This window comes from Macaca fascicularis, chromosome 1, assembly GCF_037993035.2.
Source record: "Macaca fascicularis isolate 582-1 chromosome 1, T2T-MFA8v1.1".
Taxonomy (NCBI): domain Eukaryota; kingdom Metazoa; phylum Chordata; class Mammalia; order Primates; family Cercopithecidae; genus Macaca; species Macaca fascicularis.
In genome coordinates, this window is record NC_088375.1 from 122,612,969 (window position 1) to 122,843,751 (window position 230,783).

At 40.8% G+C, this 230,783-nt stretch overlaps 2 protein-coding genes, 1 long non-coding RNA gene, 1 other non-coding gene and 1 pseudogene across 34 annotated transcripts; 4 read left to right on the forward strand and 1 right to left on the reverse strand.

The window, feature by feature from the left end:
• The first annotated feature begins 12,730 nt into the window (after nt 1–12,730).
• Nucleotides 12,731–29,241, forward strand: INKA2 (inka box actin regulator 2). 3 transcript variants are annotated; one of them, XM_015431202.4, is made up of 3 exons: nt 12,731–12,940; nt 21,597–21,797; nt 24,320–29,241. In XM_015431202.4, exon 3 carries the CDS (start codon nt 24,320–24,322, stop codon nt 25,154–25,156), a length of 837 nt encoding a protein of 278 aa, XP_015286688.2. In that variant the 5' UTR covers nt 12,731–12,940; nt 21,597–21,797; the 3' UTR covers nt 25,157–29,241. The 3 variants fall into 3 exon arrangements, with proteins under 3 accessions (XP_015286688.2, XP_005542406.2, XP_045241186.1); XM_005542349.5 differs by lacking the exon at nt 21,597–21,797; XM_045385251.3 differs by lacking the exons at nt 12,731–12,940; nt 21,597–21,797 and adding an exon at nt 13,221–13,307.
• Nucleotides 29,242–34,970: 5,729 nt separating this feature from the next.
• RAP1A (RAP1A, member of RAS oncogene family) lies at nt 34,971–132,831 on the reverse strand. Of its 29 annotated transcripts, none has more exons than XM_065547872.2 (13): nt 132,683–132,831; nt 126,707–126,785; nt 124,577–124,670; nt 87,842–87,921; nt 80,760–80,881; nt 80,552–80,657; nt 60,142–60,225; nt 55,612–55,680; nt 53,522–53,578; nt 48,418–48,558; nt 47,399–47,542; nt 42,334–42,449; nt 34,971–39,199 (listed from the first exon to the last, which is right to left on the reverse strand). In XM_065547872.2, the coding sequence occupies exons 7-12, from the start codon at nt 60,196–60,198 to the stop codon at nt 42,363–42,365; spliced, it is 555 nt and encodes a 184-aa protein (XP_065403944.1). In that variant the 5' UTR covers nt 60,199–60,225; nt 80,552–80,657; nt 80,760–80,881; nt 87,842–87,921; nt 124,577–124,670; nt 126,707–126,785; nt 132,683–132,831; the 3' UTR covers nt 34,971–39,199; nt 42,334–42,362. The 29 variants fall into 29 exon arrangements, with proteins under 29 accessions (XP_065403944.1, XP_065403919.1, XP_065403947.1 ...); XM_065547847.2 differs by having other exon boundaries at nt 80,760–80,952; XM_065547875.2 differs by lacking the exon at nt 124,577–124,670.
• Nucleotides 101,494–101,601, forward strand: LOC123570839 (U6 spliceosomal RNA). Its single transcript, XR_006695055.2, has one exon. It is a non-coding gene; the product is annotated as a U6 spliceosomal RNA (small nuclear RNA).
• LOC141407420 (keratin, type I cytoskeletal 18 pseudogene) lies at nt 103,052–104,521 on the forward strand (annotated as a pseudogene).
• A 13,319-nt stretch (nt 132,832–146,150) lies between the features above and the next one.
• On the forward strand, nt 146,151–151,815 carry LOC102145209 (uncharacterized). Its single transcript, XR_273525.4, has 4 exons — nt 146,151–146,226; nt 146,355–146,488; nt 148,601–148,663; nt 150,740–151,815. It is a non-coding gene; the product is annotated as an uncharacterized lncRNA (long non-coding RNA).
• The last annotated feature ends 78,968 nt before the right edge of the window (nt 151,816–230,783 follow it).

The window sequence follows — 230,783 nt, forward strand, 5'->3', positions numbered from 1 at the left end:
CTAGTGTCTGGACTTTATCCTAAAAGCCTTCTATGTGTCAGATGCCGAAGAAGATGCTGCCCTCAAGTAACTCCTCAGAAGATTACTAATCTGCTCAAAGTCACAGAGCTCATAATTGGGATTGGAACTCAGATCTATTTGACGGCAAAGTCTAGGCCCTTTTTACCCTCTGTCCTAAAAGAGTTGACAGCCCAGCTAGGGAAATGACCAAGCATGAAATATGCAAGTAACACAAGCTGGTGTAAAATCATATGCAGTACTGACATTTTTTCAGGGCCTTAGTTGTTCAAAGTGTGGCTGTCATGTGGGAGAGAGTGAGAACTTCTGAGAAATTGAGGAAAACAGCTTTTGGTATTCAAAGAGCAATAGCTTTCTTCTCTATGTCCTTCTCCTCCACACCCCAAATCAAAGTTGCTTAAAGTATATATGGAAGTATGAGAGAACAACTGCACATACAAGATCATTGTTTACCTAATTCCTGGAGTCTAGCACTTCTGCCAAGGCAGCAGCACCAGGAGACAAAGCTCAAGTCCTGTGAGGCAGTGGGGGCTGATACCCTGAGTTTATCCTGAAGGATGAATAAGGCGTTCTTCAGGCAGTGGGAGTGGAAAGAGAGCTCACCAGGCAGACAAGTCTCAGAAAGATATTCTAGGCACAGAGAACAGTTTGTGTAGAGGCGTGGAAGCATGAAAGCCATAGTCATTTAGGGAAGTTAAGTCTTTTACTGTGAGTGGAGGCAGGTATGGCAGAAATGACCTGGACATAAGGATGCAGAGATATACTGGCCCTATATTAAGGAGCACCTCATTTGCTACCATAAGGAATATAAAATGAGTGTGTTATGCTCTTCCAAAGGTGGGTAGTGTTATTTAGCAGTAAAGAGAAATGCAATTGTAAATGTAACTTGGGGCTTGGATAATGGCAAAGCCGAGCAGTTTGGATCCCAACTTGCAGACCTTGGAGCATCACCTAGGTTTGGGATCTAATATGAGACAAGTAATGGAAAGGCCCACAACACACACTGTTTCTTAGACCTAGCAGTTCCTAGGACTTTAGGTGTTGGTACACTGCTTTCCAAGTGCCAGTGCCATCCCTATGTACATGCTGCTTACCCAGCAAAGCACAACTGAGATTTTGCTTCCTAGTTACTTTGCCTGGCCACGGATACTTTCATTGTTATATTCTTGAGCCATCTGTGTAGTGAACTGGCACCATCTATAAACTTATGTTGTATCAAGTTTATCAAGAAACAACTTCTGCCCTTCTGGATAGAATGTATTATTTCATGACCCTGCCCAATCCTAGCTGGCTACCTCCCAACATGGAAAATATCCGTTTTTTACATGTGTCCCATGGCTTATGGGGTGACTAGCCTCAGAAATTAGGAAAGAGGGAGAAGTAGCAAAAGCCTGAGCCCATGCCCACTGCACAGCCACCCCCAGCCATCGGGATTTGCCTGACTGGCTTTTGGAAGAGAACCTCAGGTGATCCTCCCTCAGGCTTCTGACCAGATTCCTCTCCGCGCAAGGCCCACGTTGATTAATTGTCCCATTTAACACCACTGCCTCGGTCTTTAGGGAGGAAGGTGGCATGTTTGCTCTTCTCCTTTTGAGAAAGGGGCCCAATTTATTCTTGTCCAGGCAGCATAATAAATAACCTGCCCCTTTTGGCAGGGAGTTTATTAGAGACTGATGGGACATTTAACAATAACTAGGGGCCTATGATTTATTAGGTAGGGAGGTTCATGGCATCTCTGAAGACTGGGAATGTGGAATTTAATTGATAAAGCAGCTGTCAGCAGCAATGAGATGCACTCAATAGAATATGCATTTGAGGGATCCTCTTTGGAGCTGTCAGGAAGGGTTTCTGCTAATCATATTCAGCTCCTGTGGATAGTAGTGTCTGCTGGATATCTGGGTGAGAGACAAATGGCAGGGAGGGGGACTCTGAAAGGGGCCCAGGGAGGGGTACACCTGTCAGTTGCCTGCCGACCAATGGAAGAATGTGGCACAAAGGAGCAAAAAGAAAAAGAATTTCTATCACCCTAAGTAAGGGCTCCCCTTGGAGAGGCCTTTGTCTCTCCTCTGAGCTGCTTAGGAGAACAAGAGGTGCTGAGCACCCACTTCCTGAAAAGAGAGGGAAATGAAAGGGTTAAATGACAACAAAAGAGATTTGTTCTGGAATTCTGAACTCTCTGCACCAGAAACTCCCCTGCCTTGGCTGACACACACACACACACACACACACACACACACACACGCCAACACCCACAGCATAGTTACCTCACACCCACGCAGCCGCCCCTGAGCCCCTGGCTCAGGTGGCATCTCCTCTTGTCACTGCAGCTTCCACACCAAGAACAGAGCCACAGAAGCTCAGATGGACGGGGCCTCGCCTTCCTGTTGTTGTGGTTGTCTCCCAGCTCCGGAGACCCCAGAATCCAGGCTGAGAACCTGGAAATAAATGCTCATGGTCTGGAGTACATAGAGCATGCAGCTATCTTACTTCTCTACCCATCCTCCACCCCACTTTCCTGACAATAAGGGAGACTGGTTTTATCTCTGTGGGGCCATCAGTAACGGCACAGCTCTGTCCTCAGGCAGCCTTGAGCCTTTGCAAGGCAGCTTTGCTCACATTTTCTATTCCCCCCACCCTTTGGGCTGTTGCTCAGCCTTAAACAAGGCCATGTAAGGCATGGAGAGGGGCTTTCTCAGGCCAGAGCCTGTTTCCCTCCTTTGATCCTCCCGCATCTATTCTTAGGTCCCAGGAGATTGGTCTGCCTCCTTGTTCCCTCCAGGGAGTAAAAGGGAGGGGGGAGGCTATAGCTAGGAAAGAAGAAGTAATTGTCACTGTCTAATCTGAATCTCAGTGGTGACACTGAGGGACCTCTGAGCAGGATGGATACAGCAACTGGTTTGATTAAATCAAACCTCTCCCACAACCTTGTTAAATTAAACTGACAGGCCCAGAGCAGATGAGGGAGAGCAGCAAGATGATCGCATCAGGTCAGGGGGAGGGGAGGCGAGGGTAGGATTGGTAAGAAGATCAGACAGAAGCAGAGCATCAGCCTGCCCTTTTTCTTATTTGCTGACTATAGATAGGAGCTAAGATTCATGGATGTGAGATGCTTAAGTACCTGTCTGAGCACAGACCGTGGAAACTGACACAGAAGCAAACTGCTGCCTCCCAGTAGGCTTGGCAAATTCCTTTGGCAGGCAAACCTCACATTTAGAACTGTGCTCTCGACATTTCAAAGGGCCTTTGCATACTTTACCTTCACAAGAAGGTAGCAGTGGGACTATCTGTCCCACTTTACAATTAGAGAAACTGAGGCATTAGAGATTATAGGGCCAATCTAGAGTCAGCCCAAGAACCCAGATTTCCTGCCTCCTGGTCCTGGCACACACTGCCTCCAACATTATGCCAGATGGCAGCATTTCCTAGGACTTAGTCCCTGGAGTGCCATCTTTTCTTCCACCCACTAGAAATGTAAACCACACAGCTTGTTTCATGGGCTAATTCCCAACTGGCCTAGCGCAGCCCACCTGCAAGCACATGGCTCGCTTACAAGGTCACAAGGCCGTTGTAACATCTTCATATCACTTTCCCACATGCCCAAGCCCTTCCAAGTCATTTCTACTCTACCTAATTACATTTCATGGAACAGGGAGAGGTGGGAGAGATGTTGTTAGCAACACAGAAACAGCAATAGGAGAAGGATAACACTGATACCCTGCTGGCTTCCTCACCTGTCACCCAGTTCTTCACTTGCCAAAGCTAATTTTCCACTCACCAGTGGGTGAGAGCTCATTTCAGACTGTCTGAAATACACACACACACACACACACTCTCACACACACTCACACATATATGGATACACATTGTGAATAATGCCTCACCCAGGATTTCCTTGTTCTATTTCAGATACCTTCAATGGTGTGTTTATTGACACATCCACCCCTTTCCCATCTCTTTTTCAATAGGGAGGAGACTGGGATGGGGATGCTTGGAATGTGGTGTGCACTGAGAGCACAGCTGAGATCCTGTTGGGCCCTGTCTCCTCCCAAGGCACACATCACATCCCAGGTGCACACCAGTAAATGATCAGATTCTGGACGTAGGGAGCCAAGGACAGGGGAAGGAGGAGAGAGGAGCAGAATTGCAACCACTGTCGTCATGAAGGAAGCTGGGTGAGAGAGCTGGCACAAGGTGGCAACATTTGCATGAAGAGGACAAACAACTGGAGATACCACTGGGGGCATGCATAGATGTAACACACCAGTCATGCTCTTTCCCTACGGTTACCAGGCGGGGTTTGATCACTATGCATGACCTGAGAAAGACAGACAAACAGCAGACAGACAGACAGGTTGGAGGTACTTAGATAGACAAATATAACCAGCCTCCTAAGCTCATCCTGGTGTTATGATTGGCCACACCAAAATGTAACATCTCCAGTCTATCTGATATCATCGAACAGGTTTCCTCTAAGGCAAGGAGTTGGATTCCCCTAGAACACCTGCCAAAGTGGAGTGGAAGGGAAGGACGTCTTGCCTGGGGGCAGTGGTCACTGGGCCTGGGTTTCTGTGCTGATTCTGCCCTTAGCAACCTGAGTGACCTAGGGCAAGTCACTTAACATTTCTGTGCTACACTTTTCTGACTTGTAAAAACACATGCTTGGGTGGCAGATGCAGACTGTTAGCAATTTTAAAACTTTAGAGATCACAGAGGAGAAAACTGAGACCCAAAGAAGTTAAATTACTTGTCCAAAGCCACTTGATGAGGGAGTAGAATGACCGAGAGGATGTGGATTCTGGAACCAGGGCCAGTTCCACATGATGGTTCCAGCACACCCCTCATGGTGCCCTCTGGTGATCTACTGTCTCCTCATCTCCCTTCCTCCTCTGCAGAATGGAGGAATAGCAGCACCTGCCTCCCAAGGTTTGGGAAGAATAAATGAGTAGCTGACACAAGGAAAGCCTCCAATATATGTTAGGCTATGCCCATTTTTAGTGATGAACCAGAGGCTCATACCCACAAATCTTTTCTTCCAGTCTTTCTATGAGGCCACACGTCCTAATGAAGGTCCTTTTCAGCTCCCAAGTTCTATGATTCTAAGTCAAAAAGATTAAGATGCAAGTTATTTCCAAAACCCTCCAGGCAGAAACACAAAAGCCTATTTGAGGGATTCATTATTCACTTTCTATTGCCTCAGTCACTTTCTATGGATGATGATTCATGGAGAATAATCACAGCAGAGAAGATCTGTCCAATGCTAGGAGAGAAGGCAGTAAAGCCCAAACTCCTTCGCGTGTTCAGCTCCTATTCTCCACTATGAGTCTTCACTTGTTAAGCGGCGGCAATGTTTCTTGGCCTCGCTGCCTTTCTTCTCTGGGAATTTGAGGCCTTCTCTTGGTATAGACTGTTGCTAGTGCAGTCACTGCCCACCCAGCACCGCTCCTCAAAATGCCAAGGAGAGGGTCCTGCCTCTCTGGCCAAGCAAAAACCCTCACAGAAGCAGCTGTCGCCAATGGCACTGGCTCCTCTCAGGGTGTCCAGGCTGAAATGTTTAGCATGCCCCAAGTTGATGTCTAATCAGAGCTATGCGAATTATCTGGTTCCTGAAAAACAGCAGAAGAGACTTAAGAGCCAGCCTGGTAGAAGCCAATATGCAGACAGCCAAACTTGAGATGTGACCTCTTTTTCCCCTCACCCCATGGTCTCAGGAGGAGAAGCAGGTGGCTTTTCTTTCCCTCTTGCTAACATGTCTCTCCCTGGCAAGCTGCCAACCACTGGTCCTTGCTTACAGCTAGCTAGTGGAGATGGCCAAGTGGTATGTGATAAAATGAGCCTTTGCTCTGAGTTCCAGGCCACGGTAAGGTTACAGAGCAGCCAGCACTGGGCCTCTGGAGTGTCAGATGTTGCAGAATGTCCCAGGAGAGTCCTGGGAATGAGCCATTTTCCTTCCTGCTACAGTTTGCATCCACCGGTATTAGTTTGCACAAATACCATATTTCCCTTAGCTGTGCCCTGGCATTCTTCACGTGCTCTTCGTAGTTCAAAAATAGTTGCTTTTCCTGGCCCAGTATGGTGACTCACGCCTGTAATCCCAACACTTCGGGAGGCTGAGGTGAGCAGATTGCTTGAGCTCAGGAGTTCAAGACCAACCTGGGCAACATAGCAAAACCTTGTCTCTACAAAAAAGAAAGAAAGAAAGAAAGAAAGAAAGAGAGAGAGAGAGAGAGAGAGAGAGAAAGAGAGAAAGAGAGAAAGAGAGAAAGAGAGAGAGAGAAAGAAAGAAAGAAAGAAAGAAAGAAAGAAAGAGAGAGAAAGAAAGAAAGAAAAAAAATTGCTGGCATGGTGGCATGTGCCTGTAGTCCCAGCTACTTTGGCGGCTTAGGTGGGAGGATCACCTAAGCCAGGGGAGGTCAAGTGTGCAGTGAGCCGTGATCACACCACTGCACTCCACCTGTTCGACAGAGTGAGACCGTTTCAAAAAATATATATATATATATTTTATATGTATTATATATATTTTTTATATATATAATATATATATTTTATATATATATATAATATATATTTTATATATATATAATATATATAATATATATATATTATATATATATATATTTGCTTGCCTTTCCAGTGAATATTTGCAAAATGGAAATACTTGCTTCCCAAGTAGCAATGAGATCTTTGCTTAGGCATCATAAGCACCAAGCCCATAGCTCCAAATTATTCCATATAGAAGTGAGTATCAGCCCACAGACTACTTGTTCATTATTTGGATAAATCTAATTTTGCACTTGAAAACTGTTCAGATGAGATAGCCTGGGAGCTATTCATACATGAATTTTACTCAAAATACCATACTGCTATTTCTTCTTCCATCACCTTCCTTCAGTCGCTCTCTAAGAAGTTTCAGCAACTCTATAATTGATAGCCTGATCTTGAAGCCCAGTGACTTTATAAGGAAGTAAAGGTTGTGAGAGTGGTGGTCTGAGTTAGCACTATGGGCAAAAGTACGTGGTGGGCGGATCACGAGGTCAAGAGTTTGAGACCAGCCTGGCCAATATGGTAAAACCCTGTCTCTACTAAAAATACAAAAATTAGCCGGGCGTGGTGGCACACACCTGTAGTCCACACACCTGTAGTCCCAGTTACTCAGGAGGCTGAGGCAGGAGAATTGCTTGAACCCAGGAGGCGGAGGTTGCAGTGAGCCGAGATTGCGCTACTTACTCCAGCCTGGGCGACAGAGCGGGACTCTGTCTCAAAAAAAAAAAAAAAAAAAGAAAGAAAGAAAGAAAGAAAGAAAAGAAAAAGAAAAAAATGATGGCAATTCCGTGGATGTGGAACATCAGAACTCACTTCCTCAGTGGCTTTCATCATTTCAATAATCCACTTTAGGGCACCTCCCTCCTGCTTTCTGAAGAGTAGAATAGCTGAATTAGTGCTATGCTGAAAACTGGGAGACCACATTCCATCACCATACAGACGAACCTTTTTGGGTTGAGTCGCTCCATCTGTAAGAGAATGACAACCTTTGTTTGAAGACACCCAAAGTTCATGGAGCTTTTTATGACTACAGTCTTTGATTCCTCAGCTCACTGCAAGCTCCACCTCCCGGGTTTACGCCATTCTCCTGCCTCAGCCTCCCAAGTAGCTGGGACTACAGGCGCCCGTCACCTCGCCCGGCTAGTTTTTTGTATTTTTTTAGTAGAGACGGGGTTTCACCGTGTTAGCCAGGATGGTCTCGATCTCCTGACCTCGTGATCCGCCCGTCTCGGCCTCCCAAAGTGCTGGGATTACAGGCTTGAGCCACCGCGCCCGGCCGGTTTTTGTTTTTTTAAATTAAAACCCAAAGTGATTATTTCCTTTGGAACTGAGAGGGTTCCCCAACACACAGGCCACTTCATCCTCTCAGCTGTCCCTCCTGGTATTGGACTTATAAGGGTCAGAGGAGCCCAGTCCTCTGTCTAAGGTAGACAAGGGAAGATGTCATGAAAGCTGGGAGTTGGATTCTTTCAAGAATAGCTGGGCCTCAGTCCAGTTCCTCCCCTACCATCCCAATGTGTTCCCACTCAGACATGTACACAGTCTCTGCTCAGCACCTCTGGGCCAGCCAGTCAGGCAGGGTCCTCTCCCTAGAGAGAAACAGTTCCGCAGTGATATCTGAACACATTCCAACAGCATGTATTTATCTCTAGGGTCAGCCTTTCCTGTTGATGATCAGGCAGCATGTGGTGGGCGATGGGATTGGGATAATAGTTGTTGGCAGCCACAGTCAGGGGCAAGGAATGAGGGCACTGGCGATAGGGCCCCTGCCCTTGGGAGGGTGATGTTATGATGAGGTTTCCAGACTGCTATGTGACCAGGTATCTCTCTCCTTGCACCAGGATGTGCTCTCCAGCTCTCCTGTTGCCAGTAGAGATGAGAAGCTGGACACTGCCTCACTCGGGTATGTCTTCCAGAGCTGGCTAGGACCTGGTGGATAGGGACCTCCAGGTGGGGGCCATAGATCCTATAGATCTGGAGCCAGGAGAATGGCGGTGTTTCCATTATTTAATGTAGGATCTGAGCTCCCTTGGGACACAACTGGTTCTGCCTCTTCATTTGAGCTCATTGATAGGTGTCAGGAGCTTCAGGCTCTGGCAGTGGGACAAAGGGGGCCACCCTCCCTGGCTAGGTTAGGCAAAGTCCCAAGAGTTGACAGCACTGGACACAGTTTCCAGGAGCTGCACCCTCTCTGTCAGGTAAAGTGCCGACCAGTGGAGGGCAAATGGCTACGTACCTTCTGAGGGTTCCACCCCAGCTCTGAACAGCTTTAAGAAAGTATGTTCACAACCAGTCTAAAGAGCTTTGATTTCTTTATTATTTATTTCGAATGAGATAACCTCATCCTTCCTCCAGGCTGAGTTTCAGAGGCGGGTGGGTGGGTGGAAGGGAGGAGGCTGAGCCATCTGATTCCTCTTCAGCAAAAATGAATCATGTCCCCCAGCCCCCATCCTCAGCCCAGAAATATTTATCCATGTTTATATAACCATGGCAACAGGCTTTATTCTCTATCACTTAAATCCTTTTTTAAAAATAAAAAGCAGAAGGCAGCTATTTTTCCTACTTTTTCCACCTGCCTGCTCTGCCCAGATGAGAGTTACCTCTTCAGGAACAAGGCGAGAGAGAGACCCCCCCCACACACACACACTCCTGGGGTAACATTGGCCTTCTCAGAAGCAAGGGAATAGGTAAGTTGCAATGGCCCAGCACCACGAAAGGACTTCAGAGTTAGACAGTAATTGTCCTCCAAAGTCTTGTGGGAACCACACAGTGATACCACCTCAGACTTGTCTAAAACTTCTCTTTTGAGTTCTGCACTGGTATTATGACTATCAATTTGTTTTCTTGCTATCTCTCTCTACCTGAAAATGGATGGAATGTGAGCTGGCTTTGCTAACAATACATTCTTCATCTGCAAGATGGGGTAAATATTCCCCCGCTCCTGACTACTTCACAGTTAGTTTTCAGAAGAGAGTTGCTTTTTTGAGATGGAGTCTCGCTTTGTCACCCAGGCTGGAGTGCAGTGGCGTGATCTTGGCTCACTGAAACCTCTGCCTTAGCCAGGTTCAGGCGATTCTCCTGCCTCAGCCTCCTGAGTAGCTGGGATTACAGGCGCCCGCCACCACGCCAGGCTAATTTCTGTATTTTTAGTAAGAGATGGGGTTTCATCGTATTAGCCAGGCTGGTCTCAAACTCCTGACCTCGTGATCCACCCACCTCAGCCTCCCAAAGTCCTGGGATTACAGGCATGAGTCACTGTGTCCAACCCAGAAGAGAGTTTTGTAAGGAGTATAAAGTGTTACAGACTCACAAAGGTTTAAACCCATAAGCAGGGGAAATTGAGGCCCAGTAAAAGGAAAGCATTTGTGCAAGGTCATACTCTGTTGTCAGCAGCACAGAAGACCTAACCACCCAATCTTAGGTTCTTGCCAAGAGATCAGCCCCCTTCTTTTGGATTTTCAACCCTAGTCAGCCTCCCAACTTCCAAGTGGATTCCAGCCCATGAAGCCTCAGAGATGGAGAAAACTGGGGCTTACACTGGACCCTAAAGACTATTTCACCAGGCCAGGCATGGTGGCTCATGCCTGTAATCCCAGCACTTTGGGAGGCCGAGGCGGGTGTATCACGTGAGGTCAGGAGTTTGAGACCAGCCTGGCCAACATGGTGAAACCCTGTCTCTACTAAAAATACGAAAATTAGCCAGGCGTGGTGGCACCCGCCTGTAATCCCAGCTACTCAGGAGGCTGAGGCATGAAAGTTGCTTGAACCTGGGAGGCGGAGGTTGCCCTGAGCCAAGATCACACCACTGCACTCCAGCCTGGCAGTGAGACTGTCTCAAAAAACAAAAACGAAAACAAAAACAAAACAAAACAAAAACACTATTTCAGCCACAGATCCACAAACGTTTACTTAGAGTTTCTTACATCTGACTACCGTGCTGGAGACTGGAGATGGAGCAAAGCAAGGCCCTTCAACTTGGGGAACCATTTTGTGGTGTTTCTCCGCATTAAAGGCCCCCTCTGTGGACTATATGTCAACGCTGGGTCCTTTCTATCCCAGTCCCATAGTATTCAACTACAGAACTTCTTCACCTGGACTGGAAACCACAACTCTGTCCTTGGGGGCGGCTCTCACTCTGAACATCTGATGGGTCCCATAGAAAGGGATCTCTTGGAGGATTTCTGCCCACAGCTGCAGAAAAGGCAGGAGGGGCAATGCTGCTCAGACTGGTAGGGCCAGAGTTGCCTGGGCTCGGCCAGCGGTCACTGACCAAATTCAGCCCATACTGTGCCTCTTTTTTCTTTTCTGTATGCATTGGCTACAGCTGCCCCAGCTTCACCCAAAAGGACTCTTGGGGCTAGGCTGAAAGCTGTGGGCAAGAGCTACTGTATAACAGAGGACATGGGGTTGTTAAGTGGAGGCCATTCAACTGGACTCTGCAAACTCTTCTAAAGATTTAATTCTCTCTCTCGCTCTCACCCTCCCTCTCTTCAGACCCTCCATTTCTGTCCCTCCTCCCTCCCTGCGCCACGTGTCTATGTCTCTCTGTATCTCTCTCTCCTCCTTCTCTCCCCCGTCTTTTTTTTTTTTTAGACGGAGTTTTGCTCTTGTTGCCCATGCTGGAGTGTAATAGCGCGATCTCAGCTCACTGCAACCTCCGCCTTCCGCTTTCAAGCGATTCTCCTGCCTCAGCCTCCGGAGTAGCTGGGATTACAGGCATAGGCCATCACGCCCAGCTAACTTTGTATTTTTAGTGGAGATGGGGTTTTACCATGTTGGTAAGGCTGGTCTCGAACTCCTGACCTCAAGTGATCCACCCGCTTCCGCCTCCCAAAGTGCTGGGATTACAGGCGTGAGCCACCCGCGCATCTATCAATAGTTAGCGTATCTGGCACTCTTGGCTGCCACCGACGGACCGATCGCGGCACCGGCACCGTTCGTGCCTTCTCTGGTGTTCTTACAGTTGTCCCACTCAGAGACCTCAAATCCTGCCTGGGGCAAACTTTTCCCCGTTAATTACCTTGAAACAACACGTCGCTAATTGCCTAATTGCTCTCTGTGCTCTGCGCCACCGTCCCCGGCTGGCCCGGCCGGGCGCGGCGTCTCCGCGCTGGGAGGGAGCAGCGCTGGCGCACGCGGAGCCGGGCGTCCAGGGCTGGGGCTGGGAAGAGCAACCCCGCCGGTGTGCCGAGCCCATCGGCCTATGGAGCCCATCGGCTGCAACTTCATCCTCCAGGGCCTGGCTGGCGCTCGAACGGTTCCTGTTCGGCTCGAATAACATCGGAGCATCCCAGCCTTTGAGCGCTTCGCCAAAGGCCAGAGCGTCAGCTAGGTTGACTGACGCCGAGCCCTGGGGAGAGAAAGGCTTGCTCCCTGCCCACCCCGGTGAAGGCCCCAGGGAAAACAGGCACACCCCCTACCCCGTTTCATGTTCTCATAAAAATCATCGTCTGAAATTACCGTGCTTACCGTGTGTGTGTGTTTACCTGTTTATCTCGCCTCCCCTTCTTCCCCATGTAAGTTCTTGAGAGCAGGGACCTCGCCTATCATACTCAGTATCCCCAGCCCTACAGCCTTGCCAGGGGCGCAGCCGACCCTCGGCGGCTTTGTGTGATAGGCGTGAACCGGCCAAGCGGCGGCGTCTCTGCTCCGCCTGAGAGGGCAGGGCTTCGAGGACCTCACTCTAGGAGTGAGGCGGGATCCACATTCCCAGGGTCCTCTTCGGGGAGAAAAGAGCTTCTGAGGGACTTCTGGGGATGGCAGCGGAGGGGGTGGGGGTGTTCCCTTCCTGATCGGAGTTTGGGGAAAGGGACTGACACTATGGCACTCTGCCTCTTACTGACATGACACCGCTACCCAGTCCCTCCCAGTAAAAATGTGCTCTCCCTTTATGACCACACGAGGGTCATGTGCTTCGTTGGGGGCCGCCGTACGGCCTGGAATCACGATGTCCGCCGCCGCGCTGGCCGGGACCAGGTGTGTCCCCGCCAGCCCCAGTAGCTGCGCCCGGGTCCTGTGCAAACACCGTGGTAGGGCCGGCCTCGACCGCCCAGCCCGGCCCCCCGGCCGCCCTGCCCATTGGCTGAAGACAGCCCCCCTGAATTCTCATTGGCTGTCCCACTTTTCCCTCCGCCCTCAGCACCGACCGCACGCTGCCAGCCGCGGGGGAAGCGGCTCTAAGTCCCGGGCTCGCAGCGCAGGCTCAGCTTCGCGCGGCTAGCGCTACGGGCGCAGGGGCGGGGAGGCTGCCCGGCGCGCAGTTTCCAGTGGGGCCGGGGTCCCACCCGGGCACTCTCTGTTTGAACCGAACCCGACAAATGGGCGCATGACGATGGAGAGCAGGGAAATGGACTGCTATCTGCGTCGCCTCAAACAGGAGCTGGTAAGAGCGAAGCTGGCTCCCGGGCAGGGAGGACTGCTCCGCCCCGACGGGCACCTGGTCCCCGCCCGGGCACCCGGGGGGCCGGTGCGTAAGCAGGGCGGAGGAGGGCCAGGGAAGAGAGGGGAGGACGCGGGCCGGCAGGCAGAGAGCCGGGCTTGTCCTCAGGAAAGGGGGCCACGAAGAAACTTTGAGCAAAGATTTGTGATGAGACAAGAACAAGTGACAGAGAGACAGAGGGAGCAAGCCAACCAGGCTGAAATGTGACACAGAGAACCCCAGGGAGAAAACAGTGCACGCCCAGAGATGGCCAGGCACTCGGACGCAGTGGGGCCCCCGCACCGCCGACGCGGAAAGCGCGGGAGCCAAGGTCTGGGGAGCGAGACGCGGGCGCCCGGGTGCTGGGCTGCGCAGGCCGGCCTGGAGCGCGCCGGCGGGCGGGGCGCGGGGAGGAGGAGGGTGCTGGGGCCTGATCCCTGCCCGGGCACGAGGTCAGCGGGACTGCTAGCTCGAGGGGAGCCGGTACCACCCTGGGCCCCTAGCTCTGCTGGGCTTGGCAGAGCTGGCGCGGCTGCGGGGGCAGGCTTGGCCGGCTGTCTGCCTGGGCTTGTCTGCCAGCAGGGAGGGGGCTGGCAGCTGGAAAGGCGGGGGAGGGCCCTGCGCTGGAGGAGGGGCTCTGCCTGGCAGATCGCGAGCGGGAGCTGCGGAGGCCCAGCCAGATGTCAGGTCTGGGCTTGGGGAGTGCACAGGGAGCGTTCGGAGGCCCTGGAGTGCAGGGAGGGGGAGAAGTAACTCAGTCTGGGGAGGGGGAAATATCACCGAAGTCGGGGGAGTGGTGTCCGCTAAAGCTATGTTAGGGAGAGCCAGGTTGATTCTCACTGGCTTCATATACCACTACCCCCGCCCCCACGCCACCTGCCATCTTTCTTATTCCTTCACCCACCGGAATTCAGGCAAATGTTATGCACATACAGCCCCATCTCTGCTTTGCCCATCTCTCCTTCCACGAGGCTCTGTTGTGTCTTTGCCTTTCGTCTCTTTTTATCTCTTTTAGTTTGTCTCTCTTGGAGTCGACTCTTCTCAGTCTCACTTTTCTGCTCTCCTCTTTCTTCTTACTTTCCAGAGCCAGGGGCACCCAGGCCACACAACAGCAGACCTGCATCTAGAAAGGGCCAGCTTATGGCTCTCCGGATTCTGTGACAGCCTTTCCCACTCCTGCCTGCAAAGGCTACACTCTTCCTGCTTGGGAAGGAAATTGGCAGTGTGTTAGGGGCCAGCTCTGGGGGTGGGGGCAGAGTTTGAAACTGCAGGTGTTCTCACTGATGCTTCCTGACCAAGTCACCCTGCCACTCTTCCTGTCAGTCCTACTCCAGGGTCTGCCTGCTCACATCAACCATCATTTCTCTCTCTAGCCCTTCCTCCTGGAGCCCTTTCTGTGGTGACACTCAGATGCAAAAGTTACTGACTCAGAGAGATACTTCTTGAGAGACAGGAATATTCATTGCTGTTCTTCTGAACTTACACCATGCTCCTTCCCATAGTCGTTTGCACATGCTTCTCATGCCAGATTGGGATGGCTGGCCCCAGCCCACACGTACACATACACAATTCTCATTTTTTCCCATTTATGTGTGCAGTACCAGAAAGCAAGCTCAAGGTCATCACAGATAATGTCTGAGGTCCAAGACCCATGCTGAGAAAAGAATCTAATAGAATCCTCCTTTTTGTGCTTCGAGTTGGGGACTACACCACCCACCTCAGGATCTGCCTTAATGGAGGGTTTGTGGGTGTTCCTGGCATGGGCTCGAATTTTTAAATCCTGCTGATTTGCATTTTTTACAGCACTCTAGGTGGGAGGTGGTGAGGGGAGGAAGACAGAGACTACGGATGCCAGGAGAATAAAAAAGGCAACTAGAAATCTGCACTGAGCTGAGCTTCACATCTTGATTTGCACCCCCTCCTGCCAAGGACTTGAGCCCCCAATGCCTGGGAGGAGGAAAGGGAGAGGCTGAAGTCACTGAGCGCCCCATTAGCTTTCATTTGGCCCTTTGTCTGAGCAGCTTCAGCCTTTGACTCTCTTGGAGAGGAAGCCAAATGCCTGGCCTGGATCCCAGAATGACACTCAGATGGGAGAGCTCTGCACTACCCCCCATGGTGCTCCACCCCCTCCTCAATGCCAGCCTGCTCAGAGATGAGACAGAGCAGAAGGACAGACAGAGCTAGTAGAGTGTCACTTGCTCCCTGACACCTCAGTTCAGTGCTTAGGTAGCTGAGCCAAATCTCAGTGCCTTAGTATCCCCAACAGTAGCAAAAGGGAAACTAGAGCTGAATTAGCCCAGGGTCAGCCCTTTGGCTGCCTTGCCCAGGGACAGTAGGGATTGAATTCAATGCAGCTTGCTTGTGACTGGTGTTGACTTAATACCCTAGGTCACAATGGGGTGGGAAAGGAATACAGTTGGTTTCTGTCATGAGCTAGGGAGCTTTTGGACTGCAAATGGCCCATCCCAGGCAGGATCTCCCTTGCCACCCGGAAGACATTGTGTGCCTGGCTCTGCCCTTAGTTCATGTTTACACAGGCATGGCCTCCTGTAATACTGGTCAAGTTCTATGTTCATTTCTTTCAGTAAATTTCTCTCAAGAATCACACACTCTGCAGACACTGTGGGATAAACCTGCTGGAAAACAAAACATTAACAGGTTGTGAAATTATCTTTGTCAAGGGTGTTTTATGCTCCCCTTCTGCATCCTATCCCTGTCCTTGGCCCAGAAAATCTAGACAAGAAGAGTGTGTTTCTGAAAACCAAAGTAGTGGAACTTCCCAATTCCCTGAAGCAGAAAATGTCATTGTAACAGGTGAGCGCTGGGAGAAGGCTGAGGGTTTGGGGATCCTGGCTCAATTAGTTGATAAGTAGAGAGCTGGCCCTTTCCTTCTGCCTGGAAAGGGAAGGGGATCGGGTTTCAGGGATGAAATGTGGCAGGAGAAGTAGCAGCAGCTGACACACTTCTTCATTAGAATGAGGGCTTGGGGCTGCAACAGCTCAGCAGGGAACACATCTCTTTTCTCCCTCCAGCCGCCAAAGAGGGGCCCTGCCTGAACACAGGCCTTGGGACCAGCTGTTCCATACACACAGCTCCCTTGTGGGCTGCCAATAAGTGGGGTAGACACAGGCACACAGACGAGGCAGATGTATGATGCTCACAGGGCATCCCTCGTGAGTTCAGATCTGTGTAGAACAAATAGAGTGCGTAAAGGCTGAGTGATCAGAGCTCATGAAGTACAGCCAGGCTGGGAAGGCTTCCTGGAGGAGGGAGAGGTTGCAGGAGGCCATCTCTGAGAATGTCTGTCATAGCTGAGGCATGGGGAAGCAGTTCTCTAGCTTTTAGTGGCCACAAGTTCAGGGGTTTCTGGCAAATGGGTAAGGACTGGGGCCTAAAGGCAAAATAAGGAGAAGAAAAGTAGGAAATGGAGAAGATACAGTAGGAACAGCCTTCAGATCTTGGGGCAAAAAGGCAAATTTCCCGAGGCAGAAAAAAGCTTTTGCAAAGGATCTCATAATGCATCTTCTTTGATGTTTAATGTTGGGGAAAGATGACTATGTGACTAGTTAGGCAGTGTGGTCATCGGGAAGAATGCAGAGTATAAGATTTGGGGTCAGACCAACTTCAACTTAAATCATGGCCCTGTGTGACCTTAATATATTACTTAACCTCTCTGTGCCTTGGTTTTCTCATCTCTAAAATGGGGGTTTAAAATACCTACTTTATATGGCTACTGTGAAGATCAAATGACAATTTAAGTGCCTCACCAACTGTATGTCCTTCACATGTAGCACAGTGTCTGATGTGTCGTAGGCACTTGGTAAACTGTTGATGATGGGTTGATCAGACTGTTTTGCGTAAGAGTCATTCATAGATAGAACATGTTATTGAGTTCATACTGTGTTTAGGGCATTTACTGGGCACTGGCACTATCATTACAAACAAACAGACACAGATCCTGTCTTCAGGGAACACACAGTTTAATAGAAGATATAATAATAACATTACTTGATGTTAACATCGATATGCCAGACATATAATTTATGATGTCATTTAATTGCCAAAACAACACTAAGAAGTTGTACTTTCATTATTCTCACTTTATGAATGAGTCAATAAAGACAGTTAAGTGACTTGGTTAAAGTCATAGAGCTGGTAAGCGGAGGAGCCAGGATTCAGACCCCACCAGTCTGATTGCAGAGCTTATGTTCTCAACCGGTACATGTATGCAGACCTCTGGGGCAGAAATAGAGGAATTGTGTTATGTAACAAGCACAGGTTCAGTGCTCTGAGAGAGGGAAGTAAACTCCAAATGGGAGATTAGAGAAAGCTTCATGTCTTGGAAGAGGTAGCATTGGAACTAGACTTTGAGGGATACATAGGGACACGCACAGGAGAAGAACAGCAATCCAGGCAGATAATGAAACAACATGAACAAAAGGTACAGAAGCTGAAGTGGTGGGGATGTCTGAAGAGCAGCTGGAGTTTGCCTAGAGCACAGGGTAAAATGCAGAGAAAGAGTGGGCAACAGTGCTGAAAGAGCTGTCGTGGACACACTCTGGATGTCATGCTAAAGAGTCTGGCCTTTTCTGTATGCATTGGAGAGCAGCCCTGGGATCCAGAAGGTGATATGGGGTAGAGGTGGAGGTGGAGGGAGGGAGGAAATTGAGGCAGGAGGATGAGTTAGAAGGTTATTACAAGAGTCAGCCAAGAGATACTGAAGGCCTGAACCAGAAAGGAAAAAAAGAAGGTAACTTCTTCTTGAGGTCCCTTGGATGTTCGAGGAAGTTGATTGACTGCAATGGAGAGGAGCTAAAGCTGGTCAGAGGGAAGAGGGCTTGCGGAGACTAAGAGGCAAGCTCCAGGAAGAGGCAGCATTGGAATCCCCTCTCCATCTGTCTGCCCCTTGCCTGAGCGTGTGACCCCCATAGATGGTTCTGTTGGGAAAGTGGGTCCATCCATTTCACAGCCCTCACTTTCTCCTTTCTTTACCCTCCTCTCTCCTACAGCTCTTGGCACAGTTTCCACTTTACCTTCCTGTTGAGAGTTCCAGCCAAGTGTGAGGGGCTGTGAAGGTCCCTATTCACTGAGCTGGAGAATGGGCCACTTGGCACAGTGGGGCTTTTCCCATTTCCGGCCCTCAGCCTCCTCCTAGCTTCCCCAGGGGCTGAAAGGAACTTTGTGGGGATCTTGTGAGTAATGGGGTGGGGGAAGTGAGGCAGGGCACACAGCCAGGCTCATGGGCAAAGCTGGAGCCTGTGTCAAAGGATTCTGGCTGAGCTGGGAGAGGGCGTGAGATGGATGGAAGGACGGCACAGCTGCGGGATCAGTCGGGGCCCAGGGGAGGGATTGGGAAGGGAGCCGAGGATGCCGGCGTCACATTTTCCCATCCCTGCTCCTCCCTCACCACAAAGGGCCCCAACAGGGCCCAGGGGGAGGGTGCTATCCATGGCCAGCTGACCCCACACAACCTCTGTGGGGCTCAGGGCTGGAAGTCCAGGACGGTGGGATCTGGTTCTGAACCGCATCTTCCCCTCCAACCCCAGGCAGGCAGTTCCTCTTCCCTCTTCAGATGACTTAGTGAAAGGGAGGCCTCGGAGCCCCTCAGAAGGATGACTTCACGTTCTTCCTCCCCATCTGGTGGTAACTGCCCTTTGCACTTCCTGCTGGCTGCCCTGGTTTCTTCTCACAACAATCCCAGGAGACTAAGAGGTCAGAGGTTACGATGACATGGAAAGCTCGTTGGCCTGGAGTGCGAAAGCCAGCCTTGGGGTCCCAGGTCTCTCACTAATAAGCCTCAAGACCCCAGGAACCACTGGTGGTGCTCAGGATGATGGAGGCGATACTCCAGGAAAGCTTTCAGTTTAAGATGTGTGTTGATAGGTGCCATCTGTCTACGGCAAGTGTAAACACTTCACACAAGTTCCTTCATAAGTACACTATTTACATAAACAGATAAGAGATGTGTTCATGGAGACGAGGTCCTGTATAGATAGGGTGAAAATCATGAAGGAGGTCTGGGGAGGAATGCTGGGAAACACTGAGGGAGAAGATGGACCTCCCAGCCCCCTGGTTCCCTAATCCATTACGTGGGGATAACTCCACCTGCCTGGCCTCAGAGTTTAGCTGTGGGGATCAGGGAGTGCAGAGAAAAGGGCTAGTGCTGACACCAGGAGATGTCATCTGAGGTTCAGAACCCCAGGCCCAAAAGGTGGGCGATTTTGCCCAAATGTCATGTGGCCGAGTAAGTCAGGTCTCCAGATGAGTGTGGGGCCCTTCACAAACACCAGGCGGGTGCCTGTCGTGCTACAGCTCTCATACAGCGAGGAACCCAGGGGCTGGTTTCAACTGCAGCCGTGGAGACTGAAGTTTGACATGCAGACTTCCGGAGACGCTGAGGGTGGGGGAGGGACTGTGGGGTGGTGTGGAGGCAAGGAGCTGGTGAGAAGACCTTTCCTGGCTTTTCACAGAAGGGATTCCCACAATCTTCATTGGAATATGGTTATTAAGGGTTTTACCTTTGATGGTGGAGCAGGTTGGTTCCCTCTCTCTCTCTCTCTCTCTCTCTGTGTGAGAGAGAGAGAGAGAGAAAGAGAGAAAGGAGAGACTAGGGGTGGGTTAAAAGGAGGTGGCTGTTGGATCCATTCCCCCTCAAACTAATCAGGACCAGGTCGACCTTCTTGTGAATTCTCCCAGCTGACACCTGAGAGCAAGTTAGGTATGATTTGGTGCCTGTTCTGAGGAAGAACCTGAGGCTCCAAGACATTAAGAGGCTCCGGAGGAACTCTGCACCCTGCAGCCTGGAGATGGATTTAGAGCTACTCATGTTTGCTCGGGATTTTGTCTATCTGAGCTGGCCCCTCTCCTTTCCTCTACCCGCCTCACTATCCCCTTTCTTCCTCCTTTTGGTCCCAAGGCAAGGGAAGCCCGGGGACCTGAGAGGGTCCCAAGCTCTGGAAGAAGAAGGCAGATCCCAAGCTTGGCCTCCGACTCTTCCTCCTTGGGTGACGGCATCCCCTGGGGTCAGCCAGGAAAGGCTGTTCTGCTGGCTCCTCTCTTAGTCAAGACCCAGCTGACACTCCTGCCCCACCACTGCCGTGGTCCTCCCAGGTTCCCCCAACTCCTCCTTCCCTTCTCATCCCTCTCCCAGATGCCTTCTTGCCCTTCAGCGTCGGCACCCTGGATGTGGCTGGGCTGAGCGTGGCTGGGAGTGGGCAGGAGGGTGCCAAGACTTCCCTTCCTTCTCTCCCAGCCCCTGCATGGGGCAGAGGTGGGGAGGGAAAAACAGGACCTTCTCCTTGTGCTTCTCCTTGATTAGACCAGATATAAGGAACGGAATCCTGTCATGACTATGTGCTAAGTTTCACCAAGGAAGAAATGTTGTGGAAGTACATGGGAAGTCTTAAATTAACAGCCAGAATTCACCTAATGCTTTCTTGGTTTCATGCAGATACACATTACCTCACTTAATCTGCACAATAGCTTATGAGGCAGAAACTGTTATTCCCATTTTAAAGAATGGAGAAATTTGGCTGGGTGCGGTAACTTACGCCTGTTAGCCGAGCACTTTGAGAGGCTGACGTGGGAGGATGGCTTGAGTCCAGAAGATCGAGACCAGCCTAAGCAACATGGTGAAACCCTGTCTCTACAAAAAATACAGAACAGTTAGCTGGGCATGCTGGCCTGTGCCTGTAGTCCCAGCTACTTGGGAGGCTGAGGTGGGAGAATTGCTTGAACCCAGGAGGCGGAAGTTGTGGTGAGCCGAGATTGTGCCACTGCACTCCAGCCTGGGCAACAGGGCAAGACTCCCTCTCAAAAAAAAAAAAAAAAAAAAAAAGAATGGAGAAATTGAAAAACAGAATGTAAATAACTTGCCCAGGTCACACAGCTACTACATGGCAGAGCTGAGATTTGAACTTTGTTCCATTGTCTCCAGAACCCAAGTTCTTAACCAATACAGAATATTATTTTGCAGATGGGTGCAGTTTCAGCACTTGCTTACTTACATAGGGCCTCTGTTTTATGGGCAGCTTGAATTCATGCATACCCACACATTCATTCTCACTGGAAAACTGTGCAAAATGTCAGCATTATTTACTCTGGATTTTTCCACACTGGAAGAGATTGAATGGGGTCATTTCATTCCTCCCTCTACCTCCGACCTGGGCTGGGTTTAGCCTTCTGGAAGGAAGCCTGCCAGTTCGGGACTCCTTGCCTCTGGATGAAACGAAACCTTGGGAAGCAGCCCTGGCTCTTTCTCCCTGTGTAGTGAGTTACTATCTGAGGGTAGCAAGCAGCCTGGAGGGTGATCTGGGGTGGTCAGTGGTATTCAATATATGTTTTATGCGTATGTAGCAAGTGCCAGGTGCTAGCGAGGTTCTGGGCTGACATGCTGATGTATAGATCTCAGCCCCTGTCCTCAAGGAGTAGATACTCAATACATATTTCACAAGGGACTGAGCATTTAAACGCATAGAGGACATGGGGTGAGTACATAAATGGCAGGACTACAGAGAAGAGCATATTAAATATCACAGAAGATTTCTAACAGGAGCATGGGGGGTATGTCTCAGGGAGTAGGGATATGCGTGGAACTGAAAGTTGAAATTCTGTCCTGGAGGATCTTGACTGCAGGACCAAATAGTTTGGATTTGAGTCTGGGCATTGGAGAGCCATGAAGATGACAGAAGATGTGTGCTGGGAAGACTGATCAGGTCCCCATGTGTCTGGCGGTTCGGAAGCCGTCTAGGAGGCTTCTGCAGCATTCCTGAGGATGGAAGGAAAGATATGTGACATTTGCGGGAGGAAAAATCCAACATGAGTAAGTTGGACAGGAGCAGGGGTAGTTGAATGGAGAGGCCAAAAATGACTGAGGCTCTAGGTAGGGAAGACAAGGAAAGTGGTATTGGAGGAAGGGAGAGAATAGGGAAGTCAGAGGGAGAAGCAGCTTGCAAGGGAGGAGCTGAGTTTGGTTTGGGGCTTAGAGTCTCCTCTGACTCTGCTCTAGGTCTTAGTAGCTGTAGCTGAGTGCTTCCAAAAGGAAGGGGTCAGGAGAGTAGAAGCAAAGAGGCCAGAGAGAGGGGCTGTCAACAGGTGCATCTGTCCCACAGGCTCCGTGTCCCTTGCTGCTGCCGCCACCACCGCCACTCAAATGGTGTAAACTCTGGCAAATCCCAGGGCTGTCAGGGCCTGGAACTGCCATTTCTTCTTGCCTGTCTTGGGGAAAGTGCATAAAGCATGGGCAATCTCCACGCCCCAGCAAAGGCCTCCTTGCCCTCAAGGGCAGTCGGCCCTCCACTGTTCTTTAGTGTTGCTTCTGCTGGCTTATCGAGAGCCTGGCTGGAATCTCCCATCCCCAGCAGGGCCAGGGTTGGCAGGGGAGGATTTGACCCAGAAGCCTGAGAGGGTCAGCTGTAGCCCAGCCCGGCAGAGCCTCTGTGCCTGCCCTTCCGATCCCTCCATCTTCTGCGTTTAGCTCTATGCATTAAGACAAGCTTGGGAGGTAAGATGATCCCGTGGGTCTCTGGGGGGCTTAAGAAACAGATGGTCCCCGCACAGGAGGTTTGCTTTTGGTAACTTGATCAGGAGCTGGGGAGGGAGCTGGCAGGACCAAGGCAGCTTGGGCCCAGGAACTGGGAACCTTGTGAATGTTATCAGACACAGTCCCCCCGCCCCCATGCAGCCTCCAAATTCGGCCCTCACCCAAGTCAATCTCTCAGCCCCTTCCAGCTGGCAGCCGGGACTCAGGCCTTAGACACCCACAAAGGGGCTGGGAGAATTGGCCCCCAGCATCCCACTCTGGCTTGGCCAGGGCAGCAGAGCCAACTGGGCTGAGAAGGCAGGAAGAGTGTTGAAGCCAAGTCTGAGAACAGCTGAGAGAGGACAGGTGTTTGGCAGGGAGAGGCAGGCTGAGCAGCACTGGGTTTTCAGCAAACAGGAGTTTCCTGGCCTCCTTGTCTCCCTTCTGACGAGTCAGATGTGAACAGCAATTGCAGGAAACCCCAGGCCTACCCTTTCTCTTGGGGAATCGGAGCTCTTCCTTGTCTCCTAATGCCCTTTTCAGCCCTTCTTCACTGTCCTATAGAGGACAGAGTAGCCTTAAAGTCCAGCTCTGGGTGCAGGTAGCACACACCTGTGGTCCCGGTTACTCAGGAGGCTGAGGCCAGAGGACTACTTGAGGCCAGGAGTTAGAGGCTGCTGTCTACTATGATTGTGTCTGAGAGTAGCCACCACTGTGCTGCAGCCCAGCAAACATAGCAAGACACTGTCTCCAAAAAAAAAAAAAAAAAAAAAAAAGCCTAGCTCCACTGCCCAGCCATCTCGAGTCTCGAGGTAGTATAGGTTTGGGTATTCCTTATCTGAAATGATTAGGGCCAGAAGTGTTTTGGATTTTGGAATATTTGCATATATATAATATCTTAGGGATGTATAAGAAGATACCTTAGGGATGGGACCCAAGTCTAAATATGAAATTTATGTTTCATATACATCTTATACACATAATCCAAAGGTAGTTTTATACAATATTTTAAATAATTTTGTGCATGAAAGAATTTTGACTGTGTTTTGGCTACCACTTACCACGTGACATCAGGGTAGAATTTGTCACTTTCGGTCATATTGTGTCTCAAAGTTTTGGATTTTGGAGCATTTTGGCTTTCAGATTCTTGGAGTAGGGATGTTCAACCTCTATTTGGTAGTTAGGACTACAGCATCTGGAGTGGGACAGTACCGTGTTTGAGTCCCAGCTCTATGAGCTGTGTGACGTTACGTAAGTTACTTCACCCCCTCCAGCTTACTCATTTGTTAAGAAGAGAAAATAGCAACCTCATAGGATCTATATAAAGATGAAATGAGATGAAGCACATAGAGTCCTTAGCACAATTCTTGTTACAAAGCAGAGGAAGAGAGCTCAGACTCAAAAAAGGATGAGGATGGCCACTACAACTCTGTGCACTTCAGGCTGATCTCAGTCCCACCTCTTACTACCTTATCTTGGGCAAATTACCTGTGAAATGGGAACAGTACTAGTCACTACCTCATAGGGTAGTTGGGGAGATGAAATATGTGTGTGGGGGGTGTGTGTGTGTGTGTGTGTGTGTGTGTGTATGGGGTGGGGGGAGCCTTCTCAGGACAGTGCCTGCCTTAGCTAGTTAGCTACCATTATTATTTCCTTTACCCAGCACTGATCTGCACTGCACTAGGCTATAGAGAGATGGGGCTGGTGGCAGGCTGGATGACCCTGGAAGTGCATGTTTCAGTGGGGGACCCAGGTTCAGGGCTGGGAGAGGCACTGCTGCCCGCTGTGGCTCATAGGCCCCATGCTTTCTCTCTCCCTCGCAGATGTCCATGAAGGAGGTGGGTGATGGCTTACAGGATCAGATGAACTGCATGATGGGTGCACTGCAAGAACTGAAGCTTCTCCAGGTGCAGACAGCACTGGAACAGCTGGAGATCTCTGGAGGGGGTCCTGCACCAGGCAGCCCTGAAGGTCCCAGGACCCAGCGCGAGCATCCTTGTTGGGAGGGTGGCAGGGGTCCTGCCAGGCCCACAGTCTGTTCCCCCTCTGGTCAACCTTCTCTTGGCAGCAGCACCAAATTTCCATCCCATAGGAGTGTCTGTGGAAGGGATTTAGCTCCCCTGCCCAGGACACAGCCACATCAAAGCTGTGCTCAGCAGGGGCCAGAGCGAGTGGAACCGGATGACTGGACCTCCACGTTGATGTCCCGGGGCCGGAATCGACAGCCTCTGGTGTTAGGGGACAACGTTTTTGCTGACCTGGTGGGCAATTGGCTAGACTTGCCAGAACTGGAGAAGGGTGGGGAGAAGGGTGAGACTGGGGGGGCACGTGAACCCAAAGGAGAGAAAGGCCAGCCCCAGGAGCTGGGCCGCAGGTTTGCCCTGACAGCAAACATCTTTAAGAAGTTCTTGCGTAGTGTGCGGCCTGACCGTGACCGGCTGCTGAAGGAGAAACCAGGCTGGGTGACACCCATGGTCCCTGAGCCCCGAACCGGCCGCTTACAGAAAGTCAAGAAGCGGAGCCTTTCCAAGGGCTCTGGACATTTCCCCTTCCCAGGCACCGGGGAGCACAGGCGAGGGGAGAATCCCCCGACAAGCTGCCCCAAGGCCCTGGAGCCCTCACCCTCAGGCTTTGATATTAACACAGCTGTTTGGGTCTGAATCCTAGAGACAGAAAGTTGACTGAACCTGAAAGGGCCAGGTCCCAGTGCTGGGCCCCTGGGGAGGAGGGAGGGTGGGCGGTATGGCTCCCAAAAGCCCAACTCCAAGTTCCTTTCCCCCAGAAAGCAGGGAGAAGCCAGAGCTCTTGGCTCTGGGCTGAAGGGAATGTGGTTGGGAGAGGCTGTCTTGGGGGCTGGCTGGTGGAGCAGGTAAAAGTAGCTGGAGAGCGAGCTGTGTGTGTGTGTGTGTGTGTGTGTGTGTCTGTCTGGCATGCACACACTCACTTTGGGGCTGGAGGTGACAGTAGGTGAGGGCAGGGGAGGAGATCAGAAAATCCCTCTGACATCTCCACTGCCCCCGAAGACCTCCGTTGAACATTCTGTATGGAAAAGAGCCCTGAAGCATCAGGTTTCCCAGATAGGCCCCCGAATAAAGACCTGTCTATGGCTCTCCCAACCTTCTGTCGGCTTCTTTGGCAAGACATTGCTCTAGGCACAGGGACTGAACCCCGGGCCTCCTGGGACTGGAGCAGCAGTGAGGCAAAACCCGACCGGTCATCCCTTCCTGCCTTGGAGGTTTCAGTCCATACCTGGACCCTGAGAAAATGAGCTAAATGAGTACAGTGTGTAAGGAACAGCCGGGGAAGCCCTAGACACTCCCCCATGCACATGGGAGGAAGGATGTAGACATAGCATTGGACCGTTTGAATGCCTTTTCATCTCCATGGTCCCATTTGAAAGTGAGTGAGGCAGGCAGACATGATCCCATTTTCCAGATAAGGAAACAAGCCTAGATACGCTACCTGTCCAGGAACAACTGCAGCCAGGAGACAGAAGAGCCTAGGCCTGACTGCAGAGTAGAAGCTGGACCCTGGAGTTACACACTCCTCCCCAACTGTTCGTAGCGCCCTGCAGGCCAGGCGCAGTGGCTCACGCCTGTAATCCCAGCACTTTGGAAGGATGAGGCAGGCGGATTACCTGAGGTCAGGAGTTCAAGATCAGCCTGGCCAACATGGTGAAACCCCATCTTTACTTTAAAAAATATAAAAATTAGCCAGGCGTGGTGGCACACGCCTGTAAACCCAGCTGCTCGGGAGGCTGAGGCAGGAGAATTGCTTGAGCCCGGGAGAGGGAGGTTGCAATGAGCCAAGATCGTGCCACTGCACTCCAGCCTGGCTAACAGAGCAAAACTGTCTAAACAACAACAACAACAAAAACAGTTCTTAGCACCCCGCACCCCATAGCCCCTGTCTCCTGCACTTAACTCCCACCTGGGTCAAAGAACAGTCAATTCACCAGTGAGGTAAAGGTGAACCCAGAAGAAATAGCCACTTGGTTATAAAATTCCTAGCTCCATTCCGTGGCCGCCGCCTCACTAGACGCAGCAGCCCCAGGCCTCCTGTTCCCTCCTCACCCAGAGGCGGCCGGACGGAGGGGGGAAGGGCAAGGTGGCAGCTCAGCTCCGGTTTTTCTAAAGCCGCTCTGGGCACGTGGCCCAGGAGGGCCGCCTAGGACCACCCTGGGAAGCCACTGTCCCTCCCACTCCAGCAGGGAACACTCACTGGCTGGGAAAAGACAATGTGGATCTTCTCTTGGGCTGAGCAAGCCGGGAGGGCATACCCTCCCACTGCCCCCTCTGCCTCCCGCCAATTGTCCCACAGCCTGATGGGGTGTGACAGCTGCAATTAGGGGCAGGATGCCTTCCCACCCTCAAAGCATTAATAGCCAGTTGGAGAGGCAAAATAGTAAGAAAAGCCTCTTCTGCTTGCTTCCTGGATCCCTGGGGAGAGTGGAGAGAGGGGCAGAGCTCAAGATGGGGTTATGGGGGCGCAGCCGCGGTGGTTAGGGTCACCCTCAAATCCTACGCAAATGGTAAAATGTTTCATTTTTGGTGGGGGAGCTACAGGAGGGGGAAGGCGCTCATGCTTTTTGGGTTTTGTTGAGCACTTACTATCTATCTGTCAGGTAGTGTGCACATCTCTCAAACTTAGAATGACCCTAGAAGGCACTCTTCTCCAGACACATCTATGGAGGTTATTAGGGGTCATGTAAACTGCCCAGATTAGGCTGCTAGCAAAGGAAAGGACAGAGATTTAAACAGAGGGTTGGGTTATCTGGCTCCAAAACCCCTGTCCTTTTCTTGCTAATTCTCTACCTGGAGTTTGCCAACTGAGCAAGCCCATTCTGGTGGAGCCAGCCCTTACAAATCCTTTGTGTCTTCCCAGAGAATACTAACATTTCAGTTTTGAGTGAGGGAACGTTTGCTGTGGCTGCCTTTGGAGGTGGAGATGGTGGAGGTGGTGGTGGTAGTGTGTGTGTGTGTGTGTGTGTGTGCACACACACAAAGTGCATGTGAAGATTCCACCTACTGAATCATGAGAGGAGGAGGTCATGGGCTGCTGGCTGGTGGAGAAGCCAACTAGCATATTATTCAAGATGCCACCAGCTCCAAGTCTGGAATGAGTCTATGGGAAACCAAGGTACTTCTTGGACATTCGTCTACAATTCACCTGTTTTGTGGACTGGTCACAGTGGTTTGGATAAATTGAACAAAACTTTATGAACACCTCCCAACACCAGGTGTTGTTATAGAAAGCTAAGAACAGAGCAATGAAAAGGACCCAACTCCTGCTCTCAAACGGATGCAGTGGAAAATAAGCAGACTTTGAACCATTGGTTAGTCAGAAGAGACTCGGGGGACTGAAAACTTATTTCAACTTGGGCCAGAACAAAAAATTCGGAAGCAACACTTGCTGTCAACTTGATTTACAGGTGCCAGCACCTTCCCCTCTGTTATTTCCTTCTCACTACACACTGAAAGCTGTTGCTCTTGTTTTACATGGACACGCTCAGAGAAGTTAAGCAGCTTGTCCAGGGTCACATAGTGGTAGAACTGGGATTGAATCCGTTCCAACTGACTTGCAATCTTGTACTTTTTAGACGATCCCACTAATTGTCCATATCTGTTCCAAAGCCAAATCAAGAGGAACAAGAGCAAAATCTGTCCTCCCATATTATCCATGGTCCTGCGTGGATCATAAATGGCATGCTGACTGTCCAATGGAGGAGACTTACTTTTCCCTTCCCCCTGGACACCTGCCACGGCAATGACAGAGGCTATATTTTACTGTAGTGGAGGGAAGAGATGAATGTGAATGCCTAGGGCCTAAGTATACAGGAAGGTGTAGGGAGAGGGAAGCAGTGTGTATGTGGAGGAGATAGTGGAAGTAAGCAGAGAGAAATCAGACAGCTTAATTCTTCCTTTGGGGGGGCACTTTGTGGTTAATTAGGACATGCAAATGAGCTAGAAGCTCATTTAATACCCTCCCTGACATGTAGCCCCACCCCGCACCTGGCCCACTTCCCCGGCAGGTACAAGGGCCACCTGATTGGCCCAGGTATCTGTGGAGGGTTCCACCTGCTTCTTTGTGGCCCAGGGAACAGAAAAGAGTCCCTGCTGGGCATGGCTAGTGGGGCCTGCCTGGTCTCCCTCCTCCCTTTCTCTTCCCAACCTTTCAGACCTGGGACCTCTCTTTTCCGTCCCCCTCAGACACTTCCCCTGTGCCCCACCCCTTAGGGTGATCTCTGAACCCAAACTTGTCCCAAGGAAGGTTGCTGTGTCCTCTCCACATCCCCACCTCCTCCCCGGGGCCTTGGGACTTTCCCAAGTCACACCATCATTTCCTTTGTGCCCTGGACAAGAGCAAGACACAGCCTGTCCCCACCTTCTCCAGAGCAGCCAGAACCCACCTCAGGTGCCTTCCCCATGCAGTGCAGTTAAGGCACTTCTGCCAGCACCATGGTATGAGCACTAGACTTGGAGTTAAGATTGGAGAGCCCTCTCTGTCACTGCGGAAGCTTGAGCATGTTGCTTGACCTCTCTGAACCTCATGTTTCTCATCTGTGAAAGGTGATAATGTGGGGCTGCTGTGAGATTTAAAGGACATAATGCACCTAGGGTCCAAGCACTGCATGGACCAAAGTGGAAGCTCAGCAGATACTGGACTACCCATCCCCTTAGTAGAGGCACTAACCATGTCACCCAAGGCAAAAGTGCTTTAAAAAAAAAAAAAATGCTTTCTCTGAGCGTTGGTCTCTTCTGTCAAAATATTTATATTGATTTAATATCCCACAGGATTGTAGCAAGGATCGGAGAAGACAATAGGTGACATGTTTCTGTACACTGTAAAAATACTACCCACCCAGATGGGCTATTTGCTAAATGGCAAATTTACAGTGTTCCCCAAACGATGACATGTACTGGGGAGGCGGGGGGTGTGGAGGTGGGGAAGGGCTGAGCTGGAGAAAAGGTGCTTGAGGACCCGACGGCCTAAGGACCTGCTCTAGGAAACATTCCCACCCACTACACCCTAGCTGCCCCTCACAGTCAACCCTTAAGGACCTCAAATTCTTGGCAAGGGGTAAAGAGTTGAAGGTGCCAAGTCCTAGTGGTTTTGAGAAGCCTCTGGTCTGCTCTTTCTGCTCTCTAAAGCCCTAGTTGCCAGAGTCCCCTACAGCCCCCACATCGCTCCCTTCCTCCTGCCCTCCAGTCACCCTGGAAACTAATGGCCTAAAGGTGCTGTGGCTGTCCTCCTAAAATCCATTCCCTCCTGATGAGATGGAGGAATCTGTGAAGCCCGCCTTCATGAGAGGTCTCAGGGCTCAGGCTGGTGCTGCCAGAGAAAGGGTGACTGAGCCAGAAAGGCCTAGGGGTAAGAAGCTCAAACTGCAGTCATCCCCTTAGCACGATTATTAGGATGTCCCTTGCTTTCCTTCTGCCTCCTCCACCCAACCCCTAAAATAAACAGTATGATGAAGCCTCTCTTCCAGATTCCCTCTGGATTTGACAGAGGACTTACTTCCTGGCTCTCTACCCTTCAGTGAGTCCTGACATATCACTCTGTCCACCCCCTCTAAGCCCCAGATCTACATACCACAGCTCTGGAGCACACATGTACATGCACGGGCACCACAATGAAGTCGGCCTTGCCAATGTCCCCGAAACAAAGTCCCTGCCTTCTTACACTCTTCTCTCCCACTGGAGTCCTCCTCGTCCCCGCCACCAAACACACACACTGTCCCCTGAAAGTGCCTCTGTGTTCCTGGTCGGAGAGGACACTGAAGAGCAGTGTGTCCCTGAACACAGTTTGGGGCAATACTCATTTGACAAGGGAACCATAACAATCATCGCATGCTTTCCCTTTTCCTTGCATCTTTGTCTGAGGAGAAAGAGCAGAATTCTATGCCTGGCTTCAGGCCACAGCTGCGCACAGTTCCTGGCTTCTACTCACAGAACCTATTCACCTATATGCCCCTCTGGGCCTGTGCCTCAAGATACTGGCCCTTTACAGGGACATACCAGAAACACTGCCAAAAACCAGCTCCTGTGAACTCTACACCCCCACTCTCTCTGGTTCTACCCACCACGACCTGGCTCTGGGCTGTCTGCCTTGCCCCTTTTTGAGTCTTCTCCACTCTGAATGTGATAACCCCAGCTTCCTTCAACTGGCCAGGGAAGGGCGGCTCAGGAGCCCATCTGAGGCTGCCTGGGGGCTGCTAGTTTGCAGGAGAAGCTGTCCTCATCCAAAGGAAGAATCAAGTTTTGTTTTCCTGTGGTTCCCTTGCTTTCCCCCTGCCTCGCCTTGAGCTTTCACTTGGGCCCCTTCCCATGCTTCTACTTAAGCCCCACCTGCCCCACCGCCGCCTCCTGCTCAGGGTCTGAAGGACAGACGATTGAATGCGGGATCTGTCTGCGAGCTCCTGTCACTTCATCCTATTTCCTGTCTTCCCTGGTGTCTAGCCCAGTCCTGCCCAATTAGATCCCACCCACTTTACCCTCCAAGGTGATGGGCTGAGTGTGCCAAGCTTGGGTTCTTTTCATGCCACTAGGTCTTTGCATATGCTGTTTCCTGAGGAATCCAGTTCCCCCACTGCCAGTACTTATTTTGTAAGTTACTTCTGTGCATGTTTGTCTTCCCCTCTACGTTGCTGTACCTCCTGGGTGGCAAATACTCATTATTCATTTCTGTACCTCTAGTACTGAGCACAGGGTTCCCATGTGACCTCCACTTCTCAAACTGAGCCCTGGGCTGAGCCCATCCCCTGCTTCAGGGAAGACCAGCAGTCAAGGCCTCCTTAGCTGCCTCCTAAAGCCTGTTTTTCACTCTTGTCCTCAGCCCATTCTCCAGAAGAGGGGGAGCTGTGGTCAGTCGCTTTCAAGAGAGCAGGAGAACTCTCTGTCCCCAGCACCCTCTCCAAGCTGTTGGGCAGTCCCCTTTGTCCCTGGCCTGGTGCTCTGTCTTCTCCACCCTAGCTTCCCAGGCCAATTCTATTTTAATGTAGGCCGTCTGGTGAGCCTTCATCCTCACCCCTCCCACTCAGCTCTCTGTCCCCATTGTCATGCTATTATTGGCTATCCAGAACTCAGGCCCTTCAGATGATCACAGCCACTTCCCACATCAACTCAATCCCAAGTGGGTCCCAATTTCCATTCCAGAGGAAGTCACCTTTACCCTATCCTCCATGTTTTTTCCCTTTCTTCCTCGATCCCTTGCCACTCGTCTTCCTGGCTGGGTTCATCTCCTTGTCCTTTTAGCAATATCATCTGGTCCCAGATTTACCCTACCCAAAGATTTTTTCTAACTTGCTATGCTGGTGGCCCCACTGGGGACACTGAGTCTGCTACATTCTCCTCCCATCATTGTGATTATGGAGGGAGGGTCAGGGCAGGGCAATGGGGAAGGAAGTTGAGAGCTGGGTGTTCAGCGCCTTCCATGCCTCCGGCTCCACTACTGGCCACACTCCAGGCATTGTCTCCCTACCAGGGATTGAGCTGCCAGTAAGGCAGCAGGAGTATGGTCATTTGTGTAGAAGAGGTAGGAAAGTGGGGGGTGGGGGATGGGCAGATAGGCATTAAAAAAGCAGCAACAGAAGTTCTTCCAAATGGAGTAACGGCAACTGAAATCCTTGCATAGCCTCAGCTCCCTGAGCAGAGGTGCCAAAGCTAGTATCATCCCCCAGATCACCTCCCTGTCCTGGCCCAGGGCCTCCACTTGCACTCCCACACCATACAACTGGCCTAGGGAGCTGAGTTATCATAGTAAGCAATGGGCCAGATTGACTTAAGCAGGTGTTAGAATTCTTGCTCTGAAGTTCCAAGCATCTGTTAAGTCAATTCATATTCCAGAAAATAAAATTCGTATCCCAGTTAGGCTTTATGTCAGTGATTTCAAGGGCCCAAATAATTCCAAAGCTTCTGACCTAGGCTTCAGGACCCTGCTGGGAGTATAAGGATCAAGTATCTTCTGTAAATTTCTCCATGTACATGTATCCCCTCTCCAAGGAAGACAGGTAGGTCCCAGTGCCTAGTACACTATTGCAAGTCCTACTTTCCATTGAGAAGGCTGCATGCTTAGAGTTCCCTTGATCCTGGTGGCTGCATCAAACTCCCCAACCTGTGCAACTGGAGACATTAGTGATGCTAAGGGTTACAGAAGTGTGGCCTGTGCCCTTCCTCTCACCCACAAGAGGTCTGATGATGGGATCCTGGTGGGAACATTGGCAACTAACAGATGGGGGTGGATTAAGGAAGAGTCCCCACTAAGCCTTCTCAATACGATATGGTAGATCACTAGGATGGGATAGAGGGGCTGCTGTTTCATGCTGTTCCTGAAGAGTAGAGAGGAAAACAGGGAGGATACCAACAGTCTGCCTGCCCAGTAGGAGCCAGGTCCTCTGCTAAAGAGTCTGAGAAGAGCAGAATCATGTCAGGTGAAGCAGACGAATACAGGGGCAAGAAAAAGAGATTTTTCTCTTCAATTTTCTTTAACATCTTTGAGGGCCAAACAATTAATGCTGGTTCCCTTCTAAGTGGAACATTTGTCTGAGAGTCATGGCCTTAGAGGTCATCTTCATTAGAGAAAGGGGGGAAATGAAGTGAGAAATGAAGAGAGAACCATCGGAATTCATACACAGTAACCCTTACAACTGTGATTTTCATCCTACTCAGGTCTGAAATTTCTCCATCCCTGCCCTCACCAAGCCTCACTGAGGTGGTTCCTACGCCCTAGATATTTAATTCAACCTACTAGTTAACTTCTTGTTTCAAGGCCAGCCATGACATGGCCCCAATGTATTCTTCCAGCCTAATTCCTTCCACATTTCCCAACACCAGATGGAACTAGATAACTTCTTGTTCATTTCTGTTTTCTGCACTTGCTTTTTCCCTGAAATCTGCCTGTAATATTCTTCCTTACTCTCACCTGTTGAAAATTCCACCCTTTCTTAAAGGCCTACTTCAAACGCCCTCTGAGGAATTTCTCCCAGAACAGAAAACATCTGTCCCATCTCATACTACTTTCCTTGAGACCTTCTCTATACCTACATACCATTTTCCCTCCTGCAACTATGCCCACCTACACTCCTGAGTCAGCGTCTTTACTTTGATACTAGACTCCACCCATTTAGCTTACTGTTTTCCTTCTCAATAGGTCATCCCCCTTAGCACAGAAATAAGCACTGTTTCACCCATCTTAATAGGGCAATCCATGGTTGATGTCTCCAATGTTTTTCTTCCCCTTTTTTCCTGTGTCTACTCCAGACACTGTCCCCAACCATTCCACTGACAGTCCATCAAAGTCACCAGTGCCCTCCATGTCTTTCTCTGCTAATTCCTCTCCATCTCTCAACTTCTTGATAGAATTCCTCAGGGACCTCTTTTCTATCCACACTCAACCCTAGTGATCCTATATAGCTTCATGTTTTAAAATATTGAATGTTCTCTCCAGACTGCTTCTGCTGAATTCGACTCGTATCCAACTGCCTATTATAAATCTCTGGAACATGACACACTTCTTACACATAGTAGGTTCAAATGGAACTCCTGCCCATTCGTCATTCTCCTTCCAATCTGCTCCTGTCATAATCTTCACTTGATTATTGGCCCAAATCTTAAGATTCTTCCTTGACTCCTATTATACTCTTATGTGTCAGTAAATCCTGTTGGCTCCACTTGCAAAATACACCTAGAATATAGCCACTCCACTGCTACCCCTATGGTCCAAATCACCGTTCCTCACATGATTCCGTCTTCTAAGTGGTATCAGGCTTCATGTTTGTCCTCATACAGGCTATTCTCAGCTCAACAGAGCACTCCTGATGGCATATTATAGTTGATCACATTATACCCTTTGCTGAAATCCTTTCCATGGACTCAACACAGAGTAAATGCTGTGGGAAATTTCCCTCTACTCAATCCCATTACCTCTCTTTTACTACTCTTCTCCCACTTGCTCACTCTGCTCCATCCATACTGACCTCCGTGCTAGTCTTCAACACATCAGGCACATGTTCACCTCATGGCATTGGCACAGATCCTTTCCCCAAGGAATGGAAAATCCTTCTTTCCCGCAGGCAGTTGCATGGGCTGCTCACTTTGAACACTTAAATATCAACTTCAATGAGCTATTAAACTACTACCACCACATTCCCTCTGCCTAGTACTCTTGCCCCTTTACACCACTTAATTCTTCAAAGCACTTATCATTACACAACAGTTGTCTTTGACCCTTTTCTAAAGATAAAAACTCCATGAGGAAAGGGATCCGAGTCTGTACTGTTCACTGTTGTTTCCCCAGCATGCAGATCAGCACTTGCCATACAGCAGAAGTGCAATGAATATTTGTTGGTAGGGCCCATAAGATCATGTCCTGTTCTGATTTGCATGTCCTACAACATTTAGCACAAAAATCTGAACATGGTTAAGCTTTAAAAAAATTCATTGAAAACAACAGCTCAAAATAAGAGTCACACCACTGTTTAAAATGGGAAGGTTTATTAAGGTTTTTCCTCAAGAGGAACAGCCAATCTCTTGCTTCTTGAGAGAAGCAATTAGTGGGAAATGTATGTCACACCTTGGGCCCAGAACCACAGGAGGCTGCTTCTCAGCATGCCCAAAGAACATACATCCCCCAATTCCCGTTTAAAGCTCATTAATGTCTACAAAACAGAACCCATGTTGCCTTCCCAGAAAACAGAACTAGGAACCCAGTCAAAGCCTCCAGCTGTTCTCAACAAGAATATTTAAGCAAGACAGGGCAATAAATGGACTGCACATTCAACAAACCCAAGATGAAATTGCAGTAAAATCCATGATCGAAGTAATGTCTGGACTACATTTTCAAGAATAACTTACAGTTTTTACATTTTGGGGAACATAAATACTAAAAGCTGGGTGGTTAGACTGCCTCAAAGCTCACATTCATTTCCCTCTCGGCAAGATGAGCTCTTTCCAGACCCTGGACAAGAATCCAAACCACTCTGCCCTTTTAAGCCTGGAGCTGATTCAAGAGGGGATATTTTAACACATATTTAGCACCTTAAATAAGTACAAAATCCAAATTCTTAAAAAGCTTATTTTACAAATTATTTTCTTCCTCCAAATACCTGACAATTTCTTTACACTTTGGTTTCAACACATATACAATTTATAAGAGTATATTTTATGTTTTCTAGCATTCTGCTGTGATTGCTTACAAAGGAAAACACCAAGGTATTCCTTATTTCTCTTTCTGTCCCTCAGTCCCTAAGACAAAACTGAGGCACATAAACTGACAAATACATGTGTATCTACGAGGGTAAGGGGGCAAAATATTTTAAACTGGCCATGTCCAGGAAATGTAGAATGTCTTATTACTATTCTTCTATGGAGAAAAATGTTCCAAGCCTGTTTTAATAAAGTTGGTAATAAAGATCAGTATTTTCTCTAAGTATTAACTTTCCAAGTATATTATAACCTCAAAGAAGAGGATTACTTCAGTGAGGAGTAAATGGTGGCCATTTATGATGGCAAATCAAGGTGCCAAACACAGATTAGTTCATAATTGTAGGGAGAAGAGAGTAACACACACATCCATATTTCACCAAAAGTTCTTAATTACCCATGTAGCCACAGTTCGGAAAACTATGGTGTTATTCATATCTTTGATGAACTGTAGTATGTTCCCTGCCCAATTAGATTGTAAACTCTTGAGAGAGTGTCTCTATGCCTCTTTGTGAACCACGCAGTGTTTATGTACTAGGACTTAGTTACTTCAATGCTTATGAAAGTATTAACTGGGCCAGGCGCGGTGGCTCACGCCTGTCATCCCAACACTTTGGGAGGCTGAGGGGGGGGCGTGGATCACGAAGTCAGGAGTTCAAGACCAGGCTGGCCAATATGATGAAACCCTGTCTCTACCAAAAATACAAAAATTAGCTGGGCGTGGTGGCGGGCGCCTGTAATCCCAGCTACTTGGAAGACTGAGGCTGGAGAATAGTTTGAACCCAGGAGGCAGAGGTTGCAGTGAACCGAGACTGAGCCATTGCACTCTAGCCTGGGCAACAAGGCAAGACTCTGTCTCAAAAAAAAAAAAAAAAAAAAAAAAGTATTAACCAATATTGATGCTCCCCCTGGTGGAGGGTAAGATTACAGCTGGATTGTGTATTTACTGTTAATTTCTAAAAGTAGACAGTTCAGGGATACCAAGCAAACTATGAACTATGGCATCAAGCCTCCTTAATTCTGTGTCACTCATATAACCAAAGTCATTATACTTTAAATAGTCACACATACTAATATGAAATCAGTTTCTAGATATTTATCATTTGACATTCATACAATATCCTAGAAACTCTTTTTTCAGCTATAAAAATACATTTATTTTCAGATACCCTTCCCTTTGGAACCAAGACTAAGGAGTTCACATTAGGACAATAAAAAAAACACACCTATTTCACTTTCTAACAGGATACCTTTTCATCTTGCTCAGCAACCACAGACTTCCTTGCATATCTGACTTCAGCTGGTTCTGCTCTGAATACCACTGTGTGCTAGAAAGGCATTTTTCTTGAAAGTTCCACCTTTAACCCAAGTAGATTGTATAAGATGTGACAAAGGAATCTAATTATCATCTTTCTCCACCACATTCTAAAATAGAAGATACTGAGTTTATGCTACTAGTCAAGCAGACTGAGACTTGGAGTCTTATCAAATGACTTCTATTTAATCTGTTAAATACACAATAGATGTGACAAGGTAGTATTTAGAAAGTTTTACTGGCTGATGAGATGTCTGTCTATGATCTTAAGTTTAAAGAAATGTTTGAGGGGTGTTTTAAAGCAGAATGACTTTAGAGGACCTTAAAATAAAAGATGCCACCCTGACCTGACAACTGGCCCTCATGCTTCATTAAAGTTCACTCTAGTTTTGGCCCCTCAATCCCAGACATATGCATAATTGGATGAGTAGAAGGGAAATGTTAAGTAACTAAGTGTATTCAAAACTAAAAACAAAAACAAAAACAAGTTTTCAGTTTTTTAAAAACAAAACATTTTCTCAGGTTGGTCAGAGCTTAACATTTGAAACCTGATTTTAAAATTTCAATTTAGGAAGTGACAGGCTGACCACATGCCTGGAAAATCTCAGCAAGACATGAACACTTCTTCATACCTAGTTGCAAAGAGACAGTATCTAGAGATCCCTGAGCAATTACTTAGACTTTCTAGGACTGGTCTCCTCCTTAATATTTGAGGACAAGGCACAGGGTTTCCTAAGCTTGTTTCTTTCCTTTTCCAGAACTTAATAGGCTAACAAGCTTTTTGTTCTACGTCTCTTTATAGAGATTACATAAGCAGTATCACCCTGGGTCCATGTCTTACTTAAGCCCTGTCTTTTGTAAAGACAAAAATAACTGGGAAGGAAAAGAAAAAGCACCACTATACACGAAGCTAAAATTTTAACTTAGCAATTTCTTCCATATTACTACTACCATACTATTTCATAAGTAGTTTAAGCAAAAGTAACACATTCCTTTTATGTGTTTTAACTTTCCCTCATTTTTCTCAAATTATTCAATCTATTATAAAGCAAGTTTGAAATTTTTCACATAACACTTCATTGGTGGACTCACACCCAACAAATTAACAATGCAAAAGGATTCCCTTGATGAAATTACAAGCTGTGGAAGATCTGAAATAGTAAAAGTTAAACCCTGATACAGTATTAAACTTATCTTTTTATATATAAAAATAATATACAGTGGGATTTTTATTCAATAAGATACAATCTTTAAGATCAAGAGAGAATATACAAAACTATTCTATGTTATCTGATGTATTTTACTGTATAGTAGGAATAAATATATTTAGAACAGAAAGTGCGACGTCTGTTCCTAGAGAAATCACCAGTTACTTAGTATAGTTTAAAGCCAGTGTTCTGCAGATACTAGGCAGAAAGGAGCTACTGTCGCATTTAAAACAATGTGGTCATTATAAAATAAAGGCCTTAAATCTATAAACAATAACAAAAACACACAAACCAAATGAAAATGTACTAAAATTTAATCATCCATAAAAGCTGTAATTTAATCTGACAGTAAAACACAAGAAGCAATATTAGAGTTGGTTTAGTATATTATATATTTTAGCTTTGAAAGCCATAGAAATCAGTTATCCCAGTTTTTTTTCCTATAAAAGACCCATTTTTTCCAAAGCATTATGCACAATTTTAATTAGAATATAATGACAGATGATATTCCATAATTTTTTAAATATAAAATGAAGTCAATGACTCAAAAAAGTTATCTGCTGCAATGAGTTTGAGGGGACATTTCATAATCAATATCATTACAGATATAAAGTATAATGGTTCAACTTTTTAGTGCTTGATAGGGAGGAATCATGATAAAAAGGTCAATATGAAATCATTTGATTATAGTAGCAATATCTAACATTTGAAATGCATCCATGCTCTTTTGTATAATCATATTAGAGTCAAGTATATTTTCACATCTGTTATAACTGCTATTGCAAAGGAGAAATACTATTGTCTTATTTTCCAAGAGATATACACAGAGCAATTTTTTTCTCCAGGGAACTTGTGCAAACCAATATAAGATCTAAATTCTTCACATAATATATAAAACAGGAGAAGCCTCTTCAGATTTTTTTTTTGAAGTCTGGAATGCTGGCACTTTCCAATTAGGCAACAGTTCTTCATTCCTGTAATCTAAGACATGGGATATACAGATATACATATATGTATGGTTAATCTCTTGATGTCAGAAAATGGTACTAAACAAGCAGGTATCCAATAAAATAAAGCGATTTCAGCTGATTTTACCTGGAGAACTAAATTATGCTAAACAGCTACAGTAACAGTGCTATTGTAAATTCCCTTTAAAAATGTTTTAAAAAATCAAAAATAGAAGTTCACAAGAGAGGAGTCCATAACTGATCAACTTGAATTATCCTCAGTTATACTTAGTTATACTCAATTATATTTAGTGCTTCCCATTACATCTGACACTCCTGTCTGTACAGAGGAAAACTGATATTTTTTCTATCTCATTACCGTCTTATTTTTAGTTTCCTTTTTTACTAAAGGACACCTGCCTCCATAAACTTTCCATAAGACATTCTTTATTCAAGCATTTTATGATTAAATATTAGAATTACCATTTTTAATACAGGTTAAGGCAAGGGATGATACAGAAAGAGCTAATCCCCATAGTTTAAATCAAAGTTAAACTATGGGCAGAAGGGCACAAGAATCAAAGTTAGTCTTATTGTCAACAGACAAGAATTAGGTAAAAGGAAGAATCCGGATGATGAATATCTCTCAGATGTCTTTAAAACTGGGACATATAAAAAAGAGATTAACATGATTCAATACAATTTTGCCTAAAGGCTATGGACTAGATAAGCTGCCCTCAGGGTTCATGTACTCTTACTAAAAACGTTTATAATTTCTATTTAAATCTATCCTGTATCTCAGTACTTTTAAAAGTACAGGAACAACATGGCACTTCAAGTCTATAATCACAGTAAAATGGATGTAAAGTAGTCTGATTGCTAAGTCACGTATTATTTGGTATTATCGAACATCCACAGAGATCTTGGATGACTTATTAAGTCAACTTTATCACACATCACAGTCTAAGAATTTATGCAAGCAGGACTAAAGTCTTATTCTAGATCTAGGTCAAGATTTATCTTCTCTAAGGTAAAACTCACAAGGGACTGTCACATTGTTGGGTGTGTATAAATGAATTTTAAAAATCATAATAGGCCAGGAGATGGCACCTTTTCCTTTAACAAAAGCTAAAAGGATATTTTGTGAGAACTGAAAATTAAACTAGGACCAGCCATATTGAGCTGTCAATGAGTCAGTCAACTATAAGAGAGTTAAGTAACATAGTATTTAAGAACTGGAACTGGAATCTTCATTTTCTCTATCTTTGTACCCTTACCTAAACAAACACATACACCAGTAATCTTAATAATCACTTTCAGAGAACTGATAATTTAAAGTTACTGAATCAAGGCCAGGCACTGTGGATCGGATCACCTGAGGTCAGGAGTTTGAGACCAGCCTGGCCAATGTGGTAAAACCCCGTCTCTACTAAAACTATAAAAATTAGCTGGGCATGGTGAAGTCCCAGCTACTCAGGAGGTTGAGGCAGGAGAATCGCTTGAACCCAGGAGGCGGAGGTTGCAGTGAGCAGAGATTGCGCCGCTGCACTCCAGCCTGGGTGACAGGGCGAGACTCTGTCTCAAAAAAAGAAAAAAAGTTATTGAATTAAGATTTCACTAAAAGCCTAAAGCAAACATTAGCCAGATGCTGTCTTTCCTAAATCTGACTACTGGAGATAATCCCCAGGTCCTTTTCTCCTTTCTGCCCATTTTTCCTGTGTACCTTCATTTAAAAAGGGAGCTATAATTACTCAGGTGTTTTTCCCTTAAGAGAGAGATTCATATCTCTAAGGAAGCACATATTAGTTAATAGGGAGCTCTTAACGGATAATCTACTAAATGGACCCAAGAGACTTACAAGAGTTACTGTAACCAACTCTCCAGTGGGACCAGTTTACTCCGACTGGAGACCAAGTTTAGTAATAATCATGTAATAAGCATCAAATTACGTAATACATCCATTCCATGAAAATAATCTTTTATGGTATTATTTATAGAACTGATGAAGTAGAAACGTTCAGGGGATTTAAATACAAATACAAATTAAAGAAAACAGTCCCCACAGATCCTGGTCTCTCACTTGATAGTCAGCTTAAATGCTGTCATAAATTTCTTTCCAATGGGGTCATTTAGTGGAAACTAAAATGGTAAAGTCAACTAATACTTAGAAGCCTAAATAGAAAACCTTTATTTGAAAGAAGCTGACGCATACCAGAGAGGGAAATGGCTACCAAAATTACACTGATATACCCCCACATATCCCCTGGAATGGGTCAAGTTTAAAAGACTGACAATATCAATTTTGGGGATGATGTAGAACTCAAAAACCGTTGGAGTGTGTGTAAACTGGTACAACCACTTTGAAAACCTTTTTAGCAGTATCTACTATAGCCGTCCATATGTATAGCATATGATCTGGCCATTCCATTCCTAGATATATACCCAACAGAAATGCATGTACATGTGCACAAAGACATATAGGAATGTGCACAGAATTATTCATACTAATTCCCTCAAGGAAAGAAGTTAAATGAACACCAACAGCAGAATACAGAAACACACTTCCAGTACTGTCATGCAATAAAAATAAACTACTGCTACACTTAACATAAATAATTCTCAAAAACATATTAAGAAGCCAGACATAGAAAAATACACTATGTTTTTGTTTATGTAAAGTTCAAAAAGAGGCAAAACTAATCCATGGAGTTAGAAATCAGGGCAGAGTTTTAATTTAATTTGGAGGAGGGAGACTCCTGTTGTTATATATGGGTGTGTTCACTTTGGGATAATTCACCAAATGTGCACTTACATCTTTTTATTTCAGAGCAACTACTGTTTCACTTCAATTCAGAATGAATTTGGGAGTCATCTAGGAAGGCGTTGTATTCATTCAACCACTATTTTTTAATACCCAACTCTGTATCAGGCACTGGGGACATAGTGGCAAGGAAAAACAGACATGGTCCTTGCTGTCAGAGAGCTTAGAATCTCAAAGGGACAGGGCAAGTTATCCAAAAGATGACTGTACCTACAAGTTATATATCACATTTACAAGTTACAGACACTTAGGAATACCATAACAGATGAAATGGAAAGTAGCTAAAGTCTGGAAAACACCAAAATAAGAAGACGAGAAAGGCACTTCTTCTGCTTTTAGCATCTTACCTGGCTCAGAGCTGCTGCTGACTATGGGCCTAGAGCAGCAGACATGATTTCTTTTTAGGCTTCTTCTTTTCCACTGGTGTTTTCCTATTTATCTGTCTGACCAGGTCATAAAATATCTAAGTAAAAACAAGAAAAAAAGTACTTACTCGACCAACTTTTGAGACTTTGTTCCACAAAACAACTCTGGTAGGTACTATTCTGGTCTTAGATATGTATTCTGCTTCTTTCTTTGGAAGTCAGATTTGTTAGAAGGCTCTGACTTTCAATCAGGGTAAAAAGCAGGACTTACCTATTTATAATGAAGGAAAGGCCCTTGCTCCTAGATATTCGACATCAAATCAAGAAAAAACTGGTAGTAAAAAATAGTGAAAACTCCAAACCTACAGAAAAGTTGCAAAAATAGTACCAACAACTTCGTATATTCTTCCCAGATTCACCAATTCGTAACATTTTGCCACTTTTACTTCACACACACACACACACTCTTTCTGAATCATCTGAGAGTAGACCTTAACTATTAAGTCCTTGATAGTTAAATTGTTCCTAAGAACAAGGATATTCTCTTACATAAACACATTATAGTTATTACACTTAAGACATTTAAGGATTGACATATTATTTTGTATAACTACACAGCAAATTCCAATTTTGTGTCAATTGCCCCAATAATGTACTTTATAGTGACTTTCCCCTCCAAGGACAAGATCTATTCAGGATCACACACTGCATTTTATTTCCTCTCACTTTAGTTTTTAAAAATCTGGAACAGTTCCTTGGCCTTTGCCTTTCAGGACATTGTCATTTCTGAAAAATAAAGGCTAGTAACTTCCCTCAATTTGGGCTTATCTGAGATTTTCTCGTGATTAGATTCAGGTTATACATTTTTGTCTAAAATAGGACAGAAGAGATACTGTCCCCCTTTCAAGATATCACATGCAGAGGCACATGATTTTTGTCTTTTTTTATGTTAATTTTGGTTAAAGCAAAAAATATTCAGAAAAAGTCTGCTAATCCTTGATTTGAAGTAACAAATATTTGTGGGTTTTAGTTTGTTTGTTTTGTTTTGAGACAGAGTCTCACTCTGTCACCCAGGCTGGAGTGCTGTGGCACAATCTCGGCTCACTGCTACCTCCACTTCCCAGGCTCAAGCGATCCTTCCATCTCAGCCTCCTGAACAGCTGGGAACTACAGGCGTGCGCCACCACACCCAGCTAATTTTTCTATTTTTCGTAGAGACAAGGGTTTTGCAATGTTGCCCAGACTGGTCTCAAACATCTGAGGTCAAATGATCTGGCTGTCTCGGCCTCCCAAAGTGCCAGGATTTTAGATGTGAGCCACTGTGCCCAGCCCAAATAATATTTGTTAATAAATCCTGTGGATTCATTTTTGGATGAAAAGTGCAGTGTCAAAGACAAAAATACAATGCTACTTATCTCATAAAAGCAGATTATTTTAATTCTGATGCCAAAGTATTAAAACATGAAATAGATAAGCTTTGCTATGAAATACAACACTTACTAATGATTTGGAATAAAAACAAATATCATATAAGTCCCTTATTGATACTAACCTGGAATAAATAGTTCTTTGCAGAAATATATTAAAAAATGGACTGGCTTTAAGGAGCATCTCAGGGACAACTGGTAAAATCTGAATATATACCAAACACAGACTGTGTCATCAATTTTTAGGATTCTAATCATTGTGCTGTGGTTGTGTAAGACAATGTCTTTGATCTGAGGATACATACACTAAAATATTTAGGGGTAAAGAAGTGTAATTTCTGTAAACAAGTGGCAAAATTTTAATAATGGGTGAATCTGATGAAGGGTGAACAAATTCTTTTTTATTGTTCTTATATCTTTTGAGTACATTTTAAGAGTAAAATATTTTTAAATTATCAATCTACATGTATTTTAAGATAGATGGTAAATAATTGTATTTCTTTAAAATGATAATTGCCTATTTACTTTTTTAAATGGTCCAGACTACAAGACTAAATTAACTGTTAAAAAGAAAAAAAACCTGAATGATTTATCCAAAAGCTATAAAAGTGACTCATGCCTGTAATCCCAGCACTTTGGGAGGCTGAGACGGGCGGATCACAAGGTCAGGAGATCGAGACCATCCTGGCTAACACGGTGAAACCCCGTCTCTACTAAAAAATACAAAAGCTAGCCGGGCGAAGTGGCGGGCGCCTGTAGTCCCAGCTACTCGGGAGGCTGAGGCAGGAGAATGGCGTGAACCCGGGAGGCAGAGCTTGCAGTGAGCTGAGATCCGGCCACTGCACTCCAGCCCGGGTGACAGAGCGAGACTCCGTCTCAAAAAAAAAAAAAAAAAAAAAAAAAAAGTGACTCATTTAAATTCTTTTCTTTCTGCTCCATTCTTCCCACTCCCATCCTCTTCAAATCATTTAACTGTTATCTTATTTCTAAAAGAAGTCTGAAAACAGAATTTATAAACAAAATTGTAGTTTCTGTTTTACAACTCCAAAGTCCAAGTTGTTTCAAAACTCTGAAAACTTCAAGAACTCAATGTGCTTAAGCCACAAATGAGCTTTTATTAGTTCCCTACACTCAATGCATAAGCTATAAGATAAAAAATTAATAAAAGTAAACTAAAACAGTAAGTTAATAAAAATTACAAGTAGTTTCTATTTCAGTTTCTTCATACTAGCCAGTTTCTGGTTTCTGGTACTATACAGAAAGGTAACTAATGTTTGTAGTATTATTCTAAATTATTTCTTTGGAAAACATTGCCTACCTCACAGCAGCAGATGGTTCAGTGATGAGGGCAAGTTCGAACTATAATATTTGGTTAGAAATGCTGAAAGGCCCCAGCCTAGGTTCTTCCTCATCTCTCTGAACTATAGAAAAATCTAAAGGGAACACAGAATAGAGTTTCTCAATCCCTCTCCCATTCCTAAATTGGGATGTCTTGATTCCAATTACTATTCCAGCCTCAGCAAAGAACAATTAATTCTTGATTAAGACTACTGTGATTCTGGTATAGCCATATACTACTTTAAAACATTGCAAAGTGGTGTGAATAAGAGTTTTATATATATATATATATATGAATGAATTAGGGGGCTCTTCAGCCAAGTAGTATGTCCTTGTGTCTGTTTTCAAATTTAAGGCCAAGAGGTGAATTTTTGAAAGTATCTCTCTATAATTCAGGCATTCAAAAATCACAAAAAAATTTACAAGGCAAAAGTTGTGTGAGGAACTATTAACTATCAAAGAAATCCTGTAGCTGGATTATCAGGTTATAAAGAGAAAAATATTAAAAGAAACTAAAATTATCTGCTCCATTCTCCCCACTCAAGAATTGAACATAAAGTTTGTATGTTTTCCAAAAAGTAAAGATTCTTGAGATGGCTAATGCATTTCATTTTATGGTTTTTCTGTTTGTTTTTATAAACCCTCGTTTATAAACTCTCTGCTTTAACAAGACTGCTATGAAAAAGTATCTCTGCTGCATTGGAAACTAATCCAGAGGAAGTTTAATAGCGTGCAGGAAGGTTTAACAGCATGTAGGTTCTCACAAACATGTAGTGCACTGTCCTCTGGCTCCCAAAGGGAGAAGTCCTATGCACTGGACCCAGGCCCAACCCAGCCCCACCGGAGCCTGGAGCCTGACGAACTTGGTTGGTGGGTCCCACGGAGGTAAGGACAAGGACAGCAAGGAACCACATCACTTAAGGCCAATTATCTTGTAGATAGTGACCTCACATCACTGTTCTGCTAGCCAAACACATTCACCACTTCTAACACATTCTTTATCAAAATCACTTTTTTTCTTTAATTATTGCTGAAAGACTTGTTTCCCCAGTAGGATGCAAACTTCTTCAGGGCAGGAATAGTGTCTGTCTGACTATTACCTGGGGGCCTGACACAGGGCCAGACACATAATAGTCAATAAATATTTGCTGAGTAAATACAATTTATAAATTTCCTGTTTCTATGTACTTGTTAAAAATTGTTTCACATAAAAAAGCAAGCTTGGGCACTCTTGATTATCTGTAAAATACAGAAGCCGACGCAAGCTTAATTTTTTTTTTACCTGCCAGGTGTTTAAAGTAACCTGGTCATTTTTAAAAGTCAGATAATAGTCTCTAAGCATAATATTAGTCAAGAAAAAGTGGCCAGCAGAACCACAGGTCAGAGAGAACAGCAAGCAAAAACAGAGGATTCATAACTTAACCCACTCTCACTCTCACTCTCACCTATGTAGTTAAGTGATCTGAATTCTGACTGATTACCTGTAATGCTACAAATGGCAAATGCAAGGGCAGGAAAGACACCCACTCTGTTTTGTTTTTATTTTTTTTTAAAGGCTTATGGTAAAGTTAACAAAAGCAAGGGAACTTTTTAAGGTTGATTGGTGGGGACAGTTGGAAATTGCACTAAATTTTTAGGGGCCCAGTAAACTAGCATACTGTTGGCCCTTTACACCCAGGCATGCAGCTTATTTGCTAAGTATTCTTGTCCACAGCTATGTTTTCAAGATAGTGGAGTGCTTAACTCAGTGACCCCACCCCCATGCCCCGCACAAAAGCCTTGTGCATCAGCTGTATCAGGCCTAAAGGACTGAGTGAATTCCAGGTACATGTCCATACTCACACAGATTACCCACTTATGAGTCATGCACCAAAGGTGAAGTAAGACTCAGAACATTATTCTGTGATATCCATGAAAACATATTATTTTCCAACTGACTTTACAACCTATTTTATGCATTTGGATAAATAATTATTACAATATAAGGGTGATGTAATAATTTTTACACACCACTTTATCGCATATCACTTAGAGGCTTAGCAGGATTTTATACACATTCTTTCATTTTAGCTTCAAAATAAGGTAAATTTAAGTATCCTCATACAGCCATCAAAGTGACCTTATGTAAGCTAAAAAATATAGTTTCTAGGAATTAGTGTTTCCTATAAAATGACAGAATCAAGATTGCTTAAAAGATAAAAAATGCTTCTTAAAAGTTTGGCTGTTAACTTAAAGCAAACTAAAAAGGCACTTGTTTGTGCTGCCCAGCAATTGTAGGTTACCTCATTAACATTGATCTTTGACTTTGCAGAAGATTCTAAAAAGGCACAGTTACACCACTGTCTTGCTAAATTCTGGCCCTGTTCTTTGCCAACTACTCGCTCATCTTCCAGGTCACATTTATTGCCAACCAAAATCATTGGAACCTGTGGGAAGAAAAAAACATAAAATGAACAATAACATACTTATTACTTAGCCTTTTAAAAAAATAAATAAGCAATTATCTGCCACCAACTAAAATGCATTAGTTGGGACTGCAAGCTTCATCAAGTACTAACAAAAAGTGTATGTTGAGGGGAAGAGGTGAAGGAAGAAGGAAGAGACCAAAAAAAAAAAAAATAAAATAAAATAAAAGAGATCCCACTACATAGATACACTAAATTATTTTAAGACTATAATGCTGTCCAGGTGCAATGGTTCATGCCTGTAATCCCAGGGAGGCTGAGGCAGGAGAATTTCTTAAGCTCAGGAGCCTGAGACAAGCCTGGGTAACATAGTGAGACCTGGTCTCTACTAAAAAATTCAAAAACCATCAGCCAGGCAGGATGGCACACACCTGTAGTCCCAACTACTCAGGGGGTTGAGGTGGGAAGATCACTTGAGCCCGGGAGGTAGACTGTAATGTGTGAATTATGCCAAAGAAATTTTAGAAATAAAAACATACCACTATGGATCTTAATAATGTTCTTTGAACACTGTTTCTGACACAACTACCATCTTTCAAAGCTCAACTTAGTTCCCACTTCTATGAAGTATTCTTTGGCTCCTCTTTTTCCCCTACTGCACTTTTTAACCTGTAGCACAATGAGTACTTTATTATACATGTTCTCATTTTCTAAACATCTCACCACATAATTTCGAGGTTAATTTTGAAAGTTAAATTTTTTTTTTTTGGTCACAGGGGCTCTTTCAGGCATGTGGCAGGTAGCTTCCAAATCCTCTAATGATAGAGAAAACAGGCACTTTTTTATTTGGCCACAGCGAGATGGCATAACACCTAACAGAGAAAAAAAATACTTACATCTTCCGTGTCCTTAACCCGTAAAATCTGTTCCCTCAGGTCCTGTAAGTCATTAAACGTGGACTGAGCTGTAATAGAATATACTAGTGCAAAACCTTGGCCATTCTTCATATACAAATCCCTCATCGCTGTAAATTGCTCCTATGATTAAAAAATATGCAATTATAAATATATGAATTTTTTGAATGTATACTGGAACAATTCAAAACAGCATACGTACAAGTGAGCAACTACATTTTTTATTACTTGCTATCCTAACAGAAAACAAGACTTAACACAGTTTCCAGCAACTCTGAGGTGACTAGAAACAATGACAGTAAACTGTAGAATTAAAAAGGAATTCTTAACCACTTTAATTTGCTTTTGTGTGATTTAGAACTGTATATAATTTTTTAGAAACGGATCTTAATTTTGATCCTAAATAATTTTATTTGCAAATTTATGACACAACTACTGCCCAGGTGCTAACAATCTGAGGTATAAGCCCAATACTGAACTATGACTTAATCATCCAGCATCAATATCTCTACTGGCAGATTTTATCATCTTTCTTTTACTATTCCCATGGCATAGCAAGATTTTTATCATCTTGACAGTCAATAAACTCTTTTTATAAGCACTTGTTAATGGTCAGGGGCAATGACTCACATCTGTAATCCCAACACTCTGGAAGGCCAAGGCAGGCGGATCAATCACCCCAGGTCAGGAGTTGGAGACTAGCCTGGCCAACATGGTGAAACCCTGCCTCTACTAAAAATACAAAATTAGCTGGGCGTAGTGGTGCACGCCTATAGTCCCAGCTACTCAGTAGGCTGAGGCAGGAGAATCACTTGAACCCAGGAGGCAGAGGTTGCAGTGAGCCAAGATCATAACACTGCACTCAAGCCTGGGCAACAAGAGTGAAACTCTGTCTTGGGGAAAAAAAAAAAAAAAAAAAAAGAGCTTGTTCATGTATTTTCATTTCCCACTTTGTGAGAATAGTGCAATGACATATACCTTTCAGTTAAATTTACTAATTGTTAACATTTAGTCACTGAGCTTTAGTCATGCCAAATTAAAATTATTTAATTTTAAACTTCCTTTTATCTGGTGACAATCATTACTGCATTTGTAACTACAGAGGTTAATACAAGACAAAATCTTATTTTAGAAAAGTTTTAGTGTTTTATATATATTATTTTAAAAGCACATATGGTAGAATATTAAAAATGTATACATCTTGGGTCTTTATATTAAGTAACTACACATTTTGGATCTTTTTACCTTTGGATGCATTAAACAGAAAAGACAAATCCACAAGGTTTCTTAAGCTTGTTGCTGCCTTGGCTTCCTTGCTCCCCATGACCATTACACCTCTATTTTGTCTACTACATCTAAAATAGTTCTGGTTGTTCTACCCTGGCTGACGTACTCTTTCTTGTATTCCAGGGAGTTAGCTATGCTACCACTCAACCATTTCTTCAGCTTCAAATTCGTCTATGGTCTGCCACAGGAATATGGCTGAGCTTCCTATACTGCTGCCAGTGTATTTTCTGGGAAAGATGTAAAAACTGGGAGTTTCCTGGATTTTTCACTGATAAGGTTTGCAACAGGCAACCTGAGTTCTGAAAATCCAATTTAAGAAAAGTCCTTACAGAACTGCTGTGGTTGGTGTCCCCTCCTATTGAGAATGCCAACCTCCTTCTTAAGGACAGTCTACAAGTTTCATCCATTCACAACAAATATCTACTAACAATGTTGTAGCCCTACCTTTTAAGGTAAAGCCAATAGGGTTCTCCGAGAGTTTGGATGTACACAGAATATAACAAAAAATACAGTCAAAGATGACTCCATGGTTTCAGGCATAACCAACTAAAAGGGTACTATTTACTGAGATGGGAAAGAATGGAAAGACCCAGGTCAGGGAAAGGCTATCAGGAGTTCAGTTTGGACATGTTATGTTTGAGATGCTTATTAGACATACAAAAAGAGATACCAAGAGGCAGTTAGATATAAGAGCTTGAAATTCAGAAAAGAAATGAGAGATAGGGATATTGTTTGGATGTTTGTCACCTCCAAACCTTATGCTGAAATGTAATCTGCAATGTTGGAGGTGAGGCCTGTGGGAGGTGTTTGGGTCATGGAGGCAAATCCCTCATGAATGGCTTAGTGCTATCCTCACGATTGTGAGTTCCCACGAGATCTGGTTGTTTGAAAGTGTGTGGCATCTCCCGCTCTCTCTTTGCTCTTGCCACGTAAAACACCTACTCCCCTTTGCCTTTCACTATGATTGTAAGATTCCTGAGGTGTTTACCAGAAGCAGATGCTGAAGCTATGCTTGTATAGCCTGCAGAACCATGAGCCAATTAAACCTCTTTTCTTCATAAATTATCCAGCCTCAGGTATTTCTTTACAACAATGCAAACGGCCTAATACAGACAGAGTTATAAAGTTAGTATTTATTAGGATACAGATTGTATTTAAAACCAAGCAACTAAAGATCTCCAAAGCAGTGTTGTTAGAAAAGAGAAGTGCAAGTATTGAACCCTGAGGTCCTCCAACATTAAGAGGTGGGGAAGATAAAGAGGAATTAGGAAAGGAGACGTAGGAGTAACCAATGAGACGGAGAAAATCCGAAAAGTATTGTTTCTTGGAAGCCAAATGAATAAAGGTTTTACATTAGAAAGCAGTGATAAACTGAGTCAAAGGCTGCTGAAAAGTCAAGGGAGTTGAGGATATATTCAAGAGAATTATAAATGATGGACGGACCGTGGACCTGAAGCTATATGCAGAGGGGGCTGAAGATATAAGGGATAATAAAAAGATGTTAGGATAAATGGATTATAGGTTGTAATGAAGTTGAAGGGCACTAAAGGAAATGAGATGTCTTGGGTGCAGTGGCTCACACCTGTTATCCCAGCACTTTGGGAGGCCAAAGACAGGAGGATCCCTTGAGTCCAGGAGTTCAAGACCAGCTTGGACAACATAGTGAGACCCTGTCTCTACAAAAAACAAACAAACAAACAAACAAACAAAAACACCTAGGTGTGGTGGTGTGCGCCTGCAGTAGCACCAGCTCCTCAGGAGGTGATGGTGGGAAGATTTCTTGACCCTGGGAGATTGAAGCAGAAGTGATCTGTGTTCAGACCACTGCACTCCAGCCTGGGTGACACAGAGAGACCCTGTTTCAAAACAAAAAACAAAACAAAACAAAACAAAAAGAGGAAGTGAGATGGATAAAGAAAAAAGTAGTGAGTAGTGGAGGATAAGAAGCTTGGAAATTAGATTAGGGAGGTATTATATATTGGTAATCACACAGTCTAGGGTAAAACCATGGTATGAATGCCTTAAAGGTAGGATGGGCATTAAGGAACTGATAGGCCAAGCCAGGGTAGTAAATTATCTATGTGTGAGAGAGCAAAAATCTTCAAAGGGTAAGGAGTGATTCTGAGACAAGATTAAGCAGCTGTTTGCAAAGTTTTATGCAAGGCACCAGGGACACAAACAAGCAAATAGGCCTTATAACACAGCATGTTGAGTGCTATGATGGGAGACAGACACGATATTGGATAGCACAAAGTAAAGATCTCTGTGATAGAGAACTTCCGTCTTACAATTTGGACAGAGAAAAAAGAAAGAATGCCCATACACTGTGGATGTGATTTAAAAAAAAAAAAAAAGTAGAAAGTATTCTTTTTAGCTATTGGGGTTTCTGGAAACAAAGGGGAATTTTGCTGATTCAGAAGCTAAAAACATTAGGGAGGAGGAGGGTGGGAGAGGAGAGACAGCTTGATTCAGCTGATACAAGATGTAGTTTCAGAAGGTCTTTACCAGAAGCTTGCTGTGAGGGCAAAGGTCCCTGTTAAAAGTTAAGATCAATTTTAAGCATGGAAAAATATAGTATAATTAGTACTATATTGTTGTATAATATCACTCCAATTGCTTACATGCTTTTTTGGACTATCTGAAATGTTTCCATCATTTATAAAAATTACGGTAGAAAATTTTGTGCTGAATTTTAAACAACTTATCACATTTAAGAATGCCAGTCAGGTGCCATGGCTCACACCTATAATCCCAGCACTTTCAGAAAGAGAGCCAGGAAGAACACTTGAGGCCAGGAGTTTGAGATTAGCCTGGGCAACACAGAGAGACTACTTCTAAAAAAAAAATTTTTTTTTAATTAGCCGGGGGTGGTGGTACGTGCCTGTAGTTCTAGCTACCCAGGAGGCTGCGGCAGGAAGATTGCTTGAACCCAGGAGACTGCAGTGAGCTATGATTGCACCACTACACCCTCGCCTAGGCGATAGAGCAAGACCCTGTCTCTTAAGAAAAACAAAAGACGAACCCATCCATTTTAAAGCTAGGAATTGCCTAATGTGTCAAGTCTATGTGTATGGAGAAAAATAAACAAATAAAAGCAAAGATTGCTTCATGTATGTATTTTGTGTGGCAGTATAACTGGAAACCATCAGTTATTAATAAAAAATTATAAAGGTGATGGTATTACTGAAGATAAGAAGAATAAAAGCAAATACACAATTCCATACTGTGTAACAGACATTATGCCGAATGATTTATAATTATTATCTCATTTGCTTATCACAAACACCTTATGATATACTAATACCATTATACTCATTTAAAGATTAGAAAAAGGAGGCTCAAAGTAATCCTAAATCTTCTGAGGAAGATTTTTGCCTTCCTCAGAAAACATGTATCTGTCACCAACCCCTAGAGATGTCAAAATGCTAGTGAAAAGAAAAAATTATAAAAATTAATGACTATGGTGCCAAAAGACAAGGTCTTATTTAAACCCACAGAAATACAAATATTAGCTAAAACTCTAAATTTAAAATACATTTTAAAAAATCATTGATAGCATAATCCTTACCTCAATGTAGGAAGAAACCCAACACACAGATTATTACAGCTGAACTTTGTGATACGTAAGCATTAACTACATTACAGTTGATTTCATATTACTTAAGAATCCCTATGTTCAGAGAATTTCTTCTTAATCAGAATTACTTTTACTCAGAATTATTTGGATGACAAAACCTACTCAGATGACAAAACCTGCTCACAAATTAAAATCTATCAAAAAAAGAGAAAACATCCTTACTGTCCCTGCAGTATCCAGGATTTCGAGCATACACTGTTGGCAATCGACTTCAACTTGCTGTGGGGGCAAAAAAAGAAAAAGTTAAAAAGTAACATCAAAATCTCATTCTGTTTTCTTCTCCTGTCTTCCATCAAAGTTATCTATTAACAAATACAAAGCCTTTCTCCAGCAGTATGCTGTATGGCTGGGGGTAAACTTGGTACCACAATAAAGAACAGCGGTCTCAAGTACAGGCTATTCATATTACAGAAGCCAAGATGGTTAATGCTGAGTTTAGGTATTTTCTGACCTCTGTAATGATTCTTATTTGTTCTTAATAAAGGCAAAAGTCGTATTTTGGAATTTAAGGAAAACTTCAACAAATAAGTATAGTTCTAACAGAAAAAAAGTATATATGCCTATTTATATTATCTCCAAAGAAAACAAAGTACAAAAATATTAAATGGCTCAAAATGCACACAAGATTTTGGGGTAAAAAAAAATCTTGCCAACTTACCATGTTCAAGTTGTTAAAATTTTACTAAAACATGCAGAAAATTAATACATAGTAAAATTTGAGTTTAAGACATAAAAGAAACACAGGAGTACTCAAATAAACAGCAATGAGCTAAAACAGTCCTCAAGACTAAGGCACTTTTCTAGAAAAGCTCTATGTGAAAGGTGAAATTTTATACACTGAGTTCTATTTACCCACTGATCTTATAAAAGAAGAGAAGGTTGGTCTAAAGAAAGTATCAACTATCAACTGTGTGGAAAACTATTTTAATAAAGAAGGGATTAAGAAAAGTTAGTAATTTAGAATTTTAGGTACAGATCTTGCTTTGCAGTTAAAGCTTTAACTAGCAACTTACTTTGGGGAAATTTCAGTAGAGCAATACTGTCTTCTAAAAATAAATGTGCTAACCTAAAGACTATTTTAAACTCTGCTTCTGTGTCAGATCAGACATTGATGAGGGGCACCACTGGTCAGACCACAAACTCATCCCCCCCACCACTTATGGGACAAGTGTGATAATCTGCAAAATGTGTAACTGGGAACGCTCAATGAATAATCAATTAGGACTACAGTTTCTCAATGTATCTAGAGCATAATTTTGTTTCCAATTTGAAGACAATGAAACTGCTCTGCTAGTAGTGCTTCATGAACTAACATATTAATTCAACAGAAGTTACAGCACTCTTAAAGGTAAATTCTAAAAACATCTTCAAAAGCAATCCTTTCCTATTAAAGTTCAATCTTTTAAAAAAAAATCCTTGGCTACTAGCCTTTTATAACCCCCATCCCACCCAATATATTTGACAAGTAAAATACTGAAAATTTTCCACAACTCTAGCTGGTCTTCTACAGAATTATTTTTTGTCAAGACCAAGTATCTAATTTTTTTTCCCTTTTAAATAGTCTTTATTTATTATAGCAGTTTTAGGTTCACAGCAAAACTGAGAGGAAGGTGCAGAGATTTCCCACATATTCCCTGCCACCACAAATGCATAGCCTCACCCCACTATCAACATCCTGCACCAGAGTGGTACATCTGTTACAACTGATAAACCCACATGAACACATCATTATCACCAAGAGTCCACAGTTTACATTAGGATTTTCTTTTGGCATTGTACATTCTGTGGGTTTGACAAATGTATGGCATGTAACCCAATTATAGTATTACACAGACTCTAATTTGTTTGTAGTCTAAAGATGAAATACCTTTAAACTTATAAAACTAAACAAAAATAAAAATGTTTAGTCACTGGATAACTTCAAGCATAAAGGTGGTCTTAACTTTTGGTAACAAAAGAGTAAGTTGAAAACACACCTACTATTTATATGTAATTTTTTCATATGTGGCAATATTCCCCACCTGGAAAATGTCCACATTAAGGAACAAGTCACTAATTAGTAACAGAACATAGAGCTCTGAATATCGAAGTAGTATTCTGTAATAAATATTCTGTCTTGATGAAACTTTTAAAAACATATGCACAACATTTGCATCATTTCTCAAAACTATTTTCAAAAAGCAAATGTACAGATCAAATTTTAACATCATAAGGAACTACTTGTAAACGTGTGTACAAGTTTCACATTTTACCTTTCTGTAGGAATCTTCTATCGTTGGGTCATATTTTTCAACAAAAATTCCCTGAACAAACTGAACTGTCTGGGGAAAAAAAATAAGAGAAATATTTAAAAATTAAAGAAAAAACTCCTTTGAATGTTACTTAACCTCACAAGTTATGATGATTAATTGAAATTATGTGAAAATTCTGGGTAAACACATAAATGTAAAGTATATCATTATCTTTCAATATAAGGATATAACCATAATTAAGAGTACATTTATTATGAAAGGAGGTAGTCATGTTAAAAGCTGTCATCAATACTGACGATAATACTGTTAATTACATTAAGTTTTAAAATACAAGGATACAAATAACATATCTGAACTAATTAAAAGATGAAAAATTATCAGTATTTAACTCCTACTGCCCCTTTGTATATCTATAGTAACTTTTATCCCATGCCCTCTGCCCTTAATGAAGTGACAAAGATTCTAATTTTTTTTTAAAACACAGGGTCTTTGCTATGTTGCCTGGGCTGGCCTTGAACTCCTGAACTCAAGAGATCCTCCCGCCTCAGTCTCCTAGGTAGCTGGGACCTCAAGCAGCATCTGGCTTAAATTTTTTAAAGCCTTTCTAAATTGTGGTGGAAAAGAGAAAGGGAAATTTAAACTTACTGAATGTTTATTATGTTCCAGACATTAAGCTAGCCACTTTTAATTTATAACCACATTCAAATTTCACTTTCATCCCAGAAATAGTTATTCTTCCTATTTGCCAGCTGAGATTCAAACATACATCTTCCTGATTCTAAAGCCTTACTTTTTCCATTGGAAAATACTGCCCATTCGTCTTTTTCAGATATTACCTACTTTTATCTTAAAGGCATCTAAAAACACATACTAGAAAATACGTATTTATCATTCAGTAAGTGAAAAAAGTACAGAAGATGGTTTTAAGATATTGCCTAGATAACTTTAAAACAGGGTCTGGTACATTGTTGCCTAAAAAGCAAGGGTAAGAATGTGGACTAAGGTCATCTACACTTAAATTACTCAGAGGAGTATTTGATATACTATTTTAGCTTGAGCTAAAGAGATTAACTCAAATATAGTAAACAAACTTCTTTCTCCTACTAAGCTTCTATTATTCAAAGGCAACTCAAGATAAAATCACAACAAAAACTTTAATAATCACTTTTATCAAGGATTTAATCACCTCATCTTCTAAGTATGACACATAATTTAAACATAAAAAACAGTCTACGCTGGATGCAGTGGCTCATGCTGTACTCCTAGCACTTTAGGAGGCCAAGGCAGGAGGATTGCTTGAGCTCAGGAACTTGAGACCAACCTGGGCAACGTAGTGAGACTTTGTCTCTACAAAAAAAATTTAAAAATTAGCCAGGGGTGGTGGCATGCACCTGTAGTCCCAGCTACTTGGGTGGCTAAGGTGGGAGGATTCCTTGAGCCTAGGAGGTTGAAGTTGTAGTGAGCCATGATCATGCCACGGCACTCCAGGGAAAGATGCTGATTCAAAAACAAAACAAAACAAAAAATACTTTGGGAGGCCGAGGTAGGCAGATCACGAGGTCAGGAGATTAAGACCATGCTGAAACCCCATCTCTACTAAAAAATACAAAAGGCCGGGCGCGGTGGCTCAAGCCTGTAATCCCAGCACTTTGGGAGGCAGAGACGGGCGGATCACGAGGTCAGGAGATCGAGACCACCTGGCTAACACGGTGAAACCGTCTCTACTAAAAAATACAAAAAAAACTAGCCGGGCGAGGTGGCGGGCGCCTGTAGTCCCAGCTAGTCCAGAGGCTGAGGCAGGAGAATGGCGTAAATTCAGGAGGCGGAGCTTGCAGTGAGCTGAGATCCGGCCACTGCACTCCAGCCTGGGCGACAGAGCGAGACTCTGTCTCAAAAAAAAAAAAAAAAAAAAATTAGCTGGGCGCAGTGTGAGAGCCTGTAGTCCCTGCTACTCGGGAGGCTGAGGCAGGAGAATGGCGTCAACCCGGGAGGCGGAGCCTGCAGTGAGCCGCGATCTCGCCACTGCACTCCCGCCTGGGCGGAAAAAAGAAAAAAAGGCAGTCTAATATGGCTTCCTAATATGCTTTAGGCTAGAACAGAGGTTCTCAAAATACGGTCCAAGACAGAGGCTCCCTAAGGCCAAACTATCTTCCTAACAATACTAAGATGTACTCTTCTTCTTCTCCTCTCATAAGTTTACAGTGGAATCTTCCAAAGTAGAACATTTGCTATTCCAAGAGACTGGATACAGAAGCAGGCATAAGAGCCCATGTGCCTTCTATAAACCAGACATTAATAAGACTTGCACAAATGCAAAACAATCCAACACTTCTCATTTCTTTCTTACTAAAAGTAATGTTTTACTACTCCTCTGAATCTTATCCTCTGTCTTAATTTTCAGGGACATCTCATTCATTGATTCACATAGATTATAATTTTATTCCTCAGGTTTTTGTACTGGATCATCTCCTCTTTTCCTCTCTTGTATCCTCATTTTCCTCTCCAGTGGAGAGGAATTGCCCCAGCATACAAATATGCTTTACTATCTCCAATTCTAAAACAAAAACAAAAACCTCCCTTAACCCCAATATCTCTCCAGCTTCTGCCCCCATTCTCTGTCTCCTCTTATAATCAAGCTTCTTCAAATGTCTATATTCCATTTCCTCAGCTCTCATTTGCTCTTCAACCCACCCCACTATGCTTACGGCAACATGACCTGACTAAAGCTGCTTTCTTTACCATGTCCCACTACCTCTATGCTCTCTGATCATCTCTTTCCTCTTTTTTACTTGACTTTTGAGCAATCAAGTAAAGACACCTTCTATGCTAGATCCTCCAATCCTACCCACTTCCTAAAGGTTGAGAGGTACTCAGAGCTCAGTACTGGGCTCTGCTCTTCTCTCTCTAGTATCTCCCTAGACCTCTTTCACTCCTGTGGATTTTTTTCCAAAATTATTTCTGAAAAGGTGATTCATGGACATAGCACTAAATTCAAAAGGCATAAAAGGCTATGCAGTGAACTAAGCTTATCTACCACCCTTGTTCCCAGCTATCCAGTCCCACTCCCAAGAAAGTAACTGATATTACCCATAGCTTATTTAACCTTGCAGAGATACTCTATGATTTTACAGCTATCTGCCCTCAGCCTACACTTTTTTTAATATAAAACACAAATTATAGTCTACACTGTTTAGTACCTTTTTTCTCTGTAATACATCTTGGATATCATTACATATTGGTATATATAGAGCTATTGCATTCTTTCTAATGGCTGTATTCTACTCTGAAAATGTATTAAAATTTACTTAACTAGCCCCTTAATGGAACACATTTAGGTTGTTTCCAGACTCTGGTCACTTGGTCACTGTAAAGAATGTTGCAATGTTCCCTGACCACGCCATTTTGCACATGTGAACTTATATGTGGGCTACATTTTTAGAAAAGGAATCTTTGAATTGAAAGTTATATGCCATTAAAAATGACAGATATTCTCAAACATTCTCGACAAAGGCACTAATTTACACACCTAACAGTAATGTAACTCTCATGAAATTAAATATCATCACCATATTGATGGCACCCAAAGTCATATCACCGGTCTCTCTCTTTTATTACTTCAACATGTCACAAACATAAAATCTGGCTTGACTCTTTGATTTGGACTCTCACTGCTCATTCTCCACTGTTTCCCTTCTTTTTTTAATCCATCCATAATAGTAGCTCAAACTAGAAACCTGGGAGCCATCCTTGACAGCTCCTTCTCTCCTAGTCCCCGTATCAATCTAGCACCAACTTACGTCAGTTCTACCACTTACTCAATCCTCAAACATCTACTTCTCTCTTCTTCACTGCCATGGTTTTAATCCAAGGTTCCATAAACAATGATCTGGTATACTGTATTAACTCCCAATTTGTCTCCCACATCCACTCTGCCTTTCTTCTAAATTAATCCGTATTTTTTTTTCAGAGTATCTCTCTCACAAGTATAACCAAGGAGTTCTTTGTTTAATTGTGTATTTATCACATCTCCTCCACTACAATGCAAGCTCCATGAGAAACTATGACTGTTTTTGTTCACTCCTGTGACCCTAGAATCTGACATTGTAGAAGCTCAGTAACTATTTACTAAATAAAAACAGCATGAACACAAAAAATGACCTTCATTCCATGTAAGTCTAGAGTGGAAGCAGGTGAGGAATTATCCCAATAGAATCTGTAATAATCAGTTTCCCCCACTACAATGTAAATTCCTTAAAAATGAGAACAATCTTACTCCTCTCTGAATCATAAACACTGGTGCTTGCCATGTAAGACAGTCAATAAATAATTGATAAATGTAAGAATAAATGAGCCAACGTTATAAAAGTGTATATCTGTGGTTATTAAATGATTTCCCGTCCTTTGTGGGGCAGATACCAGATATATAATAATGCCACCTTTTCTCTTTGGTGTCTAGAAGTCTGAAAGCAAGGAAATATCAAAATTCTTCTTGTATTATACTAATCAGTTACAGTTAGGTGGCTAACTTACCAGAGCAGACTTCCCAACGCCTCCTGAACCAAGGACCACTAGCTTGTACTCACGCATGATGTGATCTGTTTAAATACTGACGATCTGAAAAACAAACAAACAAACAAAAAAATCAAAGATTAAGAAACATACTAACAGCCTAATAATGTACAACTGCTACATCAAATATAGGAGTTTGTTTTGTTTTTTCCTTGTAAGACTATCAAATGGACAACAGAAGCTACATGGCAAAAATCCATACAGATTTTAACATAAGTTTATAGGATTACTTTCAGACATTTTAATTCACTGAAGATCATCTTTGACTAGGCATCAATTATGTTCATATTACTTCTAAGAATCTTTGATTAAAAACAAGATGATTAAATCTAACAGTTGATAATCTTATGACTACAATGATAAACCTAATTCTTTGCAAAGCTATCATTTAAACAACTTATGTACTTTTAAAAAATATTCACTCATGAGCTTTAATATAATGTACAGGCTATTTTACTTGCTTAAAATATTCTACAGTAATTCTACACTATTTTGTTCATTATTGTATTATAGCTGAACCATTTAAAGTGTCATCTTGAAAATAATTAAAGATGTGAACAGGAGATCAGATGAAATTGCTAAACACTATAGGCAGTTATTAGCAATACACGACATAAGGCCCAAATGGCCAGAGAAAATAAAAGGAACATAAACTTTATTTTTTATCTCCATGGTTATCTTAAAAGGTATAAAGACAGGAAATAATTTTCAATTGCCATGGTGGAATAACTAGAAACAGACTTTTCAACTCACAATAACAGCCAGAACAGTGAACAAAAAAATATAAAACTCTTTTTAGATATTGGATAACAAGCAGTGTAGGACTGTGATTTCTGAGATGCAAAAGAAATGAAGTGAGACCTAACCTGCCCTGGCTTTCTGCCTAGAGGCACTTTTCAGACTATGGTGAAGGGAGAAAGAACTCAAGCAGAGCTTAGAAGTGTGCCAGAGAAGTGGAAGCTAAGCATATAAAATTCCAGAAATCGGCATAAGGATTCACTTGAGTCTGGCTAAGCACTAAGCCCAGCACACAGACTAACTTCAAAAAGTAAGGCAAAGAATAAATAGAGATTTACAGGTGGAACAATTCCCAGAGTCATATGGTTCTGACTAGAAGTCTTCCTTGTTGAAAAACTAAGAATTCACTAGAAACCTCAAAAGACTCTTATCTTAGTAGCAGAGCTAAATAAGCTCTAGAGTAAATGATATTCTAGATGCTTCCTAACAAAGCTTAAAACAAGGCTCAAAAGGATGGAGTTGGTCCATGTGTAACTCAACCACTTGTCTAAACAAAGTCCAAGATTCTTTAAAAGAAGCAGAAAAAAAAATTCCACCACTCAATCATATAAAATTAACAATGTCCAGTATCCAATAAAAAATTAATAGAAACGTGAAGAAAGAAAATGTGACCTGAAACCAGAGTGAAATAAATCAGCTGAAACCATCCCAGAAACAAGATGACGAAATTAGCCAATGAGGACTCTAAAACAATTATAAATATGCTCAAAAATTTAAAGAAAAAAAAATGAGGAAGAAAATGGTACACATAATTAGAACCAAAAAGAACTTAGAGTATTCAGGCTGGGCGCAGTGGCTCATGCCTGTAATCCCAGCACTTTGGGAGGCCGAGGCGGGTGGATCACGACGTCAGGAGATCAAGACCATCCCGGCTAACACAGTGAAACCCCGTCTCTACTAAAAATACAAAATATTAGCCAGGCGTGGTGGCAGGCATCTGCAGTCCCAGCTACTCAGGAGGCTGAGGCAGGAGAATGGCATGAACCCGGGAGGTGGAGCTTGCAGTGAGCCAAGATCGTGCCACTGCACTCCAGCCTGGGCGACAGAGCGAGACTCCGTCTCAAAAAAAAAGAACTTACAGTATTCAAAAACAGTATGTGAAACAGGAATATCACTGGAGGGTATTAACAATATATTAAATACCACAGAAGGAAAGTACAGGGGATCTGAAGACACAGTAATAGAAAATACCCAAATTTAAACGCAGCTAAAATGTGATGAGAATAAGGGGAAAGAAGAGAAGGGGAAAGGGAGACAGGAGAGAGGGAACAAAGAAGCAAGGGTAGAAGGACTAGGGGTGTAATAAGAAAGAAAAGAAAAAGACAAGAACTACAGGGCAATATCAAGCCATCAAGCAGTATAATATATATGTAACTGGAATGGCGAGCAGGGGTAGCATTTGAAGAAATAATGACATTTTCAAAATTTGATAAAACTGATATATCTGGCCAGGTGCAGTGGCTTATGCCTGTAATCCCAGCACTTTCGTAGGCCAAGATAGGCAGATCACTTGAGGCCAGGAGTTAGAGACCAGCCTGGATAATATGGTGAAACTTCATCTCTACCAAAAATACAAAAAATTAGCTGAGTGTGGTAGCATGTGCCTGTGGTCCCAGCTACTTGGGAGGTTGAGGTAGGAGGACCCCTTGAACTCAGAAGGCAGAGGTTGCAGTGAGCTGCGATTGTCCCACTGCACTCCAGCCTGAGTGACAGAGACCCTGTCTCAAAAAAAAAAAAAAAAGACACATCTACACATCCAAGTAACTCAATGAGCCCGCCTCCTGAAGGAGTATAAACACAAAGAAAACCAAAATGAGGCAGAATAATCAAATTCCCGAAAAGCTGTCAAAAACAGAAAATCTTACAAGAAGCCAGAAGAAAAAAATTTACATAGAAACAAAGTTAAAATATACAGACTTCAGCCAGGCACGATGGCTCACGCCTGTAATCCCAGCACTTTGGGAGCCGAGGTGGGCGGATAGTCTGAGCTCAGGAGTTTGCGACCAGCCTGGGCAACACGGTGAAACCCCGTCTCTACTAAAATACAAAAAATTAGCTGGGCGTGGTGGCATGAGCCTGTAGTCCCAGCTACTCGGGAGGCGGAGGCAGGAGAATCGCTTGAACCCAGGAGGCAGTGGTTACAGTGAGCCGAGAGATTGAGCCACAGCACTGCAGCCTGGGCAACAGAGTGAGACTCCATCTCAAAAAAAAAAAAAAAAAAACAAAAAAACACACACACACACAGACTTCTTGTGAAGCTATGCAAGACAAGAAAATGGAACTATAAAACAAAGAAAAATCCGGTCAACCTAGAAAAATAAATACAATGAATATATGTTGAAGAAATGGAAGTAAAAGATTTTTCCCAGACTTCATCCTCCTGGTGGGGGCGGGAAAAAAAAAAGCTGGAGGCAAAAAGTTCACCAGCATACATTTAAATCATGAAGAATTTTTTTTTTTTTTTTTTTCCGGGGGACAGGGTCTCACTCTGTTGCCCAGGCTGGAGTACAAGGAGTACAGTGGTACGACTGTAGCTCACTGCAGCCTCAAATTCCTAGGCTCAGGCAATCTTCCCACCTCAGCCTCCTGAGCAGCTGGCACTACAGGAGTGCACCACCACACCTGGCTAACGTTTCTAACTTTTTTTGTAGACAAAGGGTCTCACTATGTTACCTAGGCTGGTCTCAAACTCCTGGGCTCAAAGGCTCCTCCCACCTTGGCCTCCCAAAGTGCTGGGATTACAGGTATGAGCCAGCACACCCAGCCACAAGAGTAATTTCACCACTTAGAGCAAAAATGATAATAATCACTGGGTTTACATGTAGAAGTAAAATATATTACAATAGTAGAAGAGAGAGAAAGAGAATACTGAAGGTCCTTAGATTATATCTGAAGTAATACAGCACATTTTGAAGTAAATTGTCATATGTTAAAGAAGTATATTGTAAGTCCCTGAGCAACCACTAAAAACAAACAAACAAAATTCAACTCAGGCCGGGCGTGGTGGCTCACGCCTATAATCCCAGCACTTTGGGAGGCTGAGGTGGATGGATCACCTGAGGTCAGGAGTCCCAGACAAGCCTGGCCAACATGGCAAAACCCCATCTCTACTAAAAATATAAAAAGTAGCCGGGCATGGTGGCAGGCGCCTGTAATCCCAGCTATGTGGGAGGCTGAGGCAGGAGAACTGCTTGAACCCGGGAGACGGAGGTTGCAGTGAGCTGAGATTATGCCACTGCACTCCAGTCTGGACAACAGAGCGAGATCCCATGTAAAAAAAAAAATTCAACTCAATCAAAAAGAATGTATGAAAAATGCAAACAAATAAGCAAAAAATAGCGAAGAAAAAATTGGGATCAATACAAAAGGCAAGATGGCAGAATTGAAAGGAAATCACATCATTACATTAAATGCAAATTGTCTAAACATTCCAATTCAAAGGCAATATAAAAAAGTAAGACCTAACTATATGTTGCTTCAAGAAACAATCTTTAAATATGGATACAGGAAAAAACATCTATTGGTAACAAAGTCACAATTACTGCTAATATTACTGCTGTGTTTTGTTGCCTGCATTCAAAATAGAAAGAAATACTAAATTTCATTCAGAGATTAGTGGAAAAAAAAAAAGATACAAATATTTTTTCTTTCTATGAGAGTATTGGGAACCCTGGATTAAGAATCCCTACCTACTCTAAACAGTTACCATTTTAGGTTACTTTAGTTCAGTTCTCAAACTTTTTGGTTTCAAGTCTTCTTTATAAACTCTAACTTTTATTTTTTTCTTGAGACAGGGTCTCACTCTTTGCTCAGGCTGGAATGCAGCGGCACAATCACAACTCACTGCAGTCTCCACCTCCCTTGCTCAAGTAAGTGATCCTTCTGCCTCAGCCTCCTGAGTAGCTGGGACTACAGACATGCACCACCACAACTGGGTAATTTTCTTTTTTCTTTTTCTCTCTTTTGCAGGGACGGGATCTCACTATGTTGCGCAGGCTAGTCTCAAACGATTCAGATTCCCAAAAGTGAGAATCACTTGTGCCCAGGAGTTTGAGACTAGCCTGGGCAACATAATCGAAGAGGCCATCAAGTAAGGCTCAAGACGCTTCGGCCTCCCAAAGTGCTGAAATTATAGGTGTGAACCACCATGCCCAGCCAACACTTTTACCTTTTTTTTTTTTTTCCCAACAATATCAATAATCACTTTATTTTGTTATACTTTAAATTCTGGAATACATGTGCAGAAAGTGCAGGTTTGTTACATAGGTATACGTGTGCCATGGTGGTTTGCTGCACTTATCAACCCATCATCTACATTAGGTATTTCTCCTAAAGCCATGCCTCCCCTTACCCCCACCCCCCGATAGGTCCTGGCATGTGACCTTCCCATCCCTGTGTCCATGTGTTCTCACTGTTCAACTCCCACTTATGAGTGAGAACATGCAGTGTTTGGTTTTCTGTTCCTGTGTTAGTTTTCTGAGAATGATGGTTTCCAGCTTCATCCATTGCCCTGCAAAGGACATGAACTCATTCTTTTTCATGGCTGCATAGTATTCCATGGTGTATATATGCCACATTTTCTTTATCCAGTCTATCACTGATGGGCATTTGGGGTTGGTTCCAAGTCTTTTCTATTGTGAATAGTGCTGCAATAAACATACAGGTGCATGTGTCCTAATAGTAGAATGATTTATAATCCTTTGGGCATATACCCGGTAATGGGATTGCTGGGTTAAATGGTATTTCTGGTTCTAGATCCTTGAGGAATCACCACACTGTCTTCCACAATGGTTGAACTAATTTACACTCCTACCAAAAATGTAAAAGTGTTCCTATTTCTCCACATCCTCTCCAACATCTGTTGTTTCCTGACTTTTTAATGATCACTATTCTAACTGGCATGAGATGGTATTTCATTGTGGTTTTGATTTGCATTTCTCTAACGACCAGTGATGATGAGCTTTTTTTCATATGTTTGCTGGCTGCATAAATATCTTCTTTTGAGAAGTGTCTGTTCATATCATTTGCCCACTTTTTGATGAGGTTGGTTTTTTTCTTGTAAATTTGTTTAAGTTCCTTGTAGATTCTGGATATTAGCCCTTTGTCGGATGGGTTGCAAAAATTTTCTCCCATTCTGTAGGTTACCTGTTCACTCTGCTGATAGTTTCTTTTGCTGTGCAGAAGCTCTTTGGTTTCATTAGATCCCATTTATGGGATTTTGGCTTTCGTTGCCATAGATTTTGGTGTTTTAGTCATGAAGACTGCCCATGCCTATGTCCTGAATAGTATTGCCTAGGTTTTCTTCTCGGGTTTTTAATGGTTGTAGGTCTCACGTTTAAGTCTTTAATCCATCTTAAATTTTGTATAAGGTGTAATAAAGGAGTCCAGTTTCAGTTTTCTGCATATGACTAGCCAGTTTTCCCAACATCATTTATTAAATAAGGAATCCTTTCTCCATTGTTTGTTTTTGTCAGGTTTGTCAAAGATCAGATGGTTGTAGATGTGTGGTGTTATTTCTGAGGCCTCTGTTCTGTTCCATTGCTCTACATATCTGTTTTGGTACCAGTACCATGCTGGTTTGGTTGCTGTAGCCCCATAGTATAGTTTGAAGTCAGTGTGATACCTCCAGCTTTGTTCTTTTTGCTTAGCACTGTCTTGGCTATATGGGCTGTTTTTTGGTTCCATATGAAATTTGAAGCAGTTTTTTTCTAATTCTGTGAAGAAACTCAATGGTAGCTTGATGGGGATAGCGTTGAATCTATAAATTACTTTGGGATACTGATTCTTCCTATCCATGAGCATGGAATGTCTTTCCATTTGTTTGTGTCCTCTCTTATTTCCTTGTGCAGTGGTTTGTAGTTCTCCATGAAAAGGTCCTTCACATGCCTTCTAAGTTGTATTCCTAGGTATTTTATTCTCTTGGTAGCAACTGTGAATGGGAGTTCACTCATGATATTGCTGTTTGTCTATTACTGGTGTATAGGAATGCTTGTGATTTTTGCACATTGATTTTGTATCCTGAGACTTTGCTGAAGTTGCTTATCAGCTTAAGGAGTTTTTGGGCTGAGACAACGGAGTTTTCTAAATATACAATCATCTCATCTGCAGAGACAATTTGACTTCCTCTCTTCCTATCTGAATACCCTTTATTTCTTTGTCTTGCCTGATTGCCCTGGCCAGAACTTCCAATACTATGTTGAATAGGAGTGGTGAGAGGGCATCCTTGTTTTGTGCCAGTTTTCAAAGGGAATGCTTCCAGTTTTTGCCCATTCAGTATGATATTGGCTGTGGGTGTGTCATAAATAGCTCTTATTATTTTGGGATATGTTCCATCAACACTTAGTTTATTGAGTGTTTTTAGCATGAAGGGGTGGATTTTATCAAAGGCCTTTTCTGCATCTATTGAGATAATAATGTGTTTTTTGTCATTGGTTCTGTTTATGGATTACATTTACTGATTTGCATATGTTGAACCAGCCTTGCATCCCAGGGATAAAGCCGACTTGATTGTGGTGAATAAGGTTTTTGATATGCTGCTGGATTTGGTTTGCCAATATTTTACTGAGGATTTTCGCATCAATGTTCATCAGGGATATTGGCCTGAAATTTTCTTTTTTTGTTGTGTCTCTGCCAGGCTTTGGTATCAGGATGATGCTGGCCTCATAAAATGAGTTAGGGAGGAGCTGCTCTTTTTCTGTTGTTTGGAATAGTTTCAGAAGGAATGGTACCAGCTCCTCTTTGTACCTCTGGTAGAATTCGGCTGTGAATCCACCTGGTCCTGGACTTCTTTTGGCTGGTAAGCTATTAATTACTGCCTCAATTTCAGAACTTGTTATTGGTCTATTCAGGGATTTGACTTCTTCCTGGTTTAGTCTTGGGAGGGTGTATGTGTCCAGGAATTTATCCATTTCTTCTAGATTTTCTAGTTTATTTGCACAGAGGTGTTTATATTCTCTGGTGGTAGTTTGTACTATTGTGGGATCAGTGGTGATATCCCCTTTATCACTTTCTATTGTGTCTATTTGATTCTTCTCTTTTTCCTTCTTTATTAGTCTGGCTAGCAATGTATTTTGTTAATCTTCAAAAAACCAGCTCCTGGATTCACTGATTTTTTGAAGGGTTTTTTGTGTCTCTATCTCCTTCAGTTCTGCTCTGATCTTAGTTATTTCTTGTCTTCTGCTAGCTTTTGAATTTGTTTGCTCTTGCTTCTCTAGTTCTTTTAATTGTGATGTTAGGGTGTTGATATTAGACCTTTCCTGCTTTCTCCTGTGGGCATGTAGTGCTATAAATTTCCCTCTAAACACTGCTTTAGCTGTGTCTCTGTCCCAGAGATTCTGGTACATTGTGTCTTTGTTCTCATTGATTTTAAAGAACTTATTTATTTCTGCCTTAATTTTGTGATTTACCCAGTAGTCATTCAGGAGTAGGTTGTTCAGCCGGGCGCGGTGGCTCAAGCCTGTAATCCCAGCACTTTGGGAGGCCGAGACGGGCGGATCACGAGTTCAGGAGATCGAGACCATCCTGGCTAACACGTGAAACCCCGTCTCTACTAAAAAAATACAAAAATTAGCCGGGAGCGGTGGCGGGCGCCTGTAGTCCCAGCTACTCGGGAGGCTGAGGCAGGAGAATGGCGTGAACCCGGGAGGTGGAAATTGCAGTGAGCTGAGATCCGGCCACTGCACTCCAGCCTGGGGGACAGAGCGAGACTCCGTCTCAAAAAAAAAAAAAAAAAAAAAGGAGTAGGTTGTTCAGTTTCCATGTAGTTGTGCCGTTTTGAGTGAGTTTCTTAATCCTGAGTTCTAATTTGATTGCACTGTGGTCTGAGACTGTTATGATTTCTACTCCTTTACATTTGCTGAGGAGTGTTTTGCTTCCAAGTATGTGGTCAATTTTAGAATAAGTGCTATGTGGTGCTGAGAAGAACATATATTCTGTTGATTTAGGGTGGAGGGTTCTGTAGATGTCTATTAGGTCTGCTTGGTCCAGAGCTGGGTTCAAGTTCAGAATACCCTTGTTAATTTTCTGTCTCATTGATCTAATATTGACAGTGAGGTGGTTAAAGTCTCCCACTATTATTGTGTGGGAGTCTAAGTCTCTTTGTAGGTCTCTAAGAACTTGCTTTATGAATCTGGGTGCTCCTGTATTGGGTCCATATATATATTTAGGATAGTTAGCTCTTCTTGTTGCATAGATCCCTTTACCACTATGTAATGCCATTGTCTTTTTTTTTTTTTTTTTTTTTTTTTTTATCTTTGTTGGTTTAAAGTATGTTTTATCAGAGACTAGGATTGCAACGCCTGGTTTTTTTTTTTTTCTTGCTTTCCATTTGCTTGGTAAATATTCCTCCATCCCTTTATCTTGGGCCTATGTGTGTCTCTGCACATGAGATGGGTCTCCTTAATACAGCACACTGATGGGTCTTGACTCTTTCTCCAATTTGCCAGTCTGTGGTTTTTTAACTGGGGCATTTAGCCCATTCATATTTAAGGTTAATATTGTTATGTGTGAATTTGATCTGGTTATTTTGCACATTAGTTGATGCAGTTTCTTCATGGTGTCATTATTGGTCTTTATATTTTGGTATGGTTTTTGCAGTGGCTGGTACCAGTTTTTGCTTTCCATATTTAGTGCTTCCTTCAGGGCCTCTTGTAAGGCAGGCCTGGTGGTGACAAAATCCCTCACCCTTTGCTTGTCTGTAAAGGATTTTACTTCTCCTTCACTTATGAAGCTTAGTTTGGCTGGATATGAAATTCTGGGTTGAAAATTCTTTTTTAAGAATGCTGAATATAGGCCCCCACTCTCTTCCGGCTTGTAGGGTTTCTGCTGAGAGATCTGCTGTTATTCTGATGGGCTTCCCTTTGTGGGTAACCTGATCTTTCTCTCTGGCTGCCCTTAATGTTTTTTCCTTGGTTTCAACCTTGTTGAATCTGACGATTATGTGTCTTAGGGTTGCTCTTCTCAAGGAGTATCTTTTCGCATTCTCTGTATTTCCTGAATTTGAATATTGGCCTGCCTTGCTAGGTTGGGGAAGTTCTCCTGGATAATATCCTGAAGAGCATTTTCCAACTTGGTTCCATTCTTCCCGTCACTTTCAGGTACACCAATCAATTGTTGGTTTGGCCTTTTCACATAGTCTCATATTTCTTGGAGGCTTTGTACGTTCCTTTTCATTCTGTCTTCTCTAATCTTGTCTTCATGCTTTATTTCATTAAGTTAATCTTCAATCTCTGATATCCTTTCTTCCACTTGATCGATTCAGCTATTGATATTTGTGTATGCTATATGAAGTTCTTGTGCTGTGTTTTTCAACTCCATCAGGTCATTTATGTTCTTCTCTAAACTGATTATTCTGTAAACTTTTATCAAGGTTCTTAGCTTCCCTGCATTGGGTTAGAATATGCACTTTAGCTCAGAAGAGTTTGTTATTACCCACCTTCTGAGGCCTACTTCCATGAATTCATCAAACTAATTCTCCATCCAATTTTGTTCCCTTGCTGGGGAGCAGTTGTGATCCTTTGGAGGAGAAGAGGCATGCTGGTTTTTGGAATTTTCAGCATTTTTTCCCCCTTGAGACAGAGTTTCACTCTGTCACCCAGGCTGGAGTGCAATGGTACAATCTCGGCTCACTGCAACCTCCACCTCCCCAGATTTCACCAATCAGCGCTCTGTGTCTAGCTAAAGGATTATAAATGCACCAATCAGCACTCTAGTAATAACGCACCAACCAGCGCTCTGTGTCTAAAGGATTGTAAATGCACCAATCAGCATTTGGACCAATCAGATGTAAAATGGACCAATCAGAAGGACATGAGTGGGGACAAATAAAGGAATAAAAGCTGGCCATCCCAGCCAGCAGTCGCAACCTGCTTGGGTCCCCTTCCACGCTGTGGAAGCTTTGTTCTTTTGCTCTTCACAATAAATCTTGCTGCTGCTCACTCTTTGGGTCCATGTCACCTTTAAGAGCTGTTAACACTCGCTGCAAAGGTCCGTGGCTTCATTCTTAAAGTCAGCGAGACCAAGAACACACCAGAAGGAACCAACCCTGGACACACTGGGAGGTTTCTCTGGGCAGGAGGCACAGTTATCAGGGATCCACTTAAGGAGGCAGTCTGTCCCTCAGCAGAGCTTGAGTGCTGTGCTGGGAGATCTGCTGCTCTCTTCAGAGCTGGCAGGCAGGAACGTTTAAGTCTGCTGAAGCTGCGCCGTTTAAGTCTGCTAAAGCTGTGCCCACAGCTGCCAATTCCCCCAGGTGCTCTGTACTAGGGAGATAGGAGTTTTATCTATAAAGCCACTGACTGGGGCTGCTACCTTTCTTTCAGACGCCCTGCCCAGACAGGAATAATCTAGAGAGGCAGTCTGGCTACAGTGGCTTTGTCATGCTGCAGTCTGACCTTCTGGGAGGCTTTGTTTACACCGTGAGGGGAAAACTGCTTATTGAAGCCTCAGTAATGGCAGACGCCCCACCTCCCACCAAGCTGGAGTGTCCCAGGTCAACTTCAGACTGCTGTGCAGAGAATTTCCAGCCAGTGGATCTTAGCTTGTTGGACTCCATGGGGTTGGGACCTGCTAAACAAAACCACTTGGCTCCCTGGCTTCAAGTCCCTTTCCAGGGGAGTGAACAGTTCTGTCTTGCTGGGGTTCCAGGTGCCACTGGGGTACCAAAAAAAAAAAAGAAAGAAAAAGAAAAACCTCCTACAGCTAGCTGTGTCTGCTCAAATGGCCGCCCAGTTTTGTGCTTGAAACCCAGGACGCTGGTGGTGTAGGGACCCAAGGGAATCTCCCGGTCTGCGGGTCATAAAAACTGTGGGAAAAGCATAGTATCTGCACTGAACAGCACCATCCCTCACAGCACAGTCGCTCACGGCTTCCCGTGGCTAGGGGAGGGAGTTCGCTGACCCCTTGCACTTCCCGGGTAAGGTAACACCCCACCCTGCTTCTGCTTGCCCCATGGGCTGCACCCCCTGTCTAACCAGTCCCAATGAGATGAACTGGTACCTCAGTTGGAAATGCAGAAATCACCTGCCTTCTGCATTGGTCTCACTGGGAGCTGCAGACAGGAGCTGTTCCTATTTGGCCATCTTGCCCGGAACCCCCAACTTCTACATTCTTAAGAGCTTTCATTTATATGGGTTCTCAGGAAAAGATGTTGGATTTTTTTTTCCCAAAATATTCTTACTGCATCTACCGATGCTATACGGTTTTTTCTTTTTATTGTATCAATATGTCTACTCTTACCACTTCTGTTGACATTGTACTAAGCTAGGTATAGTAACTATGCAAAAGGAAGAAGTAAAATTGTTTTTATGCACAGTTGACAATCCTGTATGTAGGAAATCTTAAGGAATATACAAAAATGCTATCAGACTAACAAGTGAATTTAGCGAAGCTGCAGGATAAAATGTTGATACAAACAAAACAAAACGTGAACAGTCATGTGCTGCATAATGACATTTCAGTCAACAGACTCTATTACATACAGGTGGTGGTCTTATAGATTATAACAACATATTTTTACTGTACCTTTTCTATGTTTAGACACACAAATACTTATCATTGTGTTATAACTGCCTACAGTATTCTGTACAGTAATATGATGTACAGGTTTGTAGCCTACGAGCAGTAGGCTATACAACACAGCCTAGGTGTGTGGTATGCTATATTATACATCCAGATTTGTGTAAGTACACTCTACGGTGTTCACACAATTATTAAATTGACTAACAAGGCATTTCTCCCCATTATGAAGCAACATGTGACTATATTTCTACACACTGGCAAAGAACTGAAAATTGAAATTTAAAAAAAAAAAAATGCCATTTACAAAAACATCCAGTAAGAAACTACTTAGAGATACATTTAGCAAAATATCTGCAAGACTTATATACCAAAACTACAAAACATGGCTGAAATTAAAGACTTAATAGAGAACTATGCCATATACTAAGATTTGCCCATATTATTATTAAGATGTCATTCTCTTCATGTTGATCTGCAGATTCAATGCAAACTCAATCAGCAGTTTTTGTAGAAACTGACAAGATAACTTTAAAACTTATATGAAAATGCAAATAATTCAGAAAAGCTAACATGGTTTTAAAAAAGGACAAAGTCTTATATTATCTGATTTCTAGACTTACTATGTAACTGTAGTAATACATATTGTGTGATATCAGCGTAACGACAAACATACCAATCAGTGAAACCAAATTAAGTCCAGAAGTAGAAACACACCTACATGTTAATTCATTTTTAATAAAGGTATACTGTGACACCCCATCCTGCAAGACGGCTCTCAATCAATGATTCTGGCCTCCTGGTACTCATACCTTGTATCGCTCCCTCTCACTATACATACCCTTGAATAAGTTCCCTCCCATGATGAATCAAGATTGGCCATGTGACCAATACAATACGGCAGAAGTGAAAATATGTGACTTCCAAGTCTAGATCCTAAAAGGCACTGCAGGTTGTGATGTGGTCTCTTGGATCACTTGCTCTGAGAGAAGCCAGTCACCATGTCGGGTGAACACCAGTCCTTCAGAAAGGCACACCCGAAGAGGAGCTGAGGACTCCTACCAAGAGTCAGCACCAACTTGCCAATTACGTTAGTGAGCCACCTTTGAAGCTTATCTTGATTTTAGTCAGTCTTAATACAAATAATTGCAGCCTTGTGAAATATGAGCTAGAACCCTCCAACCAAACCACTCTCAAATCCCTGATCCACAGAAACTGTGACAGAAAAAAAAAAAATGATTATTGTTGTTTTAAGCCAATAAAATTTGGGTCAACTGGCTATAGAAAAATAGATCATTAATACAGGGGCAAAAGTAATTCAATGCGTAAAAGATAGTATTATCAACAAGCCAAGCTGAGAAACAATGTTAACTTCAACTTTTGTCTTTGTAATAGCCAAAAATCTAGAGACAGCCCAAGTATCCATCAAGCGGTGAATAAATTGTGATATATCCAACTGCCGGAATACTTCTCAGTAATTAATGTAAGGAATGAACTACTTGCAACATGGATGAATCTCAAAAACATGTTCAGCAAAATAAGACAGACACAAAGAATAACATTCTGTAATTCTACTTATATAAAAATCTAGAAAAGGCTGGGCACGGTGGCTCACGTCTGTAATCCCAGCACTTTGGGAGGCCACGGTGGGCAGATCACCTGAGGTCAGGAGTTCGAGACCAGTCTGGCCAATATGGTGAAACTTCGTCTCTACTAAAAATACAAAAATTAGCTGGGCGTGGTGGCATGCGCCTGTAATCCCAGCTACTCAGGAGGCTGAGGCAGGAGAATTGTTTGAACCTGGGAGGCAGAGGGTACAGTGAGTTGAGATCGTACCACCGTACTCCAGTCTGCGCAGCAGAGACTCAGTCTCTTCAAAAAAAAAAAATCTAGAAAAGATAAAGTTATAGTGACAGAAAGCTGTTTGGGGCCAGTGGTGTGGCACAGGGGCAATAGCTACAAAGGAGCATGAGGATACTTTTTGGGGTGATGAGAGTGATCTGTATCTTTATTGTGGTAAAAGTTGCATAGGCATATTTATTTACCAAAACTCACTGAATATCTAAAATAGATACATTTTATTACATGTAAATCACAGCTTAAAAAGTTAATTTATTTCAATGGCAGAAAGAGAGAAATTTCTCAGAATACCAGTTACATACTGATATGGTTTGGCTCTGTGTCCCCACCCAAATCTCACCTTGAATTATTTATTTAGGAAATTTCTCAGAATATCAGTTACATACCAATATGCTTGGGCTCTGTGTCCCCATCCAAATCTCACCCTGAATTATTTATGTATTTATTTTTTATTTTTGAGACAGAGTCTCTCTCTGTCACCCAGGCTGGAGTACAGTGGTGCAATCTCGGCTCACTGCAACCTCCGCCTCCCAGGTTCAAGTGATTCTCCTACCTGTCTCCTGAGTAGCTGGGAATACAGGCGCCCACTACCATGCCTGGCTAATTTCTGTATTTTTAGTAGAGATGGGGTTTCACCATGTTGGCCAGGCTGGTCTCGATCTCCTGACCTCATGATCCACCCATCCTCGGCCTCCCAGAGTGCTGAGACCACAGGCATGAGTCACCGCACCCAGCCTCACCTTAAATTTAATAATCCCCACGTGCCAAGGGCAGGGCTAGGTGGGGATAACTGAATCATGGGGGCAGTTTCTCCTATACTGTTCTCATGGTAGTGAATAAGTCTCACCAGATCTGATGGTTTGATAAGGGAAAACCTGTTTACTTGATTCTCATTCTCTCTTTGCCTACTGCCATCCATGTAAGATGGGACTTGCTCTTCTTCGTCTTCTGCCATGATTGTGAGGCTTCCGCAGCCACATGGAACTCAAAGTCCAATTAAATCTCTTTCTTTGTATATTGCCCAGTCTCAGGTATGTCTTTATCAGCAGCGTGAAAATGAACTAATACACACACATAGTGAGGACATTATAAAGGAGACATAATGGCAAATATTGTTATTCTGAATCAAGCATTTGCAAAGTATTTTCTAGGTAGCAGTTCTGTACTAGGTGTCAAGGAAATAAAAATGAAAAGTATGTGTTTTCCATCCTCAAGGAACTTATAAAGGAGAAAGAAACAAATAACTACAAAACAATGGGAATAAAGCTGGTGCAAGACAAAATTAATGGGCTGGGGAAGGATGGACGAACACAGGAGACTCCAGGACAGTTGTTTTAATTTTGACTAGCTCATTTGAAGAGCTCAGTAAAAAACTGAATAGGAATATTCCAGCTATAATGCCTAGAAGGACATTCCAAGCAAAGGAAACAGCTTAAGCAAATACACTAAAGAATTAAATACACATCCTCTCCAGCACCTGTTGTTTCCTGACTTTTTAATGACTGCCATTCTAACTGGTGTGAGATGGTATTTCATTGTGGTTTTGATTTGCATTTCTCTGATGGCCAGTGATGACGAGCATTTTTTCATGTGTCTGTTGGCTGTATGCATGTCTTCTTTTGAGAAATGTCTGTTCATATCCTTTGCCCACTTTGTGATGGGGTTGTTTTTCTCTTGTAAATTTGTTTGAGTTCTTTGAACACTTTTACACTGTTGGTGGGATTGTAAACTAGTTCAACCATTATGGAAAACAGTATGGCGATTCCTCAAGGATCTAGAACTAGAAGTACCATATGACCCAGCCATCCCACTACTGGGTATATACCCAAAGGATTATAAATCATGCTGCTATAAAGACACATGCACACGTACGTTCACTGCGGCACTATTCACAATAGCAAAGACTTGGAATCAACCCAAATGTCCATCAGTGACAGACTGGATTAAGAAAATGTGGCACATATACACCATGGAATACTATGTAGCCATAAAAAGGATGAGTTTGTGTCCTTTGTAGGGACATGGATGCAGCTGGAAACCATCATTCTCAGTAAACTGTCGCAAGAACAGAAAACCAAACACCGCATGTTCTCACTCATAGGTGGGAACTGAACAATGAGATCACTTGGACTCGGGAAGGGGAACATCACACACCGGGGCCTATTATGGGGAGGGGGGAAGGGGGAGGGATTGCATTGTGAGTTATACCTGATGTAAATGACGAGTTGATGGGTGCTGACGAGTTGATGGGTACAGCACATCAACATGGCACAAGTATACATATGTAACAAACCTGCACGTTATACACATGTACCCTAGAACTTAAATTAAAAAAAAAAAATTAAATACAAAAGATCTAGGGATACTACATAGCTCGGCATTTGTCATGTTAAAGAGCTTATATTTTATCTAGTAAGTAATGGGGAGAAGACAAAGTGATTTTAAAAAAATTAATATGATGAGATTTGTATTCTGGAAAAACAACTGGCAGTATGCAAAATGGACTGAAGAAAGGAGACTAGAGGCAGGAAGAATAGCTAGGAAGCTACTGCAATAGCTCCAGTGCGAGATGACACGGGCCTGTACAGGAGCACTAGGGCTGAAGAGGGGCAATACTTTTCTGAGGATAAAACTGACAGGACTCCATAACTGATAAGAAGCTACTAAGAGGAATGAAGAAGACTCAGTGATAACTCCTAGGTATCTAGCTTGAGCAAGTAAGTGGTTGATAGCCTACCTCCAATTAAGACAGGAAACACAAAAGGTTTAAAAAGAAAGATATTACTTTCTTCCAAAAATTAACTGTGAGATTCCTATGGGAAGAACAGGTAAGGATATCTGATAGATATTTTAAAAGCCAACTCTGGAGGTTCTGTAGAAACCAATGGACTAGAAGTACAGATTTGGGAGTCAATGCTGGTCAAGATGGTAGCATTGAAGCCATAGCAGTGGATGAGGTCAATCAATGAGAAAGAGAAGCAAGAACTGGGTGAGCCTTTAAAAATAACCACATTTTTGAAAATATAGAGTAAGGTGGGAGAGGTTTGTGTTGGGCACTAGGCATCTTATACCTCTATCTGGATTAGGTGATTCCACTCCATGGGGAAAAAAAAATGGTTTCATTTCCATGAAAAGAAAAATACTGACAGCTAAACACAAGAGCATATATTTCACATAAAAGGATGCCCACATCCCTAGCCCCTTTCCAGTCCTCTTAAGTCTGGGGATCGCTGTCATTGTAACAAGATGTGAATTCACCGTCTCTCTAATCCAAAAATGCATCTTTCAAGACAGAATCCTAATATAGCAAGGATCATTTATATTCCCCAAATGCCTCCAGCTTTTCTAGGGCAACAGAAACTGGGGAAAGAACTCAGTGATGGTCATATTATTTTGGGTATTCTGCAACAACAAAATATTTGGCCCCTGTTCCTCAACTAAAATGGCAAGACATTCAAGTTCCAAAGCCATTTTTCACAGAGTATGTATAGAAAATTTTATCTACACCTAACAAATGCCATGGGTCATGAATGTATACACATAGGCACACTCACAAATATAATAATCAAATAGCTCACACAAGAAAGCATACACACAAATGAATTCCCAATAAGAATGTAAGTTAATTTTTCTTTCTAAGGGGAATTAGTTCTAACTCATTACTGCCAAGTTAGAAAACCTCTATGTTCTTCCAAGCAAATCCCATGCCTTTTTATGGAAATCTCTTGTGCCCTGCACTCCCAACACAGCACCAGAAAATTTCTTACTCTGGTTAAGATTCCCTGACAAATATGGAAGATAGGAATAAACATTACACTATGTTTAAATTTTAAGTCAATTTTGAGTCCCTAACATTATGGTCCAAGTTATAACCTAACTCTTCATTTTTCCTTCAGGAAGCCTACTTCTAATATTTACAAAAATAAAATGACTTGATTGTCTTTGTGAAGCAAACTGATCCCAACTTTGTTGTTTCTGCAATTTTTAACATAAATGAATGCATTATAGACAAAAGTTTCTCCTGTAGAAATGAACTTATGAAACAAAATTCATTAAAGGAAATTTAGTGATTAGAAATTTTGGAGAAAAATTTTTTACATTAAGGAACAGTGAAGATAGATTCTTAAGCAGTATATTGTTGTTTATCTTTAAATATTTACAGGGATCACAAATATTTAAAACTGACAACTCACCACAACATGCTGGTGGGGAGGGGAGTGAATATGGAAATCATGGTAAGATTTAACTTTCCAAAACAAAGGACAATGCTCTTCAGAGTACATCATAATAAAAACTGAACTTTTTGGTAATAGGAAATCACATAAATATACCAATACACAAACCAGAGAGAACTGAACAAAAGAACAGAGAGATGGAATGTACGAAAGAAAGAGGTAAAGAGGACAGACCCAGAGGTTTCACCAGCTATCTGATGCAAGTGTAGAAAGAACGCCAGACCCAAAGTAACAGTAGAATAACATTTCCAGAGATAAACTTAGAAAAGTTAGGAATCATCAGATTCAAATACCCAATGAATGCCAAACACTGTGGGAAGAGGAAAGAAAAAAGATTCTTGTACCTGAACATATTTTAGTTAAAATTCCAAACTACTAAACATGAAGACAAAATCCTAAAAAGCTTGTAGAAAGAAAAAACATATTCCCCTCCTCTTGAATATAGGCAGGGTTAGCAACGAACAAAATCCAGCCAACATGGTGCTATCTGAATTCTTAAGCTAGGTTAGAAAAGGTATCAGAGCTTCCTCCTGAATTTTTTCTCTTTGGGGATACGTATCTATGGAGTCCTAAGTGTTAGGCTGCCGTGCAGTCACCACTTTGGAGAGACCACAGAGAAAGACATGGTTGCCGGAGTCCCAGCTGTTTCTGTCTTCCTACATCTGTGACTAATAAAGGCTTCAAGATGATCCCAGACAGCAACCATCTTACTGCAACATTATGAGAGACTTAGATTCACCCAGCTGAGCTACTCCCCAATTTCATACCCAAGACATTTTGAATTTCTTGCAGTGTACTAAAAAACAATCTCAAAGAAACAAAGAACAGATCAACAAACTGAAAACAAATGGAAAGATGTCAGACAATCCATGTATATAAATACGTTAATATTAATTTACATTAACAGCACTCAATAGAAAAATAAAATTTAAATATAAATCAAAGCACACAAACAAAACTTGACAGAATGGGAATCGTGAATAGAATTTAACAGAGCTTACTCAGTAAATGATAGAAAGGAAAGACAAAACCAGGAAGGAGATATAGAAGATTTGAGCAGATAAAGAATCAACTTAACCTAACAGACATATAGAACACCACACCCAACAACTGCAAGCTATACATCCTTTTCCAGTGTACATGGATAATTTACTAGAATAGACCATGCTGAGCCATAAATCAAGTCTCAAGAAATTTCAATGGACTGAAATCATACAGAGTGTAATTTCTAACCAACATGAAATTAAACTAGAAATCAGCATAAAAATACAACACATTATCCCCAAATGTTTGTAAATTAAACAGAATTCTAAATAACCCATGGGGGAAGAAAGAAATCAAGATGGAAATTAAACAATTTCAATTAAATAATAATTAAAATGTAATATATCAAAAATTACTGGAGCTGGCAGGGCATGGTGGCTCACTCCTGTAATCCCAGCACTTTTGGAGGCCAAGACAGGTGGATCACTTCAGGTCAGGAGTTCAAGACTAGCCTGGCCAACATGGTGAACCCTGTCTCCACTGAAAATACAGAAATTAGCCAGGTGTGGTAGCATGCGCCTGTAATCCCAGCCATCTGGGAGGATGAGACACAAGACTCACTTGAACCAGGGAGGCGGAGGTTGCAGTGAGCCAAGCCGAGATCGCGCCACTGCACTACAACCTAGGTAACAGAGCAAGAGCGTCTCAAAAAAAAAAAAAAAAAAAAGAAAAAAAAAAGAAAGAAAGAAAAGAAAATAGTATACTTGACTTATATGAGGCAAATTTTTTATGAATAGCTGATTTTGTGTTTTCTTGTTTTAAATGCTGAAGTCAGTATTTAAAAACAACAGAATTCCTGAAATACAGTAACTTTCATTTGTGGAAATCTACTCTAAAAACATATCTAGATATGGACATCTAGCCCTTTGAATTCTATCCTCACACAACAGTATGTTTCAGCTGGGCGTGGTGGCTCTCACCTTTGAGGCTAAAGGGTCGCTTGAGTCCAGGAGTTCTATGGTGCAGGGAACTGTGACTGCACCACTGTACTCCAGCCAGCCTGGGTGACAGAGTAAGACCCTGACTCTTAAAAAGAAAAAAAAAAAAAAAACAGACAAATTCATTTCTGGGTAATCTAATTGTTCAGAAACTTCTTTACACGACTGTTTCTTGGTATTGGCTACTTACTGGGTGGTTTCAGCTCTGCTCGCCCATGTAAACAAAAGAAAGAGAATTCCTCTTCTATTATACACTCCTTTAAGTATCTGAAGACAGTTATTTTCCTCACTTCTTTTTCCATAAACAGTCTCCTTTCTCAAATAATAAAGTTTCAAACTCTATTATCATTCTAGTCTCCTCTGCAAAAGCTTCAGTTCTCTCTCTTAAAAGCAATGCATACTTGATTAGCACAATTAGAAGATATTACTAAAAGGCTTATAAGAAAAAAAGAGCAGTCACAATCTCAATCTACAAGAGCTACTTTAAACTTCTACCTGCCTGTTTCTTTGGGTGTTTCCCTTAATATTTCCAAATAAAATTCATACTGGAATCTCTTCATTTTTGCATTTGGATATTGCTATCATATAGATGAGAATTTTAGCTCTCTTAACACACAGCAAAGCAGTATATTAAGATTACATTTCTTTTATCATATAATTTGTGTTTATTCTGGAATTATCAACATAATTTCCCACTCTGTCAAATCGGCCAGATAATCTATCAATTTCATTCCCTTCTCTCCCCACCCTCCAAAAAATTCTTTTTGGATCTTCTATAATCTGTATCAGTTGCTCCCTAGGTCTGTAAATATTTGTCAACCTAGGACTTTCTTATGTACTAGTTTAGAACTGTATTTACAAAAGTGCTACCACTATTTGCTACCAGTCCTCCAGAAAACAAGGGGCTTGCCCTGGTACATCCATGTCTTGCCTCAGTACACTATTTAGTTCACTGAACAGTATGAATATATAATATAAAGCTCATGAGAATTTTAAGAGAAAGAAACACTAAATTATGGATCATTCTCAGTACTGTGCCATCACTTTTTGGTACAAGCACCAAAAACTTACTAGTAATACTTTTTTAAAAAACACTTTTAAAAATACAAGGTTTCCACAATTTCTCAGGTTTATGCATTTCCCCTCTTCTTCCTTAGGCATTAAAAGGGAACACATATTCTACTGTTTTAAAGAAATGTATCCATATCTACACATCCCCAAATAAATCTTTACCACAATCTTTAGTAAAGTATGACTGATTCATTGCACCTTTGTAATTCTCCAAATATTCAAGTAAAGGATTAAAATATTTAATCCAAGCATCTCACATATTCAAGAGTAAAATTTTTGGCAAGTTTGACAAGTGGTCTTGATAGGCTTGATATACTATTATGACAACAGATACAATAATCTACCATTTGAAATTATTCCCTGAACAAAAATGTGTTAGTGTATGCACTTTTCTCTCTTTGTAAAAATCTGCCACATTTTTAGTTATATCTCCTTTTTCATTCGTATTGTTTATCTCTGCCCTTCCTCTTTTACTTTTGGTCAATTTTACCAGGTTTATTACTTTTACTAGTCTTTTTCCAAAAAAACCAACTTTGGCTGTGTTGATGTTTCATTGTAGACCTCTTTTCTATTTCTTTAATTTCTGCTTTTATGTTTATTATTTATTTCCTTTCTTTAGTTTATTCTAATGCTTTTCCAACTTAAGTTGGATACCTGCCTCAATAATTGCAGCCATTTTTGTTTTTGTTTTTGTTTTTTTTTTTTGAAACAGAGTCTCAACTCTGTCACCTAGGCTGGAGTGCAGTGGCATGATCTTGGCTCACTGTAAACTCTGCCTCCTGAGCTCAAGCAATCCTCCCACTTCAGCCTCTAGAGTAGCTGGGACTACAGGTGCATGCCACCACGTCCGGCTACATTTTTTGTATTTTTGATAGAGACAGGGTTTTTGCCATCTTGCCCAGGTGGGTCTCGAACTCCTGGTCTCAAGCTATCCACCCACCTGGGCCTCCCAAGGTGCTGGGATTACTGGAATGCTTAAATGAGCCTGGGCCCATTTTTCTTTCCTAATTAATATCTCAGATCCTCCATTAGGGGTCACTTTCCTTCTACCTAAAGTATATCTTTTGGAATGTTTCTTACTGCTGTACAAGTGGTGAGAACAAAAAAAAAACTCCCAGTTTTATTTATCTGAAAACTTTGCTTCACTCTTCAAAGATATTTTAGCTTTAATAGTTATTTACTCTGAGTACACTGTAGTTACTATTCTACTGTCTTCTGATTTCTACTTTCCTTTCAATAAGTCAGCTGCTAGCCTAATTGCAGAGCTTTTGAAAGTGATCTGTCTTGTCCTTCTGGTTATTTTTGAGATCTCTGATCATCTGCAAATTTAACTATGAAGACTTTAGGTTTAGATTTCTATTTACTCTGCTTAGGATTTATTTGACTTCTTGAATTTGTATCTTTTTGCAGTTTTGAAAATTCTAATTGAAATCTCCTTAAATACTGTATCTACTTGGCTTTTCCTCATATCTGAAATTCTAGTTATTAGACCTTTTCATGCTCTTCTTGAAATAGTTAAGACGTAGACAAGGCTGCTGTTAATAAGAGACTCAAAAGTGGCTTAACCAAATTCAGGGTTATTTTCCTTTCACAGGACAGTCTTGTTTGGCAGCTAGGCAGTCTGAGACAGCCAAGCTCTTATGTCTTATTGTTCTATCATCCTTAAGAGTATTGCCGTCTTCTACAGAGGGAAAAATATCTCATCGCCATGTTTACATTCCAGTTCACAGAAAGGAAGAAAGAGAAAGAAAATGGCATATCCCCTTTCCTCTTACAGGCATGACCTAGAAGTTACACATATTTCAATTTGCATCCCAAATTACCAAAGCCTTGTCACATAGTCAAACCTTACTATCAGGAAGGCAATGAAATGGAAGTTTTAGCTAGGCAACAGAGCATCCAACTAATATATCCACTACTTATTAGACACAGAATGGTATCAGAGAAAACTCGCAATTTAGGCTATGGTTGTCCAATTTTCTTTTCTTTTTACAAATTTTCCATTTCTGTCTCTTTTATTTGGTTAACTTTGGTCTCATTCTGTTGCCCAGGCTGGAGTGCAGTGGCACAGTTCACTGCAGCCTTGACCTCCTAGACTCAAGGGATCCTCATACCTCAACCTCCCAAGTAGCTGGGACTACAGGCACAAACCACCATGCCCAGCTAATTTTTGTATTTTTTTGTAGAGATGGGATTTCACCATGTTGCCCAGGCTGGTCTCGAATTCCTTGGGCTTAAGTGATCCACCTGCCTTGGCCTCCCAAAGTGCTGGGATTACAGATGTGCGTCACTGTGCCTAGTCTACATATTTCATTTCTGAAAGTTCTCCCCCCACCCACAAAAAAGCTATTTGTAACTTCTCGTAATCTCATTATCTTTCTCAGTATAGTAAAATGGTTAAAAGCCTGACTTTAGGACCCATACTGCCTGGCTAGAATCCTGGTTCTACCACTTTACTAACCTTGGTCAAGTTATATCCCCATTCTGTGCTTCATTCCTTCACCTGTAAAATGGGGATGATAATAATCCCTACTTTAGAGTTTTGTGAGGATTAATTAACACGTAAAGTACTGGAACAGTTCAAGGTTCCAACTGATAGCTACAAAATGTTAGCTATCATAATCCCACCATTCTTATATTTTTAATCTTTACCTTGCTAAACACACTGATTTTAAATTCCTGTCTAGTAATTCCAAAATATGAAGTCAATGGGAGTCCAATTCAGTTGTCTGTTATCTTGGCTAGTCCATATTTTCAGTGTCTTTTTCTTTTAGAGTTCTGTGATATTTTACTGTGATGTGCATTTGCTTCTGCCAAGTGCCTGGGGTTACTAGCAACCAGAATTACTTTGAATCATAGTCAAATTTTAAGATATTTTTGGGCTAACCCAAAAACTGCGATTTAGATATGGAAACATAAAGGCTAGGGTGCAAGTATAAAATGTCAAAGAATAACAACCCCCAAACTTGCACCACCACTTCAACTTAGTGCCAACATTTGCGACAGTCTAGTTTCCTTGGAGTTGGCAGGAAGAGGCGTGGGGAGGGGTGCACAGACACTCGGTGGGATGCCTCCTCATAGACTGAGCTTAGTCTCCTATCCTCTTATGTCTGCGAAGGCAATGAAACCATAAGCCCAGGTTTGCTAGTTCAGTAGGTGCCATCAAGCCAAAAATAGGCTCTGAGTGCTGGTTCTAGCTTTCACTTACTTTTTAGCCTTTGAGCATGTCTCATAAATGTCAGTTCCTTGATATTGTTCCTTTAGGTTTACAGTTGTAAAAGGGACCTTCATTTAAAAAATCTTACATGGCCAATATGCACATCTTCACAAGTGAGAAGTCATAAACCTACATTTTTTTTTTTTTTTTTTGAGATGGAGTCTTGCTGTTTTTGCCCAGGCTGGAGTGCGATGGTGCGATCTTGGCTCACTGCAACCTCCGCCTCCCAGGTTCAAGAAATTCTCCCGCCTCAGCCTCCCAAGAACTGGAATTATAGGTGCAGGCCACCATGCCCAGCTAATTTGTATTTTTAGTAGAGACAGAGTTTCGCCATGTTAGCCAGGCTGGTCTCGAACTCCTGACGTCAAGTGATCCGGCCGCCTCGGCCTCCCAAAGTGCTAGTATTACAGGAGTGAGCCACTGCGCCCAGCCATGACCCTATACGTGATGAAAACATTTCTTTATAATATTCTCAACATAAAATTATGAATATTAGTTTGTTATCAAGAATATAATCTATAATACTGTGATAATTTAATCACAGAATACTACTTTGTATTTTCTATCACCATTTTTTTTAAAGAATAGAGAAACAGGAGAGGAGGGTAGGAGTGTCAGAAACACCTGGGCAAAGAAACACTACCCTCCAGGCAAAGAATCTGTCAGTTCCTTTTCTTTTCCACTACATGACTCTAGTCTAAGCAACCTCCTGGGACTATTGAAATAGCCTCTTAACTGGTCCATTGTTGCTCACTTGGGTTCCTCTACATTGCAGCCAGAATGGTCTTTCCAAAACAGAAAATTGAATGATTTCATTTTGCTCACAGGGTAAAGATTAAACTCCAAGTCCTCAGAGCTCCTAATGATTTGGCCTGTATCCACTTCGTCTTGCTCCATATCCCTATTTACTCTCTATGACAGTCACACTGGCCATCTTTCAGTTTCTTAAACCTGATATGCTCCCTTCTGCCACAGGGCTTTTGCAGAAGCTATTCCCTTTGCCTGCAATGACTTCTTCCTTCTCCACTTAGTTAATAATGCCTGCTCTTTTCCTTGGACCTGAGCACAAGTATTAATTCCGTAAGATATCCTTCCCTGACCCCTTTGAGTCAAAACTTTATATACTCTTACGGTATTGGACATTTTTCCTAAGCAATACTGATCACAGATGCAAATCAATGCTTTCTGTAAATCTCTGTGATTTACCTAAATTAGACTGTTGAATATCATACAAATTATTTGCCACATGTAATAATCTCAGAATTACTGTTAAAACCTAATTCACATTCTATTTTTAGAATATCTGCAATGTGATCTGAGTTCTTACATTCAATGACTACCATATTATTATACATAAGGAGTTTTTAATCTAATTCTTTATTAAAAAAACAGTCTAAGACAGATTGTTTCAATGATTCCAGATTTTACGTATGAAAACTAATAAATACATGCACATATGGAAACTAATAAACACATGCACATGTTGCATGGCTGAGTGTTGCCACATAGAACTGTACAAATAATCCCTAAATGACAGTTTTTGCAGTATTAGTATAAATACTTAATTTGAGAAGAGAGTCATAATTCTGAATTTTTTTCTGAAAGATAACTAAGTAAACATTTTTGTGAAATTCAAATATAATAGCTTTGTTTACCCTACTGTGAATTTTCATGTCATGAGGCAAACAACACTTGTACTGTTTTGAAGACTTCAACAAAAGATTATACAAAATTACATCTTTCCTGTATGCTTTGTCTCAATGCATTAAAAAAAAATTCTCCCTTTGTTGATTCAGTTTAAACTGTCAGTCATCAAGGTTACATAGGTCATTAGATCGAGCCATCTTCTCTCTTCAGAGAAACAAGTATTTTAGAAACAAATGAAAATACTTTCAAGACAAACCCAAAGGTTACTAAAATTGTTACTTTAAACCATTTTAAATCTCCAAAGTAAAATATATTCTTCATATTAAAATGATTTAAAAGAAAGAGATGGTCTCTTTTGGCTATAACTTTTCCTCCTAAATGTTTAATACTGGGAATGCTTCTAATTACCAGAATAAGGGGGGAATATCATGGTATCCAAAAATATCCTATACTCTGTGCCTTTAGAAACTACATGTGCTCTTGGATCCATGAGCTGTCAAAAAAACAGTGACTGCGTATCCTGTTTTAGCAACATAGCAAATGATCAAAAGCACATCACCAGTAAATGTTTGACTAAGGGAAATGAAAATGAAAGACTGCTTTTTACATGTATTACCATCTACTTAAATGAATATTCTTCAGTAACTATTAATCATCGCAGACAAAACATTTGTAAACCATGCAGAAAAATTTTAAGGCCATGACTAATACTTTCTAGGTTGACCAAAATACATTATTTTCCTTAAAAGATACATTTGGCCAGGTGTACTAAATTATGCCAAGTATAGTTAAGTATACCAATTCTGGAATCTTGATAGATACATTTCCATAAATAGAGGTATTCACTCTAACTTTATTCCCTTAACAGCACTGCCACATAAACTACATGTGACCAAAACTAAAGCATGCCAAAGCTAATGAAAAAGTATGAATTTGGAGTAATTGTAAGCAAAAATGCATAATTATAACTAAAGTTTCTGGTATCTTTGTTTTTTAGACTATTATCCAGCTAAAATGTTATAACCTTTTCTTGAAGGGAAAGTAAAAACATGTAACCAAGCGCAACTAAATTTTATATATCATTCTGTCACTTACAAAGCTCTTTCGAAACTTTTTATATTTTAGGTAATCAAAACCAAAACTATATGTCATTACCCCCACTATAAAGAAACATACAAGGCTTAACTTGGATTCAATGACTTAAGCATAAAGTAATTAGGAAGCTGTATTCAAACCTATGTCTCTAGATTTTAAATGTTGCTCTCTTTTGAATATATTATGCTGTTATATAACAACAACACAACAACAATAATGACAAACATTTACTGAGTGCTTACCATGTGCCAGGAAGTGCTGTAAGAAATCCTCACAATAAGCTTACGAGGCAGATACTAGTAATATCCCCAAAGTCACATATCTAGGAAGAAAAGCCATGATTTAAACTCAGGCAACCTGCTTTCAGGGTTCACAATCTAACATGCTAAATTGCCTGTATTCATTCATGTACATAAACTTGTATATGCATAGAATACCTTTGGGAAGGAAGCTGAGGAATGATGGGACATGGAAAGAAAAGACATTTTTCTCTGTGTACTTTGTATGTATTTCTCGAAACCCAGGGAGAGGAAGGGGGTGTAGGTAGACAGAATGTTATAGACATGGAATTCCAGAAAAAAGGCAGAGATTCAAGAAACTCTGTGATCTGTGATGATCTAATGGAAAAACTATATTTTTAAAAAAGTCTAGGTGGCCTGAGCATTTACTGTGAAAGGCTGAGACAGGAAAGGACTTAGTACGTGTGTGTGTGTGTGTAGTGTGTGTGTGTGTGTGTTTGGAGACGGAGTCTCACTTTGTCGCCCAGGCTGGAGTGCAGTAGCGCAATCTCAGCTTACAGCAACCTCCGCCTCCTTGGTTCAAGCGATTCTTCGGCATTAGCCTCCCAAGTAGCTGGGACTACAGGTATGTGCCACCACGCCCAGCTAATTTTTTTGTATTTGTAGTAGACAGAGTTTTACCATGCTGGTCAGGCTGGTATTGAACTCCTGACCTCAGGTGATCCGCCCTCCCTGGCCTCCCAAAGTGCTGGGATTACAGGCGTGAGCCACTGTGCCTGGCCCATATATGGTTTTAAATAGCAGGCTATAAAAGTTCCTCTATGACATCCCATGAACTTGAAACTTTCCTATCAGATGAGAAAAGCCACCTAAGGCTTTTGAACAAGAGTTTGAAGAGAAAAATGAAAGCTCTATGAGTACTCTGTAGATTGCAACAGAGGAATGAAAAACTAGAGAAGGAAGATCAGTTAGGAGGGCAAGGAAGCAAACTTTTTTTTAAAGTGCCTTTTTCTTAGCCTTTAGCAATCTTCAAGGCAGACATTTTCTTCCCTTCAAAATGCAGATAAATTACAGATGCCATTCCTACTGCCCAGAACAATAGTTGGGAAACAGCAGATGCTCAATAAACATTTATTGAATGAAAGAAAAAAAGGGCTGAGCCTGGATTCAAAGCTAGGTTTTATCTAACACTAATGCCTAAGACTTTTTCCACTATATTCGGTAATTCAATTAATCCAAGCAATCTTTAAAATCTGGTGAGACCCTTTAGGTAGGGAGCTAATCTTAAAGTAAGGGACATAGTTCTGCAATGTTGCTGTGAACACCAAATTAGATAATGCATATGTAGCACTTAGGAGAGTGCCTGGCAACTGTCCACTTAAAAAAGATACTACTATCACTACTTTATTAATGTAACTAGAGTGTTATTGGTATTCTGAGAAGAATTTTGGAAAGGTAATGTAAGACAAGAATGGAAAGCGCTGTCAGATTAGGAACCCCAAATCAGGAGGCAGTATAATCAAATTTATTGATTCTTAACTTTATTGGATTCCTTAATCTAGTAAGTCCAGTTCTTTGAAAAGAATATATACACTGGGGGAAGTGAGGGATGTTGGAGACCAGGGAACCCAAACAAACAACCTCTGATCAAAAACAAAGAGCCTTGGCCAGGCACAGAGGCTCACGCCTGTAATCCCAGCACTTTGGGAGGCCAAGGAGAGTGAATCATGAGGTCAGGAGATCGCGACCATCCTGGCTGACATGGTGAAACTCCGTCTCTACTAAAAATACAAAAATTAGCTGGACGTGGTGGCTCTTGCCTGTAATCCCAGCTACTCAGGAGGCTGAGGCAGAAGAATCGCTAGAACCAGGGAGTCAGAGGTTGCAGTGAGCCGAGATCATGCCATTGGGTCCAGCCTGGCAACAGAACGAGATTCCGTCTCAAAACAACAACAACAACCAAAACCAAAGAGCCTTTTGAAGGAATATCTGGGTCCAAAATCAGGATCTATAAGTTATGTTAGCCTGGACAAGTCATTTATCCTCATTAATATTCAACTTCTTTATTTACACAACAAAGCTGGACTAAGATACCTCACTGGTTTCTGATAAGTAAACAATATATTTAATAATATATTTTAGGTACAGAAGCTTAATGCTTTTTTCCTTCCCAAACTAAAGTGAAAAGAGAGAATCAATGTTTTAGTTTATTATAAACACTGCCACATTAGAAAACTACTATTAGAATCCCTGTTTATTAAATCTGTTTGCTCATACAAGAGCTTCAAATCTCTTTAAGGATGGCCAGAGTGTTAATGAGTTTCCTATTCCTGTAAGTGCTATAGTTCTACACAAATTTTTGTTCCCAGAGCTATTAGTTTTGTGAGGAGAAATAACACTTATATTTGTCTTGAAAACAGCCAACTGAGGAACAATCTTAGTCCTGATCAAGTTAATTTTTTCAGATGAGAGAAGGTTGGGAAAAACAAGGAAATCAGTTAAAGTCTTGCCTTCATGAGAGATGAATTAATTTGAACAGGATCTAGAAATGATCATTAAATAATAATTAGCTTAATTAGGAACCTTTGATTTCATGCCAAATGCTAAGACATACACAAAAAGAGATACATAACTATTTGACTAACAGAATTTCTAGGATTTATTCTGAAGAATTACGTTGGGAAAGCCATTCTACTTTCTTACCATGGAACCAAAAAGAGATCCTCTAAATTGGAAATTGTTCTTCTTTTTCCCCTGAGACGGAGTCTCATTCTGTTGCCCAGGCTGGAGTGTAGTAGTGCAATCTCGGCTCACTGAAAGCTCCGCCTTCCGGGTTCAAGTGATTCTCCTGTCTCAGCCTCCTGAGTAGCTGGGATTACAGGCATGTGCCAACACGCCCGGCTAATTTTTTGTATTTTTAGTAGAGACAAGGTTTCACCATGTTGGTCAGGCTGGTCTCAAACTCCTGACCTTGCGATCCCCCCGCCTTGGCCTCCCAAAGTGCTGGGATTATAGGCGTCAGCCACTGTGCCCAGCCCCTAAATTGGAAATCTTAACCTGGCAATCAGGAGTTATGAATCGCTGACCACAGATGTATATAAATAGATTTCTTCAGATAATCAGGGAGTTTCAAACATTCTTTTTGTATGTCCATCAACCATAACAGACTAAATAAGCTACCATCAGCTTACACCTGGATCACTACAATAGCCTCTCATCTGATCTCCCTACATCCAATATTCTCCCCCTCCAATATATTCAAAAGGAAGTTAAAACGAACTTTGTAAAATGACAAATTTAATCACTCAGTGACCTCCTCCAAATCCCTTCAGTTCAGATACTTCAGTGATTTCCCATTTCCCTTAAAGACTAAAGATGTTAACATGGCTTAGAAGGGTCTGCACAGTTGGGTCCCTAACTGTTATTTCACAACAGTGCTCCCTCTCATTCTCAACACTCCAGCCAACTGGCTCTCTTACATCTTCTCCAATGCGCCATGCACTCTCCTGCCAGAAACAAGTCAGCTGGTAAAGTGTTCCAGAAAACGTAAAGCAATGGGGAGATTGTAGTCCATATGGCATGTAGGTTTATAATCTAGAAAAGAATGATCTTTGAGCAAACAACTAAAGATGATGGGCAGTTAGAGAACACAGTTGGGCAGACATCTGAGGGAAGCAGAAAAGCCTTGAGATGCCAGGTGACTTCAATTTGAAGGAACAAGAAGGGCACTATAATTGGAGGACAATGAGGAAGTCATCAGGAGAAGAGAAGGTAAGAGATTAAATAGAGAGCTAAATACAGGCTTTTAGGCCATGGTAAGGACTTTAGCTTTTACTTGGTATGCATGGGAAGCCACTGGACAGTTTTGAGCAGAGGATGTCAACTTTCCACTGAAATTTTTAAAAGATCTCTCTGGTTATAAAAGAGAAGGTCAAGGGCAGAATCAGTAAGAACTAGAAGGCAACTGAAATAACACAAGAGATAGGAATGCTGACCAAAGGAGTAGCAGTGGAGGTAGTAAGAATTGGTTAACTTCCACATACGTTTTGAAGACAGGGCCAAACAGAGACAAGTTGGGAGAAAAAAAAAAGACTGCTAAAAAATAAACAGAGGATAGACACCAAACCACAGACCCAGGAAGTTCAGAGAACACTAACCAAGATAAATGCCAAAACATCTACACTTAGGTATTATTTCAGACTGCATAAAATCAAGGCAAAGAGAAAATGCTGAAAGCCAGAGGGGGGAAAAACATCTTAACTATAGCAGAACAGAGAAGTATTGCATCAGACTTTTCAGAAACCAGGAAAGCAAGAGAGTGAAGTAAAATATTTAAAGTGTTCCCAGAAAAAACCACCAAGTTACAACTCTGTATCAAGTGACACTACCCTCCAAATGAAGGAGAAATGCAGACATTCTCAAAACAAAAATTAAGAGAATTTGTCACCAGCAGACATGACTTGCAAGAAATGTGAAAATTTCTTCAAAAAGAAGGAAAACTACTTAGATGGGAAACTTTACTTCCACTTTTCTTATCCTTTATCAATCTAAACAGATGCAGTTTGTTCAAAATAACTGCAACAAGGTATTAGGTGACCATAGCTTGGTATTATGCAGGTATCAAAATAACTGCAACAAGGTATTAGGTGACCATTCAAGTAAAATGAATGACAGCAATGTTATAAGGGACCAGTGTAAGTAACTGAGAATACTCTGTTTCAAGGTACTTGCACTACACATGAAGTGCTATGTTATATGAAAGTGAGCTTGGATTAGTTGTGAATGTATACTGCAAATTCAAGGGCAACTAGTAAAAAAAAAGTAAAACCAAGTGTAATCAATACAGTATGCGAGGAGAAAAAATGAAGTAACATAAAATGTTCAATTGAAACCAGAAAGCAAAAAAAGAAAGAACAAGGGAGGGCAATGAATAGAAAAGAGTAACAAATATGGTAGATACATACTAATCCAACAACAATTAAGGGACTGTCAGGATGGACTAAAAAAACAAGACCCAACTATATGTTGTCTATAAGAAACTCACTTTAAATATAAATACAGTAGACCCCCATTCATAGTTTTGCTTTTTGCAATTTCAGTGACCCACAGTCAACAGGTATCTGAAAAATATTACAGTATTGAGAGAGACTACATTCACTTAACTTTTAATAAAGTATACTGTTAGAATTGTTCTATTATTAGGTATTACTGTCAGTCTCTTACTCTAATTTATAAATTAAACTTTATTATAGGTATGTACAGGAAAAAACATAGTACACATAAGGTTTGGTACTATATCTGCAGTTTCAGGCATCCACAGAGGATACTGAAATGTATCCTCCATGGGTAAGTGGGGACTACTGTACACAGATTAAAAGTAAAGAGATGAAGAAAAATATATCATACTAACACTAATAAAAAGAAAGTTAAGAGTAGCTATATTATTCTGAGACAAAGCAGGCTTAAGAGTAAGAGAAGTTATCAGGTATGAAGAAGAGTATTACATAACGATAAAGGCATCGATTCTCTAAGACGACATAACAATTCTTAATGTGCATGCAACAACAGTGTCGAAATGCATGAGGCAAAAACGGATACCACAAGGAGAAACAGATGAATCCATTATTATGCCTGGAACCCTCAACACCCCTGTGAGTAACTGACAGATCCAGCAGGCAGAAAATCAGTAAGGTTGTAGGTGAACTAAACAACACCATCAATCAATTGGATCTAATCGACATTTACAGAATACAGCCAGGTACTGCATGACATTGTTTTAGTCCGCATTGTTTAGACCGCATATGTGATGGTGGTCCTGTAGGATTATAAAGGAGTTGAAAAATTCCTATTGCCTAGTGACATCTTAATGATCCTGAACCAGTGTAGGCCTAGGTGAATATGTGTGTTTGTGTCTTAGTTTTTAACAAAAACGTTTTAAAAGTTAAAAAAAGTAAAACATTTTAAAAATAGAAAAAAAATAAGGATATAAAGGAAATATTTTTGAACACATGGACAATGTGTCTGTGTTTTAAGCTAAGTGTTATTACAGGAGTCAAAAAGTTTATAAAGTAAAAAAGTTACAGTAAGCTAAGGTTGAATTGAATGATTTACTTTATTTATTTACTTACTTACTTTAGAGACAGGGTCTCGCTCTGTTGCCCAGGCTGGACTGCAGTGGTATGATCATAGCTAGGAGATATGTTGTTAAATGATGTGTGACTGTATTTCTATATATTGGCAAACAAGTGGAAAATAAAAAAAAATCACTTGCAAAAGTATCTAAAAAGAAATAAGCTACTTAGAGATTAATTTAACAAATTGCCTAATGATATATTTCTCTGAACATATCCCTGTTAAGTGATGTATGACTGTACTTTATCCAACAATGAAAGAATATACACTATTTTCAAGTGCACACAAAACATTTACCAAGACAGACCATATTCTAAATTATAAAGTAAGTCTCAATAAATTTGAAGAAATTTAAATCACACAAAGTATGTTTTCTGACTACTACGGCATTAAATTAGAAACCAGTAACGGAAAGATCAAGAAAATCCCCAAATATTTAGAAACTAAACAACATGTTTCTAAATAATCCATAGTTCAAAGAAGAAATCAAAAGGGAAATTGGTATTTTGAACAGGATGAAAAAGAAAACATATTAAAATTTATAAAATAACCCAGAAATAAATCCCTCACATGTATGGTCAAATTATTTTGAAAATGAGGCCAAGACTATTCAATTGGGAAAGGATGGTCTTTTCAATAAATAGTGCTAGAAAAACTGGATACCCACATGTAAAAGAATGAAGAGTTGGGCCCTCTTCATTGGGCCCACCATAAACAAAAATTGACTCAAAATGGATCAAAGACTAAATGTGAGAGAGCAAAACCATAATATTCTTGGAAGAAAACACAGGAGGAAAGATACATGACAATGGATTTGGCAATGATTGCTTGGATAAATACCAAAAGCACAGGCAACTACAGAAAAAAACAGATAAATTGGACTACAGGTTGAGTATCCCCCTGGGAACAGAAGGGCTTTAGATTTCAAATATTTTCAGATTTTGGAATATCTGTATATACACAATGAGCACCATTGGGAATGGGACCCAAGTCTAGACACAAAATTCTTCTATGTTTCATAAACACTTCATACACATAGCCTGAAAGTAATTTAATACAGTATGTTTAACAATTTTGTGCATGAAACAAAGTTTTGACTACTATTTTGACTACAACACACATGGGGAAAGATATCGAATGTTCCACTTCTGGTGTCATGTTAGCATTCAAAAGTTATGGATTTTGCATTTTGGGATTAGGGATGCTCAACCTTGGTGTGTTCTTTGATGCACAGAAGTTTGCAATTTTGACATATAGGTATCCCTAATCTATATGAAGTACCTATTGTAGTAAAAAATTCAGAGGCAGAAAGTAGAATGGTGGTTGTTGGGGGCTGAGAAGGGGGATGGGGAATTACTGTTTAATGGAATCAAGTTTCAGTTACATAAAATGAAGAGTTCTGGAAACGGATGTTGGTGAAGTCTGCACAACAATGTGAATGTACTTAATTTTACTGAATTGTATACTTAAAAATAATTACGATGGTATAAGTTATGTGTATTTTACTACAATATAAAAAAATACAACACAATTCTCCATATTGACTTAAAAAAAAAAAAATCAGGGCAGAGAAGCCATCAAAGCAGGTCAAGAAAGAGCAACTAGTGAGGTGGTTGGGGCGGGGGGGAACCATGTATATAGTTTATTGGGATAAAGAGAAGAAAATATTTCAAAGAGGAGGAAGCGATCAACTGTCAAATGCTGACATGTAAAGGAAGATGAGAGTGAGAACCTGACCACTGGAGGTCACTGGAGACTTGATAAACCAATTTCAGTGTAATAACCCAGGACAAAAGCACGATTAGGTTCAGGAAAGACTGGGAGGTAAGAAATTGGGAGATGGCATTATAGACAATTTTTTTGAGGAGTTTGCTTGAAGGAGGAATAGAAAACTTGGGAGGTCACTACTACAAGGGGAAGGAGAATGTGGTTTCAACAGGGGTTTTGCCGTATTTATTTTTATAGTAGGTACTCAGTTAATCAAACATTTAAGAGCAACTCAGTAAGTATTTGTCCAGAATGAACTGTTCTCAAGACTAGGTTTACAACTTGACATTAGAGGTTAAAGTGTTGCAATTTTGAATCTTGTTTTTTATTACCCCCCTACCACTACCCCCGCCAATATTACTGATATTACTTCATCTCTCTCCAAGGTCACTCAAGTTTTTCAAAACCATTTTAACAGATATTGCAATAAGTGTACAGTCATTTAACTATCCTTCTTGCTGGGCATGTCCAAGTATTTTCTATTATTATAGATAATGCTGTAATGAATCTTTATATAATACACTTTTATCCAGTTGTCATTTTTTTCTTTGGTTTATATTCTCACATGAACATTAATCAAAGACTAGGAACATTTTTAAGGTTCTTCATGGAGATTAGTAGTTTTATCAACTGGCATTCCAATCAGGAATGTGTGGGTCCCATTTCCCCATATCCCTAACAGCACAGTTTCAACATAAATGTTCTTATTTTATAAATTGTATTATCAAAATTTTATTACTCTAAGCTTCTCTGATTAGTGAGGCTAATGTTTTCAAATATTTATCAGTCATGAGCCTCTTCTGTGAATGCCTATTCTTTTTCATTTATCTTTAAAAAAGTTTTAAAACAAGTTTTTAAAAAGTTCCTATCAAGCAGTCTGTTCTATAAGAATAGTCACTTTTTTGATTATCTTTTCCCTCAGATGTTGTTTGCTTTTAGCTGTTTATTGTATCACACTCAAGTTAATTTCTGTTAATTTTTTTATTATTTTGTTTTTTGCATTGTTTTTTCTTTTTTCCAGTTATTTTGCATTAAATCTATGTTTTCAATTGTCATTTTCCCCTCATAGCTCATAAGTCTGGTGTACAACTGCTAAGGATTGGGCACCAGTGGATTAAAGCAAAAAACTGAGTTTAAGAATGGAAGTTCTGTTGCATGGAATTTAGAAACTCTCTTTTGCTATAACTACTTGGTCTATGGTCTGGCCCACATTTATTTTTTCAGACAGGGTCTCACTCTGTCACCACTGGAGTGCAGTGGCACGATCACAGCTTAGTGCAGCCTCGAACTCTTGACCTCAAGCAATTCCCTCCCACCTCAGCCTCCAAAGTCCTGGGATTATAGGTGTGAGTCACCACATTCAGCTGATCCATATTTAAATGAAAATTTAGAAGGCTAATAATTTTACGTCCAATAAGTAAATAAACATATAACAAAATATGGTAAAGGCAACTAGATAAATTAGCAAGTAGGACTTAGATTCAGATCACTTATATTTAATCATTGGCTCTAACACTTATAAGCTGGAAGGCTCTGGACTTCTTAACCTTACTCAAGTCTCATGATCTATAAACAACAGTAACAGTTTAACACTTACTGAGGACTCACTATGTGCAAGCATGTTTCTAAGAATTTTACTTTTAGTCAACTTATTTAAAACAACTCTATAATATTATTACAATCACCACTTTGGACAAGAAAAACATATGACCTACAGAAGTTCAAAAACTCACAAAAAATTGTTTTGTGAGCAAAACTAACAAAACAATTAGTAAATGGCAGAACGAGGATTTGAATCTAGGCATTCTGCCTCCAGTGCTCCCATCCTGGCTCCTAAGCACTCTATTATATGGCCTCTTTCATCTTTAAAATGGGAATGATACCACCTACCTCAGGTGTGACGGAAGGATTAAATGAAACAGTATACATGAAAGAACAAGAAAGTGTGAAGTGGCAAGAATAAGGGACAGTATTAAGAGGGTGGTTTGTTTTAAGTAACAACAAAACCTGACAGATACTTTGTATGACTTAAAATAGGTTAACAAAAAAAAAAAAAAAAAAGATGGCAGCAAATTCCACAAAGCATATGCAATGAACTAAAATCCTTACAGTAACCTGCTAAGAATACTATGGCGGAGAGTACTTAGGCTCTTGCTCTCTGGCTGGAATAAAAACATCTTGCCTGAGACTAGAAGGATATGCAATTTATCCCATGAAAACAATTGTGCAAAGCATTATCCTTAGCAGGCCTGATCAGTTAATATGCCAGTTAAGAAGCCCCACGAAAACAAGAGACTCGCTTTGTCTTTTCTTCCACTTATATCTTGCCACTTCTCTTACGCCAAAATAACATCTTGGTTTATACCCCTTCCTAAGTAATGCCTTAACCACTCCTTTATCTATCCAAATCCTCTATGCCTTTTGAGGTGCATTTCAAGCCCCAACCTCAGAGTTGTATCCATTTTTTCATGCCCCCAGTCTTCTTTTCTCTCTCTGACCTCTCATTACCTTTTTTATACTACTTAATCTCTGGTTACATTTTCTTTTGTTGAGATATAATTCACATACTGTAAAATCCACCTTTTTTTTTTTTTTTTTTTTTTTTTTGAGACAGAGTTTTGCTCTTGTAGCCCAGGCTGGAGTGCAATGGCACGATCTCAGCTCACTGCAACCTCCGCCTTCCAGGTTCAATCGATTCTCCTGCCTCAGCCTCCTGAGTAGCTGGGATTACAGGCATGCGCCACCACGCTCAGCTAATTTTTTGTATTTTTAGTAGAGCTGGGGTTTCTCCATGTTGGTCAGGCTGATCGCAAACTCCTGACCTCAAGTGATCCGCCTGACTCAGCCTCCCAAAGTGCTGGGATTACAGGCGTGAGCCACCACACCCGACCCACCATTTTAAAGTACACAATTCAGTGGTTTTAAAAATTATATTCACAAGGCTGTTATAACCACCATCACTATCTAATTCCCATCACCCCCCAACCCAAGAAAAAAACATATCCATGAACAGTTATTCCCCATTTGCCCTCCCTACAGCCTCTGGCAACCACTAATCTACCTACTATCTCTAAAGATTGGCTTTTTCTATACATTTCACACAGATGGAATCATACAACATGTGGCCTTTTGTGTCTGGCTTTTGTGCTTAGCATGTTTCCAAGGTTCATTCATGTTGAAGCGTGTGTCAGTATTTCATTCCTTTTTATAGCTGAATGATATTCTATTGTATGACTATATGATATTTTGTTTATCAGTTGATGGACATTTGGGTTCTTTCCACTTTTTGTTTATTGTAATGAACAGTCTTGTACGAATTTTAGTGTACACATACGTTTCCAATTCTCTTGGGTATATATCTAGCAGCAAAACTGCTGAGTCGTAAGATAACTCTCTGTTTTTCTTTTATTTATATTTATTTATTTTTTTATTTTTCATTGCATCTCTTTAGCATATGTTTAACTTTCTCAGGAACTGCCAAACTGTTTTCCACAGTGGCTGTACCATTTTACATTCTCATCAGCAATGTATGAAAGTTCCAATCTCTCTACATCCTGGCCAACACTTGTTATTGTCCTTTTTTTCCCTAAATTACAGCCATCCTAGTGTGTATGAAATAATATCTCATTATGGTTTTGATTTGCATTTTCCTAAGGTCTCTGTTTACATTTTATTTTATATGATATATAGTCTTCTAATTCAAAGTCAGCAAACTTTATCTATGAAGAGCTAGACAGTAAATGTTTTATGCTTTGTGAGCCACATATGGCCTATGTCACATATTATTCTTTGTTATTTAAAAAAAAAAAAACTCTTTAAAAAGTAAAAGCCATTCTTAGCTTGAGGGCCATACAAAACAGGTCTTGGACCAAAGTTTGGTGACCTCTCCTCTAACTGTTTCATAATTAGCCTTGCCTTTGCTATCACCGTCAACTTTGCTAAAAGCAAGGTAAGGATTATTTTGTATTTCCAGATAGAGATTTGCACAGGGTCTACGAATACAAGAACAGAGGTTCTAAAACTACTTGAACTAGGTCATGCCTGTAATCCCAGCACTTTGGGAGGCTGAGGCGGGTGGATCACCCAAGATCAGGAGTTCGAGACCAGGCTGGCCAATATGGCGAAACCTGGTCTCTACTAAAAATACAAATATAAGCCGGGCATGGTGGCACACACCTGTAGTTCCAGCTACTCGGGAGGCTGAGGCAGGAGAATCATTTGAACCTGGAAGGCAGAGGTTGCAGTGAGCCAAGATCACGGCACTATACTTCAGCCTGGGTGACAGAGCGAGACTCCATCTCAAAAAATAAAAATAAAAATACTTGAACTAAACTTTTTGCACACAAAAAAAGTCAATTAAAAAATACATATACTTGAGGCCAGGCATGGTTGCTCACGCCTATAATCCCAGCACTTTGGGAGGCCAAGGTAGGTGGATCACAATGTCAAGAGATTGAGACCATCCTGGCCAACATGGCGAAACTCTGTCTCTACTAAAAATACAAAAACATTAGCTGGGCCTGGTGGTGCATGCCTGTAATCCCAGCACTTTGGGAGGCTGAGGCAGGCAGATCACTTGAGGTCAGGAGTTCAAGACCAGCCTGGCCAACATGGCAAGAAAAAATCAGCTGGGCATGGTGGCACATGCCTGTAAACCCAGCTACTCAGGAGGCTAAGGTACAAAATTGCTTGAACCTGGGAGGCAGAGGTGGCAGCGAGCCAAGATCACGCCACTGAACTACTGTCTGGGCAACAGAGCAAGACTCTGTCTTTAAAAAAAAAAAAAAAATATATATATATATATATATATAAAAATATATATGTATCTCCCCACAGGCATTATGCAATATAAAGGGTACTAGTTTTTAAGTGATTATTAAAACTACAAAGTCATTTTTCTTTTTTGAAACTGGGCAACTTGAAAGAATTTTGTTAAGAACCAGAGAAAAGGCTGGGCGCGGTGGCTCACGCCTGTAATCCCAGCACTTTGGGAGGCCAAGGCGGGCAGATCACCTAAGGTCAGAGTTCAAGACCAGCCTGGCCAACATGGTGCAACCCTGTCTCTACTAAAAATACAAAATTAGCCGGGCATGGTGGTGCATGGCCTGTAATCCCAGCTACTCGGGAGGCTGAGGCAGGAAAATCGCTTGAACCCGGGAGGCAGAGGTTGCAGTGAGCCGAGATCATGCCATTGCATTCCAACCTTGGCAATAAGAGCAAAAACTCTGTCTCAAGCAAACAAACAAACAAACAAAAAGAACCAGAGAAAGACTCTTTCATAATGCTCTTAGAGTCAAAATTATAATCTATTAACTTACACATACTTCTGAATCAAGTATTTCTAAATCCCACAACTAAAAATAAGATTAAAATTACAGTAATACAATGTGGAAGAACTTGCTATCTGTTCTTCTTTATATATAGCCAAAACAAGCAAACAAAAAAGACAGGAACACAGAAGACTTTTAGGGCAGCAAAACTTTTATCTGTATGAAACTATAAGGTGGACACACATCATTTTACATTTGTCTAAACCCAGAGAATATACAACACCAAAAGTGAACTCTAAGGTAAACTATGGACTCTGCATGATTAAGTACGTGTCAATGCACATTCATCAGCTGTAACATATGTACCGATTTGGTAGGGGATTTGTTGATAACGAAGGAAACTGTGCATGTGTGCGGGCAGAAGATAGATGAGAAATCTGCTCAATTTTATTGTAAACCTAAAACTGCTCTAAAAAAAATTAAGTCGTGCTTGCTTTGGCAGCACATATACTGAAATTGGAACGATACAGGGAAGACTAACACGGCCCCTGCATAAGAATGACACACAAAATTCACGAAGCATTCCATATTTTTTAAATTGTCTATTTTTTAAAATGGTATACTTTTCTGGTAAATGTAGAAAAGTCAGAAATTTCAACAATTTGAATTTTATATTTTAGAAATTATAAGTAAATCATATAGAAGTCTTTGCATACAAACTCTTTGATACAGGAGAATGAAAACTAATGTAAAAGATAGCAGATGTAACTAGCTATTTATCTCAGGGCAAGTCACTGAATTCTTTGAAGCCCAAACTTCTTATCTTTAAAAGTAGGAGTGACACTATCTGTCCTACCTTTTTCACAGAATTGTGAAGATCAAATGAGACAAAGTTGGTAAAAGTATATTTTAAAAAAAAGCACTCTACCACTCTACAAATATTATTCATATATATTGTTAGAAGAACTCTAAACCAAAATCAAATTTTCACTATTAAAATAAGTATAAACAAGAGTTCTCTCACTCTTCACAGTTATAACAAACATTTTTCCTAATAGTCGTAATGACATCAATGAACAGTGTGGTGATTCTTTTTTAAGCCTAACAGAGGAATGAAAATCAGCCCAAACTGGTCTCACATTCTGAATGGCATAAAGGTTAACCTAGTGCATAAAAGCATTCAGACCGGTTTTCCAGGTCTTAGAAACCTAAGACAACATTCATTCTTTTGCACCTTTAGCTTATTCTAGCTAAAAGAAATAATGTATTAAATATTCCTTTAAATACTAATCTGTCTGCAAAAAATTCTATGGGAAACAAACCTCAAAAATCAAGTCGGAATCAGTAATAAAGTTTTGATTATCAACAGCAAAAGAAGACAGGGATATTAAGCAATGATAACTAATATTCTGGTCATCAGCAAAGCCTGAGTCCTATCCTCTCACTCTCCTCCCCAGACAGCATGAGCTTCACCACTCGCTTCACCTTATCCACCAACTACTGGTCCCTGAGCACTGTCAAGGCACCCAGCCATGGCGCCCAGGCAGCGTCTATCCAGGCACTGGGGGCTCTGGTTCCCAGATCTCCATGTCCTGCTCCACCAGCTTCTGGGGCAGCTTGGGGCCTGGCTGCGGGGATGGCCAGGGGTCTGGTAGGAATGGGAGGCATCCAGAATGATGAGAAAATGAAATGCCTGAATGATCGCCTGGCCTCCTACCTGGACAGAATGAGGAGCCTGGAAACCGAGAACTGGAAGCTGGAGAGCAAAATCCAGGAGCACCTGGAGAAGAAGGGACCCCAGCTCAGACACTGGGGCCATTACTTCAAGACCATCAAGGACCTGAGGGCTCAGATCTTCTTAAATACTCTGAGAGGCCGAGGCAGGTGGATTACGAGGTCAGGAGATCGAGACCATCCTGGCTAACACGGTGAAACCCCATCTCTACTGAAAATAGAAAAAATTAGCCAAGTGTGGTGGCGGGCACCTGTAGTCCCAGCTACTCGGGAGGCTGAGGCAGGAGAATGGCATGAACCCAGGAGGCAGAGTCTGCAGTGAGCCGAGATCGCGCCACTGCAGACCAGCCTGGGGACAGCAAGACTCCATCTCAAAAAAAAAAAAAAAGAAAAAACAAAAATACTGTGGACAATGCCCGCATCGTTCTGCAGACTGACAATACCCGTCTTGCTACTGATGACTTCAGAGTCAAGTATGAGACAGAGCTGGCCATGTGCCAGTCTGTGAAGAGTGACATCCATGGACTCCACAAGGTCACTGATGACACCAATGTCACTTGGCTGCAGCTGGAGCCAGAGATCGAGGCTCTCAACGAGGAACTGTTCTTCATGAAGAAGAACCACAAAGGGGAAGTAAAAGGCCTACAAGCCCAAATTGCCAGCTCTGGGTTGACCATGGAGGCAGATGCCCCCAAATCTCAGGACATCCAGATCACAGCAGACATCTGGGCCCAATATGATAAGCTGGCTCGGAAGAACTGACAGGAGCTAGACAAGTACTGGTCTCAGCAGACTGAGGAGGGCGCCACAGTGGTCACCACGCAGTCTGCTGAGGTTGGAGTTGCTAAGATGGCATTCACAGAGCTGAGACATACAGCCCAGTCCTTAATCAATCTGGACTCAATGAGAAATCTGAAGGCCAGCTTGTAGAACAGCCTGAGGGAGGTGGAGGCCCTCTATTCCCTGCAGATGGAGCAGCTCAACGAGATCCTGCTGCAACTAGAGTCAGAGCTGGCAAAGACCCGGGCAGAGGGGCAACGCTAGGCCCAGGAGTACAAGGCCCTGCTGAAATATCAAGGTCAAACCAGAGGCTGAGACCGCCACCTACCAGAAGATGGCAAGGACTTCAATCTTGGTGATGCCCTGGACAGCAGCAACTCCATGCAAACCATCCAAAAGACTACCACCCACCGGATAGTAGATGGCAAAGTGGTATCTGAGACCAATGACACCAAAGTTCTGAGACATTAAGCCAGCAGAAGCAGGGTAACCCTTTGGGGAGCAGGAGGCCAATAAAAAGTTCAAAGGTCACTGGATGTCAAAAAATATACACACGCACGCGCGCGCACACACACACGCATTGTTTGAACTTGGGAGACAGAGGATCCAGTGAACCAAGATTGTGCCACTGCACTCCAGCCTGGGTGACAGAACAAGACTCTGTCTGAAAAATAAATAAATAAAATTTAAAAAATAAAATTCTCTACAAGAGTACAGACAGGTTGTGACCTAGATTTGAACTAAAAAATGTTAAACAGGAAAAGGTATTTACAGTCAAACCAAAACCACCTGAACACAGACCTTAAAAGTATTACTAAACGCCTTGAAGTTCGGGGTTCAAAGGAAGAAACTACAATTAAATACCTATGACTAAACGTTCTAAAAGCTATGATCTTAACATGTATTAGATCTAGATCCCTGGCCAGGCACATTGGCTCATGTCAGTACTCCTAGCACTCTGAGAGGCTAAGGTGGGAAGGGGTTAGGAGTTTGAGATCAGTCTGGGCAACAGAGCGAGACCTCATCTCTTAATTTAAAAGAAGGAAAAAAAAAAGATCTAGAGCCCTAATTCTAACAAACTTTACAGCAGCAAGAAGCAAATAATTGAAACATTAGCCATATCAATCTATAAGGCATGTTGAGCTTCATCAAAATATCTAGATTAATACAGAAAAAATGTTATAATAGTCCCTGATATAACCACAAATATCTATTATGTTTATCTACATAATTTAAGGAAGCGATCCCCAACCTTTTTGGCACCAGGAACCAGTTTCATGGAAGACAATTTTTCCACAGACTGGACCAGGCGTGGGAGATGGAGTCACGATGATCCAAACGCATATTTATTGTGCACTTTATTTCTATTACTATTACATTGTAACACAAAATGAAATAATTATACAGCTCACCATAATGCAGAATCAGTGGGAACCCTGAGCTTGTTTTCCTGTAACTAGACAGTCCCATCTGGGGGTGATGGGAGACAGCAACAGATCATCAGGTATTAGATTCTCATAAGAAGCATGCAACCTAGATTATGTGCATGTGCAATTCACAATAGGGTTCGCACTCCCACGAGAATCTAATGCCACTAGTGATCTGACAAGAGGCGGGGCTCAGGCAGCAATACTCAATGCTGCTTACCTCCTGCTGTGCAGCCTGGTTCCTAACAGGCCACAGACCATTACTCACTAGTCTGTGGCCCAGGGGTTGGAGACCCCTGATCTAAGGGTATGAGACAGTGAGAGACAAAGGAAAATATGACCAGTTACCCAAATTTAACAAGAAAAAAATTTTTAACTCCTTTCCTCAAAGTGCTAGTTCGACTAATGTTATCTTGGGTAACAAAATATTGGAAAAAGCCAAGCATCAGGAAAAAATAAATCAACCAGTTCTATGTTGAGAAGGTGTTCCACTCGGTCGTGCGCGGTGGCTCACGCCTGTAATCCCAACACTTCGGGAGGCCAAGGCGGGTGGATCACAAGGTCAGGAGATGGAGACCATCCTGGCTAACACGGTAAAATCCCACCTCTACTAAAAATACAAAAATTAGCCAGGTGTGGTGGCGGGCGTCTGTAGTCCCAGCTACTCAGGAGGCTAAGGCAGGAGAAATGCGTGAACCCAGGAGGTGCAGCTTACAGTGTATGGAAGCTTGCAGGGTACCAGAGCTTGCAGTGAGCCGAGATCGCGTCACTGCACTCCAGTCTGGGGGACAGAGCGAGACTCCGTCTAAAAAAAAAAAAAAAAAGAAAAAGAAAAAGAGAAGGTGTTCTACTCCAATGGATGCATTGATTTTTTATTCCCTTAGTCTGCATTTGCTCAAATTTATTTATAATTTGGGCAACAAGTTTTTTTTACAAAAAGGAAAACTGACAGAGAATTTAAAGACAGACACACGTTATCTCTCCAAATTAGAACAAAACATCACTAGCTCTAACTGGCAGGGATATCCTATTAAATGGGCAGAGGTATACTAGTGGATACAAACACACTAATATATTTTAAAGCTTGCCAAACCCATGTTATGTTGTGGGAGAGAAAAAAACGTGTAGAACACAACCTGGTCATTTACTAAGGGTTCTATCAAATTCGCAGTGGTGAGGGGTACAAAAGGAAAAGATGTTTACTTGTACAAGAATTCCTTACTGCCTTCTACTACATAAAAATGAAGCAAAAAGAATTGTGCGGTGCAAATATGACTCATGAAAAATGCTCCTGAAAGAATTCCTGGTAAATATCTAAATTAATTACCTTTTTTTTCCAGCACCTAACCTGATATAAACAAGTGTGCATGTGTGTATAATCTGAGGAAAACCCCACAGCACAGGTTTTCCACCTCACTGAAGCATCAACTTTGAGTCCTGAGCCCTTCATCTTCTCCCAGCTTATTGTTTCCCTTCCTTTTCTCCTAACCCATGACTCCAAGAGTGATCAACAGTGTAGCTTAGTAGTTAAGAACACAGACTTTGGGACCTAGCTTCCTGGGTTTAAAGCCCAGTTCTGCCACTTACTAGCTCTATAATCCTAGGCAAGTGTCTTAACCTCTCTGTGCCTCAGTTTCATCATGGGAATACCAGTGCCTGGCTCGTAGGATTATTTGAGTAAATGAAATGGTATCTACAAAGCTTATTTATGTGCCCAACACAGAATAGGAGCTCTGTAAGTTATACACCACCATCTTTGAGTTAGTCTTTGCTCAGATTCCTCTATTCCACGTATTCCTGTTGTTTCACCCCCAAATCAACCAGTACACATCAACTGTTAGTGAATCTTAAACTTTCTCTTCATTGCTGGAGAAAATATTATTATATAACTGATGTCACTACTTCAAATTCCTGGTGTGAAATCTCACCTGGACCCTCAGTACTGCACATCAATCCTTTTACCATCTCTACTCCACTTCCTCTCTCATTCCCTTCCTTCTTGATAAACTTAAGTCCAGTTACTATCATCTTTTTTCCTAAAGTCCCAAAGGATGAGGCTGTCCCTTCTCACAATTAAGGTCAACCTTTCTACCTACCCTATATATTTCCCCTGTAATTCCTACAAGCTAAAACCCTATAAGCCATACTTGACTCTACTCCCCATATATAATCAACAGTCAAGCTAGTTCTGCATATTTTGTTTCCTAAATAATTTTTTCAATTGTAAATTCTTTTTATCCCTATTTCCACACTGTGTTAATAAGACCCTCATCATCTCTTAACCAAATTCCTCCAAGAGAAATCAAAGAGATTACGGAGAATTAGCAGTGCAAATATCAGAAGCTGAGAGAGATATAATATTTTTATTGTTTTTCAGATTAAGATACTAGCTCCTCTTTTCACCAACTATGGATGTACTTCAAGAGGTAAAATAAACTCTTGAAATGTTATACAAAACAAAAACAAATATTTTTTAAAGCATAGGTATAATCTTCTAGGAGAGAAGAGGGCACAATATGTGGCCCCAAAATTTCAAAATTTCAAAGAGATCTATGACCCCCCTCTCAAAAAAAAAAAAGTTCCATTATTCTAGAGGATAAGGCCCAAGCTCATTATCAGGCCTTGTAATGCTCTACATAATCTGGCTCTGATCCATGTTAGTTTTATCAGCTGACCATCTACGTGAGATATCAAGAGTTGGTGAAGTGGACATCTGCTATTTGTGTATGTCTAGTATTCCTCCTTCTTTTGCTAATAGCATTGTGATACTTTATTGGGAAACAATCCTTATCTTCCTGAATGCAGTTGTGGTGAGAATGTCAATCAAGGTGTCCCCACTTTTCACTGGGCAAGGGAGACATGTGACCTAAACTCAGTCTACACTAATCAGGCTGAGTTTCCCAGGAAGCTGAATCTTAGAGTGATGTGAGGAAGGAAAATGGCTAGAGCTGATTCTTTATGACTGTGGCACACTGAAGACATTGTTCCTTACTACTACCTAGGTCCCTACCCCTGCAAACTGCTCTGGTTCTTTTCAGGACTTCTTGAGGCCTAAGTGCTCACTTTTTACTTAAATTCTGTTATTCAACATCCTCCAAATAAACATTTTTCTGTTTAACCATTTTAGCCATTTGTTCATCCTTTTATTGGACAAATATATATTGAACTGTGTAACGGCTAGTTGGACATGTCAACTTGGCTAGACTCTAGTACCCAGTTATTCAAATGGATGGAAGTGTTGCCATGAAGGTATTATCTAAATGTGGTTAACATTCACCATCAGCTGACTTTAAGGAGATTATCCTCAATAATGTGAGTAGGCCTCATCCAATCGGTTGAAAAGCCTTACTTTGCAAAACTCAGGTTTCACTGAAGAAGAAATTCTACTGCTAGACTGCATTATCAGCTTCACCTACAGAACCTGCAATGTGTTGGTCTGCCGTACAGATTTTGGACTTTCTAGTCTCCACAATCACATAAGCCAACTCCTTGAAATAAATCTCTTGATTTACATAATGTATGCGTGTGTGTGTGTGTATGGTGTGTAAATGGGTGCATCGTCTTACAGGTTCTGTAGGTATCTGCCCAGTTCTCTGAGAGAACACCTACTACATACTAGTGCTGACGATAAGCACAGGTTGTCATTTGCTTGCTGCTGTGACTCTGAAATAAAGGACTCAGTTTCATGTACACCCACAAGGCATTTAAGTTAAATTCTGCACCAAAGAATAAAATCTCCAGTGAACCATGATGGTTCTTTTGCTTACAACCAAAGAACCCTAAATATAGTTATATATGTCATTGTTTGAGGAGGAGAGAGTTCACAAAGTTTCACAGTTTCAAATAGTGCTAATAAACAGCTTAAGCTCAAAGCTGTGAGTAGAATTTTAAAGTTTTAAACTTGATGCCAAAAAATTACCTTCTAGATTCTCCCAAAGTACAGAGAAATTAAAAAATGAAGGCATGTCCAAGAAACAGCAGATGCCTAAAATAGTTATCAGAATGTGCAGGTTCATTTACCCTACTTCAGGGACCAGCACACTATGAGCCACAGGCCAAATCTGGGCCACTGTCTTTTTTTGTGTGGCTTGTGAATCAAGGACTGTTTTTATATTCTTGAATGTTGTTATACAAAAAAATCAGAAGAAAAATATTTTATAACGTGAAAATTACATGAAATTCACTTTTAGTGTCCATAAATAAAGGAGACACAATCACTCTCATTTGCTTATATAAATGGCTGCTTTTACCCTATAACAGCAGAGTTGAATATGTGCAACAGGGACCATATGGCCCCAAAATCCTGAAGTACTTACTATCTGGCCCCTTACAAAAAAAGTTAGCTGGCCAAGCACAGTGGCTCACGCCTATAATCCCAGCACTTTGGGAGGCTGAGGAGGGTGGATCACAAGGCCAGGAGTTTGAGACCAGCCTGACCAACGTGGTGAAACCCCGTCTCTACTAATAATAACAAAAATTAGCCAGGTGTGGTGGTGCACGCCTGCAGTCTCAGCTACTTGGGAGGCTGAGGCAGGAGAATCGCTTGAACCCGGGAGTGAGACAAGATCACACCACCACACTCCAGCCTGGGTGACAGAGTGAGACTTTGTCTCAAAAAAAAAAAAAACACCTACTCTAGTTTATCAGAGGAAGCATTAACTTCAGGAGGAATAAGCAAGAAAAGGGTAAGAAATGTTAGAAAATAGAATACATGAAAAGGAATAAATGAATTAACTGTTATTTATTGTACATTTACCATGCATAAAATACTGCTTTGAGCACTTTACATCTAGTATTTTTAATCCTCACATTTCCATGGGGTGGGGATTATTGTCCCTTTTTGTTTTGTTTGTTTGTTTGAGACAGAGTTTCGCTCTTACTGCCCAGGCTGGAGTGCAATGGCTTAATCTCGGCTCACCACAACCTCCACCTCCCAGGTTAAAGTGATTCTCCTGCCTCAACCTCCCAAGTAGCTGGAATTACAGGCATGTGCCACCACACCCGGCTAATTTTTGTATTTTTAGTAGAGACGGGGTTTCTTCATGTTCGTTAGGCTGGTCTCGAACTCCTAACCTCAGGTGATCTGCCCGCCTTGGCCTCCCAAAGTGCTGGGATTACAGGCATGAGCCACCACTCCCAGTCTACTGTCCCCATCTTATAGATGAGGCAAAAAGGCTAAAACTAACTTGTCCAAGCTCAACATACATAAATTATGGAGCCAGGATTATAACTCAGGCACTGTGGCTCTAGCATCAGTGTGGTTAACTACAATACTATATTGCCTTACCAGTCTTCTTCTTGTCTATCTAACCTGTACTGTGCAAATATTGTTTTTCTTTAGAATTAAAGTATACAAACACTATGGATAAACCAATACTAGAATAAATTAGAAAACTGTGGTGGTACATTTCTTAGAGAATTTAAAGGATTACAAAGACCTATGTGCATGCACGCATGCGCGTGCGTGCACACACACACACACACACACACACACACCCCTTCCTTCTAGAAGGCAGAGAAACTGGGCCCCTTGGATTCAATCATTGCTTTCCCGCAGACCATATTTGAACTCCGAAGCTGAGGCAAGCTTCTATACGCAGGCTAAGAATGTTCTCCTCCCACATCCCCTGCATCATTATGACCAATTAATTAAGAATCAGGAAGGTGGATCCAGAATGTGGATATTTCTCAAAGCTCCCAGTTAAATCTAATGTACAGCCAAGCCAGCATTGCAACCCACCACACTATACACTTCTCTCCTCTCAAGGAGAGGAGTGGTAAGAATAGAATAAGAGTGAAGGGAGGGAGGAAGCAGGAAGATGAGAGAAACTTGACAAAACTTAACCTCTGAAGAGTGGAATTTTTATTTACTAGCAGGCTAATATAGAACTAGTCTTCATGTCTCATTGCTACACCTGAAGACTTAAAAACAAAATGAATTATAAAAAGAAAACTAATTATTTCTATATATGCGTATATGTACATATGCATGTTTTTACAGGAAACTTCTGTAAGGATACACAGCGAACCGAAAACCATTATTTTTGTCTCATTTGCCTTCTTGATCTGTACTTTTCAGGGCATTACCTGTATTCTTTTTAAAATACATTACTTAACAAAAATAGTGGCTTTTTTGTTTTTTCTGAGACAGGGTCTCACTGTCACCGAGGTTGGAGTGTAGTGGCGCAATCATGGCTCACTGCGGCCTCAACCTCCCATGCTCAAGCAATCCTCCCAACTCAGCCTTCTGAGAATCTGGGATTACAGGTATGTGCCACCACACCCTGCTAATTTTTTGTTTTAATTTTTGTAGAGACAGGGTCTCACTATGCTGCTTAGGGTGGTCTCAAACTCATGGGCTCAACCTGTCCTCCCACTTTGGCCTCCCAAAGTGCTGGGATTACAGGCGTGAGCCACCATGCCTGGTCAAAAATAGTGAACTATTAAAAAACCATGTGACTAAAAGGATGCTCAAGGATTACTTTATTATTACTTTGAATAGGAAAATAATTACAAAAAAGGGCTAGTAAAAATTACTTGATACTTTCCTGAAAAACAGCTTGCTTTTAGTCACTACACGAAACATAAAAATCTCTCAACTTCTATGTACTGTGAAGATGTATATTCTAACAAATCTATTAAAGAATCCTTGCTATCAGATGGCTATTATTAAAGTCTTACTGATACTAATTCATCACAATATTGAGGAAAAAATGTTTTAAATAATGAGAAATAATAAAAACATTTTAAGTTTTATAAAACACAAAATATCACACATTCTAGTTTTTGTAATTGCTTATAATAATCTCACATAATATTTAGTTAAAATCAAATATCGTCCTAAAAATAAATTAAACATCACTTACATGGACTATTCAGTTAAATGAATTTGAAGTTTTTCTATGGTTTCAGTCTTCAAAAAACAAAGAAGTAGGCAATGGTGGTAGGTAAGGCTTTATCTAAGCAATCAGGCTTGGCCAAAGGTCTAAGTGATAATGAGTTAATGCTCAAGCATGGGTTGTCATTTGTTTGCAGCTGTGATTCTGAGATAAAGGATTCAGTTTTATGTACATACACAAAGCATTTAGGTTAAATTTTGCACCAAAGAATACAATCTCTAACCTAAATGGTAAACCTCGACACACAAAATCACTGTTGTGATTTAATTTTCATAAACACACCATGCAAAAAGCATACCACTACCATGAAGGGAAGAAGTTGGCTTTTCACTTTGACAGATGCAGACCCACAATTCAAAGCAAGGTAAACCTCTGCAATAAGCTTAACCTAGCTGTGGTGACAACTCAACTCCAAGGGAGGCTAGTGTCAGAAAACAGTGCTGTCTGAAATGCCTGGGTACTGACTACCATTTATTATATTTATTTGATTAGTTTTCATCCTAGTGGTGAGTGTAGTACTCTCAGGAGAGATTTTTCATTACAAAGGTAAACTAACTCTTCCAGAACACTAAAACCATTTGAGAATCTCACCTGACAGTATGTCCTAACGAAAAAAAAAAAAAAGCTCATATTAGTTACTAATAGTATCAGAATCAACATTTAAAAATTTTAACAATACTGTGAGTGGCTACATTTAAAGAAAAAATAGTCTCAGAAAAAAATTAGTTTTAGAAAGGAAACATATTTCTACTTTAAAAAGCAAAGTGTAATTCATATGCAATGTTTACTGTTTTCTCATAAAGAAACCTACATAAATCCAGCAAAAACACTAGATTTTTAAAAATTCAGATTCTAATTCATAAGTGTTACCTACTATAACATCTATTCTGATATTTTGAGCTATATTAGACTAAACCTCAGGAAAATGTATGTATAACTCTGAAGGTAACACATAAGTAGAGAACTACAGAAATAAGCAGAAACAACACAGTATGATGTACGTAAATACATTACCAGAAATGTAAAAAAGATAGAGAGTATATCTCCTTTAAAAAGAATAAAAGCTTGACAGCAGAAAGAGTGTAAGTCCAAAATACTTCAATCAATAAACCAAAGATTAAAAGGCATATTTGACAGAAATGTTATGGTTCCAAGTATTCCCAGAAAGCTCACAGTTCAATAGGTTGTTTGTTCACTATGCAACTTTGATGTGCTTTTAGAGTTCTGAATTACTGCCAGGCCCTAAAAGTCCTCAAAAATCTGTATTATTCTAGACTATTTAAAATACAAATACTTGTCTTAAAAAAAAAAAAAAAAAAGATAAAAACCAAACACTTAGCCAAAATTCAACTGTGACTTATCTGCCTACTTATTAGAACATGTTATATTTCCTGATATAAAAGTAATTAAAATCTGGTCCAATACCAGAGTAGGCAAATAAAGGAATGAAAAAAATAGAAAACACAGGGTACGGTGGCTCATGCCTATAATCCCAGAACTTTGTGGGGCAAAGATGGGTGAATGGCTTGAGCCCAAGAGTTCAAGACCATTCTGGGCAACGTAGCAAAACACTGTTTCTACAAAAAATACAAAAAGTTAGCCAGGCATATTGGCATGCGTCTGTAGTCCCAGCTACTCAGGAGGCTGAGGTGGGGGAATCACCTGAGTACAATGAGCCACAATCCTGCCACAGCATCATAGCCTAGGGGTAGGAGTAAGATCATGTCTCAAAAACAAAAACAGAAAAAAAAAAAAGAAAGAAAAGAAAGAAAGAAAGACAAATAAACACACAAAAAAAGATCTGCACATATACTTTCAATTCTTAAATGACCCAGAATTCCATTACAAATAGGAATTTATGCTAAAAACAAAGACATACACAAAAACAAAACAAAATGGGAAAGAAAAGATCCTTCCATAGAAGAATGGACAAATTACTATGTATCATACAGCTTTCAAGAATGAGGTAGAATTATACATAGTGATATGAGATGACCAAAATCTTTCAGGCAAAATGCATTAGGCAAAAAAGCAACTTGCTGTAGTTAAGGAACAATCTATTTTTCTTTTTTAAAAGACAGATACAGCTATATAAATTATTTATATGTAGTTTTTATATAAATAATATATATAGCTATTTATGTTAGGATATATACAGGAAAAGGCTAGACAAAGATTCATTTTAATGGTGGCTGCCCTTGGGGAAAGGGACTTTCACTTTCTAAGTCACACACACCAAAAAATATTAAAATGTACAGAATGAAGTAATTCTACTTTTTGGAATTTATCCTGCAGAAATAATTAAGGATGCATGGAAAAATTCAACTATAATGATATTCATAGAAGAACTTTTATAATAAAAACTTGAAAACTATAGAAAAATCATTTTAAAAAATGATGGCAAATTCACATACTACTATACATCTATAGTATTTATCCATTAGAGATGATACTGTTAAAAGATATTCATTTATCATGAAAATTCACAAAATATTAAGAAAAAAGGGTGCATGAAATATTATGTATCTGATTTCACTTTCATCAAAGGCATATATACATTGAACATCACTGAGAAAGATGCATGCCAAAATATTAACAAGTTGTAAGGTAAAATTAAATGTGATTTTTGTTTTGGCTTATTGCATGCATTCTCAACAGGGGCAGTATCACCACCAATGGGGTAAAAATTGGCTCTTGAGGGGCAAAAAAAAAAAAAAGAATTCTTATTCTTTTAGTGCATAAAACACAGATACACATACAATACATAAATATACAGTTATATCTGTGGCATTAAAATTTCATGAGGGGGACAATTAGAAAAATATCTAAAAAGGCTGAGAAATAATCTCTAATTGGTACTTTATTTTTTTTCTACAATGAACTTGGTATTACTTGAGTTTGACTTAAGTAATCTACGCACATTTAACTAATTGAAAAGGTAAAACAAAACATAACCATGGAAAGCTAAGACATATCATTAATTTTCATTATTAAATATAAAATGTGCTTCTTTACTCCTATGGCTTTAAAAATACAACACAAAGCATTTTTTAAAAATAATAGTAAAATGAAAATATAGAGATAAATAAACCGAAAAAGTATCTCATCAGAATCATCTGGGGATCACCCACAGGAGTAAAACACAGCACCCTAGGCCTATCCCAGACCCATAAAATCAGTATTTCTGCAAGCGGGGTTACGAGGTATACCAGAGTAGCTTTTATTAAATGAAGCACACTTACATCATCACACCACTCCATGGAAATATGAAATCTAGACAGGAAATATATTTTAATTTGGCCTGAGAGATTTAAAAAATTATGTACTGAAGTAATAGAAATAATATAAGAGGCTGGAAATCTAGAAATTCCCAGTAAACTCACTCCTTCCCTTTAATGTATTCAAAGATTTACATTTTATCGGGCTTTCTCTGGGCACTATGTTCACAAAGAAACAGTTTTTAATTCTATGATGAAAATTAAGTAGAGAACAAAAGTCATGTCACTGTTGGGTAATAAAAACTGGGATACTGTCAGCTATACTCAATTCTCTAGTTAACAGACTTGTTCAGCACATCAGCCTTGAATTCAAAATTCTGCCTATACCAGATTATAAAGTTTTCATGCTAAATATTTTAGGTCTAAACTATTAAGTCATGAATGCCAAAGATTCATTGTATACATAAACAATGAAACTACCTAAGTGAGGGGTTAATGGTCCCACTTAATTAATGGGGAATACACAGGGTTGACCAAAACAGGGGATACACGGCATAATATATTGTTCCAGTCCCTAGGGATCTTTTAGCTCAGTTTCACAGAAACATCAATGCCAGCCTGGCACAGTGGCTCACACCTGTAATTCCAACACTTCGGGAGGCTGAGGTAGGGGGATCACCTGAGGTCAGAGGTCAGGAGTTCAAGACCAGCCTGGTCAACATAGTGAAACTCCATCTCTGCTAAAAATAAAAAGATTAGCTGGGTGTGGTGGCACACACCTATAATCCCAGGTACTTGGGAGGCTGAGGCACGAGAATTGCTTGAACCCTGCAGGCAGAGGTTGCAGTGAGCAGAGATTGCAGCCACTGAACTCCACCCTAAGTGACAGAGTGACACACTGTTTCAGAAACAAAACAAAATACAAAGGAAACAAAGAAACATCAATCCCAACTTTGGGATAATAACAGCAGCAATAATTTTAAGTGCTTCTTGTACCTCAGGCATGCTTATTTAATCCTCAAACAAGTCTAAGACATAGATACTGTTCTTTTTCCACTGATAGATGAGAAAACTGAGAAAAACTGGTAGGCACTATATGCAAACTTTTGCCAAGTGTTTTGCCTGCTGACCACAAATACAAATGACCAAATATTAAAAGCAAGATTTTGCATACCATTTATATAAATAAGTTTAAATCCTATAATTAAACACTTATCCATAAAACAGCATGTGATGTAACTGAAGCAAATCTGAGTCAGAAGAATCAAAAGGTTTCCAAGGCAAGGTACAACAGTACAAAACCTTTCCTATTTCTCTCATCCCCATGCCCAGAAAATGGCAACTTAATTGTGTGTTTGTTTTAGTTTTAAAGGAAAAATGTTTACCATAACATAAAATTCCACTTCAGAAATCCTATTTATTTGTAAAACCTTTAACTCATTTTATCACCTAAGAATCTTTATCTTTAAAAGCTTTATTAAATTTAATTTCATACTCTATAATGAATTCATTTTAGAACTCTTAGTTTGATTATAAAATATATGAACAGGCCAGGCGTGGTGGCTCACGCCTGTAATCACAGCACTTTTGGGAGGCGGGTGGATCACAAAGTCAGCAAATCGAGACCATCCTGACCAACATGGTGAAACCCCATCTCTACTAAAAATACAAAAATTAGCTGGATGTGGTGGTGTGTGCCTGTAATCCCAGCTACTCAGGAGGCTGAAGCAGGAGAATCGCTTGAACCCAGGAGGTGGGGGTTGCAGTGAGCCGAGATCGCACCATTGTACTCCAGCCTGGAGACAGAGGGAGACTCCATCTCGAAAAAATAAAATAAATAAATAAAAAGAAGGTAGAGTTCATAAAAGGCTTAACAAGGGAAATAAAATATAATATAACCTATAATAATATATATTATATAATATATAACATATAAAGTATCTATAACCCACACATCAGAGATAACAATCTAGGTCTTTTGGTGTTTCCTTTTAGCCTATGTTCTACACATGAATAGATACATGTTTTAAAAATAAGTACAAAACTCATACTATGTAAACACTGGTATTCTGCATTTACCAACGTAACAATAGAGAACTTTTTAAAAATAGCACAGACAAATGCAATTTTATGACTGATTTTCTATAAAACATTTTGGCCTATATAACTAAAAAATAGTTTATTATATTGTGAAAATTAACCAGGGTGGGAAGAGATAGTTGGTCCTTCATATAAAGGGCACTCTCTCAAATATTTGAATGTTTTTAAAAATCATCTTTAAATTTTACTGATTAAATAGCCATTTTCTTTGCACTATTAAAAACTTCACATGTCCATCTTTGGTATGCCAACACACAGAGGACACTGAATGCGTGGTTATGGGAGTGTTGTTATAAATGCAAAAGATCAAAATTGACCACAGGCTCAGCCCAGAACACTAGAACTTAAGCAGAGTCAGTTAAGAAAACCATAAAACAATGATTCTTTATATCCAGTATCTAAGGCCTACTATAGCTTATGTACACATGTAGGCAGATGGCACTGAGTGGTGACACAATCTCAAGCATGTTCTGTTGTGACAGCAGTCCAAGTCTGAAGCATAATGGGAATAACAGGATGAGTATATCAACTAAAACCCTCCAACCCATGGTTTCTACGGCAGATTTTGGTTGGTTCTTGAATTATAATGCTATTCCAATATAAAAGTTGTAACACTTAGTGAAATACTAGTCAGAAGTTATTAAACAGTAATTTAAAATTCAAAGGGATGTTTTACAACTGAGGTTTGTCCTAGGTGTGAAACTAAGTATTCAAAAAGACACAGAAACTTTTTTTTTTTTTTTTTTTTTTTTTTGAGATGGAGTCTTGCTCTGTCGCCCAGGCTGGAGTGCAGTGGTCAGATCTCAGCTCACTGCAAGCTCCGCCTCCCGGGTTTATGCCTTTCTCCTGCCTCAGCCTCCCAAGTAGCTAGGACTACAGGCGCCCGCCACCTTGCCTGGCTAGTTTTTTGTATTTTTTAGTAGAGACAGGGTTTCACCGTGTTAGCCAGGATGGTCTTGATCTCCTGACCTTGTGATCCGCCCACCTCGGCCTCCCAAAGTGCTGAGATTACAGGCTTGAGCCACCGCGTCCGGCCGACACAGGAACTTTTTTAAAAGATTATATACTATTAGACCAATTTCGAGATACTAAACTCCCAGGCTTCTTACCATTTGAATGTAAAAGAAACACTACCAAAATAACCTAATATATGAAAATCTAAACATGCAAATAAAGGTGTGCCTGATTATAATATTCTCCCTCCCAAATCACTTGCCTATGGTTTTTCTTAAGTTAATCTGATATCCTTAAATAATCACACCAGTTTTTACAGATACACATTTACAGAGCAAATTGATACTTGCCCTTTGTATGCCAAACAATTTTCTGAAGCATAAAAACTTCATGCTGGGGGTGATGTATGTCATTACTAAATCAATTGTATGATTAGAATGGAGAACAGCAAGATGCAATAGTAGGGCAGTCTAAAATCTGTCATACAGAAATCCACCAGGGAAAATTAAAAACCAACACTTTGCGGATACCAAGAACCAAAATATCATATAAAGTTATCTTTCATAGACCTGTCATAACAAGTGTCAGACAACTAGAAACAAATTTTAAAATACGTTCCTTCTTCACAACAACCCTCTTCATTTGATCTAGGTTTATTGTCCTTCCAACTCAAACCAACAAGACACCATACCTCATGTAGTAGTAATTATACTGCCACAAATGGTGACAGAGTAATCATATACTCTCTGAAGGTCTATGTAGGCTGCAGTATCTTTTTTTTTTGAGATGAAGTTTCACTCTTGTTGCCCAGGCTGGAGTGCAATGGTGCCATCTTGGCTCACCACAACCTCTGCCTCCCAGGTTCAAGGGATTATCCTGCCTCACCCTCCCGAGTAGCTGGGATTATAGGCATGCATCACCACGCCCAGCTAGTTTTTTTGTGTGTTTTTTTTTTTTTTGAGTGGAGACGGGGTTTCTCCATGTTGGTCAGGGTGATCTCAAACTCCCAACCTCAGGTGATCCACCCGCCTCGGCCTCCCAAAGTGCTGGGATTACAGGCATAAGCCACCGCGCCCGACCGTGGGCTCCAATATCTAATCCAAAGTATTCTATTCCTTCAACCATAATTTACCTCCTCCCAGCCCTCATTCCATCAATTTCATTTCTCTTCTTTGAGAAAATAAATTCCTTTTCCACAGTCTAGCACGTCAACTTCTGTGTGTCATTCCCCTATGGTAAATTCTGTATCATAATTATGTTCCTTTCTCAAACTTACTTGGATTTCTTTCAATTTCTCAATTAACTGTATTTACTTTCATCCTTTAGGTATCCATTCCTAATTTTAAATATTCATTTAAAAGAATACTAAACTTAAAACTTATTAAGATATTAATTAATCTGAAGGATTAGAAACTTGATAAACACAGGGTTGAGAGATTTCATACTCCTATTCTGCCTGGGTAGAGATGTTAAAAAAAAAAAAAAAAAAAAAAAAAGCCCTCATTTATCCTACTAACCATTAAATTAAATAACCAAGAATTGGCCGGGCGCGGTGGCTCAAGCCTGTAATCCCAGCACTTTGGGAGGCCGAGACGGGCGGATCACGAGGTCAGGAGATCGAGACCATCCTGGCTAATATGGTGAAACCCCGTCTCTACTAAAAATACAAAAAACTAGCCGGGCGAGGTGGTGGGCGCCTGTAGTCCCAGCTACTCGGGAGGCTGAGGCAGGAGAATGGTGTAAACCCGGGAGGCGGAGCTTGCAGTGAGCTGAGATCCGGCCACTGCACTCCAGCCTGGGCGACAAAGCGAGACTCCGTCTCAAAAAAAAAAAAAAAAAAACCAAGAATTATCAGTTCGTATTTCTAAGCAACAAATCACACACTTTGATATTCTAATAGAAGACAGAAAGAAACATATGCCAGCAACCCTGCCCCACTCCCCACAGACTGATAGATATTAGGTAGACAACTAACGCTGGCTACACAAACATCTGGACTACTGTAATTCCATCACTTCATTTCAGAATACTAAATTCTTAAATGGTTACCAAAAAAAAAAATTAAGACACAAACAGAACCAAAAGAGGTTACTGATAATGAATACTATGGTGCAAACCAGACTTTTTTTTAAAGCTGAAAATTCTACAAATTACTCAGTTAACAAAGCCTAAGAGAAAATTATACTTTGTAAGTGTTTGGTCTTTATTTCTCTCCTCAGGATTTTTACCATATGATTTATGAAAAAAAAGACAGGTGAAGTCACTTTACTTCTGAAGAAATTTTCTAGACTCATTTAAGAGAAAAATGGTGTGACTCACTGAAAACAGTATAGGGATAGAGGCAGTCTCCTGTCATTTACTCATTCATTCATGTTTACATTTAAGCAAGATACAAATATGTATTGATCACCTATTTTCTGCTTTGTATTGCAGAAGTTCCTTCTTCTGGAAGTTTACCATCCACATGATCCTCTATTATTGGAGCTGTGTAAATTTTCACAAATTATATAATTACTTTGAGTTTCATCGGCTGTAAAAAACTGAACAATATCTACTTTATAGATTGACTGTGCAAATTAAATAGGATATAAGGGGTCTACACTCAAAAACATGATTCCCTTCTCCCTGTAGGTTCATTACAGATAGGACATTAATCAATGGCTCCCAACCTTTCTACAAAAAAACTCTATTCCCTTCCATGGGTTTCGCGTCTTTAAAGATTTTTGTCTACCAACTGCATTGACATCTTATTAATCACGTAAGTAAAAGTTAATCAAAATCACACAAGTAAAAATTCTCAAATTGCCAAAGACTTAAAAACTAACAAAACCCAATGCTAGGATCTTGAAGGGATAAGAACAATATTTTATTTCCTTAACAATCTGGAAATCGCTACAATGCATGATAATGATTTGAGTCAATATAATCATTGGTCAAAGAAAAGATACATAATATTTTACCTGTATAAATCTGTTTAGAGTAAATGCACAATTTTCATTTGGCCTTTTATAATACTAATCATAATTCTTTCCTATCTCTGCAGATCCCTGGGAAAAAACACAATTTATGGACCATAAATCAGTGATTCTGTATGTCTAGAAAAACTACTGGTTATCCTACAGATTTAAATGAGTATTATTAGTAACACCATCTTCAAATTCATAAGTTGCATATATTTACCCATAAAGAGAAATAATATCCGGTGAGTTGTTCCCTATAAACCTCATCTACCAGGCTTTTCCTAGTCTTGTGATGACAAGGATCTTCTTGTTCTTCCTCAAACATGATGACCTGCTTCCCACTTTAAGGCCTTTGCACCAACTGGGCCCTCTGCCTGGTTCATTCTTCTTATATACCGCTATGTGTCTGGCATTTTGTAATTCGGGTGCCACATTAAATTTCACCATCTCAGTGAGCTTTTCCACAACACTCAATTTAAAACCCTTTCATCATTCTCTATCATTTCATCTTGCTACAGTTTCTTCATGGCATTTGGGACCTCTGAAATGATCTTATTTACTTGTTTTTCTACTGTGTTTCTCTACGATCATCAACCCTTCAGTGGTATAAAAATTGCCATGAAAGCACACCTTATTCACTGCTAAATCTCTGGTTCCTAGAATAGTATCAAGCACTCAATAATCACTCAATAAATACATGTTGGACGAGTAACCAAACTGTTTATTATTACAGTAGGGAATAACTGATTTCTTAGTCAAGAATTTATAGTTAGCATTCAAAATTGCTGATTCAAAAGGAGTATGAAAAAAATCTTCTGATAAAGAAAAATATACATAATATTTTATTCAACCAGTAGGCTTCATTGTCTTTTATTTTAATCCTCTGGGATAGGCTATAATACTCTATTCACATTTCAGACACTTCGTATGTCACCTTATATAAAAATTAAATGAACTATCTTATAACAGTATACCATAAACTGCTAGCTACTTAATTTAATAATTTTTCTGTCAAGATGCAAGCACATTTCTAAAAATGTAAGACAACAGTCCATCATAGTGACAATACCAGAATGGCCCAAACTAAGGACTACGCTCTTCTCTCAGCTACAGTTTAAGGAGTAGGAGTGATGGGGAGAGAATGACTATAGCTCAGATTTCTGCTGGACAAACAGGCAGAAGTATCCTCAAACCTATTCAAGAGAGACTCATAGTCTGTAGACATTAAATCATCGTTTTGAATATCTGAAGCCCCTTTAGTAAATGAAATTTCATTCAGTTGACCAGACCTGGGCTTTTGCAGATTCGCATAGCAAAAAAAAAAAAAAAAGTCACACGCACACAATCCCCAACACTACAATGAGCACTATGAGTTACATTTGCTTATTCATTTAAAAATATTTTCAAGGATACTTTTAAAGGGAAGAGATTTGAGTAAAAATAATAAGAACTTTATTTTTGAATTTAGGCAATATTTGGAAACTAAAAGAAACATTAAGAAAGGTATGACAACTCACTGTTTTAAAAAATGCAAACACCTTAGAAGTATCACAAGCCTGTATTTTTTTAAATTGGTGGTTGCTTCTTTTCTCCATTGGAAGATAGCGAGCAAACAATTCACAGTTCATGTGAGTTTACTTATTAGTCAAAAAGAAATACTATTAATATCAATCTCCGGCTAACTTGCTTTATATTATTCAGTCAAGTGGAAAATATGAGTAGAGCTCTAGTCAGGTACTAGAATGACTAAAAATGGCATCTACAAACTCTCTTTTTTTAATTAGGAAAATTCAGGGGTGAGGGAGAAAACAGGAATACTAAAAGTAATGTTTTTCTAAAGATCATACACCCAATTTCCCATTTTTTTGCTTCTATATTTTACTTAGAAGCTGCTTAACAAACAAGAACTCTATATTTCACTTCTCATCACCTCTGCTCACACGACTGGGGTTTTTAAAGTCCTGCAGCAATCACAAATGCTACAAAAACCACATGCAGAAGAACTTCACCTTACAGTGAAGAGTTTTAAGGTAATACCTCCAGAAATACAAAGTCTAAAAGCGAGGATATCCTGTTAATCAGGAACTCAAAATGCTATCTAAATACAATTACTGCAGGAGATTGTGCATATATATTTTTAAAAGCATAAATATATGCTTTTTACTGATGAAATGATAGGAATCTCAGAATGTTTTATCCTTCAATTTTTTCAAAACCAATAGTAACAAGCAAAGTATACTGAGTCCCATCTTCTCTCAAAGGCTGCCTAAATGCATATAAGCCTAGACTGTTTCTTTTGAATTTAATCTCCAAATTGGTTGCACAGATCTTCACAACCATGAAGCCTAAGCACTTGCCCCCAAATCCTCCCTGTTTTCATTTAAACCCTCAGATCTTACCTTACCTGTGTTTATATTAATCCAGATTCCCTGTCTTCAACCTCTTCCTTCCTCAATTCATTCTGTACTCTACAAGCAAATTCATCTGCTTTTTGATGAATGCTTTTATCAAGTCATTTTCCGCATACCAAAGCTTGCACTCCTGAAAAAGTCTACTTACCAACCTAGCATTCAATGGCTTAAAAGTCTAACTCCAATCTCCATATTTCTCCCTTATCTCCATATTTTCTAACTATACAAAAGTCTAGGCTTCTGTCAAATTAATCACCTGTCCTCCAACTTCTCCTGAACTTTCCTTCTATCTTGGCACATGCCATTCCTACCACAAAGAATGTCCACCACTCCCCTCCTGCTGCCACTGCTCACCACAGCCCATTTGCATTTCTGTATTTATTCATGTAAACAAGAACACAAAAATGAGATATTTCTTGCCCTTGAGGAGACTGTCAGAAAAAACAAATTTAATGAAAATAGCTAGTTTTTATTAAATACCTATGTGCCAAGTGGTCTTACGCATTATTTCTAATCCTCTCAACAATCCTACGGGGTAGATATTATTATTCTCCTTTTATAAAAATAAGGAAGCCAAGGTTTAGAAAAATAAAATCATACACATATTTAGCAGGTTGCCTCAAATCATATACTTAGTGAGTGGCAAAGCAAGGACACGAACCCAGGCTGCCTAACTCCAGAGCTACTGCTCTAGACACTAACAGATTTTTTGTTTTTAAAGTCAGAACCATGTGACTACCCCCTTCATCTATCTGAAATAATTTAGTTTTACATAATATTTCTACTTATTACATACTATAAAACAAGCTTTCTCATGTTTGTCATTTTAATAAAAGAATATTAAAATTCTAGCTCTCCAAAAAAAATGCTCAAATTGCAACTTTAGGGTAATTTTTTTTATCACAGATTACTTTTACCTAAAATATTTTTAAAGAAACTCATTTCAGTAAGTTTTTGGGAAAATAACTGCAAATTTCTTTCATACACTATGATGGTTTTACACATTACTAATATGAGGATTTTTGTTATTACCCCCCAAGAATGTAACAGATATCTATCACATTGGCAAAGACTGTAAAAACTGACCTACTCAATGCCATTGAAGGTGCAGTGAGACACATACTCTTATACACAGGGTAATCACCCTCTGATCCAGTTACCCCACTTCTGGGAATCTATCCTACAAGAAGAAAAAAAACCAGAGATGCAATCAAAGATACATGTACAAAAAATGTCTGTTCCAGCATTATTTAAAATAGTAGTATTATAAAGAATCAACCATAAAGTCTCAATCTAGGAGACCAACATCCCATTCAGGAAAAAAAAAAAAAAGTAGGATCAAAACAGTATATATAAAGTTATAATTCTAAGTTTGGTAAAAAAATAAATAAATAAATAAATAATCTGTACATGCAAGGAACGAACTGGAAAAATGTATATTAAAAATATTAGCAGTAATTTTTTCTGGATGATAGGATCATGGATCTTTTCAATTTATTCTTTACACTTAACATTCTTTTCAAAATATGCCACAGTATAACATGAATTACTATAAACAGAAAAAAATAATGTTTAAGCAGTTATAACCACTGAAAAACATCCTGAACCTAACAAGGGCATATTTCTTGGAATATGAAATACATTTCTTAGTGCAAAGAAAATGTCAGACTTGTTTCCAGCTTCTATTATGCCCAGAAGCTTGTTTCCAGCTTCTATTATGCTCACCTTTACTTTTAGGTTGTGTAAAGAATGTCATCCAAAACTCAGTAGTACCTGTATTTATGAAACTGCACAAGGTCCACTATCTAAAAGTCAGCCAATGTTCCAAAAGAAAGAATCACAGTTAAATGGACTATTTTATTATATATGTCTACTGAGAATAATACATGTCCAATTAATCCAAACTCAAAACATGCAAAAATGGAAAAACCAGAACAATTATTCTCATTTTGCAAACTAACTAAATATATTATTGTTGCCTTATAAGTACATCATAATTAGGTTGGGAGAGAAGAGGATCTTGAAAATAAAACTGTCAAGCTAATAACAGTCACTAAAAATGCACATTTATGCATGTTGTCTATTTGCACATTTCTGTCCTAGCAGATAGTTGACTTTAGTGGCAAAGGATGATTTTAATCAGCGTAGAAAAAAATATTAACATGCCATTCTACAAAACAACTTCTGACATTAAACAGAGAATTGAAATTGCTAGCTGAACCAGGAAACAACTTCCCTAGAATGTCTGTATATACAGGCATATGTGTGTGTGTGTGTATGTATGTATACATATGCAGAAAAGCTATTTACTAAAAATAAGTGTTGGACTGAAGTAAAATAGGCAGTAAAGCAAAAAATTCTTATTTAACTCTATTTTAAACAACTGGGAAACCGATTTGGTCCAACACTAATAAGCTGTTAGAAAACAAGACCACCAAAATAGCTGTTCACCAACTAAGAGAATTTGAAATGTCCACAATTTATTTTACTTATAAATATGAGTATCATTCTATTTTCACTCTATAATGAAAATACAACAGTGATTTACAAAACACATGACAGGCTGTGGCAAACAAAATAAACGGCTAGACTATAAATTCCTTAAAGCAGAAACTACACCTTCACATCTCAGTATTCATCAAAGAGCCTAATTTGGGGTTACTCAAACATCTGTTCAATGACTGAATCTGAAATCTATTAATGAAATTATGAATTAACTGTGGTGGCACACGCCTGTAGTCCCAGCTACTCAGGAGGCTGAAGTGGGAGGATAGCTTGAGCCCAGGAGGTGGAGACCAGCGTGGGTGATATAGCAAGACTGTGAAAGAAAAAGGAAGAAAAGGGAAATAGAAAAAGAAAAAGAAAAAGGAAGAGGAAGAGAAGAGAGAAAAGAGAAAAGAAATTATGCAACCTATTCACAAGCACAGGATGGAATTGAAAGGGTAGTTACAAAGGTATCAATAGATTTGGGCTAGATTGTTAACTGTGTAAAACTGAAAGATTGGTGTTAAAATTTCAACTGCTACAATATTTAACTTAGTGCCTGTTTGCTTAATGTTTTATAATACAGCCAACGTGTCTAGAACAGAATGATCATACTGATAAAGGAATTTTAAAATGTCACTGAAAATACAGTGAGTGAATTTACTCTCTGGATTACACATCTGACATATCTGAAATGTATATAGTCAGCAAGAAGAGATTTCCACTACTTACAGTCATATAAACTGCATTTGTGATATATCCAAATAGTTGTATTCAGTTCTTTGTGCCTCTTTTTATAGTTTTGTCTTTTCTAAAGACAAAAAACCAAACAAACAAAAAAGAAAACAGTTAAAAAACAAAAGACAGCTAAACCACAGTCCTATCATGAACAAAATTATCTTTTACATCCAGAATAAGTGGGTACAGCACTGCACTGCAAAAAACCATGAATGAGTAGTAACATGTTATAGGTGTATACACCTAGGAGTTCAAGGTAAGGCACTTCAAGTTTTAATTAACCCAATAGTATCTTTTATTCGTTTTTTTTTTTTTAGTTTAATATACTGCTATTCTTGTGAAATATGGCCTAATTTAAATACATTCAGACACTAAAACATATGAATACATATTTAATTTTAAATTTGGTTAACTTTAACACTTTGAACCACTCTACCAGTATAAACTAAACAGGTTAGAGGTAAGAAACACTGGGAAAATTTGAGTGACTTATAAAGAAATTTTTTTCAGATTTATCTAACCTAAATTTATATAGCCTAAGTAAATAAGTCATTAGTGCTTTTTAAAAAGCCATTACCTTGTCTACTGATTGGAGTTTATTTCATAAAACATTTAATTTTCCATGTGGATATCATGTACTTCTGAAAATTTTATTAAAAGAATTATTTAAACCACTTATAAAAGCACGTTATTTCCTGTTTCAACTCTACCTTAATAACCATACACAATTTCCTTTTTTTATTGGTGCACATGTATATGCGTGTTTGTACCTTCTACCTCTAAAAGGTTTATTTTCAAGCGGAAATGAGAGCACCGCATGGTTCTCTCTTGAACTGCTTTGTTGCTCAGAACCTCATGATAATGAACAAAGCTAAGCTTATAGGTTCAATACTCATCTGGATCATTTAACTTTGAAACAAAGTGCCCTCTTAACCAGTCATCTCACAACTGTGTGTAGGGGACTGAGAGAACGTGAATTATGCAGTGCAAATCTATACCACTATTACAAAAGTTTCAAAATGTAAATGAGCTAATATTAACATCATCTTTGTATATGAAAAACTGAAAAGCACATAAAAACGAATGCTTGTAATTCCCATACTTCATGCACACAATAAAAGAAAATATGGACACTTCATCTGTCTCAGTAACATACTAAAGCTTAAATATTTTTGTTTAATGCTAATCTGTTTCATAAGATATGAATCTGGCATTAAGTAATGCAGCACTTACATGACATCAGAATAAGCAAAACATTCTTGGAAATAGGCCGTAACTCTTCTTACAAATGATTAGGTGTAATCAATTAATTGTTACAACCAATTAATTTGGAAAGTGACATTATAAACAAGTAAACTTACATTCAATGTATCTCAATATTAAAATATAAATGCTTTACATTAGTTATTTTCATTGATCAACTAAAGAGAATTTTAGAACCACGAGATTAGAAGTTATCTGAGGTTCAATGAACATTTACGGTGTCCCTATCACATGTCAGAAACAGAGCAAGGTGCTTTCAAGTAACTCAAATGATTCAACGCACTCCCTTGTATAGATGTCAAAGCTCCCCACCTATGTCAAATTAAGCCATCTAGGTTCCAGAACCAGAAATACTGGGCAAAGCCCTCAAAATGGTATAGTTTTCTATCAAAACTGGTATCATCATCCCCTATAAACCAAATAAAATTTCAATGTTGACCTATTTAACAAAAACAATAGTCTCAGTCACACGAGGCCAGCACTTTGGGAGGTCGAGGCAGGCGGATCATGAGGTCAGGAGTTCGAGACCAGCCTGACCAGCATGGTGAAACCCTGTCTCTACTAAAAAAAATACAAAAATTAGTCGGGTGTGGTGGCACACACCTGTAATCCCAGCTACTCAGGAAGCTAAGGCAGGAGAATTCCTTGAACCTGGGAGACGGAGGTTGCAGTGAGCTGAGATCACATCACTGCACTCCAGCCTGGGTGACAGATCAAGACTCTGTCTCAAAAAAAAAAAAAAAAAAAAAAGTCTCTTGAACAACTATAAAGAATTACAACAAAAAAATTCAACTGTGAGTCTACAACTAAGTACCTACACAATTTACTGCAAAGAACAAAACATGGGGCTGTCACAGCTATAAAATTCTAAAAACAGCACACAAAACAGAAATTAAACAAATTACAGATACCATTAAAAATCGCTTTGTTGCTGGCCACAGTGGCTTACACCTGTAATCCCAACACTTTTGGAGGCCAAGGTGGCCGGATCACTGGAGGTCAGGAGTTTGAGATCAGCCTGGCCAACATGGTGAAATCTCATCTCTACTAACAATTAAAAAAAAAAAAAAGAAAAAATTAGCTGGGCTTGGGTACCTGTTATCCCAGTTACTCGGGAGGCTGAGACAGGAGAATCGCTTGAACCCAGGAGGCAGAGGTTGCAGTGAGCCAAGATTGCACCACTGCACATCAGGCTGGGTGACAGAGCAAGACTCTTCTTTTAATTTTTAAAAATATCCCTGTGTAAGGAAAAAAACAACTACCGACATGAAAATTTGGATGTCTAATCCCTATTTTATATAAAATATCATCAACCATACACTAAAGTTCATAGGTAACACTAAACACTGGCAAGATCTGGAGTAACACTAAACACTGGCAAGATCTGGAGTAACTATTACAATACAAATCATGACAGACTGTGAAACCCCCTGAGGGCAGAGACCCTGTCTAATTCATCTCTGTATCCAACAATTAGCACCCTGTAGTTAAATGTTGAAGAGAGGTAAGCTAACATCCGAACTTTAAATGTGAGCTGTTGAAATATTCAACTTAACAATCTGAAAGATCTCCTTTTATGACTGACATTGTTTTTCAAATGTTAAACAATAATGTCCAATGCAAGTATAGCAGTGGCATTACCATGAAACGTTTGTCAACAACTGTGGCTGTCAAAATTAGTATAACCTAGTCTTCAGAGTATAAGGCAGGGTAAGGAGATAGAAACAGTGGCAGGGAAGGGTAGTGAGGGAAGACTGAGACTGGTGCAGAGACCTGAAGGAAGTGAGGGATATATTACAGGCAGAGAGGACATCAAGTGCAGACACCTGAGTGTATTTTACCTTTTTGGGAACTAGGAGGCCAGTGTGGCTGGAGTACAGTAAGCAAGAGGAAAAGTAAAGGGGCTTGAGATTCAAGAAATAGCCGGGTCGCTGTAAGGCTTGTAGGCCATGGTAAGAACTTTGGATTTTACCGCCGAGATGGGAAAACACTGGAGGGTTTTGAATAGAAAAAAGACTTGTTCTGAAGTTTGTGAGCATCATTGTAGCTGCTGTGTGGAAATCAACTTGGGGTGGAGGGGCAAGAGTGGAAGCTGGAAGATCAATCAGGAGATTAATAATCTTCATTTCTGGCCGGGCGCGGTGGCTCAAGCCTGTAATCCCAGCACTTTGGGAGGCCGAGGCGGGCGGATCACGAGGTCAGGAGATCGAGACCATCCTGGCTGACACGGTGAAACCCCGTCTCTACTAAGAAATACAAAAAACTAGCCGGGCGAGGTGGCGGGCGCCTGTAGTCCCAGCTACTGGGGAGGCTGAGGCAGGAGAATGGCGTGAACCCGGGAGGCGGAGCTTGCAGTGAGCTGAGATCCGGCCACTGCACTCCAGCCTGGGCGGCAGAGCGAGACTCCGTCTCAAAAAAAAAAAAAAAAAAGGGCCGGGCGCGGTGGCTCAAGCCTGTAATCCCAGCACTTTGGGAGGCCGAGACTGGCGGATCACGAGGTCAGGACTCCGTCTCAAAAAAAAAAAAAAAAAAAAATCTTCATTTCTAACCTTTTTCAGTGACTGCAAAAGTGTGTATCTTTCTGCTGTTGGGCCAGTAGTTTCCTTTTCTTCCCATCTATTAAAATAACTAAACGAACATGTGCATACACAACATTTTCTTTCTTTTGGAATATTTCCTTGGGATTCATTTCCAGAAGGACTACAGGATCAACGTATATGAATATACTTGTCGTCTGGGGTATATTAAGTGTAGATACTGTCCTTCCTGAGGCCATACAAAGAGTGAACAAAGGCTTTTGAGTTAATATCTAACTGTGGGGATTCCATCCAGTTCACTTCTAAGACAGATGTTCATAGTTGGCTTCAGAGGGTCCCTAAAATTAATGCAAAATTTTGTGAATAAATGCCTATTAACTTTATTCTGGGAAGAGAGTTTATATATTTCATCATATTCTCAAAGGTGTCAGTGGCCTAGAAAAGGTTAAGAATTACTATTTTACAAACTGGAAATGGACTGCAATATCCTAATATAGGGTACCTCTCAAAAGGACAGAAGATTTAACACCTTGACTCATCTTTGTAATCATTCAATTCATTCAACAAATACTGAACATATGATCCTCAATACCTAACAGCTAATCGTATCTGAAGTAGACCGTAATTTAAAACACCAAGGAAACTAGACAGGATTCACTGAAATATCACGCTACAAAAGAATATCGAACCATATAATTTCAAAACAAAAATGTTACAGGAAAGCATAATAAAGACAGAAAGTCTGGGGCCTAATTTAACGCTTATTATGTCAAAGTATCACAGAAATAAATTACATCACAAGGAAAGAAAAACTACACATAGGCATGTCCACCCCCACACATTCTGACAGGAAACCCAAAGAAAGTTTCCAAATCCTGTTTCCAGCAGCATCTCTTCTGAGACGGCCCTTCATGCTTTTGACGGTAGGAGCCCCAAGTTAAATCTAAGAGCTGATGCTTTACTCTTACTGTAATAAAAACAGAACTATCATCCGCCACCTAAGGAGAAGAGTGGCCACCTGTAGGGCTGTGGCTCATTCACCTTCTGCCCTATTATTTTATTTCATTTTTTATACCTCCTCCCTTCAAAGAAGTAACAAAACTATTTTCCCTCCCAAAACAGAATGCATTACTCCTCAACGGCAGTTCTTTTTCCAAGAGGTCAAAGGTTCCCTAAACTCTGGTTCTCAGCTCTATGAGGAGATCCCATTTTGTAGGCACAAATGTCTTCCTCTCATCTTCTCCCCGTAGCAGTAAATTACACAATTCGGCTGAAGACACTGTCCTTAACTTCCTGAGTAAGGGGGCAAGAGATACTCTCACCAACGCTAGTTTGAAGGATAACAAGAATCACACCGTGACCTCTTCCCTAACAAAATTCAGGGAAGAAGCAGAGACGCATGAAAAGTAACATTGAAAAGGCGAACACATGGTAAGCTAAGGAAGACAGGGGGGTAAAGAAGGCGGGAAAGGGGCTGGAAGGTGGAGTGGGATGTAGATGTCAGCCCTATTCACTGGGGGAATAAAGGAAGGAAAGGGAGACCCTGAACCCTGACAGAAGTGAGCCCGGAGACAGCAACGCTCCAGTCTACCCGCACTTCTACAGCAGAGGACAGAGAATTCACCCAACCCTAGAACCCCCTTCCCCGTGTGTCCCCCCCGCCCCTCCCTCCGGCCCAAAAGGGAGAGCTGGGTTTGAAGGAAGCTCTGACCCTAGACAGGGGACATGCAAGAGGAGGAAGGCAGCGATGTCCAACCTTCTACGTCTCTCAGGCAGTGAGGGACGAGGGCACCGTGTCTGGGGAGACGGCGAGGTAAATGGGCTTGTGCTATGACACCTCAGGGAGTTGAAGGGTGGGGGACACAATGTCCTCTTTCTCTCCCACAGCCGGCCGGGGCCCCTCCCGACGGTCTCCCGCAGGCCTACAGTCGACCGGGTCGGTCCGCGGGCGTGGCTGGCCCTGGTCCTGGCTGCGGCCGGGCCTCCCAGATCCCCGGCCCCTCCCGCCGGCCAGGCCCCCGGGCCGCCGCCCCGGACACCGACGGAACGCGGAGGAGGAAGGGGGAGCCAGGCGACTGACCGGCGACATGAGCCGCCTCACCCTCTGCTCGGCCGACCCGCGCCCCCCGCTCCCTCTGGGGCCGTCTGGGGCTCCCCGCCCCTCACTCACCCCCCCGGTCCAGCGCCTCCTCCACCTCCTCCACCTCCTCCTCCTCCTCCTCCTCCTCCCTCCTCTCGGCCGTGGCTCCGGCTCCGGCTCCGGCTCCGGCTCTGCGCGGCGACGGCGGCGGCGGCGGCGGCGGCCTCGGGAGCGGCGGCGGCGCCTCCTCCAGAACGCGCACGCACGCAGCACGCAGGCCCCGCCCCCCTGTTCTACCCCGCCCCTCCAAGTTGGCGACAGCTGGGCTTCGGCCCCGCCTTCCCCGCGGCGTTCCGGAGTCAGCTTAAAGGAGCCGCGCACATAGGAGCCGGGAAAGCCTGGAACTACCGGGAAGGGGCGGGGAGTTTTAGCTTTGCATAGGGCGGGATGGAGGTGGGTAAGACCGGAAAAAAAATGAGGAAGGGTCCAAAGATTCAGGAAGAGCATTTGGAGGGAACGCAATCATTCGACAAGCCCTAATTGAGCACCTGTTAGGTTCCAGGCGCTGTTGTCACTAAACGCAGAGGGATAAAGCCATAGAGTAGGCAAATACCCTCTTGCAGCTCGCATGCTAGTGGAGTGGGAGAGGGAAGACAGACAACAAACAAGTGACAAAAATTGCAGGTAATAATAAGTGGTGTGGAGAAAAATAAAGCAGGGGATAGGGTGACTTTACACCTGGTGAGATACTGCCTCTCGAAGAAGACCTTTGAGCGCATACACACGGGATGAAGGAATAAGTCTTGCAAACACGCGGGCCGGGAGAAGGAATAGCCTTTCCAGGCTGAGAGAAAATCAGCCGTAAACCCAGAGGTGGAGATACGCTTGCCATGTTGCAGAAACAGTGAAAGGCCAGCATGGCTGAGCAGCGTCAGCCAGCCCGAGAGCAGTACCAGCTAGGCTCGGAGAGGCGGGCCAGTAGCCAGATCCAGTGAAGCCTGTGGGCCATTATAACAGCACTGGAAACCATGAGAGAAGGGTGAGCCGAGGAATGACGGCATCTGATTCACATTGTTAAAAGTTAGTCTTGCTGATGTGTGTAAAATACACAATGGGGAAGCACGGATGTCCTTGGGATACCAGTAAAGTAGCTTGGACTAACTAGCCTGGCAGCCATGGACAGGATGAGAAGAAGGCTATTTTATTTTATTTAGATACATTTTGATTGGAATGGATTTGGATTTGGGACATAGCGTGTGAAAGGACAAAAAGAAATCAGAGTTGATTCTTAGGTTCGGGCCTGATGACTGAGTTAATGGCGGTGCCACTTAATGAAATGGAGGAGCAGATTTGGGGATGAGGAACTTAAGAGTCTTTTCTTACACGTTACGTTTAAGGTGCCTATTATACATCCAAATGGAGATGTTGAATAAGCAATTGATATATGAGTCTAGAGAGACACATTTGGGATTCATTAGCACATAGATACTTTTTAAGTCTTAAGTCTAGTTAGGATCACATAGGGAGAGGAGATAGCTGAAGGAAAGGACGAAGAGGCACTCCAACGCTAGAAAGGTAAGTAGAAAAGGAGGAGCTACCAGTCAGGGCAGGAGCACCAGGAGAAGGTGAAGCGTTGGAAAACAAGAGAATTGTTTCAGGAAGGAGGGAGTGAAGAGTCTTATCAGATACTGCTGAAATTAGTAAGATAAGGAAAGAGAATTTGAACACTGGATGTGGCCTGATGAAGTTGCTGATGACCTTGATGAAAACAGTTTCAGTGGAGTCATAGGGGAGAAAGTCTGATTAGGGTATGTTAATAGGATAGGAGGTGAGGAAGAGAAAGTGTTCTAAACAGCTCTTGAGAGACTTTGCTGTGAAGGTGAAAAGGGCAGTAGCCAGCGAGGTACTTGAGATCAAGGGAGGGTATTTTAAGATGATAAATGCTTTTTCTCATTTTGGTATGCTGGAATGATTTTTTTTTTTTGAGACAGAGTCTTGCTCTGTTGCCAGGCTGGAGTGTAGTGGTGCAATCTCAGCTCACTGCAACCTCCAACTCCCTGGTTCAAGCGATTCTCCTGTCTCAGCCTCCCAAGCAGCTGGGATTATAGTCATGCGCCACCACACCCGGCTAATTTTATATTTTTAGTAGAGACAGGGTTTCTCCATGTTGGCCAGGCTGGTCTAGAACTCCCGACTTCAGGTTATCCACCCGCCTTGGCCTCCCAAAGTGCTGGGATTACAAGCGTGAGTCACCGCGCCCAGCTGGAATGATTCTTTAGCGAGGTAAAATTGATGACACAGAAGGCAAGAGGAGACAACTGGAGAGAGTGTCTTCAAGTAGGTGAGAAGCAATTGGATCTAGCACACAAGTGAAAGGGTTGGCCTAGGATAGGAGTAAGGGAATGCATTCACACGCTATTTCTGGAGAGAAGGTAGAGTGTCTGGGTGCAGATACAGATAGATTAGGCAGTACATTTGGTGGTGGCACACTCAGGCCCCTGCAGAGCAGAGGCGGCAAGTAGGAGCTGAAATGTAGCCCTTGCTTTGCCGGCAAAGCCATGTGCCCTGGTGGGGTCACATCAGCCTTGAGGAAAGGGTACCTTTCTGATTGCTCCACCAGGAGAGGTGGTGCATTTTAGCAGTCCTGCATATAACACACACACATGCGCATACACACACATGCATACCCACACACACACACGTATGCACCTTTTCCCAGTTTCCACTGAGTGCCATGTGTACTGGCTGCCTCACTGGGATTGATGAGGTAAGATCTGTTCTTTAAACAATGAAAAGCTGTTTGCTATTAAAGAGATAGAAGAAAGTGAAAAATAATCGCCTTGAAGGGTGGAAAAGTAACTAGAGAAGCGTAGTATGGACAATGCTGAGTGCCCTCTTGAGTCGATGGTCATACATTAAAGTGAGACCACTCAGCAAGGCCGTGTGATTCTCCTCCAGCCACATTCCATTGCTTGGGGGTTGGAGGAGAATTGTATTTGACCAGGTCTGAGTTTTGCTGGGGAAAGCCGATGAGAGGGTAGGAGTATTATGTAAGGGAGTCATTATGGTGATAGACCTTGGAATTTAAGCTGGGAGGGAAGAGAGGGCAAGTGGTGGAGTCACTGGTTTGGTGTGGTCCCTGTGAGAAGTAGTTTGAGAGGAAGTAATCAAACAAGTGAGGGCAAGGGGACTTTCCAAAGGTTGAGCATGGGGAAGGGTGAGTAAGGCGGTTAGGGGAGAGGAAGCACAAAGTATCTGTAAGAAAAAGGTTCAGGCTGGCTCCAAGGAGTTAAGAAAACAGCAAAGCCCTTGGGCTTCTGTCCTCATCACAGTATATATGAACCATTGGTTTGGAGAGGTTGAGGAACTGGATTGCCCACTCATGATCTTCAGGGAGCTTCACAAACGGGAGAAACTGAGTGCAGCAGGGGATAAACCAATTAAATCCTCCCAGGGCTCCTTTACAAGCTTTGGGAGAACACAACGGGCACTTTGCTTTCCCTGCCCTTTCCTTTCACCAGGGATATCTGACCATTTGGTAGACACTTTATCTGACCTGGTATTTGACAGAAGCTAAACGACACCTTTCTTCGTAAATCCAGCTCTTCCTCTTCCTGACTTCCTCTTTTCTGTTCATGGCACTACCTTTCTCAGTCGCTCAGCTGCCAAACCGAAGCCTCCTTTAATCCATCTTCCTCATTCTACGCCCAATTAGTCCCTAAAGCATAGTGAGCTGCACTGTTCAATAAACATCGCACTGTGATGGAAATGTTCTTTATCTGCATAGTCCAATACAGGAGTCACATATGGCTATTGAGCATTTTAAATGCAGCCAATGCAACAGAGGAACTAATTTTTTTTTTTTTTTTTTTTGGTGACAGAGTCTCGCTCTGTCACCAGGCTGGAGTGCAGTGGCACAGTCTTGGCTCACTACAACCTCCACCTCCCAGGTTCAAGCGATTCTCCTGTCTCAGCCTCCCGAGTAGCTGGAACTTCAAGCAAAGGCCACCAAGGCCAGCTAATTTTTGTATTTTTAGTAGAGGCAGGGTTTCACTGTGTTGGCCAGGATGGTCTCAATCTCCTGACCTCGTGATCTGCCCGCCTCGACCTCCCAAAGTGTTGGGATTACAGGCGTGAGCCACATGCCCGGCCTAAATTTTAAATCCTATTTGATTTTAATTAAAGTTACATTTAAAGAGCCTTGACTATGAGATACTATATTGGACTGCACAGGTACAAATACTGTACTTTCTACACAGTGACCCTTCCATCTGCCCCCACCTCTCTAGCTCTATTGCCACGACCCTAGGTCAGGTATTGGTTAACCTAGGTTGAGACTTTTGCTGTGCTCTCCTGTCTGGTCTCCTGCTTAGTTGCCTTCCCTTCAGTCCGTCTTGTGTTCTTGCCAAAACCATCTTCCTAAAGCATTGGCCAGATCATGACTCCACCCTATTTTTAAAACTATCAATAGTTCCCCATCAAATTTAGTACAAACTGCTCAATCTGGCACTTGCCCAATTATGTATCTCCATCCCACTTTTCTAGCCTTACCTTTCACTATACCCTTACACGTATACCAAACTACTTGTTGTAACTCCTACTAGCTTTTTACAAAGGAGTCAACTTATTAAGTTGCATCTCTGCCTGCAACAAATGCCTTCCATTCCCTCTATCAAACCTAAAATCTGTTGAAATCCTTGAAGGCCTGTCTCATATTGCAGCTTCTAAGTGGAACACTCCTCTGAAGTAGTTCCTATTCATTCCTCACCTATGGCACTTATAGGCTGCCTTATAGTGCATTTTATGTATTCATTTTATTCTGATTACTAAATATTATTCCTTGCAAATCACTGTGTTTTAATGATGTTAATGTCCCTTGCAATATAAGGGGCGCCTTATAAAATAAGGTACTCTTCAAATAGCCCCTGAAAGTAGTTATGCACTTTCATGAAATCTGTAGAGCATCCATACCCCTGTCTAACTCTAACAGCAACATCACTAGCCCTCAAAAAGAAAGTCTTTATACCCTGGAAGCAACTTTTCTAACATGAAGTTCAGACGTTTGAAGAGAAACAGACTAGGTACATTTCTTTTCATGTTATTATTGGCTGAGAATTTCTTCCAAAGGCTCCCCAAACTTAGAGCACTTTTACAATTCAGTTCTAGTTTGTAATTCTAAAGAGCACAGTTATTCTTAGAACTGACAGGACCAGCATAGACACTTCTGGGACCAATTGAAGCCTTTAAGAAGATTGTGATACATATCGATAAAAAGAGGCTTCCATCTAATAAATGTTTAGAAAATATATTTTTAGAGCTTGAACTCTTAGGAATCTATAATGCAAGAGTAGAATTACTTATGTTATGCCCTACAATGCCTTATGTACTTTTCTTATTGGTGCAGTAGCTTTTAAGGATTTGAAGAGCAGGTATAATATTTTAAACAAAAAATGTATTTCACACATACGGGACATTAGGCACATTTATTCAATGAGCCTTAACTGAAGCTTGCTACTTAGCAAGCCCTTATGCTTGCCGCTGAGGATACAAAGACAGGAAAAATACCATCCCTTCACTCAAGAAGGGCACATGATAAAAATGTGACCTGGCATTGGTATGTGATTTTACAGTTTTCACAATATCTAATCCTACCAATGATGCCATTAAACTACGTATTATTAGTCTCATATTGTAAAGGGAAAGACTTGCTTAGAAAGATTAAATGAATTTACACAAAAGCAGAGAGCTATTAATTGGCAAAGCCTCAAACTGGTACCCAGATGTTTGGGTATCAAGACATTGATTGAATTAGAATTTTAAGTTCCCTGAAAGCAGGTACTTGATTTTCTTTATTCATTACTGTATTCTCAGAGCCTAGAAAAGTAACAAGAATATAGTAGGTTCTCAGTAAATGTTTCAGGAATAAGTATTCAGGAGCATGTGTCTGTGGGTGTGTAGAGAGAGAGAGAGAGAGAATATAAGCGAACCATATACTTTACTGGTTATTTGTATACTTGAATTAACTAAACTGATGTTATCTGTATTAGTGCCACTCAAAATGTGGTCCATAGATTGTTGGTGCTGGTCCACAAAATGACCAGTTGACCTTGAGATAAATACAGAAAATGAGAGTAAGCATTTAGAATCCTTTCTAGCAGCTTGCCATTGCTATGATATCCAAGCAAGTGATTAGTGGACTTGTCTAGGTGAACCAGGGCGTGGACCAGTTCAGGTGTTGTCTAAGTCTTATGGTTGGTTACATGAGGCATATATAACCTATGTACTAGCCACATAGCATTTCATTTAATCCTATCATGTTGGCCACTTACTGCCCAACTTCTCCTCTTCCTAGATGTTCTTTACTATTTAACAAAGAGAACACTTCATGCCTTTGAAATGAAAGAGCTGGCAACAGATTTAAAACTTAAAAAAAAGGCCGGGCGCGGTGGCTCAAGCCTATAATCCCAGCACTTTGGGAGGCCGAGACGGGCGGATCACGAGATCAGGAGATCGAGACCATCCTGGCTAATACGGTGAAACCCCGTCTCTATCAAAAAAATACAAAAAATTAGCCGGGCGAGGTGGCAGGCGCCTGTAGTCCCAGCTACTCGGGAGGCTGAGGCAGGAGAATGGCCGGAACCCGGGAGGCGAGCTTGCAGTGAGCTGAGATCCGGCCACTGCACTCCAGCCTGGGCGACGGAGGAGACTCCGTCTCAAAAAAAAAAAAAAAAAAAAAAAAAAAAAACCCTACATTTTCACCAAAAAAAGCGCTATCTACCACTGATCTTACTGTGTAAAGGTATCGTTATGCAGTAATTAAGTATGTGATCCCTGGAGTGAGGCTACGTAGCTTTAAATGCAGCTTTTGCCACTAGCTGTGCAGCCTTGGACAAGTTACTTAAACTCTTGTAGCCTCAGTGTTCTTGTCTGTTATCTGATACTAAAAAGAGTACAAAATTTCATAGTGCTTTGGTAAAAACTAAGAGAGAGAATGCAAGGACAGTACTCCTCATAGAGACTGGCACATAATGACAAAATGTTATTTTTATGTTATAATAAGTATACCTATTACTATTATTCTATTCTTGGGTTATAGAAATTCAGGCTGTTTGAAATATTTAAAAGATCTTGACTATAGAGGTAACTCTATAAATATCCAGGCTTGTAAATAGACAGTTACTTTTCGGTTATTCACATTGTTAAAAGATGATAAAGATCACCCAATTCCAAAGGCTTTTATATTTGTTTTTTAATGCATTGTGTGATTTGAGGGGCAATACAGTTGGTTTCTACATGGCCACTGAAAATAGTGTCTATATTTTCAGCTTAGGTGATCCAAGTGGTGAAAGGCGGGTGCATATTGTGCATTGTAAGAGAGCTCAATCAGAGTGGAAGATACCCATGGAGAAATAAGAGTTGTTCATTTGGTGGTGTGTATATTGCCTATTTATATGTTTTATTCAATGAACTTTATATATAAAGTTCTTCTAAGTTCCAGCCCACTGATTCTTTTCTGTTTCCTTCTGTGAACACTGTCGTCTGGAAGTAAGCTGCTACTCAGTCATGCACCTCTGCAAATCTTGGAAACAGTCAAGGATTCCTGAGGCAAGAAAGTTGGATAATGATGAGCACCAGGCAAGACACAGCTGGCCACTGGAGAGAGAGCCCAGTGTAGGCAGAAGGCCAGAATGTGCCAACAGTAAGTGAAGTCTTTTCTTATCAGAAGAGAAAAGCTTGCACTTAGCTGCACTATCAGGGAGAAGACTGGCCTCAGACCAACCCAGCCTTCAATAAATGGAGGGAAGAGAAATCCAGGAGCCTAGCTTCGTAGATGTGAATTAACATCGTTTATTCTGTAAAAAACAAAACAAAACAAAAAACTCAAGCATGTGTAAGCTGCAAATTAAACAACCCAAATATATGGATATCTGAATTTACAGAAGGCAGAATAGTGTGGTTAGGGTTGCTAGATTTAGCAAATAAAAATAGAGGATCCCCAGTTGAATTTGAATTTCAGATAAACAAAAAAATATGCTTTTAGTAAAAATATGTTCCATGCAATATTTAGGATCTGTTTATCCAACAATCAAGTGTGACTATATTTTATCTGGCATCCCTAAGTGTGGTTAAACATGTAGGCTCTAGAGTCATACGGCATGAGTTCAAATTCTGATCTTGCTTCTTACCAGCTGTGTGACCTTGGGCAAATTATTTAACCATTCTGAGCTTCAGTTCCTTTGTGTGTAAAATTAGGATAATATTTACTTCATAGGGTTGTTGTGAAGATTAAATAATACATTTAAAAATTTACAGTGTTAACTGATATATCATAGGTGCTCAAAAACTATTAGCTATTTTTATAGGAAAGACAAACTGTTATTCATTAACCAAATAATTTTCTTTAATTGACATTATGATTCAAGTACCTTTAAAAAAATCTAAGTGGAGCTTTTTATTCTCTTCTATTTCCATGGTACTGTCTCTTTATTTTACAACAAACTGAGCTAACACAACTTTTAGACTCACTATTTATGGTATAAAGGAATACACACCAAACATTGTACAATATCATCAGGTTTCCTATTCTTTCCCTTAGTACCTGATACTTGAACCCAATTTTGAAGACATTCTAAGCACAAAATTTCCAGTGAGAAATTTGGATAAACATTTACAAAATATTCCCTGAATGTGTACTAGATAAAAGTTAGGAGCCAATGACAGCTCTAGAATGGGGTTTTCTTAGAGAGAGGTTTTGTTACAATGGATTTTTTGTGATAGGACTTCTGTACTCTGCGTAGATCATTTAAGAATAACCAACTTATACAGGGAGTTCCAGTTCTTGTAATTGAGCTCTGTTATCATGAAGTTAAAAATCAAACAAGAAGAAAGGGCAATGGGCTTGGAATAAAAAAAAAAATATGTTTCTCCTGTTCAGTGCAAGTCGCTTTCTGAATATTTGTTTTCTCATTTATAAAGTGAGAATACTACCTTAAAGAGCAATAATTAAGTTAAATGAGATAATATAAGGGACAATACAGTACTGGTTTTCAAAGTAAGCATTCAATAAATGCTTGTTAATATGGATCTGTTATATTCAACAGAAGAAAAACTATATACCAGTGCAGCCTTATGGAAAGATTAAAGCCTGAGGCTTATGCTACTTTATATGGCTGAGCTAAAACTCCTTACTCTGTCCACGTCTGCTTTTGGATAAGAACCAGTAACTTCCAAACAATGATACAACCTAGGGGGAATTCAAGGAAGAACTCCATCTTCCCCCATCTTCAGTGAGTGGTGTTGGCAGTGTGTGTGTGTGTGTGTGTGTGTGTGTGTGTGTGTGTGTGTGTGTTGGGTGGAGGGAAGTAGTGGGATAGGAGAAAGGCCAGAAAAGGAGCTGGAGATGTCCTTTTTCTTTCAGTAACTAGTTAAGTCAGATACCCAACTTTGTGTATAAAACTACTAGCTTGAGTCCGAAAAGTAGAAAACATATTTCCAGTAAATTTACAATATTAATTTTGAGCTGAGGGAGTAAATTCCAAATTCAAACCAGATTCAGAAATTATGACCTCAGTTTTTCCAGAGTTTCTACTGATTCGGATTGTTATAGATTGGCCAGGGGTAGACTGTATTAGGGGAAAAATAAGAGAGAAAAATAGAATTCACAAGAATACGTAAACTCAGTGAATGAAGTTTCTTGTGGTAGCATTTGCTGCTAATAAATGAGACTCAAGCAAAAAGTATAGTGTTTTGCTAAGGAAGAGTGAGGGGGTGAGTCTTAGGGTTTTGCAAGGAGGATTACCAAGGGAGTCAATCATTTTTGGCTGTAAGGTCATAAGGGGCGTATAGTTTTTCAGGGCATTACATGAATGATGTTAAACTAAAGTAGTAGAGCTGTTGTTTACAGAATAAACTAGAAGGCGATTTTGAAAGTCAGTCAGGCCAGGTGTGGTGGCTCATGCCTGTGATCCCAGCACTTTGGGAGGCCAAGGCAGGCAGATCACCTGAGGTCAGGATTTTGAGACCAGCCTGGCCAACATGGTGAAACCCATCTCTACTGAAAATACAAAAATTAGCTGGGTGTGGTGGTGCGGTGCCTGTAATCCCAGCTACTTGGGAGACTGAGGCAGGAGAATCACTTGAACTCAGGAGGCAGAGGTTGCAGTGAGCCGAGAGCACACCACTGCACTCCAGCCTGGGTGACAGAGCAAGAATCCATCTCAAAAAAAAGGGCCGGGCACGGTGGCTCAAGCCTGTAATCCCAGCACTTTGGGAGGCCAAGACGGGCGGATCACGAGGTCAGGAGTTCGAGACCATCCTGGCTAACACGGTGAAACCCCGTCTCTACTAAAAAATACAAAAAGCTAGCTGGGCGAGGTGGCTGGTGCCTGTAGTCCCAGCTACTCGGGAGGCTGAGGCAGGAGAATGGCGTAAACCCGGGAGGCGGAGCTTGCAGTGAGCTGAGATCCGGCCACTACACTCCAGCCCGGGCAACAGGCGAGACTCCGTCTCAAAAAAAAAAAAAAAGCCAATCAATATTTATATATTGAATATCAGCTCTGTACTCAGTAGCCTCTCAGTGTTCAGGGGATACAATGACACAGAGTAGAGCAGCAGCACCTAGTGTGTCTAGTTTAGGGAGAAATAACCTGTGAGCCTAGACGAAGACAGAAGAAAAAGATGGAAGACTCAGTAACCAAAGGGTTAAGAAATCTTGAATGACTAACATTTGAGTAAAAAAAAAAGTAAGGGTCGAGTTCTAAAATAGAGAATAGAAATAGAATTTGCTACCAAAGAAGGGGGCTCTTGCTAAAAAATTAATAATAATAACGAAGTGTCAGGTGTGCCAGGGACCTGATTGAAGGGCTCACTTGGGCTTTGAACTTGGCAAAGGGTAGAGGTGAAGCATTCTCAAATCCTTCCCTTGCCTCCTGCACCCAGGGTTCAAGGTGTGAAGGAAGAAAAGCCAGGGCATGTGCATCCTTGACAGACATCTGAAATAGATTATCATCTTGCTGGGAGTTGGAGAGTTTTTTCTCACCGCCCCTCTGTTCATCCTCTGAGCTGTAATTGCCAAAATAGACAGATTATCACAAACTCAGCCTATGCAAGTATCTTTTAATGCTCATTTGCTGACTTTAATGAGTTCTAGAACCAATTTGTGATCTTACAATCGCTCAGGTTTATCACCAAAAGAAAGCACTGTAAGTCTAGTGCAAGAGGTCAGCTCAGCAGAACTCAGCAGTGAGATATGGATATGAAAATGGATTCAAATGAATTCTTGTGGCCATTGTAAGGCCTCGCTGTTCTCTAATATCATTAAACAGAAAAACATTAGGTGCTGGGTGTCCTGATGAACCAGTTCTTGTACAATACCTGTCTTACAAACTACACTCGAGTATCCTTTTGTTCTCTCTTCGAATTTCACAGCTTCCTCTACTCTGCCTAAAAAGGAAAACTCACATCTTTAAGCTGTTACAATAAAACTATTGGCAGCCTGTAAAGTGAGAACAGAGCCTTGCCTTAATTTATTGCACTACACAGATTTATTACACATCAGGGTAATAATAACAACACCGTGACTTTGCTGCCTGATAGTCTCCCCTTTTGCTCCGGTAGGAGTGTGGTGGTGGGAGCTTGGAGGGCCCTGTAGACTCGCTGTATGGTGCTAAGCACTGCTGGGCACACTCTTGGCTCAGTGCCATGAAATGATGTGGTACTACTGGGCCGTGCAGTGCCAAGATATATGCAAAGCTGGTGAGGAGATGTAATATTTGGACAGAAAATACTGGAAGCCATTTGCCAGGTCTATATGAAAATAGTGTTTCCACAGTTGCTATTTGCCAGGAGAACAAGCATTCTCCAGCTACCTTCTTCTCATAAAAGGTTCTTCGTGCTCTGAGAATGAAGGCATTTTTTTTTAAAAAAGGTTCCTCATCCTGAAATATGAGGAGAACCCAGTTTTAGAACCATAGAGGTAAGGAATTCCCTTAGGGGGCATTTTACCTGTCTTTAGGCAACACCACACCTAGAAGAATTCAGGACTATAAAAGTTAAATCGATTCAGAGAGACTTTCTGAGAAACAGTTAACAAAATTCAGGGTTAAAAATGATCACCTGTCAGGTCAAGTGTCTCCTTCCATGACAGCCTCGCTTCTGGGCTGCTTCTCTGTCTATTCTTATGGCTCCTGTGTCCTGGGGTGCCTGATCAATCTTGGTTGCTTCCAGGGAAACTGCGCAGAGGCACTTGGGCCCTCAGCTTGCCCCTGGTGACGACAGTGACATCCTCACAGAAGACAGCATCCATCAGAGGTGCCCTCCTGCTGCTCAGCTTGCTCTGGAAGCCTCTCATTAGAGTTTCTAATTTTTAAGATAATGGGAACTAAATGGGGATTATTTTGATTTCCTCTTACCAGCCAACACTTTTGTAGCTGAAGCCTGCTGCCCCCAGCTGCACTGCCTGAACAAATTGCATCTGAGCAAGCCAAAGCTGCGGCCCAGGAGACTGCTGACATGACTTCAGAAAGGCACAGCCCGATCCTATTGCCTAATTTTCTTTGTTCCGAGGCCAAGACTTTGGCCTGTAACAGTGTTTGGATTTCTGGCCTTTTGGGTGACCACTTTAGTTCCTCCTTTCTTCACCTACCAAGAGAGAAACATCTTTAACAAATCATCAGTACATTAATCCATGAATTCCAAGCAGTTGAGAAGCTCAGGCTACTGCTGCTTCTTCCATACCATGCTTGATAAAAATGAAAAATTCAATCCGCCCAGAGTCCATCACCTGGTTGTACTTAACGCAGAGATCGACTCTCTGAATATAGTACAAAGACCAAAATGGTTGGAAAATTATGTATGCTTTACCTCTCAGAAGAATCAGATGACCTCAGTAAATATTTTTTGAGACCATTAGGCCCTGGGGATCCAAAGACATTGTCCCTGTACTCTCCAAAAGCTTTAGTTTTCTTCCCAATAAACACATGTACGTTTATTTGGTTTTGCATTGGCAAGTGGCAATCGGTCAGGTAAATTGGCTCTTGGAAAATTTTATCCCGCCAAAGTGATTCACAAGCCACAAAAATGTGACAACTACCATCCTTAGAATACCAGTCATGCCCTACACTCCACAGGATAGGCTGGGTTTGGGTCTCCTCTTCCTCTATTGGCTGTTGCCTCTTACAACTACTAGGCAAATTCTGAATCTTGGAAACCGCTTCAGTCCTGTAGTCACTAACTGCTGCCTGGCAAGAAACCATGTCGGTGTCCCGTCTGAGTCCAATGGGGAGTTATCACTACTAACTAGAAGCTCTGGCAGTAGATCTTCCTCTCCCAAATGACCTCAAAACAATCTAACAGCAGGGAACCCAGTGAGGCAGAGTGGTGGCTGAAATGTATAAATGGAGATAAACATGGTCCCAGGTGCCATCAGAGAGTCAACAGACCCCAGGCTTCAAAGCACATTGCTGATTACTCTTGATGGAGGGCCCACAACTGTTTTAATCATGCAATTATTTTGAGGATGAATTTATGAGAAAGGAGATTCACCTCCCAGCCATTTTGCAGGGTGGCTATCAATAGATTGGTCTAAAAGGAGGAACAAAGAAAAGGGCACCAAAGAAGATAAATGAAAATACAAGGTAAGAAGGGGGTAGAAGCTGTAGCATTGTAAACAAATCCAAGCCAAAATTGTCAGAGGTGGGGAACTGTTTTTAAAAATTATTTTGAGGATGATGATGACTTCTTTGTTTTGTTTTTATAGTTTAAGGGCATAAGCTGAACTGTGGACATCCTGCTACTGGGAATTAAGTTAGAGTAGAAAAAAACACAGAATGTAATGGGGACTCCACTCACAAGAAGAATTTGGATCAAAGCGTGGCAGTGAGGGGAAGCATTGAGCAGGTGAAAGTGAAGCAGAGGCTTTAGTCCTGCAAGAAACAGTCGCCTGACTTTAAAGCATGCCTGTGTCACTGACAGCATTTAGCAGTGCACAGTGTGCAGAAACTTGGCTCGTCAGCCCTCCTGATGCTGACAGATAGGGCAGCTTCACTGTGGAGCACTACACAAGCTCATTTGCTGCCTTCATCAGTCTGTAGGTGCTGACTTTGCTGGTAGAGTCACCACCGCAGCCACAGGGCCTCTTCTCACTTACCCACTTCCTCCCCATTCACGTTGCTCCTCTCATCAGAGACACTAAGGCCCACTGGAGCCTGCTTTGCATCTCTTACATCAGAGGTTTGGGATGGCACATTGCAAATGATCTTTGCAAACTCTTCCGTCTGTACTCTTGAAGTCTAAGCAGAGAGGCAAAGAAAAAGTGGCCCAGGAGCAAAATGTCTACATTTCTAAAATGAGTCTGAAATGAAGCTCATCTGAAAATGTAGCTGGAGCCAAAGACAGCTTTCAGGGTCAAAGTTGGGCAGGATCTCATAGAGTTGCAATCCTGCAAATTTTATTTGTTTTGTTAAAAAGAGAAGGAAGTTTTTTAAAAAGCTAGATAGTACCCCCTTAGTTGGCATGGTATGAAAAATAATCTAAAAGACGTTCATCATTTTTTAAACTGCCGTTGTGAACATTTTACTGAGAGGAGTGGGTTTTGTATTCCAACACAACTGTTCATGCCCCAAACTTGGGAAGGGAGAGAAGAAAACATTTTACAAAGGAAAAAATGAAATATTTGTTACCTAAAATTTTCTACTTTGACAAAAATGAAAGTTCAATTTACAAGCTAAAGAACATTCTGCTGAATCTTCAGTGCACCCCAGAACATCCTACCAGTGGCCTCAGCTCTGCCAAACTTGGTACCTTTCATCTCAGAGTCCCCAGTAAACACTAATTTCCACAACATTCTAAAGTTGGCCAAGTCATTCAAATTATAGTGATGACGGGTTGGGCGATAGGTGGCAATTTTCCTTTGTTGTCATTACCCTTCCCACATACTGGGCAACTGAGGCATGGAAGAACAGAGGTAAGATGTTGGCTTCAAGGTTCAGGACCAAATCGGTGGTGTTCCAGGAACCAAACCTTGAACATTCATGTCATCTCTGGGAAGTGGCTTTTTGATTCAGCACTGGTACTTTCCAGTGTCAGCACTTGTATGTGTCAGTAGCTAAGTCTCTCGTCCAAGGGCCCCAGGTCTTCAGCCTCTGCTTCATCTCAGGAAAGCCCTCTGGCAGTTGAAGAAAATGGGATGGGTGGGGAAGTAGGGTGAGGCCTCAGTGAGTTTGATGGTTGGGTGCTTGAATGGAAATCTAAGAGGGGAAGAAAGGCTCTGTGATTGTGATTACTGTAAGGAGAGCCGATTGGATTGGAAAGAGCTAGCAGGACGTATACTATGTCCTCCCTTGATAATGATGCATCACAGTGCCATGGCCACACCTGACTACACACTTCACTTGCCCTGCCCCCTTGGGTGTTAGGTATATCCCTTCAACTTTGGAAAGGGGCATAACATGTAGATACTGGGGTAGATTTTCCTGAGGTTTTATTTGTATCCACCTTTAATGAAAATAAACAGGACACTTATTTCTAGGTTGATAAAAATGGCCTTAGAGTATCTAAATAATTCTGTGTCAGCTGGACTTATTGTTTTTTTAAGTGGCAGAAGAGAAGGATGAACAATGTTCACTAAGTAGAAAAGGTTAGAGCAGTAGATGTTTGCTTCCTCCTATATTCTGCATGATCTCTTGCCTCAGAAAAGTGGGAGAAAAATAAACCAACACACCACCTGATGAATGTCCCACCCCACAGAGTAGTCTAACTCTGTGTCTCAGCAGGAAAAGGGGAAAGAGGAAGAGAAACTGACATTTAATGAGTGCCAACTCTATATTGGGCACTATACATAAATAGTTGAATTTAATCCTCCATTAAAAACCCCTACTATGTAGATATTATTATCCCCATTTTTAAAGATAACTCTATTCAGCTCTTGCAATTAGGAAAACATGAGACCAAAATTTAAGAGCCAGAGCTTCCTGACTCCAAAATCCTCTCTTTCCTGTTATCCTGCTGAAGTGCCCATTTCAAATGAAGCCCGACTTGATCCTGAACATAACCTACAAGAAGAAAAGGACGCAGGTGGGTACTGTCTTATTACTCAACATAGTTGTTAGAACACCCTCAGTGACAGAAAGGGTCAGGATGCCAAGTGGTTGTTTACAAACGCTGTTTGGCTAAAGGATCTCATTCACTGAATGAACACATTTCTTTCCATGGTTGGGGATGCAGGTCATGGACTGTGGAGGAAGAAACCCTATGGCTTGTTTGTTGAAAATTCGGTTAAAGTTTACCCTGAATCACTTCTCAATAAATTTACACATGCCTTAAACTAGATGGACCTTTGAAATCATGTTACTCTTACCCTTGTAATAAAAATAATAATAGCCACATTTGTTGAGGGCTTATTATGTGCCAGGAGCTGTTCTTTAGGCTTTATATGTGTCATTTAACCCTCCAACAATCCTATGAGGAAGGTATTATTATTTTCTCTTTTTTACAAATGAAAGGCACAAAAAGGTTAAGAAACTTGTCCAAGGTTACACAGGAGAGAAATGGCAGAACTGGGATTTGAACTTTCAAACCTGGGCACCTCTCAACTATACTTTCTGCTACCTGTCATCAGGGAAGATTGTACATAGATAGGAAGGGTGAGTTTTTTCCTGGGTGTTTGTTTCTTTACTGGAGAAGGAGATATTTTTCTCATTTTCCATTTCTAGAATAATAGCAATCTTCTGTCACAGAAAGCACCAAATCCCTTTACCCACATTCATGTTAACCTGCTAGATAAGTCTATTCAGTACAATCTCTTAGTCCTCCTTAGTCATTACATAGCTTTATTCCTCCCTTTCCTTCTCCTCAGCTGGTCTTCGGCATCTTCCTTTTGTGTTAGGAGTGAGGGGTGATCATAGACAAGGATCTCCTTTCTCAGCAGTGGGTTACCTCTCTCTGATATGGCCATTGTCCTGGACACCCAGGACAACAGGTGTGATTGAAATCAGAGAGTGGTTGAAATTCAACTTCTTAGATACAAAAGATCCCACTGTGATCACAGGCCTCACAAAGAGAAGCAGGTGGTTTACCCACACTGAACATTGTCATCGAGGTTAATGAACGCGTTCTTACGTAGTCTAAATATAAGTATGTGGACCTCACTGAGGAGAGACCAGGCCCTCAAGAAAGGTCTTGGAAATCCCACCCTCTGCTGTTGTGGAGAGGGGAGTAAGCCAGATGCAGCAACCTCAGCTTCTGATTTTGACTGCTGAAACTCACATCTGCCTACGCTTCATGTGTAAACAGGGTTGCAAAATTACTCACTCCACTCACATGCGTAAAGAACGTAGAGTTTCTTTTTTCTCTTAATCACCCTCATCTCCCTTATGAGTCCTCACCTGCTGGGTAGCAAGAGAGAAAAACATAGTTTTAGCTCAATAGATTTTAAAACTAGTCTGATGCAATTATGTAAGCAGTTTCTTTAGGCTTAACTTTTTGACTTCGGGATAAAAGAGTGTTTCAGATTCCTTGCTTCTTCTGGTTTCTTTTCTGTAAATGGCACCAGTGGTTCTCAGACCAGGTCCCCTGGTGCCCTCCCCGTACTGCTCTGCCCTCTTAAACATGGTGGTGCAGGGCCATCTACAAAGCAGTGTCCTAACAAGGAATTTCAAAGGGAATGGGGAAAGAGCTCTCTTGTTCTTGATGTTCTTTAATCGATTTCATTCTTCAGGCAGAACACTGGAGAGGAGGCTAGGAGAAGACAGCTTGCTGCCTGGCATGTGGCCACTCCCTACCTCTCATAGCACTGGCTGCAAGAGGAGGCTTGCTAGCCTCTATCACAGGCAGAGGAATATCCATTTACGCTTAAGGGAAACTCTAAAATCAGAGACTTGGTTCGTGAACTTCTAGAGACTGTAGAATATCTAGTTTGTTTTTCAAGCTGTTGTGATTAACAGTCCTGACCTGCCAAGGCATTAGGCCAGGCAGGGCCTCTGCAATGTGAGCTGCAAAAAGCGGGGTTTAGAGAGGAATGGCAATACCGTGTGTGACACTGTGAAATACATATTTGGTCTTTGTTTTAGTTTGTTCTTGTGTTGCTGTAAACACCTGAGGCTGAGTAACTTATTTTAAAAAGATGTTTTATTTTGGCTCATGGTTCTGCAGGCTACACACAAAGCATGGTGTCAGCATCTACTTCTGATGAGGGCCTCAGGAAACTTACAATCGTGATGGAAGGAGAAGAGGAAGCCAGTGCATCACATAGCAAGAAAGGGAGCAAGAGAGAAGGGGACAGTGCAACACACTTAAAAAAAATAAGCCTTATCTCACGAGACAGAACTAACTGAGTGAGAGTTCACTAATCACCAAGGGAATGATGCTAAGTCATTCATGAGGGATCCGCCCCCATGATCCAGTCACCTCCCACCAGACCCCACCTCCAACACTGGGGATTATATTTCAGCATGAGACTTGGAGGGCACAAACATCCAAACCATATCAGTCTTCAACCCCTCTTCCTGACATACAACTCCTAAAACTCTTAGAATTTCCAGAGTGCTATCTTTTTATGTGTTAATGAAGTGGCTAGTGGCTCACAGCCCCTAGGAAGCTTCAGGATGGGGGCTGGTCACTGGAAAGACCAAGTCATTATTAGAGGGTTGGGACTTTCAGCCCACCCCCAACCTCTGGGGAGGAGAGAGGGGCCAAAGCTCAAGTTGATCACCAGTGGCCAGTGTTTTAATTAATCATGTGGCCAGGTACGGTGGCTCACGCCTGTAATTCCAGCACTTTGGGAGGCCAAGGCAGGTGGATCACGAGGTCAGGAGATGAAGACCATCATGGCTAAAACGGTGAAACCCTGTCTCTACTAAAAATACAAAAAATTAGCCGGGTGTGGTGGCACACGCCTGTAGTCCCAGCTACTCAGGAGGCTGAGGCAGGAGAATCACTTGAACCTGGGAGGCAGAGGTTACAGTGAGCGGAGATCGCACCACTGCACTCCAACCTGGGCAACAGAACGATACTCCGTCTCAAAAAAAGTAAAAATAATAAAATAAGTAAAAATGAATGAATCATGCCTATGTAATTAAGCCTCCACGAAAACACAAAAGAATAGGGTTCAGAGAGCCTCTGGATAGCTGAACATCTGGAGGCTCCTAGACAGTGGCATGTCCAGAGGGCATGAAAGCTCTGTGCCCCTTTTTTGCCCTATGCATCTCATCATCTGTATGCTTGGTAATATCCTTTATGATATACCAGTTAAATGTAAGCGTTTCTCTGAGTTCCTTGAGCCACTCTAGCAAATCAATGGACCCCAAAGACAGGATCGTAGGAATCCCAACTTGCAGTCAGTTGGTCGGAAGTTCTGAGGCCCAGACTTGCGACTGGTAGGAAGTAGGGGCAGCTTTGTGAGACTGAGCCCTCCCTCAACCTGTGGTTTCTGCTGCTATCGCCAGGTAGATAGTGTTGGAACAGAATTAGAGGGAGCCCAGCTGGTATCTACTGCAGAACTGCTTGCTTGCTTGATGTGTGAGGAGAAAACCCCACGCCATTTGGTCACAGACGACTTCTGTGGTCACACAGACTTCTGTTCGTCACAGAAGTCTTCTGTGATGATTGTTGTGGTGTGAAAGCAGAGGAGAAACACAGTTTGAATTTTTCCACTTTCATACTGTGGTTTGCTGAACATTGCTCAATGTAGGCTTGGGATGGTTGATCTGGGGTATGTAATAAAAGGTGCTTAAAAGTGCTCCTCAACAGTTTTGAAGTCTGTGGGACAAAAAAAAAGTGCTCCTCAAAGGGGAGGCAGGGTAGTGTAATGCTTAAATATACGGAATCTGGATCCAGACTGGACTCTGGTATTTCCTTGTGATGTGGACAACTTTACTTATTTGTAAACTCAGTTTCTTCATCCTAAAATGGCATAATAATAGTATCTACCTCCTAGGGTTTTTACAAAGTTTAAATCTGTTAACATATATGAAAAAGACTTTTGCCTGTCTCATAGTAAGCACTCAACAAGTGTTAGCTATTTAGATTCCAAACATATATAGCATTCGATTACAAAGCTGGGAAACATCTTATGTATGGTATAGCAGAAAGAACAGGGATTTTCAAAATAGCCTAAGTTACATAATCTTGAGCAAGTTCTATGGCCACTGTGAGCCTTGTCTGAAAAAGGAGGATAATTACATCATAGGATAGTTGTGAGAATTAAATGAAATAATATATGTGAAACACTTAGCAAAAAGTGGCACCTAACTGAGGTTCACAGTGTTTCTTCCCCTTTTTCCTGTGTCAGTAATATGCTGTCTTATGATTATTTACTATTGTGTTCTCAACCAGGAGTCTTAAGCTTTTATAATCTCCAAACCGGCTAGCACATAGTAGAAACTCAATAGCATCATTCACGGTTCAAACGAGCCTCCAAGTCTGAGGCATGAGACCTAGAATGTCTCCCCTGTTGAGTGTTGCTGGTCAGAGGACAGTTCCCACCCCTCCACCACCAACTTCAACTGTTCTAGGTGTATATTTCCCCCCTTTCTTTATGAAAATTGCTCTGTGGTCTGTCGGAGGCATTTATGTCTGCTTTACTCACATTGCTCAACCCACACTTGGAGAGAAATGTGTTTGCATAAATACTAGCAGATGATTTTTTTAAATATCGCTTTTTCTTTCCTGGCACTCTGTAAGAGAAATGAGCAAATATAAACAGAGGAGTATCACACTAGAAATATAGCAGATGGGCTTCTGCTGGGGATCTGGACTTTCCTGGAGTATACACATTTGGGATATGTAGGATTATGACAAAATCCACTTGTAATGTTCATGCTTTTTATTACTTGGGCACAATATTAATTGCTTAAAGACTGGGCTTAATGCACACTTTCAGCCCCAATTCTCCCATTGGGAAAAAAGCAGGATCCTATAAACACTCTGTATAGTAGGGATTGTCTTCCTAAGCCTATCATAAATCCAGTTTGATTGAGGAATCAAGGAGAAGTAAGAAAAATAAAGTTTTTCTTCTCTCCATGCTGTAATGACAGGGGAAACAAGGAAACTCTTCACTCCTCATTTCAGATAGCTTCATGCTTATGAACAAGGGTTTATTATGGATATTAAAAAATGGAAACTGACAACACATACTCCTGACATATCTTGATTTAGGCCACCTCAATTCAGACTACACATCTTGAAGAATACATTTATATGCAGGGCATTGACCGTGAGCCGTCCATAACTCCAGCCTACACCTTTGGCCCAGATAATATTTTCATTTATTTTTTCATTCAACAAACTTTGTTAAGCATCTATGCTATAGACTGAATGTTTATGACCTCCTAACCCCAAATGAATACGTTGAAAGCTAATCCTGAATGTGATGATATTTAAAGGTGAGGCCTTTGGAAGGTGATTAGGTTATAAGGGTAGAGCTCTTAAGAGCAGAATTAGTGCTATTTTAAAAAGGACTCCAGTGAGCTTCCTCACCCCTTCTACCATGTGAGTACACAGTGAGAAGACTGCCATCTATGAACCAGGAAGCGGGCCCTCACCAGCCACCACCTCTCTCAGCACTGCAGATTTGGGACTTCCCAGTCTGCAGAACTGTGAGTAATAAATTTCTGATGTTCATAAGTTACTCACTCTATGGCATTCTGTTATAGCAACTCAAATGGACTAAGATCATCTGCTATGGACCAAACACCGTACAAGGAATGGGACTATGGCGATGAAGAAGACAGACGTGGTCCCTGATATTATAAAACTCAAGTCTAGTGGGAAAACAGACTCTTATGTTATAATTTAACCATTCCTTTAAAAAATGCACCAAGAAGCAATCGTTTCCATTTCCATCAACCACACCATGTCCCAAGGATTGGCCTAGGACAAACTAGGAGGTGGAAGCTGTCCTGTGGCCTCCTTGTTGTCAGAGCCTCTGTATGGCCTTTCAGAACTCCAGGGAAGGGTTCCTCATCCATAGTTGACCTGGCAGTCATTTTTCCTTTTTTTTCTAAAGGGCGCCTCAAAATAATGTTTTGTAACATGTAAATGATCCTGCCTACCCATAATGGTGACTCCTGGATCTCAGAGAAAGCCCTGCCTTTAATCAATAAACGTTAACTCTTTTTTTAAATTGCAAGTATGTTTATCTATTAGGTTTAACAAGGGAGGCAGCATAATGTAGAGCAAAGATCACAAACTTTGAAGTCAGCCCTATGTTCTAATGTTGGCTCAAACATTTATTAGCAAGTCCCCTTGGCAAGTTATTTTACTTTTCTGCTGTTTAATTGTCCTATGTGCAAACTGGAGAAGAGAGCACTTAACTCTGAATTGTTGAGATTCTTAAATGAAATAATCACTTAGAAGTGCTTAGTATGGAGCACATGCTCCTTTACTATGCTCAGGAACTTATTTTCTATGAAACAGGACTTGCCCTTGGAAAAAAAAAAAACAGCATTTACATGAAATACTTAATGATATTCATACAACTTTGGGGTATTTGGCAAATGATAGACTATATCCATAGCCAACTCTGCCCATCCTGACAGGTGCCAACTCTCTCTGCTTTTGCTGCCCTAACTGCAGCTCTAAACACACCTCTCCAGCAGGTAACCTAACTAGGGAAGCCCAAAATAAAGATGTCAGAATGCTCCAACAAGAAATGAGAATAAGAGACAATATGTCACTTTATGTTAAAACAAAAAAGATCCTCAGCTTTGCCATGTGTTATCCCTGTCCTTTGTTTTATTGTTTTTTTCACTCATTGAAAATGTCCTCTCTTTTCTCTAGGATACTTGAAGATGTTGAGCTGGAGATGAAGCTTGTGGGTGACATTAGACAGGGAATACACAACTAGAGGGCTGGTGACCTTACCTCAGGCAATTTCTTTGTCCTTCAAGACCCCTGTACCAGAAACTCCTATAGCCCAAGGAATCTGTACTATTTCCTGCCTCTGACTGTCCTACAGGTTCCTCCTGCAGCCTTCAGGTTGCTGGTCCAGATATTGGTAAGATTTGACACATGGCTAAGTAGTGGGGCTGATTCAAAAAGCTCTAAATTTTGTACATTAATTAAATCAAGACTTATAGTTTAAAAAGCTGAATACAAATTTAATGTTCAAAACATAGTGGGGGAAGATGGGCTGATTAACTGTATTGGTTATTAGGCAACTATTAATAATGATGGTGGCATAATTGTCTGTATGATAATAGTAATATATATTTAGCAAAAAGCAGCATACACAATTCCTTATATACAGAATGAGTGCAACTGTGTTACAAGAATAAGTCTATATGCCTATAAGAGAGCTTGAAGGAAACACACTGAAGTGTTAACATTTGAGGGTTGGAACTATGGCTAATATTTTTTGTTTCTACTTTTATTTTTATGACAACCATGTATTGTTTATAGTCTTAAACTATAAACTTCATTTTGAAATGAAGACTTCAGAGGCCAAGAATATGCTTCGCTGTGATGATTTTCATGAATCATTTCCAAAGAAGAGTTTCATTTATTCACCAGTGGGCTCAGTTGAGCAGAAGTCAAAATGAGCAGAGGCAGCACTTAAGAAAGTTCATGGGTTCAGAAAGTTCACGTTTATCAAGTCTTGGGTCTCGGTCTTTTTTTTTTTCTTTTTCTTTTCTCTCTCCTCCCTCCCTCCCTCCCTCCCTTCCTTCCTTCCTTCCTTCCTTCCTTCCTTCCTTCCTTCCTTCCTTCCTTCCTTCCTTCCTTCCTTCCTTCCTTCCCACCTCCCTCCCTCCCTCCCTCCCTCCCTTCCTTTCTTTCTTCAGTCCTTCCTTCTGTTTTTCGTCTATCTCTCTTGCCCAGGCTGGAGCACAGTGGCATGATCACGGCTCACTGCAGCTTTGGCCTCCTGAGCTCAAGCAATTCTCCTGCCTCAGCCTCCCAAGTAGCTGGGACTACAGGCTCACACCATCACACCCGGCTAATTCTTTTATTTTTTATTTTTTGTAGAGATGGGGTCTCACTGTGTTGCCTAGGGTGTGAATCTTTCTTTGCAGGGGCTATAGTTGTTTCTAGCTGCCAAAGCTGTGTTAGTTTTACTTTTTCCCACTTCTTCTCAAGATCAAATTTTTGCTCTTTCCAAGTCGTGGCATCTGTTTTTATACTTATGCGGGATAGGGGTGGGAGAACTGCAGAAGATAAAAACCAAAGGCTGACACCAGCCCCCACTGCAGGGTCAAGTGAAGCGAAACGTTGCTGGAGGCTTAAAAATCAAAATCAACTTATTTTGTTTTCCTCTGTTTGTAAGCTAGTCCCTGAACTTCCTGGTTTTGACCTAAGAGAAAACCAGACAGCTTGTGATCAAATCCTGTCACCCTCGTGATCTGAGACCACCTGCCTCAGGAGACATTTTATAATTCTTTTTTCAAAAGATTCTCCTGGAGGTCATTTCACATAAACAGTCCTGAACGCATCTTAGGCCTTGTTCTTTGCACACATGGATTTTCCTTCTGGTCTTTTCGTGACAGATTAAAAGTCCACTGTGGGCTGGCCAGGCAGAGCCTCATGAAATCAGACCATTTGTCTTGTTCCAAGGGCTCAGCCTATTCCACTCCTTTTTTACTTAGAAAGGTTAAAAAAAAAAAAGTAGGAGTCATATCTTAAGCTACCAGGACAAATTCCCAGTGGCTTCTAAGCAAAGCTGGCCTTATGGGGCAGCATCCCAGGATCTCTCAGCAGAGCCTCATCCTCTTAGGGTGCTCGGCATGGTCAGGATCAATGCTGCCTGGAGCCTTAGCTTTGAGGTGGCGATCCAGCTCCACCACTACATTTCAAGATCAGATTTTGAAAAAAGGATGCATTCTAAACATCCCCAACAAACAAAAAAGTACAAAGAAGAAATTAAAAATCTGCCCTGACTCTTGTCACCCAGATACCATATAACCAGAAAGGGAATGGCCTTAGAGCAGTATCATTGCAGGTTCCTGATTAGCAGCTTTGCAGCAACTTGAACAAAGAATTCCAAGCCCTACAACTCAGAACTTGTAAACACAAGAGTACAGCAGTTAGGCGACTTGTCTAGCTGATTTTTACTAGACAGCCCAGTGTTAGCAGTTCCCGAGGGGCCTGGGTTTAACTTGAGTCAGCCAGGGTGTGACAAGCCACAGCACTGATCTCACCTTTGCAAGCCAACACAACCCAGCTCCCCGCCCCCTCCGCCCACTCAGCTGCTCTCAGCCACCTCTGCCAACTTGCTCGTTTTGTTTCTATTTTTTCTCTCTCTCCCTCTCTCTGGGCAGCCACCTCCTCTGCTATTTACCCCCCAACACACCCGCTGATCCTCAGAGCTCTGCTGTGGAAGTGTGGTGACTCATTTGTTACTTAGGTATTTTGGGTTCATTACTCTTCAGCCACTTTACTCAGAAGAGCGACGCAGAGCCAAAACAGAGAAGAGAGGAAATGGGGGCGTGCAGATGGGAGGGGGTGGGGCAGAAATCCAAGAGCTGCTGTGGAAAAGTTCAGCGCAGTTGCTGTTGTCAAAGCTAGGACTCAGAGAATAAGGCCATTCCAAAAGCAACAACAGGAAGGAAACAGTGCTTTGATTAAAACTTCATTGAGAGAGCTGGAAACACACCCCAGAGTTCTCCCACAACAGAGATGGTGTGTTCAGGAATCCAAAAGAATCGTCATTGCTCTTTGGGAATATTTATGAGCAACCACACCCAAGCTATGTTGACTTGGCCAAAGCAAGGTGGAAGGGTGCAGTTACAGGACGGTCAAGCATGGCCTACAGAACATGATAGAAATCATTTACCCTAAACTTCGGGTTTCCTGCTTCCCAATATACACATGCCTTTGGCTCATATACCTAGATTTGCTCTGTGCACAATATCTAGGATTGAATGGCTGCTGTCCTGAGTAGACAGACGCTGCTTGTGCTGTGAACAACAGTGACCCTTTGTGACAGGTCAGCCAGGAGATTTGTGAATATATATGTTTGAGAGGCTTTCAGAATGTTATTGTTTAGACATTAATTTTCCTTAAATTGTTCTTCCCAAGATTGTGCAGTACATGATGCTTCTGCTTGCATTATAAGTCTGCCTTGTTGTAGACTGTGTTCCAATCTCTTTAGAAAGAGTATTGAATTACTATTTGTGACATTTGCCATCCGTTTCTAGTTTGGGGCTAGCAGGATTAGCATGCAGGGAGTATTCATTCTTTTCTACTTATGTATTATTTAATCTAACAAATATTCTCCAAATGCCTAATGTTGGAGCCAGCCCTCCAGGTCCAAAGCTGGGGTGTGGGATAGAGTGCAGACCTCTGATGAGCAAATCCAAAATGGAACTCTGAACTTCAAATTCTGAATTCTGAAAGAGAAAAGCTGATGAGACTGATTCATGATAAATCTCGTGATTATTGAGCTTGGGCTGTTAAATCCTTCTTATGTAGCATGATGTAGGATGTGTGTGACAAGCCACAGCACTGATCTCACCTTTGCAAGCCAACGCAACCCAGCTCCCAGCCCCCTACAGCTGCTATGTGCAAACCATTTTACCGAAAACAGTGGGAAATACAAAAAAGATCTGTGATGGAAGCCATGAATTAGGATGACAGAACAGAAAGATAGAAGGATCCAGGTATCTGATGACATCATGCCACCGTCTCAGCCCAGACAAGTCAGTATCATATAGATCATATTATCTGATCAGTTTTTTAAAAAAACTTTAATAACACCATGTGCTCAGACATTTTAAAACACTTCTAAATAACTTTAGGAATAAATCAATTGTGATTAAGTCCTAAATAAAAGAACAAATTATAACAAAAGTTAGATAATATAGAGAGCTAAATAATGAAATATATTCCAAAACTTATGCAGAGAAATTTACAAAAGCTTTAAAATGTTTGTTTAGTAAAGAAGAAACGCTGGAAATTAAGGAACCACATGTCCATCTCAAGACATTGGATAATGGAACAATAGCACACACACAAGGAAGTAAATGGAAGGAAGTATTAACAGAGCAGAAATTAATAAAATTAAAACAAAGTTATGATAGAAAGGATCAGGAAAACAAAAAGCTGGTTCTTTGAAAAGACTAATAAAACTGACAGGAATAAAAAAAGAAAATCGCTACATATGTAACATTTTTTAAACAATAGGAGATGATTATAAACTTCATGCAACCAAATTTGAAAACTTGAGTGAAATGGCCAGTTCCCTAGAAAAATAAAACTTACAAAACTGAGTCAAGAAGAAATAGAAAATCTAATTAGAAAACTATAGCTATTTTTAAAAAGTTGAATTGGTAGCTTAAAATCTACCTACAAAAACAAAACAAAACATACCAGGGCTAAGGGGGTTTATAAGCAATTCTGCCAAACACCTAAGAACAAGATAATCATAATCTTGTACGATCTATACCAGATAACAGAAAAGGAGGAAATGACTACAACTTATTTTATGGTGCTGGCAGAATTTTGATGCCAAACCAGACCAAGAAAACTATAGACCAATCTCTCATAAATGCAGAAGTAAAAATTCTAAACAAAATAATAGAAAATTAAATCTAGTAATGCATTAAAGTTAATATTTGTGATCCCTTTGGGCTTATCCCAGAATATAATATTAGAACATTGGAGAGGCTGAGCACAGTGGCTCATACCTGTAATCCCAGCACTTTGGGAGGCCAAGGCAGGTGGATCACTTTCAGGAGTTCAAGACCAGCCTGGGCAATATAATGAGACCCCATATCTTTAAAAAAAAAAATTAGAAAATGTATTATTATAATTTACTACATTTATACATTAAAGGAGAAAAATTCAAATTATTTTAATGGGTGCAGAGAAAACATTTTATAAAATTTAATTCACAGTAAACATTCTTAGCTAATCATTACAGAGGGAACTTCCCTAACTTGATAAAGGATCTTCATCCAAAATTTACAGCAAATAATATGCTTAGTATGCATGCTTAATGGTTAAATGTTTGTTAGAAGCATTCCCTTCAAGTCAAGAATAAGACAAGAATGTCTACCATCACTACCTCTATTAAATTTAGTACTGGGGGTCCTAGCAAGCAGTAATAAGATAAAAAAATTAAATGTATAAGGATTTGAAAGGAAGAAACAAACTACTGTATTCACAATCAAAGTGATTATCTACACAAAATTCAACACAATCTACAAACTGTTAAGAGAGTTCAGCAAAATCCATAGAAACAAGATTAAAATGCAAAAATCAACTGTGTTCCAAATTAAGAAAAAACAAATAATTAGAAACTATAGTAGGCCAGGTACAGTGACTCATGCCTGTAATACCAAATCTTTGGGAGGCTGAGGTAGAAGGATCCCTTGAGCCCAAGAGTTCATGACCAGCCTGCGCAATATGGCAAAACCTCATCTCTACAAAAAAAACAAAAACAAAAGCAAAAATTAACTGGGCTTGGTGACATGTGCCTGTAGTCCCAGCTACTCAGGAGGCTGAGGTGGAAGAATCACTTGAGCCCAGAAGTTCAAGGCTGCAGTGAGCCATGACAGCACCACTGTACTCCAGCCTGAGTGACAAAGCGAGACCCTGTTTCAAAAATAAATTAATAAAAATAAATAAATAAATAAAACTGGATGCAATAAAAGGCACAAAATCTCTCTGAAAGGAATCAGAAAACTGTATCTGCATGGAGTTGGACTTAGTATTTAAACAGGTAGAAATAGAGCAAAGAGATTCTCAGTGGAAGGAATTAAGGCCCATGTAGAGGAAATAACATACCAGGAAAATGTGGAGCATTTTCAGGGAGTGTTTAGAAGTTTAATTTAACCTGAATGTAGATTTAGTGCTGAATAATGGTGAAAGGTATATTGGGATAAAATCTTGGAAACATTTTATTTTATTGTCTTATAGAGTCAGAATCTTGCTCTGTTGCCTAGGCTTGACTTGACTTCCTGAGCTCAAATAATCCTCCTGCCTCAGCCTCCTGAGTAGCTGGGACTACAAGCATGTGCCACTATGCCTGGTTTTGGAGAAATTGAAATACCCAGTTAAGGTATTTGGTAAGAAAACCTGAATTGCCTAAGGTGTACTATGGTGTCTAGATTGTGTTTCAAGTACGTTGGCTCTACTTGAATTATTTTGTTAGGAGTTTCAATCCAGATGTTAAAACTAATAAATTAGTTTCTTCACTGAAAATTAAAATATCATTAAGACACCAAAACAATAATAGCTGTGTTAACACATTTAAGGGGATGATACAATTTAGAGAAAGATATAAATATAGATATCTAATTATAATAAGGCACTTTTTTTTGCAGTTCTTTCACTGTTATCACTACTTAATTTTTCTACAAGTTTTACTCTGTCTTGATTATAAAAAACACCTTATTCACTTGACCTTGTTTTTAGACCCAAAAGCTCAGTGGTTTGCTCATTTAGTCATTTATTTTATGCTAATATTTATAACGTCTTCAGCCAAAATCATACAGTCTTTGCTTTCATGGAGGGTAAATTCTAGTGCAGATGTATAAACAAATCATTAATGATAATAGAGGTGATAGAGGTATGCAACAGTTGTTCTTCTAGAATGGAAGAGAGGCTCCCAATTGTGTTGAAGTAGTTAAGGCTTCCTAGGGAAGAGATGCTTGAGAGGGATGTTCAGCAGTTAGTAAGCTGAGCCAGAGATAAGAGGGTAGAGAGTATCCCCAGAGAAAGCTCAGGGGCATGAAACATCATGTGTATATAATCAAGTGTGATCAGAAAACAGGAAACCATTAGAGGTACTTGGTGGAATAAGGGGCTAAAGATGTGGGCAGGGGCATTTCATGGAGGACCTTGTTTGTTAGGTGTTTTAATTCCATCCTGAAATCTACTGGGAGAACAAAATCTTTTTAAACAGGAAAAAAACATGATCTGATTGGTTTTCATCTTAGATTATTCTGGTAGTAATGTGATATGTGGCAGCAGTGTGGCAGACAGATTAGAGAAGAAACACCCAGAAGCCCACTATGATGATCCATGTGACATATGTCAAGGGCCTCAGCTAAAGTAGAAGCAGTGGAAGTGGATTACAGAGATGGCAGCTTATAGGCTCTAGAAGCCTAAGTAACCGATCAGTTGTGTGAGTGAGGAGGGGCACGTCCAAAGGGAAGGACGGATTTCCAGCTTGACACCTGTGTACATGGCTTGACACCTGAGGCAGGAAGAGAAGCAGGCTTATGGGGGAAGATGATGAGTTTGAGACCTGTTATCATCAATGCAGAGAGAAGTTTCAGTTGGGCATAGAGACTTGAGGCTGTGGTTATTTGCAGAAGCTAACATAGTGTATTTGTGATCACCAAAGAGAGCTCATAAGTAGACTGGGGAAAGCAAAAACCGTTTTTTCTGTCTGACCAAAGAATTAAACACAGAAGGACATGAAAAAGGAAAAGAGAGCAGTATCACAATAACCAAAAGGAAGAGATGTCGAGGAGGGAATATTTCACAGCATTAAATACTGTATAGAGGTCAAGTGAGCTAAGGATAGGCCTGTGCAGGTAATTAGTGATTTTAGGGAACAATTTTGTTGGCATGGTGAACATGTTTGCCAGATTGCACTAGACTTGTAAGTGAATGGGAGGTGAAAATGGAGGCAACAATAATAGGTAGACTTAAAAAACTTGGCTTTGAAAAAGAGAGAAATGGCTAAGAGCTAGAAGAGAAGAGTGGGCGAGTGGAAGTTGTTTTTAGAGTAGAGATGATAATATTTATATTTTGCCAGGAAAGATCAAGTAGAGGGGAAGCTTGGAGTAAAGGAGATAGAGAGGATAACTAACAGAGTAAGAGTTTCCTGAGGCGTAGGCAGAGGCCAGATGGAGGGATTAGTTTTGAACTAGAGAAAATGTCCTGAGAGGAGAGAAAGAAGAAGGGATAGAATTAGACTAAGAGTTTTTAGGTGTTGTTGATGGAGCTCAGGGAGTTCCAACTTGGTAGCTTTAATTTTCTCATAAAGTAGAAAGATGATTTACTGAAGTTGCAGGTGAGAAAGGTGTTGAGGGTTTAAGGAAAAAAGAGAATGCATGAGAGAGCTGTTGAGAAGAATGGCAGAAGGAACAGGTTAGCAGCAGCTTGAGAGTCACCTAAAGTTGAAGCAAATGAATCTATATAATTGCTTGTAACCACTTGGGTGCAGAAAGCAGGAAGTCGATATGCAGGGATGGGATGTCATAGAATAGTGGAAAAACAAGGACAAGGAGGAGGAGGGTTGAGAGCAGCTGCAGGGGAGGATAAGAAGGCAAGGCCACTGGTATTGAGGAGTCAAGGAAATATAAGATCTTGTGTTACATTGAGCCTTCTATGTGGACCTTGGCATTTAGTTTCACAGTCTGATAGAGGCATAAGAGCTTAGCAGGGGTTGGGATGGGAATGTGAATCAGATTCCAAAGTCTTAGGTGAAGGCTGGGGCACCATGATTTTAGCCAGCCATGATGACTCAAGACTGCAGTACAGTTTGCCATAAGAAGCAATCTCAAGGAAGGCAGTAAGGCTCCTTCTCAACATTCCCAATTAACTACTTGTTTGTTTGTTCATCCTCTCATCCATACTTTCATTCAATCCTTCAACAACCTGCAAATATTTAGGGAACACTTACTGTATGCCACTCCTCTCTCATTGGAGGTGAAGAAGACATCTCACTCAACTCATCAGTTCTAAATCACATATTTTTCTCCTCCCCACCACCCCCCACTTTTTTGTTGTTGTTGAGACATGTTCTCACTCTGTTGCCCAGGGTGGAGTGCAGTGGCATAATCTCAGCTCACTGCAGCCTTGACCTCCTGGGCTCAAGCAATCCTCCCACCTCAGCCTCCTGAGTAGCTGGGATTATAGGTGCCTGCCACCATGCGTGGCCAGTTTTTGTGTTTTTTGTGGAGATGGGGCTTCACCCTGTTGCCCAGGTTCGCAGTTGTTTTTTAATGTCTCTGAAGTCATTTGGGATGTCAGTTAGACTGTAGTCATGATGGAGCTGTCCTGGTCTGCCCAGGTTCAAAATTAGTCATCACTGTTCATATTGTCACGACTTCCATTTAGTTAAGGACACTGTTGGTAATAATATGTTGAGCTTACTTGTTGTTTAAATTATAAAAAAAAACTATACTATGATTCCTGTATTTGCAGAAGGCATGAACATAGTGGGGCATGAATTTGATACTAGTGAAGCAAATATTCATCATCAGAGAAATGATTGCAGTTCCATATATTATTCTGAAAAAAACAAGAATCAAGAGTTCTATGGGACCTGAGAAAGAAAGATACCTACAAGCAAAATTGTGTTGTTTTATTAGTGAGATACATACAAAAGAACTGTCTAAAATCAACCAAGCCATGCAATGGAGGGTGGTAGGAATTGTCCTTTATTTCAAAGCATGAGAGGCTGGTGTGATTAATCCCGGGGTCACAGGGCTATAGTTAGGGTATTGTGTCACAGTTTAGTTGGCAGGATCTTTTTTTTGTTAGTAGTACATAAAATAATGGCATATCTTATAATCAAATGTGTCTTAGAGTAGATAATATATGATAACTCACGTCCTGGAACTCTCTAAACATCTTTCGGAGAAACACAGAATGTCAGAACTATAAGAACCAATTCCCTCCTTTAGCAAATGAGGAAAGTGAATCCTGAGAGGTGGGTGGCTAGCCCAGGATTACACTCAGAGCATGTTTGAGCAGAGGAAATTTATTTGCTACAGGGGAAATAAATTGTCTTGCCTCATGGCAAAAGGAGTAAGAAAAGATAAAAATTACATAATGACTTGATGGCTCAGACTGACACTAAAAACCATATGATTGCTTTTTTTTTTCTATTGGAAGGACAATAAACAGCTTTAATAACTACTAATCTTTGACAACATGCTTCTGATTTATATCCATCATCCAGATATACTTAATCTCCTTAATCACTGGCCTTGCTGGCTTTATGGTTTAAATATTTCATTGAGCACACTCTCTCAGTGTACCTTTTTATTTTTCCCATGATATTTTGAAGACACATGAGACAGTTTTAAATAGATATAGAGAATAATTTATTATTTGATGTGATTATCTTTCAGTACCTAAAAAAAACCAAATTCCCTTCCTGTTAGTCCTCCCCTGGAGCTAAGATAGTTGAGGAATGCAGGTGTCCAGACTTGAAAGAGGAGGATTAAATTGGGAACAGAGGTGACATTCATTCTGTCCAATTGATAAAGCCACAATGGAATAGCTAGAGATAGACTTATCTCTTTCTACCCCATTCTGTTTGGTCCATGCTGTCATAGAAACAATCTATTGATTTACCATCCACGGCTCCTAATATTATAAGAATATACAGTAAAGGGTGTGAAAATAAAGATGAAAGATACTTAATTTTCTAGTTTTGCAGTGGAAAGTTGTAGACTCTTGTAGTGAGATTTTTATGGCCAGCAGTTGAAGCTCATCCTCCTAGGTTTGGTATTTTGACTGAATAAGCCTTATATTTGTGGGTTTATTGTTTTCCTTAGTTATCAGAGCTGTTACTTTTTCTACTCTTCCTAAATAACAGCATTGTGGTCACCAGCCACATCAGGCATATAAAGTATTCCCTATTTATGTATGAATTGCTCTAGAGACATTAGAAGGATGTAAACAGCACTATACGAGAGTCTGTTTGTTTCTTTGGCTCCTTCTATCTACAGTGTGAATGCAGTGTCCCCCCACATGCATATGTTAGAGCCTAATACTCAGGGTAATAGTATTAAGAGGCGGTACCTTTGGGAAGTGATTAAGTCATGAGGGCTCCACCTGAATGAATGAGATTAGTGCCCTTATACAACAGGCTTGAGGGTGCTTTCTTGCTCCTTCTGTCTCATAAGGACACACAGAAGCCACCATTTATGAAGAACCGGCTCTCACTAGATGCTGAGTCTGCTGGCGCCTTGATCTTGGACTACCCAGTCTCCAGAACTATTAGCAGTAAGTTTCTGTTGTTTATGAATTACCCAGTGTAAGGTATTTTGTTATAGCAGCCCAAGCAAACAGATAGGGAGATTTTGCCTTTTCTAGCGGTAAAATTAATCTGTGGTACATCTTGTCGTACATCTCCAATCATTTCTCTATGCATGATATTCACAGTTGAAATATCAATTGTGTCCAGGTGCAGTGGGTCACACCTGTAATCCCAGCACTTTGAGAGGCCGAGGCGGGTGGATCACCTGAGGTCAGGAGTTCGAGACCAGCCTGGCCAACATGGTAAAACTCCATCTCTACTAAAAATACAAAAACTAGCTGGGCATGGTGGTGGGTGCCTGTAATCACAGCTTGCTAGGGAGGCTGAGGTAGGAGAATCACTTGAACCCAGGAGGTGGAGGTTGCAGTGAGCTGAGATTGTGCCACTGCACTCCAGCCTGGCCAACAGAGTGAGACTCTGTCTCCAAAAAAAAAAAAAGAAAGAAATAACAATTGTACAGACAGTTGTGTATCTTGTTTTGCTTATTCAACATTATTATATAATCGTTCTTTGTGTTACTATTACTCTTGTTAAGTATAACTATTAATAGCTGCAAAATATCTACTGTTAATGTACCATAACTTTCTTTACCCATTCTCTTGTGATTGTAAATTGCATTTGATTTTTTGGCTATTTTTTAGTTCAGGTTTTTTTGTTTTTTTTTTTTCAATTCAGGTTTTCACTGTAAGCAATGCTATTTTAAACAATTTGATGCGTTAATCTTTTGTGTGAAATGAGACTCACATAGAAGTTGCAAAACTATGACTGGGATTTTAAAAACATACTGGAGTAGAAATTAGTGAACTCGTGACCTGAAAGTGATACATCCTGCTCAAACTGACTGTAATTTTTTTTTGTTTTTTTTTTTTGTTTTTTTTTTTTTGAATGGGGTCTTGCTCTGTCGCCTAGGCTGGAGTGGAATGGCACAATCATAGCTCACTGCAGCCTTGAACTCCTGGGCTAAAAGTGATCCTCCTACCTCAGCTTTCCCAGCCACTGGGATTACAGGTGTGAACTATTGCGCCTGGTTAAACTGACTGTATTTTTTTTTTTAAGCATGAGCATTTATATATATCACTATCGGGGTAGACTTCTTGCCCCAGAGAATAATGGGGCATATGTCCAGCAGCCTGGGATGTATACTCCTTTTTTGCACTTTTCCAGGACAGGGAAAGACATTGGGGGTGGAGGAGAATAGGAATGTTTAGAGGTTCAGTGGCGATCTGTGCCTGTCAGCCTCTGCTCTGCCACCCGGAAATATAGAACTCTCTGCAAGATACATTGTAAACATTATTTTTCCCACTTTCCAAATAAATGATACTTTCCATGAAGGTGGATTGGCTTCTAGACCTCCATGCACCCTACATCCTCTGCAGTTATCACAGGACTATATGGTTGTAGGAGCTGGGAACCCAGGATAGCCAGGTTCAGGCCAGGAGGCCAGGCTCTGGCCTAGGTGGGAGTAATCCCCTAGCTTGGCACTCAGGAGCTTCAAAGGACAAGCAGTCTGAAAGCTCTTAGGTCACACTTTCTAACACAGCTGTTAGAATACACACCCTCTAAACAGGAAATGCCTTAGGAAGTACAACTGAATACTTTTTGTTTTTTTAAGAAATGATTAAAAAGCCTGAGCAGAGGGTGACATTTATCTGGCATTACAGTTAACAAGCTAGAGATGCTCCCTGACTGTCCTGATTTTATGTTCTAGGCAATTGCGTGCCCACTGCTGCTTAACCGGAGCTTAAACATTCCCGAATTAATCTATAACTCATTTTGCTTGTAAAATGAATGTCTCACTCAAGGGAGTTGCAAGTTACATAGCTCGTTTTTGCTGTCATAGGAAAGAAAAAGATTTACTAAACCCTAAACCAATATTTAGACACCTCTGTACTTGGAATATGAAACATTTAACACTGGGCAAAAGAAAAACCATGTAAAACAGAGGATAGGGAGGCTCAGTTATTTGAATAGCATTAGGAAAGGCTAAAATTAAGAGCTGCTGACTTCTAGAAAAGACTTAGCTGCATGGCTGCCATGGTACTTCTCCACCCCTTGTGGTCCATCTCTGCCCCTGCCCTGCCCTGTGCCATTTATTTCAGTCACACAGCCTCACCAAATGGCTGTTTCATACCTCAGGGCCTTTGCATGTGCTCCATAATATCTGGAATGCCCAGTCCTCTCTTTGCCTCTCTTTGTTTTACAAATTCCTGCTCATCGTTCAAGGCTGAGATGTCACTTGACTTGGTTATTGCATGAAGACAGCATAGTACAGTGGAAACAACTTAGACTTTAGGGTGAGATTTAACTGGGTTCAACTCTTGGTTCCATTTCGCACTAGATGAGTGACCTTGGACAAGTTAACTTGACCTCTGTGACTCTGTTTCCTCCCTAGTTAATGGAGCTAATATCTCACTCACCGGAGTGTGGTGCATATGAAGTCACACAACTAAATAAAGTGCTTGTATAAAAGCGTATTTAAAGTGCTTATATAAAGTAGACACTCAATGAAAGTCAATTTTATTTCCCTATTCCCATCTTGCAAGGCTTCCCTGAATTCTCTAGGCAGCATCATTTTATTCAAAACTTAGAGTATGAGCTTGTATCTTATCTTTGAGTCTGTAGTACCATAGTATTCAAATTTTTCATGCCATGCTTAAGTTGTAGGGCTTCCAAAGATGAAAGGAAATAGGATGGAATCTATTTATGGAATTTTAAATTCATTAATTTATTTAACAAATATGTATTGAGTTATATCGGGTGGAAGCTAATCCTATCACTTGCATTCTTGGTCTGTTTTTTCTTCCTTTAGATTAGGGTTTCTTGACCTCTAGCTTGTTGGCATTGGCCAGATAATTCTTTGTCATGAGGAGCTGTGCTGCACATTAAAGGATATTTAGCAACATCCCTGGACTCTATCTAGTAGATGCTGGTAACAGCTCCTCTACCTCAGTTGTGACAACCAAAAATGTTTCCAAATATTGAATGTCCCTGGTTGAGAAAAACTGATGTAGAATTTTGCACCCTTGGTTATTCCCTCTCTCTAGTCTTCATGCTCAGCCACCATTGGCTCCTTTCCATCATAAAAATATGCTGTTTTCTCCAGTCTTTAGAAGCAAAACAAATCAATCAACCACAAAACCTTCTCCCATCATAGTCAAGCTCTCTAAAAGTACAGACTGCATTTACTGTCACTTTCCATCCATTCTTCCACCTGCTGCAGTGAGGCTCCCTGCATCCCACTTCATAAAGGGCCCTGGCAAAGCTCCTACTGAGAAATGGCAAAACCCTGTGTCCTCTTTGTACTGTTCACTTTGATTGTCCTGTGTGACATTTGAAAGTTGGTGAATTCCAGGATCTTTCTTTCATGGTTCTTCTTTGACCCTCCTTCACAGGCCCTAGTGGTATCTCCTTTGCTCTGCCTCTTAAGTTCTGGCATTTCCTAGAGGTCTATTCTGTTGTTTTTTTGTTTGTTTATTTGTCTTTTTTTGTTTTGTTTTCTTTGAGATGGAGTCTTGCTCTGTCACCCAGGCTAGAGTGCAATGGCGTGATCTCTGCTCACTGCAACCTCTGCCTCCCGGGTTCAAGTGTTTCTCCTGCCTCAGCCTCCCGAGTAGCTGAGATTACAGGCACCTGCTGCTGCACCTGGCTAATTTTTGTATTTTTGGTAGAGACAGGGTTTCACCTTCTTGGCCAGGCTGGTCTTGAACTCTTGACCTCGTGATCCACCCGCCTTGGCCTCCCAAAGTGCTGGGATTACAGGCATGAGCCACCGTGCCTGGCAACTAGGGCTCTAGTCTTGATCTTCTCTCTTCTGTCTTTCTAGGGCACATTCACTTATTCTCATGGCTTTAAATCTAATGTAAATGCCAATTCCAAAGGTTTTACTTCCAGCCCCGATTTCTCTTTTAAGTATTAAACCTATACATCCACCTGTGTGCCTTACAACCATCTCAAAGAGAACTTATTATCCTCATCTCATCTTCCCAAAGTTGCTTCTCCTCCCACCTTCCCTTCCTCCTCTTGTCTACCCGTGGAGCACAGTGAGAGCGTTAGGCCCTGGCGATACAAATATTTGGCACTTTTGTAAAGATGTTCTCCTTAGTTTAGCTAATACAAACAGTCCCTAACTTACCATTTTTCGACTTTGTGAATGGTGTAAAAGCAATACACATTCAGTAGAAACCATACTTTGAGTACCCATACAACTACTCTGTTTTTCACTTTTAGTTCAGTATTCAATAAATTACAGGCAGCCGGGTGCAGTGCCTCACACCTGCAATCCCAGCAGTTTGGGAGGCCGAGGCGGGTGGATCACCTGAGGTCAGGAGTTTGAGACCAGCCTGGTCAACGTGGCGAAATCCCGACTCTAGTAAAAATACAAAAATATTAGCTGGGCATGGTGGTGTGCACCTGTAATCCCAGTAACTCGGGAGGCTGAGGCAAGAGAATCTCTTGCAGTGAGCCGAGATCACACCATTGCACTCCAGCATGGGCGACAGAGCAGGACTCTGTCTTAATAAATAAAGAAATAAATAAATGGAGATAGTCAACACTTTATTATAAAATAGGCTTTGTGTTAGATGATTTTACTCAATGGTAAACTAACATACATGTTATGAGTATGTCTAAGGTAGGCTAGGCTAAGCTATGATGTTCGGTAGGTTAGGTGTATTAAATACATTTTTGACTTCGATGATATTTTCATCTTACAACAATGTGACCCCATCATAAGTTGAGGAGCCTCTGTAATGCAAGACTGAGTTTATTCTTTCCCTTCTGTAGACCCTCTTCAAAACCCTCTGGCTGTGGACCCACATGGAGCAGCAAACCTTAGAGTTATGTTAAATGAGATAAACTTCATAAAATACCTGCCACATAATAGGTGCGCAGTACATGTTGGCTCCCCTTCCCCTTGTGATATAATATAAAATATCTTTGGTGTTTTGTTTTTTTTTTTTTTCCTGGTTCCTGTCATAGCTTCTAAAACCCCTAGAATTTCCTTGGTGATGGGAACATCTTTGTTATTCATAATGACCTCCTTTAATAACTCTAGCATTTATGCCAATAAGGTGACTTAGTGTAGGGACATTAGTCTCAGGATAGGACCAGTCACCAGAAAGACCAAGTGATTAGAGAATTGGAACTTTCAACCCTACCCTCCAACCTCCAAGAAGGGGAGGGAGGGTGTTGCTGAACATCAAGCTCTACAAACACTCAAATAAGAGTTGATGAGCTTCGGGACTGCTAAATGCTAGGAGACACCAGGAGGGTGGCTCACCTAGACACAGCATGGAAGCTCTGCAACCGCTCTGCCATACCTTGCCCATGTGTCTCTTCATCTGGCGGTTTATCTGTATCCTTTGTAATATCATTTGTAATAAACTGGTAAAACAGTTCATAAGCTGGTTAATGTTTCCCTGAATTCCGTGAGCCATCCCAGCAAATTAATCAAACCCAAGCAGAAAGTTGAGGGACTCCCAGTTTATAGCCAGTTGGTGAAAAATAAAGGTGGCCCAGACTTGCAACTGGCCTCTGAAGTGAGAGCAGTTTTGTGGGACTGAGCCCACAACCACTGGGATCTGATGCTATATCCAGGTAGACAGAATCAGAATTGGATTTTAGGATACCCAGTGAGGGTCTGCTGGAGAATTGCTTGATGTGTGGGGAAAAACACACATCTGGTCTAAGAAGTGATCTGTATTGAGTAAATAGGGAGCAGGGAGAGTAGGAAAAAAAGTTTTTTTCCTTTTACACTCTGTTATTCTCTCTGGAAAACTCGCTCCAGTACATTACGAGTTGGGTATTGGTAGTCAGTTCATATGTAGTTTTTTTCTTGTGTTCCCCCCCCCCCATTGAAAATAAACTATTTTTGCAACTAGAGAAAAATTTTTCCTTATAACACTTACCCATATGTCTGACCAAACCACTCCCCTCTTACTGGCTTTCATTACCCTCATGGTCAAGCCCAAACTCCTAAGTATGGCTTAGGAGATCCTCTGTGAGTTGACCTTGATCTAGCTGTGTAACCTTATCTCTTGCTCTACCACCTTCCCCACACATCCCACACTCTGACAACTTCAAACCTCTTCCAGATCCCTGATAAGTCAGGCTGTTGCTTGTTTCTTGGTGACCCATGCCCACCAATCCTCCCCTTCCACTAAGTGCCCACACACAAAACACACACTCTGGAATATCTGGCCAATTCTCATTTCTCAAAACTCAGTTCAAACACATCCACTTTTAATCCTTTTCTTATTTAATCCTTCTACTCCAAACTAGAAGTAAACATGCTCTGCTTCATCACTCCTTGTCCATTTAGACATTTGCCAGAGCACCTAAGATACTTGATTATATTTATTTGCTGACTCATCTTGTCTCCTTCTAAGTGACTGTGGACTCCTTTAAGTGCAAAGACTGTGTCTTTTATTTGGCATACAGGAGATGCTCAATTAAATATTCTCTAATAGAGAAGCAATGTAGCAGACTTCAGGATGAGTGGAGAAGAGGGAAATAGGCCCACAGCCCCAACTGCCTTTATAGAGCCTGACATTACTTCATGGGAAGAACATAATTAAGTGGGATAAGAAGAGAAAAAATTGTAATAAAAGCCAATCACTTTGTATGCTTTATGTCTCATTTAATCCATGACATAAATATTATTTTTTAAATTTGGGAAATTGAGACTTCAGAGAGGTTAAGGATCTTGCCCAGATGAAACAGCTGGCAAACCTCCAAAATCCAAGCTCCTAATCTAAACCCAATAATATATGATCCTACAGTTTGAATGAAGCCCTAAAAAAATCTGTTTATGGAGATATTACCATCAGGGATCATCTTGACCACTTAACATAGAAGAAACTCACTTTTCTACAAGAGAATACCCATATGTCAGCTGATTAATCCAAGTTTTCAGGGTCTGGAATTTCTGCTACTTTTTTTCTTTCTTTTTTTTTTTTGAGACAGAGTCTTGCTCTGTTGCCCAGGCTGGAGTGCAGCGGCACACTCTCAGCTCACTGCAAACTCTGCCTCCTGGGTTCAAGGGATTCTCCTGCCTCAGTCTCCCGAGTAGCTGGGATTACAGGCGCATGCCACCACACCCGGCTAATTTTGTATTTTTAGTAGAGACAGGGTTTCGCCATGTTGACCAGGCTGGTCTCAAACTCTTAACCTCTGGTGATCCACCTGCCTCAACCTCCCAAAGTCCTGGGATTACAGGTGTGAGCCACCGCACCCTGCCGAATTTCTGCTATTCTTTCATGATTCAGCCTCCAACTCTAGAAAAACCACTAAAAACATAAACATCCCCAAGTGCTTGGATCCACATCTGATGGCCCCATGGAACTTCCTGGGTCTCAGGGGACAAGGGAAGTCTGATCTGTGTGTGGCCAGGTACCTGGAAGGGACCACATCTTGGAGCATAGTAAGAGCCTTGGTGATGCAGACTCTGGAGCTCTAGTAAAGATGTTCATCTTAGGTAACCCAAGGTTGAGTTTGTTTTCCCTCTCCATGTTCCCTCTTCCTAAAGCTCTGGCTGCAGGCCACATGGAGGCTTACCTCCTAGTAGCTTCGTTAATGACTTTAGAGTCTGATTGAGATCAGGTGGCCTCCAAGCTGGCACCAACACCCATTACACTCTCCAAAGATAAGGAAGCCAAACATTAGCTAGCTGGAGCAAACAGTGCCATAAGCACACCCACACGTTCCTCCCTCCCCTCACCCTTCCAGAGGAGCAGCAAAATGTCGCCCCTGTACTTATTAGGGTAGGGAAGTAAGGAACTAAATACAACTCAACTTGAACTATTTAAGGTCGCTGTAACCCACAGGGGTTCTCCTGCAGAGAATGTTTTCTTTATTTTCCCCTGCTGAATGAAGTGTCTCCCTTTCCTCCTTCAGGAATTCTCCAGATGACTTTATCTGCCTGAGCACTTTAACTCCATGGTCCTGAATTATATATATACTTAAGTGGCACTGCCATCTCTAGTCATGATATATACAAATACAGTATTCAATTTACTGAGTATTTTCTAGCCACTTGATGCATTTGGTTTTGTGTCTTGTGTATCCAGTGGTTTATAACTCTCCTTAGGACTCAGAAACCTATTTCTTCAGTGTTGCCTGGTGTGGTCCTGTAACCAGCAGCATCAGAATCACCTGGGAGCTTGTTTGAAATGCAGACCCTAGACCCACTGAATCAGAATTTGCATTTTAACAAGTTCCCCAGGTGATCCGCATGCACTTTAAGGTTTGAGATGTCCTGGACTAGAATGTGGTGTGTGGATACACTCTTTCATGATCCCAGTGCAGAGAATAGTATGCAGGGCAGGTTCAGTTTTCTCTGTCCCCCAAGGTCCTCAGGTGTAGACAAATAATTCTACTGATTCCCTTTTGTATGTTTTTGTGTATATTACATATTTTTAATGCCCTGCTCAGATATTTTTATTATTAGAAACATTTACTGAGCATTCATGTGCTAGGTGATTTACGGGTATTATTTCTTCTATTGTATGAGTTCGATAAGGCTGCTATAACAAAATACTCTAGGCTGAATGGCTTAAACAACAGCAATTTATTTTCCCACAGTTCTGGAGGCTAGAGGTCCAAGATGAAGGTGTCAGCAGGTTTGGTGTCTCCTAAGGCCTCTCTCTGTGGCTTGCAGGTGGCCACTTTCCCACTGTGTCCTCACATGGTCTTTTCTCTGTGTGTACTTGTGCCTGGTGTCTCTGTGTCAATATTTCCAATTCCTATAAGGACACTTGGAGGTATTGGCGGTTGACTTCAACATATAAACTTGAGCAGGGGGACACAATTCATTTAGCCTATAACAACTATGAAGCGGCTAATTATTATCATCCTCACTTTACAGATGAAGAAACAGAAGCTTAAAGACGTTTAGTACCTTCAGGCTGGGTGTGGTGGCTCATGCCTGTAATCTCAGCAATTTGGGAGGCTGAGGCGGGCATATCACTTGAGGCCAGGAGTTTGAGACCAGCCTGGCCAACATGGCGAAACCTGTCTCTACTAAACATACAAAAATTAGCTGAGTGTGGTGATGCATGCGTGTAATCCCAGCTACTCAGTTTTAGACACAAGAATAACTTGAACCCTTGCACTCTGGAGGCAGAAGTTGCAGTAAGCCATGATCGTGCCACTGCACTCTAGCTTGGGCAACAGACTGAGACTCTATCTCAAAAAAAAAAAAAAGAAAGACATTCGGTAACTTAGGTAATGTCATACAGGTAGTAATGATAGAGCCAGACAGAGCTGGAATTCATGTATTCATTTACTTCACAAATATTTATTAGAATATTTACTATGTGGCTTGCATTATAGTAAGTGATAGAAATATAGAAATAATTATTCCTTCTCTCATAAAACATATATTTTTGTGGATTTTTATTTTGGAGTCTATATGCGTGATTCATTTTTTGTGCAGCCACAGATCACATAATTATTTCTTGCCAAATTCAAAAGAATGGTATAGCAGAACCACTACCTTCCAAACAAAACCAGGCTCTGAATTTGGCTTCCCAAAAACCTGTCTGGGACTATACTTGTTTCAGGTCAGTTCCAACTATTTCCTACAGTTACTGACTCATCTTAGTTTGTCTGGGACTTTACTAGTTTTAGCATGAAATTTCTGTGTCTCAGGAGAAGTGAAAGATCTCTATAGTGAGAATTACAAAACACTGCTCAAAGAAATTAGAGATAATACAAACAAATGGAAAAACATTCCATGTTCATGGATCAGAAGAATCAATATCATTAAAATGGCCATAGTGCTCAAAGCAATTTACAGATTCAATGCTCTTTGTATCAAACTACCAATGACATTCTTCACAGAACTAGAGAAAACTATTTTAAAATTCATATAGAACTAAAACAGAGCCTGAATAGCCAAGGCAATCCTAAGCAAAAAGGACAAAGCTGGAGAAATCATGCTTCCCAACTTCAAGCTATACTGCAGGGCTAGAGTAACCAAAACAGCACAGCACTGGTACAAAAACAGACACATAGACCAATGGAACAGAATAGAGAAACCAGAAAAAAGGCTGCACACATACAGCTGTCTGATCTTCGACAAAGCTGACAAAAACAAGCAATGAGAAAAGGACTCCTTATTCAATTCATGGTGCTAGGAGAACTGGCTAGCCATATGCAGAAGATTGAAACTGGACCCCTTCTTTACACTATATACAAAAATCAACTGAAGATAGATTAAAGACTTAAATGTAAAACTCAAAACTATAAAAACCCTGGAAGACGACTTAGGCAATACCATTTTGGACATAGGAACAGTCACATATTTCATGACGAAGATGCTGAAAGCAATTGCAACAAAAGCAAAAATTGACAAATGGTGTTTAATTAAACTAAAGAGCTTCTGCACAGCAAAAGATACTATCAACAGAGTAAACAGACAAAGTATAGAATGGGAGAAAATATTTGCAATCTATGCATCTGGCAAAGGTCTAATTTCCAGCATCTATAAGGGACTTAAACAAATTTACAAGAAAAAAACAACCCCATTAAAAAATGGGCAAAGGACATGAAAAGACACTTTTCAAAAAAAGACATACATGTGGCCAACAAGCATATGAAAACAAGCTTAATATCACTGAGCATTAGAGAAATGCAAATCAAAACCACATGAGATACCATTTCACACCAGTCAGAGTGGTTATTACTAAAAAGTCAAGGCTGGGTGCAGTAGCTCATGCCTGTAATCCCAGCATTTTGGGAGGCCAACGTGGGCAGATTGCCTGAGGTCAGGAGTTCAAGACCAGCCTGGCTAACATGGTGAAACTCTGTCTCTACTAAAAATACAAAAATTAGCTGGGCATTGTGGCTCATGCCTGTAGTCCCAGCTACTCTGGAGGCTGAGGCAGGAGAATTGCTTCAACCCAGGAGGCAAAAAAAAAAAAGTCAAAAAATAACAGATGCTGGTGAGGTTACACAGAAAAGGGAATCCTTACACACTGTTGGTGGGAGTGCAAATTAGTTTAACCATTTGGAAAGCAGTGTGGTAGTTCCTCAAAGAGCTAAAAACAGAACTACTATTTGTCCCATTACTCAGTATATACCCAAAGGAATATGAATTGTTCCACCATAAGAACACATGCATACATACGTTCATTGGAGTACTATTCACAATAGCAAACACTTGGAATCAACTAAATGCCCATCAATGATAGACTGGATAAAGAAAATGTGGTACATATTCACCATGGAATACTATGCAGCCATAAAAAAGAATGAGATCATGTCCTTTGCAGGAACGTGGATGGAACTGGAGGTCATTATCCTTAGCAAACTAACACAGGAACAGAAAACCGAATGCTGCACATTTTTTCTTATAAGTGGGAACTAAATGATGAGAACACATGGACACAAATAGACACTGGGTCCTCCCTAATAGTGGAGGGTGGGAGGAGGGAGAGGAGCAGAAAAAAATAATTGTTGGGTACTAGGCTTAGTACCAGGGTGATAAAATAATTTATACAACAAACCTCTGTGACACAAGTTTACCTATATAGCAAACCTGCACATGTACCCCGAACCTAAAATAAAAGTTGAAAAAAGAGAAAGTTATATTTCCCAGTAACCTCTATAGTCCTGAGAAAACCATGACAGTTGGTCACCCTCCTATTTCCCAGTCTGGTCCTTGAAAACATAGAGGATGAGGAAAGATCAAGCATCACATAAATAGGTCTAACTTCAGAATCAGAGCAGATTGATGGGGTGGTGAAACTTCAGCTTCACCCAGGCCTGTCTCTACTGCTGAAGTAGAAATAATCTAGTCCAGTCTACTGCCTCCAAAGATGGGAAGTGAATCAGGGGATAAATGGAACATCTCAAGCATTGTCCATTCTCAATGTAGGCATGAACACTGTAAATGAACAAGATGATCTCTTGAGGTATTTCAGGCTGAGGATTCCTGAGTTGCAAATCTCCAAGCATCTTTCTTTAATCTCAGCTTCAATTCACAACATGTAAGAAACTCTAATGGCAGGAAGCTGTGGGATGGCCCAGGCAATCCTCTCTGAGTTTGCCATCTTGAGGAGAACAGAGCGCTGCATGCTTTTTAATGCAAGAGCCTTTGGAATGTGGTGAAAGGAGCTTCTGAAAGGCAGCCAAATCCTACTACATAATTGATTGCCACGGCATACCCCGGCTGACCGGCTCTGATACCTCCCTGGTGCTGGTGCATCTTTCTGCTGCCAGTTATCTCTTCGCAACTTGCTCAGAGGCAGCTCTGGCAAGCTTGTGCATATGGAAATAGCAGGTTTCTCAGCTGCAGAGGTGCCAAGGGCACTGTGCTGCAGCCCCTGCTTTCTGTCATTCTGTTAGCTCACAGGATTCAATAAAGAGGGTCAGAGAATAAGGAGTAATCAGAGAGCCTCATAATTAACTAAATCTGGGAAAACTCCCAAATAAGAAATTTAGCCTTTTTAAATTACAAAAATAGCCAAAAATCTATGCCATTTTATCTATCCTCTCACCAAATTCAAGGTTATGTATGGAGTTGGGGCTATATGTTCTTCTAGCAGAATGACCTGTCCCAAAATAAAGGGTTTCCCATAATCTTTCTGATTTCAGAGATAAGGGATTTCTTAGCCATTTTTAGCCCCTCATCATGCTTCCTGTGTTCCAAGCTAGTCAGTGAATTAACTGATACGTGTTTAATTAAGAACCTGTGTGCAATTGTGGTGCAATAAAAAATACATTTGGTTTTAGTCTCTTGTTCAAGTCAAGAAGTTCCTAAAATCCTTGGAACTTCCCGACTGACAGGAGTGCCTTTTGTCATTCATAAGGAACCCCTTTAACCACATCTGGATTTATGCTAATGAGGTGACTCAGGTTGGAGTGCCTAGGTATCTCCAGGATGGAGGCTGGTCACCAGAAAGACTGAACTTTCAGTCCCATCCCCTGAACTCCAGAAAGGGTGGGAAGCAGGGCTCTTGAAATTGATTGTAAAAAGTCTTGAACAATGGGACCCAGGAAGCTTCTGGGTTGGTGAACACAGGGATGGGCTGGGACAGGGTGCACCTGGACAGAGCGTGGAAACTCTGCGTGCCCTGCCCCATACCGTGCCCCAGACATCTCTTCCATTTGGCTATTCCTAAGTTGTATCTTTTAAAATAAGCCAGTAAATGTAAGCAAAGTTCTTCCCTGAATTCTGTGAGTCATTCTAGCCAATGATTAAACCTGAGGGGGAGTCATGGCAACCCTTGAATTTGTAGTCAGGCAGAAGTGCAGGTAGCCTGGGCACCTGAAGTGGGGGTAGTCTTGTGAGACTGAGCCCTTACGCTGTGAGGTCTGTGCTGGCTCCAGTAGTTAGTGTCAGAATTGAATTGAATTGCTGGACATTGCTATTGTTTGTTTGTCTTCACCAAAACTCATGTTGAAATTTGGTCCCCATGTGGCTGAATTGGGAAGTGGGGCTTGGTGGGAGTTGTTTGAGTCATGGGGGTGGGTCCCTCATGAATGGTTTAGTGCTGCTTTTGTGGTAGTGAGTGACTTCTTGCTCTGGCCAGACTGGGTTAGTTCCTGCGGGAGTGATTTGTTATAAAGTCAGATGCCCCTCAGGCTTTTCTCTCTTCATACACGTTTGCTTCACCTTTGACCTTCTCTGTCATGTTATGACACAGCGCAAAAACCCTCACCAGAAGCCAGGACCACATCCTTGAATTCTTAGCCTGCAGAACCATGAGCTAAATAAACCTCTTTGTAAATTACCCAGTCTCAGGTATTCTTTTATAGCAGCACAAAATGGACTAAGACGGACGCCAAGTTGGTGTTGGAGAATTGAAGAATCAGTGTGGAATCTCCCCACTGCATGCTCCCCCACATTTGGCATCAGAAAATACAATGAACATACTAAGTACAAAGGAGGAGACACGAAAATAGTAGACGGTTACTTGCAGAGTTTACAATCAGCTGCGGGTTCCAATGCACATGAAAAAATGTACAATTCAAAGCCATTTTGATAGGTGCCCAACCTTCAACCTTGGTTTGACCTTGAAGTCCCTTTCAACTTTAGCGTATTTTCACTCTGTGATTCTCAGGCACACAGACAATAGGACTGTGAAATGGCTCCTTGCCTCTTACGTGGCCTCTGAGGCTTGGTTTTGAAGCCTGTTTCCAGGAGGATCTGCCACACTCACCAATCACGACACTGGTGTGGCAGTGAGAGCAGGATGCTGGCTGTTTGCTCACGGGGCATTTGAGATCCCATGCCAAAATGCAAGTTAGGTTGGCACAACTTTGCCTGTCCCCGGGACATTAAGAAGGTTCCCCTCTCTACACAGTCAGGAGATAGCACTCAAGCAGTTTCCTCCCTGACATTTTACACTTTGCTTTTAGTTTTTCCCTGTCCACATGGAAGGAATACTACAGAGACTCCTCTTCTCAATGGGAAAAGACTTTGTAATATTTCTTGTTAATCAGAACCTTCCAGTGAGACCTTTGAGACCCCAAACATTTTGTGAATCCCAAAGTGCTAAAAAGTGGGAGATTCTAATACTTCTGAGCAGGTAGTGCAGCTACCTGTACACCAAACACGATTTGAAGACTTCTGGGAAGAACTCCTGGCCAAAGGTATCTCCCCATCTTAGATAATGATTCCTTGATGTGGGCCTTGGAGACATTCATGAAGTCTTTGGAGGCTTTTAAAAGTGAACCCCAGAAAGATAACAGTTTAGAAACCTGGACTCATTCAGGTAGAAGACGGCCTAGGAATAATCTAGCTCATTCCTTAATTTTCCAGTACAGAGACAGAACTTGACTTGCCTGGGACCTTGCACCCAGTACAGCAGCTGAGCTGGGCTATTTCCAAGTACAGTTGACCCCTGAATAATGAAGGGGTTAGGTTAGAGGTGCTGACCCCTGGCAAAGTCGGAAATCCAAGGGTAACTTTTTTTTTTTTGGAGATGGAGTCTCACTCTGGAGTGCAATGGTGCGATCTCGGCTCACTGCAACCTCCACCTCCTGGGCTCAAAATTCCCCTGCCTCAGCCTCCTGAGTAGCTGGGACTACAGGTGCGCGCCACCATTCCTGGCTAATTTTTGTATTTTTAGTAGAGACAGGGTTTCACTATGTTGCTCAGGCTGGTCTCAAACTCTTGACCTCGTGATCCGCCTACCTCGGCCTCCCAAAGTGCTGGGATTACAGGCGTGAGCCACCGTGCCCGGCCTCTGAGTGTAACTTTTGACTTTCCCAAAACTTAACTACTAACAGCCTACAGTTAAGAAGCCTTACTGATAACACAGTCAACATAAACAGTCGATAATATGCACAATAAAATTTTGTATATTATATGTATTATATATTGTATTTTTATAATACAGTAAGCTAGAGAAAAGAAAAGTTATTAAAAATCATAAGGAAGAGAAATTGTATTTACTATTAATTAAGTGGAAGTGAATCATCACAAAGATCTTTATCCTCATCATCTTCATGTTGAGTAGGCTGAGGAGAAGAAGGTGGAAGAGGAGAGGTTGGTCCTACTGTCTGAGGAGTGGCAGGAGCGGAAGAGATGGAGGAAGTGGAAGGGAGGCAGGAGAGGCAGGCATACTCAGTGTAACTTTTATTAAAAAAATCCATATGTGAGTGGACCTGTAAAGTTTGAACCTGTGTTTTTTAGAGGTCAAATGTATTACCAGAACACTTTCAGCATTATTAGGCTACCTCCCTAATGAATGAGCAAAGAATCATTAGCTAGCTGTGACTGATATGGTTTGGATGTTCATTTCCTCCAAATCTCATGTTGAAAAATGTGAATCCCAGTGTTGGAGGTGGGGCCTGGTGGGAAGTGATTGAGTCATGGGGGTGGATTCCCTCATGAATGGTTTAGCACCATCCCCTTGGTGATGAGTGAATTCTTGCTCAGTTAGTTCACTTGAGATCTGGGTGTTTAAAAGAGCCTGCCCTCCTCCCCACTACTTGGGGTTCCTCACTGGCCATGTGACTGCTCCTGCTTTGCCTTGCGCCATGAACAAAACCTCCCTGAGGCCTCACTAGAAGCTGAGTAGATGCCAGAGTCATGCTTCCCGTACAGCCTGCAGAACCATGAGCCAATTAAGCCTCTTTTCTTTATAAATTACCCAGCCTCAGGTATTCCTTTCTAGCAATGCAAGAACAGACTAACACAGTGACTATGACCCTTGGGGCATGACTCTAAGAGTGGCCTACAGGTACTAAGGTGTGAGAAGGGAGGAATAAAGCCCAAGGTGGTAAGAGGACACTAAACATCATTCTTGCATTTCCCTTGGAAATGTGGACAAGGAGGCACAGTAATAGCCCGCTGTTCCTGGATATTCTGCTCAGGGGCCAGGCATAGGGATAAATGGACCATATTTGTCTAAAGATCTTTATTAGTCTGCTCAGGCTACCATAACAAGGTACCACAGACTGGGTGGCTTAAACAACAGAAATTAATTGTTTCATAGTTCTGGAGGCTAGATGTCCAAGATCGAGGTGACAGAAAATTTGGTTTCTGGTGAGGACTCTCTTCCTGGCTTACAGAGAGTCACTTTCTCAGTATCTTCTGGCAAGGCCTTTCCTCTGTGCCCTGCAGAGGGTTGGGTGGTGGTGGTGGGGAAGATAGAGAAAGAGTAAGAGTGACAGAGAGACACATATATGTCTCTGGTGTCTCTTCCTCTTCTTATAAGGACACCTATCCTATCAGCTCAGGGTCCTACCTTGATGACTTCATTTAACCTCAGTTACCTGCTGAAAGACCTTAGCTCCAAATACAGTTACATTTGGGGCTAGGGCTTCAATAGATGAATTTTGGGGGGACATAATTCAGTCCACAATAGGATTGTCATTTTATCCTGGGGAGAATCTCCAGCTAGTAGTACGGAGTTAATCTTGGCAGTGATGAGACTTTTAGCAAGAACTGGGTTTGCCATTTAAGGCCTTTCTACTTTTAGCTGACAAAGTTTCCAGCTTCATAGGGCACAAAATATTATCCAAAACCTGTTTTCTACCTAGTGTTTAAGTAATTCACGTATCTTACACATCCCGCTGGTGGCACATCCCTCAGGAAGATACCCAAGCACCTTTCACCTCAGGTGAGTTGAGTGCCCCTCCTCTCTGCACCCACTACACTCTGTGGACAGAGCTCTTATACCTGCATTTATAATGTAGTTCTACAATGACCTATTTATGTATCTCCTTCTTTAAATGGTAGATTTCTTGAGGGCAGGGCCTATGTCTGTTCTCATTCACGTTTATATCTCTATGTACTGCTCAGTGCCCATAACCCATCAGCTGATACGTATTTAATGGATTTTTAAAAATGGCCTTCTAAAACTATCGATATGCTAGTGAAGCTTAAGGGTCAGGGCCCCTCATTTGCATGAGAACCTACCTAGTGATTTTAAATTCATAATTGGGTATTATTTTCCTTAAAGAGACTCTTCCTCCTCCCCGGTCCATAAAAAAAAAAAAAACTCAACCAACAGCTATATAAATTTTAGGCTCCACAAAACCTGGGCATGCCCCTGGGTTGCTGAGATGGGTGTGACTCTATTGAATATATGTTCCCTGTTTGCCATTTGAGGAGAAGGAAGCACCTGAAATACATTTCTCCTTTCCTGAGATTATTTTTGAGAGATATAATCTTGCCACTTAACCATCCTCTGATCAAAGGAAATGCAAATGCTGGAGCAGTGTACCTGGCAGCATGGAATACATTGACTTCCAAAAATTATACTAATCAAAGACAAACAAGATGCCCAGGTGGAATTCCAGGAGATGTTTCTTGATTCATATTGTTTACGGTCGGAGGGAAGTATGGTCACTGGAGTCAGCCCTCACACCCTGCATCCCTTTAGGAGCTCAGTCATTTGCTTGGACACCTGGCTTTGGAGGGCAGTAGTCATTTGCTTTTCAGAGCCTACAGTGTTAGGGACTGATCTCTAAGCCATCCTGTTACCCTCATTCTTCATACCTATCCAATGACAAGTCTAGCCAACCTGACCTCTCATAATGTCTCTCATTAGCCCACTTCTCTCTTCTCCTCCACTGTCACTGCCCTCGACTCTTGCCTCATTTTTGCAAGCAGCACTAACTGGTCTTCCTCCTTCCATGCTTGCCCCACTTCATTGTATGCTCCACATGATAGCCAGAATGACCTTTGCAACAATCCCAGCTGGCCGGGTGTCTTCCCTCGGTAGCTCCCTGTTATACTCACGATAAAGCTCAAATTCCCTTGAATTACACACGAGACCTTCAGACCCAGCTTCTGTTTACTTTTTCTGCCTCATCTCCACCTACCTGCTTGCTGACACTTCAGGACTCATCATTCTGAGTTATTTGTGCCTCCTCGAAGGTGCCATGCTCTGTCTGCGATCTGGACATTGGCACATATAGCCCCTCTGCCTTGAGGTTTCTTCTACATCCCTGGCTTGTCTCTCCCACTTTGAGTTTAGGTTAGTGCTGTCCAGTAGAAATATTATGTGAGCCACATATTTATTTAATTGTAGATTTTGTAGTAGCAACATTTTTTAAAAGTAAAAGTAAAAAGTACATGAGCACTACAAAACAATCATGAAATCTTATGGGACGCAATGACAAAAGTAGAAGTAGTCCTACCAAAACTGTAAGGTTGAATTTAAGGGAAAAATATTTCACACTGTTTCAGTTTTATATTTAAATTAATTAATATTAAACATTTGGTTCCCCAGTCATACTAGTCACATTTAACATCTTTAATAACCCCATTGGGCCAGTGGTCTCCTTCCGAATGGCACAGGTTTAGACTTCAGTTTCTCTGACCTCCCATCGGCAGTAGGTGCCTTCCATATGTTACTACAGTAATCAGGGCTTAACCCTCTCGCAGTACCAGTTACACTGTGATATAGCTGTCTGCTTACTTGTCTCTGTTCTTCATCAGACTCAGCTTCTTGACAGTAATGCCTTTGTCTTATTCATCTCTGTATCGTCAGCACCCAACAATTCTGGCCTAAAATAATTGCTTGGTTTGTTTGAATGAGGTTGAATGCCTGAAAAACAACAATCTTCTATGGGCCTATGAGGCATTACAAAATCAGGTCCCTCACTTGCTCACTCTGACCTCATCTCCTACCACACTCCCCTTTGTTCATTCTGCTCCAGCCGCACTGGCCTCCTTCCCATTCTGTGAATAACCTAAGTATGAGGGAAGCTTAGGGCCTTTGCACTATGTTCTTTGTGCCTGGAAAACCCTTCCCTTGAGGGCCAATTGGCTTTGCTTCTTCCTGTATTGCATTTAGGTGTCGTATTAAACCTGCCTTCCCTGAACAACTTCTTTCCAACATAGACCCCATTCCACCAGTTAATTTCCTAAGTTTATTTTTTATTATAATGTCCATCACCATTTGGCATGCTATTTATTTAGTTAGTCTGTCCCAACTGTAATGCAAGTTTCATGATACCAAGCATGGGGTGCTTTTTCTGGGGTGATCAGTGATGCATTCACCCAAGTAAATTTTTTTTTTTTTTTTTAACAGTTGGGGTCTCGCAGGCTGAGCGCGGTGGCTCATGCCTATAATCCCAGCACTTTGGGAGGCCGAGGCGGGTGGATCACAAGGTCAGGAGACTGAGACTATCCTGGCTGACATGGTGAAACCCCGTCTCTACTAAAAATACAAAAAATTAGCCAGGCGTGGTGGCGGGCGCCTGTGGTCCCAGCTACTCAGGAGGCTGAGGCAGGAGAATGGCGTGAACCTGGGAGGTGGAAGTTGCAGTGAGCTGAGATCACGCCACTGCACTCTAGCCTGGGCGACCGAGTGAGACTCCATCTCAAAAAAAAAAAAAAAAAAAAGAGTTGGGGTCTCACTCTGTTGCCCAGGCTGGAGTGCAGTGGTGGTGCGATCATGGCTGACTGCATCTTCAATCTCTGGGGCTTAGGTGATCCTCCTACCTCAGCCTCCCAAGTAGTTAGGTATATAGGCATGAGCCACCACGCTAGGCCTACAATCCCAACTTAGAATAGTTCTGGCACCTAACAGGTGCTTGATAAATATTTATTGACTGCAGGAATGTTAAGACTATCACAGGGAAGGTTAGGGAATGGGAAAAGGCAATGAGATACTCAGAAGTAGAGTTACAGGAATTTCAATGTTTCTCCCATTTCAAGTTTCACAGCATCCAAATGGCTTGGAAAGCCACACAATGACCAGCTTTTCATTGATTTATGTGTAAAACTTGAGGCAGGAGTAAAAGGATAGTCATGAGTTTTAGGAGCTTGAGGCTTTATGAGTATGTCCCATTCTTTGCCCCCAAAACCAGGGAATTCCTGGTTCTCTAATGGCAGAAGGGTTGGATGCGTGGCATGTGGCTGTTGGAAGCTTCTGTGGCAGTTGGTAGAGACCACCAGTTGGACCAATGGAAGGGACTCTAGTAGCACCCACTGAGCAGAAGGAGGCCAGGTGGGAAAGCTCCTGGGAAGAGCAGCCAGACTGGACACTGGGCTGCTCGACTCCTGAGTCACAGTGAGTCACAGCAGAAAATAGAGTTGCTGGGAGGCAGAGATTGGGGCCTGAGTCTGCATGCTGACCACTTTGGAACATATATTCATGATATGGGGCAAGCTACTTCATCAATACATTGTCCTAGCTTGTAAAATAAAGATGATTTGTATTTCACAGGGTTGTGAAGATGATGTGACGTAGTATATGTGAAAATGCTCTGTGAACTGGAAAGTGTTTGACAAATACAAGTTATTAGGTCTGGAGGCATTTTCCCATGAATTCTCTTGTCTACCCACCCTACATCTTCGATCATTGAATTTATTGTATATAACTCAGGGCTCTTGTAAACTTTTATTTTGTTATAAAACTCAGGCTCGTTTCTCCTGAATGTCCCTCAAGGTTCAGAAAAACAAATCTCAGTCTGGCCTTGGAGAACTTAAGGAGCCACATCCTGACATTTCAAGGAATACTGTTTTCCAATGATTTCATATGCGAATGTGTTGTCTCCCCAGACAGACAGTAAGCTGCCTGTTGTTAAAGCACAGACTTCAGTACTGGGTTTGTTTGTTTATTTATTATTTATTTATTTTTGAGACAGGATCTCACTCTTTTGCCCTGGTTATAGTACAGTGGTGCTAATCACGGCTCACTGTGGCCTCCCTCCTGCACTAAGTCAATCCTCCTGCCTCAGCCACCTGGCACTAGAGGCACATGCCACTGCGCCCAGCCTCAGTATTGGGTTTAAAGTTTAACTTTGCTTGCTTACTAGCTGTGTAGGACTTTGAGTACATTGCTTACTCTCTTTAAGCCTTAGTTTTCTCATCCACAATATTGACATTATAATAATAATTTATAAGGGGCTGTTGTGAAAATTACAAAAGATAATCTATCTAAAGTTCTTAATCCAGTACCTGGTACATAGTAAAAGACTAATCAATGTGTCTTCTTGGCAATAGCTACCAGCACAAGGCTAAGCATCTACTAGTATTGGGCTTTTCTAAAATACTTGATTGACTGAGAACTAAAAGTAAACCAAAGAAAGCAGAGCAATTAAAAACTAATCTTGGTTTTAGTCTTCCAGTCTATCAAGAGGAACTGAAAGGTGTATGGCCTCCTGATCCAGGCAGAGAAGTAAACAGCAATATAGAGGCAATTTATTTTCTTGGATTGACAATGGATAAATTTCATTTGAAGCATGGCAGTGGGTTTAGGTAGAGGGAGGGAATATTGGCAATTTTAGTCCTGAAATGTTGATGGGATGTTTATGGGACACAAGTATGGGGCAGCATGACACAAATTTTCTAGGACATTTTCCACTTTCAAATCATCTGTCACATTTTCAGACCACACATTTTGATTTTTGTTCAGAAAATTTGATGGACACAAATGCAGGTGTACATGACCAATAATGATTAACATTTTATTTCTATGGCTATTTGTTTAATTTAACCACACAGACAACAGTTTAAAAACTCTTACTGAACTCTACCAACAGGTTCTAGGAGTCAAAGACAAGGTATAATTCTTGACCTCCTATTATAGTTGAGGAAACAGACACATAACTGTATTGAAATGCTGAAGTGCTGTTTTAAGGGTTATGTACAAAATGATATGGATACGGAAGATAGGGGAAGATGTGGTGGGGTCAGAACAAATTTCACAGAGGAAATGGCAGATCTGAAGAATAGCTAAGATTTGTCCATGTTGCCCACAAGAAAAGACCATCTCATAGAAAAGATATGGCACAAGCGAAGACCTGGAGACACATATGGTGTTATTGAATCACAGGGTGGGGTGACTGTGGCAGTTGAGAAAAAAGATTGAAAAGTTAATTTGGGTTCAGAGTGTGGAGGGTTTGAATTCTATCCTAAGCAGAAATTTAAACTAGGGATGATGTGGTGTCAGTAGGGAGGGTAAATGCAGTAGGGAGAGGCCAGGGGCAAGAAGGGGACGGGAGGAGTGTTGAAAAAGTCCAGGCCAAAAATGATTGGCCCTGAATTAGGACTATAGCCATGGGAATGGAGGAAGGGGATTAAATTCAGACAGACTTCTGACAGAATGGACCCAATGCAGGACCCTCTTTGAATTATACGTATACACACATACACGCAAATACACACACATATGAGAGAAAGACTCCATTAAGAGACACTTCCACAAATGAGAAGGAAAAATTACAAAAAATTCTATAGTAGTGAGCAGTAGGAGAGAAGAGTAATGGCCTATGATTGAATAAAACTCTGTGACCTTCTGCTCTGTGTTTGACCTGACCATGTGGCCTTGATGTGGAGTCTATGACCTCTGTATCTCAGTTTGTATTTCCTCCTCCCTTCCTCCCTCCTTCCCCCAGCACACACACAATCTGCTTCTCTGTCACATATTAATAATAGCTGCCAGCTGGTCACCAGATCCTCCATCTAAAATTAACAATTGGTGCTGGGCAAGGTGGCTTATGCCTGTAATCCCAGCACTGAGAGGCTGAGGCGAGCGGATCAATTGAGCCCAGGAGTTTGAGACCAGCCTGGGAAACATGGCAAAACCCCGTCTCTACAAAAAATACAAAAATTAGCCAGGCATGGTGGTGTGTACTTGTACTCCCAGCCACTTGGAAGGCTGAGGTGGGAGGATCACTTAAGCCTGGGAGGTTGAGGAAGCAGTAAGCCATGATCATGCCACTGCACTCCAGCCTGGGTGACAGAGGGAGACCCTGTCTCAAAAACAAACAAACAAACAAACAAACAAACAAACAAACAAAATTGTGTAGGTAGGAGCTTTGAAGATGGAAAGTCCTATTATTTTCTTCTTCAGGGTATAGTCCTCTTTCAAGTCAGCCTTGTTCACTGGACACCAGGCAAAATTCAGCCTAGTACAGAATGGGCTTTCAGAGGATGACAGCACTCTTTCACCTGACTTCTGGACCAGCCAGAGATCTGGTGCGGTTGTTACAGGAGGAAGAGCTAATTGGGCTACAGGTCCTGAGGCAGGAGGGAAAGTCCTGGCAAGGGCTTGGGAGGACGGAGGGAAGTTGATGGAATACATTTTTCTTGGTCTCTAAGACAATCAAGAGGTATTTACCAGGCAGGAGAATGGCGTGAACCCCGAAGGCGGAGCTTACAGTGAGCCGAGATCGCGCCACTGCACTCCAGCCTAGGTGACAGGGCGAGACTCCGTCTAAAAAAAAAAAAAGAAGTATTTACCCAGCCAGGTGCTGTGGTGCGTGCCTGTAATCTCAGCACTTTTGGAGGCTGCCGCTGGAGTATTACGTGAAACCAGGCGTTCAAAACCAGCTCTGGCAACAAAGTGGGTCCCTGTCTCTCCAAAATATAGAAAAGAAATTAGCCGGAAGTGGTGAGGCATGCTTATAGTCCCAGTTACACCGGAGGCTGAGGCGGGAAGAGTGCTTGAGCTCAGGAGTTTGAAGCTGCAGTGAGTTATGATCGTGCCATGGCACTCCAGCCTTGGTGACAGAAGACCCTGTCTCTAATTAATAAATAAAATATTTAAAAAGTATTTATTGGATATTGTGTGCCTGCTACCAAGGTCTTCTTTCAATCTGTTCCACACAGTCTCTTCATTTACCCAACAAATATTTGTTAAGAACTTAGTGAACATCAGCCCCTGCCTTAGGCCTTAGGAATACAGAAACAAGAAATGAGACCAGGACCATCTACCTCTGCCCTCACTCTCCGTTCTTGATTTTAGTCAAAAGGCTGAGAACAATTGACCTCACTCTGTTAGTTCAGCTCTGAAGACGGTAAGACGAGGTTGGGCTTGTGTGTGGGTGGGGGAGTCTTCCCTTGTGATCTCATGTGTTTGGATAAGTATGCTAAGAGAATGCTAGACAATTTTGTCAGCGTCGCCAACTGAATTGTAATCTCTGAGTTTCCAATGCTCAATCTATTAACTAACACATAAGCAATGCTCTGTAAAAGAATGTTGAATGAAAAAAATTGCCTACTCTGAGCAGCAATTTTTAACTCAGTGTTTGATGTGTCAAGAACCTTTGATCTTAGCCGGGCGCGGTGGCTCAAGCCTGTAATCCCAGCACTTTGGGAGGCCGAGACGGGCGGATCACGAGGTCAGGAGATCGAGACCATCCTGGCTAAGACGGTGAAACCCCGTCTCTACTAAAAATACAAAAAACTAGCCGGGCGAGGTGGCGGGCGCCTGTAGTCCCAGCTACTCAGGAGGCTGAGGCAGGAGAATGGCGCAAACCCGGGAGGCGGAGCTTGCAGTGAGCTGAGATCCGGCCACTGCACTCCAGCCCGGGCTACAGAGCAAGACTCCGTCTCAAAAAAAAAAAAAAAAAAAAAAAAAAAAAGAACCTTTGATCTTGAAGTGTGGGACAGGAAAACTGATAAGTGCTAAATTCTACTGTGAAAATTCCACTGTTCAGAGTTGCAGAAATACAAGGCATACATGAGAGTAGACTTAGTAATTCATGCTACATCGTTGATTTCACAGTAACAGGTGACCCAACACTCAGTCTCTCCCAGCATTAAGATTTGAAGCCACCTCATAGCTAGACTCATGTTATGGCTTTTAGCCAATTAAAGGAAGGAAAGTTTTAAATTAAGCTGTCATTTTATTTCCCCAAGACTAGGAAGGCAGTAATAGCAAAAGGAACGTGGATGTTTTAAATATTAGTAATAATAATTTTATATTTGTATAATGCTTATACTTTTCCAAAATATAGTTTGTGTCACTGGATACCATTTGATTATATCATGATAGATAGGATAGAAATTATGGTCTCCTTTCCAGATAAGAAAAAGGAGGCAAAGTGAGAAAAAATGATTTACCAAAAGACACACAGCTGGGTAATGGAAAAATTGGACTGCAACTCCAATCTCTTGATGACCAGGACTTCCATATTTGGTTTTGGAGGCACTAAGTTTCATAAGGAAAATGATTTTGTTTAAGTCACTGCTGAATCGTAAATGCCTAATAGTAGGTGTTCAGTAAACATTAGTTTAATGTGTGAATAAATTGCTTCCTTCCTTCTAATTCTTTGAGTCTGTTTTAATTGCTTTATTCCTAATTTCTTATGTTAGTTGATTATCTCATTAATTTTTACGTTTTTTTCTTGCTAATATAGGCAATTAAGACTGTGCATTTCCTTCTAAATACTAGTTTAGTTGTATCCCACGAGTTTTTATATGTATTTTCATTATTATTATTTATCACTTAGTTCTAAATATTTTCAAATTCTAAAGTTTAAATATATGTTTTTTAAAAATTATCTTTTAAAACTGGATGTATATTGTAATTTAATTGCATTATGTTCAGAGAACTTGGTCTCTGTGAAACTGATTATTTTTAATATGCTAGAATATAATTTATGACCTCATATATGCTTGATTTTTGTAAAAGTATACTTTTCACTTGTTACTATGTTTTATATATAATCAGTTGCATCAAACTTATGGTGTTCTTTAAATAATCCCCTGTAGATATTTTAAGCAGCGATTATATCAGTTACTGAAAGAGGTATGCTAGAATCTGTCACAATGGTGGTATATGTGTCAATTTTTTAATAATTCTGTCATTTTTTACTTTATATAGTTTAAATTTCATTAGGTACATAAAAGTTTAGAAGTTTATATCTTCTTGAGAAATAAAAACATTGATGGTTATGTAGTAACCTATTTATTTTAGCAATATTTCTGTCTGATAGTCATGTAATATAACTATAAAGCTTTCTTTCAGTTACTACATTGCCATTCTTTAAGTTTCAACCTTTCTTTGTCTCTTTGTTTTGAGTGTTTGCCTTGTAAATAGCAAATGTGGATTTTAAAAAGTCCTTTTTAAAAATTATTTCCCACCAGGTGCTTTGGCTCATGCCTGTAGTCCCAGCACTTTGGGAGGCTGAGGCAGGCGGATTGCTTGAGCCCAGGAGTTCAAGATCAGCCTGGGCAATGCGGCCAAACCCTGTCTTAAAAAAAAAAAAAAAAAAGAGAAAAGAAAAAATAGCTGGGAGTGGTGGCATGTGCCTGTAGTCCTAGCTACTCAGGGAACTGAGGTGAGAGGATCACTTGAGCCTGGGACGTGGAGGCTGCTGTGAGCCAAGATTGTGCCACTGCACTCCAGCCTGGGCAACGGAGTGAGACCCTGTCTCAAAATAAAAAGAAAAAAAAATTCCATATTGACTTTTTTAACCCAAAGAGTTTGGTCTGTTTATTGTAATTGCTGTTATATTTAGATTAACTTCTATTATCTAAATGTGCACTTTCTATTTCTTCTGCTTTTGCTGTTTGTTTATTCCCACTCCTTTCTCTCTTTCTTTTGCATTCAGATTTTATGCCTTTATTCAACTTTCCCCCTGTAATAGATGTTCTATTCTTATAATAGTTACCCTAGAAATCTTAACATGCATAATTTTCTTAATACAGGCTAAAGCTATTTGATACATTTCTCCCGTCTTCTAACAATTCAAGGAAGCTTAGAGTGCTGTTACTCAGATTAATCTCCCCCAATTTTTATGCTGTCACTGTTCACATTTCTTTTTGTTTTACTTCTTATCCCATAAATTAGCTATTTTACTTTTTGTTTTATATAATCAATTGTTTTTAGATTTCTGTCTATGCCTATATATTTGTCAGGGTATTTGCTTAGTATCCTTTCTAGCATCTCAAACCTTTTTTCTGACATCATTCTACTTCTCAGAATGTATTCATTAGAAGTTCATTTGGGTCTATTAGTAAAGTTCCAATTTGTAATTATCCAAAATTTTCTTTATTTTCCTCCTTATTTTTGTAAGTTTTTTTTTTTTTTTTTTTTTTTTTTTAAGACGAAGTCTCACTCTGTCGCCCAGGCTGGAGTGTGGTGGTGCGATCTCGGCTCACCACAACCTCCTCTTCCCGGGTTCCAGCGATCCTTCTGCTTCAGCCTCCCGAGTAACTGGGACTACAGGCACGTGCCACTATGCCCGGCTAATTGTTTTTGTATTTTTGGTAGAGACGGGGTTTCACCATGTCAGCCAGGATGGTCTTGATCTCCTGACCTTGTGATCCGCCCGTCTTGGCCTCCCAAAGTTCTGGGATTACAGGCGTGAGCCACTGCCCCTGGCCTTCTGTAAGATTTTTAAAATATATACATTTTTAGGTAAACTTATTTTTAATTTCAGTCTTTTGAAGAAATGATGTTTTTCCATCTGCCTTCCACTGCAGTGTTGAAAAATCAGTTGTCAGTATAAATATCATCCCTCTGCAGGTAGTACCTTTCTAACTAGTCTTAACATTTCTCTTTATAGATCTGTGGTTTTACAAAGACATTTTACAAAGTGTCTAGATACGTATTTCTTTTATGAGGGATTCATTGTGATTCCTTAAGTTGAATATTTGCATCTTTTATCAGTTCTGGAAAATTCTCAACTATTATTTTTCCCCAAGTTTTGAAAAAACTGTGGTTTTATATATACACACACACACACAATGTACATACAATGTAAAATGTATAATTTTAACTATTTCTAAGTGTACAGTTCAGTGACATTAAGCACATTCACATTGTTGTGCAATCATTACTACCATTCATCCTCAGAACTTTTCAAAAAGCTTCCCAAACTGAAGCTTTATACCTATTAAACACTAGCTCCCTCCCTCAAGCCCATGGCAACTCATTATACTTTCGGTCCCAATTCAACTGGTACCTCATATAAATGGAATCATACAATATTCATCTTGTTGTGACTGACTTATTTCATTTAGCATAATGTCCTCAAGTTTCATCCATGTTGCAGCTTGTGTTGGAATTTCCTTTCTTTTTAAGGCTGGATGATATTTTATTGTATGTAAACGCTACATTTTGTGTATCCATTCATCCATCTATACACACTTGGGTTGCCTCCACCCTATGGCAACTGTGAGTAATGCTGCTATAAACATGGGTGTACAATTATCTGCTCAAGTCCCCACTTTCAGTTCTTCTGGGGAGTCATACCATAATTTTATTTTTAATTTTTTGAGAAACTGCCATACTATTTTACAGAGCACTTGTACCATTTTACATTGACATCAGCAGTGCACAATAATTTCAATTTCTCTATATCCTCACCAATACTTTTTATCTGTGTGTATGTTTTTTTGGTAATAGCCATACTTATGAGTGTAAAGTGGTATCTCATTGTGGGTTTTATTTGCATTTCCCTAATAATTACTGATGTTGACGATCTTTTCACGTACTTATTGACCATTCGTATATCTCTTTGGAGAAATGTTTACTGAAGTAATTTGCCCCTTTTAAAAATCAAGGGTATTTTGTTGTTGTCATTGTTGAGTTGCAGGAGTTTCTTGTGCATTTTATGTATTAATTCCTTATCACATACATGATTTACAAATATTTTCTCCCATTCTGTGGGTTTCCTTTTCAATCCATCAATAGTGTCCTTTGATGCACAAATGTTTTAAATTTTGATGTAGTTCAATTTATTGAATTTTTTCTTTTGTTGCCTTTGCTTCTGATGTCATATCCAAGAAATCCTTGCCAAATCCAATGCCATGAAGCTTTTTCTCTTATGTTTTCTTCGAAGAGGTTTATAGTTTTAATTCTTATGTTTAGGTCTTTGACCCATTTTGAGTTATTTTTTGTATATGGTATAAGGTAAGCATCCGACTTTATTTTTTTGTTATTATCCAGTTTTCCCAACACCATTTGTTGAAAAGATAATAATCTCTTTGAATATTACCTTTTTAATCACTCTTTTGGGAAGCTGAATAGATACATACATAACTCTCACTTCATTCTCCGTGTTTCTTAATCTTTTGTAGTTTCCATTTCATTATTTCTCTAAGCTGAATTCTATAAAATTTCTTCAGCTATTCTTCAATTTACTAATTCTTCTGGGTGAGTCTACTATTTAGCCCATCTACAGAGTTTTTAATTTAATTATTACATTAATTTTTATTCTGGATCTGTTTAGTTATTTTTCAAATATGTGTGGTAATTTTTTTTTTTTTTAACAAAGTCTCACGCTGTCACCCAGGCTGGAGTGCAGTGGCACAATCTTGGCTCACTGCAACCTCAGCCTCCTGGGTTCAAGCAATTCTTGTGCCTCTGTCTCCTGAATAGCTGAGACTACAGGAATGCACCACCCTGCTCAGCTAGTTTTTGTATTTTTAGTATAGACAGGGTCTGGTCATGTTGGCCAGGCTGGTCTCAAACTCCTGGCCTCAACTGATCCTCCTGCCTCGGCCTCCCAAAGTGTTAGAATTACAGGTGTGAGTCACTGTGCCCTGCCTGTCTGATCATTTTTGATAGCCTCTTTTTCTTTTCTCCTATTTCCAATTAATTATCTTACTTTTAAATGTGTTATACATACTTAAAAAGTATTCTGTAGCATTAATAACTACATTTAAATTCTCGGGGCCGGGTGCGGTGGCTCACGCTGGTAATCCCAGCACTTTGGGAAGCTGAGGCGGGCGGATCACGAGGTCAAGAGATTGAGACCATCCTGACTAACACAGTGAAATGCCGTCTCTACTAAAAAATACACAAAAAATTAGGCGGGCGTGGTGGCGGGCGCCTGTAGTCCCAGCGACTCAGCAGGCCGAGGCAGGAAAATGGCATGAACCCGGGAGGTGGAGCTTGCAGTGAGTGGAGATCGCGCCACTGCACTCCAGCGTGGGTGACAGAGGGAGACTCCGTCTCAAAAAAAAAAAAAAAAAAAAAAAAAATCTCAGTAGTTCATTTTTTCCTTACATGGTGTTTCTGCTGTTTCTTACTCAGGGAATTTTGTTTCCTTGTGTATTTTGTGATTTTTGTAAATTGTGAGCTAACATTCTTTGCAACTTTTTTAGATTCTTAGATTCCTGAGTGGAGAGAATTTGTATTTGCTTTTGCCAGAGGCTTGGGGTCTACTAACCCGGATCACTTTGAAGAAACATGAAAGAAATGTGAATTCAGGCTGTAATCTTATTTGAAGTCTCACATGTGGTTAAAAATTCTCAAGAGAAGACTTTTCGACCTTGTACCACGTGCCATTATTTTTTCACCATATTCCTTTGAGGGGTATATGTGTGTCTTTTTAAATTATTCACTGAGCATATGATCCTTTGCAATCCTGGATAAATGTTTGGGTTTCTAATCTTACTTTTGAATTTGTGTAGACCTGAGACTTATTGTTCTGTAGCCAAGTGGCCACTGAAACAAATGCTCTGGATTACTGTGGACCAGCAAAAGTTCTAGAACAGCTACCAGCTTTAGCATTCACCCTCCTCTTTAGATTTGTGCCATGCCACCTTTGACCTTTGAATATTTCCTATATTTTCTTGTCAAAAAAAAAGATGTTTTTAATTTTTTTATCTGGTAGTTTTGAGAGGTTTTTAAGAAAGGTTTTTCAGATTCCTCTGTAATACTATATACCTCCACAGGTTCTTACAGTTCTAAACTCTGGGATGTTTCTAACTTGATCTATGTTCTTACGTGTGTTAATTCAATTTTCACAAGAAGTCTATGAGATAGGTATTATCATTATAATTATTTCCATTTTAAAGATGGAGAAACTGAGGCATAGGGAAGTTAAATAATAAGCCCAAGGCCACATAGCTAATAAGTGGTGGGGATCTAAATCTGGGAATTCTGGCTTTAGTGCATATGCACGTAACCATTCCAATCAGTCACATTCCATTTCTGCTTTGTGCCTGCACTCCTTCTTGCTTACAATCAGAATGGGGAAGCAATGCATACCCATATGGAACCACTAGAAAATAACACAATATATATTGAAACTCTTTGTATAGGTTCTTAAGTTCTACAGATGTTTGCAGAAAGAGTGATCAATAAGGAAGTTTCTTGACAGTTTTGGACTTGATATAAGTGTTAAGAGATGGATTTGAGTTGACTAAATAGGAAAAAAGAGGAAAGGAAAGGAATTGCAACAAAAGGGGGTGGAGTGGAATTTGAGCCTAATGTCAGAGGTAGAAAGGAATATCACAGTATATGTGTGAAAATACTGGTCTATGAAGCAGAAAGTCTTCTTCAAGAAGAAATAGATATTCAGCTGAGTAGGTAGGAAGGAGCCTGAAAGCCAGATAAAGAAATTTAGATGTAATCAGTAGAATTTAGGTTTAAGGAAGATGCCTTTGTAACAGCATACTGGATAGAAGTTGTCAAAAACTGAAACACCTGAGATTTTACTCTGCATGTAAGCTAAAAAGTTATCCTGTTGCATGGATGATGGTGGAAGACCTGAGACTCCTGAGTCAGAGACAAAGGGCTCTATTACTCATAGCATAGTGGCAGCATGAATGCCAGTTTCATATCCATTCCCTGTGCTCCTCGAATTCCACAGAGGTGATGCAGAATGAATGCTGTATATGTCATGAGTTTTTGCCAGAGCTGAGGGATCCTAAGCCTGGAAACGCAAATCTTCTATAATGGAATGTATGCATACCTGCCTGGCCTTTACCTTGGAGAAAGACATTTTTATTATACTACACAATAAACAAACCTGTTCACTGCTCTAGAGGAAGACAGTCCAAAAATAAGGCCCTCTGTGTCTCTGCTTACAAGATGGGAAGAAACATGAGAAATTCATGAGAAATTGTTTCCCAACAGAAGTCACCTGAGAAATAGCAATCTGAACATGAAGTGTTCGGGATATTTCATGTAAGCTCCACAAAAGTAGAGATCTTACCTGTTGTTAGTCTCGCTCATTGTAATAGTCCTAGAGATGAGTGTATAATCTAAATAAATTTAGCTTTAATAAATGTTTGCTGGATGCATTTAGTGCCTAACAATTTTTGAGTGATCACTATATGCAGGCCTAGTACTAATCACTTGACAAGTGTTAATTCATTTAATCGTCGTAGCAATACTTTTATTATCTCATTTTACAGATGATAAAACTGAGGCATAAAAAGTTTTAATTGACTTGCTTCAGGTCATACGTATAGGAAATGGTAGAGGTGGTATTCAAACACCAACGTATGATTGCAGAACTGGTGGTTTTAAATAGTATAATAAATTGCCTCTCAAGGCCTGCCTGGTGGTGGTAGTGATTAAGAAAAACAGATAAAGGTGACTTTTAAAGGAATAACTGGCTGGCTTTGGTGATTTTCTGGATAGAGTGGATAAAAAAATGGTGAGTTGTGGTCTCTATGAAGATGGTAGAGTAAGGTACTCCAAAAATGAACTCCACCATAAAAGCAACTAAAAATTTCCCCAAAATGATCAGAATATACTTTTTCAGAACCCTGGAAATTAACCAAATACTGTGGCAACTCAGGGAACATGTATTCAGGAAAAATAGCTGAGTCCTTCATAGGAGAGACAGATTTGTGACATTATAACTTGCCCTCGTTCTATCTCTAGCTCCCCAGCTCAGTGGCAGATAGCCACTTGAAGATAACAGCTTGCATTCTAGCACCAGTACCAGAAGAAGGAGAATGAATGTCGTCATTTGGAAATATTTGTCCTTGGTTGATTGTCTGGTGACTCCCTAAGAGATGGGCTCAAAAGTCACGTTTTATCTTGTTTCAGAGCTTGCCCAGCCCTAAGTCACTATCTGGAGTCATTTGTTGAAAACACAGGTAAATGTTTTAGCCTTTGCTACTGAGACAATGGATAATAGTTGGGGCAAACAATAGATTAACCAAATATCTTGGGAGAAAAGCCTAAATGAGATGCTTTGGCAAATAAGGACTTTGAAAAGCTCTTACATTTCTGGGAATTTAGAAGGCCATGTGCATGCTGAGAACTGTTCACATGCTCAAGAAAGACCAGAGAAAGTCCCAATTTCTCCCCTCTGGTTTACCTGAGCAAACAGTAAGTGAAGGCCAAGGCCAAGTTGTAAACTGCTCGGCTGAGTGCTGACGGCATGCCACAATAAAGATGCAGAATCCCTCTGTAAAGACTGGGAGATTTTTTTTGCTCCAGGTGTTTAAGGAAATCTTTGTCCAATCATTAACTGACCACTAAATTAACAGAACAGAGACTTCAGTGGCTGCACATGACGAAGAATACAGACTTTATATAATTAGTTTGGAAAAGTCACTAAACAAACTTGCTACAGTAAGCAGCAACAACAAACCCTATGGATGGATTAGACCTCGATTTCTAGACTTGCCAAATTATTCAAAATGTCCAGTTGTCCATTAAAAATTAGGAAACATGCACAGTGTATTAGTCCATTTTCGCAGTGCTATAAATACACTACCCAAGAATGGGTAATTTATAAAGGAAAGAGGTTTAATTGACCCACAGTTCCACATGGCTGGGGAGGCCTCAGGAAACTTATAATCGTGGCACAAGGGGAAGCAGGCTCATCTTACATGGCAGCAGGTGAGAGAGAGAGAGAAAGAAAAAGAGAGAGAGAGCCTATGTGTCAGCACAGAAAAAACTACCATTTATAAAACCATCAGATCTCGTGAGAATTCACTCACTATCACTAGAACAGCATAGAGGAAACTACTCCAATAATCCAGTCACATCCCTTCCTAAACACCTGGGGATTACAATTCAAGATGAGATTTGGGTGGGGACACAAAGCCTAACCATATTGCACAGAAACAAGAAACTGTGGCCCATTCACTAGAAACTAATCAATAGAAAGTGTTTTTGAGGAAGCTCAGGCATTGACCTACCAAACAAATATTTTAAATCAGCTATTTAAAATGTGTCCAAAGACTTAAAGGAAACCATATCTAAATAACTAAATAAAAGCATGGAAATGATGCCTCACCAAATAGAGAATATCAATAACGAGGTAGAAATTAAGAAAAGAAGTCACATAAAAATTCTAGAGTTGAAAAGTATAATATTTAAATTAAAAATTCACTAGAGAGGGCTCAATAACAGAACTGAGGTTGCAGAAGAAAGAATCAGCTACTTGAAGATAAATCATTGAGATTATCCTATTTGAGGAACGGAAAGAAAAGAGGAAAATGAACAAGGCCTAAGAAATCCATGGGACATCATTAAGCAAAGTGAGATATGCATAATGAGAGTTCCAGAAGAAAGGAGACAGAGAGAAAGGGGCAGAAAGAATATTTAAAAAAATAATGTCCAAAAATTCCCCAAATTTGATAAAAAATATTAGTCTACCACTCCGAGGAGCACAACAAACTCCAAGTAGGACAAATTCAAGCAGATCCACAACCAGGCACATCATAATCAAACTCTCAAAAGCTCAACATGGAAAGCAACAAGGAACAATACATCATGTACAGGGATTTTTAATAAAATTAATAGCTGACTTCTCATCAGAAACCATAGAGGCCAGAAGGCAGTGGCAAAACATACTAAAATTCTATATTTCGCAAAAATATCCAGAAATTGAGACATTCTCAGATAAATAAAAACTGAGTTTATTGCTAGCAAACTTGCTCTACAAGAAATGCTAAAGAGAGTTCTTTATGCTAAAGTAAAGAGTAACTAGAGTAACTCAAATCCACAAGTAGAAATAAAGAATAGGCTGGGCACAGTGGCTCACACTTGTAATCCCAGTACTTTGGGAGGCCGAGGTGGGTGGATCACTTGAGGTCAGGAGTTCAAGACTAGCCTGGCCAACATGGTGAAATGCTGTCTCTACTAAAAATACAAAACTTAACCAGGCGTGGTGGCATGCACCTGTAATCCAAGCTACTTGGTAGGCTGAGGCAGGAGAATCACTTGAACCCAGGAGGTGGAGACGGCAGTGAGCCGAGATCGCATGACTGCACTTCAGCCTGGGCAACAGAGTGAGACTCCATCTCAACAAAACAAAACAAAAACAAAACAAAAACCACAAAACAAAACAAAACCGAAAAACCACTGCCACTGGTAATGATGACTACATAGATAAATATAAAAGATGTTATTAACGTATTTTTGTTTGTAACTCCCTTTTTTAAAATCTGATTTAAAAGACAGCTACATAAAGAAATAATTATAAATTTATGTTGATGGAAAAACAATGTATTAAGAAGTAATTTGTAACGCCTGTAATCCCAGCACTTTGGGAGGCCGAGGCGGGTGGATCACGAGGTCAGGAGATCGAGACTATCGTGGCTAACACGGTGAAACCCCGTCTCTACTAAAAATGCAAAATATTATCCGGGCGTGGCGGTGGGCGTCTGTAGTCCCAGCTATTTGGGAGGCTGAGGCAAGAGAATGGCGTGAACCCAGGAGGCGGAGCTTGCAGTGAGCCGAGATCACGCCACTGCACTCCAGTCTGGGAGACTGAGCCAGACTCCGTCTCAAAAAAAAAAAAAAAAAAAAAGAATTTGTGACAGTAATAGCATAAAGCAAGAAACTGAACTATATAGGAGCAAAATTGTGTATAATATTAAAAGTAAATTGGTATTAATCCGAATTACATTGTTATAAATTAAGATGTTAATTATAATTCCCAGGGAAATCGCCAAGAAAATAACTCAAAAGTGTGTAGTAAAAGAAATGATAAAGGAATTAAAGTGGCACCCTAGAAAAGTGTCTATTCAACACAGAAGAAAGGAGTAATGGAGGAACTGAGGTGCAAAAAAGATGTAAGACATATACGTAATACGTAGCAAAATGCCACAAGTAAGCCCTTTCTTTTCAGTAATTACATTAAATGTTAATGAATTAACTCTCAAAGGCACAGGTTAGAAGAATGAATTTAAAAAAAACATGATCCAACTATACGCTGTTTGTAAAAGTCTCCCTTTAGATTTAAAGGTACAAACAGGTTGAAAGTAAAAGAATGAGAAAAGATAAGTATTTCCTGCAAACAGTAGCAAAAAGAGAGTTGAAGTGGCTATCCTAAAACCAGACAAATGTATCAACTTTAAGACAAAAATTGTCATGAGAGACAAAGAAAGACATTTTATAATGATGAAAGAGTCAATCCACCATGAAGATACAATAATGATACACATGTATACATCTAACAATAGATACCCAAATACATGAAACAAAAAACTGGCAGAAGTGAAGGGAGAAATAGACATTCTACAATAATATTTGAAGACTTAAGTACTACACTTTCAATAATGTATAGAACAAATGGAAGATCATCAAGGAAGTCTTCTCAGATAAATAAAAACTGAGTTTATTGCTAGCAAACTTGCTCTACAAGAAATGCTAAAGAGAGTTCTTTATGCTAAAGTAAGAGTAACTAGAGTAACTCAAATCCACAAGTAGAAATAAAGAATAGGCCAGGCACAGTGGCCTATTGACAACACTATAAACCCACTAGACCTAACAGACATCTAAAAAGCAATCCACATAACAAGACCAAAATAGCATTCTCCTCAAATGCACATGGGACATTCTCCAGGTTAAACTGTAAGATAGGCCACAAAGCAAGTCTGAACAAATTTTAAAATGTTGAAATTATATAAAATATGTTCTCTGACCACATTAAGATGAAATTTGGCTGGGTGCAGTGGCACGTGCCTGTAATCCCAGCTACTCAGGAAGCTGAGGTGTGAAGATTGCTTGAGCCTAGGAGTTCAAGGCCTGCTGGGCAACATAATGGGACCCCCATCTTTTAAAATGTTGGAAGTCAATAACAGATGTAAATCAGGAAAGTTCCTAAATATATGGAAATTAAACAATACACTCTTAAACAACCAATGGGTCAAAGAAGAAAATTACAAGAGACATTAGAAAATACTTGAGTGAATACAAATGAAAACATAACATAGAAAAATGTATGGTATACAGGGAATGTTGGAAGAATGCTTAGAGGGAAATTTACAGTTAGTTGTAAACACTTTCATTAAAAAAGAAGAATGATCTCAGATTAACAGCATAATCTTCCATTTTTAGAAACTAGAAAAAGAAGGACAAACTGAACCCAAAACAAGAAAAGGGAAGAAAATAATAAAGATTACAGTGAACATAAATGAAAAAGAGATTAGAAAAATATTAGAGAAAATCAATGAAACCAGAAGTTGGTTCTTTTAAAAGGTCAACAAAGTAGGCAATCCTTTATCTATGCTGACCAGAAAATTAGGGAGAAAACTGAAATTACAAAAATCAGGAATGAGAGAAGGCACCTTACTACCAACCTTAAAGAAATAAAAAGAATTATAAGACAACACTATGAGCAATTGCATAACAACAAATGTTATAATCTAGAGAAAATGGACAAGTTTCTAAAAACACACAAGCTACTAAAACTCACTCAAGAAAGAGTAGAAAATCTGGATAGATGTATAAAAAGTAAACAAATTGAATCAGAAATCAAAAAACTTCCAACAAAGAAAAACCCAAAACAAGGCTGGCTGTGGTGGTTCATGCCTGTAATTCCAGCACTTTGGTAGGCTGGGACAGGAGGATTACTTGAGACTAGGAGTTTAAGACCAGTGTGTGCAACATAGCAAGACCCTGTCTCTACAAAAAAAATAAATAAATAAAAATAAAAAAAATTAGCTAAGCATGGTGGTGTGCACCTGTAGCTCTAGATACATGGGGGGCTGCGGTGGAAGGATCTCCTGAGTCCAGGAGTTTGAGACTTCAGTGAGCTATGATTTGACCAACGCATTCCAGCCTGGGTGACAGAGAGAGAGACACCCTGTCTCTCTCTCTCTTTTTTTTTTTTTTTTGAAACAGAGTCTCACTCTGTTGCCCAGGCTGGAGTGCAGTGGCATGATATCAGGTCACTGCAACCTCTGCCTCCCGGGTTCAAGCGATTCTCCTGTCTCAGCCTCCCTAGTAGCTGGGACTACAGGTGCATGCCACCACACCACGTTAATTTTTGTATTTTTTAGTAGAGACGGGGTTTCACCATATTGGTCAGGCTGGTCTTGAACCCCTGACCTCAGGTGATCCACCCGCCTCAGCCTCCCAAAGTGCTGAGATTACAGGCATGAGCCACTGTGCCCAGCCCAACTGTGTCTTAAAAGGGGGAAAAAAAGGAAAAAGACAAGAAAACAAAACAAAACAAAACAAAACAAAAAAAACCCATGACTAGATGACTTCACTTATAAATTCTGCCAAATTTTCAAATAATTATCCTTAAGCTTTCACAAACTTTTTTTTTTTTTTAAATAAAGGGCAGGGGATACTTCCTAACACCTTCTATGAGACAAATATTACCCTAATACTAAAACCAGACAAAGACAACAGGGAAAAGAAAATGACAGACTAATATCCATTATAAATATGGATGTAGAAATCTTCAATAAAATACAAACAAATTGACTTCAGTAGCATATACAAATGATTATTTGAGGGGTCTTCAAAAGTTCGTGGAAAACATATATGAGAAAAGAATGCATGATTTCAATGTTTTGCACTGAAATAAACTTGTACTAGCTTATGTCTGAACAGGATCTAGATTGAAGCACTAAGAAGGATAAGGCATCAGTTTGAAAACAGCCCCTATCAGAGCAACATGAATTTTGTTAAAATTAAAGCAAGAACAAACATCACATTTGTAGTGCAGCTTGAGTTGGAGAATGGTGAAATCATTGGTGCTTTACAAAAAGTTTATGGGGAAAACTCCCCAAAGAAATCAGCAATGGATAACTCGTTTTAAGAAAGGATGAGATGATATTGAATATGAAGCCTACAGTGGCAGATCATCCACATCCATTTATGAGGAAAAAATTAATCTTGTTTGTGCCCTAATTGAAGAGGATCAATGATTAGCAGCAGAAACAATAGTCAATGCCATAGACATCTCAATCGGTTCAGCTTACCCAGTTCTGACTGAAAAATTAAAGTTGTGCAAACTTTCCACTTGATGGGTGCCAAAGCCATTGTGCCCAGATAAGCTGCACAAAAGAGCAGAGCTTTCAAAGGAAATTTTAAACAAGCAGAATCAAGATCCTGAAGCATTTCTTCAAAGGATTATAACAGGAGATGACATCTAGTTTTACCAGTATGATCCTAAAGACAAGGCACAATCAAAGCAATGGCTACCAAGAGGTAAAAAGTGGTCCATGCCAGGTGCAGTGGCTCACCCCTGTAATCCCAGCACTTTGGGAGGCCAAGGTGGGTGGATCACTTGAGGCCAGGAGTTCAAGACCAGTCTGGGCAACATGGTGAAATCCCATCTCTACTAAAAACACAAAAATTAGCCAGGTGTGGTGGCACATGCCTGTAGTCCCAACTGCTCAGGAGGCTGAGGCAGGAGAATCTCTTGAACCCAGGAGGCAGAGGTTGCAGTGAGCCGAAATTGCACCATTGCACTCCAGCCTGGGCAACAGAGTGAGGCTCTGTCTCAAAAGACAAACAAACTAACAAACAAAAAAGTGGTCCAGTCAAAGCAAAAGTGAACTGGTCAAGAGCAAAGGTCACAGCAACAGTTTTTTGGGATGCTCAAAGCATTTACTTGTTTACTTTCTGGAGGGCCAAAGAATGACAACATCTGCTTATTATGAGAGTGTTTTAAGAGAGTTAACCAAAGCTTTAGCGGAAGAACACCCAGGAAAGCTTCACCAGAGAGTCTTTCTCCACCATGACAATGCTCCTGCTCATTCCTCTCATCAAATAAGGGCAATTTTGTGAAAGTTTTGATGGGAAATCATTAGGCATCCATCTTACAGTCCTGATTTGGCTCCTTCTGACTTCTTTCTATATCTTAATCTTTAAAAACATCTATTAAAGGCACCAATTTTTCTTCAGTTAATAATGTAAAAAAAAAAAATGGTATTGACATCAGATTTCCAGGACCCTCAGTTCTCTAGGGATGAACTAAGTGGCTAGTATCATCACTTACAAAAGTGTCTTGAATTGGTGGAGCTTAATGTTGAGAAACTAGTTTATATTTTATATTTTTAATTCCATTTTTCACGAACATTTGAATTCTCCTTGTACATCACTACCAAGTGGAGTTTATTCCAGAAATGAAAGATTGATTTGATACATAAACATTAATCAATATAATATTAATAGGATAAAGGGAAAAAAGCCATCATCTCAATAGACACAGAAAAAGCATTTGACAAAATCCAGTACCCTTTCATGATTTAAAAACACACCAGACCAGAAAAAGAAAGGAAATTCTTCAATCTCATAAAGGTCATCTTTGAAAAACTCACTGCTAACATTATACTTAATGGTAAAAGGTTGGAAATTTCCCCCTAATATAATGAAGAAAAAAAAAAAAAGAAAGGAAATGACTATTCTCACTACTTCTATTCAAAGTTGAAGGATACAAGACCAATATACAAAAATTAGTTGTATTTCTATATATTAGCAATGAACAATCCAACAATGAAAGAAAATAACTTTATGTACAATAGCATCAAAAAGAACACAATACTTGGGCATTATTCTACTTTACACTCTTTAGGATGGCTATTACTAAAAACAAAACACAACAGAAAACAACAATGTTGGTGACGATATGCAGAAATTAAATTCCTTGGGAACTGCTAGTAGGAATGTAAAATGGTGCAGCCGCTGTGAAAACCAATATGACAATTCCTCAAAAAAAATACAAATAGAATTACCACATGATCTGGCAATTCTATTTCTGGGTTTATATCTAAGATCATTAAAAGTAGGCACTTAAACAGATATTTGTGCACCCATGTTCATACCAGCCTTATTCACAATAGCCCAAAGGTGGAAGCAACCAAATGTCTATCAATGGATGAACTGATAAACAAAATGTGGTATATACATGCAATGGAATAATATTTAGCCTTGAAAAGGATGAAAATTCTGACACATGCTACAGTATGAATGAACCTTAAGGACATTATGCTAAGTGAAATAAGCCAGTCACAAAAGGACAAGTATTATGTGATTTCACTTATATGAAGTACCTGGAGTAGTCCAATTCATAGAGACAGAAAGTAGAAGAATGGTGCTTCCCAAAGGCTGGAAGAGGAAGGAATGGGGAGTTACTGTTTAATGGATACAGAGTTTCAGTTTGGGAAGAGGAAAACAGTTTTAGAAATGGATGGTGGTAATGGTTGCACAACAATGTAAATGTACTTAATGCCACTGAGTTAAAATACTTAAAATACTTAAAATGGTAAAACAAAACACCAAACAAATTGAAACACCAAACAAATTGAAACAAGAAGAGAGAAAAAAACGATGGCAGTACTTTCCAAATTGCTCTGCAGTTTTAATGTAAAACCTACAAAAATGCAAACTGCCTCTTTTTTGTTGTTGTTGTTGCAGAAATGGACAAGCTGATCCTAAAATCCGTATAGAAATGCAAGAGACCTTGAATAACCAAAATAGTATTGAAAAAGAAAAAATAGAAGGACTCACAATTCTGGATTTTAAAACTTAACTGCAAAGCTACAGTATTCTAGAGGGCAGGGTACTCGCATAAGGTTAGACATATAGGCTAGTTGAATTAAACTGAAAGTTCAGAAATAAATCCATCCACCTGTGGACAATTGGTTTTCAACAAGGTTTCCAAGACTGTTTCAGGGGAGAAAGGACAGTCTTTTCAACAAGTGGTGCTGGGACAACTGAATATCCACATATCAAAGAATGTAGGTGGACTCCTAGCTTATACTGCATACAAAAATTAAGTCAAAGTGGATCAAATAACTAAATGTAAGAGCTAAAATAATAAAACTTTTCAAAGGAAACATAGGTGTACATCACTGTGACCTTAGATTAGGTAATGGTTTCTTAAATATGACACAAAAAGCACAAGCAACAAAAGAAAAATAGAGAAGTTGGACTTCATCAAAATTGAAAACTTTAGTGCACCAAAGGGCACTACCAAGAAAGTAAAAGTACAAACCATAGAATGGGGAAAAATATTTGTAAATCATATATATGATAATAGTCTAGTAGCCAGAATACATAAAGAACCCTTAAAATTCAATAATAAAAAGACAAATAATCCAATTTAAAAATGAGCAAAGGACTTAAACACATATTTCTGCAAAGAAAATATACAAATGACCAATAAGCATGTGAAAAGATGCTTAACATCATTAGTCATTACACAAATGTAAGTTAAGACTACAATGAGATACCACTTCACATCCACCAGGATGGCTATAAAAAAAAAAAAGGAAAAGTAAGTGTTGGCAAGGATAGGGAGAAATGGGAATCCCCATATATTGCTGGTGGGAATGAAATGCTGCAGCTGCTATGGAAAACAATTTGGTAGCTCCTCAAAAAGTTGAACATAAAGTTACTGTATGATCCAGCAATTCTGCTTCTTGGTATATACCCAAGAAATTGGGTAATTTCAAAAATGGATGTTCATGTACCTTTTGAATGTGTAATTCAAAAGCATATGTTCACACAAAAACTTGTACACCAATGTTCATAGCAGTGTTATTCATAATAGCCTGAAAATGGAACAAATCAAATGTTCATCAGCTGATGAGGGGATAAACAAAATGTGGTATAAAATGGAATGTTATTCAACTACAAAAATGACTGATATACTGATACAATGCACATTACAACATGGATGAACCTTCAAAACATTATGCTGAAAGAAATGAGTTAGACACGAAAGACTACATATTCTATTATTTCATCTATAGAAATGTCCAAAATAGTTCAAATCCATAGAGACAGATTATAAACTGGTAGTTCCAGGATGAGGGGAGGAGGAAATTGGGAAGTATGGGAAATACTCTGGAACTGGATAGTGGTGATGGTTGTACAACATTGTGAACATACTAAAAATTACTGAGTTGTACACCTTAAAATTGGTAAAATGCTGAATTTTATGTTACGTGGATTTGATCTCAACTTTTTAAAAAAGGGATAAATCAAAGATGAATGACTCCACTTTAGATTTTATGCCTGCGTAAATTTAGAGAATAATATCGCACTGACAGAGATGAGTTAGTTTGAAAAGGGAGCCTGCTATGTTAGGACAAATGGCAAATTTGACTTTAAACCTGTTCAAATGCTTCATTCTGAAGGCTCTACATTTGATTGGAAACTATGACTTCCCATAGATGCCTAGTGAGACTTCAGGGTTAGAAATAAAATTTAGAAACCTTCAACATAGACTCTAGTAGGGACTGGGAGTATGAAATGCCTCCTAAGAAGAGAGCCCCATCTTTGCCCATCACCATCTACTCTCTCTCTCTGAGAAGTCCCAATGCTTTAAAATAAACTTTTACCAGCTTCAAGAATGGCCCACCCTGGGATGACAAAATGAATGAAATGTGGGAGGAGGGGTAATACTATTTTTGTTTGAAGCTGTCCAACCTGCAGTAGGGCTTCTTCCCTCCTCTTCCTCCTTCTTTTTCTCCTCCCTCTCCCTCCCCTCCCCCTCCTCCTCTCCCTCTCCTTTTTCCTCCTCTTCCTCCTCCTCCTCTTCCTCCCCCTCCTTAAGACAGAGAGCCTAATATTTTAATGAGGAAAATCGACTTTTTATTTTCCCAAAGCATTAAGACCCCTAGAAAGGATTGTGTTAACATTTTGGTGAACACTCTCCATTGGGAGTTTTAAGCAGAAGAGTGATATGACTAAGAAATCACTTTGAATCTGAGAATCACTCTGGTTGCTGAGTGGCGAATAGACTAGAAGGGAGATAGTATTTGGTGAGACCACACAGTATGGTTTTTCCCTTCTGGCAGTGAATCTCCTTGGAAATCAAATTTGTCAGTTGGTCTTTCAAAATCAGGTTCTTCTCTGCTTTTAAGGTTAAATATATAGATATTTATACAACACACACACGCACGCACACCAGAGTTCACATAGAATCACTGTAGTTTGATCTTTCATCAGTGAAAATACTCTAAAAACTATACTTCACAGCTGAGTTACCAAAGAGCTGCCACCTGTGCTGTGTGTGTGTCTCTCTGTCTCTCTGTGTATGTGTCTGTGTGTGTGTGTGTGTGTGTCAGAAATAATTTCTTCAGAAATATTCCAGATTTTATAAACCACTGGGAGAATCTACAAATAGACTTTTGATTTCAGTTTCTCATGGTTATAAAACAAATATATGGCAGGGCACCATGGCTCACTCACGCCTGTAATCCCATCACTTTGGGAGGCCAAGGTGGGAGGATCACCTGAGTTCAGGAGTTTGAGACCAGCCCGGCCAACATGGTGAAACCCCATCTCTATTAAAAATGCAAAAACTAGCCAGCCATGGTGGTTCGCGCCTGCAGTCCCAGCTACTCCGGAGGTTGAAGCAGGAGAATCACTTGAACCCTGGAGAAGGAGGTTGCAGTGAGCCAAGACAGCATCACTGCACTCCAGCCTGGGTGACAGGGTGAGACTCCATCTCAAAAAAAGAAAAAAAGAGACAAGTTTTGAATCTAGGAACTGGTCTGGACGTAGACAAACATGTCCACTATGGTTAGTTTGCACATAAGAGAAATGCTCCCTTTACAGTGTAAGTCACAGAAGAAAGGGCATTCATACTTTCTGCTCCACGAAGTCTGTACTGCTGTAAATGAAATAAAAATTTCCCACCTTCCGTTGACTCTTCCAAAATTTCACTTCTCTCCTCCAACTCCTACACAGCCCTCAACTTGCTCTCTCAAGGATGGAGCCCAGTCTTTTATCAAATAAATGGAGGTCGTCAGGCAGCTTCTTGTTCTACCACCTCTCAGCTGGCACAGTCCTTCACCTACATGGAAGGAGCCACAGACACTCTCTTTTAACTTCTTTGCATCACCCCAAGTTAAGCTGTTAAGAGAGGTATTCCTCTTTAAAGAAGGGAATGCTTATGGAATGAATGATGCTCCTGGTGACATACCTCATAAAAATTCATCGCCTTGCCTCTCCTCTCCAGTTGTTTCTTTTGAAGGCAGTGGATCTTTTGTTTCAATTTTGACTTAGGACTTTCTCAGCTTCTGCCATGTGCAGTTTTATTGCAGTCACTGACAGTTTCTTGATACTCTCCAGTTCCTTGGTCTTGGTGATGCTACTCTCTTCTGGGGTCTTCAACTTCTCAGGCTCTTTTATAGGCCCCTCGTCCCCTGTCCCTCCACTGAATGTTGGATTTCTTAGGGTCTGCTTTAGCTTCCTGCACCTCTCTCTCTCTCTCTCTCTCTCTCTCTCTCTCTCTCTCCTTTTCCTGGTTATCTCTTTCATTCTTGTGATTATAACAATTGAGTATGTGTGAGTGATTTCCAAATGGACGTTTCTCCCAGAGTTTCAGACTACACATCCTACCGTCTGCCAAGCATCACCACTTGGACACTTCATTGACATCTCCAACTTGGCATGTCCCAAATTACCTCCCCTACAAATTTATTGCTTCTTTTTAAAGTTAGCCTGCAAATCATCTACTGATTTTAGTTCAGTCATCACTGTATCAGTCAGAATTCTTTTAGGGTAATAATAGAAGAGTTTAGCTTCCTTATATAGACCTTGAGCTAAGAATGTAAAGCCCGGAGCTCATCATTTTCTTTTCTGAAGTTCTCCAGCACACTTAGAAGCAATTAATCAATCCCATTATGGTTTGTATTTTCACTGAAATATTCTATGGCAGCAAATACTTGTTCATCCAAAGCTTTCCTTCTATGGCAGAAGTCAGCAAGCTATGCCTCCTGGGCCAAATCTGGCTTGCCCCTATTTTTGTAAATAAAGTTTTATTGGAACACAGCCACATTCATTCATATACATATGTCTGTGGCTGTTTTTGTGCTACAACCACAGAGTTGAGTAGAGACAGAGACCATGCAGAATCTAGGTAGAGTGTACGCAGCACAGACTATGTGGCTTCCAATGCTTAAAATATTTATCATCTGTCCCTTTTCAGAAAAAGCTTGCCAACCCTCGCTCTGTAGGCATTTGATTAAAGGTGTCAATGTGATAATTTCTGTAACTGTTTGCCATTGCATAATACTAGTGTCCTCTTTACCACTGGAAACAGGGCATTAGGAAAATCAGAGGATGAATTCCAAGTAACCCAAAACCTGTCTAGACAACTCATTCTTAAGGTTCTATACCCCTGGAATCTTGTCTGCTACCAAATTCTCTATCAGGGTTTGTCAGGGAAGCAAAACCACCAGAAGTTGAACCTTACACAATTGTGAGATGTGATTAGCCAGTCTCTGTGAGGCTGTTGTCTTTGTGTCTCATGCTGGAGCATGAAGTTTGCATGACTGGCAGTCAGGAAGTGGAAAGATGCATGTAGATGGGGAAAAGGAGGAGGAACAAGCTGAATCCTAGAACCACCAACTGGAACCCAGAAGGATGGATGGATCCTGTGTCAGTCTCTCCCACCTCTAACTTTGATGATGTGGCTGTCTACAGCAGAAGCTGGCACCCTTTGTCTTGGAGCTAAATACTCCCCTGGCTCAAGAGTCAGAAAAGGGGAAGGAAGATCCAGGAGGAGGTGGAGAAGCTAACTTAGGACTGGCTGCTGCCCCATGCCAAGGAGATGGAGCAGCACATAAATGATATCACGTACATGTGAGCTGCATCAGTGCCTAGTACTCCTGCACCAACCCTTTGCATGTCAAAACATTCTGGGTGCTGCTTCACTTCCACCTCGCAGAACTCACGCAAAATGTCTCTTACGGTTTACCCCAACCAGAAACATATAAGAAAGAGCAGTCTGGGAAATAGCCATTTTAACTAAGTTAACAAATTACAAACCACCATAATCACATTCCCAATTATCAATTGTAATCAAATTATTTAAAATTTTAATGAAAATATTTAAAATTTCTTATTTAATTGTTAAATTTCAGTTTCCCTGTGTATCTGGTCTCAAGTAATGGTGCATCGCTAAGTTTCTAAAGCTAGGTACCTGGATTTCTTCCTCTTCATCTTTATCATTAGTCACTCACCAAACACATTTAGGTTCTCAATGTGTTTCTAATGTCTGTCTTTTAGCAGGGAGTGAGCTAGTTAAGGCTTTCATTATCTTTTGCCTTATTGCTGTCGCTACATCACCGGCCTCCCTGCCTCTCCTTTTGTCCTACTTAAATCCATCCCCTTTCTATGGCTGGTATAAGCTGCCTCAAGCACAAATTGACCTGCAATATGCTTTCTCCATTTACTTCTCCAGAAAGTTATGATTGACGGTGGAGACTGGGAGTAGGGGGATATTGTGCAAACTTATGAGTAGCTTCCTTGCTTTTTCAGTAGCTCCTTGTGTTTTTTTATTGTGGTAAAATATAATAGCATAGGCCAGGCACAGTGGTTCACGCCTGTAATCCCAGCACTTTGGGAGGGCGAGGCGGGCGGATTATGAGGTCAAGAATTGGAGACCATCCTGGCCAACATGGTGAAACCCTGTCTCTACTAAAAATACAAAAATTAGCTGGACGTGGTGGTGCATGCCTGTAGTCCCAGCTATTCAGGAGGCGGAGGCTAGAACTCGGGAGATGGAGGTTGCAGTAAGCCATGATTGCACCACTGCACTCCAACCTGGCAACAGAGCAAGACTCGGTCTCAAAAGAAAGAAAAATAGAAACAAAAAAGAGATGGGAACAATAGACACTGGGACTACTAGACAGGGAGAGAAGGAGGCAGGCATGGGCTGAAGAACATAGTGTCAAGTACTATGCTCACTACCTGGGTGATGGGATCCTCTGTATCCCAAACCTCAGCATCACACAACATATCCAAGTAACAAACCTGCATTTGTACTCCATGAATCTAAAATAAAAGTTGAAATTATTTTTTAAAACATTTAAAAAAATAAACCTAACACAACTAATAGGAATTCAGTGTCTCCAAGCCAAGGACCTATTGCTAAGGGTAGGATATCACTACCATTGGCAAGTGGGAGAGATCCTTTAGTGTAGCTCCTGGGGATTAGGCTCATTGGGGGTGTAGAATATATGAACGCTTGCAGAAGAATGTATGTATCACATGTACTCCATAGAGTAGACTTGGGAAATTTCCCTTCTGCCAGGTGATGACTACACAGGGCATCTATTTTAAAAAGTATATAAAGTTCAGGTCATTCCAAAGGCCACTGGGCAAAAACCCAATTCCTCTGTGGTGTAATAGTCCTTTCCTGGAGCAATGCCAGAGGCCCTGTGAACCCTTTTTTATTCCCCAGTGCATTTAGATGGAAACATGCTTTGTGTAACTTCAATTCTCAAATTCTTGAGAATGTTTCTCCAAATGCCTTTCAATGACTATAGATATTGCGATTGTTTTGTAGACAATATAATTCTAAACCCAAAGGAGACTCAGTGGGCTTGGTTCCTGGCACATCAAAGGTAAACAAATGCATTTAGGACAAAAGGAATAGTGGTAAATGCCCCCAATGAAGGGCCAGATGTGGGGAGTAGGCTGACTCAGCAGCCACAACAAAAGAGAGACGTCCTCACCAGAACCTCCTCCTCATGCGCTTTCGGAGCCTTTAGTCACACACAGATGTGTAGTGTTTCTAAACGGTGAGCCTGGTACTAGACAGACCTTGCCATTTCTGTAGACACATGGAGGGGAGAGAGTGATAAACTTCCCAGCTCAAATCCCGCTTCCCTGTATGGTCAACTTGAGAGCAAGGAGTCACCCAGGTACAACCTGGTTTTCTGCACAGGATCTTGTTCATCATATGTACTTGATAAATGTTTGGTATGAGATCCAATTCCAGAGGCACAAATTGTGTTTTTTGGTGAAATTGATGTGGTTTTCTGCACATCATAGGAAGCGTATTTTTCATGGTTGGTATCATCCATAACATCATCCTGATATGCTCAGTTTTCTGAGCCAACTCTTTTTAAAAACTGTGAAAATGCCATATGAGCTAACAAATAGCAAATAAGTGGCTTGATATCCTAAATGCTTAGGTATTTAAGGAAAGCATTTTAAAAAATAGTAAGAGGGCCATTTTAGTAGTGAGGGTACAGGGAGGAAAATGCCCTTAAATAAATGAATAGTAAAGTGGTCCAACAAAAAAGATCACATCTGTTTTCATCCCAGTCATCATAGCCCCATATGTTTCATATTGCTAGTTAGATTGTTTTAATTTTACTTAACATGTATTATTCTAGATTAGCTATGTCTTTAGGCTTGGTAAAATAAGACTACTCTTTCAGAGATGTAATATTTTTAGTCCTTAGCAATTATGGAGTGAGTTCAGACTACTTTCTTTCTAATTCTTTGAAATAATGGGGGCACTCCTTTAACATAATAAAAGGGAAAGCTCCCCTTTAGAGACGAAATCTCTGGTGTCCTTTCTGATGTTCTACCGATAAATTTTAAAGTACTGCTTGGACTTTTGATCTCTTTGGTCTCATTTTCTCAAAAAGGGAAATTTCTTCTTTAAAAAACAGTGCTTTATGAACATATCTTTTGTGTCATAATTGCTGTTTATATACCTGCCAGCATCACTGAATGATGCCCTGATGTCAGATGCTCACCAAGTCTTCACTGAGCACCATGGAAGGCTCTGTGACGTGCTAGGAGCTATAAATGAATCTAACACAAGACATTTATTGAACTCCTCCACTCTGTTGGACATTGGAATACAACATTTAAAAGGATAGTCCCTATGTTCAAAAAGGTCAGAATCCAGGTGAACAAACAGGCATACAGCAATCTGGACAGCCTTGTGCTAGAAATGAGTGCCCTGGGAGGAGTAAGAGGAAGCTATCGCTTTAATGGTGAGGAAGAGGGACTTTTCAGAGAGCAGCTGATACATGACTCCAGGCCTTGAAGGATGAGTGCAATTTCACCAGTTAAAGAGTTAGGTGAAAATAGTGGGAGCTTAAGTTTGGGTAGCTAAAGTGGTTGCAGGAAAACTTGAAAACCAGGAGGAAGAATTTGGACCTGAATTGCTAAGTACTAGGAAGCAGTCAACTGCAGACTTCCTGATGGCATGACTGGTGCAATGTTGAAGGAAAATTGGCCAGATATAACGTATTGGAGACAGGTGGCCTGGAGGCAACCATGTAGTTCTTGCAGTACCAGTCACTGGAAGGTGAAAAAGCTTGGGCCTGGGGGATGAGTGAAGGATTGGAGAGGAAAGGAAGGGACAACCACAAGGAGGAACAGGGCTTGGCACAGGGAAGGAGATGAATAAATGCCTGTTGAGAGAATGAATATTTAAGTGGATAATTAACAGGACTTGCAGTATCAGAAAAAGGAGTGAACATGAAGCATGACTGTGACTCTAGGGATTTGAACCTAAGTGACAAAAAAAATGGTTTATCATTGCATTGACAGGGATTGGGGGTATGAGCAATGAAATGGATTCAAAGAAAAAGAAATTAACTCAGTCCCAGTAAACTCCTGCTGGGTACAGTTTTGCTTCCTTCTCTTGAGTATAGGACTTAGTATACAGCAATTCATTATAATCATTAATAAGAAGTTAATAGTGCAAGTAAGTAAGGGAAATGAGGGCATGGCTTTCAATCTTGTGTCTTAAGATGGCTCATCCTAGGAATTTTCCCAAAGTGCTGCTTGGGCTTTTAGTTTTTTTGGCCTCAGTTTCCTCATCTGAAAAATGTGGAAGTTGATCTGTGGCTAGCTGATGTCCTTCTAATATTAATAACGAGTGATCCTTCTTTTTGTTGATATCAGTGTTTTTTTCTCCTTAAAAAAAAACAGCTTAAAAAATAAACCCCAACTCTTTAGGCCTGTTTCTTCCCTCCGATGTGAGCAGAGCAAACGAAATGTATGAGGCACAGGAGAAGTTAAAGGACTTATGAGCTGAAGGGCTCTTTCTCACTGGTTTAGAGGATCCCGTTGCCATAAATGGAAGTGGCATCTGGAGTGTTGTTTTTGCCGTATCTCCTGGACTTAAATGGAGCTAAATTCTCTTGCAGAGATGGAGAAGAGAAAGGAGGAGAGGAGGGGGTGCCTGGGCTGGAAGCTGGCTGCTGGTCTGTGCACTGACGGTCCAAGTTCAAATATGCTTGCAGGAAAGCTTCAGTTCAACGCTCTCTCCTCATACAATGAAGCTGTTGTGTGTCCAGAGGCCGGGAGAAGGCAGCTGGATTTCTAGAGCTCAATGGCTAGAATCTTTTTGATTCCTTTTGATTCTTTTCTGTTGGAGACATCCCACAGGACACACTCATTTCTACGTGAGTCTGGAGAGTAAAATTCTAGCCAGTCATTGTTGTAAAGTCTCACAAACAAGTAGCACATCCCGAACAGAAGTTATCAGCCCTCCTCGGCACATGTTCTCAGTGATTGTTGAGCAATATGTGAATAATGCCTTTCAGTAAGACAAGGGGCAATTGAACGCTGCATCCTCACTTTAAACATTTGCTCTGCCTACGATGACCATTTTAGGTGGGCAAGTTCTTGGATTGCTGGGTCCTTTTGCCGTGTTAGTTTAATTTTGTAAACTACCCCTACAGGAATGTATTGAACAAATGCCCATCTGATTTCAAAAGTCCAGAGGGATTCCATGCCCACTGCTTACAGCATCTAATCAGATGGTGCCTGAAATGGCTCTGACCCTCTCCTTGGAACAATTTCTAGAGTGATACGTATTTGTATATTGCACTAAGCTTCTGTGTGATATTTTTTCTGTGATTTCTCTTTCAACAGAATGAAGTGTAAGGAAGTTGGCACAAAAGGAAGCTAGGGTTTAGAAGTGGGGTGGGTTGATACATTTCAATACAGTAGTTGACATTTATTCAGTGCTTACTCAGTGTCAGCCACTGTTGAGGTACTTTATGAATTTAATTCATTGAATCCTCAATATTACTCTATAAGGTAGGTGTTATTCTCTTGATCACCTTAAAAATGGGAAAACTGAGGCACAAATAGGTTGTCATGAAGCTGATAGGCAGTTGAGCCAGGTTTCTAAATCTGGTACTTATAGGTAGATACTATACTAATTTCCTGTGAACTGGGTGTTCCCCTAACTTTTGTGTCTCTTGGTTTCCTGACATCAATGTTGTGTTTTACTTCGGAATACACCTCTTAACTGTTCATTGACTTTATGCGCTGATTCCTATAAATAAGATGAATAGAAAGTGATGGGAGTGTAAATAGGGGGTGGAGAGTAAGAGAGGAAGTCAGCATTGAGCCCACACTCACACATACGCACATGCACATTCTCATACATGCATGCACACAAAACACATGCACTGGCATGCACACACACACACATACACTCACGCACAAATCTGGCCCCTTGATTTTACATTTACATCATTCATGTGCTCCCAGAGGCTCCTTTCCTGCCAGGTTATACATAGACCTTCCCTGAGGGATCAGTTCTTCCCACTTCAGGTCATGAGAAGGGGCAGGAAAAAGATGACTTCCTTTCAAAGGGCCTGCTAGAAAACAATGTTTGGAGAGAACACTTAAAAACATGGATCAATTAAACAGCAACTGTAAACGCCTAACATCTAAGAGTGAGACAATGCAATCGTCAACTCTCAGATCATGGCAGCAAACCAGTCCTGTCCTTTAGGAGCTCAGCACAGGCAAAAGCAAACACCAGTTCTGACCTCTCCTCTCCCTGACATTCCTACAATCCAGAATGCCAAGACTGTCATTTTGGGACATGTTTTGTGATATGATGTCAAGTACACTACAGTTTCCTTTTTTTTTTTTTTTTTTTTTTTTTTTTTTGAGACGGAGTCTCGCTCTGTAGCCCAGGCTGGAGTACAGTGGCCGGATCTCAGCTCACTGCAAGCTCCGCCTCCCGAGTTCACGCCATTCTCCGGCCTCAGCCTCCCGAGTAGCTGGGACTACAGGCGCCCGCCACCTCCCCGGCTAGTTTTTTGTATTTCTTAGTAGAGACGGGGTTTCACCGTGTTAGCCAGGATGGTCTCGATCTCCTGACCTCGTGATCCACCCGTCTCGGCCTCCCAAAGTGCTGGGATTACAGGCTTGAGCCACCGCGCCCGGCCAGTACACTACAGTTTCTTATACCCTGGATTGAAAAACAACTCCAACTCCTGCAATCATGCAATTGAATGCTGTGTTGTCATTACAATGAATGAGGTTGTATTAATATTGAAAGATACCCATGATATGTTCATTAGGTGATATAAGTTTGTAGAACAACATGCATGGCACAATTCCATTTGTATAGTGAAGATAAAAATGCAAGCATAATAGCAATAATAAAAATACATAATAATATCTATATCGTCCTTATATAGAGGCATTATTGTAAATGTTTTACATTTATTAACTTATCCTCAGAACAAATCTATGAAGTGGATACTAATATTATCTCAATTTTATATGAAGAAACCAAAGTATACAGAGGTTAAGTAACTGGCCCAAAGTGACCCAACTAGTAAATGGGCAACTTAGAGTTCAAACTCAAGCATACTGGCTCCAAAGTATTTATTATTAACCAATATGCTGTACTGGCCGGGCGTGGTAGCTTATGCTTATAATCCCAGCACTTTGGGGACTGAGGTGGGTGGATCACTTGAGCTCAGGAGTTCGAGACCAGCCTGGGCAACATGGAGAAACTCCACCTCTATGACAAACACAAAAAATTAGGCAAGCGTGGTGGCACACGCCTGTAATCCCAGCTACTCAGGGGGCTGAGGCAAGAGTATCACTTGAGCCTAGGGAGGGGAGGCTACAGTGAGCCTAGATCACGCCATTGCACTCCAGCTTGGGTGACAAAGTGAGACCGTGTCTCAAAAATAAATAGAGAAATAAAGCTGTACCATAAGTAATGTGTAAGTACGGAAATATTCTAGACAAATACACAAGAAACTGCTAATAATGGTTAGCTAAGAGATGTGGAAATGACAGGTGGGATGAAAGACGGGAAGGGATATTTTAATTTTATATACTTTTATACTTTTTGGTATCATTCTTAAACTATTTTATTACTTGTTTACAATTTTTAAATTCCATTAAGGAATGCAGGTAATCATTGAATCTGTGGTAACTAGTTAAAAAGATTGAACAGATTATTTCCAGGAATCAATGTATGGTGAGGAATTTGGATATTTAACACTGTCAGCTTTAAAACCCACACTTAAATATGAAGTCTCGGTGGAGGGGAAAAAACTTGTGTCCTCCGTGTACAGAAATGAAGTATTTTGCATATTTAAAAAGTTAACCAATAATTATCCTTTTGGGGGATAGTCAGAGGGCCCTGGGGATCCGATCGTAACATGCTTGGCTCCATCCTGAGACCAAATATTCTGGTTAGGAGGGGTAGTTACTGTTTTAAAGCAGGAGTGGTCTCCTTGTCTTCGAAAATGACAGAGACAGGTTGTTCTTCCCCTCTACAGAGCAGTGTGGATAAACAGGGCCACCCACAACCACACTAGCGGGACACCTCAGGCTTTTGTGAGGTAGTCTCACTCCAATAGATTGCAGAAGCTCTTTTACCCGGTCCGCTATCAGCTCATCCACCTTCACCCTTGGACTAGAGCTGAGGTTTCTGGAAGAAGGAGTGTGCCATTGCCTTTCATGCTGGGGCCTTCCTGGTACAAGCCATGGTTAGGTAGCACTCAGCCCTGAGTGGTGTGCCACAGAGACCATCACCCCTTTCAGGGGCTCATGGGGGCACTTTTATAAGAGGGGCTGAGTTTCTTTTTTCCTTTTGTTCTTTCTTTTTAAAAATCTTAAAAGTAGAGACAGGATCTCGCTGTGTTGCCCAGGCTGGTTTTGAACTCCTGGCCTCAAGAGATTCTCCTGTCTCAGCCTCCCACAGTGCTTGGATTACAGGTGTGAGCCACTGCACCCAGCCCGGGGACTGAGTCTCTGGAAAAGGCAGCCTCTAAAGGACTATCAGCCAAGTCCAAGAACAGCCATTCACTTGGAATACTTCTGGCAAGTACAAGTGAGATTTTCTTAGTTTTTCCTTGGCCTGGATGGACTTCATTTTAGGGCATGGCATGTTTTCATTGTGATAAATATAAAGAGGTGCCATCTTCATATCTCCTTCCTGTGGTTGAGGAGATGGACATGGGAGTCCAGAGAAACCAAGGTGGCTAGTTTGCAGAACAGAGTACTGGTCAGGAGAGAGTTGTACCCAGAGAGAGAAAGCTTTGGAGATTTGAAGAGGGGCTCCCTGAAGCCTTCAGCTGAGGGAGTGCTGGTCAGTACATGCACGTGAGAAAACTACCTTAAGCTAGGAAAGGAACCATGCCAAAGAAGCAGAGTACAGGGCTAAAATCTTTCCCCTCAGCCAGAGTGAAAACTTCATAATTAATAGTTTGGGGTAGAATACTTAGATACTGTCTCAGTGGTAGGACAAATGAGCCCTAGACCAATGGCAACTCTGGTCGCATCTAACAAAGTTTTTTCCTTCGTTTTTCTTTATTTTTTGTTAAAACTTTTTTTTCCACCTAATGAAGTTTAAAAGTAACATAATTATATTCCAAAACAAAGCTTATAAATATTTATAGGAAGCCAGGCATGATGGCACATTCCTGTAGTCCCAGCTACATGGGAGGCAGAGGCAGGAGGATCAGTTAAGTTCAGGAGTTTGAGTCCAGCCTGAACAACATAGAATCTGTCTCTTAAAAATAAATAAATAAATAATTTAAAAAAGAATATTTCCAGGATACAAAAATATCTAGTACTAACAAGGTAAAATTCACAAGGCCTGCCATCCAATCAAAAAATCATCTGGTATGTAAAGGAACAGAAATGTGATTCACAGTGAGGAGCAAAATAGAAAGAAGCAGACCCAGAAATGACACACTCGATAGAATTAGTAGACAATGTTTAGTAGTAGTTATGTATTTTATATGTTCAAGAAGGCAAAGATAAGAGTATGTTAGATAGAGACATGGAAGACATAAAAAAAGACCTGAATGAATTTCTGGAGATGAAAATGATGATATCTGAGATTTAACATCCCGCAGATTAAATAGTGTGAATAAAAGATCAGTAAATGTGAAGACATAGCAATACAAATGACACCAAATGAAACATAAAGAGGAAAAATAATGTTTTGGGTTTTTCTAATTTTTATTTTAATTTTATTTATTTTATTTATTTTTTATTTTTTTGGAGACAGGTGTTGCTCTATCACCCAGGCTGGAATGCAGTGGCATGATCTTGGCTCACTGCAACCTCTGCTTCCCAGGCTTAAGCGATCCTCCCACCTCAGCCTCCAGAGTAGCTGGGACTACAGGTGCAGGCCACCACACCTAGCTAATATTTGAATTTTTTGTAGAGACAAGGTTTTGCCATGTTGCCTAGGCTGGTCTCGAGCTCCTGAGCTCAAGCAACCTATCTGCCTTCACTGTGCCTGGCTAAAAGAATGTATAAAAGTGAAAAAGCATGAGTAAGCTATGGCAAAACTTCATACAGTCAAACATATTTGTAAATAGAGTTCCCTAAAGGAGAGGAGAAATAGGGATGAACAGCAAAAATGTTTGAAGAAGTAATGGTTGAGGAATTTCCAAATTTGATTATTACTGTAAAGTCAAATATCCAAGAAACTTAATGAACACCAGGCAAAATAAACAAAAAGTGTCATGAATAATTACATCAAGAAACATCATTATCAAATTGCTCAAAAGCAGAGATAAAGATAAAATCTTAAAAACATTCAGAAAAAAAACCCCTACATTACATACAGAGGAACAAAGAGAAAAATGGCAGAAGATGTCATGTCAGAAATAATGTAAACCAGAAGACTATGGAACAACATCTTCAAGGTACTGAAAGAAAAAAATTTGTTAAAACCTGGCAAAAATATCTATCAACAATGACAATTTCAGGCATTTCAAATGGCTTTTCCAGATATATAAAAAGTAAGGGAATTCATAACCATCAGAGCTGCACAACAATACATGTTAAAGGAAGTTCTATTGGCAGAAGGAAAACAATATCAGAAGGAAATCTGGATCTATAGAAAGGAATAAAGAGCAATGGAAATGGTAAATATATAGGTGAATATAAAAGATCTTTTATTATTTAAAAAATCTCTTTAAAAATAATTGTGTAAAATGAAAACAATAACATTATATTGAAAGATTTATAACATAAAGAAGTAAAATGTATAACATTAACACCAGGAAGGGGAAAATGGATATATATTGTTTTAACATACTTTGTATGAAGTGGTGTAATATTATTTGAGGGTAACCTGTATACTATAAATCTTTTGTTACAAAAATAATAAAAAAGAGTTATAGCCAATGAGCCAACACAAAAGATAAAACAGAATCATTTAAAATACTCAATTATAAAGACAAGGCAAGAATGTCTCCTATCACCACTGTTTTCCATTATTGTACTGGAAGTCCTAGCTAATGCAATAAGACAAGAAAAAAGAAAAAAAAAGGTATACAGATGGGAAGAAAGAAACAAAACTGCCTGTTTTTGCAAATGACACGATTATAGAAAATTCCAAAGAACAAACAACAAAAAAACCTCCTAGAATTAATAACCAATTATGAAGAAGTTTCAGGATGCAAGGTGAATATTACAAAAGTCAATTGCTTCTCTATACAAGGAATAAACAATTGAATTTTGAAATTAAAAACACAATACTATTTACATTATCATCCCCAAAATAAAATACTTAGGTATAAATCTAATAATATAAGTTACAACATCTATATGAGAAAAACCATAAAACTCAGATCAAAAAATAAAAAAATCAAATAAAGAGATATTCCATTAGCAAGGATAGTAAGACTCAATATTATCAAGATGTCAGTTCTTCCCAACTATATCTATAGTTCTGAAAATTCCCCCAAGTTATTTTGTGGATATTAACAAACTAATTCCAAAATGTATATGGAGAGACAAAAAACTCAGAATAGCCAACATGATATTAAAGGAGAACAAAGTCAAAGGACTGACACTACCTGACTTCAAGACTCACTATAAAGCTGTAATAATCAAGACGGTGTGGTACTGGCAAATGAACAGACAAGTAGATCAGTGGAACAGAATAGAAAGGCCAGAAATAGACATATATAAATATAGTCAATTGATTTTTGACAAAGGAGCAAAGACAATACAATGTCTCCATTGTAAGAAAGATAGTCTTTTCAACCAATGGTGATGAGCAAAAGACATCCATATGCAATAAAATAAAATCTGGACACAGACCTTACATCTCTCACAAAAATTAACTCGAAATGGATTATAAAATTAAATGTAAAATGCAAAACTGTAAGACTCCTAGAAGGTAACATAGGAGAAGATCTAGATGACTTTTGGATATGATGATGCCTTTTCATATACAACTCCAAAAGCATGATCCATGAAAAAAAAATTGACAAGCTAGACTTCATTACAAAAAAATCTACTTTTCAAAAAAACAATGTTAAGAGAGAGTGAGACGATAAGCCACAGACTGAAAGACAATTTTTGCAAAAGACATACTTGATAAAGGACTATTATCCAAAATATACAAAGAACTCTTAAACCTCAACAATAAAAAAATGAACAACCCAATTCAAAGATGGGCAAAAGACCTGAACAGACAGCTCACCAGGATGATAATAAGGATGGCAAATAAGCATATGAAAAGATGATCCATCTCATATGTCACTAGGAATTGCAAATTAAAACAACAATAAGATAACACTACACAACTATTAGAATGGTCAAAATTCAAAATATTAATATAGCACTAACTGCTGGTAAGGATATAGAACAACAGGATGCATTCATTGCTGGGGGAAATGCAAAATGGTGAAGCCACTTTGGAAGACAGTTTGTCAGTTTCTGACAAAACTAAGTATATTCTTATCATACTATCAAGCAATCATGTCCCTTGGGGTATTTACCTAAATGAGATGAAAACTTATGTCCACAGAAACACCTACACATGAGTGTTTGTAACAGATTTATTTATAATTGCCAAAACTTGGAAGTAAACAAGATATTTTACAGTAGGTGAATAGATAAATAAACTGTGATACATGCAGACAGTAGAATTTTATTCAGTGCTAAAAAGAAATGAGCTATCAAGCTATGAAAAGACATGGAGGGCCGGGCACGGTGGCTCACGCCTGTTACTCCAGCACTTTGGGAGGCCAAAGCAGGCAGATCACTTGAGGTCAGGAGTTTGAGACCAGCCTGCCCAACATGATGAAACCCTGTCTCCACTAAAAATACAAAATATTAGCTGGGTGTGGCAGCGTGCACCTGTAGTCCCAGCTACTCGGAAGACTGAGGCAGGAGAATCACTTGAACCTGGGAGGCAGAGGTTGCAATGGCCGAGATCACACCACTGCACTCCAGCCTGGGTGACAGAGCAAGACTCGGTCTCAAAAAAAAAGACAAAAAAAAAGACAAAAAAAAAAAAAAAACATTGAGGAAACTTAAATGTATATTACAAACTGAAAAAAGCCTATCTAAAAAAGTTACATACTATATGATTCCAAATATATGACATTCTGAAAAAGGCAAAGCTATGGGCAAACAGCAGTAAAATAAATAAAAACATCAGTGGCTTCCAGGGGTTGGTGGGTGGGGAGGGATGAAAAGATGGAACACAGATGACTTTTAGGGCAGTGAAACTATTCAGTATGATTCTATAATGGTAGATACATGTATAGTGCATTTGTCAAAACCCAGTGAATGAGCAACATCAACAGTGAACCCTAATATAAAGTATGAACTTTGGGTGATAATGATATGTCAATGCAGGTTCTTTCATTATAATACATGTACCACTCTGGTGGGGGATGTTCTTTCATTGTAATAAATGTGCCACTCTCATGGGAGAGTGTATTAGTCTGTTTTCATGCTGCTAATAAAGACGTACCCGAGACTGAGTAATTTATAAGGGAAAGAGGTTTAATTGACTCACAGTTCTGCAGGGCTGGGGAGGCCTCAGGAAACTTACAATTATGGCAGAGAAAAGTAGAGAAAATAGTTGAAACAAAAGCAGGTTCTTTGAAAATATTAATAAAATTGATAAACTTTAGTCTGATTGATCAAGAAAAAAGACTAAATTAATAATATCAAGAATTAAAAAGGGCACATCACTACAGCTCCCACCCACACTGAAAGGATAATGAGTAAATATTATTAACAATTTTATGCCAAGAAATTCAACAATTTAGATAAAATGGAAAAAAAAATTTTAAAGACAAACTGTCAAAGCTAAATAAATTTATAATTATAAGTTTTCACATAAAGAAAACTCCAAGCCCAGATAGTTTTACTGGTAAATTTCATCAAACATTTAAGGATGAAAGATTACCATTTCCACATAAACTCTTTCAGAAATTAAAGAAAATACCTCCCAGCTCATTCAATGAAATCCACTCTTTGTGACAACCTATTTAGTTTGCAACATTGCTTTGTTACTGAAATCAGACAGACATCACAAGAAAAAAAAAAAAATCATAGACCAATAGCCTGCATCAGATAAATGGGGAAAAAATCCCATAAAATGTTTAGCGAAGTTGAGTCTAACAATATATAAAAAGGATAATACAGTATATAGGGTCCAAGTGGGGTTTACCCCAGAAATGAGAGGTGGACTCACTTTGCAAAATCCAATTTAAAATCCATATATTAACATCTAAAATAATAAAAACCGTATCATTATGTCAATAGATGCAGGAAAAAAATTTTGACAAAATCCAGTATCACTGATAAAAGTCTTAGTAAAGTAGAGATAGAAAAAACATTCTCAATGGGATATAAGGCATCTGTGAAAAACCTACAACAAACATCATAGTTAATGATAAAAGACTGAATGCTTTCCCCGTAAGATCAGGAACAAGTAAGCATGGCAACTCTCACTGTTTCTATTTAACATTGTACTAAAGTTAGCCAGTGGAATAAGGCAAGAAAAAGAAGTAATAGACATTCTGATTGGAAAGGGATGAGTAAAACTTCTTTTTTTGCAGATGAAATGATTGCCTATGTAGAAAATCCTACATAAGTTCAATTCTGGTAGTGAACATGAGAAATTGAAATTTAAGAACAATACCGGCCAGGCATGGTGGCTCATGCCTATAATCCCAGCACTTTGGGAGGCCAAGGCGGGCAGATCATGAGGTAAGGAGTTCGAGATCAGCCTGACCAACATAGTGAAACTCCATCTCTACTAAAAATACAAAAATTAGCTGGGCGTGGTGGCATGCACCTGTAATCCCAGTAACTCTCAGGAGGCTGAGGCAGGAGAATTGCTTGAACCCTGGAGGCGGAGGTTGCAGTGAGCTGAGATCATGCCACTGCACTCCAGCCTGGGTGACAGAGTGAGACTCTGTCTCAAAAAAAAAAAAAAAAAAAAAAAGGAACAATATCATTTGCAATAGCAACAAAAATAGACAAATAATAGCAACAAACAACACTTAATAATACATTTAATAAAAGGTTTGTAAAATCTGAACACTGAAAACTACAAAGCATTGCTGAGAGAAATTAAAGAAGGACAAATAAAGTGGAGAGATATGATGTGTGTGTTCATAGATTGAGTGGGCAATTCTCTCCTAAACTGATTTGTCAATTTAACACAATCCAATCAAATTCCTGGAAGACATTTTTGAAGAAATTGAAAAGCTGACTTCAAAATCTATGTGAACATTCAAAAGACCTAGAATATCCAAAACAACTCTGGAAAAGAACCGAGCTGGAGTACCAATAATACCTGATTTCAAGACTTTCCGTAAAACGACAACCATCAAGATGATGTGGTATTGGTATAAAGGTAGACAAATAGATTGACGTAACACAATGCAGAGCAAAAATGGAAATAAATCCAATTGATCTTCAAGAAAGGTGCCAAAACAACTGAATGGGTAAAGGACAATCTTTTCAACAAATGGTGCTGAAGCAATTAAATAGCAATAGGCAATCAAATGAACCTCAACCCTTACCTCATACCATATACAAAAATTAACTTGAAATGTAACATTGACTTGAATATAAGACTAAAACTATAAAATTTCTAGGACAAAACACAGGAGAAGGTCCAAGTGGCCTTGGGTTTGGCAAAGATTTCTTAAATATAACACAAAAGCACAAAATATACAAGTGAAAACAAATAATAAAGATGAATTCTTTTGTCCTTCATAAGGCACTCTTAAGAATATAAAAAGGTTGGCCACAAACCAGGAGAAAAGATTTGCAAATCTTATATCTGACAAAAGACCTATAACTAAAATATGCAAAGAATTCTGACAACTTCATTAAGAATATGAATAACCCACTAGAAAAATGGGCACAAAATTTAATAGTTACTTCACCAAGGATGATATGCAAATGTCAAAAAAGCACATAAGAAGATGCCCAGTCTCAATGGTTAGTAGGCATATGCAAATTAAAATGAGATACCATTATGTAACCACTAGAATGCCTAAAACGAAAGCAACTGACCATTCCAAGCACTGGTGAGGATTTATGTGGAGATACTGGAACTCTCATTCATTACTGGTGGGAATGTAAAATGAAATAATCATTTTACAAGACACTTTGGCAATTTCTTTAGTGAAATACATCCACTGTATGATCCAGTTATCCCACAACGAGGTATTTACCCAAAAAACGTGTCCTCACAAGACTTCTTCACAAATATTTATTACAACTTTATTTGTAATAGTCCCAAACTGGAAACAATCCAGATGTCCATCAACAGGTGAATGCACAAGCACATTATGATAGATCCACACAATGGAATCCTACTCAACATTAACAATGAATGAACCATTGATGCACACAACAAATGGATGAATGCCAAAATTATACAGAAAATGCAAACTAATCTGTAATAACAGAGAGCAGATCAATAGTTAGGGGACAGGGTGGGGAGGGGTGGGAGGGAGGAATTACAAAGAGGCATGAGGAGGCTTGGGAGCGATGGCCATGCTTATTATCTTGACTGTGGTGATGGTTTCACAGGTGTATACATGTGCCAAAACTTGTATAAGTCAAAGTGTGCACTTTAAATATATGCAATTTATTGCATGCTAATTAGACTTCAATAAAGGTATAAAACAAAAAGAATTCATTTCAGATTACTACCTACCAGCACACAAACATATAACTGAAATAAAAATACCATTACTATGTACAGTGTAATCTGACATATCCATTCCACTCCATTTAACTGAAAATTCAACGTGGTCATGATCCATTAAGTTGATTTCAGGATTCCTGAATGAGGTGATACCTGTAGTTTGAAAAACACTGTTTTCAGATATATTTGAAAAATGAATGGCTTCCACCCAAAACAGTCTCTTAGTTACATTGACAAGCCCCTCTGAGACAGTTTCTGTCTTTACTACTAAATTTCATCTCCCCTTCTATTCACCTGGTTAAGAAATTATACAGCCTTAAAGTAAAAGTACTAATCTTCCAGTTTCCTGCATCGGAGACTGAGATTTACTCTCACCCTTTTGCCATCATCATCTTATTATCTTGTTGGGGAGATTGTTGATTCTGTGATCTTGTAATAAAAACTTTTCTGTGATGACTGTAGTCAGGAGGAACACATGTGGAGCTTTTGGGGAACACTGAGATGGCAGCTACCTGACTGCACATGTACTAAGGTTGCCAAGGCCTTTGGACTTCACTAACATGGGTAGCAGCTGCTATTAACTATCGTTTCCTCCATAAAATAAAGCAAGCTGGCTCTGGCAGTGAACCCACTCTTTATGACAACCTATTTAGTTTCCCGAAGAATTTACCATTAGTTGTTGTTTTTGCCTGTGCATTGAAGACGATATGGAAAGAGGTTCCTGTTTGTCCTGTTTGCTAACGTACAGTACATTAACAGTGGTTAACTGGGTCTGTGTACAACATGGCTCAGCAAAGAAGAGAAAAAGGCGGCCAGGTGTGGTGGCTCATGCCTGTAATCCCAGCACTTTGCAAGGGCGAGGCGGGTGGGTCACCTGAGGTCAGGAGTTCGAGACCAGCCTGGACGATATGGTGAAACCCAAACTCTATTAAAAATACAAAAGTTAGCTGGGTGTGGAGGCAGGTGCCTATAATCCCAGCTACTCAGGAAGCTGAGGGAGGACAATCACTCCAACCTGGGAGGTGGAGCTTGCAGTGAGCCGAGATCGTGCCACTGCATTCCAGCCTGGGTGACAGAGCAAGACTCCATCTCAAAAAAAAAAAAAAAAAAAAAAAAAAAGAGAGAGAGAGAGAGAGAGAGAAAGACATTAAGCTAGAAGAGGGAAAGAGAGAACAAAAA

Bases quoted from the DNA above. Each gene is read 5' to 3' on its own strand.
- RAP1A (XM_045385254.3), bottom strand. From the start codon at position 124,611: ATGTGTCTCACTGCACCTTCAATGGCATTGAGTAG. The intron at 53,579-55,611 runs GTAAAATGTGAA...TTGCCCCCACAG, and splicing joins TAGAAGATTCCTACAGAAAG to CAAGTTGAAGTCGATTGCCA. The intron at 47,543-48,417 runs GTAAGTATTTTT...TTCTTCCCACAG, and splicing joins GGGTTAAGGACACGGAAGAT to GTTCCAATGATTTTGGTTGG.
- INKA2 (XM_005542349.5), top strand. From the start codon at position 12,884: ATGACGATGGAGAGCAGGGAAATGGACTGCTATCTGCGTCGCCTCAAA. The intron at 12,941-24,319 runs GTAAGAGCGAAG...TCTCCCTCGCAG, and splicing joins GTCGCCTCAAACAGGAGCTG to ATGTCCATGAAGGAGGTGGG.